Source organism: Rana temporaria, chromosome 3, assembly GCF_905171775.1.
Source record: "Rana temporaria chromosome 3, aRanTem1.1, whole genome shotgun sequence".
Lineage (NCBI taxonomy): Eukaryota > Metazoa > Chordata > Amphibia > Anura > Ranidae > Rana > Rana temporaria.
In genome coordinates, this window is record NC_053491.1 from 215,095,522 (window position 1) to 215,383,879 (window position 288,358).

At 41.6% G+C, this 288,358-nt stretch overlaps 1 protein-coding gene across 1 annotated transcript; it reads right to left on the reverse strand.

The window, feature by feature from the left end:
* Nucleotides 1-18,813: 18,813 nt before the first annotated feature.
* On the reverse strand, nucleotides 18,814-235,211 carry LOC120932094 (dynein heavy chain 3, axonemal-like). Its single transcript, XM_040344229.1, has 10 exons — nucleotides 235,067-235,211; nucleotides 228,006-228,147; nucleotides 156,043-156,241; nucleotides 121,278-121,386; nucleotides 91,432-91,551; nucleotides 62,570-62,740; nucleotides 37,572-37,709; nucleotides 32,222-32,365; nucleotides 28,118-28,282; nucleotides 18,814-19,361 (listed from the first exon to the last, which is right to left on the reverse strand). The coding sequence occupies exons 1-10, from the start codon at nucleotides 235,205-235,207 to the stop codon at nucleotides 18,990-18,992; spliced, it is 1,701 nt and encodes a 566-aa protein (XP_040200163.1). The 5' UTR covers nucleotides 235,208-235,211; the 3' UTR covers nucleotides 18,814-18,989.
* Between the last annotated feature and the right edge of the window lie 53,147 nt (nucleotides 235,212-288,358).

The following is a 288,358-nucleotide window of genomic DNA, read 5'->3' on the forward strand; positions in this document are numbered from 1 at the left end:
CCACACTCTAGCCCTTCAGGTCTGCTATGGATTTTAAGGGGAACCCCACACCAAAGTAAAAGTAAAAACAGCGAGGTGTCCCCCAAAATCCTACCAGACCCTTATCCGATCATGCAGCCTGATAGGCCAGGAAGGGGGGTGCGTGAGTGAGTTCCCCCTCCTGAACTAATTGAGGCCACATGCCCTCAACATGGGGGGTGCTCTGCCCCCCAAAGCAACTGGACTACATGTTGATGGGGACAAGGGTCTGCTAAAAAATTAGATGAGAGGCAGTTTAATCTTAAGAAAAAAATAAGAAAAAACAAAAGCGGCGCCCTCTAAGCGTAGTATGAAGTTTAATAAGGCGGACAAACGACAACAAATCATATGAGGGGTTACTCACAAAGATAGAGGGAATACAGGTATTTAAATACTGGTGTCATCTGAGGCTGATGTCTGGAAAGCGTAGACTCTGCTGGAAAGGTCTTTATTGCAGGCTTCAGGCAGCGTGATGGTAGATCCACACAATAATGGCCGTGGGGGGTGTCTCTGGGGGTCCCCGGATGATATCACAGCGCTGGTACTGGGGGAGACAGAGACGCCACATTCGGCGCGGTGGAACGCAGCCGTGGAGCGCAAACAGTCGTGCGTCACTTCCGGGTACAGTCTCATTTGTTTTTTAGTTTAATCTTAAACTGTGTAAGGGGTTCTTTACCCTTATGCCCCGTACACACGTACAGGTTTCCCCGCTGACTTTTTGCCACCTGGAAACCTGAGGGGAAAGCCGAGAACCGGCTTGGCGGCTTTTTCCCCCTACACACGGCCAGGAAAACTTCCATGAGAGCTTTGGCCGGGAAACCCGGCCATGTGTTTGGTCCACCGCAGTGTTTCCCATAGGAAAACTGCCGGGAAAAAGACCGCTGGGAATCGCGGCAGGAAAAAAGAGAACATGTCCCAAAAAATTGGGACAAAAAATTACAGCTTTAAAAACTTGCCATGGCTAAATACCTCCAACTGTCTACATTCCAAAAAGGGGTCATTTGGGGGGTATTTGTACTGTCCTGGCATTTTTGGGGCCTCAAGAAATGATATAGGACATCAATACATCAGAACTGATCAATTTTTAAATATATATCACACAAACCAATTTACATACATTTATTGTGATTTTTTTCACCAAAGACACATAGCACAATTCATTTTGACACAAATTCATAAAGAGATTTGATTTTATTGGACACATTTTATAACAGAAAGTAGAAATCCCCTTTTTTGTTTTCAATTTTTTTGTTGTTTTTTTGGTTATATAACAAAAAATAAAAAACACAGTGGTGATCAAATACCACCCAAAGAAAGTTTTTTTCTTTGTGTGTGAAAACATGATAAAAAGTTAATTTGCATACAGTGTTGCATGACTGCACACTTGCCAGTAAAAGTAGCATAGTGCTGAATAGAAAAAAAATGGCCTGGCCATGAAGGGTGTAACACTTTCGGGAGGTCAAGTGATTAAAATAATTTGGCAATCTTTTTAAATCCTTTGCCAGACCCATAGGTATTCAGAGCCTTCTTTCTGAGGGCCTTAGAGAGCTCTATTAATCTTGGGATGATAAAAAAAAAACAAAAAAAACAAGGGGTTTATTTACTAAAACTGAAGAGTGCAAAATCTGATGCAGTGGCAGTAGCCAATCTGCTTCTAACTTGTTAGCTTGTTAGCTTGTTTAATTAAGCTTTGACAAAAAAACTGGAAGCAATATGATGAATGCCAACATCCCTGTGTATACTTAAACAAAAAACATAACCGGATGGGACTTTTCAGGCATTTCAAATGTTTACTCATAACTTTTTGGAACAGTACTTTAAAAAAGAGACAATAAAAACACTCCATGAGACTGAAAATAAGACTGAGGCCCCGTACACACGGCCGAGGAACTCGACGTGCCAAACACATCGAGTTCCTCGGCCAGTTCAGTCCTGGAGTTCTCCCATAGAACAACGAGGAAATAGAGAACATGTTCTCTATTTCCTCGCCGAGGTCCTCGTCGGCTTCCTCGGCCAAAAGTGTACACACGGCCGGGTTTCTCGGCAGAATTCAGCCAGAAACTCGGTCGGAAGCTGAATTCTAAGTGATCAAATTATATCGGGTACAATTTTCCTTATCTCAACGCTTTTCGATATAGCTTTCCTCCTTAGGGTATATGGGAAGTTGTAGAAACTAGAAAATATGCAATAAATGCAGAAATAATATCATATACAACAATAATAATAATAATAATAATAATAATAATAATAATAATAATAATATAATAATAATAATAATAATAATAATAATAATAATAATAATAATAATAATAATAATAATACAAAATAATATACATAGAGGTTGCAAAGCAATGTCATTGAGAAAGTCAAAGACATGTCCCTCTATAGAACCTAAGGGTGCCATCTTTAATAAAGTAACTATGTTAAATGATGATCTGGGCACCAAAAGAATATGTCTATGTATGTACTAAGATGAAAAAATCGAACCATTTCCCACAATGGCAAATCCACTGTGGTTATGTGAATGACAAAAGGCCACAATGTGAAAAGATTGTAGAGACTAGAGCTAATAAGCGGGTGAAAAATGAAATGAAACATAATTTATATAAATATTGTAGGCAGGACAGGCACCAAGCACCTCAGAGAGCAGAGGGATGCAAAAGGGACCAGAAGTCTGGTGTCAATCCCAACAGCCCAATGGTGGCATATTCAAAACAAGGCCCCAGTCACATAGCATCCCTGGGTGCACTGGGTAATGGAAGCAAACCTTGGGGATGCCCTAAAGGAACAGATTATGACCTGCAAATACAGCAGAGTTCATATATAGAAATAAACAATGTACACCATGTTCACGTAATGATAGCAACATAATAGGATGTGCAATATAAATATTTAACAACAGCAGCAATAACCACTAAACACAAGGGCACCTTCCTCCCATTGACAGAGGCAGGTTTGGGGCAAAAATAAGGAGCAGGAAGAGGGCACAATGTTGTTATGTGAGAGGGGGCACACTGGCACTGACAACACTAAGTTTTCCAGCTCCCTTACTAACAGGAGTGACAGCAGTGTCACTCCTGTCAGGCACAGCAAGGGCCATGATAGCTTCTGAAGCAAGAATTGTGTTCTCTTCTCCTGCAAATAACAGCCTAGTGTACATAATTCAGCCCTACTGTGGGTGAAACATGCTAGGGGTGTGGTTTTGGGTAGACATAAGTAGTGTGTTGTCATGGCAATACGCCTTGTCTGGAATTGAGTGTCTTTGGGGTGTTTCTCATTATTTGGAGGGTGGATTTCAGTGGAGAAAGGATAGAATCCAGGACCGTGGCACCCAACTGATTGCTGGGCTATGGAAGAGGACAGGAGCTGGCCTGTGAGTGGTAAAAAGGGTTGGGTTCATCTACTCCTAGACTCCTCTCTGTGTCTCCTCTGTGGTCAACATCACTGCCTAGTTGCCATAATTAACTCCTTGGTAGCCAGTTTATTCCCCTTAGGCCGCGTACACACGGTCGATCCATCCGATGAGAATGGTCCGACGGACCGTTTTCATCGGTTCACCGCTGATGTAGACTGATGGTCTGATGTGCGTACACACCATCGTTCCAAAAACCGATCGGGTCAGAACGCGGTGACATAAAACACAACGACGTGCTGAAAAAAACAAAGTTCAATGCTTCCAAGCATGCGTCGACTTGATTCTGAGCATGCGCGGGTTTGGAACCGATGCTTTTGTGTACTAACCATCGGTTTGGACCTAACGGTCAGCGGTCCATCGGTTCGATTTTAAAGCAAGTTATATATACAAAGAAGAGAGGGTGACAGTCAGTTTTAGTTACATAGTTAGGTTGATAAAAGACACAAGTCCATCTAGTTACACTTTCAGTAAACAAACACTCCAGTTACTTTGTGTTTCTTCAATAATTCTATCACCTTTTGGATACACTCCACATTCGCCAGAATGTTTTGTTTTTAATGAATAGAAGATATAATGCACTATTTCATTATTCCTGCTTTACTGTATTATGTATCCCTTCACCAATGGCCTGGCACTTCTGCTTTTCCTCTGATTACTGTTCAGTCTCTCTTTACCTTTGTTTACTATTCCAAATTTCACTACAATTTGAATTCAATGAACTCTAGCAAAAATCTGTTTAATCTTTCTGAGATTTAAATCTGAAATAGGGAAAGAGAAAGAGCAGAGTATTGTGTGGCCTATGAAGTGTGTCATATCAGAGAAGCTGCAGTATTACAGCCAAAAAGGTCCCGATTTGATTATTGCTCTTAACCTCAATGAAACTACAGTAAAACTAGCCCTGACTCTGGCTTTGAAAAGTTGGAACAATTTAGTTTCCCTTATAATCACGTTTATCTGAATACTAGGGATGAGCCGAACACCCCCGGGTTCGGTTCGCAGCAGAACATGCGAACAGGAAAAAAAATTGTTTGAACACGCGAACACCGTTAAAATCTATGGGACACGAACATGAAAAATCAAAAGTGCTAGTTTTAAAGGTTAATATGGAAGTTATTGTCATAAAAAGTGTTTGGGGACCTGGGTCCTGCCCCAGGCCACATGTATCAATGCAAAAAAGTTTTAAAAACGGACGTTTTTCGGGAGCAGTGAATTTAATAATGCTTAAAGTGAAACAATAAAAGTGAAATATTCCTTTACATTTCATTCCTGGGGGGTGTCTATAGTATGCCTGTAAAGTAGCGCATGTTTCCCGTGTTTATAACAGTCTCTGCACAAAATGAAATTTCTAAAGGAAAACAAGTAATTTAAAACTTCTTGCGGCTATAATGAATTGTCAGGTCATGGCAATACAGATAAAAGTAATTGGAAAAAAATGGCATGGGTTCCCCCCTTTAGTCCCAAAGGACCTGGTATAAATATTAAGGGGAACACCAAATCAAAATAAAAAAAAATCCATATCAGGCCCTTTAGGTCTGGCATGGATATTAATGGGAACCTTGTGCCATTTGTTTTCTAAAAATGGCTTAGGGGTCCCCCTCAAAATCCATACCAGAACCGTCAGGGTATCCCTTACCAATTCACATAGGGGGCGGGATCTGGAGGTCCCCTTTGTTAAAGGGGGCTTCCAGATTCCGATAAGCCCGCCGCCTGCAGACTCCCACAACCACAGAGCAAGGGTTATGGGGATGAGGCCCTTGTCCCCATCAACATGGGGACATCCTCCCCATGTTGAGGGCATGTGGCCTGGTACGGTTCAGGAGGGGCGGCGTTCTCTTGTCCCCCCTCTTTGTCTGCGGCCTGCCAGGTTGCGTGCTCGGATAAGGGTCTGGTATAGATTTTTAGGGGGAACCTACGCCATTTTTTTTATTTTAGCGTGGAGTTCCCCTTAAAATCCACACCAGACCTGAGGGGCCTAATATGGAATTTGGGGGGACCCACACACATTTTTTTTAATTTTGGATCGGGGTTCCCCTTAATATTCATACCAGACTCAAAGGGCCTGGTAATGGACTAAGGGGGAACCCATGCTGGTTTTTTTCAATGAATTTTATCTGTATTGCCGAGACCCGACAATTCATTATAGCCGCGAGTAGTTTTAAATGACTTTTTTCCTTTAGAAATGTCATTCTGTGCAGGGACTGTTATAAACACGGAAACATGCGCTACTTTACAGGCATACAATAGACACCCACCAGGTACGAAATTTAAAGTAATATTTCACTTTTATTGCTTCACTTTAAGCATTATTAAAATCACTGCTCCCAAAAAAAACAACTGTTTTTAAAACTTTTTTTTGCATTGATACATGTCCCCTGGGGCAGGACCCAGGTCCCCAAACACTTTTTATGACAATAACTTGCAAATTAGCACTTATGATTTCTCCCATAGACTTTTAAAGGGTGTTCCGCGGCTTTCGAATTTGCCACAAACACCTCTAATTGTTCGCTATTCAGCCAACAGGTGAACAGCCAATGTTCGAGTCAAACTCATGTTCAACCCAAACATAAAGCTCATCCCTACTGAATACACCTGATTCCAGTGGGAAGAATCAGTCAAATGCATGTGAATAATTATGACATTTTAGCCTGCGAAAAGTATTTACAGCGGTCATTGCTGTTTTCATGTAGCCACAAGCCAAGCAGTAACCTTGTTTGTCCTGATTTGTACCACAAAAACAAACTTTCTGCGAAAATATATACAAAAAAAATGGCGCCTTGTGGGGATAAGAACATATAAACCAACAGCTGCCCCCTTTAACGTGAACAAATCAATAAATTGTGTAAAATTATAAAATAAAGAATGTATATATACATATACGCTATACATGTTCATGTGAAAAACTGGCACAAAGAAAAACACTGTAGCAAACTTAAATGTGCACATAAATAAAAAAATAAGCAAGCATAAAGTCCATAAGTGAATAAATCCCAACACCAAAATGGAATGCTCTGAGATAAAACTTCTAGATCTTCCACCACGAGTGCTCAGTATGAAGATGGCTTCTTACCAGAGCTGTTTGACCCCTTTTTACAGAACGGTCAAAAAACACTTTGGGAACTCTTCCTGAGTGGCCATTGGAGTGGATTTATGCCATTAGCGGAACCAATCTGGTGTTCACAAAGCATTTTTTGACCGTCCTGTAAAAAGTTTTTCACATGAATATGTATATAGCTCCTTATTCTTTATTTTAAAAACAAACAAATATAGGACATTCAATCTTAGATTATGTAACCTAAAGCCTTTGCACTATGTTATTGCATTTCAGAAAGCAAATATACCATATTTATGCTGCATTGGTGTAATAGTGTAATAGTATTTTTTTCATATAGACTCTATACACTCATATAAACTCTCATTTTGTATCAGAAAGAATGATTATGGGACTCATTTATGCTTTTTAGCCTGAGCTACCCTAAAAACTGAAAATGTATTATCAGTACTTACCATAATTTTCCTTTCCTGATGGACTCCATGACAGCCTACGTGTGGGTTAACCCCGCCTCCTCTCCAATGCTATAGGACCCCCTACCCTATAAGTTTGAGCTCACCGGCAGAGACTGTGTTCCGTAACTAGCCTACTCTTGACCGATGGGGGGGAACTCTGACTGCCATGGAGTCCATCAGGAAAGGAAAATTATGGTAAGTACTGATAATAAATTTTCCGTTTCCTGACAGACTCCATGGCAGCCTACGTGTGGGAAATAACTAGTCAAGCCACACGGGTGGGTATGATGAACAGAAATACATTTAATTTGACCTGTCAACCGACAAGATTTACAAACAAAAGATCAAAGAACATGGCGAAGCAGGCTCACTACAGAAAGTGACTTGAGGTATTAATGGAGGCCCATGAGGTCGTTTTACAGAAAACATCTGGAGCCATATGCTGGACTGCTGCCCATTAAACTGCTATACTACTAGTGGAATGTTCCCCTCGCCGACTCCGGAGAAGCCAGGCCCTCAGCTTTATAAGCTTGCTGGATGGACTGGATGATCCAGGCCACAATCTTTCCCCCTCGACGCTGCCAGCGCGCAGGATGGAGAAAATTAGACAGAGCGTATGAGATGGAGGAAATAGATTACAAGCATACCCCCAAGATTTCATCTATGTCCAGAGGATGAATTCTAGTGGACTCCTGGGTCCTAAATGGAGGTAGGACGATTTCCTGGCTCTTATGGAACCTTGAGGTAATCATAGATTTGAGCCAATCATAGGAATAAGGATTACCGGGTCCGGGAATAAGGGCTAAAAAAGGTTCTTCTTAACTTAGGGACTTGATCTCTGAGACTCTCTTAGCTGAGGAAAGTGAATTTAGCTAAAGTTCTCTGGCTAAAATTCGGGGAGGACCCCATGTTACCAAGTTCAGTGAGTTGTAAACAATGGGAAGTTTCTAAATAGGGACTCCTGGCCTCTTTTGAGGGTTGAGTTTTAACACCCCACGGAAGAACTTCTGGAAAAAAGGGTGAATGGCCTGCAAAGTTCTGGAGAAGGCTGACAAGGCTGAGACTTTGAACCTAAAAGGGCTGATAGAGATGTATCTAGGCCAAAAAAAGGGAAGTAGAAGATATCCTGAACTTTGGAATTGTACATGATCTGCCCACAGAGCATGAGAACTCGTATATATGGCCCATATTTCCCTATAGACTTAATTCGTGCTCATCTACCTAAGGTTCATGAGAGTGGAAATACCCTTGAAGTGCAACTGAGCCAGTAAGGAGCTACTACCACCACCACTTTGACTGCTTCCGCATGAGGTCTTTGTAAGAACGTGAGGATGATTGCGAGCGGTCAAAAGGCGTATGCCTTCTAGAAACCCAATCAATCTGTCAGGGCATCTATTCCAGAGGCCTAGCTGCACGGTCCAGAGTGTAATACCTCTTAAGCTTGAAGTTGCTGGGGGAAGACTAGAGAATAGGTCCACTTCGAGAATGACTTCCCAGGGACAGAATTAGTTTGAATGTCTGCACATGAAGGGACCACTTCACTTACACTGGGATGTAAGCCGCTGAAATACAGGTTAGGTTCTTCTGGACCCAAGACATAATGGACTCGACCTCCCTCCAAGTGCCCCCAGACTCTTCATATAGGAGATCACTGTGGTGTCGACCACTCTTAATGATACTGACTCTCCCCTCCGGAGACTGGAGAAGGACTGAAGGGCACACCAAGCTGCCTGAAGCTCCAGGACGTTCTAGCCTGGGTTGAGAAGACGGATACCTAACTTGTCTAGGGAAAGATCCGATTTGCAGAGGGCTCCCCAACCGGAACCGTTGGCATGAGTTGTGACCCATGAGATGGGGGCAATTGAGCAGGTTTTTCTCTGAAGCCACCAGAAGAGGCTGCCCCTCATCTTCGATAATATGTGAAATAGGTTGACCGTTGCCCCTTGGCTTCTGTTGCTGCAGAAAACCTAATTGGAAAAAGGGCGCAACGTCTGCAGGGACCACTTGACCATAGGGGTCATGGAGACCATTGAGCCAATAATCTTTAGCAATGTGAGGCCCTCAGCCATGAAGAGATTAGAGATAATGAAATTCTCTTCTGGAAAACCGGGATCTTCCCCACTGGGAGTGGGATGGTGCTTTCCACCATAGAAAAAATGAAGCAGGGCTCCAGAGTACATCAGGTGCTGGATTGGTTCTGGGTGGCTTTTTCCCTGATCTAGGAGCCATCCAAAGCTGGCCAAGGTGGAGACTACATTCTCCCTGTGAACCAGCAGCTACCCTTTGTCTTGCGACAGCAACAGGAGGTCGAAGTAGTGACACGACATACCCCTCTCGTTCTGATGAGGGCCACTATGGCCAGAGGAATTCTTGAGAAGACTTGGGTGAGGTTGTCAGCCAAACAGGAAGGAAGATGAACTGTAGATGTTCTTGTCCAACTTGGAACTGGAGGTATTTGAGAAACTCCTTCGCCACTGGAACATGGAGGTAAGTCTATTGAGAATAGCCAGTCATCTGGCTGTACAGATGGTCGACAGAGTCTTCCTTTGACTCTTTCATATTTTATATACTTGTTTAGGTAAGTTAGGACTGTTACTGGTCGCTATAAATCTTTTTCTCCTGTGCCACAAGAGGGGGGGATATACCCCCTGGGAACTTCCATCCCTTCGGACATGTACCGCTGCTCCCTGCGACTTCAGCGCAACTATGGGGGGAGTGTTCCCAGAGACTTCACTTCTTCTGTCTTGAAGGGGTATACTCTGAAGATTTTGTTTGATGAAGAAGTTTTCCTGTCCACCATACTCCGCTCCGATGATATCCTTTAATTCCGTAAGGAGCAAAAGGAGAGAGAGAGACATTCTTCCCATCACAGTAATAGGGCAGCACATTGGTGTAGTGATTAGCACTTTTGTCAAATAAAAAATATATATATTAATATTCTTTATTATATTTTTTGGAAAAATAGCATAATATGACCGAGTGCCATTTTCTCTATTTCTTCTTTTCTTTTTTTTCTTTTTAAAGATTTAAGGTCATCCTCTAGCGCAGACTAGGCTGGGGGAAAGCCGCCGCTCACTGTTTGTGGAGATTTCCGTGCTGACAGGAGACGGCGGACCTTCAAATCCCCCGTCTGGTGATGTCACCGCCCCCCCCAACTCGCGCCTGCGTCGTGGGAGACAGCCGAACGGCACCTGCGCAGTCGCCGGACCACCCACCACTCTGCGCACGCTCGAGCCAAGCCTTACTATCACGGAGGCCCCGGGCATGTGCAGAATGGTGGCAGCGCCCACGACCCGTAAGTACCGTGGCACCCTTTAACGCAGAAGCGTTCCAAGCGCTGTGAGGGGACACGGAGGTACCAGAGAGTATCAGGGAATACCAGGAGATACACATGACAACAAATAGAAACAGAGGCGACTGCCATTAAGGAAGTGGAAAAGTGCAGACCTTGCCAGCCGTTGATGCGTCCACCTTCAGGCATACCGAGGCAACCTCCCTTCCATCACTGGGGTATGTACTGCCATGAAAATTCACACATCCACTTGTTGCTTGCCCCCGAGCTGTACCGCATGGATGATATGCCAAATTCTGGAAACATTCCGAACGGATGCAAACAGGAACAAACGTGATGTAAGTCCATGAGGAGGACAAAAAAGGAACACAGTCTCTGCCGGTGAGCTCAAACTTATAGGGTAGGGGGTCCTATAGCATTGGAGAGGAGGCGGGGTTAACCCACACGTAGGCTGCCATGGAGTCTGTCAGGAAATATACCTTTGAAGATTTTCAGAGCTATATGTGGGGAATCTATCTTCAAAAGTTCACATTTTAACCGCTTGCCGACAAGAAACCGTCATTAAACTGAGGCAGGTCGGCTCTCCTGCGCAAACTGCGTAGGTGTACATTGGTCGTTGCACAGGAGATAGCGGGCACGCAGGCTTGCCTTGTGCCGTGGGTGTGGCAGACTTGATGCCCGCCAGCGACCCATGATCGCGGTATACAGAGGCAGAGCGAGGATCTGCTTATTTGCCAATCGCTACAAGGCGATTCGCTATCTCTGTCATATACCTGGTAACCCATCCCCCCTACAGTTAGAACACACCCAGAGAAAACACTTAACCCCTTGATTGCCCCCTTCCCTGCCAGTGTCATTTATACAGTGACCAGTACATTTTTAGAGCACTGATCAATGTAATAATGTCACTGGTCCCCAAAAAGTGTTATTTGGGGTCAGATTTGTCTGCCACAATGTCGCTAAAAATCGCAGATTGCTGCCATTATATATAACACATAAAAACAATAATAAAAAAGTCCTTAAATATATCCCATAGTTTACAGGAAAAATAAATCTCGCGCCAAATGAATAACACTAAATTATATACTTGATAAATCAAGTGACTAACTGAGTGAAGCTGCTCCCAAATAAAATCAGGTGACTGACTTGCATATATTGTGTAGTGAGGTGAGGGGCGCTATATCAAAATAGTGGATGCGTGTCACAATGTGCGTTTGAGTAGTACACAGTGTAACTGTGTGCCCAAATCTATGTGAAAAAACAAACAGATTATAGTCTAAACTCTATAAGTACAATAGTGCCAAATGCCGTGGAAAATAAATAAAAAAAAAAAAAAAAAATTTAAAAGAATGTCCAGCAAATAAATAGTTAAGTGCAAAATGGATCCAGTGTTGTATCAAGTCCAGGTGCAAAATGCAAATAATCCAATCCCAAATCGCAGGGAAAAGTGCAAATGCTACAGTGCTTGTGAATCTTCAAAATAGCCAAAGTGCGAGAAAGAAGTGATCCGCCTTCACCTATAGGTCACCAGAATAATAATGGATGGCTCCTTACCACACGGTGTTGACCAGATTACTTAAAATATGGTCAATCAGGCTTGTTTTAAATGAGGATCAGCAGGGTCTCATTGGATTCCAATGTCAGCGATTGCAGCAAATGGTGTACCAAGAAAGGAGAGATACCACCATAGTGTAAAACCATTTAATATACAAAAGTTAAAATTACAATGCCAAATGGCCTCTTACTGTTGCTGGTGCCCGTTCCCGGCACTGAGGCTGTAGGTGGTGGGGATAGTAAGACAAGATAAGAGATGGCCGCGTCCTGGTCCACTAGCGTGCGTTCCACCGCTAGTTGTCCATCAACCAGTGAGACCGGAAGTGCGTGGCTATGCGTGCGCGCTCGGATACCGCCTCATGCGGTATCCGAGCGCGCACGCATAGCCACGCACTTCCGGTTGATGTGAATGTATATGTAAAGCACTCCATACATTTACAGTGCTATATAAGAACTTGAAATAAATAAGTAAATGTATGTGTTCCTAACACACTTTTCTAGAAACTGGAAAAATTTAGTTGGCTTTACTTGAACCTATGTTCTATAAACTGGAAAAATGTAGTTAGCTTTACGTGATCCTATGGTCAATAAACTGGAAAAATGTTGTAGGCTTTACTTAAACTTATGGTCTATAAACTAAAAAAAATTGTTGTTGGCTTTACTTAAAAATATAGGGCCAAATCCACAAAAGGGATACGAAGGCGTAACTGCTGTTACTCCGTCGTATCCCTGTTCCTAACTATGGAACTGATCCACAGAATCAGTTTTCCATAGTTAGGGAGAAGATACGGCATGTGTAAGGGACTTACACTGCCGGATCTTAGGATGCAGTACCGCATCCGCCGCTGGGGGCATTTTGTGTCGAAATGCCGCCTCGGGTATGCAAATTAGCACTTACAGAGATCTACGAAGCTTTTCAGCTTCGTTTTTTCTCCGTAAGTTTTAGTTTGCATACGCAAAATTAGGGCTGCTTTTACAAGGTGTAAAGTTAGTACACCATGTAAAAGCAGACCTTTCTGTCCAGCGACGCGTTTTTTTTTAAATTTTGAATTTTTTTTTCCCGCCGTATCTTTTTTTTTTCCCGATGCAACTTTATTGATCCATCGCAATCCACAAAGCTCGACGTAACGTAATTACTATGCACGTCGGGAAAATGACGTCACAAGCATGCGCAGTATGGCCGGCGCAGGAGCGCGCCTAATTTAAATGGGAATCGCCCCCATTACAATAGGAACGCCTTGCGCCGGCGGAATTTAAGTTACACAGCCCAAAATTTCTAGGTAAGTGCTTTGTGGATCGGGCACTTAGGTAGAAATTTTAAGGCAGTGTAACTTAAATGGAACAAATTAAGTTAGGCACGATCTTCGTGGATTTGGCCCATAGTTACAGATAAGTTAAGGTATGTATTCCTAACTTAAAACACTATGGGGCTAGATTCAGGTAGGGGGACGTAAGTTTGTGCGGACGTAGCGTATGTTATTTACGCTACGCCGCCACAATTTAGAGAGGCAAGTGCAGTATTCACAAAGCACTTGCTCCGTAAGTTGCGGCGGCGTAGCGTAAGTCTGCCGGCGTAAGCGTGACGAATTCAAATTGTCAAGAGGTGGGCGTGTTTTATGTAAAGAAAACATGACCCCACGTAAATGACGTTTCTCACGAACGGCGCATGCGCTGGCCGTGAACGTATCCCAGTACGCATGCTCCTAATCACATCGCTAATAGTCAATGCTTTCGACGTGCACGTAATTTACGCAAAGCCCTATTCGTGAACGACTTACGCAAACAACGTAAAAATTTCAAAATTCGATGCGAGAATGACGTCCATACTTAACATTGGCTATGCCTCATATAGCAGGAGTAACGCAACACCGGAAAAAGCCTTACGCAAACGACGTAAAAAAATCCACTGGGCGCACGTACATTTCTGAATCTGCGTATCCAGCTCATTTGCATATTCTACTCTGAAATCGATGGCAGCGCCAGCTAGCGGCCAGCGTAAATATGCAACTAAGATACGACGGCGTAAGAGACTTACGCCAGTCGGATCTTAGCCTAATTTCGACATATCTTGCTTTCTGAAAACAGAAAGAAGATACGCCGGAGCAGCTTTGAATTTACGCGGCGTATCAATAGATACGCCGGCGGAAATTCTTGCTGAATCTAGCCCATGGTCTATAAACTGAAAACATTTATTGAGTAGACCAAGCACAATATTTTTTATAGTGCATGTTAATCAGGTCTTATGCAGAGAGGCCTCTTTGACTTCCCTGATGTGCATACTTCTTTTAGGTCAAGCACTCAGGAAGTATTGAAGCCACATAGGTAAGCAATACAGCTGGGTAACCTGTGATTTTAGAGTCAGCAATATCTTCCTGCATACCGAGAGTGTCATGTATACACAATTCACAAATCTAGATATTAATTCAGCTGTAATCTCATAATAAATGTAAGAAATATGTTCATTATATTATCCTGTATAGACAACCTGGCATGAATCATTAAAGTCAAATATTATTGAACAAAAAATTGATCAACCTATCAATTTTTTATTTGGATTTTTTTGTGTTATGTCTAAGGCCCCATACACACGAGAGGATTTATCCGCGAATACGGTCCAGCGGACCGTTTCCGCGGATAAATCCTCTCGAGGATTTCAGCGGATTTCCATGCGATGGAGTGTACTCACCATCGCATTGAAATCCGCGCCGAAATCCTCTGGCGATGACGTGTCGCGCCGTCGCCGCGATTATGACGCGGCGACGTGCGCGACGCTGTCATATAAGGAATTCCACGCATGCGTCGAATCATTACGATGCATGCGGGGGATCCCTTCGGACGGATGGATCCGGTGAGTCTATACAGACCAGCGGATCCATCCGTTGGGATGGATTCCAGCGGATAGATTTGTTTAGCATGTCAGCAAATATTTGATCTGCTGGAATCCATCCCAGGGGATAAATATCCGCGGAAACAGATCCGCTGGAGTGTACACACCATAGGATCTATCCGCTGAAACCCATTCGCTGGGATTTTTCAGCGGATGGATTCTATCGTGTGTATGGGGCCTAAGAATTATGGAGGCTGGTCCCCAAATGTTATGTTTTTTAAAAATATATTACAGTTGTTTCATTCAAAAGTATTCAAGCATCTATTACATAATGAAACACATTTCCTATTATGCATTTCCTTAAACTCTGTTAATAGCAGCCAAGTAATGGAAATAATTAGAACACACTGATTGTACTATCTATTATAGCTCTGGAAAATAATGCTTCTGGAATGTTTTGCGCACAATTAATTTAACACCAAATAGTTCTGCTTCCATCAAAATTAAAGCAAGATGAAAAAAGACATTTCATTGACATTTCATTTGTTGCAATTAGGGTATTTTAGGGAAATGCAGAAGCTTTTGTATTCCAAGCATTCATCTGTAGATCTTTGATGCACAATTAGAAGGTCCAGGGGCATGACATTGCAGCAACCATACTGCTACAAAAAAATAACTTTTAAACACTTTTTTTTCTCTCTATAGGATAAGGCTTCCAGATTTTCAAACTAAAATACAGGGACATCTGTCTGACCATGTCCATTTTTAAACCACACCTACAAATAATGCCCCTATTTGTAGCCACCCCCACAAAATCATGCCTGTAGAGGCAGGCATTAAAGGTGTAAAGACAAAATGCCTTAGAGACCATGAGTATGGGAATGATGAATTGTGTGTAGCCGCTGTGAATTTTGAATGTGGCCAAATTGTAGTAACAGTTCAGCCCAAACTTTGGCTGTTCTGTCCCTTGTTTGGTAGAAGCTATCCATTATATATATAAATAGCTGGATTCAGGTAGGGGTGCGTATCTTTAAGGCGGCGCAGCGTATCGTATTTACGCTACGCCGCCTTAAGTCAGAGAGGCAAGTACTGTATTCACAAAGTACTTGCCTCCTAACTTACGGCGGCGTATCGTAAATGGGGCCGGCGTAAGTGCGCCTAATTCAAATGAGGATGGGGGGGGCGTGTTTTATGTTAATTACTCATGACCTGACGTGATTGACGTTTTTTACGAACGGCGCATGCGTCGTCCGTGTACATATCCCAGTGTGCATTGCTCCAAAGTATGCCGCAAGGACGTATTGGTTTCAACGTAAACGTAAATTACGTCCAGCCCTATTCACGGACGACTTAGGCAAACAAAGTAAAATTTTCTAATTTCGATGTGGGAACGACGGCCATACTTAACATTGACTACGCCTCCTAGGGGGCAGCTTTTTCTTTACGTGGTGTATCTCTTATGGAAACAGCGTATCTTTACTGCGACGGGCGCACGTACGTTCGTGAATCGGCGTATCTAGTCATTTACATATTCTACGCCGAACTCAACGGAAGTGCTACCTAGCGGCCAGCCTAAAAATTACACTTTAAGATACGACGGCGTATGAGACTTACGCCGCTCGTATCTTAGCCTAATTTAAGCGTATCTGGTTTCCAGAATACGCTTAAATTAACGCCGGCGTAGATTCTGAGTTACGACGGCATATCTACTGATACACCAGCGTAACTCTCTATGAATCCGGCTAAAAGGCAGTATTTCTATAACCTTTATATATGACAGCTTCCTGCTGTCACTGGGTCCTATGGCATTTTGGGGTAGGTCTAGTAGTAGTAGTCTAGCCTTACAGTAGCAGCAGCAGAGTCTATATAAACTGTAATAGACATAACTTGTTGTTCTCTTGTTCCCCCTAATGATGCTGTTTGACAGAAAATGGCATTATGAGGCCCATCAGGTGGATTATGGGTGTTGTCTGGTTCAATCTTGGAGGAGGCAGTATGGTAGAAGAAAGTAATGTATAGAGGGCAGATGTCAGGTCTAAGATGTTAATGGAGACCAGAGATCAGGAGTAAACAATGCACAGAGCGGAGGACAGGAGTAAGTAATGCACAGAAAGAAGAGGTCAGACATAAGTAGCACTCCAAAAGCAGAGGTCAGGAATAAGTAATGCCCAAAGAGGAGAAGTTACATGTAAGTAATTCATGGGGAGCAGAAATCAGAAGCAAGTAACACAGAGAATGCAAGACTCAGGCCAGGAGCAAAAATACACAGGTTGGTGTATGCAGGCTATTCAAAATATATTATTTCTTGTCCTTTGGCTTTGTGGCTTACTGGTTCAACCTGGTTGCACCCACATCAAAGTCTGGCATCTGCTTATCAGCCGCTTCCTTCCTTTTCCCATGTAGGTAGACATATTGTGGGAATCCCTAGCATCATCCCATGAGCATCTAGCAGCATAGAGTAAAAAGTGAGCAGGTGCCAATTCAGCAGTCACTGTCAGACTACTCAAGTGTCAATCAAAACTAGAGCCACAAGTTTCCTGCACAAAATCCAAAATGTCCAGTGGCCCAATTTTCAATTGTTGAGTGCACAGTACAGTACATCTGATAAATTGTAATCTGCACACTGTAAATTTCCTGCTACGATGTTGGGATCCTTCACACGGGTTAAATGGGGACACATTTATAAACTACAAAGTGCAAAACAAAGCATTTTACACTTTGGAAAAAAAACACACACACCAACTGATGGGCACATTAGCAGCAATTGATAAGCACCCTGTCAACAATTAATGGGCACAGTGGTGGCAATTTATGGGCACAGTGGCAGAAATTTATGGGCACAGTGACTGCATTTGATGGGCACAGTGGCGGCATTTGATGGCACAGTGCATGCGTTTGATGGGCACAGTGGCTGTGTTTGATAAGCACAGTGACTGCATTTGATGGGCACAGTGGCGGCATTTGATGGCACAGTGCCTGCGTTTGATGGGCACAGTGGCTGCGTTTGATAAGCACAGTGGCTGCATTTGATGGCACAGTGATGACAATTGATGGCACAGTGGCTGCATTTGGCACAATGGCTGCGCTTGATGGGCACAGTGGTTGCATTTGATGGGCACAGTGGTTGCATTTGATGGGCACAGTGGTTGCGTTTGATGGGCACAGTGGCTGCGTTTGATGGGCACAGTGGCTGAAATTGATGTTTTTTTTTTCAGTTTGTTTTGCACCCCCCAAAAAAATGTGAGCACCAGCCACCACTGACTACTAGGAATAATACAACATATTATATCTGATGCACCATTATGTGGACTGCAAATTTGCCAAATTATGAAAACATTAAAGTGACCAATGAGCATGATCATACCATTTCAACATTAATTATGGTTTATGTATGTCTTATTGTCTTAGTGATTGATTCACATCACAGCTTCATTGATTTGAAATTGATACCCTTTTTTTGTATGATTTTGGGTTTTGCCTATCACTGCCCCACACATGCAGCCATGCATTGCATTTGTGGGGCAGTAATGAGAAAAACCATAAATCATACCAAAAAAAGGTATCAATGAAGTTGTGATGTGAATCAATCACTAAGACATACATAAACCATAAATTATGAAATGGCATATATTGACGTTTGGGAGGACGTTATGGGGACATTGTTCGCAGTCTCTATCCATTTAAAAAAATGGTGTAGGGGCCCCCCTCAAAATTAATACTAGACCCTTCAGGTCTGGTACAGATTTTAAGGGGAACCCCGCGCCGAAATAAAAAAAAATGGCGTGGGATTCCCCCTAGAAATCCATACTAGACCCTTATCCGAGTACGCAACCTGGTAGGCCGGAGGAAAAGAGGGGGGATGAGAAAGTGCCTCCCCCTCCTGAACTGTACCAGGCCACATGCCTTCAACATGGGGAGGATGTCCCCATGTTGATGGGTACAGGGGCCTCATCCCTACATCACTTGCCCGATGGATGTGGGGGTCTGCGGGCTTATCGGAATCTGGAAGCCCCCTTTAACAAAGGGGACCCCCAGATTCCCTCCCCCATGTGAATTGGTAACGGGGTACATTTTACCCCTACCTATTTCACAAAAAAAGTATCAACATTTTTTAAAACCACAGCACACAGCTTGAGACAAGTCATTTATTAAAAAGAAAAAACAAATCCAGCGATGTAATCCAATTTTCGATCTTTAGCGATGTAAAAGGTCCTTGTTTGGCATTGCATTCCAGGTATTTCACAATACCAGAGGGCTCCTCTATAACCCCCAAAATGTAAACTCAACTTTTTCAAGTCTTCGGGTGAAGAAAGGCTTTAGAACTGACACACCTACATTTTGCCTTTTTATTGAAGCAGCTCTTTTCTGTATAATGTGACTCAAGCCCTGGTTACCCACTGAAATAAATGACATTTTCCAAACAACTGGTGGATGTTGACTTTATAAAAAAAGCATCTGCTGCTAGACATAATTGCTAAAGTGGCGAGCATGTATATTTTTTTATAGCAGTGATATGATAAAGACCTACCATCAATCCACTCATGAGAAACTGGATCAAAGCTGCCGTACAACTGTCCTATTGTGATAGCTTTTGGATTAATAAATATATAGTCCACTCCATGTTCATCCATTAGGCCTTTTGTTTCCAAGTCTTTCAGAGCTCCTGCAAGGACCTTAAGCGCAGATGTTTTTCCCCCAAGTGGACTTCCAATCAGCATAAATCCATGTCGCACTAGCATCATTTCATATATCTGCAATAAGTCAATATAATGTTATTTTTTTAACACACTGTTCATACAACAAATTTTTACATATTAACAATATGAAGATAAAGGTCATTGCAACTGTTATGATTTTTTTTTAGTTGAGACACCGAAAAATAAAAAATCTGCATATGCAGAAACAGATACACAGGAACACCAGCCACGGTGCTTACAATATCCATTCTACTAAAATGTATTATTTTACTCTATGTTATATAAAAGATAAGAAAATGGGTGGTGTGAGATGTTATTAAAAACTAGCAAATAGAATAATGTCACATTTCATATGCCATCAGTTATCTGTAACAGTTGTGAAACAGAGGAGGTAAGAGAGAATGAGAACATTCTAGGAAAGTTTTGTCTGTGTACGACAAGGACATTGCAAGTAGGGATGAGCTCGATATTCAAGTTGAACGTAAGTTACCCCGTTCACCGAACAGCGAATATTATGGGGCGTTTGCGGCAAATTCGAGCACCACGGAATGCATCATAATGAACTGCGAGATGGCAGTGCATTCATGTCTGATGATTGGCCATAGCATACACCTGACCTGCATTCTTTGGCCAATCACAGCGCGCTCTGCTGCAAGAGCCATAATTGGCCAAAGGCAGGGTGCCTTTGGCCAATCATGGCTCAGGGGGACTAAGCCCAAGCCCCACACTATATAAGGCTGCTTACATAGTGACTGTGGATGGAGATAGATTGAGCTAGATTAGGCAGGCAGGTTAGTTAGTTACTGGCAGTGTATTTAATATATATACATACAGTCTAGTATATATATATATATATATATATATATATATATATATATATATATATATATATATATATATATATATATATATATATATATATACAGGTCTGGTATGGATTTTAAGGGAAACCCTGAGCCAAAATGTAAAAAAGAAAATGGTGTGGGGTTTAGCTCATCCCCAATTGCAAGCAAAATTATGATTCTTGTGCTTAAATTAATAATACAGTGAATTTCTTTGTCACAACCAATCACATTTTTCAATTTTTCTATTGCAAGATCTCATGTCCATGGATGTTTCAGGGATAAAATATGCTCAGCATAAAAAAAACACTGCATATGTCTGTGCACAGGGTAACACAAATGGGGAGTATAAGCCTGTAATCATTTAAACTCTGATGCTTGTGTGCATTTGAGTTTTCTCAGGTATGCATGTATAATGCATTTTCTTGAATGCAAAAGTTTCATGCCCTAGAAATGTGATGTACATGCATGCATGGGTAAACAGCAATGCAGTTTTTAAAAAGGAAAACAGTGTGTTTAACTCCTTCAGGACCAAAGTCAAAACAAACCTTAACACCCAAACCCAATTTTGCATCTTTGACATATGTTAGTAATACTGTACATATTTTTGCAGCTACTCTGTCTATACAGGTGGATTATAACTCATGTTTTTCAGGACAGATTTGGCTTTCATTTGATGATCAATGTTAATGGAAATCTCCTGATTTATTTTTATTAATAATTATTTTACGCAAAATTACTTCTCCTACCCCTGTTGATTTGACAATACCACCTATGTGCGCATTATTTGTTCTTTGTACCAGTAGTCGGCATCTCAGCGATGCGGCGAGCATGCGCTCGCCACCGTCGGACGCGCGCGCCGCTGGATGCGCGCGCAGACTGTGTTTTTACGGCCTGTTAGAGATTCAGAACCACCCCGCGGCCGTATAAAGTCGTACGGCCGTCGGGTAGTGGTTAAAATGATCGTGTGTGGGCTTCATATAATTTTTCAGGTTCTGAAAAACGTAAATTGTTTTTTCCGAACATGCTGCATTTTTTTATTGTTTTAAACTATGTAATTTTTCAGGTTGTAAAAAATTATCGTGTGTGGGCTAAAACGACGTTAAAAACCTGCGCATGCTTAGAAGCAAGTTATGAGACGGGAGCGCTCGTTTTGGTAAGACTACCATTCATAATGGAGTAAGCACATTCATCACGCTGTAACAGACAGAAAGGCGCAAACCATCTTTTAATAACACAGAATCAGCTAAAGCAGCCCAAAGGCGAATGGAACTTGCCTTTATAGTGCCGTCGTACGTGTTGTACGTCACCGCGCTTTGCTAGAGCATTTTTTTTCAACGATGGTGTGTGGGCAACATCGTTTTAATGATGAAGTTGGGAAAACAATGTTTTTTCTACATGTTGAAAAACGTTGTTTTTTTCATGCCGAAAAATTATCATGTGTACGCGGCATAAGAGTTTCAATTTGTATGCAATCAGGCAGGCCCTTGTACTACATGGTTTTGATAAATATAAAGACAAAAATCTGCAGAAAATCTACTAGTGTGTATGTGGTCTAAGTCACAGTGAGCTTCCATTTTGCTGGTTAACTACTTCACATAAGCTCTAAAGACGGCTACAACGCGGACTTAATTTGCCAGGAGGACGTCCATGGATGTCCTCCCGTTTTTGGAGCGGCCTGCGCGCCCCCTGCAGGACACGCGCAGCACGCTCTGTTATCGAGTCAATGAGACTCAATCAATGAGACTCTATCGATCCCGACCCCTTACCATGTGATCAGCTGTCAGCCAATGACAGCTTATCATGTGATGTAAACAGAGCCGGTAATGGGCTATTTTTTCTTCTCACGCTTATAGCGTGAGGAGAAAAAAAACACCGCTCACTGGTGGCATCGGTGCCACCTATGCCACCTGCCAGTACCACCTACCAGTGCCCACCAGTGCCACCCATCAGTACCCACAGTGCCACACATCAGTGCCCACATTGCCACCCATCAGTGTCCACAGTGTCACCTATCAGTGTCACCAATAAGTGTCACCTACCAGTGCCGCCCATAAGTGTCACCTACCAGTGCTCATAGGTGGCACCTACCAGTGCCCATAAGTGCCCCCTAACAGTGCCCATCAGTGCCACCTACTAGTGCCCATCAGTGCCATCAGTGGTACCCATCAGTAACAGCCATCAGTGCCACCCATCAGTGCCGCCTTATCTTTGCCCATCAGTAATGCCTTATCTGTCCCCATCAGTGCCACCTTATCTGTCCCCAAGAGTGCCGCCTTATCTGTGCCTGTCAGTGCAAAATTTTATAACAAACTATGAAACATGATTTTTTTTCAAAACTCTCCATATTTTCTTGTTTGTTTATCAAAAAATAAAAACCCCAACGGTGATTAAATACCACCAAAAGAAAGCTCTATTTGTGTTATAAAATTATAAAAATTTCATTTAGAAAGTGCGACAGCACTGAAAGCTGAAAATTGGTCTGGGCAGGAGGGGGGTTTAAGTGCCCAGTAAGGAAGTGGTTAAAGCTGGTTCAGCTGCTTTGTTCTGTTGATAAACATACGAGCTGGGGATTGCTCTTTATCGTACCCTTATCCTAGATAAGGGTCTGCTTTCAATGTTAATGACACTCACACAAGAAAAAAATTGCATGGAGGTTTCCCAATAGTTCCTATTAGGGCCTTCGGTTATGGTATGAATTTTTAGACCCATAAAAAAAGGCATGATGTGCCCCTCTAATTCTTTACTAGACCCATATCCAAGAATCCAACTAAGCTGACCATGAAAGTGCAGTAGTGAGCGTCCTAAATGCACAAACACCCAAAGCTCAATCTGAACTTAGGTATAAGAGATACTGCATTTGGGATTAAATATACAATTTCTGTGTTTGCTGATGACACTTATTTGTGTGGTGGAAAAACGTTCTTACGGGATGTCTCCAACTTAAAAGCAGACGGTGGATAATGCCCTGTACACATGATAGGAATTTCCTATGGGCTAAAATCTGACGGAATTTTCTGTCAGAATTCCGATCAAGCTGTCTTCCATCAGTCTTGCATACACACTGTCAGAATAAATTCCGACCGTCCAAAACTCGGTGACGTAAAATACTACGATGAGCCGAGAAAAATTAAGTTCGATGCTTCCGAGCATGCGTCGACTTGATTCTGAGCATGCATGTTTTTTTTCTCCGTCGGAGTTCCACACAGACGATCGGAATTTTTTTAGAAAAAAATATAATGTTCTATTTCCAAACTCCGACGGAAAAAAATCCTATGGGACCGACACACGATAGGAATTTCGGATGAAAAAATTCCATCAGACTTTTTTAATCCGAAATTCCTATCGTGTGTAAAGGGCATAAGTGGCCAGCACTATCCCCTGGCAGCACTAGGGTTGTTGGTTCAAATGCCAACCACAGAACTACTGGCGTGTTCTCACTGTGCATGCATGGGTTTCCTCTGGGTACTCTGGTTTCCTCCACATTCCAAAGACATGTTGGTAGGTTGAATAGCTCCTGTCTAAATTGGCCCTAGTATGTGTATGTATGTGTGTGAGAGTCAGGGACCTTCGATTGTAAGCTCCTTGAGCGCAGGGGTGGATGAGAATGTATAAAAATATATTTAAGCACTGTTTAAATTGATGGTGCTATATAAGTACCTGTGATAAATAAAAAGTACACTGTTTAATTGGGCAACTATGAGAGAGAGAGCGAGACACATGTAATTGTGCTCTTGTGAAAAGCATTAGTAAGATCTCATCTGAAATATGCAGTTCAGTTTTGGACACCCGTTCACAAAAAGGATATTGGAGAACTAAAGCATGCACAGAGAAGGGCAATCAAACTGATAAGAGGCATTGAGGAGCTCAGCTATAAAAAACATAAATAGCTGAACTGAATTTATTCTATCTTAGGCCCCATTCACACTTCAGTGTTTTGTTAGTTCAATCTCAAAGCTCGAAAGAATAAAATATTCTCTATGGAGATGGTTCACATCTCCACTAAAAGTCACCTGAAACCAAATGCCTGAAGATCACAAACAATTCTGGAGATTTTCTTGTCACTTAATTCGCACAGATTGCTGCATTTTTGAAGCTTATTTGTTCCATAAAAAAATGCATTGAGATGCTTAATTCATGTGTTTTTGAGCGTTTTATTATATTTTGTTGCACCTTTTTGAGCGTTTGAACATAAATAATAATATGTAATAATATGTATTATTATTATCATTATTATTATTATATAATAATATAATTATTAGTAGTAATAATAATAATAGTAAATAATGAAAATAAAATAAACAAATAAATACATAAATAAAAACCTGACCAAACTCTTAACCAGAAATTAACTCCTTACCCTAATATTAACTCTATTTCTAAACCCTAACTCTAATATTAAACCCTAACTCTAACCTAACAAAATAAAACATTTATAAATAATAAGTAAATAAATAAATATTAATAAATAAATTAACCCCTAACCATAACCCTTTAGAAAAAATGTAAAAGAATTAACAAATAAATAATAATAAATAATGAATAAATAAAAGCAGAGGAAAAAGCTGAAAACAGAAAAAAAATATTAATTAGATGATATTTTCTCTATTGTTTAATAAAAAAATGGCAAAGTCAAAAACGCTTTAAAAATGCTGTACACCAACCCTCAAAAACATGCATACAAGCGGTCGAAAAAATGCCAAAAAAAAAAACATTTAAAAACGCAACACTGTAGAGCTGCACGATTCTGACCAAAAGGAGAATCACAATTTTTTTGCTTAGAATAAAGATCACAATTCTCTCACGATTCGCACGGCGTAAAATCTTTTAAATTTATACAAAAAAAGTGGGCTAACTTTACTGGTTGTTTTCTTTTTTTTTTATTCATTAAAGTCACTTTTTCCCCCAAAAATTGCATTTGAAAGGCCGCTTGTGCAAATACAGTGCGACATAAAATATTGCAACAACTGCCATTTTATTCTCTAGGGTCTCTACTAAAAAAAATATATATAATGTTTGGGGGTTCTAAGTAATTTTCTAGCAAAAAAAAAAAATTTACTTGAAAAGAGCTGTCAGAAAAAGGTTTGCTGTTTAAGTGGTTAAACGTTCCTAATTTACATACAGAAATCGATTCCTTTGATGTAAAAGTCAAATTGATACAATGTTTAGACTTAACATTCCACTGATAAAGAATGTTTTCAAAACTTGGCAGACTGCCCAGACTTGGCAGACTGCCCAGACTTGGCAGATTGCCCAGACTTTGACTTTTGGCTGAGAGCAGAGAGGAAATTCTTTGTATACAAAAGATCGTGAAACCCTGTGTCAAGATCGCAACAGGAAAAAGATTGTGATAACAATTCTTGACGATTAATCGTGCAGCTCTACTCAGGTATGAATGCAGCCTTAAGAAGAGACAATTAAGGGGTAATATGTTTGCCATGTAGTAGTACATACAGTAAGTGGTCCATATAGTGAACTTAGTGTAGAGTTATTTACTTTAAGGTCCTTACAACGAATGCGGGGGCACACACAGAAAAAGAGATATATCTTCCAGATATGGAAAGGTTTCTTCACAGTAAAGGTGTGACAATGTAGAATAGACTCCCTAAAGAACTAGTTCTGGACAGCTCAGTAGATTGTTTAATGCACAAAATATAACTGAATATTAACACTCAGACATAATAACTTCAGAGTTTGTTGATCCAGAAAAAAACTTATTGCTTCAAGAGCTCAAGAAGACATTTATGTTTTCCCTTCTGGACAGAATTGTACCATGTTTTATAGGGATTTTTTTTTTTTTTTTTTGCTTCCTCTGGCTCAACTGTGGGTATAGGGTTCTGTATAGGAGGTTTTCAATTTTTGCATTCTATTTATTATTTTCTCTTGACTGAACTAGATGGAATTTTATCTTTTTTAGCCTGAAAAAATATGAAACTATGTAACCCGTGCTATTGATGTTCTTTTTATAAAATTGCTCACTTTTAAAAGTTTACTTCCCTCTGCATGCATTTTAAGGTTTGTAAACAGCACTATATCTGTTGCAATAATTGAGAAATTGGACCACCTATTGTCAGCTTCTGTGTGTGTGGTGTTAAAAAATATGTACATTTCAGGAGCTTATTTTTCATTATTCACTATGTAAAAGAGAAGAGCCTTTTATGTCTAAAGGCATCTGGAGAGCAACTATGGTTACAAAGCAGAGTAATAGCATTGCTCCACATGTGGGCTATATTTACAGATTTCTCTGGGGAGATTTGACAGAGAAATGCTGCTGCTACATCTGTTTACCACATATATAATATATGATTTTAATGGATTGTATGCATTATCACCTTATGATTATGTTTACCAATAATAATGATAGTTATATTATATTTATTTAACAGTTCCAAGTGTCTGCTTATTAACAGTTATAAATACAAAGGTATAATGAAGTTATCATTTTTTCCCTGTTCTGTTTTTGTAGTTATCCTTTAAATAAGAAGTAAAACCGGGATGCTTTAAGGCATAACCTTAGGCAGACCTTGTTGTCTGTTGTGGAGGGTAACTGCAATGCATTTCATTAAGGCAGCACATTTATTTTGAATGGGCTGTCAAGGCAAAGTAACAGACAAAAAAGTCCCTGCACCTATTTTTTAATGAAGTGCACTACATTGCATTGCTACATACAGTTGTGTATTGGGGTGCCTCACAAAAATAAATGGCACTAAAAAGAATTGCGCAAAATGATTTGTGCTACCAAGCGTTGCAGTAATGCAAAAATAAATTGTTAAAGATATCCAGTTAAGGCATACGTTTTTCCTTATAATAGGAAAAGTCATTCTGACTATAGGTTCTAACCCCCTTTTATTCAGCTAAGATGTATGGAGGAAGAGCATTGTCTATACAAAAGCTACAATTCATAGGCGACATAAGGCAATTTAAGAAACGCAAAAAAAGTGACACTGTTCCTGATGTAGTCCCATGAGACAAAATGTGTTGGGCAGAGCAAGGTTTACATGGTGATGCACATGCAGGCACAAAAACAGGAAAGGCTAGTGGTGTATGGTTCCTTCAGACTATTATGTTTCTATCTCTTTGTTCTGGGCTGAACACTCTTTATTGTAAGTGCTATCTGTTTTTTTTTTACATACAGTATTTTAATTAAACATTTTTAATGCTATGTTTCACACAGGGGAGGCTTGGTGTTTGAAATCACACTGGAGAAAGAAGCACGCTGTATTTATTTGGATCAGTACTTCATGTAGAAGTGGATAAAGTTTTAAACTGACTAACAAAGAGGGGCATATTATCTCTCTCCCTCTCTCTCTCTCTCTCTCTCTCTCGGGATACTGTGTATATATATATATATATATATATATATATATATATATATATATATATATATATATATATATATATATATATATATATATATATATATATATGTGCACTGTCACTTCATGGATATACCTTTGACCTTAATTAGCTGATGGTATTTATGCACCTGAGGAATGGCACTTTGTTAGCATATGGGTTTGAAATTTTTATATGTTAAATATTATATATATTTTTTTTATTAATGCATTTATGTGGATGACATATAGCCACTTAATGACCATTATATTGAGTATGTATTTATTTATTTATTTACCATTTAACCTGAGCACTGTGGATTACAGAAACAAATTCACCCGATTTGACAATTTATTCACTTATAATCACTGTTTACCTTTAATGCTGCCAAATTTAACGAATCACTGAAACAGAATATATGTTTTGTACTAGTTTACTATATCCCTTTCATGGGGAGCTTTTAGCATAACCAAAAGCCTTTCCACAAATATATCATGGACAGATCTGCTGCAGTAACATAATCTAATAAAGGTCTGCATATGTTGCATTTGGTAATTGAGGACCCTGTCACAATATGACATTTTGTGAAAAAAAAACAACGTATATATGAGAATGAGAGAAACATTTGCTGACTTGTATTATCTTCTTGATGAAGCAAGGGACTGGCTGTAGATTCATTTTCCTGGTGATTTCCCTGATGGACACTTCCAGACTGCCATGGTCAGGAGTTGGCACAATAACCCCAGGGAAAAGGTCAGAAATGATGCTATCAAAAAGCGGAATGTCATGGGACAAAAACTGCAAATTGAAAATAATAAGAAAAAAAAGAAAAAGATTAGAGACACTGAACATTCAATGTATAAAGTAAATACATATGCCCTCTATGTCATCATGCAAATGTATTTTTTAAATAACTTCCAAATATATATATATATATATATATATATTTATATATACATATGTAAAACAAATACGGTATATATATATATATATATATATATATATATATATATATATATATATATATATATATATACCGTATTTGTTTTATATATATCTATATAGATCTATATCTATATAGATCTATATATATATATATATATATATATATATATATATATATATATATATATATATATTCTGACAGGAAGTCAGGTAAATCTGTGGGTGTTGTCACTGATGGGACATACATTTCTGCCTTGTTTAGACGATACACAGATTATTATCGGGCGTCGGCTGCAAACATAGACAGACAGAGGAAGGCTGGAGGCCGTTAGAAAACTTCAGCTGTTCAGAATGAAGCAATCAAGGCCTTTATAAGTAGCCAGAGGGTTACCACTTGGTTGCTGCATCACTCCTAAGGCTGTGTGAGTAGGAGAGCAGTGCCTGATGAGGTGAGGAGACCATTGTCTTTTCTGTGTGCTAAAAATCAAAAGACTATTGTTTGTGCTGTATGAGCAGCACTGTCTATCCAGCGGTAGGCTGTGTTAGACTTCATAGATAGGTTCCTGTGTGGAAGGTAGACGCCCAGAGTGGCTAGAGTTTATTTTATGTTTTGATTTTGTTTATGCTGTTTGGATGCTTGCAATTGTTTTCCAGCAAGATGGAAAAATAAACCAGAAACTTTGTTTTCAACTGTCTTCGACTGCCAGTCTGTATAAGTTCAGTGTGTGGTGAACCCAACCAAGGGGTCACACACCCCGCTACCGAGCTAACCCCTCACAATATATATATATATATATATATATATATATATATATATATATAGATATATAGATATATATAATGTAAAGAAAAACATTTAAAACAAGGTTTGACTAGAGCTGTAGTGAGGGAGTTTATAAACTGACCTATTTTTTCTTTCATTGTAAACATTTTTTATTTGAAATCTAAACATGTATTATAGAATGTTTCTACACTATTGTACTATAGTATTTGCAGAGTATAATGAAAAGTCTTTTCTTATCTTTTTATATAGCAGGCATGAAAGGGGGCATCGGATCCCAAATGTTTTAGGTCTATTAGGTGAAGTGCAGTGACTACAGTTTAGCAGCTCTCATACAAAAAGAAGAATGTGGGACACACCTCAGGTGAAATCAATGGGGTTTTAGAAGAGAAGCGGCACCACATTAAGACTGAGAATTAATGATGCATTTATTACCTTATAAAACATAAAAGAGAAGTGTTGGAAGTTCTCAGAATCCTTCTACATCGGGTTTGATGACCTGGTTGATATGCAAGGGGGTACTAAAGGTAAATATTTAAGAGAGAGCAAAGATAGATAGCTTAAAACTGGCTCTTGCAGCTGGGAGAGATTGCTTTACAATATCTATTTCTGAAAGCTGTCAAGCCACTGGGAGGGCAAGTAGATACACAGGGCAATTAACTCCAATGTAACAGCACTGATTGGTCAGTGCTATCAAATAAAGTGAGGCACATGCTTCACCATACCCAAATATATTAGAAATTCCTGTTGACTCCCAGTGCTGAATAAAGCATTGAGGAAGCAAAGAAAGGGTGATTATATAGGAATTAGACAAAGCACAGGTTTTCTTTAACCTCTTACCGCCCACACGGTGGGTTTTTATGGCCACAATGCAGCTCTTAATTGCCGGGAGGCCGTCTATATATGGCCTCGGGCCTCCAGGCCACTGCAATGTCTGCCAGGAACCCGCGATCAGCGTTCACGGAGACAGGGACGTGGAGCTCTTTGTGTAAACACAGAGCTCCACGTCCTGTCAGGGAGAGGAGACTGATGGTGTTTCCCTTGTATATAGGGACAACCATCGGTCACCTCCCCCCGTCACCCCCCACAGTAAGAATCACTAATTAAGGAATACATTAACCCCTTCCTCGCCCCCTAGTGTCAACCCCCTTCCCTGCCAGTCACATTTATACAGTAATCAGTGCATATTTATATCATTGTTCGCTGTATAAATGTGAATGGTCCAAAAAATGTGTCAAAAGTGTCCGATGTGCAGTCTTGACAAAAATTGCAGATCGCCGCAATTACTAGTAAAAAAGTAAAAAATAATAATTAAAAAAAATGTCATAATTCTATCCCCTATTTTGTAGATGCTATGGCCCAGATTCTTAAAGACTTACGACGGCGTATCTCCAGATAGGCCGTCGTAAGTCCAAATGGCCGCCGGCGTATCTATGCGCCTGATTCATAGAATCAGTTACGCATAGATTTGGCCAAGATACGAGCGGCGTAAGTCTCCTACGCCGTCGTATCTTGGGTGCATATTTACGCTGGCCGCTAGGTGGCGCTTCCGTTGATTTACGCATTGAATATGCAAATGAGCTAGATACGCCGATTCACGAACGTACGTGCGCCCATCGCATTTAGTTGCGGCGTTTACGTAAGACATACGCCGGCGTAAAGATAAAGCAGGTCTCTAGGTGGCGCAGCCCATGCAAAGTATGGACGTCGGAAAAAAGTGTATCTTTTAACGTCGTTTGCGTAAGATGCGCGCGAATAGGGCTGTGGGTAAGTTACGTTCACGTCGTAGGCAGTGTTCGACATATCTTAGGCATTCTATCCGACGCATGCGCACTGGGATACGTCCACGGACGGCGCATGTGCCGTTCATTCAAAACGTCATTTACGTGGGGTCATGCTTTATTTACATAAAAAACGCCCACCTCTTCACAATTTGAATTAGGCGCGCTTACGCCGGCACATTTACGATACGCCGCCGTAACTTAGGACGCAAGTGCTTTGTGAATACAGAACTTGCCTCTCTAAGTTGCGGCGGCGTAGCGTAAATACGATACGCTACGCCCGCCCACACTTACACCGCCCTGCGTGAATCTAGGCCTATAACATTTGCGCAAACCAATCACTATACGCTTATTGCGATTTTGATTTTTACCAAAAATATGTAGAAGAATACGTATCGGACTAAACTGAGAAATTGTATTTATTTATATTTTGGATATTTCTTATAGCAAAAAGTAAAAAATTGTGTTTCTTTTCAAAATTGTCGCTCTATTTTTGTTTATAGCGCAAAAAATAAAAACCGCAGAGGTGATCAAATACCACCAAAAGAAAGCTCTATTTGTGGGAAAAAAAGGACGTCAATTTTGTTTGGGAGCCACGTTGCACGAACGCGCAATTGTCATTCAAAGAGTGACAGTGCTGAAGGCTGAAATTTCACCTGGGCAGGAAGGGGGTATATGTGCCCAGTAAGCAAGTGGTTAAAGAGACCCTTTTGCTTTGCCTATTCAGTGTAAAGTATGTCTCATGGGAAAGCCCCCTTCAACCCCTAAAAAGGTATATTCCTTGATACCCATGTGACAATACTTAATCCTGAGCAGCCAATTGTAATTTGGAAGGCATCAAGAGATTAGCTATGAAAAGACAAAATTACAGTGTCCCTTTAAGTCTAATGTAAATTGGTTATCCGTGTCCTAAAAAAATTCTGGACAAATCAACTGACAAATCAACTGATCTTAAACATTCCAGAAAGGAAGCAGAGGCATTGTCTGGTGAAATGAATGCAGATGAATCCACTACTCTTTTCTGCAGTGACATTTTAAAAGACATGTGGGGTCATAAACATTGCAATTAAGCTATAGCATGCAGTTTATCTTCTCTTCTGCCTTGTAATTGTCAATCGATATGAAATGACGCTGGAGAAAAGCAAAACTGCAGAAGCTCATGCTTGCTGTCATATATTTTCCCACTCAAAAGTACACATTATTAAAGCAGTAGCTGTAGCTAGACCCTACCTTGGGCAGATTAACGTCACGTATTGATCGAAGCATCAGCACATCCTCCTTTTCATCTGGGAATTTAACCTTCAGGTTTCCAGCAGCTGTTAACACGGATTTAACTGCCCTCATTCCATAGTCATAGTGATGCTGGGAAGAGAGCTGAAGACAAATCTGGCTAGTTATCATAGAATTAATGATATCAAACTCTCCTTAGTCCAAGTGGAAACCCCCCCCGTGGCTTTGAAGAGACATTTATATAGTCTCCCAGTATGCCCCAAAAAAGCTTGTACATTAATATGTCAGTAGTATACTGTATGATACAGTTTATCGATATTATAAAGGAAATCACTGTTATGAAATCTTTTAGCTATTCTCACATCCTTCATCTATTCTAAACTTTATCACATATCATAAGTTTGGTGAAAGTGGAAAATTCATACAGTGTAAAAGTATGCTAACATTGAATATAAACAAGCAATAAAACCTAGCTGCATTGCTATTTGATGAACCTGACACAGGTTTTAAAGGAGAAATATTTTGATAAACTTAGTTTAAATATTTTTTCCATCTATAAAGATTTTTTATAATAAATCAATAACTACTTATGTTTGATGATTACATAAAATAAATAAGAGAAATGCATCATTGCATCATTTTATTTATGATAAACTAGAAAGGAATTAAAGCTGAAAAAAGATCAGTGCTGAGTATTTGGGTGGTAAGCATTGCATCAATTACACAGTGACAAGAAGCAGAATGAAGGAAGCTATGAATAATGGAATCACAAGGCACAAAGCGGATGGGATGTCAAGTCTTTGTGCAGCAGGTCATGTATTCACCCTAAAGGGTAATGGTTTTCTATCAGACAATAGCCCTATATCCATCTTATCACATTCCTCTGAAAAGTGCCTGGGCACAAAGTGGTAAGATAAAATGTTAGGTTGAAACAATACTAATATGTATAAATGGGGGGTGAGCAAGATGAGAAAACCTCAGGCAGAAAGTAATCTTATCTGAGAATCTGGGACTTGTTTGAGTGAGCATGGGAGCGGGTGGGGGAGCTTCTTAATAACCAGTCATAAAAGTAACTAAATGAATAAAGACATTTGTGACATGCTTTAATTGTTTGGGGGATGAATACGTATTAAACTATCAAAACATTGCGAGGATAAAATTAGATTCATTAATCAAAGCAAAGCTGAGAGCTGGCTGTGAAGACATGATGTAAATACATTTTCAGTTCTTTTAAACTGTCTACCTGAACACTGTAATATTTAATATTTTGTAATATATAGAATATCTCACAAAAGTGAGTACACCCCTCACATTTTTGTAAATATTTTATTAAATCTTTTTATGTGACAACACTTTGGACATTTTCACTTAGGCCCCGTACAGACAAGCGGACAGTCCGATGAAATCGGTCCGCCGGACCGTTTTCATCAGACATGTCCTCTGGGAGATTTCGGTCTGATGGCTGTACATGCCATCAAACCGAAATCCGCACGGACAGAGAACGCGGTGACGTAGACGACACCGACGTTCTCTATCGCGCGAGTTCAATGCTTCCACGCATGCGTCGAATCAATTTGATGCATGCACGGGATTTCTGTCCGCTGGTTAGACGTACTAACCAGCGGACATGTCCGCCGGACAGCTTTCCAGCGGACATGTTTCTTAGCATGCTAAGAAACATTTGTCCGCTGGAAATCTGTCCGCTAGCCTGTACACACGATTGGATCTGTCCGCTGACACTGGTCGGCGGACCAGTTTCAGCGGACATGTCCGGTCGTGTGTACGAGGCCTTAGGGGTGTACTCACTTTTGTTGGCAGTGGTTTAGACATTAATGGCTGTGTGTTAAGTTATTAAGTTAAGTTATTTTGAGGGGACATCAAATGTACACTGTTATACAAGCTGTACACTCATTACTTTTGTCAGTTCTTCAGTGTTGTCACATGAAAAGATATAATAAAATATTTACAAAAATGTGTGGTGTGTACTCACCTTTGTGAGATACTGTATACATTATATATATATATATATATATATATATATATATATATATATATATATACACACACACATCTATAGATAGATAGATAGATAGATAGATAGATAGATAGATAGATAGATAGATAGATAGATAGATAGATAGATAGATAGATAGATTTACAATATTGTGATACATGGAACTAAAGACAAGATCACTGTTTTGAGAGAACATGGGATAAATAACAATGGGGGACAAGGTCAGATGTAGGAAGAGGTGTTGAAATGGAGCTAGGGAGTAAACAGAGGTTTTAAAAGGTAGAAAAAAAACCTACAAAATGAATTAAGCTATTAAAATAAAACAATATTTTCAGTATAAATAAATCAGCACAATGACAAGTAAATTCTGATTGGTTAACTCAGATTACCGTTATTTGAGCTTTACCTTTTTTAACCTGGGACTAATCCTATTTATTTATTTATAAAGGATCTGGAGGATGGAATAAACAGCTCAATCTCAGAATTTGCAGATGATACTAAGCTAAGCAGGGCAATAACTTCTCTGCAGGATGTGAAAACCTTGCAAGAAGGTCTGAACAAATTAATTGGGTGGGCAACTACATGACAAATGAGGTTTAATGTATAAAAATGTAAAATAATGCATCTGGGTGGCAAAAATATGAATGCAATCTACTTACTAGGGGGGCAATCTAGGATGGAAAAGGACCTGGGGGTCCTAGTGGATAATAGGCTCAGCAGTGGCATGCAATGCCAGGCTGCTGCAGGCAAAGCAAACAGAATATTGTCATGCATTAAAAAGGGGACTAACTCCAGAGATGAAACAATAATTCTACCACTCTACAAGACTCTGGCCTGGCCGGACCTGGAGTATGCTGTTCAGTTCTGGGCACAAGTCCTCAGGAAGGATGTGCTGGAACTAGAGAAAGTCCATAGAAAGGCAACAAAGTTAATAAAGGGACTGGAGGACCTTAGTTATGAGGAAAGGTTATGAGCACTAAACTTATTCTCTCTGGAGAAGAGAGAAGCTTGAGAGGGGATACGATTTGAATGTACAAATGTACAAATACCGTACTGGTAACCCCACAATAGGGGTAAAACTTCTTAGTGAAGCGGAATTTGAAAAGACACATGGCCATTTACTAAAATTAGAGGAGAAGCGGTTTAACTTTAAACTGCATAGAGGGATCTTTACTGTAAGATCGGTAAGAATGTGGAATTATCTTCCCTTGGCTGGTTTCAGAAGGGATCATCGATTATTTAAAAAAACTATTAGATAAGCACCTGAATGACCACAACATACAGGGATATACAATGTAATACTGACATAAGAGCAAACACACAGGTTGCACTTGATGGACGTATGTCTTTTTTCAACCTCACCTACTATGTAACAATTTACTAAGTAAGTGTGGCAGCAGAGTTACATCAGTCAAGATAAAGGCAAAGAAAAGTAGGCCTAGAGATAGTGTGCTTATTGTTTATTCATGCACGTTTGGTTGCTTAAAGTCTATGTCAAGCCAAAATCTTTTTTCTAGTATTGGATAGTGTGTTTAAGGATTAGAACTCCTGTCAAGTTTTTTACTGATATCCTGGGCTCTGTTAGAGAGTTTTATGCCGTGTACACATGATCGGAATTTCCGACAAGAAAAACTTGGATTTTCTTCCGACGAAATGTTGGCTCAAACTTGTGTTGCATACACACGGTCACACAAATGTTGTTGGAAATTCTGAACGTCAAGAACACGGTGATGTACAAAACACTATGACGAGCCGAGAAAAATTTGGTTCAACGATTCCGAGCATGCATAGGATTTTTGTGCGCCGGAATTGCATACAGACAATCGTAGTTTCCAACAAGAACTTTTCCCGTTTGAAAATTTGAGAACCAGCTCTCAAATTTTTGCTGTCGGAAATTCCAACAGAAAATGTCCAATGGGGCCTACACACAGAATGAATTTCCGACCAAAAGCTCACATCAAACTTTTCTTGCCAGAAATTCCGATCGTGTGTACGCAGCATAATCCTAATTTTCTAGATTGCTAAAAATAATTTCACCAGGGTCACAGAAAGAAAAAAAGTCTTAAAGGGTGTCTAGTCTTCCCCTACTCTACCAATGAAAGATTTGTTTCCGTTAGCTTGACCGAACGTTAGGGTAAATATCTATAATACTGCTAAAAAGTAAGAAAAACGGGTTGACTGCACAAAAAACTGTCACCTTCCAAATTTTATCAAATACGCACAAAATTCTTTGAAATCTCTCTCAGGTCTTTATTCTGGCATTAAATTGATATTTAACTCTTCTTTTAAACTTCAACTTATAGGTAAGCTTATAATAAGACTTACCTGAGTGTAACTTGGAAATCACCTAAATATGCACCATTTAATACATACTGTCTTCATCTCAGGTCAATAAGGTTAGTTTCACACTGCACACTGAGTGTTGTGATGGTGGCTTCCGAACACATGCACAGGATTGACATTATCATGTCCTGGCCATTCAAGCAGCCCAAGAACACAAACCCAGATATACGTGCCAACAGAAGTGATAGCTTTGAAACAAAACCATCTAGTGCTGAGCTAAGTCTGCCATAATATGCTAATATGCGGTTCAGAGTTAAATACCGCTTTAGGAAGGAGAGGCTCTTAGTTATACATCTATATTTATTTATTTTTTAAATATTTTTATTAAACATTTTAAAGGTACAAACATACAGTAGTATAAATACACATTGTAATCATAGACAGTCATGGCATACTGGTATAAAATTTTGTGTAGTATCAATAACAGCATGATGGTTAGTAGTCTCGCATGATTCAGGAAGCGAAAATCAATCTATAGTTTGGATGACTCTGAACTGGTCTGTAATATGTTTTACACTTGTAGGATGCTGAACCTTAGGTTTGGTTTTGGTCAGCCCCATCTATATATTTATTTTAGTTGTATATATGTTGGTATTGATATGCAAAGTTTTTAAATTTCATGAGCTTAGATCTATAACTATTATTATATCATCTTCAAATATAAGTTTTAACTTCACACTTATTCCTACAATGCAAGCTAAGAACAGCAGAATAATTCCAAAATAATTTAAAGCTCTGCAATTCATTATTTGAGAAAGGACTAAACTAACTGACTGCTTACGGTAATTTGATGCTAAGAGCTGTTCTAGTCAAACTATGTATTTCTCCATGGTTTTTAAGTTTGATATTCATGGCTGAAAAATTGTAGAAACCACAAATAAAAGCTCTACTGTCCATGGGTGGGCTAGATAAATGATTATGTTTTCCTACTGTCTTGTATTCTATTGTGTATATTTTTTTACATTTATTATTAAAAAAACAAGTGATTCTTACCTGCTCAGAACATAATCTGTATGTAGCTACAATTTTAGCAGCAAGGCTGCGTGCTGCGACAAAACCCATGGAATACAGAGAAATCTCAGCAATTAAAGTATAATCTGGCACCATCATAGCAACAGTCCGAAACAGAACCTATAATATTAGATATTGTGTTAACCATAATCTTTATATATTTAGGCACATAATTAAACTATACAATATTTTCTGGATGATCCATGATATTTGTGTGTGCATTTAACTACTTTAACATTAATTATTTTTGTATGACAACATTAAATATATACTAAATAAATACTTTAGTTTTAAATAAACTCTTTTATTTCGTAATTTTCAAAAATCCACAAAGACTTTCTAGTGTTCACATTTTAAAGGGATGATAGCTTGGTGGTTTTGTGTTTTTATGATTGTCAGTCCCAGAGTTACAATAACAGTCTTTGCATAGGTGCTAGGAAACATGGATGAAAAGGTTTAGATGTATACATTCGTTCCAGTGGATGGTTTCTGGAGATGTGTCAAAATGAAAATCTATAAAATAAAGAGGGGCTGTGTTGTTTCAGCTGTTTTAGGAAACAAATAAAATAGTACACAAATGCTTTAGGCCTATGAAGCTTATAGGTATAGAACAATTTGTGCTTTTTGATGATAAACATATTAACCTCATAACTGAAGTTAACACAACTAGGCATATTGTAAATGTGAAGTAATTTTACACAGCAATCTCAAGTATAATACACACTGATCTCACAGCTTGCAGTGATGAGCTTGTTATTCGGGGTGACATACCATCCACATGTTGTCCTTCCTTAACTAATGACAATAATCTCTCAACCACAGGCAGGGGGTGGACATCAATTTGACAGAAAATATTTTTTTAACTTCCAAATTCCAGGAAATATTACTCCAAGTAAGTCTGTTTGGTGTTCTATTTAAGAACCAACAGTGAAGGTAAGCACACATTTATCCAAGATCTTAAATGCATATATTTTTTTTTTAATTAGTTGTAACCCTGTGAGTTAGAATAAAGAAAGATTATCATAACCACGTGGAGATGAGCTTAGACCAATCTTTCTCAACTAGGATCTCTGGAGTGTTGCTAGGGGTTCCTTGTGCACTAAGCAGTGGTGGATTAATCTACAGCCTACACTGAAAACTAATGTAAGTGGGGATTTTTTAACTGACACTGAATATTAGGGGCCTCCTTTACATTGATAATTTCTCCCCTGAATTCCAATTTACGGTAGGCTGACATTATCCAAACAATGAGAAGTTGTGGAAAAATAACAGATAAAAAGTGTTTCAGAAAATAGGTAGAATTTGGAATATGTACTTGTATAGGTATTCATATCTGTAAGGTTGCAAAAACCCATACAGGGATTAGGCCATTTTAAAGCATAAGGAGAATATATCTTTCTCCATGCATATACTCTTTGGGGTAAATGAAATGATCCTATGCTGCACACTATTTAGATCCTGATAGGCAATGTAGTGGTTAACTTTATACCAAAGAAAAAGAAAAGAAAAGGGTCAGTATAGGTGCCTATAGTGAAAGAAGTAGTTTTTGAGTGTACTCTTCAAAAGTTAGGTATCTTGTAGTAAAGAAATAATGTAGACTTCAATAGATGTGCCGAACACCCCCGGTTCAGTTTGCGCCAGAACTCTTGCATATTGCAAAAATTCGGACCCGAACTGCAAACCCTATTAAAGTCTATGGGAACTGAAATGGAAAAAGTGCCAATTTTGAAGGCATATATGCAAGTTTTTGGCCATAAAAAGGATATGGTGGCCCGCGTAGTCGTACTGCCCTGGGGACATGTATCAATGCAACATTTTTTGTTTTTAAAGGAGCAGTGATTCTTAACTTGAAACAATAAAAATTAAAAAATCCTTTAAATATAGTGCCAATTAAGGGGGACCCTTTAGTCTGCCTGTACTGTTCATAGAACCTGCTGCAGCAAGAGTGACATTTATAAAGAAAAAAAATCACATTTACATTTATTTTCCCTGCAAGCTTTCTTTACTTAGCAAACAATGGCTTGGGGAGCCAGTCTGTATGATAAGGCCACATTTTAGTGCACTCGGAACAAGATTAGAGTTTTCTGGATAATATCTGGTGTCTCTTTGGCAGATGAAAATAACAGTGAGCAAGCCTTATGTGAAGAAGCCAAATTATAGTACACTAAGGCCAAGATTAACTTTTTTTTAGATAGAGCTTGGTGTCCCTTTTGCAGACTTTGGATAGAAGTAACAGGTGCAGAAAAATTGGGCTTTGGGTGTTGGTGTTGCCTTCACACCGTTACCCTAAAGAGGTAGTCTTCATGAAAGCAAAAATTGGCCTTGATGTAAAAAACTCAAATTTGAGTAACAGTTGCAAACAGTTGCGGAAATTTTGGCCTTTGGGTGTTGGTGGTGCCTTCACCCCTTAACTTTCTAGAGGTACTGTTGAAGAAAGCAAGACTTAGTCTTGCTGTAAAAAATTAAAATTTGATGCTGAAAACTAGGTCATTGAGAGTTAATTGTGCCCATGAAACCTATACCAAAAAATGACTTCAAGATAAAATCAACGATTCCAATAACACCTAATCAGTGAAATCGGCATTAGGGGTTTGATATTTATTGTTATTTATTACTATTTGTTTGGGAAGCACACATATACCACCAGTCGGTGGTGCCAAAGCGCTTTGTGACAAAAAAGCCCGGATGTTCTGGCGAGGGAAGCATAAATAAAAAAGGAGGGAGAAAAAAGGCTAGAAATCAGCAAGTAGATGAACGTAGAAAAAATTGGCCTAGGATTGAAATGCTTGGCAAAATAGCCAGGTCTTCAGTTTCTTCCTGAACGTATATAGGCTTGGGGAGATGCGAATGTTAAGCGGGATTTGGTTCCAGGGAGTAGCCCCCGCGGAGCCAATCCGTTTTCCTTCTATGGAAATTAGCCTGTCGGTATTGCCAGTGAGTAGGGCTGAGCGGAGACAGCGTCTAGGTATTTGGTGTGGGGTCAGATCTGATAGGAACTGTGGGCCCAGCTGGTGGTAGCCCCTGTAGATCAGGCAAAGGATTTTACAATCGACACGTTTTATAACAGGGAGCCAATGGAGTTCTTTGAGCACAGGACTGATGTGATCTTGCTTTTGGAGATTATAGATGAGCCTAGCTGCTTGATTCTGCACCAGCTGCAGTTTCTTAGTCCATTTGAAGGGAATGCCTAGTAGGACGCCGTTTGAAAAATCAAGGTGAGAAATAATTAGTGCCTGGACTAAGTCTTTCCTCTGGTCTTGGGACAGGAGGTGTTTTGCCTTGCGGATGAGTCGTAGAAAATGAGTGGCTCTCGAAACCGATTGTCTGACCTGGGGAATCATGCTTAGTTTTTCGTCAAGGATAACCCCCGGGACCGTCACCTTATCTTTCGGATTTGGTATCAGGCCCAACTCAGTGGGCCAATTTTGAAGAAAGTCGGTCTTGCCTTTTCCAACTATCATGACCTCTGTTTTGTTACCATTAAGGCACAATTTGTTGATGGCCATCCAGTGGTAAATATCGCGCAGACAATTTGCCAATCTTAAGGGCATGTCAGGGTAAGTTAGATCATCAGCTACCAACTGGACATCGTCCGCATACAGATGGAACCAGAGACCATGTTTGGCAATAATGTCGGGTAAAGGCCTAAGATAAACGTTGAAGAGAATGGGGGACAGGGCGGATCCCTGGGGGACCCCATTCTCTACTGTGGTAATCGGAGATAGAAAAGAGCCCATCTTTACTTGGTGGGTGCGAGCTGTTAAAAAATCACGGAACCAAGCAAGAGCATTACCTCCCAGCCCGAAAGTGGTGCTAATCCAGGACTGACTCATTTTGACAAACGTCAGCCATCGAAAAATGTCCCAGATGGGTCTGCTCATGAACAGTAACAAACGTCACTCCAGCTTATATGTTGATAAGCTGGCATGATGTAAACGCAGCGCATGCGCACACAGGTACTCGTTGACAGCCCCCTGCTGCATGTGCAGCCACAGCAGCTTTACCAAAGATGAGTTCCACCTGGTGGCATGTCACAAATCAGGCGGTTTACGGGCAGGTGGAATTCCAGCTGAATTTCAGCCAACCGAACACTGTGTATGACCACCTGAAAAGCTGTAGCACTGAGCCCGGTCTTGCATCCTCTGAGTTGCAAGCAGAGTTACCCAGTGTGCTGTGAACAAACTATATTGTCCCTGACCATGCTTGCTGGACCACATGCCAGGACTTAGCAGTAATGTGGACCTTGTGGCTGACTGCCTTGCCTAATGATACCACAAAATTGCCTTCCATGTGATGGTAGGGAGCTGGAAAATAAATATAAAAAGAAATAGAAACTGGGAACCTGCCTTTGTGGTACAGCACATTCTGCAAATTCTCGGAAGGGGCAGAATCCACAAGACGAAAAAGACGAGTTGTAAAGCCAGCAGATTTAATAAGCTTGAATTTAGATGCTGGGCATGTGGGTGGCAGTGACTTTTTTTTTCCGTTGCAGCAGATGTGGCAGAGAATTTTTTCTGCTACAGTCTACAGCTGGTGGTGTGTTACTGCCAGATGTGCTGCAATGACCTGTGACACCCTTCACTATACGATCATTCCTTTCAGTGGAGGCTGCTGAGAGGTCAGGAGGTATAGCAGGGGTAGAAATAAAAGATGAGGAGTGAGTAGGAGCAGAATTGCATCCCTTTTGTGTGGCTTTCAGGTGCTCTTGCCAGTGGGCTAAGTGGTGGGAGGTAAATGCCTTGTCAAGCATGTGGTATCCAAATGGCTGGTGTTTTTGCCATGCTTGATTTGCTTAACCACTTGCTTACTGGGCACATATACGCCCTTCCTGCCAAGGCGAAATTTCAGCTTTCAGCACTGACACGTTTTAAATGACAATTGCGCGGTCGTGCGACGTGGCTCCCAAACAAAATTGACATCCTTTTTTTCCCTCATGTTACAAATGTGTTTTCCGGTCCTTCCCCCCCTACTGCATTCCTAGATGGCTTTATTCCAAAACCCCCTTCTCGTTCCTTGCTCTGTATGGACTCAGTTGTAAGAGGAAAACCATCCCCCCCCCCGTGTGACGCTTGGAAGAAAACGTGCAGAGCTGAATGAACTTTTTACACTGGATGTGTGTGCAGCCTTCCCAGGAATGGACTTGTGGGAGGAAATCATACCTATATGAACTGACCTATGAGGGTGCCATGTGCTACAGACGGCACAGGGAGGGGGAGGGTAATAAGGGGCTGGGATGTATTTGTGATTCTGTGGTTTTAAAAAAGAGCCAGCAGGCTCCAGGCCTCCCTCTGTTGGGACTGAGCTGAAAGGTGAGCAGATGTAGTTTCCTTGTCTGATCTATATATCTCACCTTATTAATTTGAATCAAACGGCAGAATGGGTTAGCCCTGAGGTTATATCAGGGCCTCATCTACATCAGGAACACTCAGAGGTGTATTTAGGTTTTGTGCTGCCCTAGGCCTGGCTAAACTTACGCACCCCCTAATTTAAATATGACCCACCCCTTCCTTTCAAAGCCACACCCTTTCTTCTTTAAGACCCGCCCTGTCATATTCATGGGAAGAGGACAGAGGGATGCCATGGGTGAAGGACAGAGGGACGCCGTGGGAAGAGGACAGAGGGACGCCGTCGGAAAAGGACAGAGGGATGCCGTGGGAAGAGGACAGAGTGGCCAGAAGAAAGCCATTACTTTCAACAAAAAACAAAATGGCACATTTTGAGTTTACAAAAAGGCATGTGGGTGTCTCCCAAAATGTATGGAGGAAGGTGCTCTGGTCTGATGAAACTAAAATTGAACTTTTTGGCCATCAAAGAAAACGCTAGGTCTGGCGCAAACCCAACACATCACATCACCCAAAGAACACCATCGCCACAGTAAAACAGGGTGGTGGCAGCATCATGCTGTGGGGATGTTTTTCAGCAGTCGGGACTGGGAAACTGGTCAGAGTTGAGGGAAAGATGGATGGTGCTAAATACAGGAATATTCTTGAGCAAAACCTGTACCACTCTGTGTGTGATTTAAGGCTAGGTCGGAGGTTCACCTTCCAGCAGGACAATGACCCAAAACACACTGCTAAAGCAACACTTGAGTGGTTTAAGGAGAAACATGTTAATGTGTTGGAATGGCCTAGTCAAAGCCCAGACCTCAATCCAATAGAAAATCTGTGGTCAGATGCTGTTCACAAGTGTCCTGGCAGTGGCTCTGTCTTTCTCCCTCTCTGGAGGTGTGGGTACAACGTGGCTCTCGCTCTGGTGGTGCGGGTACAGTGTGGCTCCATCTTTGGTGGTGCGGATACAGCGGTTACAGCGTGGCTACCTCTCTGGTGGTGTGGGTACAGCGTGGCTCTCTGGTGGTGTGGGAACAGCGTGGCTCTCTGGTGGCGCGGAGTACAGCGTGGCATGGGGTAAATCGCGGCTCTCTGGTGATGCGGGGTACAGTGTGGCTCCCTCTCTGGTTTCCCAAGCACAGTATTCTCTTTTGCGCCTCTTATAACTCCCCCTCCCTCCAGCAGAGTGCTTGCATACTGGGGGCTGTAGCTTAGTGTCTATGGACACACTGGGGCCAGCGACTTCATTTCCCATGATGCCCCCCCCAGAGTTTTGTGATTGGCCCTCTGCTGTGGCCAATCATGGGGAGGTACACAGCGGGCAGAGAGCTGGGCGGTGGCGCGGCAAATCCAATTAGAGCCGCTCTCTCTCTTTCTCCCTTCGGCTTACAGAGAGGGGAGGGGGGCGGCGAGGGGGATACAGACATCCCACAGCTTTCCTCTCCCTGTCACAGTGCTGCTGCCGAGTTCTCTGGCAAATAGAGCAGCAGCGCTGTGACAGGGAGAGGAGAGCTGCGGGATGTCTGTATCTCCCCCGCTGCCCCCCCTCTCTGTAAGCCGAAAGGAGAAAGAGAGAGAGCGGCTCTAATTGGATTCGCCGTGCCGCCGCTCAGCTTTCTGCCCGCTGTTTACCTCCCCATTGGCCACAGCAGGATCACGGCATGTTGAGGGTGACGGGACGGCTCCTGTTTAAACTGCTTCTGGCCCCTTCCGCACCAGGCGCAAACCGTATCACATCTAATCAGTGCTCTGATAGTGGCCCTGTGTGCGGGAGTCAGGTGAAGGGCGCGGGTACCACTTTCGGGGGGGGAGGAGGGCGGCTGGCCGGCCTAGGCCAGAATACATCCCTGGGAACACTGGTGTTGGCTGCACTGGTCTGGTGTGGTGGCAATTAGGAACACTGTTTCTAGCTACACTGGTCTGGTGACACTGTGACTGGTGTGGTGGTAACCAGAGACACTGGGGCTTGCTCCAGTATAAGTTTTTGTCACGTGAATGGGGGCACTTGTGTGAGATCCAAGGTGGTTAAGGCAGGCAGTAAGGAGGCAATACAACACCTCCTCACTACCTGTAAAATGCTATGCAAAGAGCAATTTAAACACAGATCACTCTTCGGGGAGCGCTGCACATTTGATCTAGGCCATATGGTGACACTGGGACTGGTTTGACAATGATCACGGATATTGTACCTGACTGCACTAGTCTGGTGACATTGTACCGCTGTGACAGTGATCAAAGACAATGCCTGGCTTCTCTGACATACAGTGATATAAGAGCTTCTACCCATTGTACCACAGCAGTACAATGTCACCACTTTGATTGAGAAAAAAAACAAAAAAACAATGTCACCACCACTTACAGCAGTAAAATGTCATCATTTTGACACTGCACATGCTCTGGTGACAGTATATTAGAAAAAAACATATTAACATAATAAAAACAAAACTGTGTTTTTGCTTTCCCAATATTGGAGGATAAAAGTAAGTAGAGCTTCACCTCATTTAATAAGCTATAATATATATATAAAAAAAAAACCTTCCAAAGCAACCAGCCTTTACTAAGTCAGCCTCTATATATATATAGGGCCAGATTCAGGTACCTTTGCGTATCTTTGTGCTGGCGTAGCACATCTCATATGCGCTACGCCGACGTAACATTGAGAGGCAAGCTGCGTATTCACAAAGCACTTGCTCCCATATTTACACCAGCGTAACGTAAATAGGCCAGCGTAAGCCCACCTAATTCAAAGTAGGCAGGTAGTGGGCCTGTTGTATTCAAATGAATCGTGACCCCATGTAAATGCATGGCCGTACGAACGGCGCATGCGCGCGCATGCTCAGAATCACGTCGCAAATACTCCCTAAGATACGTCGGCTCAATGCTTTTGACGTGAACGTAACCTACGCCCAGCCCCATTCACGTACGACATACGTAAACTACGTAAAATCGGACGGCTGTTCCGTCGTCCATACCTTAGCATTGGCTCCGCCTCATATAGCAGGGGTAACTTTACGCCGGACGTACGCCTTACGTAAACGGCGTAGCTTAATGCGATGGCGCAAAACGTTTGTGAATCGGCGTATCTAGCTCATTTACATATTCGACACGTAAATCTACGGAAGCGCCCCTAGCGGCCAGCGTAAATATGCACCCAAGATACGACGACGTAGGAGACTTACGTCGGTCATATCTTGACAAAATTCAGGCGTATCTAGTTTCCTGTATACCGCGCATAGATGCGACGGCGCATCCTTGAACTTACGCCGCGTATCAACAGATACATCAGCGTAAGTTGTCTGTGAATCTGGCCCATAATCTTTAAAGCAATACATACCCCTATATAAAGTCAGAGAGCCTATAATGTATAACTGAAACGTCTGCCATAAATAAGAGTATATATTATATTTATATTTTAAACTTTTTTTCCCATGCAAAAAAACAGAACACACCACACAAGCAATAAGAAACATATACTTCTGTAGATTTCTAATATTGCATTGCAAAATTATTACTCACCAAAAGGTATTATGAAAAGTAAGCAGATTTTTAAGTATCCTGGATGTCTGTTCTAATTAAAATTTAAATTGAAAGCTGGGTTCTAATGAAGAGAAGCTTAGTTTTGGGTCCAATGGGAACAACCTGGAGATGACTTGAAAACTAGTCACAGAAGGACAGCCAACTCACAAGGGTATGCATATTAACAGATGTACAGTTGTTCCAATATTTGAACTGACTTAGAATGTTTCCTGGAAAACACTTTAAATTATCAAAGTCTTTATACATAAACAACTGTGTGTTGGAAAGGCATTGTTTTGTGTCAAAATCCAAAACTGTGACTGGACACTATTTTATTTAAAGACATCGATGCCTTTATTTAATATTGTGGCCATCCAGGGGTTGCATCTGTCACACCATGTTACAGTATACCTGGTTGAGATGAAGCAAACATTTTCCTTACAAAGCTGCTGTTATTCTGTTCTGCATGCCCACTCCAATGCAGTGAAGAAGACTCTACTCTTGATGCCTTTATTTATTATTATGGCCATCCAAGGGTTGCATCTGTCACACCATTTTATACCTGGTTGAGATGAAGCAACAATTTTTCTTACAAAGCTGCTGTTATTTTGTTCTGCATGCCTACTCCAATGCAGTGAAGAAGACTCTATTGTTTTCAGCTCCAGAAGGTTTTACCCTCTTCTTGACCAGGCAATGTTTTGCAATACATCACTGCATTGCTTTAACTGACAATTGACACTTTTTGGGGAACAGTGACACCAATACAGTGATCAGTGCTATAAAAATGCACTGATTACTGTATAAATGTCACTGGCAGGGAAAGGGTTAACATCATGGGCTATCAAGGGGTTAAATGTTCCCTAGGGAGGTGATTACTAACTGTGTGGGGCAGTGTCGCACTAAAGGATGAGAGAGATGATTGGCTCCCATTGTGTCCAATCACAGTGGGAGCGGCACATGCCCCCTAAACCCTGGCACAAAATCACATACAGGTACGTGATTTTGCACAGCCAGGCCACTCTGCTACAGTAAATGTAAGTGTGGCAGTCCAGAAGTTATTAAAGCAATAGTAAAGTCGACTTGTTTATTTATACCTACAGGTAAGCCTATATGTAAAGTAAATACCTCCTAAACGTGCACCATTTAGGACATATTTACTTTAGTAAAAGAGAAGAGTGCAATAAATAGGCCTAATATTGCACAACCGGCGCTAGGGGGCGCTAAAGTACCTTTTCCAGTGACTGGTTAAAAGTGAATGTAAGATACCGAGCACAAAAGACAAACACCAAAAAGTGAAAAATGGTGTCAGATAAAAAGCAGCTATTTAAATTAAACGGGAGAACCCATTTAAAAATATGTAAACAAGTATCTATAAAATCAGTGAACTGAAGTTCAAAAGATAAACAGCGCTATAGAGTTGGTATATAGCCAGCTCAAAGAACAAATAATATCCCAGTGAGCTCAGTTGGTGTGTAAGGTGTTCAGACCTAGAGTGCACGTGCACCTAACAGCTCAAAAGTAAGACACCCCTATATGTGGAAGAGAACTCCCCCTCAAAGGGTGCAAGCTTACCACAGCAAAGAAAAATTGCTCTGCAAAAAACACCTTCTGGTTCTCCAGGTATTGGTAGGGCAAAACACTTCTTAGCCAGGTGACATGTAAAACAAAAATAACACAAACCAATGATAGTGCGATATTGTCTATAAATAGATCAAACTGGCATAAGTGAGTAAGTAACCAATGGTGAATGCCCGTACAATGAAGTACTGTCAAATGAACATATAAACAGAAATGAGTTCACCGCTTTTCCAATCCTCCAGGGGCTGCGCGCTTGCTGTGTGATATCAGCTGTAGCAGGATCCGGATTGTGGTTGGTGGAGCGCGGTGGAACGCAAAGCAGTATCCGGGTGTAGCGTCGCTGTAGCCACGGCCTGACGCGTTTCGTCACTTCCGACTTCGACAGAGGGCGTGGCTACACAGCGCAGTCACTCTCCCTTTGTACTCCGTCAACGGCAGGCTATTGGATGAGTACTGCCCGCCCCCCGGTCCTGATTGGTGCTAATGCTGACCGGATGGACAGGCCGACTTCAGCCTTGTTGTGTGGAGTTTAATAAAGGGGAAGGTGGAACACCAGGAAATAAACAACTACTGCATTTTAATATGGTCATGGACCAGGGTCTATACACAAAACGCCTGGCCACAATGGGCAAAGTGATCATTTGTAAACGATCTCTGCAAGCGATAATAAATAAAAAAAGTTTTTTTATATATAAAATGACAGTCAGACAGATACTTAAAGGAAAAGGTATGTTTTATACTACGGCGGTATATCACCCAATCACGGACGTTGTGGGCGTATCTTAGCTACGTTTCCAGACAATGTAGCTCTATGTGGTAGATATACCAAATATTTTAATCATTAGATAAGAAAGTCCACATTAGAGTATAGTATTTGAAAACGAAGAATAGGTGGGACACATATTAAAATATGATGTCTGATAATGTATCGTTCACTCGTCACCAAAGATGCACAGCGATGCACCCCTTTGTAAAAGGGGCACATACACATGCGATGACTGAGATGAAACAAAGTCAGGAACTATCTTGAGGCATATGTAAGACTATGCACGGACGTCTGTGTGCAAAGTTGTGTGTTCTATGTAGAGCATATAAGTGGGTAAGTTTAGAATATAAAAATACTAGGGCTGTGCAAATTAACTTTTAATTAATCGATTAATCTTTAATTTTTTTGACTGATCAAAATCTTTTTGATCGATTAAAATTCTTTTGATTGGTACTCACCTCTCTGCTGGCTTCTGGGCCTTCAGGGAGTTCCGTTGGAGATCCAGTAACGTCACGGACACCGGCGGGGGCTTGCCGTGTCCATCTGAAGGGCTCCTTTGCTGTGCCTTCATATCTACATGACGGCGGGATCCTACTATCTGCCACACGCAAGGGCTGTTACACTTCCCTCTATCACTTCCCTCTATCAACCTGGGATTCTACAACCATCCACTGGGAGTTGTGATAGTTCCCTTCATGGGACATCTACATGCCGACCGACTGATGTTAACCTCTCCTCATCTGGATTCAGCAGTGGTATCGTTGTACACATTTTTATACCAGTATCATACTTAGCTACATGTTTTTATGACTGCTTTTGGTACCGTTTGGTATTACTCGCATCATTTTTACAGTTTATGTAGCTACAGTGATTTTATCTCCAGTGCAATATTTATTTGGTTACCTACTTGAAGACTATAAAAGTTTTAATGCTATTTCCATCGAGTGCTGCCTTTGTGTGTTTTTTGTATCCTGCTATCAATTTTTCCAGTGGTTGGTAGCTGCACTGGGAATCAGCCTGCAAGGAGATCAGCTAAAAGTAGTTGGATCTGTATGTGCGTTATAATTAATCGAAATTAGTCGATTAATCGATTAAAAAAAAAAAAGATTAATCGAACAGAAAAATTTTGATCAGTAACAGCCCTAAAAAATACCTATACATATATAAACATAGACAAAAAAATTATATCCATACATAGATGTATGTATATAAGGCACATATGCCGAGGATTTTAGACATAAGAGAAGAGTGTGTTAGGGAAAGAAACCCATCATATAACGCACAGGGATGTCATACCAAGGCAGTGCCTACTTATTATTGGAGCACTTATGAGGAGGAATGATAACAGCAAAATCAGTAAACAAGGGCTGATAGTAAGGCTGATAAACCAAGGGGACTCGTAAAAAGGACTCGTAAAAAGGACTAAAAAGAGGAGGACTAAAAACGGGCGGAGACTAATAAAAAAGGACCAATAAAATGGGAGCTATTATAAAAGAACCAATGAAACGGAAGATGCATAAAAGATGCTAAAAAAGCTAATAAAGCTGATAAAATGGCCACTAGTGCAAATAAATAGTGTTGCTCACGAATATTCGCATTGCGAATATTCGACTCGAATATAGCATATTCGAGAAATCGCGCTATATTTCGAATTTCGCGGTGAATATTCGCAATTCCGAATATTCGCATTTTTTCAATTTGATTTTTAAAACAGATCACATCCTATCGACGTCTAAAAGCATTGCTGGTATGATTAGAGACCCTGGGCCGAGTAGCTAAGCTGAGGCGATCCTTTTATGTTGCCAAATTGAAAAAAAAAAAATGGCGATTTTTCGCTATTGCGAATGCGAAAATGATTGCGAATTTTCGATAACTGTGGTAGGAGAACTCTGATTGTCTCTGATGCAAAAGGGGGGGCTTTGTGTATGTGTATGTTATGAATATTTGTATGTTTGATATTATTATTTTTTGTAAGAAGGAAAAAATTGCGCATACCTTAAAAAAGGGGAGAATACAGCAGCAACTCAAAAATGTTATACAACATAAATTAATACAAGACAGAAAATGGAGTCGCTCTACAAGAATAAAAAATATGTCTAGTGACAAGACATGTGGGCAAATTATAAAATAAGCAAGCGCAAATAACTTGTGAAATACACAGTGAAACAAATATATAAAGAAATATAGTCCCAATAATAGAAAAATAATCTTTCATAAAAATGTCTTTGATATGTGAAGTGAAAAAAAGTCCAAAGCATGCAGCATGAACGTGTTCAATCTTCAAGGTGTTTGATTGACAAATGGCTGTGACAGATGGATAGAGTAAAGAATCACCACCAATGCAAAACACTTTTTATTTTGTATTGTAAAATATCACGAATATTCTGAGCCAATCAGAGTGCTCCTTCCGCATTTGCCGAATATTCACAATTATTTTGTATTGTAAAATATCAAGAATATTCTGAGCCAATCAGAGTGCTCCTTCTGCATTTGCCGAATATTCGCAATTATTTTGTATTGTAAAATATCAAGAATATTCTGAGCCAATCAGAGTGCTCCTTCCGCATTTGCCGAATATTCACAATTATTTTGTATTGTAAAATATCACGAATATTCTGAGCCAATCAGAGTGCTCCTACAGCATTTGTCGAAATTGCGCAATAAATATCGCATTCGCATGTTGCGATATTTCGATAAAATATCACGAATATTCTGAGCCAATCAGAGTGCTCCTACAGCATTTGTCGAAATTGCGCAATAAATATCGCATTCGCATGTTGCGATATTTCGATAAAATATCACGAATATTCTGAGCCAATCAGAGTGCTCCTACCGCAGTTATCAAAAAATCGCAATTATTTTCGCATTCGCAATAGCGAAAAATCGCAATCATTTAATTTCGATAAAATATCACGAATATTCGAATTTAGCGAATATATCTCGAATATTTGAATATATATTCGAGATATATCGCGAAATCGAATATGGCGTATTCTGCTCAACACTACAAATAAAAGGGTGAGACTTGTACTGTATGTGATAAACAAGCGTGCCATAGCAGCTACGCCTTAAAATCAAAAACCACTAATAAAACAGTTAATATCAAGATCTACATTTAACCCTTTCGGCACCAGTGTGCCGGCCAGATATATCCATTCCGTTTCTCTTTTGGAAAGTTCTCTTATATGATTGCATCCTCTCCAGGTGGCTTCTACATGTTCAACACCCCAAAACTTAAGGCCGGCAGGATTGCTGTCGTGGTACAGTTTAAAATGCAAAGAGACATTGTGGTCCTTGTACCCCAGTTTGATGTTGGCCACATGCTCGGCGATTCTAATTCTGAGTGCGACCTATGTACATCAGTTTGCAGGGGCATTGTAGCATATATACAACGTGTGTGGTGTTACATGTAATGAAGGATTTCACCTTAAACTGTATTAAACCCACCTGCCAGACCAATAGTTAACGGCATAGGATCTGTGACATCCCGTCTAGGCCAATTTCTGGACCATTACCTCCAAAAAAGTGTTACATATGCCTCAAGATAGTTCCTGACTTTGTTTCATCTCAGTCATCGCATGTGTATGTGCCCCTTTTACAAAGGGGTGCATCGCTGTGCATCTTTGGTGACGAGTGAACGATACATTATCAGACATCATATTTTAATATGTGTCCCACCTATTCTTCATTTTCAAATACTATACTCTAATGTGGACTTTCTTATCTAATGATTAAAATATTTGCTATATCTATCACATAGAGCTACATTGTCTGGAAACGTAGCTAAGATATGCCCACAACGTCCGTGATTGGGTGATATACCGCCGTAGTATAAAACATACCTTTTCCTTTAAGTATCTGTCTGACTGTCATTTTATATATAAAAAAACTTTTTTTATTTATTATCGCTTGCAGAGATCGTTTACAAATGATCACTTTGCCCATTGTGGCCAGGCGTTTTGTGTATAGACCCCGGTCCATGACCATATTAAAATGCAGTAGTTGTTTATTTCCTGGTGTTCCACCTTCCCCTTTATTAAACTCCACACAACAAGGCTGAAGTCGGCCTGTCCATCCGGTCAGCATTAGCACCAATCAGGACCGGGGGGCGGGCAGTACTCATCCAATAGCCTGCCGTTGACGGAGTACAAAGGGAGAGTGACTGCGCTGTGTAGCCACGCCCTCTGTCGAAGTCGGAAGTGACGAAACGCGTCAGGCCGTGGCTACAGCGACGCTACACCCGGATACTGCTTTGCGTTCCACCACGCTCCACCAACCACAATCCGGATCCTGCTACAGCTGATATCACACAGCAAGCGCGCGGCCCCTGGAGGATTGGAAAAGCGGTGAACTCATTTCTGTTTATATGTTCATTTGACAGTACTTCATTGTACGGGCATTCACCATTGGTTACTTACTCACTTATACCAGGTTGATTTATTTATAGACAATATCGCACTATCATTGGTTTGTGTTATTTTTGTTTTACATGTCACCTGGCTAAGAAGTGTTTTGCCCTACCAATACCTGGAGAACCAGAAGGTGTTTTTTGCAGAGCAATTTTTCTTTGCTGTGGTAAGCTTGCACCCTTTGAGGGGGAGTTCTCTTCCACATATAGGGGAGCTGTTAGGTGCACGTGCACTCTAGGTCTGAACATATTTACTTTAATAGCAGCTGGTAACGTCACCGGGACTTGCGCACTGCCCCCCCCAATGGACGACATACCGTCTATTGAGAGAGCTGTGCCATGGCTGTGATTTAACCACTTAAGACCCGGACCTTTAGGCAGCTAAAGGACCTGGCCAGTTTTTGCGATTCGGCACTGCGTCGCTTTAACTGACAATTGCGCGGTCGTGCAACGTGGCTCCCAAACAAAATTGGCGTCCTTTTTTTCCCACAAATAGAGCTTTCTTTTGGTGGTATTTGATCACCTCTGCGATTTTTTTATTTTTTGTGACAATTTTGAAAAAATGCAATATTTTTTACTTCTTGCTATAATAAATATCCCCCAAAAATATATATAAAAACTTTTTTTTCCTCAGTTTAGGCTGATACGTATTCTTCTACCTATTTTTGGTAAAAAAAATCGCAATAAGCGTTTATCGATTGGTTTGCACAAAATGTATAGCGTTTACAAAATAGGGGATAGTTTTATTGCATTTTTATTATTATTTTTTTTTACTACTAATGGCGGCGATCAGCGATTTTTTTCATGACTGCGACATTATGGTGGTCACTTCGGACAATATTGAAACATTTTTGGGACCATTGTCATTTTCACAGCAAAAAATGCATTAAAAATGCATTGTTTACTGTGAAAATGACAATTGCAGTTTGGGAGTTAACCACAAGGGGGTGTTGAAGGGGTTAAGTGTGACCTCATATGTGTTTCTAACTGTAGGGGGGTGTGGCTGTAGGTGTGATGTCATTGATTGGGTTTCCCTATATCAGGGAACACACGATCAATGACGGCGCCACAGTGAAGAATGGAGAAGCTGTGTTTACACACAGCTCTCCCTGTTCTTCAGCTCTGGGGACCTATCACGGGACTCCAGCGGCGATCCGGTCCGCTGGTCCCGTGGTCACGGAGCTTCGGACCGGATCGCGTGCACGCGCTGGCGGCGCGCAACCCCACGGCTGGGCTTAAAGGGCCACGTACAGGTACGTAGATGTGCCCAGCCGTGCCATTCTGCTGACGTAAATCGCCGTGAAGGGGTCCTTAAGTGGTTAAACGACCAGAATCCATGAACCTGAAAGGTAGACCGTGTAAAGATAGAAGCCCTGTCAGCGTTGAAAGTGTGCCGCTAGAAGGCTTTGTTTTAACATTATGCTCTGGGGATTTCTTTTTGTTTTTTATTTGCAGTTAACTACTGCTGTAAGCTTCATTGTGATAAACTACATTTGAGAAACCTTGAAAACTAAGTAACTTTTATATAGAATGCTTTTTAAAGCTTAACCCTATGCTCAAATTGTGTAGCCCTTTTAAAAATGTAAATTTCATACCTAATCAATTTTATCTTATTATTGCATCCAGTGCTACAGGTATTGAGAATTAATTACACAAATAATGCATAAGGGCTCTAAAGCCCTAGTTTTCTGTGTGCAAGTCCAGTGGTGCTATTTCTCCTGCCCCAGGCCACTGGTCACTGTCGTCACTGTAGTTTTTCATGTATGTAATGGCTTTGTTTATTTCAGAGCCTCCATCAAGGAGAACAGTGAGCAGCACAGCAGTGTCATTACTAAATCTCACTCCAAATCTCCTGAGACTAGCAGTCAGAAGCAGCAGTACCTTAGATCTCAACTCATATATATATATATATATATATATATACATATATATATATATATATATATATATATATTGTAATGTTGGGGGTTGTTAGCTTAAGTGTAGCACCCACTAGCGAGAACAGTCCCACACAAATGTTTGCTTTTGAGGGCTTGTTGACTCACTTTTATTAAAGAAAATCAAACAAAGTTCCAGAGATGAAAGCAAAAGTGGTTTCCCTCGCAGAGGCTTTCACCATCAATATTAAATGATAGTATGTTCAGCCCCCTGGCTCACACATGCAAAAGTGCAAATGAAAATACTGAGCCACCTGGCTCTCTTCAGCAGCAGCACCACTGCTCAGGCTCCCACATGGAGCCCTCCAGACTCCTGTCAGCAACCTCAGACGCAGGTCTCTGGGTTTTTAAGGTGCAGCCTGCACTCCCCAGCTTCTCTAGCTACTCCAGTGCACACCTGCACACTCTGAGTTCTCCCTTGCAAGCCTGGACTCCTTGGGAAGGTGGAGCCCAGAACCATGGTCAGGTGTCTACAAATAGACCAGCGCACACCTGACCAGTCAGTGTGCTGTTAAATCTCAAAATCTGGACCCAGGACTCGGCATTTCATCCCACCCAGATCTCTACGAAATCCCTGGGCTCCAGGTCTCAAAGTGGACTTTATTAAATAATGAGGAAACTGAAACGCCAGGTTCCTCTGTACATTATAAGCTCTCTGGAGCCCCTCAACCCGTCCAGTTAAGAATTCTGGGTCACTACACTTTTGGGGTACCACACTACCACTATAATAATATATATATATATATATATATATATATATAATACTGTTGACAGAGAGTTGCCTAGGCATGCACACTTAAACCTCCTGTGTATGTGGGTCTATCTGACAGAAGACAGCCAACTACCGATCAGTGCTCTTAGCCAATGACAGAGATCGCTGATTGGAGTGTTCTGGCAGGGGGCCGTCCCCCTGAAAAAAACTGTTAGTGTGTACCCGGATTTACCAGGAAGTGCACTGCTCTTTTTCAGAAGGAATTCAAAAGAACAAGTAGATTTATCAGTGTACTGGGTAGGCACAATTAACATTTATTAAAGCGATAGTAAACCGATTAAAAATAGATAAATAAATAGGCACCGGGCAGTTTAGGTCATAATGTGCTAGTATGGATCACTTCGATACTCACCCGGTCTTCCGGGTTTGCGGGCTTCAGCGATATGAACACCCGATTCGGTGAAGACATTACTCCTGCGCATGAGGGAGTCACTGTTTATGGAGTGTCTCTCATGACAACGTCTGCATTTAAAGAAAATATCTCCTAGGCGGTATATGTTTAGGAGATATTTACGGAACCTATAGGTAAACCTTATTATAGGCTAATATATAGATAGAAAATCATACATGGGAGTTGACTCCCACTTTAATGTTTCCTATAACAGACCAAATGTTCACTTTTTGAGTTTAGTTCCACTTTAAGTAAACATGTGTTTGACATAGGCTTTTCTTTTTTTCCAGTCAACCCAATTTATGTGAAGATATCTTCAAACAAGCCTATAAGGAAAGAGAGAGCAGCTTACTTGTCTGCACCAGCGCCTCGGGCGCGCACATAGAAAATTCTGTGCGTGCCGGGTCTTTGAGACCCGGCGCTACACAGATCACGGTAACTGACCGGCAACGGCGGTCTTTTACCATGTGATCGCGCCGTCCAATGACGGCGCGATCACAGGTAAACAAACCGGCGTCATTTGATGACGCCGGTTCCTCCCTCCTCTCGCTGTACCGATCGGTACAGTGTGAGAGGAGAGCGCGGATGGCAGCAGCAGTGTGGGATGGATCTGTGACTATTGCAGTCACAGATCCATCCATCCCTGCTCAGCCATCCCTGCATTAACCCCTGCAATACTCTGCCTTCCCTGTGCAATACTCTGCATTAACCCCCTGCAATACTCTTCCTTCCCTGTGCAATACTCTGCATTAACCCCCTGAGATACTCTTCCTTCCCTGTGCAATACTCTGCATTAACCCCTGCAATACTCTGCCTTCCCTGCGCAATACTCTGCAATGCTCTGCCTTCCCTGCGCAATTACTCTGCAATACCCCCTGCGCAATACTCTGCAATACCCCCGCGCAATACTTTGCAAAACCCCCGCGCAATACTCTGCAAAACACCCGCGCAATACTCTGCAAAACACCCGCGCAATACTCTGCAAAACACCCGCGCAATACTCTGCAAAACCCCCGCGCAATACTCTGCAAAACCCCCGCGCAATACTCTGCAAAACCCCCGCGCAATACTCTGCAATACCCCCGCGCAATACTCTGCAATACCCCCGCGCAATACTCTGCAATACCCCCGCGCAATACTCTGCAATACCCCCGCTCAATACACTGCAATACCCCCGCACCAATACTCTGCAATACCCCCGCGCAATACTCTGCAATACCCCCGCGCAATACTCTGCAGTACCCCTTGCGCAATACTCTGCAGTACCCCCGCGCAATACTCTGCAATACCCCCGCGCAATACTCTGCAATACCCCCGCGCAATACTCTGCAATACCTCCGCGCAATACTCTGCAATACCCCCGCGCAATACTCTGCAGTACCCCCTGCCAGTACTCTGCAGTACCCCTTGCGCAATACTCTGCAGTACCCCCGCACAATACTCTGCAATACCCCCGTGCAATACTCTGCAATACCCCCGCACAATACTCTGCAATACCCCCCGCACAATACTCTGCAATACCCCACGCACAATACTCTGCAATACCCCCCGCACAATACTCTGCAATACCCCCCACACCATACTCTGCAATACCCCCCACACAATACTCTGCAATACCCCCCACACAATACTCTGCAATACCCCCCACACAATACTCTGCAATACCCCCCACACAATACTCTGCAATACCCCCGCACCAATACTCTGCAATACCTCCGCACCAATACTCTGCAATACCCCCGCACCATACTCTGCAATACCCCCGCACCAATACTCTGCAATACCCCAACACCAATACTCTGCAATACCCCAACACCAATACTTTGCAATACCCCGGCCAATACTTTGCAATACCCAGAAAATACTCTGGGGAAAAAAATGTGTTTTAACCACTTCCCGCCCACGTCATATGAGGTCCTTGACTTTGTGCAGGGATATCTAAATGATGCCTGCAGCTACAGGCATCATTCAGATATCATTTTTTTCAGCCGGCGATTCTCTACACCATAAGAATGATCATGGCGGCTGTTCCGCCTCTTGATCGTTCTTACGGGAGGCAAAAAGGGACGTCCCCACTCCCTTCGCCCTCCGGTGCTTCTTCTGACTCACCGCTGCGATCGAAGCCAGGATCGTTTTTTTTCTTGTTTTTTTTCAGGCTTCCCAGCCTAGAGGTGAGATGTGGGGTCTTATTGACCCCATATCTCACTGTAAAGAGGACCTGTCATGCTATATTCCTATTACAAGGGATGTTTCCATTCCTTGTAATTGGAATAAAAGTGATCAAAACATTTATTTTTGGGGAAAAACGTGTCAAACTAAAATAAATTAAGTAAAATGAACAATAAAAATAAAAAAAAAATATTTAAAGCGCCCCTGTTCCCGCGTGCTCGTATACAGAAGCGAATGTGTACGTAAGTCCCGCCCACATATGAAAACGGTGTTCAAACCACACATGTGGGGTATCGCTGCGAACGTTAGAGCGAGAGCAATCATTTTGGCCCCAGACCTCCTCTGTAACTAAAAACATGTAACCAGTAAAAACATTTAAAATGTCACCTATGGGGATTTTTAAGTAGCGAAGTTTGGCGCCATTCCACAAGCGTGTGCAATATTGAAGGGTGACATGTTGGGTATCTATTTACTCGGCGTAACTTCGTCTTTCATATTATGCAAAAACATTGGGCTAACTTTAATGTTTTTTTTTTAAAAAGCACAAAACTGTTTTATTTCCCAAAAAAATGCGTTCGAAAAATTGCTGTGCAAATACCATGCGCGATAAAAAGTTGCAACGACCGCCATTGTATTCTCTAGGGTCTTTGCTAAAAAAGCATATATAATGTTTTGGGGTTCTATGTAATTTTCTAGCAAATAAATGATGATTTTTACATGTAGGAGAGGAATGTCAGAATTGGTCTGGGTGTTCCAGAACGCCTGATGGTGCTCCCTGCATGTCGGGCCTCTGTATGTGGCCACGCTGTGTAAAAGTCTCACACATGTGGTATCGCCATACTCGGGAGGAATAGCAGAATGTGTTTTGGGGTGTAATTTGTGGTATGCATATGCTGTGTGTGAGAAATAACCTGCTAATATGAAACTTTTGTGGAAAAAAAAAAAAAAAAAACCTTGATTTTGCAAAGAATTGTGGGAAAAAATGACAACTTCAAAAAACTCACCATGCCTCTTTCTAAATACCTTGGAATGTCTTCTTTCCAAAAATGGGTCATTTAGGGGGTATTTGTACTTTTCTGGCATGTTAGGGTCTCAAGAAATGAGAGAGGCTGTCAGTACATCAGATGTGATCAAATTGATCAATTTTCAGTAATTGGTACCATAGCTTGTAGACCCTATAACTTTCACCCAGACTAAATAATATCCAATTTTTTTTTTTTTTACCAAAGATATGTAGCAGTATACATTTTAGGCCAAATTTATGAAGAAAAATTAATTTTTTGCAAAATCTTATAATAGAAATGAAGAAAAATTCATTTTTTTACAAAATTTTCGTTCTTTTTTCATTTATAGCGAAAAAAATAAAAACCGCAGAGGTGATCAAATACCACCAAAAGAAAGCTCTATTTGTGGGAAAAAAAGGACAAAAATTTCATTTGGTTACAGTGTTGTATGACTGAGTTATTGTCATTCAAAATGTGAGAGCACCGAAAGCTGAAAATTGGTCTGGTTATTAAGTGGGTTTAAGTGCCCAGTTGTCAAGTGGTTAATATAGGAGTATTACACCGTAATATGCCACCTGGTGCAATACTTATTACTGAAATTCAGGCTGGGTTTGTATGCCTTTCCTGTGTGATGCGTATAAATCATTGTAAATGTTTCCATTTTTCATTTTTCCATGTGTTGTGTTGCAGTTGCTACAATTTAAATAAGACTATAAGTCTTATTTGAGATGATATTTTTGCACATCTGAACTTTTTGCTAGAAATATTTATGCTTTTCTATCACAATTACTGTACATTTGTAAAAAAAGACAATTGACTGAATTGTTTGTACAGTTTTGTATATGTAATTCTCTGATATACTGTATAAGCATATTTAGCTTTTTGTGACTTTGGGAACACTTTATATGATATTTTTTAGTTTGTTTATTGAATTGGTATCTTTGCTAGTTACATTTGTTTAATTTTCAATGTACACATTTGTTTCATTTGTTGCATCTGTTTAATCTTTAGTGTACACAGCCCCCTTTTTATTTTATTAATCCACCCAGACTGGTATCTGTATTATGGATATATGCACATTCACTAGCCATAAAAGTAATTGGACATACATTGATCACCTAAATGTTGTGTTTCATGCTGTTAATTAGGTAAACAAATATCACAAACAAATTTACAGCATCCATAGCACCTAGTTTCTCCTTATTTAAAGATAAAACTACATCACCTTTAAGACCCTTGCCATACAATAGTTTAACATGTCAGTTTTGATACCCTGCACAGGGTTGGTGTTTTGATTGAGTGCTCTGTGATTATTTTTTAATTATCCCCTGAAACATAGACTAAATGCTGACAGGTATCAGAATAATATGGCCCTGTGTATCTAGCTTGACTTTCCACTAGGGTAACATCAGCCTGGTGTTAACACACAGCTATCAAAACACCCTGTTAAGTAAAATCCTGTGGATTATTTTGTTCCAGGTGTATAATTGCATTCAGGTCAGCCAGAGGAGGTTCTACTATGGGGTAGATTCAGAGAGAAGATATGACTGCGTATTTCCAGATACGCCATCGTATCTCTGAATGTGCGGGGTCGTATCTATGCGCCTGATTCATAGAATCAGTTACGCATAGATTTCCCTAAGATCCGACCGGCGTAATTGTCTTACACTGTCGTATCTTAGGCTGCATATTTACGCTGGCCACTAGGTGGCACTTCCGTATATTTACGCGAGGAATATGCAAATGAGCTAGATACGCCGATTCCGAAACGTACGTCCGACGGCGCATTTTTTTACATTGTTTACGTTAGGCTTTTTTCGGCGTATAGTTACCCCTGCTATATGAGACGTATCCTATGTTAAGTATGGCCGCCGTTCCCACGTCGAGTTTTGAAAATTTTACGTCGTTTGCGTAAGTCGTTCGCGAATAGGGCTGGACGTTCATAAAAAACGTCAAATACGCGGGGTCACAGTTAATATACATAAAACACGCCCACATAATCCACATTTGAATTAGGCGGGTTTACTGCCGACACAGATACGTTATGCCGCCATAACTAAGGGCGCAAGTTGTTTCTGAATACAGAACTTGCGCCCTAAATTACGGCGGCGTAACGTATCTGAGATACGTTACGCCGGGCGGATAGATAGACCATTCTATCTGAATCTAGCCCTATGTCTTTTGTCCTCATCAAGCTTATCTCTCAATAACCTAAGTTAGGCCTTCTTTCAAACCTACTCAGACCTTGAGCGCCGAGTTACAAAGATTCAGAACTTATCACTAACACTTCATCTTCAAAAGTACTATACACAAAGACCCTTCCAGAATGTTAATAATCATATGTATTAGTTTCTGACCCAACCCACTGGAACTAAACGTCTAATGCCGCGTACACACGACCATTTTTCATGTCATGGAAAAAACAATGTTTTTCTCGCCGTAATTCCTCCCAAGCCTGCCTTGCATACAGTGACGTACAACACATACAACGGCACTAGAAAGGGGAAGTTCCATTCGAATGGTGCTACCCTTTAGGCTGATTATGGTAATTTCCCGTCTCATAACTTGCTTCTGAGCATACGCGTTTTTTTCCCATCGTTAAAGCGTACACACAAACCTTTTTCACGACGAGAAAAACGACGAGAAAAAATAGAGCATGTTCTAAAAAAAATGCTCTGGAGCCTACACACGATCAATTAAAAACATGGCATTTTTCTGGCCATGAAAAATGGTCGTGTGTACGTGGCATCAGGGATTGGTCATCCAATATGCAGTATTAACCCACTGAAACACCTCAGACACAGAACTCTGAGATTGTACAGACCTCAAACCAAATACAATATTAATCAGGAATCTGGGAATCACATTCTTACACTTTTATTTAAAAAGAAAAATAAGGTAAAATTAACAGGATTTCCTGCAGCTTTGCCTGAAATTATCTCCTTTGACAGGATGTACATTCTCTACACACAACATGTCAATTCTTTATTTAAAAAAATATATATATATTTATGTACATAATATACAGTGGGGAAAATAATTATTTGATCCCCTGCAGATATATATGAAATTTGGTTTATTACGTTTCTACTGACAATACACTATGGATTACCTTTAAGTTATCTGGCAGTTCTGCTCTTCCTGCATACCCAGGATTCATAGTAATAAATACTGCGCATGATGAGTCCAAACATATTTCAGTACCTTCAAAGACAAAGGTTTTCACTTGCTCAGATATAGCACGCTGAATTGTCTGAATTTGCTGGGCAACTACAGAAAGCACCTAAAGGATGAATAAAGAGATTATTTAGATTACTGTCTTTTCATAGCTACTGCTGAAAATGTTAAAGCCCAATTCAAATCTAACACCTCTTCTTTATAGTTCTGTACCTCCTTACATTATATTTTGTTTTAGTGGTGCTTCTCACCATCCAACTCCAATATGCTAATCTGAGATTAATGAGCATTTCCTGAGAACGAGTAGGTCTGACAGGGTATGTTAGATTATGGAGTATACTGGGCACAATGGTTAAACAGTGCCTATTGGACTACACTGTCATATTTGGATACAAAACAGATGTAATAGGAAAGTTTGATAGCCATTAAAAATGAAGGTAGTTAGTACAATGTTTATATAAACATTGATATATGATATCAGTACATGAAAGATTATGTAGAAGAAACAGATGCTAGATAGTGTAAAACGATTTAAATTCACTGTGTTATACTATTGCATTGCAGGTCAGTGACCAAATCTGAAACCCATAGGGTCAGAGACCATATACTTTGACGTAGTTGACCAGATTAGCCACTTCAATACTGGGCACTTTTACCCCCTTCCTGCCCAGGCCGATTTTCAGCTTTCAGCATTATTGCACTTTGAATGACAACTATACCCAAACAACATTTTTCTAATTTTGTTTACATAAATAGAGCTTTCTTTTGGAGGTATTTAACCACTTCACCCCCGGAAGGATTTGCCCCCTTAATGACCAGGCCATTTTTTGTGATACGCCACTGAGTCACTTTAACTGACAATTGCTTGGTCGTGTGACTTTGTACCTTTGCGTTTTTTATTTTTTGTGCTATAAACAAACAAAGAGTAACAATTTTTGCGCAAAAGTGATAGCATCTACAAAATAGGTGAGAAAGATTTTTGGCATTTATATTATTATAATTCTTTTACTAGTAATTGCGGCGACCTGCGTTTTTTAGTGGGATTGCAACATTGCAGAAAACAGATCGGACACTTTTGTCACTTTTTTGGGACCATTGACACTTATACAGGGATCAGTGCTATAAATAGACACTGGTTTCTGTATAAATGTCACTGGCAGGGAAGGGGTTAACACTAGGGGGTGATCCAGGGGGTTAAATTTGTTTGTTCTAACTGTAGGGGGAATGGGCTTTCTGGTACATGGAAGAGATCACTGTCCCCATCACTGGGAACAGTAGGTCCCTGTCATGTCACCTGTCAGAAGGTGGAATCGCCTTGTTTACAAAGGCAGTACCCCGTTTTGCCTCTGTAATAGGCGATCGTGGGTCCATCGAGTCCGTTCCCACCCGCAGGTACACTAGAGGCGAGCGTGCCTGCCTGAGCCGTGGTACAGCTACGGAGAGACGACCTGCCGCCGTATAATGACGGCGACTGGTTGGCAAGCGGTTAATCATCACTGATTTTTTTTATTTTTGCTAAATAACTTAAAAAAGACAAAAAAATTGGACAAAAAAAAACATTTTTCTTTGTTTCAGTTATAATATTTTGCAAATAAATAATCTTTTTTCATGAATTTAGTCCAAAATGTATTTTGATACATTTCTTTGGTGAAAATATCCCAAATCAGTGTATTGTAGAAAAGTACAGTCCACAAACTATGGTATATATCTGAATATTGATCAATCCTAATGTACTGATGGTCTATCTCATTTATTGAGGCCCAAAATGTCAGGACAGTACAGATATCCCACAAATTACCAATTACCAACACAGAATGTCACTTACTGTCTACACAGCCGTCAGTAGGGGAAGAGGGTGAGTCAGACCCAGACCTCTGCAACACTTTTCCTGCTCTAGAAGAGGGATTTTTACAGTCCTGCTTGGTGGAGTAGTTTAAGATAATGTGGCAGAAAGCACTGAAAAGAACATCTGATCAAATTACAGGGTGTATTTCCCATTAAATCTGTGAACTTGGGCAGTGTATAGCTAGAACAGCAAGTGTATAACCTACAGATGGCTACACAGGGCCATGATTGTGGGTTGGAGACCATCAAAAAAGAAAACTACATTTTCCAATCACAGCGGAAGGACTTTGAAAACAGGTTCAAGAACTCTAATCTACACATTGGCAGTATCCTTGTGTCTATTCAGGACCTCCAATATACTATTATTGCTTTATTTCATGAATTTTCACACTTGATTCTCATTGAGAGACTTGAATTTGTTTGAGTTTGCCGGGCTCTCACCCACCGGAAAAATAAATGGTCCCCCGAGGGATATAATTGAGAAATGACACTATTTTTGCAGCATGTGAGAAAGATGCTTTTACATTTTAAGACTATATATATAAATATAAGTTGTTCACTGGTTTGTATCGCCTTACCATCTCCAAGTTTAGAGCCATGAAGCCCCAAATCCACATCTTGATGCAACATCACATTCCATATAAGTTGAGCATCCCTTTTGCTATCCATTTTTCCTACCAGGGGTCCTGTTATACCCACCACATCCCCAAAGAGCTCCATTCCACCCTACAAGAATTGCAACTGACTTCTACTTCGCCTCCAGAGGGTCAGCACAAAATATCTGCTCCCCAATGAAATTGGATACAGACTCTCTTGATCATGAACAATGAGGTACCCAAAAGCACAGAACACCAACTCTCTCAAACGTGGCTTGAACTGACCCTCTAATACATACGTTTACTACTCTATATCTATTTTGCAGACATTGGTTGTGAACTTACTGTAGGTTTGCCCTATGAAGCCCTATAGGCCCATTCATGGATTTACATCCTCACCGCTGTGTTCTGTATTTAGGTTTGTAATACATTTTTTCTTCTAACTTATGCCCATTCAGTGATATAGATTCCCCCCCCCCCCCCCAAAAAAAAAAAATTCTTCCAGTTAAGCAATACCATTATAGCTAATCTCACAAATGTCGCATGTGGGCAGAGGGGTGTGGGTATTTCTGCATATGGCCAAGCCTCAAGTTAATAGGTTTAACCTACTTATTTTTAGCTTATAATTTTATCTTACATTTCACTTTATGCACGTTTCTTCTCTTCCTCCTTTCTAGAGCATGTATTACATTGTCTCTAACTTTAAAAATAGCAAATGGTTAACTGCTTGGATATCTTGTTCTTTCACATTCACGTCCCTATCACTGGTCCCAGCACCTTTCTTTCCCACCTTCACAGCTAGGATCCACTGCTGTGAACTGGCTATTTTCCCACCTGGGCTATTTTAACATAACCTCTCTACATCAGCGTCAGGTGTCCATAGCAAACAGGGTATGTTTATGATTTTTTTTTTATTATTCTTTTGGTTTAAACTGTGTTCCCTCTGGGGACAGACACTTTACCCCCTACTAGCTTCTACCTCTGGTCTTCACAACTAGGGAAACTCACTACATAGAACTTTACTTGAGTTTGTTATTCACCTACCCATTTGTGCTCTTTGCAATGGAATACCCTACTTCTTTGTAGCTATACCTTTTGAAATGCTCCCATTCTACTTTTTTTTCCTTACCCTGTTCCCCTTCATCCTCACCACCCTAGACCTACCCTTCCTGGGGATGGCCTGCTTATGGTCTCTATTGTAATTGCTGACATTACTTCAGTTTAACCATATCAATATGGTGCCTTTGAATGTACTTACACTTAATTCCAAGAGTTAAACTCTCCCAATGAATAAATCAAGACCTTAAAATCCTGCACCTCAGTTAAAGCTGATAGAGTTGGTCTCCAAGAAATGCATTACACATCTAGTTTTACCCCTAAATTGTTCAGCCAAGGATACCCTAAGCGTTTCACTGTAATTCCACATTTACCCTTCTGCCAGACCTCAAAGACCCAGAGGGATGCCATATAATCTTAACAAGATATTTGCATGATTCAGAGGTTTCGTTAGTCTGGTCTCCAATAATGCACCTAACAAAAATGCAAACCCCTTTTCCTCCTACCTATTCCAGGTAGTAAAATCTCACAAAAATTATGTTGCTACTATGTGGGTATTCTAATCGGGTCTTATACCTTTCCTTAAACATGTCCCCTTTCTCGGTCCCAGATAATCCTTCCAAATTAAAAAAAAAAGTATATTGCCAATATACTATGTATTACTATGTTTTGCATTAAGATAAAACAAAAAAAAAAAAACATAGTAACATTGCCAATATATATATTTTTTTATTTAAATAAGTTACAGATATTGAGATTTAGATTTTGATTAGACTCATACAGATGACACCCCATGGTCCAACTACAGACCCATTTCAATCTCTAATCTAGATAAATAATATGTGGTCCTCCCTGCCTATACCTTGGTTGGGCAGGATCATGGCAGTGAAAATTATTATCCTGCTGATTTTTTTTTAGCTTTTCAGGCTGTTACCCATTGCTGGCTAGGCACATTATTTGAGGATTTTGCAGCACCAAGTGTTGCTATTCATCTGTAAAACTCAGACTTTCCAGAAGCACACTAGAAACTCCTAAGATTCGAGGCAGACTGGGTCTGCCTAATTTTACAAAATACTACTATACAGTGCCTCGAAAAAGTATTCATACCCCTTGAAATTTTCCACATTTAGTCATATTACAACCAATCGTAAATTTATTTTATTGGGATTTTATGTGATAGACCAGGGGTGATGTGGCCCACCACCTCCTGCTCTGGGATGGCAGGTTGGCAAGCCCAGATCGCTGGTCTTGACCCACCAGCCCCAAGCATCAGTGTAAAGAACTGATCCAGAACTAGAGAAAGCTTCTGTTACAGGCATAGTGATACCAAATGTATTCTGCCTGTGACAGAAGTGATACAGGAAGCATCAGCTCTGCTCTCTACTGCAGCCGCATGCTTCTTCTAGTGCTGGCTGGTGAGTCAGGAACCAGCCAGCAGTACCCGCCAGCAATACTCGCCAGCAGCACCAGCCCTGGAGGACAGCCAGCAGCAGCCCATAACCATACATGCCTGAACAGCAGCAGCTAGCGATACCTAGCGGAATCCTGAGGGAAGTGAAGACTGATGTCATTTGAGGTGCAGGTAAAACACAGTGCATCAATATGAAAGCAGCCTTAGGCCCCTTTGACACAATTGGACCCAATCAAACTCTCCATTCTCCTCTATAAAGCAGAAGATTTAAACGGACTTGTGTCAGTTTACAACCGCCTATCTCCAATCTGATCTACTTAAAAAATCAGAAGGGGATCCGTCACCTTCTGTCTGGGTGGATCAGATTGGAGGGCCCATAGAGTAGAGTGGGCTGTGTCTGTGTCCACATATGCAGAGTAGTCACAGACCTGTCCTCTGCCCACTATGGTCATTGTGGCCCGTAACCAGTTACAAAGTTGCTAAAGTGGCCCTCGCTCCTCAAAAGGTTGGGCACCCCTGTGATAGACCAACACAAAGTGGCATTTAATTGTGAAGTGGAAGGAAAATGATAAATGGTGTGCATTTGTATTCAGTCCCCTTTATTCTGATACCCCTAACTAAAATCTAGTGAAACAAATTGCCTTCAGAAGTCACCTAATTAGTAAATAAAGTCCACCTGTGTGTAATTTAATCTCAGTATAAATACAGCTGTACTATAAAGCTCTCAGAGGTTTATTAGAGAACCTTTGTGAACAAACAGCATCATGAAGGCCAAGGAGCACACCAGACAGGTAAGGGGTAACGTTTTGGAAAAGTTTAAAGCAGGGTAAGGTTATAAAAATATCCCAAGCTTTAAACATCACACGGAGCACTGTTCAAACCATCATCTGAAAATGGAAAGAGTATTGCACAACCTACCAAGACTCACCTAAACTGACAGGCCAGGCAAGGAGAACAATAATTAGAGAAGCAGCCAAGAGGCCCATGGTAACGCTGGAGGAGCTGCAGAGATCCACAGCTCAGGTGGGAGAATCTGTTCACAGGACAACTATTAGTCATGCACTCTACAAATCTTTTATGGAAGAGTGTCAAGAAGAAAGCCATGTTGAAAGAAAGCCATAAGTAGTCTTGTTTTCAGTTTGCGAGAAGCCAGGTGGGGGACACTGCAAACATGTGAAAGAAGGTGCTCTGGTCAAATAAGACCAAAATTTAAAATTTTGGCCTAAAAGCAAAACTATGTGTGGCATAAAACTAACACTGCACATTACCCTGAACACACCATCCCCACTGTGAAACATGGTGGCGGCAGCATATTTTGGGGGAATGCTTTTCTTCAGCAGGGACAGGAAAGCTGGTCAGAGGTAACGGGGAAAGATGGATGGAGCCAAATACAGGGCAATCTTAGAAGAAAACCTGGTAAAGTTTTCAAAAGACTTGAGACTGGGGTGGAGGTTCACCTTACAGCAGGACAACAACCATAAACATAATGTCAGAGCTACAATGTATTGCTTTATATCAAAGCATATTCATTTGTTACAATGGCCCAGTCAAAGTCCAGACCAAAATCCAATTGAGAATCTGTGGCAAGACTTGAAAATTACAGATGCTCTCCATCCAATCTGATAGAGCTTGAGCTATTTTGTAAAGAAGAATAGGCAACAATGTCACTCTCTAGATGTGCAAAGCTGATAGAGACATGCTCAAAAAGACTTTCAGCTGTAATTGCAGAAAAAGGTGATTCTACAAAGATAAGCTTAATTTGCACTATGGCCTACAAAATGTGTAGCTACTGACTTTTAATAATCAGACACTCACCTGTCCCACGTTCCAGCAAGGTGGGTGCAGGAAGCCTCACTCCTCTCCCCCTTCTCCTCTCCGCGGCGCCGGCATTCTAGCGGTAGGTGCCCATAAAAACAGAGTACCCACTCCTCCCCCCAAAAAAATTACATGCCAAATGTGGCATGTCAGGGGGTCACCTGCACTTAAAGTGGAAGTTTCATTTTTTGGTGGAACTCCGCTTTAAACACTGCTTTGTTTCTTATATCCGATCCATGATATTGTTATGTGACCATCACACTCCCTCCTATATGTAATTACTTGCTAAGCCTGATTCCAATTCTTTCAGAATTAGTTTTTCAATGAAATTCGACAAATTTGTTAATTAGGAAATAATAAAGTTTATGAAAACCTGTTTAATACATTTTTCCTGAAATTTGAAAATCCGAAATTTGAAAATTTGGATGGAAACTCTAAAATTGGAAAATCCGAAATTTGAAAATTTAGAAGATTCGTAAATTTGAAAATCTGAAAATGAGAAAATGAGAAAATCTGAAAATTATAAAATCCGAAAAATAAGAATGAAAATCCAAAATTCAAAAAAACAAAAATAAGAAAATAAGAAAGAAAATCCAAAAATTTGAAAAACAGAAAATCTGAAAAAAATAACTAATAATAACTATTACACCCCGGTTGAAGTCTTTGCAGATGAAACGCTCAGAGTTAATACGCCAGCCCAAGCCATTCTACATTGCGCTTTTTAATGTTCCATTGAACTTGTTTTTATTCGATTTCCAACATTCATTTGTTTGAATATTTTTTTTTTTTTTATATATTTTTACTTTAAATAAATTCTATCATTGGATTTACGCTATGTGGAGGCCCTTTTCTCTCTTATATACCTTGATTTAATATTAATACTCAGAGGCGACACAATTCGGAGAACTGGGTTTATGATCATTCAGTGCTCAGAACACCATCCATTTCTGGAATTACTGGCACTCTGGATTCATTACCTGCTTGCAGAGGAAGGGATTAAAGCATTTGTTGCGAAAATCTGATTCCATGTGTGTTGGATACATGCCTGACAGATCCACCGCCATATGGAGTGTTGGGTCCATCACTTTGGGTAAGAGTACCCTTTTCTCTCCCCCACTCCTGGAAGGTAAGGGCACTCCCAGGTGTTATTATTCAACTATCCACTCTGCACTATATCCATCCGAGAGACGGTTAGACATCTACAGCAGCAGTGTTTTCTTCCCTCATACGGCATTACTGATCTTCAATACTTTGGTTTATGGACTAATATGTTTCTAGCTTTTACTAACATTGGTATTGGCACTGTATCTATGGACTATTATGTTTTTAGTTATTTAGGCTTCATTTCCACTGGCGTTTTTTACAGCCTCTCTTGTTAGCCTTTTTTACAGCTTAAAAACGCCTGTCCATGTTTATTTTGTAAAAAAGAAAAATATATATTTTTTTTTGTTTTGTGAGCCCGGAGCTCAAAAACGATGCGGTAGCATTTTTGAGCATTTTCGCACGTTTTTGAGCGTTTTTGAGTGTTTTTTAATGTCTGGCGTTTTTACAGCTCTACTCTGGAGCTTCAGAACGCCCTGGTCCTGTGTTTTTTTTACAGCTCAAAAATGCCTATGCCATTTGCAGCTCAAAAACGCCTATGTGGGCATGATGCCATAGAATAACATGGACAGGCGTTTTTAAGCTGTAAAAAACGTTCAGAAAAGTGGCTGTAAGAACGTCAGTGGAAATGAAGCATAATACTGTAGTACTAGTATCAGCACTGTGGTTTGTCTCTATGGTTTACCCGTAGTTATACATGGGTTATGTGTTTTCACATTATCACAATATTGTCAGTATTATTTTTTATGTTTTGTATGAATTTATATTTAGTTTTTGACACTGTGGTTTAGTAGTCACATCTTATACCATTCACTGTCAATACTTTTGGAGATCCTTCTGCGACTTTATATCACATGAGACTCTTTACATACACTCACGGTGTATTATTCATGTTGAATTTCTCCACAAGGAGTTACACATCTATTTACTGTTTCATTATTTCACTTTCCTAAGGTTTGGTCGGAGTCACCCACCTAACACTTTTTCAGCGCTACACTTTTTACCTTTATATTTATTCACAATTAGTCTTATTGTTGTGTTGGCTGCTCACATTTTTGGGTCTGGCTCAATATTTTATTACAATTTCTCCTATTAATAACTATTAAATTATAGGTATTGGAAATTCCTTTAAAAAATTTGGCTGTTAGTGATCGTAATGCCTACAAATTTACCTGAAGTTACAAATTATCCGAAATAACGAATGTTGCATCTAAACAAATGGAATGTAACTAATTAATAATAATAAATAATAATAATAAAAACATAATAATTATAATTTATTATTAATAATTTGATATGTTTATATATATTTTGGATAAATTTATATACGTTACGTTCACTAACATCCAAATTTAAAATACCAATACCTATAATTTAATAGTTAGTTATTATTAGTTAGTTATTTTTTTGGATTTTCAAATTTTTGGACTTTCCTTCTTATTTGGATTATCTTTCTTATTCTCGAATTTTCTAATTTTCGGATTTTAAAATTTTAAAATTTTCAGAACAAAGCAGCTCTGGAAACAAATTACAATGGTCTGACCCGGTAGGATTTGGTTCATGCCAGAATTTCATTTTTTTTCCTAAATTACCCAACAGCTTGCAGCTGTGTGGTAGCAATGTCCCTTTGTAAAACAGTTCTCGACAGAAATATTTCATATTATTTCCAGGCTCTTCTCTGTAAAATTCACTCCTGACCCATATATAGCCCTCCTCCCATCCCCAGGACTTGACTTACATCCAATTCAAATTATTACTACAAATAACTACTGCAACTAAACAAACTGTGGTTAAAGCTTGAAAATGTCCTTTCTCAGTATAGTATAAACCCAGAATAGAATAACCTAGGCCATTATCCACTCTAAAATCAAAGCTATTTTCTTGGATAAAAGCTGTTAGTGATCGTAATGCCTACAAATTTATCCGAAGTTACAAATTATCCGAAATAACGAATGTTGCATTTAAACAAATGGAATGTAACAAATTAAGAATAATAAATAATAAAAATAAAAACATAATAATAATAAAAACTGTTTTATTATTATTATAATTTATTATTATTAATTTAATATGTTCCATTCGTTTTTAAATGCGGCATTCCTTAATTCTGATAATTCGTAATTTTGGATAAATTTATATACGTTACGTTCACTAACATCCAAATTTGAAATACCAATACCTATAATTTAATAGTTAGTTATTATTAGTCAGTTAGTTAGTTATTTTTTCGGATTTTCAAATTTTTGGACTTTCCTTCTTATTTTAGAATTTTTGGATTATCTTTCTTATTCTCTAATTTTCTAATTTTCGGATTTTCTAATTTTAAAATTTTCAGAACAAAGCAGCTCTGGAAACAAATTACAATTGTCTGACCCAGTAGGATTTGGTTCATGCCAGAATTTCAAATTTTTTCCTAAATTACCCAACAGCTTGCAGCTGTGTGGTAGCAATGTTCCTTTGTAAAACAGTTCTCGACAGAAATATTTCATATTATTTCCAGGCTATTCTCTGTAACATTCACTCCTGACCCATATATAGCCCTCCTCCCATCCCCCGGACGTGACTTACATCCAATTCAAATTATTACTACAAATAACTACTGCAACTAAACAAACTGTGGTTAAGGCTTGAAAATGTCCTTTCTCAGTTAGTATAAACCAAGAACAGAATCACCTAGGCCATTATCCACTCTAAAGTCAAAGCTATTTTCTTGGATAAAGTTAAAAAATATAAAAAAATTATGTCTGTCTCAGGTAACCCACTTCTTACCCATGAATTTTGATGAATCCCTGTTACTTCCTTAATGTCTCAGTCCTACCAACACTGACACCCAAATACATGGAGACCATCTGCACACCGCTCCCCAGAAATCCCTCTCTTTACCCCATTCCCCTTCAACTCTCGTTATTCTTTATCAATCCACTTGGTGACCACCACTCGTCAGACCCTTAACTAATCTGATTTCTACCTGTTCTTCCGTTCTTGCCTGAGCAGTTGTTCATATATTGCAGCAACACTTACAGTATATGATGCTGCTGTTATGTGGACCTCAGGTTCTGGTGTTGCAATGTCATTGCATGTTTATCATCGTGATGATTTTTCTCCTTCTGGGTCTAATACTACTTAATTCTATACTTCTGCGATATAACCTTTGCTTTAATCAATAAGCACCAAGTGTCTTTTTCATTGCTGTTCCAATTAACAAATCAATAAGAACATTTTGAATGAGAAAAATTCCTGTTTTTTATTGTACATTTTACTAAAAAGTATATATAGCAGTGTGCAGCACCTGATTAGGGTACTCACAAAAGAAATGAAAAACTGTCATGAAAAGTCTGCTTAGGTGCACCTAGCAGATGTGATGAAGCCACAGCAAGCCAAGCTCAACCACTTGGGTTAAACTGTCACCTTCAAATGAAGGGGCAAAAAAAGTCAGGAATCCCCACCCAGGCGTAACCCTCTAACCGCTCTGCAGTCTGTGTTAGCTAAGCACTTAAGGTCTATGTGGAGTGTAATGTGTATGGTCCATTCCAGACAATCAGACTTGGGGTTCCTCCACCCAAAGGTGTTCACCTAGATTCATCTGTGCTAGGGGACACCCAATGTGGATCTCTTGTTGTCCAGATTCAACATTCTCTCCACTGCACCTTTTTTTCCTAACCTGTTGTGCAGCATAAAGGAAGGAAGAGAATTCCTGTGATTCTGATCACGCTGGCTTGGCTAGGAAGAATGTGGTATGCAGATATTGTAAACCTATTGGCAAATGAGCCATGAGCTCTTCTAGATTGACCAGATTTGCGGTTAAAGGTTCTGATCCTCCATCCTGCTTTATGGTTGCTGGCTTTGATAGCATGACAGTAAGGCCGCATACTCGCGATCGGTTAAACCAATGAGAACGCTCTGATGGACCGTTTTCATCGGTCCAAACCGATCGTGTGTGGGCCCCATCGGTTATTTATCCATAGGTTAAAAAAAACAATCTTGTGGGGGGGCGTGGCCTGCTGCGGACCAGGATGGACGCCTGAAGCCGAGCTCTGCTCCACGGCCTGGACAAAGCAACGCACCGCGGCTGTCTCTCTCTTTCTATCTTACCGCCGAGGACGGGGGAGAATCGGGGGTACGACAGGGTATGCCCGGACGGAAGCAAAACCCACCCGCGCCGCGCCGCCTTACAGATTACTATCCGGTGGCCGCGGCGATGCAGGGAAACCAAGATGGCGCTGGCTCCAGCGTCGGAAGACTCGCAGATGCGAGCAACCTGCCTGCTTCTCGCAGCCCCTCACCTCATGTATCGGAGAGCCCTCCAAACAACAACGTGAGGGATCCCATGGACACTCTACCTCCTCCTGAACACTCTGCAGACATCCAGCAGGCAGATAGAGGTAAGAGGCTGGCTACTTCCCCTATCACCTCTCCTAACAAAGAGCCCCTGGCTAAGAAGCAGCTATGGTCTGCTGTAGTTGCAGGGACGAACAGCACCCAGCAGACTCCCTCTTTAGCTGCCATTCCTGCTACTAATAATGCAGTCACGGAAGTCATGCTTAAATCCATGCTACTGACACTACAACAGGATTTACATAGAGAACTGCAAATTTCTATGTCCCAAATGCATGATAGAATTGATTGTTTGGAAGAAAGAGCAGACGCTATAGAGGAAAATTTGCAAGATTATTCTAAAGCACATAATGAAGTACTAGACGTACAGGAACATCATACTGAAGAAATCCGTCGCATTAAATTGAAAATGGCAGATTTGGAAGATCGCGCCAGACGCAATAATATTAAATTCAGGGGTATTCCGGAGTCAGTAAAACCTAACGAACTTACTCCCTATTTGCAACAGCTTATCATGTCCTTGCTTCCTCGATTAACATACGTGAAGCGTTGATTGATCGGGCACATAGAATCGCGAAACCAGCGCATCTATCAGCTGACATCCCCAGAGATGTTCTGGCCCGGATCCACTACTTTCATATAAAAGACCAAACTCTCTTTGCTGCCAGATCTTCAAAACCTCTTCCAGCTCCATACAGCAACGTCAAGCTTTTCACTGACCTATCTCCGGCCACAATGGAAATGCGCAGAGCATTCACCCCGATTACCTCCATCCTCCAACAGAAACAAATAGTATACAGATGGGGCTTTCCGACCAAATTGTTGGTCACTCATCAGCAACAAATCATCCCTATTCTCACCCCAAAGGATGGGTACAAGAAGCTAACAAATTGGGGCCTGCTCCCTGTCTCCTCCCGTGATACGGGACAGAGGAGTCCCCCTCGTACCCCCGTCGATGCAAGAATTCAACCATCCAATCTTGCTGAAAAGACCTGAACTGAGATCAGCCCTAGTCTTCCTCATGTTTAAGTCCGGCCTGGGTGATGTTATTTTTCGTATTTTTTTTTTCTCTCTCTCCCACCCCCCAGGTTAAAGTGTGCTAAGTACACCGGTTTTGTTCTACTAGTTCTACTTGTTGTCTTTACAGATTGTTCTAGCTTATTGCAGCTTCACACACCACTTGTTTTTTTTTTTTTACTAAGTGTTATCCTAGTGCTTAAATAACTGTATTGTGTGCCTTATTTTAGCATTGTTCTCAAGTACTACCCAGACCCTTTGTTTAATTTGTTTCTCCCCTCTTGTACATTGTGGATAGGTGTGGTCTCTTTATCCTTGCGTGCACTGCCTGAACTATTTTATTTAATAGCCATGGCCCTTACGATCACATCTTTGAATGTTAAGGGCCTAAATTCACCCTTTAAACGTAACTTACTTTGGAAAGAAGCCTTATCGCAACATGCAGATGTCTTATGTGTACAAGAGACACATTTCTCTAAATCTAAACCCCCTGTATGTAGCCACAAAAAATACCCTCATTGTTTTTTTGCAAATGCCCCACAAAAAAAAAAGAGGGGTCATGATTGCTGTAGGTGCATCTACAAATTTTTTATTACACCACTGTGAGTCGGATGAAGATGGTAGATATCTGATCCTCTCCGCAACACTTAATAACCGCCCCCTTCTTATTGTGAACATATATGCTCCCAATACGGCCCAAAAGAAATTTTATACAGCCCTCTTCACTAAATTAGCCCCTTACAGGTCCTCACCTATATTATTGTGCGGGGATTTTAATGACATTGTTGATCCAGCCCTTGACACATCTAGTGCTTTAAGATGCCGACCTTCCTGCTTTGTCTGCCCTACTCCATAGAGAAGATTTGTATGACTCATGGCGGTGCATGCATGGTACGGAGAGGGACTACACCTTCTTCTCCCTTCCCCACCAGTCTTATTCTAGAATTGATCTATTCATCTCTGATAAGCATTTACTCCAATCCATCACGCAATCTCATATCGGGACAATATCTTGGTCCGACCATGCACCTATTACAATCAAACTTTCCCCCCTCTCCCAGACCCCTAGACACTCAATCTGGAGACTGAACACCTCCCTTCTCAATAACACTACATTTGAGTCTCAAATCAAATCCGAGATTGAGGAATTTTTCCGATATAATGTTGACTCTGTAACTGATCATGCCGTTATATGGAATGCCCATAAAGCTTGCCTGCGAGGCCTATTTATTAAGCTTGGAGCCCGCTCTAAGAAACTTTACTCTTCCACTACAGATTCCTTCCTGACTCAAATTCGTGCCCTAGAATTAGAGAACAAACAGTCTCCTTCCGAGACTGCTTGTTTGAAACTAAAAACTTTCCGATCACAACTCTGCGACCACCTTAGAAAAGATTTTGATTATTACATTAAACGCCTTAAATTAACAACATATGTTGTCGCTAATAAACCAGGTGCCTATATGGCTAGACAGTTCAAAAAACAACTCTCTAACAAACAAATAGATTTTCTCACCACTTCCCAAGGCAGGCGTATTAACAATCCATTAGATATCGCAAATGAGTTTGGAAGTTTCTATGCCAAGCTCTATAACCTTACAGATAATGGAAAACTTCCTCCCCCTACCCAACATGACATCTCCAATTTTTTGTCCTCTATTTCCCTACCCTCCATTTCCCAAGAACAACTTGCTCTCCTTGCAGAACCTTTTTCAGCAGACGAAATTCATAAAATTATTAAGCAAATGCCCCTCCACAAAGCTCCAGGTCCCGATGGATTCCCTAATGAATATTTCAAACACTTTGCCGACCTACTCCTCCCCATCTATGTAACACATATAACCAATTTGCATCTACTGGTCAGATCCCAAAGGAATCCCTAGATGCATTGGTGGTTACCATTCCAAAAACTGGGAAACCAGCAGACAACCCCGCTAATTATCGACCAATATCTCTTTTAAATACGGACACAAAAATATATGCCAAACTCCTTGCCCAGCGATTAGCTAACATCATCCCATCGATCATACATCCAGACCAAGTTGGCTTTGTGCCGGGCCGGCAGGCCTCGGATGGTACCAGGAGGTTTATCGACCTAATTCAATGGGTGGAGCATGATCGAACGCCTTCTCTCTTCCTATCTTTGGATGCAGAGAAGGCGTTCGATAGAGTTTATTGGCCCTACATGGAATCGGTTCTACGCAAGTTTGGCATATCGGGTACCTTTCTCTCAGCTATTTTAAGCTTGTACTCCCTTCCATCAGCCCGTGTATGGACTTCTGGTGTCATATCCAGCCCATTCAAAATTACCAATGGCACCAGGCAGGGGTGTCCATTGTCCCCCCTAATCTTTGCCATGATAATGGAACCATTAGCCCAAGCCATTAGATCTAACCCCTTGATAGCAGGTATCAAAATTGGAGATGTCAATCATAAAATCGGTTTATATGCCGATGATGTCATCATTGCCTTAACAGATCCCATGACTTCCCTCCCCGCCGTTCAACAACTTTTAGACTCATTCAGCGCAATATCCTTATATAAACTAAATCATAGTAAGTCCCTTATGCTGAACTTAGGCCTAGATCACTTACAGACCCAATTTATCTCAAACAATTTTTCCTTTGCATGGGCCCCTAACGCCTTTCTCCCCTATCTCGGAATCCAGCTCACATACCCGAGCAAAATTTTGCTTAGAACAAACTTTGAGAACCTTGCAGGCAAGCTTTTAAGATTGACAACTGATATGAGTTCTGTTCCTGCTTCATGGGCTGGAAGAATTGCTCAGACCAAAATGTATTTACTTCCACATGTTTTATATTTGTTTCGAACTATCTCCCTACCTATGTCACATTCTCAGCTGGGAAAACTTCAACGTATTATTAATAACTTCATTTGGCAACGGAAAAAACCCAGAGTCAAGAGAGCCGTGCTCTTAACCCCAACCAAACAAGGAGGTCTAGGTGCTCCAGACATCTTAGCCTACTATCGAGCAACTATCTTGGATCAATTAAAAACATGGTGGTCGGATCACCGCCTCCCAACCTGGAAGCAAATTGAAGCTACTGCACTTCGTGCAAACCTCCAACATCTTCTCGCTGCTACTTGGCTTACTTTCAAACCAACAAACAATTTTATGGACACCATTACCGCCTCTCTAAGAGCCTGGTCGGGATTTTTGCAGATGAACCCAACTCTATCATTGGCCTCCCTCTCATCCTTACCCACAGAAGCCCTTTCCTTCCTGACGCCAGATCTACCCATCAAAGAATGGGTAAATGCCGGCATTGAAAAGGTGGGCATGCTATTTTCATCTTTGGGCATGCAACCCTTCTCATATTTGCAACAGAAGTTCGGACTGTCTTTAAAAACATTCTTTGTTTATCTCCGAATAAGATCTCTTCTATCTAAGCTTTCCTGGTCATCGGACAACTCCTCCTCGCTGGAACTACTAAAATATTTTAATTCCAAGGACACCAAAGTAAAGGGCATCTCCCTTTTATACAAATTGATTACCTTGCCAAAAGCGGATATACTCTCATCATCCATTCAGTACTGGTCACCTCATATCTCTCAGCTACCTCCTACCGATCAATGGGTGAAAGCCCTCCTGACTCCCTTACGTCTCTCCCATTGCATCACTCACTGGGAATCTCTCCAGAAACTTTTCCACAAATGGTATTTTACTCCTGAAAGATTGGCAAAAATATACCCGTCCACTTCTCCTAAATGTTGGAGAGGATGTGGACATATTGGATCCCTGTCTCATATCTGGTGGGACTGTCCACAACTCGGAGACTTCTGGAATACAATAAAAAATCTAATCTCCTCACTTTGTGATGTACATATTCCAATGTCCCCCTTAGACCTTCTTTTGGGCCTCTCAATACCTTCTTGGCCTAGACACCTACAGTCGATTGTAACGCACATTTTGATCGCAACTAGGCTAGCGATAGCAAGGAATTGGAAATCAACCCAACCACCCCTTTTAGAGGATGTCATCCGTATACTTAATTCACATTTTCTGATGGAATTCTCATTTGCCAAAACAAATCTGTCTACAAACGACTTTAACGCATCCTGGGAAAAATGGATTGCTGACCGAAGAAGTACTCCTCTACGTTAAGTACATCCTTATAGTCTCTTCCTTTGATGCGTTATTAATGACCATTGTGGGGCCATTGTATCCTTACCCGTCTGACCTACCTTTCCCCTTTTCCACCTCTTGGGTAGTATACAGTTCTTCCTTTTTACACGTTGTTGATAACTTATACCTGAAACTATCTCTTGCACATGTCACTCTTGTTAGTTTAATATGTCTAATACGATTTATCCTTGCCTATATATGGACATGTGCAACCCTAGTCTTCATTGGTACAATTGCTGTCCTGCTGCGGTACTCCACAGGTACACAATATTACATATTTGCTCTTATGTATTTTCCGTTTATTTTTCTCTTTATTAATATACGTAACTGTTTATTGAGCCAGGGTATGCCCAATTGGCAATGTTTTGTATACATTTCCTTTTTATTTTTTTTCTAGCTAAATAAAAAATGTTAAAGTTAAAAAAAAAAACAAAAAAAAAAAAACAATCTTGTTTTAAATTTAACCAATGGATACCTAACCGATAGAAAAAAACGATCGTTTGTAGGCACGTCCATCGGTTAAAAATCCACACATGCTCAGAATCAAGTCGACGCATGCTTGGAAGCATTGAACTTCATTTTTTTCAGCACGTCGTTGTGTTTTACGTCACTGCGTTCTGACACGATCGTTTTTTTAACCGATGGTGTGTAGGCACGACTGACCATCAGTAAGCTTCATCGGTTAACCGATGAAAACGCTCCATCAGACCGTTTTCAACGGATGGACCGATCGTGGGTACAGGGCTTTTTTAAGTCCATGTCCTGAAGGTGTTTCTGTACCCTTGTAATTCCTACCCTCCTCAAGGAAAGAAAGTCAACCTCCAGGAAGGGGTACAATTATTTAAAAATGTTGTCATGTTTAACAGGAATGAATACATTTTACTGAATTCACTCTCAGCCAAGAAAAATACTAGCTAGCCTTATGCCGCGTACATATGATCAGAATTTCCGATGGAAAGAGTCCGATGGGAGCTTTTCATCAGATATTCCGACCATGTGTATGCCCCATCGGACTTTTTCCGTCTGAATTTCCGACGGACTTAGATAAAGAGCAGGCTCTCAATTTTTCCAATGGAAAACATTACTATCGGAAAATCCGTTCATCTGTGTGGAATTCCGATGTAAAAAAAACATGCATGCTCGGAAACAATTTGATGCATGCTCGGAAGCATTGAACTTAATTTTTCTTTCTTGGCTCGTCGTAGTGTTGTACGTCACTGCGTTCTTGACGGTTGGAATTTGGTGTGACCGTGTGTATGCAAGCCAAGCTTGAGCGGAATTCCGTCAGAAAAAACATTCGATTTTACTCCAATGGAAAATCTGTTTTTGTGTACGTGGCATTATGCACATGCACTTGTCAAATTTAATCCAGAAATAGAGCATCTGTTCTATGAAAATCAAAACTTGACATAGTACTAAAATGAAAAGTTGTTCAAAATCAATTAAGTTCATGAAGGCACTATTGTACTAGTGTACTAATGACACTGGTTAGGAAGGGGTAAAAGTGGTTGTTAACCTTCAAAAAAAAATCATGTTCCCTTAAAGCATGTTATACATCACAGAGCTTGTGCTGTGTCATTTGGCCCCCGGTAACACCTCAAATACCTGGCTGATCTTTCCAGTTTCTACCCTCCCCTCTCTGCGCTGACTCCAATATATCAGGGCTGCTGACCCCTGACACCAGAGTCATCCATACATGCCTCCATCATCTGCAGCCTGCTCTCCTGTGTCTGTGTCTCCCTCTGCCCTCTCCCCCTCCTCCCCTCCCCCTCTGCCTGTCAGCTCCCCAATTCTCCCCTCCTGCTCTAAAAAACAGTAGTTGTTTTCTATAGTTCTCTCTGATATAGAACATAAGACTCCTCAGTGCATCTCATTTATAAAAATATGCAGTATATTAGCTTACTTTAGAGCGCCTTTTAGGGATCACGTGACTGCCCACTGGTCTCCTTCCCCCCTCTCCACTTCTCGGCTGATGTCAGCAGGAGTTGCCAAGCACCTCACCCTGCAGCTATCGCATAGGGAGAGGAGACCAGTGGACAGTCAGCTGAGTGCTGAACAGCGCTCTGAAGTAAGCTATTATACCACTTATTTTTTTTACCTTAACAAACACTTTAACTTTCAAGGGGCAATCAAGGGGTTTAATTTTGTGCCTAACAGGTGTTTAATTTGTACTGCTTTTACTAATAGATCTGGCTGATTTTTCTTTTCCAGCTTTTCAGATCACTTTTCTGTGTGTTTGTAAATCAAACCTGATTAGCAGGTTTTAGCAAAAATCATTGGATTCAATAATTTTAAACAAATGAATGTCCAATCAAAGCACGGGTCAGTAGGGGTCAGCAGGGGGCACACGCATGCATGCCTGTAAACCAATATGTTTGGTAATAGTATTGTGACCAGGTGGCAAGTGGTTAAACTTATCGACTCTAAATGTTGTTGTTGATGTTTCTCTTCTTCCTGGAGACCTATCCCATCATTACCTGTCCAAATTACATGTATTGTAACAGTAATGAGCAGAAACCGCTTCAATGGGGGCATAAAAAACCTCACTGAAATTCTAAACTCTTTCCCAATCTAAAACTGAAAAAAAGCATTTTGTCTGGAGTTGGGCTTTAAGAGCTTGTATTTTCGAAATGTTTTCACGCTGGTTCATTTCTAATGACAAAAATAACACAGTGAAACTTTAAAGGATTTCAAACATAAAGAGAAGGTCACCACTCCAGTATGCAGCACTGAAACTGGCACTTTATTCAACAACTCATAAAAGCCACAAAGCAACTGCTACGCATTTCAGACTAACAATAGGCTTAACAAAGGATTTGTTAGTCTGAAACACGTAACAGTGACTGTTGCTTTTAAGAGTTGCTATATAAAGTTCCAGTTTTACAATGCTAAATGCTGGAGTGCCAATCTTTTTGTGTTTGATGTAATGAACAGTGGATGGAAGTCTGAGTACCCCCATTTTGGACTGGAGCAGGAGGCTGAGCAGGGGAGCTGTGTTTGCTTTCTTCTAATTTTTACATTTTATTAAGGAAACGTTCAAAGGCGTGAGGACAGGGTGTGCCAGGTGTGCCTAGATAACCTCTGTTTGCACCCATGAAATGTCACCAAAGCCCCCTGATGGGCATCCTAAAAAAAAGTTAAATAATAATAAAAATAATATCTACTGACACCAATCTATGCCCAACTGACACTGTCAGTATATATACACATGCACACACATGCATGCGTGTTTGAGCTTTGGGGTGCACACCCTAATGCAATAGGCTATCCACACCTATGGAAACATTACAGGCATGGTATATTTTTTTAGTTACATTAGTCCATCTTAGAGAAATGTAACTATGAATATACCATACTTAACGAATGCCCCAGGCAGCTGGAAATCACTAAGGCAGCAATGTCTCCATTTGCTTCTTGGTCCCATGCTGAGCAGACGGCGAGATATTTTGTATACATATTAGGTTGGCTGCTCAGCACAGGCAGCATCCAGTAAATGCTTTGCATTTCTGACTCAAAGCAAAGCATTTTCTAATTGGATGAAGTGGAGAGCATGGAAGCACCACCATGCTTCTCCACCTTGTCCAATCAGGGAACACTTTGCATTCATTATCTAAATGGCACAAATGCTAAGTGCCTTACCTCCTGTGTTCACAATGCATGTCCACTTTGGTGATTTCCAGCTTCCAAGGGCATCGACCGGATATGGTATATACATTGATCCATGCTAGACCAAAGTAATGTAATGTAAAAAATATCCCATACTTGTAATTCATCTTTAAATTCATTAAACTCCTTCATGACCAGGGTAAAAAAAAAAAAAAAACCTTAACGCCCAACTTTGCATCTAGTAAAACTGCACATATCATCGCAACTACAGTACTTAGTGTATCCAGGTGGATTATACCCTATTTTTATCAGGACAGATTGGGCTTTCATTTGGTGGGAAATTGTAATGGATTTTTTTTTAAAGAAAAACTTGCGCAAAATAGAAAAAAATATATATTTTTATGTACTAATGCTTGTACACACGATCGGAATTTCCAATGGAAAAGGTCAGATGGACTTTTTCCATTGGATATTCCAATCGTGTGTAGCCCCATCAGAGTTTTTTCATTGGGTTTAGATATAGAACATGTTCTATTTTTCCCTGATGGAATTCCGATGAGATTTGGCCGGGCAAAAGCCAGATCGTGTGTACGCAGCATTACATGTACCATCACCAAAAAAAAAAACCCTGCAAAAATATTCTGCTAGGCCTAACAATTGCAGCAATACCACATACAGTATGTGTGTGTAATTTGTTCTTTGTACTAATAATAATGCCAATAAACACTACACATGATAATTTTTCGGCATAAAAAAAAAAACAAAGTTTTTCAACATGTAGAAAAAACAAAGTTTTTCCAACTTCATCATTAAAACGACGTTGCCCACACACCATCGTTTTTAAAAAATGCTCTAGCAAAGCTCGGTGACGTACAACATGTACGACGGCACTATAAAGGGGAACTTCCATTCGCCTTTGGGCTGCTTTAGCTGATTCCGTGTTAGTAAAAGACAATTCGCGCTTTCCTGTCTGTTACAGCGTGATGAATGTGCTTACTCCATTATGAATGGTAGTTTTACCAAAACGAGCGCTCCCGTCTCAAAACTTGCTTCTGAGCATGTGCAGGTTTTTAACGTCGTTTTAGCCTACACACGATCATTTTTTTACAACCTGAAAAACGACATAGTTTAAAACGGCGTTAAAAAATGCAGCATGTTCAAAAAAAATAATTGTCGTTCTTCAGAACCCGAAAAATAATGTGAAGCCCACACATGATCATTTTCAATGACATTTTTTAAAAACAACAATTTTTTCATGCCGAAAAATGATTGTGTGTACGCGGCATAATACTCACACTGACACTAAAAATGTTCTTACCTAAAACACACTGACACTAACCCTGACAGTAAGGGCCCTTTCACACTGGGGCATTTTTCAAGCGCTTTAGCGTTAAAAAAAGCGCCTGTAAAACGCCTGAAAGAAGCTGCATCTGCAATCCCAATGTGAAAGCTCGAGTGCTTTCACACTAAAGCGCCTGAAAAACACCCCAGTGTGAAAATGGTCTTAGCGTTAAAAAAAAGCGCCTGAAAGAAGCTGCATCTGCAATCCCAATGTGAAGGCCTGAGTGCTTTCACACTGAGGCGCTGAGCTGGCAGGGCGTCAAAAAAAGTCCTGCATGCAGCTTCTTTGCAGCGCTTTAGGAGCGGTTAATACACCGCTCCTAAAGCCCCCTTCCCATTGAGGAAGCTTTTTTTAACGCCAAAGCGCCTGAAAAGCGCCTCAGTGTGAAAGGGGTCTTAGCAGCGCTTTACCAGCGTTTTTCGGGCGCTGGCAGTGTGAAAGGCCTCTGAAAGCACTTGGGCTTTCACATTGGGATTGCAGATGAGGCTTCTTTCAGGCGCTTTACAGGCTTTTTTTAAACGCCAAAGCGCCTAAAAAACGCCCGAAAAACGCCCCAGTGTGAAAGGGGTCTAACAGATACTTGCACTGCCACTAACTGCCACTTACTAACTACCAATATTAACTGACAATTACACTGTCAATAACTGACACACTGCCACTAAGACACCTTTCACACTGAGGCCATTTTCAGGCATTTTAGATCTAGAAATAGCATCTATAAAGTGCCTGAAGACTGCATCCTATTCATTTCAGTTTGACTTTTCACACTGGGGCGGTGCGTTTGTGGGACGTTAGAACAAGTCCTGAAAGCAGCATCTTTGGGGTGGTTTGGGAGCACTGTACACGTTATGCCCATCAAATTTAAAAAAATTAGCAGCATGGCCCCAATGTGAAAGGGGTCTAACTGATATTTATACTGACACTAGCTGACACACTGCTACTAACACTGCCACCTACACTCACTAAGCTAGGTAAAGCATTGAACTAGACTTCAGTGTCTCAGTGCACAATTCCACTCCAAAATAATGTGCAAAATGTAATAAAAATGAATGTTCAAAAAAGCCACAGAAGAGGAAGAATAGTGATGAGCAATTAATGGATAAGGAGTCTCAGTGCACAATTCCACTCCAAAATAATGTGCAAAATGTAATAAAAATGAATGTTCAAAAAAGCCACAGAAGAGGAAGAATAGTGATGAGCAATTAATGGATAAGGAGGGCCATCAGTGACGTCACCTCCGCTTGCGGCCGAGAGCGGGGGTATTCGTGTTGTTACACGCTCGGATTGTCTTATGTTTTATGTAAGTTTTTACCTATTACTTTTAATAAATTGCTGATGGTATCACGCTATGGAGTCCCTTCTGTTTTAATCCATATACTGGGTGAGTGATGCTGTGGAACTAGAAAGGCCAGCCTGGAAGCCAGCTAGGAATCGTTTTAACAGTGGGGAGATCATACTAGGCTGTTATTTAAGCCTCTTGAGGTGAGAGGCTTGGGAGACAGGGGCACTTTGGAGCACTATTTTGTGGTGGATTGTGAATTGGAGCACCTTACTCAATCAGCACTGATTGTTTGACTTTTTTCACTTCTTTTTGGACTATTTTTTTGGATTTGCACTTAGTGACTTTTGATTGCACCAATATTTTTAATATTATCACGTTATCAGATTCATTATTGAGCACTATTTATGGCACTTTATGATCATCATATTTATACATTATTGCACATTGCACAATAGCAATTCTGTAACTACTGGAAAGACTGGGTTGATTGTTATGGTAAGAATCAACTTAAAGTCAATATCATTTACAAAAACACTCCAATTATTTATACAGCATGTCTGGGATTTCAGAAAGCAGGGGTGGTGAGTTAAACTCAGTGAAGAGAGCTGATTGGAGGGAAGGGACACACCCCTATTCATGCAGCACACAGGAACAGATCTCAGGTTGTCAATCATAGGCTGTGTGTGTGTGTGTGTGTTGTCATCTCTTTTCTTTTGGTGCCAGAAAAACTTGTCAAAAGTGGAACAGAGGAGCAAGGCAACAGAGAGAAATGACACGTATTGCTCTGGATTGAGACAAATACACACTATAGAGGGATATGCTTTGTTCATATTTCATGTCAGAGGTTTACAACCACTTTAAAGCTGTTAGTACACATAACTATTTACAACTGATTGATCATAGAAATTAACATTTTAAACAAACACAGTTTACAAAATGAATGTTCAACATAACTAAGAAAAGATGGGGTTAAAGATCAGATTTCCACTAAAACCAATTGTTTTAATACCATATTACTTAAATCAGCCATAGTAATAGCAATAGAGCTTCACAAGAAAATATTATTTTATCCAAATTACTGTTGAATGATCCTACCATTAAATGTGTGTCCAGCATTATATTGTATGGAATTTAAGGTTTCTTATAATACTTTGGCTTTAAGGCCACAAAGCTACTCTGAGTAGCACAAATATGATGTCATATATGACCTTGGTGCAGAGTTATTCACTTTTAGGTAATTATAATGGACAAGGGGGCACTCTTTACCTCTGGAGGAAAAGGTTTGACCTCCACATAAGGAAAAGCTTCTTCACGGTGTAAGAGCTGAGAAAATGTGACTCCCTCAAGAATTAGTTCTGGACAACTTAGTAGATTGTTTTTAAAAAGAGCTGAATGCATTCTTAAATGAACAATATACTGTATAACAGGTTATTAATATTTACAGGTAAAATAACACCAGGGATTGTTGATCCAGGAAATTTTTTGGATCAGAAAGAAATTTATTTCCCCCCCCACTGGAGCCAATTAGGAGCATGCTTTTAAGCCCCATACACACTATCAGTTTTCCTGCAGGTTTTTCTCTTCAGGTTTACCAAAACCATCTAATATAATGTCAAAACGTAATGCCCTGTACACACGATCAGATATCTGATGGAATCGAATCCGATGGATTTTTTGGTCGGATATTCGATGAAGCTGACTTTCATCAGTCTTGCCTACACACCATCAGTCAAAAATCCGACCGTGTCCAACGCAGTGATGTAAAACACTAGGACGTGCAGAGAAAAATTAAGTTCAATGCTTCTGATCATGCGTTGACTTGATTCTGAGCATGCGTGGATTTTTCTCCGATGGAGTTCCACACAGACAATCGTTTTTTTCTATCAGTTTTTTATCCATAGGAAAATTTTAAAACATGTTCTATTTTTTTCCACCGATGGGGCCCACACCAGATCGGTTTGTCTGATGAAAACAGTCCATCGGTCGGTTTTCATCAGACAAACTGATCGTGTGTACAGGGCTTTAGAGTTTCAATTTGTATGCACTCAGGCAGGCCCTTGCACTGCATGGTTTTGGTAAACATGAAGAGAAAAACCTGCAGGAAAACTGATAATGTGTATGAGGCTTTAGGGATTCTTCCCCTCCACTGAAACATCTGTGGGTTTAAGGTACTGTTTATAGAGGTTTTCTTTTTATTTATTGTGTTATCTTTCATCTATTGTTTGAACTAGATTTTCAACCTAGTGTACATATTTGCCAGCACACCATGGATTAATAATCACCGTCCAAACGTTTCTTTTGAGAGAGATCACATCACAGAGATAAGTGTAACGTTTCAGAGCCACACAGGGCCCCTTTGTCAGTCATTTTGTAAGCTATAATTAAAATGATGGTTCATTTAAATCTAAAAAACTGTAAAGCACACATTAATGGTAGGTACCTATAGGTGCTTCCATGTGCATCAGAGCTCCCAGGGAGATCCCATAATACAGTGAGCCCTATTATCCAAATATCCTTTCCCTTACTATTGATCTACAGTATGTAGCGTTTTTTTCTTTTAACAAATACTGGGACATGAAATGCAGGATAAGGCAGGCCCAAGAAGGACAACAGGAACTGGTTGGATTATCCTAATGTATAAGGGCGCATGGAGCACTCTGGAAAGTTAAAGGACATTGGGCCAGATCCACAGCCAGCGGGCTTAACTTAAATGTTCCTATTTAAGTTACACTGCCGCAAAATTTCTACCTAAGTGCCCGATCCACAAAGCACTTACCTAGAAATTTTCAGCTGTGTATCTTAAATCCGTCCGGCGCAAGGCGTGCCCAATCTAATGGGGCGAGTCCGATTTAAATTAGGCGCGCTCCCACGCCGGACGTACTGCGCATGCTCCCGACGCTATTTTCCCAACGTGCTTTGCGCGGATTTACATTGCGCCGAGTTTCGAGAATCACGACGGGTGTAAAAGAAAAAAAAAGAGTTGCGGCGGGAAAAAAAAAATGTAAAAAAAAATTGACAGCGACGCGGGAAAGAAGGGTCTACTTTTACATGGTGTACTAAGTTTACACTTTGTAAAAGCAGCCCTAATTTTGCGACGGCAAACTAACACTTACGGAAAAAAAACGAAGGGAAAAAGCTTTGTGGATCTCCGTAAGTGCTAATTTGCATACCCGACGCGGAATTTCGACGAGAAATGCCCCCAGCGGCGGCGGAGGTACTGCATCCTAAGATCCGACAGTGTAAAACTATTACACCTGCCGGATCTTAGGAATATCTATGCGTAACTGATTCTATGAATCAGCCGCATAGATAGAAACAGGGATACGATGGTGTATCAGTAGATACGCCTGCGTATCCCTTTTGTGGATCTGGCCCATTGTTCGCTGCCACTAGAATGATTTGGAGGTGACCACAGGTTTACATTGAAAAACTGATGTCTATTGTTTTTCCTAAAATAAGAGAATACTAATAAATTAGACATAATTTAATAAAGGAAATAGCAATGGGTTACGCTTAGAATCCTATGGCAACAATTCAATGCGACTTGGGGTCACAAACCTGAGAAGTAAGTAGCCAAAGTCCTACCCCACTACTGGTCAAAATTTGCGGTGCCTTGCACCTATGGTTCCGGAGATAAAGGGTTCCTTGCACAGCCTGTCAGAAGCTACTGTACATACAGTGCCGCCAGTTTAAATACAAGCTGGCAAATACTGTTTTCAGCCGATTGAAAAGATGAGTACACAGTGTCTGTCCTCACTTCTTGTCAGAGGCACTGAGCTCAATGGACAGCTTGGAGCCTTGGACCAATGGTAAAGCAACATTGGTCCAATCTTTCCAATAACAATGCAGCAGAATCTTTTTTAATCAAGCTAAATAATATATTATTATGTTATATTTTATAACATAATCATTTATTATTTATGTATTTACTATGAAATTACTGGTTTGAAGTTATACATTCAAACTTTAGTAATTTGTCCGTTAAGCCACCTGCTTGAGTTCAGTTTTTGAAAATATAGTAAATTACCTTTAAAGCCCCTTTCACACTGGGGCGGGAGGTGCGGTGGCAGTAAAGCACCACTATTTTTAGCACTAATTTCGCGGCACTATTCGACCTATAGCGAGGCGGTTTTACCCCCCAGCGGCAGAGAAAAAGTTAAAACGGCCCGCAATGCACCTCTGCAGAGGCGCATTGCTGGTGGTATAGCCACGCTGTCCCATTGATTTCAATGGGCGGAAGGGGTGAAGGAGCGGTAAACACACTGGGCTTTCACACTGGAGAAATAGCCACAGCTGTTTAGGGTCGGTTTGCAGGCACTATTTTTAGTGCAATAGCGCCTGCAAACCACTCCATGTGAAAGGGGTCTAAAACAATATATAATAATTATTTGTATAGAACTCACTTATGGTAATTAACCACTTGCCACCCAGGCCAATTCTGACACTTCTCTCCTAGATGTAAAAATCATAATTTTTTTGCTAGAAAATTACTCAGAAAAAAATATTGTTTCCAGCATCAACAAAAAGGGTGACTGAAAAACATTTTACAGGGACAGTGTTTGTAAATATTTTTGTTAAATGAGTATAACTAGTATAACTGGAATCGCCTACATAATGAGAATCAAATACGTAACTTGTGAATACGTAACCTGTGAAACTAGCCAATGCCTCAACAGCTACTGACCTCACTGCACATCCCTATACCTGCCCCTTCTATTGCAAGATCGTTTTGAGTTAAAATGGTGTGCTGAGCAGTGTAGTTGCTGGATGCTCTGCTACTGCCTTCTGTGTCTGGAGAGCTAGTCTTATCCTACCGACTTCAGTCAAAATTATTCTTTAACCAATGTATGCAAGATGAGAAAGGGAGAAAACTCATTAAGGTTTATAACTTTCATACTCAATAAATAGTTAAGATATCTTTCAACAAAATGACTATATTAGAACAATTTAATTGTGAAGATCATTTAAAAGTGCCTTAATATTTCATGGCCATGAAAATGGTATTATATTGAAATAACAGGAATGTTAAAAAAGGCTGTACTCTGTTTATGAATAAATGGTTTAAAGATTCATATTTTTCGTAAAATTATCTTATTCTGATATTAAAAACCGTGTTCTGTTTAGGTGTACATACACATGAAAGTACTAAATTTGAAAGTCAATATTTTATCTCTGCATTTATATTTGCACTTGCAGAATTGGTACTTGCAGTGCATATTAAGTTTTCTGAGAAAGTGTTAGAATTACCTCCAGCTCAATACGATTAAATTCATCAAAGCATGCCCAAGCTCCAGACTGTGCCAGACCTTTGAAGAATTTCCCCATGGCTTTATAGTCTAGTCCATCAGAGCAGTTAAAAACAACACACTGGAAAAAAAAAAAAGACATAAAAAAAAGAAGAATAAAGAAGGTTATATTATCATAACAAAAAGTACAGTGAGTATGTTTGCAAAGAAAATAAATTAAATGCAGCTAAATCTGTTCTGATAATGAAAGTTATTTCATTTAAAGCTATGTCCTATAAGTTGTGTATTTCACAATACTGGTAATTAAAGGGAACCTTTCAGAGCAGCTCTGCAGGTTGCCATAGCCTGTTCCAAGAAGCATTGCTACAACTGAGGTAAAGCACATTTATGCAGCATCATGCACAGTTGAGTGCCTACCCTAGATTTAGCACTCCTATGATTTGGAAAAAAGAAGCCTCCAGCTCTGGAAGGGAGGCTTTACTGTGACAAATCATAGTTTTCCTGAAAGTTTTCCTTTAGGCTGCATTCACATCTGAGCAAAGTGTTTTCCGCGATTTTTAAACACGTTTTGCTGCGATTTTGGACAGGTCTAAAAGGGCACCAATGTTAAAAGCAGAAAAACGCCCAAATCTGCCTAAAAAAAGTCCCAGAACTTGTTTGAGCTTCAGGCATTTTGGAATTTCTGGCTTCAGGCGGTTTGGAGTAAAGATGTGAACAATCTCCATAGAGAATAATAGATTTTTTCCACTCCAGCGTTTTGTAGCTTCAGGCTTCAAGCTACAAAACGCTCAGGTGTGAATGGGGTCCTATAGTAGAGTTCCGGTTTTGTTGAGAAAAATAAATACGCTTTGGGTCAACTATTCATTGTTAGGATATTCTGTAGACATCGGCATTATTATGTTGTGCTAGTGCACTTTCTGATACTAAGTGTGAAGGTCTATCAAAATAAGTTCACAATAGGAGCCTCTCATTATAATCGAAATCCAACAGTTTAACATTGCAGAAAAAGATACCAAATTGTATTTGTAAATAGCGCACTGTATAAAAGATTTTTTTCTGTATGTGCATTTACAGTAAAACCTTGGATTGCGAGAAACTCAAATGATTCATTCCACAACCATAAGTCCTTCAGTTTATAGTCCATATAAAAAGATTATAGCAATGTGACCAGATTGTGTAAAAATAAAATGTCTATCCACAAACAGAAGCCTCTACAAGGGGATTAGAAGCAAAATCCAGCAGGAGCTACAGAGTATAAAAGAGAAGAGAGGCGTCTCTAAGTGTAGCAATATGGCCACATTTAATGAAGGTACAGCATTTAGAAACTCACATGGTTGATGAATAAAAGGGGCACATCTAAGTATGCAGGGTCTGGGGGTTAAGCTGTCTGTAATCGTGATTGGGATGACTATCCTGCAGTAGAGCATTCTGAATGCGAGGCTTGAAGCACTTATGGAGCGCAGTGTGGAAGGGACGACGTCAATGGCAGTGCAGAGGATGGTCTATGTGCCTGCATACTTAGATGCACCTGTTTTAATTGTCAACCATGGGAGTTGCTAAATGTTGTATCTTCATTAAATGTAACCGTCTTGCTTCACTTAGGCCGGGTACACACGGACAAACATGTATGGTGAAAGCGGTCCGTCGGACCGTTTCCACCATACATGTCTGCCAGAGGGCTTCTGTACGATGGTTGTACACACCATCGTACAGAAGTCCGCGCGTAAACAATACGCGGGGCGTGTCCGCGGTGTCGCCGCGTCGATGACGCGGTGTCGCCGCGACAATGACGCGGCGACGTGGGCGGCCCGCCTTTAAAATGCTTCCACGCATGCGTCGAAGTCATTCGACGCATGCGAGGGACGGCGGGCGCCTGGACATGTACGGTAGGTCTGTACTGACGACCGTACATGTCCGAGCGGGCTGAATTCCAGCGGACTGTTTTAAAACAAGTCCAGGAATATTTGTCTGCTGGGAAAAGGCCCGGCGGGCAAATGTTTGCTGGAATTCGGCCCGCTCGCGCCCACACACGACCAAACATGTCTGCTGAAACTGGCCTGCGGGCCAGTTTCAGCAGACATGTTTGCTCGTGAGTATGGGGCCTTAGAGGCACCTTCTCTTTTATACTCAATTGTGACGTGACATTACTTGTATATCAAGACATCGCTTGTATATCAAGTCAAATTTTATTAAAAAATGTTGCTTGTCTTGCAAAACGCTCCCAAACCAAGGTTTTAATGTACTACTATAATGATCCATGTGAACGGATTGCATTGTTGCTTTTATGGATGCCCAACATGTCAAATGATCTTGCAACAAATAAGTACAACAGAGCAGCAACTAATTCAATACAGAATCTAGGGCATAATCAAACAGTGCATAAGTATACTGTGAAACCAGTATAATCTGCTTGAAATCTGCAATGTATACAATATGTAGTGGTGTATAGCAACCGCAAATGAAATCCCGCATTTAGCCAAAATGTGAGAGACCTGTTACCATAGACTCAATAACAGCTACATTTTAGTCCAAGGCCAACTCATAGCCAGATCCAGTTAATGGGAAGAAAATAGAAGTTGCATGAAGGAATACAAATGGAAAAGACTGATGAAGATTGTGTTTATAGAATTTACGATTCATAATTCCTGGTACCATCACCAAGTAATTGTATGCAGATGTCACAAAGAGTAAACTATCCCCAACTGATATATAGATTTCCATTTATACTCCACAAGAGCTCTGATGTTGATAGTTTATCTTATGACAAATTACATAAATTCCTCGCAATTTGGCCACATTAATGTACATAGATATGATTACAGTTTTGTTAAGTGGTGTATAGATATCCATGAAAATTCAAAAAAATATTGCTTGACCCTTTAATTGAAATATTGCATTCATATAGTACAACAAAGGGTTCTGTATTGTGAGCTCAGTCCTTTTTAATAACTGTGAACAACCAAGAAAAATAAATAATTTTGTGTTCAGCATTTAGCATGTAGTTGCACTGATGGACCGCATCTGTGGAATTACTAATGGCAGCAGACTAAATAATACAGTCAGATATCTTATTGATAATAAACTTGTCTGGCTACAAGGTTCGTATTTGCATAGCAAAGTCAACAATGCAATAGTCAGTGAGCATGATAAGTTTAAATACATATTTGCATACTTTCTTTAGCAGGAACTTATGCAGCACAGACTTCTCAAAGAAACTATTTTTTTTAGTTTTGGATGCAATGGAGTAGAGTTAAAGTAGAGCTTAAGGCAAAACTTTTTTTTTTTTTTTTGGATAGAGTAAGGAATGTTTTTTTTTTTTGCCATCTGTGTTCCATAGAGGAGATTTCTCCTCAGTTCTTGTCTCAAAGCCAAAACAGGAAGTGATATGAAATCTTTCCAAAGGGAAGGAATCCCAGGATGTCACCAGAGTCACCAGAACTAATGTTCTCATTAGAAGATTTCCCCAAAATGTGAGATTTCCTTTTACTTTCAATTTTAATGATGGCGGTAAACAGGACAAATAGCGAGTTGCCCTAACAGGATCACAGACAGCAATAAAAACTGGCAGGTGTTCAAATCCCTTTCCACTCTATCCAAAAGTAGAAAAAAAAAGTTTAGTTACACTTTTATCATTTCTGTGGCTCTTAAATTATTATTTTGATTAGTGCAATGTGAGACACAAAATGTTGGATTATCAGCCAGGAAAACACTACACAGATACTATGACAAACAAGCTTGTAATGATAATCAGGTTAATCAGGTTAATAGTCTCCCTGAATTAATGGATGCTGTGCTGAAAGACAAATGCAAGCTTCTCTAAGAATGTCTGCCTGTTCTGTATCTCTGGCAGGGATGTACTCATTTATTAGGCCCCATTGGGGATATTTTCTGGTCTCCTATTCCTAGGAGTCCAGAACCCAAAATCAGGGAGTGGTCATATTTTGGATAGGAAAGCATTGACAGCAGTAAAAACATTGTTTGGACTTTTAATTCTTCCCTATAGTGATAGTGAATAGAAATCTCCACCAAAGAAAAAATACTGATAGGTTTTGTTTGTATTTATAGGCTGACACTACATAAAATTTATTTTTCTTTCTATTTTTAAAATGTATTATTATTCTATTTATTACTGGAACTGTAATTTGTAAATTCAAGTATCAACCATATTGTTCTGTGTCACAATCAGAAGACAAGACAATCTGGGACTGTAAACTCAAGATCTAGTGGGCCAATAGAACAACTAAACAAGTGTACCTGGGTTCCAATCCAGATGTGGGATCAGTGTAATCGTGTGCAAACGGAGGTGTCCCAGAGTCACAGTTCTAAGGAGCCACCTGGTCCTTACTAGAGCCACTAGAGGTGTGGATGTTGCACTTTTGAGGTAGCCCCCGGGTTGTGGCCCTCTAGCACACCCGTGCAGGCACAGTGCAAACCACATAGCATGCTGGAAGGACATGGGGTATGCACAGTAGACTAGGAACCATGGAAGCCTGCTGCAGCTAGCTAGGAAGAGACACCAGGGGAGAGGACACAGGGAGCAAGTGTAAAGCGCAGGAGAGAGGGGAATGCTAAGCAACATTGCAAAAAAAGAGAGACTTGGCAAGCTGGAAAGGGCTGCAGGTAAACAACAAGAAGCAATGCTGAGAAAGACACTCACTGCAACAGAAAACAAAGGGATCCATGGACAGAACCAAAGAGAATATAACTGCACAGCCAGAGGGAAAACACTGATAACAAAGACAGGATCAAGCAATGAACAGAATATGGGAATACTCAGATGATGGTGAAAATCACAAAAAAAGAGGTGTCTGGCTTCCACGTAAAGAAGACATGTTGCTTGAACACAGGTTCAGAGGCTTAATAATAGCTAGATTCAGTGTGGATAGGGAGGAACCAGAGCAACGTGGATAGGCAAAAAAAAGGGCACCAGATCAATGTGTATGAAAGAGTGACATTCTGCAGATGCCATTGCAGCCTTAAGGCTAGGTTCACGCATGTGGAGGTTGGGGAACGCAAGCTAAATTCATGCATTCCCAGACCTGCAGCTAAAACGTGCTTCTCTTCAATAGAAATATAAGCGAGTGGGAATGATGGCACCACTATGCTTTAGAAAACATGACTTTTTCTTCTGTCTTTTCGACAGATGCAGTAGCCCATTCAAATGAATAAGCTGCTGCATATGCTCAACTACACGTACAGGGTATGTGTAGATTTAAAGGGGAGTTCCACCAAAAAGTAGAACTTCTGCTTTTTTTCTTCTTCTCCCCCTCCGGTGCCACGTTTGACACCTTTCAGGGGGGAGGAGGGAACTGGGACCTGTTTCTGATACTCTCCTTGAACCCAGAGAGTACTGAAAGTCAGTCCTCTCCAGCCAAACTTAACCCAGGACACCTCACCCTACAACTGTCTCTACAACTGTCCCCCTTAAGGGGACCAGAACTCAAATATTGTAGAAATGTACCTGCCATCCAGGACACATTCTTGGTGTCCTGTACATTGGGTTTAGGTGCAGTCTAGGTTTGGAATAAGTGCAGTATGGGTGCAGTATATATTGGGTACACCTGGTGTCTCAGTCCCTGCTGGCAGGCCCTCTCACTAGTCCTCGGGATGCAGGGGTGACATTTCTCTGTTGAAGGGGGGCCCCCTTGGTCTCTTCCCAAAGGCTTCTATTGGTATGCAGAGGGTGAGTGAATGCTCCAGTCTCCCCGAAACAGCGGTGCCAGTGCTGAAATGTGGGAGTTGCTGCACTGTCCCTGGGTGTTCTCACTCCTAGTCTCAAGCTTGGATCTGCACTGATATAGTCTCCCACTGGTGAATATTAAGACAGAGGTGCTGTCTCTCAAACATCCCACACACCTCCTACAGCCAGGTGCCCATTGGTATCTGTAGTGTAAGGAGTTAATTGGCCCCATTATATTGCTGCTACCTTAAAATACAACTCTCAGAATTCTCAGTGCTTTGCATAGAAGTCTACGGGCTTGCTTGGCTTTAGTACTCCCCTTGCTGGCTGGAGGAGAGTGGTACAGCATAATATCTGCATTTTAGTTGAGGGAGAGAAGAATAAAAGGCAATGTCTCCTTCTCTGTATTGCTGTAGCCCAGCACCTGACTACATAGAGTCCTATAGAGACTGTGCTCAAGGTCCAGTAAATTGAAACCACTTTATTCTCATGTTCGTCTTGCTCTATCATAAAGTTAATTGTAAACATGTAAAGACATGCACAGCTAAACAGAGATGAAAGAAGAAACCTTATTGTGTTTTGCATAAAGTACCTAATCAAAATGTTTTCATATTTGTTAATCCTTACAATGTAGTACTTTATACAACAAACCTTAAGGTTTCTTCTTTGATGTCAGTTCATTTGCACATGTCTATACATCTTCACCATAAATTTTAATGTACAAGTCTGGTAAAAATCTAATAGCTTAAAGTGGATGTAAACCTCATTTTTTTATGTCACAATGTAGAGAATAAGATTTCCTATCATCTGTGCCTAGTCTTGCCACACAGAGTTAATCCAGCTCTGAGCAATCTTTTTTTATTGTTCAGTAAAATAAAACAGACTTCCAGATAAAGACCAAAGTCATTGCGTGAGTGACTGGTTATTTACATATCTCGTGCACTAGCTTGCAGACATGCACAGATTCTGTAAAGTGCACAATTCACATTCTCCTCCTCTCCTCTCCTCTCCTCTCCTCTCCCGTCCAGCTCTCTCAGGATTGGCTGTCTTTCCTGCGTTTTGATTAAATGTTTTCAAAATATGGGGTGATCCACAGTTCAGTGTAAACAGCCATCAGAATATACATAGACACGAAGCTGTGCATGTCTGCAAGCTAGTGCACGAGATATGTAAATAACCTGTCACTCAAGCAAGGACTTTGGTCTTTATCTGGAAGTCTGTTTTTTTTCACTGAACAATAAAAAGAGGATTGCTCAGCGCTGGATTAACTTTGTGTGACAAGACAGGGCACAGATGATAGGAAATTGTATTCTCTACATTGTGACATCAAAAAAAATTGGGGTTTACATCTACTTTAAAACTATTCTCATCCCCATTCTAAGCCCCTATGCTACTTATCCTGTAAATGAATGATGTGTATACTTACCTATCCTAAGGGTCCAGTCACATGATTTCCCCAGAAGATTCAGGGGAGAGGAGAGAGCAGCGACAATGTCTGCAGTGCCTGGGCAGTGACATCACCCATAGACTATCCATGGGACATCCATTGTCCACTGTCCCTTCTGTGAACTGAAGATCTTCAGATCTTCTCGCAAGGTTTCCACATCCTGTGGAAAAGTTATTGCCCTGCTTCGCTTAGTATCATCCGCAAATACAGAGATTGAACTGTTTATCCTATCCTCCAGGTTGTTTATGAATAAATTAAACAAGATTGGTCCCAGGACAGAATCCTGGGGGACCCCACTTTCCACCCCTGCCCATCCTGAGTAGATTACTACCCTCTGAGCTTGCCCCTGTAGCAATTTCAATCAATTTTTTGGGTTTACATCTACTTTAAAACTATCAGCTTGCCCAGGGTTTTTTTTGCCTTCCTCTGGACCAAAAAAAAAACATAATTCCCCTTGAGCAAGGATTCTGTGAATCCTCTCTCACCCAACACCCGCACTCCCGCCCACGGTGACTGGCAACAATGGTTAAGTTGCGATACTCTGCAGAAACCATTTGGGGACTGAGACAATTCGCTACTATATTACCTGCCGTCACCACAATAGCCTTAAAATCAGATCAACTTTTGAGATTCGATCATCGATCGATCATCAAAAATTTCAATCATTCAACACAGCTCAAGCACATATCATGTGCTTTGCTTAACACTAGATCGGCAGTTAAACACCGATCAGAAATCCATGATTTCTTACTACAAAACGATCTAGACTGCCTCTTTATTACAGAAAGTTGGCTGTCGGACGATTGCAACCCCATTCTCGGAGAACTGGTACCAGCAAACTACCGCATCTTAACGGAAAATAGAATAGGGCAAAGAGGAGGAGGCCTGGCGGTGATTCATAAGTCTCATATTGCAATCACCAAACCGGTCCTTCAAAATCCTCTACCTTTTATGGAAACCCTTACGCTTCAACTTCAAGCTCACTCTCAGGAGACCGTTCACATTCTCCTCTGCTATAGGCCCCCTGGGCCCAAATCGCAGTTGCTTCCAGCATTAACTGAGTTCTTATCCACTTACGCCCTTAACAGCAATCATCTTTTGCTGCTCGGGGATTTCAATCTGTGGGCCAACTCCTCACAGGATCCCATCGCGGAGGCCTGCATCGACCACCTGGAAGGGATAGGACTTCAGCAACTCATATGCCGACCCACGCATGCTTCAGGTCACACACTCGACCTAATTTTCAGACAAAATCTGAAAATAAACATTGTGGGCAATGAACCTTTGCCATGGACAGACCACCATGCAATAAGCTTCATAATTCCCAGAATTCCACTAGCTATGAAGGTTCCCAAGCCGGTTACAATACACTGGGCTAGATCTCAGAAAAGGCTCCACTCGGAACTTTTCAGATCCACCCTGGTAAACCGAATTGAGGGTATTCCGCCTCAGCTAGCAGCCTCAGATACACTGGATGCCATAAATACAGCTCTGCTACAGTCAGCAGACTTAGCAGCACCAAAGCGCAAAGTCCGCGGCCGGGCAAAAAAGTCCAGCTGGTTCAATAACCAGCTGTCACTACTGAAGCAAGAGCGCAGAAGGGCGGAAGCCGCCTGGAAAAGAAGTCCTTCAGATGACCGCCTCAACTTCTACAAAGCAGTAACAACACGATATCACAAGGAAATTTTTAAAGCCAAAAAACTTTACTTTTCCATGGTGATTAACAGCGCAATGAATCGCCCACGCGAACTCTTCAGGATGGTCACCCAGACCATGAATCCGGGATGTCTTGAAGTCCCCACTTCAGACTCCCAAGAGTTCTGCAATGAACTATCGGATTTCTTCATCAACAAAATTGAAAAAATTCGGGTAAGTATTCAGCAAAACAATACTCCACTCAGTCCCTTCTTCAATCAAAACTCCGACGGAAAGCCTCTACAATCAACTAAGTTCACTTTGGAACCCATCTCCATCGATACCACCAAAAAATTCATTGGTGCGCTGCGGAACAGCACTGCACCCAACGACATCATTCCCACCAAGCTACTGAAGGAATGTGCCGACATCCTGGCGCCTCCAATCACCCAGCTTATAAATCAGTCATTCAAGGAAGGCATAGTGCCTTCCCTGTTGAAAGAGGGCACAATCCTGCCGATCTTGAAAAAACCTAATTTGGATCCTATGGACCCAACTCACCGCCGTCCCATTACAGGTCTAAATGCTCTGTCCAAGATAATGGAGAAAGTGGTGGTAAATCAGCTGCAACAGCATCTGGATACCCACAACCTACTTGATCCATTTCAGTCCGGGTTCTGTCCACGGGACAGAAACGGCCTTACTGAAAATATGGGACGATGCACTCGAGGCCGCAGACGAAGGAGAATCGTGTCTCCTGGTTCTGCTGGACCTAAGCGCAGCCTTTGACACAGTAGACCATAAATTGCTACTGAGACGACTCACAGAAGTCGCCGGAGTCACAGAAGACGCTTTACCATGGTTCTCCTCTTTTCTCGGAAACCGATCACAAACAGTGAAACTGGGATCTTTCACGTCAGAAAAACGCACGGTGCCTTGCGGGGTCCCCCAAGGGTCCCCCCTATCACCGGTGCTGTTTAATATCTATCTTCGTCCTCTCTTTGATATTATCAGTAGCCAAGAACTACTTTATCACTCTTATGCAGACGACACGCAATTGTATTTTCGCATCTGCCACAAAAAGGATCATCATCTCAGATTAGAGAAATGTCTCTCTTCAATAGAAAACTGGATGACTAAGAGTTATCTCAAACTCAATAGCGCTAAAACGGAACTGTTCATCTTCGATGCCAGTCGAAAGAGACTACCAGCAACAAACTGGACACCATCGCCCATTCTGGGACAAATCATCGCCCCTAGCTCCAAAGTCAAAAGTCTGGGAGTCACGTTTGACACCTTCATGACTATGGACGCACAAATAGGGTCAGTAGTCAGCGGGGCCCACCATTTGATGCGCCTACTACGCAGACTCATTCCATTTATCCCCAAAGAAGACGTAGCAGTCGTGGTGGGAACAATCGTGAATTCCAGACTGGACTATGCAAATGCCCTTTACCTCGGGCTCCCCAAGTACCAAATCGCTCGTCTTCAAGTCGTACAGAATACGGCCGCAAGACTTGTGACTGGGAAAAAATCTTGGGAATCAATCTCACCTTCACTGAGATCCCTTCACTGGTTGCCAGTGAAAGACAGAATTGCATTCAAAGCACTCTGCCTGACACATAAGTGCATCCATGGGAAGGCTCCTAGATATCTATGCGACAAGATCAAACCGCACAATTGCAACCGCATTCTGCGTTCCACCGACCAAAAATTGGTCATGGTTCCTAAAACCAAATACAAATCTAAAGGAGAAAGAAGGTTTGCTTTCCAGGGCCCCAGGCTTTGGAATGCTTTACCAACCAGCATTCGGTTGGAGCAAAACCACCTGTCGTTCAGAAGGCAGATCAAGACTCTGCTTTTCTGATGGCATGAGACACAAACAACCAGCGCCCAGAGGCGATTCAGTTCGCATGTGCCGCGCTATATAAATTTTTCATTCATTCATTCATTCATCCTCATCCCCATTCTAAGCCCTATGCTACTTATCCTGTAAATGAAAGATGTGTATACTTACCTATCCTTAGGGTACAGTCACATGATTTCCCCAGAAGATGGCTTCAGGGGAGAGGAGAGAGCAGCGACAATGTCTGCAGTGCCTGGGCAGTGACATCACCCATAGACTAACCATATGACATCCATTGTCCACTGTCCCTTCTGTGAACTGAAGATCTTCAGATCTTCTCGCAAGGTTTCCACATCCTGTGGAGAAGTTATTGCCCTGCTTCGCTTAGTATCATCCACAAATACAGAGATTGAACTGTTTATCCTATCCTCCAGGTTGTTTATGAATAAATTAAACAAGATTGGTCCCAGGACAGAATCCTGGGGGACCCCACTTTCCACCCCTGCCCATCCTGAGTAGATTACTACCCTCTGAACTTGCCCCTGTAGCAATTTCAATCCATTTTTTGGGTTTACATCTACTTAAAAACTATTCTCATCCCCATTCTAAGCCCTATGCTACTTATCCTGTAAATGAAAGATGTGTATACTTACCTATCCTAAGGGTACAGTCACATAATTTCCCCAGAAGATGGCTTCAGGGGAGAGCAGAGAGCAGTGACAATGTCTGCAGTGCCTGGGCAGTGACATCACCCATAGACTAACCATGGGACATCCATTGTCCACTGTCCCTTCTGTGAACTGAAGCTGAGGATTTAGACCCAATCATGTGACCGGACTAGAACACCCAAAGATTAGGTAAGTACAGTATACACATCTTTTCTTTTACAGGGTAGTTAGCAATGATCTTAGAATGGGAGTGGGAGTAAGTTTAAGCTTTGTTAGATTTCAAGCAAGACAATCAAGGGAATTAAGTGGTTTAATTTTACTGGAAATTTGTTAAACGTACCAGCACCAGTCATCGTCTGAAAGTTTTGCTCCTTGAAGTGTGAGGTATGTACAGCTGGCTCCCTTGCAGCAGAAAATATTCTGCTTCTTATACAGACTATGTGGCATGTTGTTCTGAGTCACAGAAACATTGCTATAGAGAAGCCATGTTTGTGCAGCTTTAATTGATTTGTGCAGCTTTTATTCTGCAGTGTATGCATTTTTTTGGTCACCCTTAATGTATTTCGCATTATTGCTTCTAACCTTACAACTGTTAAAATTACAAGTAACAGTTTCTCTCTATCTGATTATTCTGCAATTACATACTCTGCTAAACCTCCCTACACATGCAATTATATTAAAAATAGGAAAGAAAATGGATTGTGCATGACAGTCAATTTCAACCCATAGAAATGCTAATAAGAGCATATTATGTAGCAGCTAGTCACTAATCAGCTCACATGTGGGCAACTTTAGAGTATAAAATAGAGAAATATGAAAACAGCTTATGTCACCACAAAAAAAGATGATATGATAGATGAATTCAACAAACCTTTAACTTGCAACAAAGTCATATTGTCTACTTATGTGTAACTTATTTTAACTTACTTATTTGTATAAAAAAGAAAGTGACAAGATGCGCCAATCTGAGTGCAGTAAGCCCAAATTTAATTGATGAAACAAATAATATACATATAAAATGCCTACTCACAGACGAAGGTAGATGGTAGGCAAAAGATCAGGATGGGGGGTGCAGATGATCAACGATGAGATGCGTGCCTGGAGTCATACGGTGATCTCGACTTGCGGGCATCCAAAATACAAGCTGCAGCAAGCTGATGTTGATCGGTGTCCGGGGACAGGAACACCGAAGAGCCACAGAGGATGCGGCGTGCGCTTCACCGTGGAGCGCAGCGTCCCGTCGTCGCACCGGAAGTGACGTGGAGGTCCGGGCCAGCCAATGGGATTACGCGTTTCACAGCGTCAGCTGTTTCTTCAGATCCAGCATCCTCTGTGGCTCTTCGGTGTTCCTGTCCCCGGACACCGATCAACATCAGCTTGTTGCAGCTTGTATTTTGGATGCCCGCAAGTCGAGACCACCGTATGACTCCAGGCACGCATCTCATCGTTGATCATCTGCACCCCCCATCCTGATCTTTTGCCTACCATCTACCTTCGTCTGTGAGTAGGCATTTTATATGTATATTATTTGTTTCATCAATTAAATTTGGGCTTACTGCACTCAGATTGGCGCATCTTGTCCCTTTCTTTTTTAACCTCTCAGAGCATTGCTTCTGCTTCAGGTGCTGCCGCTAAGTGTCCTCCACAGCCATTTATACCACAGTTTTTAATCCAGGACTCTCATGGACATTATTAGTATTATTGGACTTCCTTATTAGACTTTCATATACCTCAGTTTATTTTGTTTGCTCTATTGGATCGTGCGCCACATGTCCTCTCTTTTGCATATTTACTTATTTGTATGCATTGTATATAAATATCCATTCATGGTCTATATGCTTGTTGACCTATTTCACTATGAACAAATTACTTTTTATGTGAACCCTTCTATACATCTGAATCCTCATGCTGACATACATAAGAGAAATCAAATATAATCTGTGTGGAACATTGATAGGGAACTGAAAGAGAAAGAGATCCCGCCATGAATGAAATAGCAGGTGGTCTTTTTTAAAATGTCAGGGGAACCCACACAAATGATATGTTCATAAATTACAACTGTAAGCTACACACTTAAATTTTAGCAGAGACTGCGGAGAGATTTATATAACAAATAGATGTGTTATAAATGATCAAAACAACATGCAATACATTGTTTTCACATTATTTCAGGGGTGAAAAACAGAAAGATAAAAAAAATGCAAATTATACATTCTAGATCCAGAAAAAAAAGTTGAAATTAAACAAAAGAGAAAAAAAAACATACATCCAATAAAACCTAATTTTAGAGAATATCACCTTAGAATTATGTACGCTGGGCCAGATTCACAAAAGAGATACGACGGCGTATCTCCTGATACGCCGTCGTATCTCTGTTTTAGGGTCTTCCTAACTATGCGACTGATTCATAGAATCAGTTACGCATAGTTAGCCCTAAGATCCGACAGGTGTAATTGAATTACACTGTCGGATCTTAGGATGCAATACCTCGGCCGCTGCTGGGGGGAGTTTGCGTCGTAAACCAGCGTCGGGTATGCAAATTAGTAGTTACGGCGATCCACAACGGTTTTTCGTGTTCGCTACGTCACTGCTAGTCTAGTTTCCCGTCGCAAAGTTAGTCGTCGTTTTAGCTGCCCTAACTTTACACAGCCCACGTATGTGCTGTATAAAGTATGGCCGTCGTTCCCGCGTCGAAATTTACAATTTTTTTGTTCTTGCGTAAGACGTCCGGGAATATGAAAGTACGCTATGCACGTCGCCATTCGATAAAATGACGTCACTTCGCGCAAAGCACGGCGGGAATTTCAAAACAGAGCATGTGCAGTAGGTCCGGCGCGGGAGCACGCCTAATTTAAATGGCACACGCCCCTTTGAATTACGCGGGCTTATGCCGGAGGCCGCCGTCGTAAGTTTTCATGCAAGTGCTTTGTGAATCAGGCACTTGTGATGAAAACTTGCGGCGGTGTAACGTATCTACGATACGTTATGCCGCCGCGATTCTATGTGAATCTGGGCCGCTGTTCTTTAATATTGATGACTTGTGTTATGATCTTGAACAACAACTGTGGTGTAGCATGAGTGCCTTATCAATCATTTAAGTGTCTTACCTGAACAAGATAAAGCATATGAAATCTGTGTGGCTGCTGCTAGGGATATACATTTTCAGTTTAGATTTTTTTTTTCAAACATATGGCCCAATGCCTTTGCTCCTGTGCTAAAGAGTTAATGTAAGGCATAGATTCAGTTCAAGGACAGTAGCTGTATGAGCTGTAGGACAAATTACTTGGGTCAAAAACACAGGAAGGTCCACTAGTCTAAAGAGAGACTGTGGCTTTCTTTGTCACTTAATTTGAAATCAAGCCAGCAGCTAAATGCACAGTTGAAATGCAGGGCTGCTAAATGCACAGTTGAAACTAATGGCTGTTTTACTTGTGCATGTATAACTGAAATATTTTATTTTTTGCTTTTTATAGAATAGGGAAGGGTATTTTTTGCTATTTGTGTACTATTGAAAATACATTTCTCTCTAAAAATGAGATAGGCTATTGTGGTCATAAATACTCTTTGTGAGGGATGATTTAAAGGCTATATTCACCATTTATTTTTTTCAAAATTCCAACTTCCCTATGTACCAATATACCATTAATATACCTCTGTTGCAGAACAATAAAAACGTTCTTTGATTTTTAGAATTAGGCCTTAACTTAGCCCCTGCTGTCACATGACGTCAGATGGGGTGAAGTCTCATGGTGATGTCGCAAGATGGCCATGCCCCATGGCTATATAAGAACTGACAGACATCACAGATGACACAACAGTGGGAGCCAGAAATGGAGGAGGACCGGGTCTGCAGCGGAGAAGACAGCAGAGGAGGAAGAAGACCGGAGGAAGAAACCGGATAAAGAAGACACATTGGAGCTACAAGGGAGGACATTCTTCACTTTTGATAAAGGACTTGTCAAAAACTGTCAATTCTTTTAAATGCACTACACTGCTTTTTCAGGGGTCAATGGGTTGGGGTAGAAATTACCCCATACTCATTCACATGGGGGGTGTGGGATCTGGGGGCCCCTTGTTAAAGGGGGCTTCCAGATTCCAATAAGCCCCCATTCCCACCGACCCCCACAACCACTGTCTTATTAAATTCCCTTAAGCAAAAAAGTTTTATCCCTATTGTGAAGTCACCAGTACGGTAGTTGTACATTGAAAACATATCCCCTCTCAAGAGTCTCTTCTCCAGAGAGAACAAGCTCAGTGCTCGTAACCTTTCCTTATATCTAAGGTCCTCCAGACCCTTTTATTAGTTTTGTTGCCCTTCTGTAAACTCTCTCCAGTTCTAGCACATCCATCCTGAGGACTGGTGCCCAGAACTGGACAGCATACTCCAGGTGCAGCCAGACCGGAGTCTTGTAGAGTGGGAGAATTATCATTTTATCTCTGGAGTTAATCCCCTTTTTATTGCATGTCAATATTCTGTTTGCTTTGCTTGCAGCTGCTTGGCACTGCATGCCATTGCTGAGTCTATCATCTACTAGGACCCCCAGGTCCTTTTCCATCCTAGATTCCCCCAGAGGTTCTCCCCCCAGGGAGTAGGTTGCATTCATATTTTTTCCACCTAAATGCATTATTTTATATTTTTCCACATTTAACCTCATTTGCCGTGTAGTTGCCCACTCCATTAATTTGTTCAGATCTTCTCGCAAGGTTTCCACATCCTGTGGAGAAGTTATTGCCCTGCTTCGCTTAGTATCATCCGCAAATACAGAGATTGAACTGTTTATCCTATCCTCCAGGTTGTTTATGAATAAATTAAACAAGATTGGTCCCAGGACAGAATCCTGGGGGACCCCACTTTCCACCTCTGCCCATCCTGAGTAGATTACTACCCTCTGAACTTGCCCCTGTAGCAATGTTTTCAATCCATGTACTCACCCTATGGTCCATGCCAACAGACCTTACTTTGTACAGTAAACATTTATGGCAAACCGTATCAGACTTAGTGAGTACACAGAGGGTGGGATATAGGTCAGAACTTGTTCCCCCTCTTCTCCTCTGAAACCCCTAAGAAACCCTTAGCTTCTTCCTCACTTAGAGCTCTTCAGCTCCTATTCCTCTCTCAGGGCTCCTCCAGATTTATTTACATGCACCCCACATAGCCCATCTCCCTGCTCGCCTCCCTTCCTTCATACTAACATAGATGCCAAAGTAGTCCTCCTCAGACTGATACCACTGACGCAGGGGCATTTTTTCCCTTTGACGCTAATGCAGTACTTGTTTTCCTCTTAGCAACACCACCAATGCAAGGGTATTTTTTTCTATGCAGGGACATTTTCACTTTCAGTGTCACCACCCATGCAGGGTAACACCACCAATGTGTATAATTTTTCATTCTCAATAACCACATAGAAACAGACACTTTTTTTTTAATTCAGACACCACATTTTTTCTTTTCAGTGACCCTACATTTTTTACTTTTCAACCATTAGCCTCATATTTGTGCTTTGATTTTAAACCCTTCAGTACACTACGGTGTACCACAACTATTGGTACTATACTGCATACCACAAACATTACATACATTTTGACACAGTGTGCTTTCCTAATGCTGTTATCAGCCACACCCAGAAATTAGGATTTCAGTTTTGAGTATTCACCCTGGGCACTGGATTGCCTTGCCCCAGCGCTGATTACAGAATATATGAAAATCAGCTTGCTTGAACTTCTTGTACATTAATTTACCTGGATTGGTTTTTGCTTAATTAGCCTGCTAGAATGCACAACACACCTGTTTGGCTTCATCCCTTTCGGCTGTGATCAATCTGTTGGAACTGAGCATATCTGTCTGTTGACACTTGTGATACATCTGCTTATTCCCTCAATCCATCTAAGGGTATGTACAACATACCGTAGTACTATGCAAATGGCATACTTTATGCGTATGCATGATAAATCTGTTTGACTATATTTTTTCTGCTGCAATTAAGCTTTTTTTTTAATATATAAGCTTGCTGAGACTTGTGATACATCTGCTGATTCATAATCTAGGTGCTGCAATAATCTGTTAGATCTTCTTTACACTTCATGTGAGTTCCTTGCACATAAATTCATCTGTTTGCACATTGAGGAGTCTTTTAACCATTAAACCTTTGCAATAAAAAATGTGTCCCTGTACAATCTGGGGCCTTTATTTCAAGTATACAGTATATTATCTTTGGTTAATATCATTGCAGATTGTGTACCTCTACAGTATAAGTTTCAATAGTGGCTAATCAAATTTTACCATTTCTTTGTCTACCATTTCACAAAAAAAAGTGTCAAAAATGTAAAAAAACACAATAGCCGGTTTTTGACAATTCTTTTATTAATGTCTTCTTTCCGTGCTTCTTCTCAAATCTTCTTCTTTTCTGCATTCAGGTTTCTTCCTCCATCTTGTTCTTCCTCTGCTTCTTTCTTCGGTCTTCTCGTCCGCATCTTGCACTGGCTTCTACTTCCCCAATTGGTTCTTCCGAACGACCCGCTTCCAATTGAAGTTCCCGCTGTGTGACGCTTCTGTTCTTATGACAGTTCTTTTATCACTGAGGACGTGGCATCACCCGGTGACCCCGCCCCCCTCTGACACACATGTACTTCACGGGGACCTCCCTATGGCTTTCCCGTGGCGTCAGAGGGGGGGGGGGTCAGTTATAAAAGAACTGTCATAAGAACAGAAACATCACACAGTGGGAACTTCAATTGGAAGCGGGTCGTTTAGAGAACCAAGTGGGGAAGAAGAAGCCGGTGCAAGATGCGGACGAGAAGACCGAAGGAAGAAGCAGAGGAAGAACAAGATGAAGAAAGAAACCCGAATGCAGAAAAGAAGAAGCCGGTGCAAGATGCAGACGAGAAGACCAAAGGAGGAAGCAGAGGAAGAACAAGATGGAGGAAGAAACCAGAATGCAGAAAGAAGAAGAAGATTGGAGAAGAAGCGCGGAAAGAAGACATTAATAAAGTAATTGTCAAAAACCGGCTATTGTCTTTTTTTAAATTTTTGACACTTTTTTTGTGAAAGGTAGAGGTACAATGTACCCCATTACCATTTCACACAAGGGGGGCCGGGATCTGGGGGTCCCCTTTGTTAAAGGGGTCTTCCAGATTCCGATAAGCCCCCCACCCACAGACCCTCACAACCACCGGGCAAGGGTTGTGGGGATGACATGGGGACAGGGTGCTTTGGGGGGACTCAAAAGCATCCTCCCTATGTTGAGGGCATGTGGCCTGGTACGGTTCAGGAGGGGGACTCTCTTGTTCCCACACTTTTCCTGCGGCCGGCCAGGATGCGTGCTCGTATAAGGGGTCTGGTGTGGATTTTGGGGGGAACTCCACAACATTTTTTTTATTTGGGGTGGAGTTCCTCTTAAAATCCATACCAGACCTGAAGGGCCTGGTATGGATATTTGGGGGGAACCCCACATCATTTTTTTTTATTTGATGGCGGGGTTCCCCTTAATAATCATACCAGACCTGAAGGGCCTGGTAATTGAATTTGGGGGGACCCTCACGGTTTTAATTTCTTATTTAACCGATGCTTTTGCATACTAACGATCGGTTTTGACCTATTGGTTAGGCGTCCATTGGTTACATTTTAAAGCAAGTTCCTATTTTTTTAACCAAAGGTTAAATAACCTATGGGGCCCACACACAATCGATTTTGACTGATGAAAACGGTCCTTCAGACCATTGTCCTCTGGCTATCCTATCGTGTGTACGAGGCCTAAAGGGTGTTCCGCGGCTTCCGTTTACATATTTATTATTGCATTGCACCCGTTGGTGCGCCAGTTCACACGCTAAATTAATGATTTATCTGGTGCACCAATTGAGCCATGAACCGGCGCAAGTAGTAAATCAGCCCCTCTACTTCAATAAATATGAGGATTAAAGAAATTAAATATAAATTGTTGCCCCCAGAGCCTCCCTTTTTCTTACTTGAACCCGCCCGTTCGAGCGACATGCACAAGCCCAGCAGCTCCAGCTACTGTCTCTGTCCTCACTGGATAGATTGATAGCAGCGGGAGCCATTGGCTTCCACTGCTGTCAATCAAATCCAGTGACACGAGAGGGGGTGGGGGCAAATCCTGCTGCCTGTGGCACTTGGAAGCGCTCCCACACGGGTGTCCCCATGAAAAATGTCTCTCTGTGGGGGCATCCGATGAAGAGGAGGAGCCAGGAGCACCAACGAGGCACTCCAGAAGAGGAGGATCAAGGCTGCTATGTGCAAAACCCTTGCAAAGAGCAGGTAAGTAGAATATGTTTGTTATTTTTATTTAAAAATATTTAAACCTTTACAACCCCTTAAGGTGACCATACACATTACAATCTCCTTTAGATCTACCATGAGCTATTTAGTGCAAGGGCCTGCCTGATTTGATATAAAATTGATAAATTGTTCAGGTGGTTCCTCCTGTTCAATAGTTCTAGTAAATCTAAAGGAAAGCAGATTGCATAGTGTATGGCCATCTTTATTCAAGTACATAGGAGGCAGTGGATTGAGACATCTGTCAAACCCGTTCACATCTTCACATAGTTGGAACTCACGTTCCTGCACATGTTTTTTTGGGGGGGGGGCATTTGGGTCCACTTGTCACATATGACCAACAATCACCCCAAAGAAGATCCAGAACTCCTTTTAAAGAGGAGCATGATGCGTTTTTTAATGGTGCATTTGTTTCTGAAACATGCGTTTAGGAACACCCAGATGTGAATGGAGCCTCATTGTTCTTGTGTAAACAAACCAATTTCACTTTCAGGCCCATTTACACCAAGTGTAGTTGCTCATTGTTTCTGTACCACATACACAGGGCAGCCCGTTGATTTTATTGGGATGTCCTACACATGGCAAAGTAGCTCATGAGACATTATGGCATGGTGCAAGTTTCATGTTTTTTACTGTGTGTTTCCTGCATTTGTCACCTATTTTTTCATGTGTCTGCTTTACCAATAACAATGAATGGCACTGAAGGTGCAACTAGTTAATTTTAGGTGTGTGACGGTGGTCATACACTAAACAACCTGATTGTACAATCTCTGAACAATCTTTTTTAGATTTACCAAAATGTTGGAATAGGTTTACGCGCCTATCCATCCATTCCCTCGTTATCCAACCATGCAGGCCCCTGCACTACATAAGGAGTGTTCAACCCATGGGCTGCATGAGGCCCCAGAGAGTTTAGCATGTGGACATAGCAGCTGTGGCAGCCTACATTGACAAACCAGGCAAATGCAGGCCTGAAGGGATGGCGGGGATGCTGTGTGTAATTGTCACCACCGTTTACGATATTCCCATTCCATCAACCCAAGACAGCTTCCGACACTCCACAATCCAGCAGACACGATCCATAAGAATTTCCTCAGAGTGACGAGAGATACACTCTGTGTTCTGAGTCAAATGAATGAATCTTTAATGGTATCTTAGCTTTCTTATATACAGTACAAGCATGTTACAGTTAAGTACAGGGACAAAGAAACTCTCCACCCACACATCACACAATGGGGCTTCAATCACATTATTTTAGATAATGACATTCAGAGGAGTTATTTATCCCCCAGACGTTCTGTCTCCGACAATAAGTGATTCACCTACATAATACACATTCTTTTACTAAACACAATTGACATGCTAATTCCCTACCCGTGAAACACAACACCTCTATCATCAATAGACTTTTCACACAAAACAGTATTAGCATTGAAGGAGACATTCTCTTATTGACCGGTTGGGGGTCAGAATGAAATCACCTGTAATATGTCCAGATCTCCTGCAATACATGAATTATCAGTAATGTCCCATCTCATGTAATTTATAATTAATATTTCTCAGTCACCCTATGCCCAAAAGGGGCACATGGTGACCCTAGACCCAAGAGTCATTAGTGACGCTGGCACAGGAGTACCCCCCATCCTTCAAAAGTCTCTGGGTGTCACGGGTCATTCTTTTACATCTCTCCCCTTTCTGTGGGAGACTGACACAGAAGGGAACCCCAAACAGGTTGACTCCGAAGTTAGTCAGTAGTTACAGTCCTCCAATGCTGGTATCCATACCGTACCCCAAATAAATTGCTCCAAACAGAGCATTACTCACCCAGCCAACCTCTGCCTCTCTCAGAGAACAGGCCTGCCGCTGGGGAGAGGCCTGTACTGGCCCTTCTCCCTGGAGTCCTTTCAGCCGCTGGAGAGAAGACAGGGTGACTGGGCTCAGTCCATCATGCTGTTGGGGATCTGGGCCAACTGCCCCCCATCCCTGTGGTATACCAGTGGAGACTGAAGTCCCATCCACTGGTGGTAGGTGAACATCCCCCGGTGCTTGCAAAGCAAAGCTGACATCCTCCTGTCTAAGTGCCGCACCATTTTCTGGGGTTGTGTCAGTGAAGACTGAAGTCCCATCCACTACCCCAGGAACTCCCTCCTCCGTTAGTTGAGAGCAGAGGCCTGTGGCACTCTGCTCTGTTGCCAGCTGTTCTGCTGGTTTGCTGTGAGTGGAGACCACAGTCCCATCCACTACCACAGGAACTCCCTCTTCCGTTAGTTGAGAGCAGAGGCTTGTGGCACTCTGCTCTGTTGCCAGATCTTCTGCTGGGTTGCTGTGAGTGGAGACCACAGTCCCATCCACTACCACAGGAACTCTCTCTCCTGCTAGTTGTGAGCAGAGGCTTGTGGCACTCTGCTCTGTTGCCAGCTCGTCTGCTGGGTTGCTGTGAGTGGAGACCACAGTCCCATCCACTACCACAGGAACTCCCTCTCCTGCTAGTTGAGAGCAGAGGCTCGTGGCACTCTGCTCTGTTGCCAGCTCTTCTGCTGGGTAGGCATAAACCGTAACATCCTCTGAACGGTCCATTAAGTCCATACATTCTGTAATCTGTGGCTGGGGAGATGAGCCAACTGCCCTAGCCCCCTGCAACTCCACCTCATCCGCTTCAGCTTTGGGAATGGCAATCTTCATATTTTCCACTGCCGATTCATCAGCCAGGATTTCAGAACTGTCATCTGAAATGTCCTCATAGTCACAGGCAACGGGAGCCCCACCCTGCTGCTGAGCAGAGTCTAGCAGCTGTCTGTAGGCAATCTCCAGCTCCCATTCCTGAATGGCCAGAAACTCCAAATCTTCCTGTAACCAGTGGCCTTCCTAGACATTCAATTTTTCCCCTCTGTGCTCCATCATGTCTTCCAAGCGCCACTCTCGGTCATCCCCGAAGTCAGGATCACTGGACATCCTCCAATACAATAGTCCCAGGCCATCATAGTCATAGCCTTTCGTGGGGCTGTCATCCGCTGACCACAGGCACTCTTGGGCTACACACCACCGGAGGGCTCTGTAGCTCTCGTCCAACCGCATCTCTGCCCGGATCAGCCTGCTTAACTCTGCTGTCCATTCCTGCTTCGGTTGTTCCCCCAATAACGGCATTTGTGCATCATACTGCGGCCAGTACCTTACATGGATGGAGGGGAGGACCTTCCCCTGGTGTTGCTGCTCAAGAGCTAGCGCTTTCTTCCAGAGTTGGCAACGAATCACATCCGACCATCCCAGCAGGGCCTCCTCTGATACTGGTCCTCTGTGCTGTATCCGCATCTCTTGTAACCTCTTTCTGAATTCCTCTTCCATGGAGACTGGTATCTGCACCTCTCCTCTCTCTTCACTTGGTGCTGCTGTGACTTCTGCTGCTGCAGCACCTCTTTGATGTAGCCAAGTGGCATCCACAGGTATAACCAGGTCTTTGATCTCCGGTGGAGGATTAGGACCATACTGTGCCAGTCCTCGTTTAACAGCCTGATCAAAACGTTCTTCCTCGGGTGTACTGTCTGTTACGCTGGGCCTTTCAGCTCTATCCATTTCGACAAGTTGTGCGATAATGTCCCTTTTCTTACAGTTGCTGGCCGGTTTGCCCCGGCTCTCCAGTAAGTCCATGAGGGAAGAGAGCTTCAGACGTTCATACTGTGTCTTTATTGTCCTGTTTCCTTGTAGCTGTTCCTCTGGCGATGGAACCATCCCACTGCTGTGCCACCACTGTAACGGTCACCACCGTTTACAATATTCCCATTCCATCAACCCAAGACAACTTGACACTCCACAATCCAGCAGACACGATCCATAAGAATTCCCTCAGAGAGATGAGACATATGCTCTGTGTTCTGAGTCAAATGAATGAATCTTTAATGGTATCTTAGCTTTCTTATATACAATACAAGCATGTTACAGTTAAGCACAGAGACAGAGAAACTCTCCTCCCACACATCACACACTGGGGTTACAATCACATTCTTTTAGATAATGACATTCAGAGGAGTTAATTATCCCACAGATGTTCTGTCTCCGACAATAAGTGATTCACCTGCATAATACACATTCCTTTACTAAACATAATTGACATGCTAATTCTCTACCCCTGAAAGGAGACATCTGACCTTTAGACTGCTAACTCACAACACCTCTAACATCAATAGACTTTTCACACAAAACAGTATTAGCATTGAAGGAGACATGGGCTAGTACAGAGGTATTGAATAAGGAGACCAAACAACAATTTGATACAACATTTTTATTTAACTTTGGTAAAATTGGCCACGGTGTCATCCATAAAATGTGGGGGCGGGGTTACAAAAATTTTCTCAATAAATAAATTAAATTACAAAAGGCCAAATTGGCTAAACTTAAAACTTTAAAATCAAATTAATTTCTGTCCATCCAGCAAAAGCTGGACGACTACTCCCCCCATACAGACGACCCCATGACTTATTTTGACAAACTGACAGGTAAGGGTGGGCGGGCGGGCGATGCTGCTTGTCAGGAGATGTGACTGAGCAAATCGCCTCAGCCTCTCCCTTATATAGGCTCGTCCAGTGCAGGTTTTACCTCACGCGAACGGACCTATCAGAGAAGGGGGCTGCCGCAGCTGACCAATCAGAGGCTGTTACTACCCCAGAGCGCGGCAGCCCACTTCTCCCTCTGCTCTATCCCATGCAGGCTCAGCATACTGCCGTAGCCTCACATGGGCTAGTACAGAGGTATTGAATAAGGAGACCAAACAACAATTTGATACAACATTTTTATTTAACTTTGGTAAAATTGGCCACGGTGTCATCCATAAAATGTGGGGGCGGGGTTACAAAAATTTTCTCAATAAATAAATTAAATTACAAAAGGCCAAATTGGCTAAACTTAAAACTTTAAAATCAAATTAATTTCTGTCCATCCAGCAAAAGCTGGACGACTACTCCCCACCGGCCGGGGCCAACCGCGAAGCTGTTGGCCGAGGCCCCCCCACCACCGTGGCTGATTCGATCATGGACTGGATACCCATATTAAAAATGTCCAGGCCAATGCCTGACAGATGAATTTGGTCAACCCGAAACAACCCAGGCAAAAAACCCTCTAACTCGGAATGACGAAAGGAAGAGCCACCAATTGAAGGCATAAAACTATGAATCGTCCTATTTAGCCGTCTGCGGATTCTATCCACGTAGAAAAGGGTGCCGTGCGGCGACCATAACAGCCTGGGAACCATCTCAGAATATACTAACACTGAACCTGGGAACATTTGAGTTATGGAATAGAGATCCCTTTTCATTTCACATAACAAGTCCCATGTGTTGAATTTACCCAAGTCATTAGCCCCCACGTGGATAACTATCACTTGGGGTTGAGGCCAGACAGAAGACAAATAAGCTAGGTGGTCTTTTAAATTGCGCCACCGCATACCTCTAACACCTGACCATAAAATTAAAAATAAATCAGGATCAAGCCCCAGGTTAGCAGAGTATGATCTGGATCCGGAGTGCTTGTAAGCCCAGAACACGTAGGAGTGACCTATGACCCAAGCGATATTCCTGGATAAATCTGAAAGAGAATCATAAAGTTAGAAGACTGGGACGAACATATAACTTATATCTATTGCTGCCCCACCTGCCCACTTTTTTAACCTTACTCTCTGAAAAACCTATAGAATCAGCTGTGGTGGCAGCGCCAATTCGGAAAGAATGGGAAGAAAATTGGTACCCAGATAAATTCAAGCGCTTCAAACAGGAGGCCAAAACAGCTGAGAACTGGTACCTAGTTAGAGAGGACAAGTCTTCATGAATAAAAAAGGAATCGTTACTCAATGGTCTGACCAAAAGATAATTACGAACATGAAACACGGGACAGATAGCCTCATTAGGAGAACTGGATAAAGAAAACCACTGGCCAACCTGAGAGGACTTTGATCTGGACAAAAACAGACGGACAGAACCGACGTCAAACTGAACATGAGAAAAACGGAGAAATGAAAAAGCGTTTCTATTTGCTGCAGTAAACTCACCTAACCGAAGGGCTCCAAAGAATGCTATAGAGAAAGCAGCCTTAAAAAGCAAAGATTCGAAATTGGATGAGCAGACATCTTGAAGGATCTGAAGAAGATCGATCAAAATGGGGATAGATATGGGACGCCTATTATCTAAAGAGGGCCTAGACTTTTTGAGGCCCTTCAAAACCTGAGTGACCTGAAAGAAAGAGGTAAGAGCAGGAAGGCCTGCAAACTTAAGGAAAAAAGAAACTCCAGCCAATATTTTACCTATGGAAGCCGGGGACAGATTAGACTGAATGAGAAAGGACAAAAAAGACAAAGCCACGTAAGAAGATACATCTAGTGGATCCAAACCCAATGGTTGACAGAAAGAGCACCATTTGTGCCATGAAAGCCTATAATCCCTCCAGGTGTTTTCCGCTACTGAAGCCTTGAGATTCCGGAATATTATTCCCAAATTAAGCCCCAGAGGAAGTCTGGGCAAGGGGTGCCATGTTGATCCGCTGATGGCGCCAACTCTCGGAATCTCTTGAACTGTGAACGAGATAAAGAATCTGCTATGTTATTTTCTTTACCTGCAATATGCTCAGCTCTCAACCATATATTACAGTTCATACAATGAAGTACAAGGAAACGCAATAACCTCAGAACGGGATCAGACTTAGAGGACAGAGTATTGATGGCAAAAAAGACACCTTTATTATCCGTATGAACTAAGATTCTACGATTCCTAAAGATGTCTTCCCACACAACCACCGACACAATCACTGGAAAGAGCTCCAACAGAACTAGATTTTGAAGTATCTCCTTCTGGAGCCAATCAGGGTGCCAGGACTGGGCGCACCAGCGCCCATCCAAGAAAGCCCCGAACCCAGCAGAGCCAGCTGCATCGGTGAAGAATTCCAACTGAGAACTATTAATAAAGTCCATTTGCCAGGCCGAGGAACCATTAAACTCATTTAAAAAAGCATCCCAAATTCTTAGATCATCCTTGATGCTTTTTGAAATTCGGAAATGAGCGTAAGGGTTCACCATACCTTTTATGGCTAACGAGAACCTGCGCGAAAATACCCTCGCCATAGGGATGACTCTGGCTGCAAAAGCAAAAAGACCCAGCAAAGATTGTGCCTCCTTTAAGCACACCTTCTTACTGACAAGAAAGGTTGCAATCATAGACTTCATTTTATGTATCTTCTGTTGTGGCAATCTGAATTCCATTCGTTCGGAGTCAACCGTGATCCCCAAAAATTCAATAACTGTCGTGGGAAAAACTGTTTTCTCCTGGGCCAGAGGCACGCCAAAGTCATGACAAACGTCAAAGAAAACCCGTAAAGCTTCCATACACACTGATGACCCCCGGGGACCTAAAAACAAGAAGTCATCTAGATAATGTAGGATAAGGCCTTGAGGGATAACGACTGACACGACCCAATGTAAGAAGGAGGAAAAAGCCTCGAAATAAAAGCATGACATAGAAAACCCCATTGGCATGCATTTATCAAAATAATATTTATTCAAAAATTGAAAACCCAAAGAATTGAAGCCTTGTGGATGCACGGGAAGAAGGCGGAAAGCCGACTTAATATCAGCCTTTGCTAGCACAGCCCCTTGCCCTGCTTGCCTCAAAAGACACAAAGCCTCATCAAATGAGGCGTAGCAGACTGGAGCCTCCACAGAGGCAACTTCGTCATTGAGTGACGAATGCGGTGGGTAAGATAGGTGGTGGATCAGTCTGAACGCACCCAGCTCTTTCTTGGGTACGATGCCCAAAGGGGACAACCGGAAATTAGAGAATGGCGGGTCATTAAAGGGGCCAGCCACCCTACCCTCAGACAATTCTTTGCAAATTTTCTCAAGCACTAAGTTAGAGTGCATGGATACCGATAGTAAATTTTTAACTGGTGTACACCCTGAACCAGTAAAGGATGGCACTAAGAAACCATTGGCAAAACCTTCAGTTAGCAGAGCCGCCATCCTGTGGTCTGGATAGCGCTCGAGCCATGGGCGCATTCTTGCCAGGCTCACCGGAGTCGGGGCCTTTCCCATGTGTGTCCTTGGGTCCTGAATGAGAGGAACTAGCGGCAGCTTTACGAAAACATCTGCTCGCCGCGTGAGTACCGCCACAATAAGAACACTCATGTTTGTATCTACAATTCAATAAGAATTTACATTGACCCTCATTGAATGCAAAGCATACACCCTTCCTGACTGGACTCTGACCATTTGAAGCGGGGCGAGGGGTGAACTGGGGCCTAGGTGGCAGCATAAGGTTTAACCATAAACCAACGTCCTTAGCCCCCCAATGCAGCGATGGGTGCACAGCTAGTTTTTGACGGAAATTCTCATCATATGAGAACCATGCGGAGCCGCCAAAGTGGCGAAAGGCCTCCGCAATAATATCCAGGTGTTGGAATAAACCTGAGCACTTCCCCGGGAAGCGTTCTCCCATAACTGCTGAATAGATACAGAACGCTTGCAGCCAGTTTTGAAATGTCTTAGGAACCGCTCTCCTCCTATCTTCCTCTGTTCTTTCGCTGGACTGCCTGTCAGATTTAGCCAAAAACTCCTTAGAAGCAGGGAGAAGTGATAATATATCGAGATATTCACCCCTCCAAATTTTTTCTTTGACTGACTTAGACAGATGAAAACCCAGCGGGGATAAACTGCAAGGGAGGGGTTCCTTAAAGGAAGACTCGCTGACCATAGCAGCCGAGGATCTGAGGGGTAAAGTATTATTAACAGCAGGACACCTCACACTCGATCTGACAGTAACATCCTTATTTAGCAGAGAGGGATGACCAGCCTCATGCCACACCACACCAACCTCCTCCATATCAATAGCATTATCGCTATTTCCAGCACCAGTCTCCTGTGCACTCTGACTTACTGTGCATGCCTGAGTACTCAGACTCTCACCTGGTTGCACATACATATTTACATTTTGTGAGGTAAAATCCGCATCATGTATACCTTTGAACTGCTGCACAATGACAGACAAAGATTCAATTAGACTAGAAAATGCAGATAACTGGTTAACATTACTGAAAACAACTTCAGGTAAAACATGCTCACCCAAGTCCCCAGGAGGGGGGGAAGAGGCAGCGCTGCTCCCTTGCTGGCAAGAAGCACCTCTTGTTGCAGCTCCCTCAGCTTGAGGAGCTAAATTATTGGTCTTACATTTCTTTTTTCTTCCAGGCTGTTTCCTGGGGGCGCCCACGCTCATCTCTGGTACTGCAGCTGGGCTGACAGATAAAACAGAGCCACTCTCCTCAGACAGGCAACGCTTCAGCCACTCTTCACCTCCCCTGCTCTCCGCCTTCTCTAGGAGTCTACATAAGAGCTCCTCACGGCTGTCCTGCACAGCGCGCTTCATCCTGAGAGAGAGGGAGAGGCGGGCGATGCTGCTTGTCAGGAGATGTGACTGAGCAAATCGCCTCAGCCTCTCCCTTATATAGGCTCGTCCAGTGCAGGTTTTACCTCACGCGAACGGACCTATCAGAGAAGGGGGCTGCCGCAGCTGACCAATCAGAGGCTGTTACTACCCCAGAGCGCGGCAGCCCACTTCTCCCTCTGCTCTATCCCATGCAGGCTCAGCATACTGCCGTAGCCTCACATTCTCTTATTGACCGGTTGGGGGTCAGAATGAAATCACCTGTAATATGTCCAGATCTCCTGCAATACATGAATTATCAGTAAAATCCCATCTCATGTAATTTATAATTAATATTTCTCAGTCACCCTATGCCCAAAAGAGGCACAGGGTGACCCTAGACTCAAGAGTCATTAGTGATGCTGGCACAGGAGTACCCCCTATCCTTCAAAAGTCTCTGGGTGTCACGGGTCATTCCGTTACACTGTGCAAATATAGTTGATGGGTGTTTGTGATAATGAGGTCAGCTGGTGAACTCCTTCCTGTGTCTTACTGGTTTCTCAGTCTCAAATCTACATACCAGGAAGCGATGAAGCTTTCTTAAAAAATAAGGGGCTAAGGTAAGGTCTTGTATTAAAAATTAAAGAAACCTTTTATTTTTCTGCAACAGAGGTACATAGGTACATAGCCTTTACTGATTTATTAATAAATACAGAGCTGTATTAATTTGTACATTTCGTATCTAGATGGACTTCAAGTTTAAAGGTTTAAAATCACGTTTTTGAGGTTTGCAGTGTCTGAACATTTTGTATTTTCTGTGCTTTTTTAGCTTGTGTAGTATGAATGATGTATGTTAATATTGACTATTATATCTATATATAGCATTTATTACCTGTTTTGCAACTGCTCTTGCCAAATCTTTGCAGGTCTCTGTTTTTCCTGTTCCCGCTGGCCCCTCTGGAGCCCCTCCTAGGTTTAGCTGCAAAGCTCCCATTAGAGTTCTGGAAGAAAAAAAATGCACAGCTTGTTTCTTTAATAAAGCTAAACAAAATCTTGTTTACCAGAAACTACAATGTCAGCAAAGTTTGAAGTACATGTAGAAAATGAAAATAAATATTAAAACATTATATTTTAATATGTTTCAGAGGAAAGTGTTCATATGTTATAATCCCTAATGAGCTTTTTAAACTACATTAAAGCTAGAAACTCCAGAGTAAAGTAAACAGCAAGGGATGGAATATAGAGGTCATTACCAAAGCACAACAATACATAGTGAATATTAGTAAGAATAAACAAGGCTATTTACAGAATACTTCTGTCCCTTTAGAATAGAGCTCATATACTTTTATTTTAGTTAAAGCATTTGCAAGAAGTAAATGCAGAAATGTTAAAACTTTATTAAACTGTTTTATTTTATTGTTCCACTGTTCTGAAAGCTGATGATATAGTAGGTTGATTTCCATCTCATTGAAACTGTTGCTCAATGGTTAATGTGGGCTTTTTATTTGAAGTATGAAAAGTGTAAGTATTCCAGCTTGAGACTAAGCAAGCAAGAAGAAATCATCTGCCAGAAAAAATTGAAAACTTAATTCAGATTTGTGGCTTACATTTTAATACTGGATGAATTTCAATAACTGGTTAAGATAATTAGAAATGTGTTTGAGAAAAGCTTTAGGTTCAGACTGAACATAAATTTGACACAAATTTAAGAATTTTTTTGCTTGGAAAAAACAGAAAACGACTCACTATTGCAACTGATTACGGTACTTATATTGCACTTCCTGGCCTTTGCATTGTGGTCAGGTGCCTTAGAATCTTTAATAAAGCAGATGAAAATGTTATTTAACAGAAACTGCTGTGTTAGCGAAACCCTTAAGTACATAACATAAATTGAAATAAATATGAAAACATTATATTTTAGAGCAAAGTGCCCATATGGTATATTCCCTAATGAGCTTTTTTAACTACAATAATGTTAGAGACTTCAAAGTAATGAAAACTGCAGGGGCTGGAATCCAGAGGTCATTACCAACCGCAATGCATAGTGAATATTAGTAAGAATACACACAAGGTTGTTTGTAGAATATATTTTTTTTCCTCTAGCATAAAGCTTATTTTCTTTAAATTTAGTTAAGGCAATTGCAAAAGACCAGTTTTGGGGATTTATTATGTGCCAGTTCACTCCCTGAAAGTTAAGGTTCTTAGCAGCCTTTGTCAGTGTTTTGGAGATGTAGAAAAGGAGAACTAACGAATCATTTGCAGGAAGAGCAAGTTGTTGCTATACTGTATAGTGCTGAACAGTGCTATACATGGTACATATACAGTCAGTGGGGGTTATTTACTAAAGCAAATCCACTTTGCACTACAAGTGCAAACTACAAGTGCAAAGTGCACTTGAAATTGCACTGAAAGTGCACTTGGAAGTACAGTCGCTGTAGATCCGAGGGGGACATGCAAGGAGAATAAAAAACATTATTTTAGCAGCATATGATTGGATGATAAAATCATTTCAGATCTACCCCTCAGATTTACAGCGACTGCACTTCTAAGTGCACTTTGCACTTGAAGTTTTCACGTGTAGTGCAAAGTGGAGTTGCCTTTCGTAAATAATTCCCAGTGTGTGTTTGAGACTTGGAGTATACAGGGAGTGCTGACTAAGTTGTTTTTTCAGGCACGGATAGTTGCTTCTATACTATAAAATGCCACACAGTACTGTATTGTGTGCTGCAGTAAATTACAGTGGGGTGGTATACATAATGTATTCTCCTCTGTGTTCTATGTTGTATTGTGCTACATTACTTTAAATTTCAGTTTGGCGTGATACATATTCTTGTGTAAGCAACCCTGTGTTCATAGTATATAGAGCCAACAGTTTAGCTATTGGACCTCTCTTTTCAGTTTATTTTTTTTGTGTTTTAATGTTTACAGTGAAAGAATAAAATCTCTAAAATAACAGAAATCCAAACATAACTGGTCCGAGATTTGTTTTACTTTGTTTTTTGTCAATATGGTTTACGTTTTTTTTTTGCAAATATTATCTTGTGCTATACGGCCAAAGTTAAAGCAACATCAAAGCCTTGTTTTTTTAAAAATAACAAACATGTTATACTTACCTGCTCTGTGCAATGATTTTGCACAGAGCAGCCCGGATCTTCCTCTACTTGTGTCCCTCACCGGCGTTCCTGGCTCCCCTCTCCTGCCGAGTTCCCCCACAATAAGCAGCTTGCTCTGGGGGCACCCAAGCAGGCGCGCTCCCGAGCTGAGGCTCTGTTTGTCCCTGCCCCCTCCATTTTCTGATTGGCTCACTGGCTGTGATTGACAGCAGCGGGAGCAAATAGCTAACACTGCTGCCAAAAGCCAATCAGGAGTGCGAGTCCCCAGGGAGACAAGGCTCTCAAGGACATTGTTGGATTGAGAGGGAGCTCAGGTAAGTATTTGGGGGGGCTGCTGCACACCCAGGGCCAAATTCTCAAAAAAGCTGCCTAACTTAACTTTCAGCAGTTAAGTTACACAGGCGTTAAATTTCTACCTAAGTGCCCGATCTTCAAAGCACTTACCTAGAAATTACACGCCGTGTAACTTAAGTGCCTCCGTCGCAAGGCGGTCCTCCTCTCCGGGGGGCGTTTACAATTTAAATGAGGCGCGCTCCCGCGCCGGCCGTACTGCGCATGCGTGTGACGTAATTTTCCCGACGTGCAGCACGCGAACGTAATTTACGCCGGGCTTTGTGGATTGCGACGGGACAATAAAGTTGCGACGGGTGAAAAAAAACTACGCGCCGGGAAAAAAAATAAAAAAATGACAGCGTCGCTCGGCATGCATTCCTGAGAGGGAGAACTCCATGCCAATTTTCAAATTAAAAACCGGCATGGGTTCCCCCCCAGGGGCATACCAGGCCCTTAGGTCTGGTATGGGTTGTAAGGAGACCCCCCTACGCCGAAAAATCGACGTAGGGGGTCCCCCTACAATCCATACCAGACCTGTATCCAAAGCACGCTACCCGGCCGGCCAGGAATGGGAGTGGGGACGAGCGAGCGCCCCCCCCTCCTGAGCCGTGCCAGGCCGCATGCCCTCAACATGGGGGGGTTGGGTGCTCTGGGGCAGGGGGGCGCACTGCAGGCCCCCCCACCCCAGAGCACCCTGTCCCCATGTTGATGAGGACAGGACCTATTCCTGACAACCCCTCCCCGTTGGTTGTCGGGGTCTGCGGGCGGGGGCTTATCGGAATCTGGGAGTCCCCTCAAATATGGGGGCCCCCAGATACCGGCCCCCCACCCTAAGTGAATGGAGGCCCCCCCCTGTCTTCTTTTGCTCTAATACCAGGGGGGGCTTCTTCTTCCTCTCTCCGGGGGGGGTCTTCTCCGCTCTCTGGGGGTCTTCTCCGCTCTCCGGGGGTCTTCTCCGCTCTCCGGGGGTCTTCTTCTATCTTCGCCGCTCTCCGCTGTTGACTCGGCGCACCCCGGTTCTTCTGCAGCTGTCCGGTGCCTTCTTCTTCAGCGCTGGCTGCCTGCTATCTTCGTGTGTTAGCTCAATTACTAGCAGGCAGCCAGCGCGGTCTTCTGTGACGTCATGTTCTTCACTTCTCTTCCCTTCTTCCGATGTTGACACGACGCCTCTTGTCACTGCAATGATGGAAGCGCGCCTTGCATCCCATTTATATAGGCATCACCGTCCCATCATGCTCCGGTTGGTACCCACGTGGTGGGTGCCTACCCACGTGGGTACCTACCGGAGCATGATGGGACGGTGATGCCTATATAAATGGGATGCAAGGCGCGCTTCCATCATTGCAGTGAGAAGAGGCGTTGAGTCAACATCGGAAGAAGGGAAGAGAAGAGAAGAACATGATGTCACAGAAGACCGCGCTGGCTGCCTGCTAGTAATTGAGCTAACACACGAAGATAGCAGGCAGCCAGCGCTGAAGAAGAAGGCACCGGACAGCTGCAGAAGAACCGGGGTGCGCCGAGTCAACAGCAGAGACCGGCGAATATAGAAGAAGACCCCCGGAGAGCGGAGAAGACCCCCGGAGAGCGGAGAAGACCCCCCCCGGAGAGTGGAAGAAGAAGCCCCCCCTGGTATTAGAGCTAAAGAAGACAGGGGGGCCTCCGGAGCAGACTAATAAATGATTTTAAAAACCCTTGTGTTGTGTGTTTAATAACTATCACTTTGCCTCCAGGTGAATGGGTAGGGGTACGATGTACCCCATATCCATTCACTTAGGGTGGGGGGCCGGTATCTGGGGGCCCCCTTATTTGAGGGGACTCCCAGATTCCGATAAGCCCCTGCCCGCAGACCCCGACAACCAACGGGGAGGGGTTGTCGGGAATAGGTCCTGTCCTCATCAACATGGGGACAGGGTGCTCTGGGGTGGGGGGGCCCGCAGTGCGCCCCTCTGCCCCAGAGCACCCGACCCCCCCATGTTGAGGGCATGCGGCCTGGCACGGCTCAGGAGGGGGGGGGCGCTCGCTCGTCCCCACTCCCATTCCTGGCCGGCCGGGTAGCGTGCTTTGGATACGGGTCTGGTATGGATTGTAGGGGGACCCCCTACGTCGATTTTTCGGCGTAGGGGGGGTCTCCTTACAACCCATACCAGACCTAAGGGCCTGGTATGCTCCTGGGGGGGAACCCATGCCGGTTTTGATTTTACAAATTGCCGTGGAGTTCTCCCTCAGGAATGCATACCAAATGCCGTCGCTTGAATGGGCTTTTACATGGTGTTACTAACTTTCCACATTGTAAAACCAGCCCTAGTTTTGCGCAAGCAAATCGGAACTTACGCAGAAATCACAATGCTTAAAAGCGTTGTGGATCTGCTTAAGTCCTCATTTGCATACGCAAAGCTGCATTTCAATGAGAAATGCCCCCAGCGGCAGATGCGGTACTGCATCCTAAGATCTGACAGTGTAAGTGTCTTACACATGTCAGATCTTCTGCCTAACTTTGGAAAAAGCCTTTTGAGGATCGTTTCCAAAGTTAGGCACAGAGATACGCAGGCTGAACAGCAGTTCCGCCTGCGTATCTCTTTTGAGAATTTGGCCCAAAGTCTTTTGCCTTTATGCATAGAAAAAACATATCAAATATATTAATAGATAAAAGGTCAGGTCTGAGTATGTAGGCTCATTACAAAATAATCTGGAGTGTGTGACCAGGGACAAAAAGAAGGAAAATGTATTAATTATATACAAGGTAAAAGTATGGGGGAAAAAGGAACAACACTGAAAGTTGGTATATAAGTAAGATTCTGCAAAAAAGTAAACCTAAGTATAGAGAACCAAAGTTTAAAGAGGCTCCAAACTAGAAACACTCTGCGGCATTTAAAAAAATGTTTTATTAATACAAAAATTACAACTATCAAATCGCAAGTAAACAAATCACAAGTAAACACATATATAGTACCTTCACCAATTCATAGTAAAACATTTGTGACAGCATTGCCAAGAAAGATAAAACAACCCAGGCTCACATATACACATACAATCACACAGAGAACTAGCAAAAAAGACCAATAGTTCAAGTGTAACATAAGCATCAGTTGACACCCCACATCTCCGCAGATATACAAGTAAATTGTAGGTCCCAGGATGGGACAATGGGGGGAGGGGAGAGGGGGTTCGTAAAGGCCAGGGTCTGAGGATGGCAGCCTGAAGACAGTGCTTCAATAATAGCAGCTATGTAGAAGCAGAGACCTAATGCAACGATAGATACAGCAGCATATGATGTGGATACACAAGAGGAGCATAAAAATGAAGGAAGCCACAGGCACCTGAAGCTTAAACTGTCACAGGTGAGTAATACAAAAACAACCAGCATGTATATGGTACAATAGCGGGACCTCACTGTCCCATGCAGGGGTCTCACCCATGGTGCAGCTGGATTCCGCAGTCTATCCAAGACCATAGGATGTAGCCTCTGTTGCACTCCTGTCCACAAATGTCCAAAGGGTTTGCAGATGTCAGTGTTCTCTATACTTAAGTTAACTTTTTTGTGCAAGTTTACCTTCTTCAGCTCTGTGTATACAAAGGAGCATGGGGGGAGCTCATGTCCATAATGGAGATGATATTGACACAGATCCAAATGATCCACTATGGCTCAAAATTGATATGATCCAAAAATATTTAGACAGGTGAATAAATACACCCATGGATCCTAAAAAAAGATTTAGCTCTGTCATTTCAAAGCAATTTTTAGAGACTCTTAAATGACTGAAATAGTACCACTGGAATGGCATAAAACCATTGTGGTGTCTATATTTAAAAAGGGATCAAAGTCTTTACCAAGTACCTATATACTTGTTAGTTTAACCAGTTGAAGACCAGACATTTTCTGGCACTTTTTTTTTTACATGTGAAAATATATATTATTTTTTTGCTCTAAAATTAGTTAGAACCCCCATACATTATATATTGTTTAAGCAGAGGCCCTAGAGAATAAATTGGTGGGTTTTGCAATGTTTTATGTCACATGGTATTTGCGCTGCATTTTTTTCCCAATGCAGTTTTTGGTGGGAAAAAAACGCTAGCACGGGGGTGAGAGCACTTTAAAAAAATTGGATTTTTATAACAACTTACCTGTAAAATCCTTTTCTTGGAGTACACCACGGGACACAGAGCCTTAAATCATTACATAATGGGTTGTATGGTCACAAGAGGTGATTGGACACTGGCACAACCAATCAAAGACAGTTCCCTTCCATATAACCCCTCCCATCAGGGAAGTACTTTAGTTTTGTAGCAAGCAATAAGGTTCCCCTAAGAAGGGGGTCCTCTGTGTCCTGTGGTGTGCTTCAAGAAAAGGATTTTACAGGTAAGCTGTTATAAAAATCCTGTTTTCTTTATCGTACACCATGGGACACAGAGCCTTAAATCATTACATAATGGGACGTCTCAGAGCAATGCTCAATATGAAGGGGGGGAGACCCAGATCCAAGCTGGCCATAAATGGACAAGAAGCCCTAGACTGCTGTCTGCAGTACACTACGCCCAAAGGCAGAATCCTCATGTCCTCTTACATATAATTGATAGAATTTGGTGAATGTATGGACTGAAGACCAAGTTGCAGCTTTGCAGATCTGAGCCATCGAAGCCTGGTGATGCACTGCCCATGAAGCGCTCATAGCTCTGGTCGAGTGCCCCCTAACAGAAGAAGGAGGAATCCTGTTTCTTAAACCATAAGCTTGAATAATTATTTGTCAAATCCACCACGAAATGGTGGATTTTGATGCCGCTTGTCTTTTCTTGGGACCATCTGGCAAAATAAACAAAACAAAAACAAAACAAAACAGTTTTACGTATCTGAGCGGTTGCCTGCAGATACGCTTTTACTGCTCTCTCTACATCTAGAGAGTGTAATAACTTTTCCTCCGCTGTCCGCGGATCAGGAAGAAAGGAAGGCAAAATAATATCTTGATTCAAATGAAATGACTACACCACCGTTGGTAAAAAGGTTGGATGGGATCGTAGAACAATCTTGTCCTTATGACAAATTAAATAAGGCTTTTTACAAGAAAGCGCTGCTAATTCAGATACTCTTCTAGCCGAAGAGATAGCAATCAAAAATGTAAATTTTCTGCTTAAAAGGATCAGCGGAATATGGCGAATAGGTTTGAAAAGGTTGCTTCTGCAACACTGACAATATAAAATTCAGATCCCATGGGCACAAGGGAGACGACTGGCAGATTGATCCGCAGTACCCCTAAATGTAAGCCCATACTAGGGAATAAGATGCCAGCGGTCTTTGAAAGAAGACCGATAGAGCTGATATTTGACCCTTAATGGTACTAAGGGCTAATTTCATATCCACTCCTAGCTGGCAAAAGGCGATAATTATACTTATGACATATCTTTGAGGATTCCATTTGTTAGTTTCACACCATGAAACATATGCTTTCCAGACTCTACTGTATAATAGATAAGCCTGGAAGCTGGCTTTCTGGCATTAATATGTGTAGAAAGCACTGGACCCGAAATCCCTAATTTCCTCAGAATGTGGGTCTCAGTATCCAAGCCATCAAATTTATCTCTTGTAAGGAAGGATGGAACACTGGACCTTGTGACAGCAGGTCGTGACGAAGCGGAAGCTTCCAAGGTTTTCCTACCGCCATCTTTATGATGTTGGTGTACCAGGATCTTCTGGGCCAATTTAGGGCCACTAAGATTACAGGAATCCTTTCCTTCTTGATCCTGCAAAGTAGCCTTTGTAAGAGTGCGATCGGCGAAAATGCATAGATCAGTGAAAACTGCTTCCATGGAATTATTAGAGCATTCGATCCATAGGCTAGGGGATCTTTCATCCTGGACACAAAGTTGTCCAACTTGTTGTTGAACCTGGAGGCCAGCAGGTCTACATCCGTGGTCCCCCATCTGTGGCATATGGCCTGAAAGATACTGGGGTCTCCTGGTAATAGTTGCTGACCACTCAGATAGTCCGCTTGCCAGTTTTCTACTCCAGGAATGAAGATTGCAGAGATACAAGGAACATGTTCTTCTGCCCATGCCAAAATCCGGTTCACCTCTTTCTGGGCGCCCTGACTGCGGGTGCCTCCCTGGTGATTAATGTAAGCTACTACAGTAGCATTGTTGGATTGAATTCGTACTGGGTGGCTCTGTAACCTGTGTGTCCAGGTTCTGAGGGCTAAGTATACTGCCCGCAACTCCAGTATATTGATGGGCAGGTTCCTTTCGGTTTTGGCCCAGGTTCCCTGGGCTGAAGCGTCTTCTAACACTGCTCCCCAGCCCTTTAGGCTGGCATCCGTAGACACCACCTTCCAGGTGAATGGAAGAAAGGATTTTCCTTTCCGCAAGTTCTTGGTTTCTAGCCACCAACTGAAGCTTTGGCGCACCTGTGGAGACAGACGCATGGGTAGATCCAGAGCTTGGATGTTCCTGTTCCAGGCAGCTAAGATACTGCCTTGAAGTAGTCTTGAGTGAAACTGGGCGTAAGGGACAGCCTCAAAGGAGGCCACCAACTCCCCTATATGCCTCATGCAAAGGCGAATAGATGGCTTTTTTATATATGGGGAGATGAAATCACACAAAATGTTGTATTGGGATAAATCACAGGAAAATGCATTTTATTAATTTTCTTACTATTTATTTATAATAAAAAACAGGGACATAAAAAATAAATGTATCCAAATTTGCTACCGAATCAAACCGTTTCTGCTACAAAAAAAGGCATACCATACATGGAAAAGGTAGAGTGCAACACTCATAAGATATAATGTGTTGAACTGAGACATCAGGAAAGCAAAATAAATAAATAATTTGCTATGGGACCCAAGGAAATTAAGGGTAAAAAAGGCCTTGTGACGCATAGGGCTTGCTTTGGTTTCTTAAAGGTAGCCCCCGGGATACATGGTTTTATATAAAAAAAAATATACATATATAAAAAGAAATAAAAAATATCTAATGACTAAATAACATTTTAAAAACATACATAGAACCTCTGCATCTCACTTTACACCATACTATTCTGTGTCTTTATTTGTGTGCTTTGTGCAGTACAATACAGAGAACCTGTCACATCAACCCTATAGCAGTGTAACAGCCCTCATCAAGGCCCAGCAGTGTTACTGTTGCCCCCCTCACATTGCACCTGTAACCCAACAGTTACCAAATCAGTACCCATCAGTGCCAATAAAGTGCACCTGTTACCCATCAGTGCCCATAAAGTTCATCAGAGACTGTCATCAGTGACCGTCAATGTTGCATCTGTTACCCATCAGTGACCGTCATCAGTCACCCATCAGTGACCATTGCCTGTCACCTATCATTACCCATAAAGTGCACCGGTCGTCATCAGAGACTGTCATTAGTGACCATCAGTGACCATCACCTGTCATCCATCAGTGACCATCATCATTCACCCATCAGTGACTATCACCTAGAAATATAATTTTGCTGTGGGACTGTAAAACACATCAGACAGATGCACCACTTTACAGCCAGACTAAAGGGACCCCCAGGCATGATATTTAAAGGAATATTTCATTTTTATTGTTTCACTTTAACCACTTAAGTCCGGACCAATATGCTGCTAAATGCCCAAAGGCGTTTTTACAATTCGGCACTGCGTCACTTTAACAGACAATTGCGCGCTCGTGCGACGTGGCTCCCAAACAAAATTGACGTCCTTTTTTCCCCACAAATAGAGCTTTCTTTTGGTGGTATTTGATCACCTCTGTGGTTTTTATTTTTTGCGCTATAAACAAAAATAGAGTGACAATTTTGAAAAAAATGCAATATTTTTTACTTTTTGCTGTAATAAATATCCCCCCAAAACATATATAAACATTTTTTTCCTCAGTTTAGGCCGATACGTATTCTTCTACCTATTTTTGGTAAAAAAAATCGCAATAAGCGTTTATCGATTGGTTTGCGCAAAATTTATAGCGTTTACAAAATAGGGGATATTTTTATTGCATTTTTATTAATTATTTTTTTTTTACTACTAATGGCGGCAAACAGCCATTTTTTTCATGACTGCGACATTATGGTGGACACTTCAGACAATTTTGACACATTTTTGGGACCATTGTCATTTTCACAGCAAAAAATGCATTTAAATTGCATTCTTTATTGTGAAAATGACAGTTGCAGTTTGGGAGTTAACCACAGATTAGGCTTCACCTGTTAGGCTTCACCTAGTATGTGTTTACAACAGTAGGGGGGTGTGGCTGTAGGTCTGACGTCATCGATTGTGTCTCCCCTATAAAGGAGATGACACGATCGATGCGCCGCCACAGTGAAGCACGGAGCGGCTATAAACGAATAGCCGCGCCGTCGTCCCGGATCGCTCCCCGAGGGAATCCGCCCGCCGCATGCAGCGGGGGGGTCCCGATCGGACCCCCACCCGCTAGAAGGCAAGGACGTATATATACGTCCTTCTGCCTGTCCGTGCCATTGTGCGGACGTAAATAGTTGTGCGGTGGGCGTTAAGGGGTTAAGCATTCTTAAAATCACTGCTCCTGAAAAACTTTTTGTTGCATTGATACATGTCCCCTGGGGCAGTACCCAGGTCCCCATACACTTTTTAGGGCAATATCTTGCATATAAGCCTTTAAAATTAGAACTTTTTTCATGTTCGTGTCCCATATACTTTAATAGGGTTCGCATGTCCACACAAATTGTTTGCATGTTCTGGTATGAACTGAACCGGGGGGTGTTCGGCTCATCCCTAATAGACAATATTCCTGCCTGCTGTCTAGATAATTGCTATTGTTGTCACTAAGCATGTCCCAGCTTGCTGTCTGGACCAATGCTCTCCTCTGTGGACAACTGCACTACTAAACAACAGGTACTATTTTCTTTTACCCTTTCCTCAATAGAATTTATTTTGCAGTGTAATTCTTGTTATGCTATGTGTTAGAAATATGAAGGACCTTCAAAAATGATAGTCTGTCAGGAAATTATATGTGTAATTTATGCTCCTAGAATGTCTGAAGGCGCTACTTGAATGTTGAGCCTCTGTATGTGGCCAAGCTGTGTAAAAGTCTCACACATGTGGTATCACCATACTTAGGAGGACTAGCAGAATGTATTTTGGGTGCAATTTTTGCTATGTACATGCTATGTGTTTGAAAAATAGTGTATACATGGACAACTTTGTTTAAAAAAAAAAAAAGTATTTTCTCTTTCTTTCCACATTTTCCCAAAATTTGGGGGGAAGAACAACATGTTCAAAATACTCATTATGCCTCATAGTTTATATGTTGGGGTATTTTATTTCCAAAATGGGGTCATTTTGTGAGTGTTTCCATTGTCCTGGTGCTCTAAGGCCTTCATAAATGTGATAGGTCATTGTAATATTAGATGTGTAATTTATGTCTCTAGAACATCCAATGGTGCTCCCTGCATGTTTCTCTATGGGAGCCGTCTTAACTGGTCCGACACATGTCGGAGCAACTTTGCAAATGCTCCCTGTACTACTTTGGTCCGACTTTGATCCTACTTCACTCCATTGAATATCATTGAAGTAGGATCAAAGTCGGATTGCAGTCTTGCACGCTCCGACTTTGGCATGTGACTTGTACTCTGCTGATCTTGAGGGGGAGCTCCACACCAAATTTTAACAAAAAAAAAACGACATGGGTTACCCTCCAAGAGCATACCAGGCCCATGGGTCTGGTGCGGATTTAAAGGGGAACCCCCTACGCCGAAAAAACAATGTGGGGTCCCCCCAAAATCCATACCAGACCCGTATCTGAGCAGCAGCCCGGCCGGTCAGGAAAGGGGGTGGGGACGAGAAAGCGCCCCCCTTCCTTAACCGTGCCAGGCCGCATGCCCTCAACATGGTGAGGCCATGCCGGGACTGTGACGTCATAAGAGGCCTATATAAATTGGTGCGAGCCATGCACCCGGCATTACAGCGGGAGGGAGCGTTGAGTCAGCACCGGAAGAAAAGAAGAGGGAAGAAGAAGGCGACGAGGAAGAAGACGACGACGGAGGAAGACCAGGCTGCCCGCTGCCGCTAGTAAAAGAGCTACAAAGAAGATAGCAGCCGCGGCGCAGCCCGGCAGAAGGCACCGGTAAGCGGGAGAAGAACCGGAGAGCAGAAGAAGAGAGCGGAGAAGACAGAAGAAGACCCCCGAAGTCAGAAGAAGCCCCCGGGAGAGCGGAGAAGTCGGAAGAAGACCCCCGGAGCTGACTAATAAAATATTTTAAAAACCTGTGTAGTGTGTTTATTTTTTTTGGACACTTTTCCTCCTGGTGAATGGGTAGGGGTACGATGTACCTCATACTCATTCGCCTATGGTGGGGGGCTGGTATCTGGGGGCCCCCTTGTTAAAGGGGGCTCCCAGATTCCGACAAGCCCCCCGCCCGCAGACCCTGACAACCAACGGCCAGGGTTGTTGGGAAGAGGCCCTGTCCTTATCAACATGGGGGCAGGGTGCTTTTGGGTGGGGGGGCACCGCAGCGTGCCCCCTGCCCCAGAGCACCTACCTCCCCATGTTGAGGGCATGCGGCCTGGCTCGCTCGTCCCCACCCCCTTTCCTGACCGGCTGGGCTGCTGCTCGGATACGGGTCTGGTATGGATTCTGGGGGAACCCCCATGCCGTTTTTTCAGCGTAGGGGGTTCCCCTTTAAATCCGCACCAGACCCATGGGCCTGGTATGCTCTTGGAGGGGAACCCATGTCGTTTTTTTTGTTAAAATTTGGCGTGCAGTTCCCCCTCAAGATTCATATCAAACACAGTGCCTAATATTGGCAGGGATCCAAGTCGGATCCCCGCTCATTGAAAGTCGGACTTCAAGTCCAAGGCAAAGTCGGATCAAAGTAGTATCCTGTTCATGAAAGTCAGATGGATGTAGGACCAATGTAGGATAAATGTAGGACCAATGTAGGATCAGTGTAGGACCAATGTCGCAAAGCAAAGTAGGATGAAAGTAGTGTAGTATAGTGTGAACCCAGCCTCAAGGCTCTATAACTCTCACAAAGACCAAATAATATACACTAATTTGGGTTATTTTTACCAAAGGTATGTAGTAGTATACATTTTGGCCAAAACGTAAATTATTAATTTGCAACATTTTATGACAGAAACAAAGAACATTTTTTTTTATTTATAGCACAAAAAAATAAAAAATACCATAGTGATTAATTACCATTAAAATAAAGCTCTATTTGTGTGAAAAAAAGACACACATTTCAAATGGGTACAGTGTTGCATGACAGTAATTGTCCAAAGTCTGAGAGCACTGAAAGCTGAAAATTGGCCTGGGCAGGAAGGAGGTGAAAGTGCCCAGTAGGCAAGTGGTTAAGGAGATATTATTTTCTACTCTGCCAGTTGGGAGACGGGTTTGTCAGGTTATGATTATCATGAGGGTGAAGTGCAGGATTCCTGTGGATCTCTGAGGGTATACTGGGAGCTCTCTTTTATCACAAAAAAATAAAGGAGAGTACACATTTTATTTATTTGGCAGTTCTGTAAGTGGGTTGTAATAGATTGTAAAGCTTACCACTTGACCAATTTACTAGGAAATCATTAAAATTATTTGTAAATTGGAGATATACATTTTTATAAAAATATGGCTAAATCACCTTTTTTACATTTAAAATAAAAATATAAAAACATTATCACACCTATTCCTAGCAAATATTGTCTATATGTTCTGCTTATTCTGTGATCACTATCTGGGATGTCAGAAGAAAGCATCTAAATTAAATTGGTTAAATAGAGTTAAAAACTCCTTCAGAAAATAATTGTATGTGTAAAAGTTGCCACAACCCCAAACTTCTTCCAATTGTATCTTCAGCATTGTAATTGTCTTCTATGTTTATATTCTATCCCTGAAATTAACCTTTTTATATAACACACTTTAACATTTTTGGATGCATCGTGCTCAGAGTTTGACAAAATAGAAAGATCATGCTCCTGTTCATTTGCATAAAAGCTGGGAGACCAAGGCAAAGAAGAGGTGTTGGAGAAGTTGCTTATCAGTATCGCAATTTCAACAAAATTGGTTTACGGCTTGGAAAAAAAAGTGCCAACTCTGGGGCAGATCCACAGAGATCTGCACCCGCGCAGCGTATCAGAGATACGCTACGCCGCCGTAACTTTCCCAGCTTAGGTTCGAATCCTGAAAGATTGCGCCGAAATTTACGGTGGCGTAGTCTATATCTGACGGCGCAATGGTGCGTAATTCAAATCGGCGATTAGGGGGCGTGTTTCATTTAAATGAAGCGTGTCCCCGCGCCGAATAAACTGCGCATGCTCCATTTTTAAATTTCCCGCCGTGCATTTCGCGAAATGACGTTGCAAGGACGTCATTTTTTAAACTTAGACGTGACTTACGTCCATCCCGATTCACGGACGACTTACGCAAAAAAAAAGAAAAAATTCAAATTTCGACGCGGGAACGACGGCCATACTTAACATGGCAAATCTAACTGTACGCCGCAAAAAAGCAGCTTTAACTATACGCCGGAAAAAGCCGACTAGAGACGACGTAAGAGAATGCGACAGCCGCGCGTACGTTCGTGGATCGTCAGAAATAGCTAATTTGCATACCCGACGCGGAAAACGATGCAAACTCCACCCAGCGGATGCCGAAGTATTGCATCTAAGATCCGAAGGCGTACGAAGCCGTACGCCTGGCGGATCAAACCCAGATGCCGTCGTATCTTGGTTTGAGGATTCAAACTAAAGATACGACGTGGGTAATTTGAAAGTACACCGACGTATCAGTAGATACGCCGGCGTACTCTGTCTGTGTATCTGCCCCTCTGTCTTTAAAAAAATAATTCCTTGATGTGCCCCTTAGCAGTGCAGTCTAAGGGCCAGATTCAGATAGGTCAGCGGATCTTTAGATCCGCGTAACCTATCTGATTTACGTTACGCCGCCGCAAGTTTTTGAGGCAAGTGCTTTATTCAGAAAGCACTTGCCTTTAAAGTTGCGACGGCGTATCGTAAATCCCCCGGCATAATTCAAATTCCGCGGCTAGGGAGCGTGTACAATTTAAATCAGGCGCGTCCCTGCGCCGATCGAACAGCGCATGCGCCGTCCGCAAATTTTCCCAGTGTGCATTGCTCCAAATGACGTCGCAAGGACATCATTGGTTTTGACGTTAATGTAAATTACGTCCGGCCGTATTCGCGAATTACTTACGCAAACAACATAAAAAATTCTCAGCACGGGAACGACGGCCATACTTAACATAGGATACGCCGCACTTACCCCTCCTATAGCAGGTAACTTTCCGCCAGAAAAAGCCGAACGCAAACGACGTAAAAAAAAGCGATGGGCGGTCGTTCGTTTCTGAATCTGCGTAAATTCTCATTTGCATATTCAACGCGTAAAAGATACGGAAGCGCCACTTAGCGGCCGGCCTGTAATTGCAGCCTAAGATCCGACGGTGTAAGTCACTTACACCTGTCGGATCTTAGGCATATCTATGCGTAACCTGATTCTATGAATCAGGCGCATAGATACGACGGCCGGACTCAGAGATACGACGGCATATCAGGAGATAAGCCGTTGTATTTTCTTTCTGAATCTGGCCCTAAGTGACTAAGGGTAGAATTGCATACCAACAGAGCTTGTACAATTTTTTTTTTTATTTGCATCAGATAATCTTTAAAAAGAAAAAGAAAATTGTTAGTTGATTCCTATTTACATTTTTAGGGGAGCATTTAATTCATTTGGCTTGCAGCTTATACTGTGAAGACATGAAAACATTTTTATTCTCGTTTACGCAAAGGTCAGCATGTGCTGCATTAAAAAAAAATGTGGTAAATAAATGGCTGTTAGACCATAAACGACAGGTGGTATTTGAATCACTCTTGTTTTGTAATTTTGAAGCTACTTTAAATGTATTAGCTCTGCCAGAGACAACAAATCACAAACAAACTTGCTGTCTGCATGAACATAGCTACATTAATTGTTGTCTAGAAATGGCAGCATGACATTATTCTAGTAAGATACCAGTAGAACACCAAAAGACATTCAAAGAAATGTTATCTGGCAGGAGGGCATTTTTCTCAAGTTCCTATGGTGAATCATTATGATCACTTTGTAAAAACGAAATGCACTACTTGGAAGGTATTTATATAAAACAAACTTTCTTTTTTGAGGTTGCTATGATACTGAGACATCAAACATTATGTCAGGACACACACAAAATACCTCAACAAAAGACAGAAAAAGCATACTGTTTGCATTCTGTAGGTGTATATAATAAGTTACACAGATTGACTGAATTAAATTGAAGAATGTTTTGTAAAAGTTTATTACAGACAAAAGAGTCCTGCAAATAGTTAAATTACTATTTTCAAAACTCTAAATTGTGTTATTTCACAGATGGTACATTGCGATTCCTCTAATAAGTAAAATACAATTCTCAGGAATATAATGAAAAAAAGATTTTACAAGACAAACTGAAAAGCTTATTTTTTTTTATATTTTTGAGAGTATAGACACAAAAAACACAAAATAGACACAAGATTTCAAGGTTGTTGAGATATATACTCAGCAGGGCCACATAGAAGCAAATAAAACTACAGGTATATTTTTGGAAGTTTAGGTGTAATCAGAGAGAACCAATGCAAACACTATGGGCCAGATTCACGTAAGAGGGCGCATATTTTGGCGGGTGTAGCACATCCCATTTGCGCTACGCTGATGTAACATAGTGAGGCAAGGCCAGTATTCACAAAGCACTTGCTCTGTAAGTTACATCGGTGTGGCAAAAATGGGCCGGCGTAAGCCCGCCTAATTCAAAGTAGGCTGGTAGTGGGCGTGCTACATTTAAATTAACCGTGACCCCATGTAAATGAAGGGTCGTTGGTATGGCGCATGCGCGCGCATGCTCAGAATCACGTTGCAAATACTCCCTAAGATACGTCGGCTCAATGCTTTCGACGTGAACGTAACCTACGCCCAGCCCCATTCACATACGGCTTACGCAAACGACATAAAATACGACGGCTGTTCGGTCGTCCATACCTTGCATGGGCTGAGCCACCTATAGAGGTGTTTTATCTTTACGCCGGCGTACACCTTACGTAAACGGCGTAGCTTACTGCGACTGGCGTACATACATTCGTGAATCGGCGTATCTTGCTCATTTACATATTTGACGCGTAAATCAACGTAAGCGCCCCTAGCGGCCAGAGTAAATATGCACCCAAGATACGACGGCGTAGGAGACTTACGTCGGTCGTACCTTGGCAACATTCAGGCGTATCTCATTTTAAGAATGAGCGCAAAGATACGACGGCGCACATTTGGACTTTTACGACGGCATATCTACTGATATGTGGGCGTAAGTATTTATGAATCCGGCCCTATAAGAACATATGAATTCAATAGAGCTAAATAAACCCAGGAATCTGGTGTGCAAAGGCAAGCTGCCTAACCACTTAACCCCTAGCAACCCTTTAAATTTATTAAAGGGTTCGGTGACTAGATAAATTCATAAAATCACATGCAAATGATAGACTTTAAAGCTGGGTTCACACCTATACGATTGGATGTGCTCTCTATGGAGCCGGTTCACATATCTCCAGGGAAGCTGTGGAGCACACTGCACTGAAATGCTGTGGCTCAGTTTCAGGGCCAAATTCAGGCACATAATTGGCCCTGATGGCGTTCCTGTGTGATCAGCAGCTGGTTTCAGTGTGAACCAAGCCTCAAGCTAAACATTGATATTTATTTAGGAGCCATTCATCCCCCTGAAGAGACCCCAAGGTCAAAACGCGTCGGGATCTACATACAGTTCAATTATATAATGTAATGCTGTATAAATCACATGGCTGCCTTGCTGTATTATGGAATATGCACTGTATCTCTACTACCAGAATTTATATTTTAGTGACAACATGTATCCTAATATATTTCAATAAATGATTTTTACAGATCTCTTTTACTTGGATTCATATAAATTGCTGCATTAAAACCCTTTAGTACATTTTGGGGTGGGCAGCCTGAACTCTCTGATGTATGTTTTGTCTATTCTACAAGATTGATCATCTTAGGGGCATAAGTAGAAAGCAGTGAATGTGACAATGAACAAACATTCACTGCATGTAATATAAAACACATGCACCAGGAAGGTACATCTGCAATGAATGTTTGGCAAATGTCACATTCCCTGAATTTTAATATATGCTTAAATTAGGAATGAGCTGCTAGTTTGTGCTGAACACACGTTCAAGCCAAATTTAGTTTTTTTGAAGGTAAAGAAAATGGCCAAACTAAATGGATACACTGAAAAAAAGTATCTGTAGCGGTAAGTGAAACAATGTAACACCCTGTCTAGGACATCTGGATGCTGGGGAGTAAGTGGCTGCTGGTTACCTAACAATGAGTGTTGTATGTCCACCCATCCCCATTCCACTCTCAGTTGGAGATTCCCTGCTGACAGATGAATGTAAACAAAGGGTGGGAATCGTGTATAAAAAAGTTGTTGTGTCCCCTCAAAATACAACTTAGGCCATTTAGGCCTGGTATAAATTTTAAGGGGGAACCCCATGCAAAAATAAAGAAAAAACATGCCCCCCAAAATTCATACCAGAACGCAGCTTAGATGAAAAAGGGTACCACCCCCTGTTCATTCACAAACAAAAGTGAATAATAACACACTTTTAGACAAGTCTTTTATTAAAAAATAACCAAGAAAAATCAATCATGTCATCCCAAATGTCTGCCACATGCCGCAATTGCAAATTTACAGTGACATAATTTCAGGTTGGGGATGATGTACGTATATCCTGTACATGGGTGTTGGTCCAATAGGGGGGCAGGTCTCCAATAAGACCTGGACACAAGATTAAAGGCTTTGTTCCACCCAAGACATTTTGAAGCCTCCAAGCTCCAGACCCCAATACAGGATCAATAAATACACTGGAGCTGCTTAAACTGTAACTTTAAAGTGGGATTGGTTTGGATCAGCTTCAAAAAAAGGTATTTATAATTATTTCTTCTTTACAGGGCTAGATAGGTTAGTGTTAGATCATGGATCTCTGTAGATGCAGGTATTTTAGTGTTGGGGTGGACTTACACTTTAATTATTCTGTGTCATTCCTATATTTCCTAAACTCACACTGTGCCTAGCACTGTCACCACATGTGCACAATATTTCACCACTTTCACTGACCCTATATTGAACAGAAAAGATGCAAACCAACTTTTAATGAATAAAAGACATTACAGTGTATTTATTTTATGGAAAAACTGTATTGTAGTGGCTGAATGCACAATATTTAAACCCAAGATTGTATTTTGAGCAGAACCAATGCCAACCTTTTTTTTTTTACTAATAAAACATTAAAATAATTTGTCTCAAATTAGAAAAAAGAGAAAGTCCCCCAGAAATATTGTAGCGAATATCTGGACTATATTTACTCACTTTGACTAGGTCCTACTTTGAACAGGAAAGACAAGCATTTAAGCAAAGAAACAACATTATATGTTTATTTTTTTAAATAGTATTATTTGATACCACTGGACCCCCTGCTCAAGCTACTGCAGCAACAAAACAAACACAGCAGTATTTTTCCATGCAGCAGAAAACTCTGTGCATGCACTGTGACTTGAGAAAATTATTGAACATTGCGTCCTAGGTGCTGGCACCCAAGCTTTATGTGGGGCAGAGGTGTGCTGTTTTATTACATTTTTGTAGAGGATGATGGATGAAGGGCATTTGTTCTTGAGGTACAGCTTCACTACTCCTGTAAGTGGAGTTACATGAAGTTAACACCTGGCAACTTGATAGCGATTTACTGCTTTTCATTCTTTAACTGCAAAAACAGTTTTTAGCCATCTGCTGGTTACTTGATACTCTAGACCCTGTCTTTTATCATCCTTGTAAAACAACATGGTGTTCATATCGCTTCTATCTTCCATATGTCAGAATTCGTTTTTTCTCACAAGGAGCCATACAAATAATCGGCTCACCCATCTTTTAGAAAGAAATATAGAACAATAGAAAGAGATGGCAGAAAAAAGACCAAGTGGTCCACTGACCACTGCAACATTTTTTTTAACTTATAATGTCTAAATAGAGAGCAATGTTTGTCCCAAGTGTGTTTGGATCCACTTCCTGTTACATAGTTAGTGTGGCTGAAAAAAAGACATAAGTCCATCTAGTTCAATCAATAAAAGAGGAAAACAATTATACAAGCTTATATATACAGTACAGTTGATCTACAGGAAGGCAGAAAACCCCAGCAAAGTGTGATCCAATTTGCTCCAGCAGGGAAAAAAATATTCTTGATCCCCCGAGAGGCAATTGGATACTCCCTAGATCAAATGTATCTATATGTTAGTATCCAATTATATTATTTACATTTAGGAAATAATCCAGGGCTTCTTAATCTACTAAACTGGATAGATCCCGGGAGAGTCTATTCCACATTTTCACAGCTCTGTGAAGTAAGCTTTCCATATTTGGAGATTAACTCTCTATTTCCCAGATGTAAAGCATGCCCCCTTGTCCTCTGTGATAAACTTAAACTGAATAACTCAACACCAAGTTCACTATATGGACCACTTATGTATTTATACTTATACCTATTTTTATCCCCCATAATCTCCTCTTCTCAGAAAAATAAATTCAGTTCCTCTAATCTTTCCTCATAGCTGAGCTCTTCTATGAATCTTAACAGTTCAGTTGCCTTTCTCTGCACTTTCTCCCATTCCCCAATATCCTTTTTGTGAATTGGTGCCCAAAATGCACTGCATATTCTAGATGAGGTCTTACTAATGATTTGTACAGGATTACAATTATGGCTCTCTTCTGCAGTCTATACCTCTCTTAATACAAGAAAGAATTTTGCTCACCTTGGCATTTCATGCCATTTTTAGGCTTATGGTCTTTCAGAACACCCAAATCATTCTCCACCATTGATTTCCCCAGTTGTACTCCTCCTAGTATGTATGATACATGCATATTATTGGGCCCCAAGTGCATAACTTTACATTTATCAACATTAACCCTCATTTGCCACATAGTTGCCCAATTAAACAGTGTTAGTGCACTGTAAGCTTGGTTTGTAAGTTGGAGATATCCTGCAAGGATGTTATTCCACAGCATAGCTTGTTATCATCTAAAAAGACTGAAATGGTACTTTTAATCCCAGACCCTATATCATTTATAAATATATTAGCAATCAAGGGTCCTAACACTTAACCTTAGGGTACACCACTAACAACCCTAGACCATACAGAGTATGAATCATTAACCACTACTCTTTGAATACAATCTTTTAGCTAGTTTTCTATCCATTTACAAACTGACTTTTGTTGACTGACTCATTACGTCTACTGGAAGTCTATTCCAAGCATCAACTACTCTCTTAATAAAATAATATTTTCTAAGATTAGTTTTGAATAGAGTTGGGCAAATGGTTCGGACCAAACACTTGAATTTGCAGGGTGTTCGGCGGGTGTTTGCCCCACCGTACACCCTGCAATGCACTGCATGCTGCACAGTGCATTCTAAGCCCTGATTGGGCAAAGCATTGCCCAATCAGAGTGCAGAAAATAGATGGTTGTTAAGGAGCGAGCCGAGAAGCAGCCTGTGATGTCCTTAACAACCGATGAGACATCAGCTGTCAATGAGCTTCCCCGCTGACAGCTGAATAAAAAAACATTGGCTGCAATAAAAAAGTGAAAAGAAAAATGCCAACATTTTTTAAAAAATCCATACCAGACCCTTATCCTAGAATGCAGCCTGGCATACAAGGAAAGGGAGGGGGGAACGAGCATCCAGTGCATGCTGGGTAGGTAATGTCACAAGGGGGGAGTGCCATCAGGTGCCATGGCCAGGTGGCCCAGCCCTTACCTATATAAGAACTGTTAAATTGTGAGCCAGACATTGAGTGGTTTGCCTTAGGTGACTTTTTTTTTATTTTTCAGGTTCAGCAGTGTGGCGGGCGTTGTGATTGATGATGGATTTACATCGGGGACATTGTTTTTTTGTTTTGTTTTTTTAATAAAGGAATAGTCAAAAACTGTCTGTTTTTTTATTTTACTTACTTTTTGACACTTTTTTGGTGAATGGGTAGGGGTACTCTGTATACTCATTCACATGGATGGAGTGGGTTTTGGGGGCTCACTTGTTTAAGGAGGCTTCCAGTTGCCCAGATTATGATAAGCCCAGGGTTGTGGGGATGCTTATCGGAATCTGGGCTTATCAGAATCTGTAAGCCTTCGTCCCAAAGCACCCACTCCCCCATGTTGAGGACATGTGGCCTGGTATGGTTCAGGGGGGTATTCACTTGTCCCCCTCCCCTTTCCTGACCTGCCAGGCTGCGTGTTTGGATAAGGGTCTGGTATGGAATTTGGGGGTAACCCCATGGCATTTTTTAAGCATTTTTCTATTGCTGGAAATGGTATTGTATTGCTGGAAATTTAAATGTAATAATTCATTTTTTTCTTTAGAAATTACATTTTTGCTGCAACATGTTACATGCTACATAGTTACATAGTAGGTGAGGTTGAAAAAAGACACAAGTCCATCAAGTCCAACCTATGAGTGTGACTATATGTCAGTATTACCTTGTATACCCCTGTATGTTGTGGTCGTTCAGGTGCTTATCTAATAGTTTCTTGAAACTATTGAGACCACCGCCTGCGTGAGAGAGTTCCAAATCCTTGCCACTCTTACAGTAAAGAACTATCTACGAAAGTTTAAGGTTAAACCTCTTTTCTTCTAATTTTAATGAGTGACCACTTGTCTTAGGTCACCAGTATGGTATTTGTAAATTGAAATCATATACCCTCTCAAGCGTCTCTTCTCCAGAGAGAATAAGTTCAGTGCTCTCAACCTTTCCTCATAACTAATATCCTCCAGACCCTTTATTAGCTTTGTTGCCCCTCTTTTTACTCGCTCCATTTCCAGTACATCCTTCCTGAGAACTGATGCCCAGAACTGGACAGCATACTCTAGATGCGGGTGAACTAGGGTCTTGTAGAGTGGGAGAATTATAGTTTTATCTCTGGAGTTAATCCCCTTTTTAATGCATGCCAATATTTGGTTTGCTTTGTTAGCAGCAGCTTGGCATTGTATGCCATTGCTGAGCCTATCATTTTCTAGGACCCCCAGGTACTTTTCCATCCTAGATTCCCCCAGAGGTTCCCACCCCAGTGTATAGATTGCATTCATATTTTTGCCACCCAAATGCATTATTTTAAATGTTTCTACATTGAACTATGTAGTTGCATACCCCATTAATTTGTTCAGATCTTTTCTGGTTTCCACATTCTGCAGAGAAGTTATTGCCCTGCTTAGCTTAGTGTCAGGCAAATACAGAACTGTTTACCCCATCCTCCAGGTCGTTTATGAACAAATAAAACAGTATTGGTCCCAGCACAGAACCCTGGGGGACCCCACCACCCACCCCTGATCATTCTGATTACTCCCCATTTATCACCACCCTCTGAACTCACACTTGTAGCCAGTGTTCAATCCATGTACTCACCCTATGGTCCATGCCAAATCTTGTATATAGTTCCTTATCATCCCCTCCAGGAGCTTACACAATTTATGTTAGGCTAACTGGTTTGTAATACCCAGGGATGTATTTTGGGCCCTTTTTAAATATTGGTGCTACATTGGCTTTTCTCCAATCAGCTGGTACAATTTCAGTCAGTAGACTGCCAGTAAAAATTAGGAACAATGGTCTGGCATTTACTTGACTGAGTTCACTAAGTATCCTGGGGTACAAGCCATCTGGTCCCAGCTACAGATGTACCACTTTACAGGCAGACTATGGGGAACCCCAGGCACTATATATGAAGGATTTTTTATTGTTGCACTTTAACCTCCCTGGCGGTATGATTCTGTCTGGAATTACGTACCAAAAGCGGTACATTTATTTTGCAAGGAAATTGGCGTTTTATACTGTAGGCCTGTAATTTTTAGAAATAACTCACTTAAATCTGACCAAGCAAGAGTCTTGTAGGCATCCCGGGTATGATTTTTTTTTTAAAACAAAATTATAAATTATAATATAATAAATAATTATAAATACTTATAACAAATAATAATATAATTATAATAAAAATTATTCAATAATGTAATCAACTCAAAATCACTGAAATTTGCAGTTGCAGAATTGTCGCTGTCATTATTTTATTTTTTTTATGACGAATTTCCCCGCAATTCGCTATCGCACATTTCTGCAAGTGATTATAATTTATTATCGCTGTTTTCTAGCTGATCTAAAACCATTTTTGACATAAAGGGACACTTTTGGACAATCTACAGTTTTTAGGCAGAAATTACATTTTTTATTATATAAAAGTACATGTAGGACACTGGGCAGACCACTAGGGACAAGGGGGGGGTGTATTTTTTACATACAGTACTGTAATCTATAAGATTACAGTATACTGTATGTAATGTGTTTGTTTACTTTTTTGAATTTGGCGCCGTTCTCCGTCCCCGTGCGTCGTAACGTCGCAGGGAACGGAGATCGGCGTCACACGGGGACTGTGAATCGAGCGAGGAGGTCCCGCTCGCTCACACAGCGGGTGGCATCGCTGGATCCAGGGACAAGGTGAGTAAACCAAGCCTGTGGATCCAGCGAAAGGTAAGCCCGTCCAGCCCGAGCGTGACTCGGGTTTGCCGATCCTAACATGTAAAACCAACCCCGAGTCACGCTCGGGTTTACCGTCAGGGGGGTTAAACATCAGTTAAGCATCTGCTCCTGTAAAAGATTTTCAGAACTGGACATGGTATTCTAAATTAATTCTATTTATATATATTTATATAGGAGAATCAGGACTAGGAATGAGTTTTATGTTCGAATCGAACATGAGTTCGACTCGAACATTGGCTGTTCGCCTGTTTGCCGAACAGCGAACAATTTGGGTTGTTCGCTGTAAATTCGAAAAGCCGTGGAACACCCTTTAAAAGTCTATGGGAGAAATCTAGGGCCAAAGTCTCAAAAAGTCTGCGTAACTTAAATTTCAGCAGTTAAGTTACACTGACTTAAAATTTCTACCTAAGTGCCCGATCGTCAAAGCACTTAGGTAGAAATTTCAGGCCGTGTAACTTAAGTGCCGCCGTCGTAAGGCGGTCCTCCTCTCCTGGGGGCGTTTAAAATTTAAATGAGGCGCGCTCCCGCGCCGGCCGTACTGCGCATGCGTGTGACGTAATTTTCCCGACGTGCAGCGCGCGAACGTAATTAACGCCGGGCGGCTTTGAGAATTTCGACGGGACACTAAAGTTGCGACGGGTAAAAAAAAAAGACGCGCCGGGAAAACAAATAATTAAAAAAAAAAATGACAGCGTCGCCCAGCATGCATTCCTGAGAGGGAGAACTCCATGCCAATTTTCAAAGAAAAAAACGGCATGGGTTCCCCCCCCAGGAGCATACCAGGCCCTTAGGTCTGGTATGGGTCGTAAGGAGACCCCCCCACGCCGAAAAATTTACGTAGGGGGTCCCCCTACAATCCATACCAGACCCGTATCCAAAGCACGCTACCCGGCCAGTCAGGAATGGGAGTGGGGACGAGCGAGCGTCCCCCCCCCTCCTGAGCCGTGCCAGGCCGCATGCCCTCAACATGGGGGGGTTGGGTGCTCTGGGGCAGGGGGGCGCACTGCAGGCCCCCCCACCCCAGAGCACCCTGTCCCCATGTTGATGAGGACAGGACCTCTTCCCGACAACCCTTGCCATTGGTTGTCGGGGTCTGCGGGCGGGGGCTTATCGGAATCTGGGAGTCCCCTTTAATAAGGGGGCCCCCAGATACCGGCCCCCCACCCTAAGTGAATGGATATGGGGTACATCGTACCCCTATCCATTCACCTGGAGGCAAAAAGTAAAAGTTAGTAAACACACAACACAAGGCTTTTTAAAATAATTTATTATTCTGCTCCGGATGCCCCCCCTGTCTTCGTTATTAGCTCAATTACCAGGGGGGCTTCTTCTTCCACTCTCCGGGGGTCTTCTCCGCTCTCCGGGGGGGGTTTCTTCTTCCGCTCTCCGGGGGGGGCTTCTCCGGACTCCGGGGGGCTTCTTCCATCTTCTCCCCTCTTCCGCTGTTGACTCGGCGAACCCCGGTTCTTCTGCAGCTCTCCGGTGCCTTCTTCTTCAGCGCTGGCTGCCTGCTATGTTTGTGTGTTAGCTCAATTAGTAACAGGCAGCCGGCGCGGTCTTCTGTGACGTCAGGGTCTTCTGTTCTGGTCTTCTCTTCCCTTCTTCCGATGTTGCCTCGTCGCCTGTTGTCGCTGTAATGATGGAAGCGCGCCTTGCATCCCATTTATATAGGCATCACCGTCCCATCATGCTCCAGTAGGTACCCACGTGGTGGGTGCCTACCCACTTGCACCCACCACGTGGGTACCTGCCGGAGCATGTGCGCCCCCCTGCCCCAGAGCACCCAACCCCCCCATGTTGAGGGCATGCGGCCTGGCACGGCTCAGGAGGGGGGGGGGAGCTCGCTCGTCCCCACTACCATTCCTGACCGGCCGGGTAGCGTGCTTTGGATACGGGTCTGGTATGGATTGTAGGGGGACCCCCTACGTCAATTTTTCGGCGTGGGGGGGTCTCCTTACAACCCATACCAGACCTAAGGGCCTGGTATGCTCCTGGGGGGGAACCCATGCCGGTTTTGAATTTAAAAATTGCCGTGGAGTTCTCCCTCAGGAATGCATACCAAATGCCGTCGCTGGAACGGGCCTTTACAATGTGTGACTAACTTTCCACATTATAAAACCAGCCCTAGTTTTGCGCAGGCAAATTCGGAACTTACGCAGAAATCACAGTGCTGAAATGCTTTGAAAATCTGCTTAAGTCCTCATTTGCATACGCAAAGCTGCATTTCAATGAGAAATGCCCCCAGTGGCGGATGCGGTACTGCATCCTAAAATCTGACCGTGTAAGTGTCTTACACATGTCAGATTTTCTGCCTAACTTTGGAAAAAGCCTTTTGAGAATCGTTTCCAAAGTTAGGCACAGGGATACGCAGGCTGAACAGCAGTTAAGTCTGCGTATCTCTTTTGAGAATCAGGCCCCTAAAGTGCTAATTTTAAAGGTTAATATGCAATTTATTGTCATAAAAAGTGTTTGGGGACCCGGGTCCTGCCCCAGGGGACATGTATCAATGCAAAAAAAAGTTTTAAAAATTGCATTTTTTTCAGGAGCAGTGATTTTAATAATGCTTAAAGCGAAACAATAAAAGTGAAAAATGCCTTTAAATTTCGTACCTGGGGGGTGTCTATAGTATGCCTGTAAAGTAGCACATGTTTCCCGTGTTTATAACAGTCTCTGCACAAAATTAAATTTCTAAAGGAAAGAAAAGTAATTTAAAACTCACGGCTATAATAAATTGTCGGGTCCCGGCAATACAGATCAAAGTAATTGAAAGTCATTGAATAAAAATGTTCCCATTACTTTTGTCTCCTTTCTTAATCATTTTAGCTATTCCCCCTATTTCTGTGTTTTCACAGTATTGATATTGTCTTTGGCCTGATTGGGGTTTATTTACTAAAGCCAGAGATGGCAAGATTGGTCACATTTTGACATAGAAACCAATCCGCTTCTAACCTCAGCTTGTTCAATTAAGCTTTGGCAATACAACCTGGAAGCTGTTTTCTTTCTTTCCAGAATTGTGACTAATATTGCCCTCTCTAGCTTTAATAAATTAACCTTATTTTGTCAATTTTCATACACTTTCCTATCAGCTACATTTTTTGTTTCCTTGAATTTCCTATATGCTGATTTTTTTTCTCCCTTAAAGTGGAGTTCCACCCGAAAAATTGTCTTTTTATGAACAGTTTGCCTTTAATGTAAAAAAAAAAAACTTAATTTTTTTTTATTTTTTTTACTCACTTCTATCTGGCTGTTACTAGGCAGATTTCGTAATCTGTAGTCTTACATTTATTCTTACTAACTTGCCTGCCATATGATCTAGTTGCCTCTAGAATGGTAGACTTTAACCACTTGCCAACCGCCGCACGACTATTTACGTCGACAACATGGCACAGGCAGGCAGATTGGCGTACAGGTACGTCCCTTTAAATTTTCCGCCCGGCGGGCGCGCGTGTACCTGCCAGGTGCCTAGCAAATCACGCGATTGCGGTCAGCAAGGGCAGAACAGGGGAATGCCTTTGTAAACAAGGCATTCCCCTATTCTGGCTTAGTGACACTGTCACTGATGACCGTTCCCCATGATTGGGAGCGGTCATCAGTGACGTGTCACATGTAGCCATGCCCCCTAACAGTAAGAATCACTTCCTAGGGAACACTTAACCCCTGCAGCACCACCTAGTGGTTAACCCCTTCACTGCCCGTGTCATTTTTACAGTTATTAGTACATTTTTATAGCACGGATCACTGTAAAAATGACAATGGTCCCAAAATGGTGTCAAAAGTGTCCGATGTGTCCACCATAATGTCGCAGTCTCAATACAAATCGCTGATCACCGCCATAACTAGTAACACAAAATATTTATAAAAATGCCATAAAACAGTCCCCTAATTTGTAGAAGCTATAACTTTTGCGCAAACCAATCAATAAACGATTATTGCAATTCTTTTTATCAAAAATATGTAGAAGAATACATATTGGCCTAAACTGTGGGAAAAAAATATATAATTTTGGGGGATATTTATTATGGCAAAAAGTAAAAAATATTGCATTTTTTTCAAAATTGAAAATGGCAGAGGTGATCAAATACCACCAAAACAAAGCTCTATTTGTGGGGGAAAAAAGGACGTCAATTTTGTTTGGGAGCCACGTCGCACGACTGCGCAATTGTCAGTTAAAGCGACACAATGCCGAATTACAAAAAGTGGCCTAGTCCTTGACCACCAAAATGGTCCGGGGCTGAAGCAGTTAACAGTGCCCATTGATTACTTAGTCCTGATATTTTACTCCAGCTTATTCATTACTTTTTTTTTTTTAGAAATGCATCCATTTTAGCAAAGTTTGTGCTCAAATCCAGAACCTTGGTTTTTGTAAATAATTTTTCAGTTCTTGTTTTAATATCAAGCAAAAGACATTGGTGATCACTAGAACTCACATTTTCTCCCACCTCAACAGCAGATAATCAATCCCCATTTGACAGTACAAGTCTAGAATATGATCTCCTCAGGTTTTACTTTTTTAATTGTTTTAGAGAAACCCCATTTAATGCCTCCATTAGAGAATTATAGTTAATGTCAGGCATGTTGAAGTCATCCGTAATTAATAGATATGTGCATTCCCGTTCGTACGAATGTTATTTTCGTACGAAAATGTTCATTTTTGTACCCGCAGAATAATGTGTACATACGAAAAAATGAAAGCACCAAAATACGAAAACGACGGGATTAAGAATGAGCCGCATAACGAACAACCGCAAATATGAATGAACGATCTGACGAAAATACGACAAACGAAAACGGCAAAAGAACGAAAATTACATCTATAACAAAAGATTTGCATTCTGTATCCTGTTTGAATCCCCTCTCTGATCGTATCCTCAGCTGTATGTTCACATGACATCCACAACAAAAGATTTGCACTCTGTATCTTGTTTGAATCCCTTCTCTGTTCGCACCCTCAGTTGTATGCTCATATGACATCCACAACAAAAGACCCACACTCTGCATTTTGTTTGAATCCTTTCCCTGTCCGCATCCCCAGTCACATGCTCACACGACATCCACAACAAAAGATTTGCATTCTGTATCCTGTTTGAATCCCCTATCTGCTCGTATCCTCAATCGTATGTTCACACGACATCCACAACAAAAGATTTGCACTCTGTATCTTGTTTGAATCCCTTCTCTGTTCGCACCCTCAGTCGTATGCTCACACGACATCCACAACAAAAGACCCGCACCCTGTATTTTGAATTCCTTTTTTCTGTTCGTATTTTGGATTCAACAGAATGCAAATCTTTTGCCACAGATGTCACATGAACACACGACCGAAAACACCAAAAGAAAAAGGACCCAAAACACAGAATGCAAATCCCTTGCCACAGATGTAATTTTCGTTTTTTTGAATGGGCAGTGAGAGTAGTTAGTAAAGCAGCTTCTCTTTTGTGCTGAGTAGTACAGTAAAGCCAAATAAACTTTTCTGTGGATTTTCATCTGAAGGGAGATCAGTTGGCCAGACTTTTGAACCCAAAAATGGTTTTCTGATGGAGTTTAAAAACGAACACATTTTCTGAGAACGAACGGAAAACGATCGTTTTTATGTTTGTTGTTAAAAAAGTCTGACCAAGTGTATGGGGCTTAACAATAGTTAATATGGATGAGCCGCGTGTTGAAAGTGCCGCAAATCCCGCAATATATTTACGAAAGTACAAAATGATGAAAATCCTTTTTCTGTTCGTATTTTCAGTCGCATGTTCATATGACATCTATAACAAATTGTTATAGATGTCATATGAACATACGACCGAAAACACGAACAGAAAAAGGAATCCAAAACACAGAATGCAAATCATTGACGAAAATTCACGAAAATTATTGTCTAACAAGTAACGAACATGAATTAAACAGAATAACGAACCATCCCGCATGTACGAAAATAAAACAGTAACGAAAATACGAAACGATTGGAATACGAAAAAATCTCGCCGTACGAAAAACGAACGGGAACGAACAGGAAAACGGGTGTCTTACGAAAAACGAACGGAAACGAACCTACGGAACGTTACGAAACAGAACAAAACAAAACGAAAAAAAATTCTGTGCACATGTCTATTAACCACTTAACCTCCAGGAGATTTTCTCCCCTTAATGACCAGGCCGTTTTTGCGCTACAGCACTGCGTTACTTAAACTGACAATTGCCCGGTCATGCAATGATGTACCCAAACATAACGTATGTCCACCTTTTCCCACAAATAGAGCTTTTTTTTGGTGGTATTTGATCACCACTACGGTTTTTACTTTTTGCGCAATAAACAAAGAAAGCAGACAATTTTTTTTAAAAAAATATATTTTTTACAATCTGCTATAAAACATCCAATAAAATAAAAACAAGAAAAAAATCAAATTTCTTCACCAATTTAGGCCAATATGTATTCTGCTACATATTTTTGGCAGAAAAATCCCAATAAGTGTAATATTAATTGTTTTGCGCAAAAGTCATAGCGTCTACAAACTATGGGATATATATATATATATATATATATATATATATATATATATATATATATATTTTTTTTTTTTTTTGGGGGGGAACAGTGACACAAATACAGTTATCAGTGCTAAAATTATGCACTGTCACTGTATTAATGACACTGGCTGAAAAGAAGTTAAACATCAAGGGCGATCAACTGGTTAACTGTCTGCCTAGCCAGTGTTTGTGCACTGGTGTGGGAGGTGCTTTTACTAGAGGAAGGCATAGATCCATGTTCCTGCTTTACAAACAGAAGTGTCGGATCAGGTACCTAGTACATGATCCAGTGCAGCAGTGCCACCTTTCTGCAGTATATCTACATTATACTGGCGGCAGGTGGTTAAAACCTCTTCTTTCATTGCCATTTGAGTTATCTTATCAGTCAATAGGTTATTATAATCTTCAGTCTGTCATGGGTGTTTGTATACTACACAGATTCTAAGGGAAGATCCCTCTCTGATTGAAAGGCAGACTCAGAGGGTTTAAGGGTAATTAAAGGGTCACTAAAGGAAAAACATTTTTTAGCTAAATAGCTTCCTTTACCTTACTGCAGTACTGGTTTCATGTCCTCATTGTTTGTTTTTGCTTTGAAGTAGCTGTAATTTTGCTGTGATCTCCACACTTCGTGGTTGCCTGTTTCCTTATAACCATCGTACTGGTCTAAGCTGTCATTACTGTGTGTCTAAAACTCCTCAGAACCAGATTCATTTTAAAAACAAAACACTGCCCTGGATTTGTTGTTTTTGTTCTGTGAGTCTTCCCGATTCACCTCTCACCCGGAACTTCATGTATGTACCTTTAAAACCGAACGTGAAACTAGAGGCACATTATATGATAGATTAAATTCAATTTTTAATCATTTTTAAAAGGAATCAGTTAACTTTTATGTCTCTATACCCTGTAAACAGTCATTTCAGCAAAAATAATTTTTTCCTTTAGTGACCCTTTAATTTGTTTTTAAATTAACATATTTTTGACATATATGGCAGCTACACCTCCCCTCTTTCCTACTCTGTCTTTCTTGTATAGTGTTTACCTTGACATAGTTATTTGCCAGTCATTTGAATCCTTAACCCCCCTGGCGGTATTCCAGAGCCAGGCTCGGGGTGGAAAACCTGTACCATTAGCGGTATTCCCGGGCCAGACTCGGGATCGCCTCGCAGTATCTAGGCAGGCAGAGTTACTTACCTTGTCCCTGGATCCTGCGATGCCTTCCCGCTGTGTGATCGAGTTTCCGCTTTGCTCGATTCACACAGTGCCTGTGTGCTGTCGAGCTCCATTCCCTGCGACGTTACGACGCACTGGGGGCGGAGATCAGCGCCAAATTCAAAAAAGTAAATACACAGTACATATAACCCTCCCTTATGCTATCCAAAATGAAAACATTTTGCCTATAGTCATACTTTAAGGATTGCAGAGGTCACTGCTAAAACTGGCCTTGCACCCCCTATGACAATAAGAAGAACTGAAATCAGACATATAGTAGAGAACATCAGAATGTCAATGTTGTTGCTAGCCACAGATCCCCTTTGCAGGCTGTGGAAGAAGGTGAATTTTAGCTGTCTTAGGTTCCTTTCACACTGGGCACAGGAGGTGCGCTGGTAGTATAGCGGTGCGATTTTTAGTGCCGCTATACCGTCGTATTTACCGCGATATTAGGCCACTAGCAGTGCAGTTTTGCAGAGGCGCATCCCCGGCGGTATTACCGCGGTTTCCCATTGATTTCAATGGGAAGGAGTGGTGTAGGAGCGGTAAACACACCTCTCCTTCACCGCTCCAAATATGCGGCTAGCAGGATTTTTGGAGCAGTCCTGCTAGCGCACCGCTTCAGTGTGAAAGCCTTCGGGCTTTCACACTGAAGACTGCAGGGCATGATATTTTCAGGCTGAATAGCAGCGCTATTTTTAGCGCTTAACCGCCTGAAAAGCATGTCGGTGTGAAAGGGGCCTTAGTGTAAATGCATTGCCCTCAGAGCTTCCAGTCATTATGGCCAGCATTGAAATGAATATGTTTGTCAAATACAGTGTTTCTCAGGCTGTAACAAATATTTAATATTGCTACTACTTTACCAACTACTTGACAGCCATTATCAGCATTTACTTGCTGGCATGGTGGAAAGGTGTGAGAATACTTGAAATTTACAAAAACATTTTTGCTGCACTGTCATCCCCTGTTCCATAACAACGTCTGCCCATAGAACTAGTCTCTAGTAATGTATCAACTATGCTGACAGCTCTCCTACTACTTGCCATTGATTTAGACATATTTTATGTTAAGATCAAAAACAGTAGAAAGGTGACCCATTAACATTTTGCTACAGGGTCCCATGATCTGTAGACACACTCTTGCATGTGTAGAGTTGCTCTTAACATTTTACCATATAAACAGAAATATATTTTATGAGAAGCAGCTTTTTGGCCCTTTTCACACTGGGGCGTTTTTCAGGCGCTTTAGCGTTTAAAAAAAAAAAAAGCCAGTAAAGCCCCTGAAAGAAGCTGCATTTGCAATCACAATGTGAAAGCCTGAGTGCTTTCACACTAAAGCACCTGAAAAATGCCCCAGTGTGAAAGGGGCTTAGCGTTAAAAAAAGCACCTGTAAAGCGCCTGAAAGAAGCTGCATCTTCAAATCCCAATGTGAAAGCCTGAGTGCTTTCACACTGAGGCGATACTGGCAGGGCGTCAAAAAAAGCCCTGCAAGCATTTTTAATGCCAAAAGCCTGAAAAATGCCCCAGTGTGAAAGGGGTCTTAGCGGCCCTTTTCTAGCATTTTTCTGGGGCTGGCAGTGTGAAATGGCTCTGAAAGCATTCAGGCTTTTACATTGGGATTGCAGATGAGGCTTTTTTCAGGCACTTTACTGGCTTTTTTTTAACGCCTAAGCGCCTGAAAAATGCCCAAAAAACGCCCGAAAAATTCCCCAGTGTGAAAGGGGCCTTTAGGATTTTTTTTTTATTTAACCAAAGGTGTTTCAGAGGTTGCTATTCCTAGCCGTAGGGTTTCCTTTTTATTTACGTATTTTTACAAGTCATTTTACACGCATGAAATGTATAAAGAAATTGCTAAATAAAAGCATTTTGTGAAAATATGATTTTACCTGAAACAACGATCAGTCAGAGGTGTAAGGACAAGTCTTCCAGCATTGCCTAAATATTCATATCCATAAGTTACTGTTGTGGTAACCATTCTAACTACAACATTGTTTTCCTCCCAGTAATATCTCATTTGTGAAATCCAGCCAAAATCTGAACAGTTTGTAATTCCACGATTATTTAAATTGAAAACAACATCTCGAGCTAAAAAAAAAAGAAAAAAAAAGAAAAAATCATAGTACTACATAAAATGCAACCCATACGGAAGAAATAGATTATAAAATACTAAGTAGCTACAGTATTTCTGGCACAAATAAAACAGAATTATGTCCAAAAGAATATTGAGTTCCTAATGTACTTATTAATATAGTAAATCAGTGATCTTGCAATGTTCCATATTGCTATAAATAGTGCAGTAAAGCATTATTTTCTATTTGCTTTTTTTGTGAGATTTAGAATAGGAAATTATGCATTGAGGAATATGAAGCAAAAAAATATATAAAAACATGAAAAATACCTAAATATGTAAATCATTTATTAACAGTCAAAACTCCGCAAAGCAAACACAGAATTGAACATGGCTAATAAACAGGATTTGGTAAGTAAAGAGCATATTTAAACATATTTTTATTATGGTAAGGTCTAAATAAAAAAAAGTAAAGATTATGTCTCTTAAGCGAGTAAAGTATTGCATATTAACCACTTCGAGTGCGCGCTATGGACGAAAGACATTTACAGCGTGGCACTCAATTGCCGGGAGGGCTTCCCTGGATGTCCTCCTGTTTACTTGTTCCCCGCGCTGCCACGGGCATGCATCAGGGAAAAAGTGTGTTGGCCATGTTCCTTGGACACAGTCAATCACAGATTGTGCTAAATGGCCAATCACAGCAGCCATTTAGCACTCGATCGGCATGTCCAATGCGGGATGATCTCAAATGTAAACATCATCTCTGATTGCCGGCTCTCCCTCCTCACACAGAGACCGCGTGTGAGGAGGGAGAGCGACCTGTGCTGCAGCGTGAGTGATAAAACACTACATAAAACACAGTACCTATCAGTGCCACCTGTCCCCAGTGCCACCTGTCAGTGCCATCAGGGGTCAGAACAGTGGTGTAGTGTTTAGCACTTTCACTTAGCAGCAAAAGGGTCGTTGGTTCGAATCCCGACCACCACACCATCTGCCTGGAGTTTGCATGTTCTCCCTGTGTCTGCGTGGGTTTCCTTGGGGTACTCCGGTTTCCTCCCACATTCCAAAGAAATGCTGGTAGGTTAACTGGATCCTGTCCAAATTCGCCCAGTGTATATGTGTGTACGACTGTGTGTCCCAAGCGTTTTGAGATCCTACGGGGTAAATGACCACACCAGCCAGGAAGACACTGGCTGCAAAAAGCGCCTAGAGGCGATTCAGTTTGCATGTTTAGCGCTATACAAGTCATTCATTCATTCATCTGTCCCCAGTGCCACCTATCAGTGCCACCTATCAGTGCCATCTGTTATCATTGTCACGTGTCATCAATGCCACGTATCAGTGCCATATGTCATCAGTGTCATCAGTGCCACGTATTGGTGCCATCTGTTATCAGTGCCATGTATTAGTACCATCTGTGAGATAGGCCGCCAATACATCAGATGTGATCAATTTGTTATGATAGCTTGTAGACTCTCTAACTTTCACACAGACCAAATAATATCCACTAATTTGGATTATTTTTTCCAAAGATATGTAGCAGCATAAATTGTGGCCGAAATTTTGAAGAAAAAAATAATTTGCCAAATTTTATCACAGAAACTAAGGGCCAAATTCTCAAAAGAGATACGCAGACTTAACTGCTGTTCAGCCTGCGTATCCCTGTGCCTAACTTTGGAAACGATTCTCAAAAGGCTTTTTCCAAAGTTAGGCAGAAAATCTGACATGTGTAAGACACTTACACGGTCAGATTTTAGGATGCAGTACCGCATCCGCCACTGGGGGCATTTCTCATTGAAATCCAGCTTTGCGTATGCAAATGAGGACTTAAGCAGATTTTCAAAGCATTTCAGCACTTTGATTTCTGCCTAAGTTCCGAATTTGCCGGCGCAAAATTAGGGCTGGTTTTACAATGTGGAAAGTTAGCCAAACCTTGTAAAGGCCCATTCCAGCGACGGCATTTGGTATGCATTCCTGAGGGAGAACTCCACGGCAATTTTTAAATTCAAAACCGGCATGGGTTCCCCCCCAGGAGCATACCAGGCCCTTAGGTCTGGTATGGGTTGTAAGGAGACCCCCCCACGCCGAAAAATTGACGTAGGGGGTCCCCCTACAATCCATACCAGACCCGTATCCAAAGCACGCTACCCGGCCGGCCAGGAATGGGAGTGGGGACGAGCGAGTGCCCCCCCCCCTCCTGAGCCGTGCCAGGCCGCATGCCCTCAACATGGGGGGGTTGGGTGCTCTGGGGCAGGGGGGCGCACTGCGGGCCCCCCCACCCCAGAGCACCCTGTCCCCATGTCGATGAGGACAGGACCTCTTCCCGACAACCCTTGCCATTGGTTGTCGGGGTCTGCGGGCGGAGGCTTATCGGAATCTGGGAGTCCCCTCAAATAAGGGGGCCCCCAGATACCGGCCCCCCACCCTAAGTGAATGGATATGGGGTACATCGTACCCCTATCCATTCACCTGGAGGCAAAAAGTAAAATGTAGTAAACACACAACACAAGGCTTTTTAAAATATTTTATTATTCTGCTCCGGATGCCCCCCCTGTCTTCGTTATTAGCTCAATTACCAGGGGGGTCTTCTTCTTCCGCTCTCCGGGGGTCTTCCGCTCTCCGGGGGTCTTCCGCTCTCCGGGGGTCTTCTCCGCTCTCCGGGGGGGGCTTCTCCGGACTCCGGGGGGCTTCTTCCATCTTCTCCCCTCTTCCGCTGTTGACTCGGCGAACCCCGGTTCTTCTGCAGCTCTCCGGTGCCTTCTTCTTCAGCGCTGGCTGCCTGCTATGTTTGTGTGTTAGCTCGATTTCAAACAGGCAGCCGGCGCGGTCTTCTGTGACGCCAGGGTCTTCTGGTCTTCTGTTCTTCCGATGTTGCCTCGTCGCCTGTTGTCGCTGTAATGATGGAAGCGCGCCTTGCATCACATTTATATAGGCATCACCGTCCCATCATGCTCCGGCAGGTACCCACGTGGTGGGTGCACGTGGGTAGGCACCCACCACGTGGGTACCTACCGGAGCATGATGGGACGGTGATGCCTATATAAATGTGATGCAAGGCGCGCTTCCATCATTACAGCGACAACAGGCGACGAGGCAACATCGGAAGAACAGAAGACCAGAAGACCCTGGCGTCACAGAAGACCGCGCCGGCTGCCTGTTTGAAATCGAGGTAACACACAAACATAGCAGGCAGCCAGCGCTGAAGAAGAAGGCACCGGAGAGCTGCAGAAGAACCGGGGTTCGCCGAGTCAACAGCGGAAGAGGGGAGAAGATGGAAGAAGCCCCCCGGAGTCCGGAGAAGCCCCCCCCGGAGAGCGGAGAAGACCCCCGGAGAGCGGAAGACCCCCGGAGAGCGGAAGACCCCCGGAGAGCGGAAGAAGAAGACCCCCCTGGTAATTGAGCTAATAACGAAGACAGGGGGGGCATCCGGAGCAGAATAATAAAATATTTTAAAAAGCCTTGTGTTGTGTGTTTACTACATTTTACTTTTTGCCTCCAGGTGAATGGATAGGGGTACGATGTACCCCATATCCATTCACTTAGGGTGGGGGGCCGGTATCTGGGGGCCCCCTTATTAAAGGGGACTCCCAGATTCCGATAAGCCTCCGCCCGCAGACCCCGACAACCAATGGCAAGGGTTGTCGGGAAGAGGTCCTGTCCTCATCGACATGGGGACAGGGTGCTCTGGGGTGGGGGGGCCCGCAGTGCGCCCCCCTGCCCCAGAGCACCCAACCCCCCCATGTTGAGGGCATGCGGCCTGGCACGGCTCAGGAGGGGGGGGGACGCTCGCTCGTCCCCACTCCCATTCCTGGCCGGCCGGGTAGCGTGCTTTGGATACGGGTCTGGTATGGATTGTAGGGGGACCCCCTACGTCGATTTTTCGGCGTGGGGGGGTCTCCTTACAACCCATACCAGACCTAAGGGCCTGGTATGCTCCTGGGGGGGGAACCCATGCCGTTTTTTTCTTTGAAAATTGGCATGGAGTTCTCCCTCTCAGGAATGCATACTGAGCGACGCTGACATTTTTGTTTATAATTATTTGTTTTCCCGGCGCGTCTTTTTTTTTCACCCGTCGCAACTTTAGTGTCCCGTCGAAATTCTCAAAGCCGACCGGCGTTAATTACGTTCGCGCGCTGCACGTCGGGAAAATGACGTCACACGCATGCGCAGTACGGCCGGCGCGGGAGCGCGCCTCATTTAAATTTTAAACGCCCCCAGGAGAGGAGGACCGCCTTACGACGGCGGCACTTAAGTTACACAGCGTGTAATTTCTACCTAAGTGCTTTGACGATCAGGCACTTAGGTAGAAATTTTAAGTCAGTGTAACTTAACTGCTGAAATTTAAGTTACGCAGAGTTTTTGAGAATTTGGCCCCGTATTACAGTACATGACAAAATTGGTCTGGGCAGAAGAGGGGTTTAGGTGCCCAGTAGGCAAGTGGTTAAGAGGTAGTATAATTGTTTGAACTAGCAGATATGTTTTTTTTTCTCTATATACATATGATTGAAAAAAATCTTTTTATTTGCAGGTTCCATAGCACAAACTGAAATATATACACATATATACTCTGACTCATTGCAGTGAGAAATTTCCCATAATAATGCTCTGTTGCAAGTTTTAATCAAACAAATGGCAGCCAATGCTGTGCTGTCTTTAGCTAACCCATAGTTCTCTGTGAGGCCCCATACACACGATAGAATTTATCCGCAGATACGGTTCAGCGGACCGTATCCGCGGATAAATCCTCTCTAAGATTTCAGAGGATTTCAATGCGATGGCGTGTACACACCATCGCATTGAAATCCGCGCTGAAATCCTCTGCCGATGACGTGTCGCGCCGTCGCCGCTATTATGACGCGGCGACGGGCGCGACGCTGTCATATAAGGAATTCCACGCATGCGTCTATTCATTACGGCGCGTGCGGGGAATCCCTTTGGACGGATGGATCCGGTAAGTCTGTACAGACGAGCGGATCCATCCGTTGGAATGGATTCCAGCAGATAGATATTCTGTGCATGTCGACAAATATTTATCTGCTGGAAATCCATTCCAGGGGAGATTTATCTGCGGATAAATATCCGTTGGCGTGTACACACCATAGGATCTATCCGCAGAAACCCATTTGATGGGATTTATCTGCGGATAGATTCTATGGTGTGTATGGGGCCTAAGTCTTATGTAAGCTATACCATGTTTTACATTTCTCTGGAAGTAGTTGCCTCATCTACTTTCTGTCCCCTCCTCATTACAAATAGTATTGGTAGGCAAATGGTGCTGGCACATCAGAATTGCACCACAGATGCAGTGCTGCACAAAGTCAGTATAAGACACTAAAGCTGCTTAAAGAAGCAATTTTTAGCACCCTATACTGGCGTTGTGCAGCATGTTGGAGGAAAGAAAACCTTATGCTTTTTTATCTATGTACAAAAGCACAGGTTTTTATTGTGTTAGGAAACTTTTGCTATTGTTTGCAACCTGACCAACATTATAAAAATGATGGGGAAGATATAATTGCAGAAGATAGCACTAATGGAATAATCGGTTTATGGAATAAGGTATGATAAAAAAAGAAAGAAGTTTCGGCTATAGGTAAATATTGCAAATACAAATTGAAATGTTCTAATCTGTAGAAAGAAAAATACTATTTATATATTTTATTAATCCTAACATTAACCCCCCTGGCGGTATTCCCGAGTCTGACTCGGGGTGAGATTTTTTGGCGACGATCGGTAACCCCGAGTCAGACTCGGGCTCACCTCGCTGAATCCACAGGCATTGTTTACTTACCTTGTCCCTGGATTCAGCGATGCCACCGCGCTGTGTGAGCGAGCGGGTGCTCGCTCGATTCACACAGTGTCCTCCTGTGCCGCCGATCTCCGTTCCCTGCGACGTTACAACGCACAGGAGCGAAGAACGGCGCCAAATTAAAAAAGGTAAACAAACACAATACATACAGTATACTGTAATCTTATATTACAGTACTGTATGTAAAAAATACACACCCCCCTTGTCCCTAGTGGTTTATATAATAAAAACTGTTCTTTCTGCCTGCAAACTGTAGATTGTCCATAGCAACCAAAAGTGTCCCTTTATGTCAAAAATGGTTTTAGAGCAGCTAGAAAACAGCGATAATAAATTATAATCACTTGCAGAATTGTACGATAGCGATTTGTAGGGAAATTCGTCATAAAAAAATAAAAGTAATGACAGCGACAATTCTGCAACTGAGCAAATTTCAGTGATTTTGAGTTGATTACATTATTAAATAATTTTTATTATAATTATATTATTATTTGTTATAATTATTTTTAATAATTATTTATTATATTATAATTTATAATTTTGTTTTTAAAAAAATGTCATACCCGGGATGCCTACTAGACTCTTGTTTGGTCAGATTTAAGTGAGTTATTCCTAAGAATTACAGGCCTACAGTATAAAACACCAAATTTCCTTGCAAATAATGGTACCGCTTTCAGCACCTTTTTTCTGAAATAATCATACCGCCAGGGAGGTTAAATGAAGGAAGATGAGCCCTGTATTTATTGTTACAGTGAAGCTGAATTATTCTTATTGCTTCTTATTGCTTAAGCACATTAGTGATGACACATTTCCAATGAGATTCCCAATTCTGCCACGATCCTAGTGAGACAGGTCCATGAGTCTTAACCTGGCCATAGATGGATATAATTGCAAATGAAAATTCTTGGGAAAAGTCTTAGGCCTCGTACACACAAAAAACAGCAAGAAACTTGCTGGGAGATATTTTTTTGCCGAGGAAACCGGTCGTGTGTACATTTTCGTAGAGGAAACTGTTGAGAAACTCGACGAGCCAAAACAAGAGCATGTTCTCTATTTCCTTGACGGGAATGGAGAAAATTGGCTTGTCGAGTTCCTCGACAGCCTAACAAGGAACTCGACGAGGAAAACGATGTGTTTCGCCCGTCGAGTTCCTCGGTCGTGTGTACGAGGCTATAGGATTTTTTTTTTTAGAAATTTCTCATAACATTCTTAGAACATTTACATGTCATTAGAAAGATTTTGTTTGCTTTTAAAATTTGATTTTGCAATTAATGGACTTTATCAAATGAAAACCACATACACAGGCCCATTTTCTCCCCTGGGACACTTCTTTCTTTCCCTCCCAGTTTCCTCCCTTGAGGGACTCTTCCCCTCCTTTTTTTCCACAGCCCTTTCTTCCTTTCTTTGTTCTTCTTATAATCTCCATCTATGTTTTCCACTACCAACCATGTGTCTTTTTCAGTCCCTTTGAGTACCATACCCTTCACATATTTTGTGCCTAACCTCTTTATCCTGGTAGGCTTCTACACACAGCTGCCTGTCCTTATGGTCTTATCCAGCTTTATTATTCTCATGGGAGTCATCTCCCCCATTCTACCGACTGATTTCACTATCTTTGTATGGTTGTGTAAAACTTACCTATTGTTATTTCAGATAAATACCCTGTGTCAGAAACTCCTTTTGATTAACTTTTAGAAACAACACTGTTTTCCCCACGGATACCTGGTCATTCTTTACTGTTCTTATGATTATTTTCTTAGGCCCCCTTTCACATGGGGCGGATCAGTAATGATCCACCTCCGTATGCTCCGTATGCCCAGCGGGGATCGCTCCGTTGATCCCCGCTGAGCCGGTGGATGACAGGGCGGTCCCCGCACACTGTGCAGGGACTGCCCTGTCTTTTCTCCGCTCTCCCCTATTGGGGGATCGGATGATCACACTTGTAAAAGTATCTACTAAGTAACTACAGACTGGCTAAGTTGAACTATTATAGTTGGGAATATACTTTAGAGTGTAATAAAAGACCAAGTAAAGGAGTTTTTGCTGGAAAACGATAGGTAAAACAATAGACAGCATGGAATAAATGAAAGACCAAAGTTGTCAAACAAATCTGTGTGCCTTTTAATGAGGAAGTAAGCAAAAACTTAGACAAAGGTGTGGGAGTGGATACAGTATACTTGGAATTTTCCAAAGCATTTGACACAGTTCCCCACACATGGCTAATGTGTATGGTAATTAGTGTTGCTCACGAATATTCGCATTGCGAATATTCGACTCGAATATAGCATATTCGAGAAATCGCGCTATATTTCGAATTTCGCGGTGAATATTCGCAATTCCGAATATTCGCATTTTTTCAATTTGATTTTTAAAACAGATCACATCCTATCGACGTCTAAAAGCATTGCTGGTATGATTAGAGACCCTGGGCCGAGTAGCTAATCTGAGGCGATCCTTTTATGTTGCCAAATTGAAAAAAAAAAATTGCGATTTTTTGCTATTGCGAATGCGAAAATGATTGCGAATTTTCGATAACTGTGGTAGGAGAACTCTGATTGTCTCTGATGCAAAAGGGGGGGGCTTTGTGTATGTGTATGTTATGAATATTTGTATGTTTGATATTATTATTTTTTGTAAGAAGGAAAAAATTGCGCATACCTTAAAAAAGGGGAGAATACAGCAGCAACTCAAAAATGTTATACAACATAAATTAATACAAGACAGAAAATGGAGTCGTTATACAAGAATAAAAAATATGTCTAGTGACAAGACATGTGGGCAAATTATAAAATAAGCAAGCGCAAATAACTTGTGAAATACACAGTGAAACAAATATATAAAGAAATATAGTCCCAATAATAGAAAAATAATCTTTTATAAAAATGTCTTTGATATGTGAAGTGAAAAAAAGTCCAAAGCATGCAGCATGAACGTGTTCAATCTTCAAGGTGTTTGATTGACAAATGGCTGTGACAGGTGGATAGAGTAAAGAATCACCACCAATGCAAAACACTTTTTATTTTGTATTGTAAAATATCACGAATATTCTGAGCCAATCAGAGTGCTCCTTCCGCATTTGCCGAATATTCGCAATTATTTTGTATTGTAAAATATCAAGAATATTCTGAGCCAATCAGAGTGCTCCTTCTGCATTTGCCGAATATTCGCAATTATTTTGTATTGTAAAATATCAAGAATATTCTGAGCCAATCAGAGTGCTCCTTCCGCATTTGCCGAATATTCGCAATTATTTTGTATTGTAAAATATCACGAATATTCTGAGCCAATCAGAGTCCTCCTACAGCATTTGTCGAAATTGCGCAATAAATATCGCATTCGCATGTTGCGATATTTCGATAAAATATCACGAATATTCTGAGCCAATCAGAGTGCTCCTACAGCATTTCTCGAAATTGCGCAATAAATATCGCATTCGCATGTTGCGATATTTCGATAAAATATCACGAATATTCTGAGCCAATCAGAGTGCTCCTACCGCAGTTATCAAAAAATCGCAATTATTTTCGCATTCGCAATAGCGAAAAATCGCAATAATTTAATTTCGATAAAATATCACGAATATTCGAATTTAGCGAATATATCTCGAATATTCGAATATATATTCGAGATATATCGCGAAATCGAATATGGCATATTCTGCTCAACACTAATGGTAATGTCTACACGCTTAAAACATTCAGTTTGTAAATAGATAAAAAACTTGCTAAAATACTGTATTTAGAGAGTAGTGAGTGAGGATTTATACTCTGAATGGTCTACAGGTGATTAGTTCGAAAGTCAGTGTTTAGACCCCCACTTTTTTAGATTAAAAGTATTATTTCAGTGTTTTCAGATGACACCAAGATGTGTAGTGGAATAATGTCCTTGCAGGATATCTCCAACTTACAAGACAACCTCAATGCATAATTTTTTTGGGCAACTATGTGTCAAACGAGGCTTGTTGTGCATAAATGTGAAATTATACACCTGTGGCTAAAACCCTGCATGCATCATACATTCTAGGTGGAAAATAACTGGAGGAGTCAGGATCTTGGTGTTCTGGTAGATAATAATAGCATACAATTTCCAAGCTGCAGTGTCTTTGTCTGGATTAATTGTGGGTATGGGATTGTATATATGGAGGTTCTGTTGATTGAGCAAGATGGATTTGTGTTGTTTTTTTTCAACCAGACTAACTATGTAACTATGTGACTGTACTGAGCCAATCACCTGGCATCAGTGCTGTCACAAAGAGATAGTAGCAATGGAGGAATGAAGGCGAGTCTGTACTGATGAGTAAAGGAAGGTGACTTCATAAATGTGATACTCTTGCTTTGCCTCACACAATAAATTCACATGATACTTCTAATATACAATGAAAACCTGTATCTTTGCACCTAAACCCAGTGTCTAATTTCCCTAACCTCCTTCTTTACAGCATCAAAGTTTGAAAAGCCAATGAATCTTAGCATTACTTTTTCCCATTATCAGCAACATGTATATTTTTATGCTTTTCTCCATCCTCCATTCTCAATTTTATTCCTATTATTACTCTGGCTGTTTGATTTGAGGGAAGTACTAAAAACATGACCCTTGCAGAGTATTGTTAGACTGGATCTAAGAAACAGTACTAGGCTACACTAGGTTTACTGAAGCAAATATTGTAAATTATTTGTATTTAAGTTAATATTCCATACATACGAGGATGGGGGTCTGAGGAATAACATGTGAGACTGGGTATAGACTGACTAGGAGAGATGTTACAGCTGTTTTTATTTCTGGATGGCAGAAAGGCAAAACCATCTATGAGCCAGGCTCTAATATAACGATAGTATTTACTTTGTTAATTTTTGTATAATTGGGTTTTCACCTGAAAGTTATGTTACAAAGCTATTAAATCAAAGAACTTTATCCCTATCTGATTTTGCCTGGATATCTGTTTATTGTGCTAGTATTCTGTGATATTTAATAGGAATCTGGTTGATTAATGAGGTGTTTAATTTTTATAGTCACTATTAAAATGAAAAGCAGTCTGCTTTATCTCAGAAAAATCTATTTCAAAGGAGCTTGATGCTCATTATGAGTAATCACTTGCAACTCTTGAAAGAAACATAAACCCAATACAGCTCAAAAGTTAAAAAAAGGAGAGAACTCAGAAACTGAAAACCTCCCATTAAAATTTTTAGTCATATAAATGCAAGTCCAATGGATGCAGCTATGATTTGTCATTGAATTTATCCCATTTTCAATGCATGCAATACCCGATAACGTGCAATACCTACATTATTTTTTTATAACTAAAAACAAAATAAACTGCAATCTAAATTCCCAGATGTATGTAATAACTATGGGCCAGATTCACGTAGCCCGGGCGCAGCGTAACGTAACCGATTTAGGTTACACCGCCGCAAATTTTCTGTCTAAGTGCCCGATCCACAAAGCACTTACCTGGAAATTTGCGGTGGTGTATCGTAAAGGCGGGCCAATTCAAATGGGGTGGGTACCATTTAAATTATGCGCGCTCCCGCGCCGGACGTACTGCGCATGCTCCCGACGCAAATTTCACGACGTGCTTTGTGCAAAATTACGACGCGCCGACATTTTGTGAATCTCGTGAATCGTGAATCGGGAAAAAGAAAACATTTTAAAAAAATTCAAAAGCGACGGGGGAAAGATGGGTATACTTTTACATGGTGGAGTAATTTTCCACTTTGTAAAAGGTGCCCTATCTTTGCGACGGCAAACTAACACTCGCTGCAACGTAACAACGGGAAAAAACTTTGTGGATCGCCGTAACTCCTAATTTGCATACCCAACGCTGGTTTACGACGCAACCTTTCCCCAGCGGCGGCCGCGGTACTGCATCCTAAGATCCGACAGTGTAAAAATATTAGGAGAAACGCCGTTGTATCCCTTTTGTGAATCTGGCCCTATGTAACAATCATATTAAACACAATAGGGTTCCTCTTGCTTGCACTGGTATTAGGCAATCCTGCTTTATGTATATTTTTTGGTTCTCATCCAAACCTATATCTAGATTAAAGGGAAATAATAGTGAATTTTTAAAGGGAACATATTATGAGTTATTTTGTAATGTTTGCTTTACGTGGAGACCCTTTATTTTCTAGCACTTTTCCATAGGGTTTAATTTTTATATAAGGAAATGGTGCTACTCTCTGCAGACATCTCCTGTAAGCCCAGGGAAGTTTGATGATGCACATCCTTGATGCCCTGAATGCAAACAAAGTGGGCTGAATGATGATAAATCACAGGTGGGTGAGTTTGCATGTGATAGTACCAAGAAGGAAGTAAGTATTGTGGTAAGAGTGGACATTTTGTTTTACTAGTACAGGACTGGTTATATTTAATATTTTTCCATAAACTGGGGTTGAGCTTTTATTTGTTTATTTATTTTTTGTTGTAACTTGCTCATTTTAATAAGCTTTCCTTTTTTTTAATTTGGACATTTTTAGCTTAGGCAGACAGTAGATACAGTATACTTTAGCTACTACAATGATTCTGTATATTTTACAATTTAAAAACTGTTGAGATACAATAGCAGTTACATGAGGAGGGCATAGATTTCAAAGAATTAGTAAACACACAGACTTGGATTGTGAGAGTGACACAGTAAACTATACCCATTGTGTACAAATGAAAATCAGAAAGTAGAACTTACATTAAACTTGCTGACCGCCCACAGTATATATGCGTCATTACTTTAATGTTAAATATCTTTGTTATGACAGCAGCTAGCTGCCAAACCACTGGTATCATTTTTTACTGTGGGCGATTTGGCATCTGAAAAAAGTGGTCCCACAGGCGCATTTGCCACGGGATCACTTTTAGGGGCGACGGGAGAGATGTCCTCCCTCCGGCCACATACCGGTAATTTTCAAGCTTTCAAGCTAAATTGTCAAGAGGAGATGGTCTAAACTAGAAGGATGAGTGTATTCAATCCTGAGAAAAATTGGTCATGGGAACTTGCGATATTAGCTGTCAACTTTTAATCGATTATGATATAATTTGATGATGTTTTACTGCCTCAAAGCTGAGGGCAAAGAATTTCCAAGCCCTAGCAAAAGTCAGTTTGATAGCAGTGAAAAGGTGTGCTGCCAGTTGGCATTCCAGGCAGCAAAAGGAACCATGGTTATCATACCTAGTAAATATTGGATTCTGTATGGTTGGTGTATTTGAAAATCTTGAAATAATCTTGAAATATAAAACAAATGTTATTTTACCATGTACTGAGATTTAAAGAATCTTATCAACCAAGTTCTTTTTAAACCAACAAATTTGCACATATCCTAAAGAAATACAAGTTTAATAGCAGTATTACAGAAATGTTACGTTATTAATGATACATATGGTCAATGTGGTAACATAAACTACATCCTATACATCACAACAGGAGCAGCATCATTTATTACATCTATTTAACAGAAAGCAGACTACAGAGCTGTTGACAATAAAATCTGGAGACCACGTTACAGCCAGTTCAATGTGCTGCTAAACACGTACTTTCCACATCTGTCTTCTGAAAAATAAACAAGTGTCCATGCAGTGATGCTAGCTGGGCAGGAGTGCAATAATAATGCCATAAGTCAAGGATAAAGTGCCAGATTTTTATTGTACTTTAAAAAAAAACAAATAAATAAATAAATAGGTAACTTGACTGAATTGCTGCTATCAAGAAAAAGTTAAAAAGGTGTGCTAAAAAGAAAGTTATAACTGTCTAGGGGCTAGCTTAACTTTTGTGCTAACAAATTAAATGGATTTTCAATCCACAATCTTCTTTCTTATTCATTGAAAAAGAGAGCAATTTCGCTGGCTCTGCTCTTGCTATTCGATATAAACACCATTGCAGAAGCTCATATATTCTTCTCTTAACCTTTTGTGAACCTTCATTGTACACATGCCTGTTGTATGTCTTTCCATGAATGCTGAAAGGGCGCTGATCTCAAACTGCTAGAAAATGGTTGAACAGCTAAAGCCTCAGATGAGAATTCTTGAACTCCAAATTCTAACACTAAAAGAAATATATTTCCTGAAAATATTTTTCGGAAAAAATGGTCTTACGTAGCATGTATTTTAAAGCATTATTGACTTTAAAAAAGCACAAATGCCATTATTTAATGAGGTTTTGCAATGAGATTATTAAATGTTAAGTGCAGTATCCCATAGCAGCCACTCAGATATTAGCTGCTTGAATACATTTGTGTAAAATGTATTCATATTGGTTACCTTTTTTCTTTATGAAATAAACAAAAATTGGTCAAACAAAATAAAGTCATGTGCTCTGATGCATTACAGAAACATCTAAAATAAATCTAAATGACTGAAGTTGGTTATGTTCCCAGTACCTAAGTTACAATATTTTTTGCATCTTTAAACACTTAACCCCCGGACCATATTGCTGCCCAAAGACCAGAGCACTTTTTGCGATTCGGGACTGTGCCGCTTTAACTGACCATTGCGCGGCCGTGCGACGTGGCTCCCAAACAAAATTGGCGTCCTTTTTTTACCACAAATAGAGCTTTCTTTTGGTGGTATTTGATCACCTCTGCGGTTTTTAGTTTTTGCGCTAAAAACAAGAATAGAGTGACAATTTTTAAAAAAATGAATATTTTTTACTTTTTGCTATAATAAATATCCCCCAAAAATATATAAAAAAACATATTTTTTCCTCAGTCTAGGCCGATACATATTCTTCTACATATTTTTCGTAAAAAAAATCGCAATAAGCGTTTATTGATTGGTTTGCACAAAAGTTATAGCGTTTACAAAATAGGGGGTATTTTTATGGCATTTTTATTAATATATTTTTTTTACTAGTAATGGCGGCGATCAGCGATTTTTTTTTGGTACTGCGACATTATGGCGGACACTTCGGACACTTTTGACACATTTTTGGGACCATTGGCATTTTTATAGCGATCAGTGCTATAAAAATGCATTGGATTACTATAAAAATGCCACTGGCAGTGAAGGGGTTAACACTAGGGGTTCAGTATGTCCCTGGGTGTGTTCTTACTGTGGGGGGGTGGCCTCACTAGGGGAAACACTGATCTTCTGTTCATACATTGTATGAACAGAAGATCAGCATTTCCCCCCCTGACAGGACCGAGAGCTGTGTGTTTACACACACAGCTCCCGGTCCCCGCTCTGTAACGAGCAATCGCGGGTGCCCGGCGGCGATCGAGCCCACCAGGCACACGCATGGGAGTCGCACGTGCCCCTAGTGGCCACTCAAAGAGCCGCCGTATAGCTACGGGCTCTCGCCCAGGAGAGCCGACCTGCCGCCGTATAATGACAGTGCGCGGTCGGCAAGTAGTTAATACATGTTAGAATTAATTTTGCTTGTCTATCTTTAACAGTAAATTATGCAATAGGTTTAATCTTATGCCGTGTACACACGATCGGTCAATCCGATGAGAACGGTCTGATGGACTGTTTTTCATCAGACCAAACCGATCGCGTGTAGGCCCCATTGGTTATTTATCCATCGGTTAAAAAATTTGAAACTTGTTTTAAAATTAACCGATGGATACCTAACCGATAGAAAAAAATTGATCGTTTGTAGTCACGTCCATCGGTTAAAAATCCACGCATGCTCAGAATCAAGTCAACGCATGTTTGGAAGCATTGAACTTGATTTTTTTCAGCATGTCGTTGTGTTTTACGTCACCACGCTCTGACACGATCAGTTTTTTAACTGATGGTGTGTAGGCACGACTGATCATCAGTCAGCTTCATCGGTTAACTGATGGAAAAATCCATCAGACCGTTCTCATCAGATTGACCGATCGTGTGCACAGGGCATTAGAGTTAAATGCCTAGAAAATTCAATGGGATAATCTTACTAGTCTAAAGGTTGTAAAAAAACATTAATTATACACAATCTTTTATTTTTTGTTCTCTCTTTTATTAAGTATTCATAGAAAATATGGGGAAAATAAATTTAAATTTCAGTGCCCGCACACAATATAATACTTGATTTTCTGGTCAAATATAAAATATGGTGTTACATTGAGTAAGTAGATACCAAACATGTCAATACTCAAAACTGTGTGCTTCTGTGAAATGGAGACAAATGATGGCACCTAAAAATTTTCATAGGTGACACTTTACAAGCCTTTACAGGTTACCAGTTTAGAGTTAAAGGGGCAGATCCACAAAGGAAGTACGCCGGCGTATCTACTGATATGCCGGCGTACTTTCAAATTTCCTGCGTCGTATCTTTGTTTTGAATCCTCAAAACAAGATACAACGGCAACTGGGTTAGATCCGACAGGCGTACGTTTTTGTACGCCTTCGGATCGTAGATGCAATTCTTCGACATCTGCTGGGTGGAGTTCCGCGTCGAGTATGCAAATTAGCTATTTCCGACGATCCACAAACGTACGAGTGGCCGTTGCATACTTTTACGTCGTTTCCGTTAGGCTTTTTTCGGCGTATAGTTAAAACTGCTATTTGGTTGCCTACGCAATGTTAAGTATGGCCATCGTTCCCGCGTCGAATTTGAAAAGGGATGGCGCATGCGCAGTTCGTTCGGCGCGGGGACGCGCTTCATTTAAATGAAACACGCCCCCTACTCGCCGATTTGAATTACACGCCGTTACGCCGCGAGAGATACACTACGCCGCCGTAACTTACGGCGCAAATTCTTTCTGGATTCAAAGCTTTGAAAAGTAAGTTACAGCGGCGTAGCGTATCTCACATACGCTGCGCCCATGCAATTGTACGTGAATCTGCCCCAAAGTGTTTTTTTATGCTGTAAGCATTTCTAAAAAAAGACAGATATTACCTACACATTGTATGGAGGTGCCAAATTGAAGGTCCAACAACTCATCTCAGTAAAAAAGAAAGAAAGAAACCATATTCCTAAATAATTTTCTAGTAAAGACTTATCAAAAAAGCACAGTTCTAAAATCAAAGGAGCAATGAAATTAGAAAAATATCACTGCAAAAAATTGTGCAGCTTAAAAAAAAACCATATGTATTCTATATAAAATTTTAAGACATTTGGTCCCGGTGTTTTATTCACATTTTTTTTATATTCTATTCTATTCTAAGACTGGTCAGGCCAATCCAGTTTATTATTGGACAAGACAGCAAAAGAGTCGTCAGGAAAATCTGGGTTGACAATGCATGAGACACAAGAACAAGGGTCAGGTTCAAGTGAAAGGCATAGATAGGCAGCAAGCAAAAGATCAGTCAGGCCAATTTGGGTAGCCACAAAACAGGCAATCAGTAGTATAGTATAGCTTTTTTGCAGAAAGCAGTGTAGCAGCTGGCAAGAAGAAATATAACCAGCCACTTACCTTTGGTCAGAGGACACACCAATATTGCTTCAGGAAGATATGAAAGTCTTGGCAGGAATTTTTATCATTGTTTCTATTACCTAGGTTTTAATTTCATTCTTTTTTTGGGGGGTCCTTTTATATGATCACAATTTATAAATTCATAAACTCGTAAATTTGAAAATTCGTAAATTTGTACATTTTTTAATTCGAAAACAAGAGAGAAAATTTGAAAGAATAGCTAAATAACTAATAATAACTAAACAGTAAGTGTATTGCGCTTTTTTGGCATTTTATGCCTTTTCTCTGATTGCAGCAAACCAAACAATAAGGTAATAATTTAGTAAAACAAAAAATTCTTGCGCCGGTAATACCCCTTTTTTTTTCAACTAATAATAACTAATTATTAAATTATAGGTATTGGAATTTCCTTTCAAATTTGGCTGTTAGTGAACATAACGAGTACGAATTTATCCGAAGTTACAAATTATCCGAAATAATGAATAATTATGAATAATTAATAATAATAATAATAATATTATTTTATTATTATTATTATTGTTTCATTATTATTAATTTGGTACGTTCCAGAATTTCAGAATTTCAGAATTTTAGAATATTCAAATTGATGAATATTCGGAAAAAATTGTTAAACGGTTTTTCGTTAATTCGGATATTTCTGAATTAACAATTTTGTTGAAATTTGTTAAACTATTATGGAAGGAAACAAATTGCACATGTCTATTGGATATGTTACTCTTGTAGCATCTTAGAATTCAAGGACAGAGTAATAAGTTGATCAGGTGCATTAGGAACAGTGAATTCTAGTTAACAGTTGAGGAGAGAAGCTGGGTAGAAGACATAATTGGCACAGAATAGGGGCTGAAGGGAGAAGAATGTGAAGCATTGTTGTACACAAACTTGGCCAAAGAAGAAGGGAGACCCAGTCATCCTTTTCCCTATGTTGGTTGGTGTGTTCAGTATGGCTGTTTGCCAATAGCATCCAGACATCAGAAAGCTTTTAACCTTTTACACTGTTACTGAGGATCTAAGTTTAAATACTTGTTTCCAAAAGCTCGTTCCCATAGGGTGTGCAGGTGTCCTACTGTCCTACTGAGTAGGTGTCCTACTTGGTCGCAATTTCTCCAACATGTGGGTGATGATAAGTTTGAGAATTTGGCCAGCCGGTATGGTGTGTAGTACCATCTATGTGTAATTTTAATTGTAATTTCCCAATGCCTAGTGCAATGTGATGCTTGATGAATTGCTCGAAAGGCTCTTTGCCATTGTAAGGGAGAAATTGTGGAATGAAGGTCTTTTTCCCATTTGGTCATTGTTGTGTTTTTTTAAAAGATATGTTTGTTTTAGAGGATATTGTAAAAAATTGAAATTCCTCTATTTATCATTTTTTTTTTGTGAAGTATAGAATTTCCCTGCTGTAGGGTGCATGGTAAATTTAGGGATGGGAGTTTTAGTCAGAAAGTGAACAATGCGAGTGCATGTGAAGTGATGCTCTCTTGGGAGATCTGTTATTATTGCTTCCACCATTTTGGGTCTATGACCTTGCATAAAATCTGTAATAGACTGTATGCCATGTTGTGGTAGGATGCTCAGGGATATTGTGGGATCTAGACCTTCTAGGATGTGTAGAGAATGGTCAGTTAGTTGCTTGTCTGTTTGTGTATCCAATTGTTGGAGCAGGGGTTTGAGGGATTGAGATATTCCATATCCCATGGTTTCCATAAGTCACATTCTAGAAGGGTTCTTAGATTGGAGATAGAGGCTAGTGCTGTTTCTATTTCTGTCCAAAGTGGAATGTCATTGTCTCTGAGCCAAAACTTAAGTTGATCCAAATGCACTGCCCAAAAGTAGTGGTGGATGTCTGCCACTCCTGCTCCACTAACTGATCTGTGCTTGATTAAGTTAGAATGTTGACATTTTGCTTTCTTGTCATCCCATAGAAATTTTCGAAAGAGAGCAAGTAGAGAATTTGGGGGAGTATGGCCATCTTGAAGGCTGCCAGTCTCCCTACCCAGGATAGTTCATGCTGTGAGATGTGTCAAAGCTGTTCTTTTACCTTGATTATGAGTGGGTTTAGGTTGGCCGCAACTAGGGAGGATATAATGTGTGTCAAGGTAATGTGCAGGTATGGGTTTCATTGTGAACTCTACTTGAAGGAGAGTTTTCGTTTGTAGGTCCCATTTGGTCACTATGCTCAGGCCAAGATCTAGAATCAGGGATTTTGTACAGTCGACCTTGTAGTATATTATCGTGCTGAATTGTGACAATATTTGGTGGTCATGTGGGAGTGAGTTTTTTGGTCTGTCATAATTAGGATCACATCATCAGCAAAAAGATTTATCATGTGTTGGGTAGAACTGAATTTGAAGCCTGAGATTGAAGGATGTGTCCGAATTGTTTCTGCTAGGGGTTCAATCATTAGATTGAAGATGGTCGGTGAAAGTGGACAACCTTGCCAAGTTCCATTAGAAATGTTGAATGGTTTGCAGAGAAGGTCAGAGGTGTAGACATGCACTGATGGTTATGAGTATATTACCTTGAAATCCAAATTTACATAATAATGATGACATATATTGTCAATGTACTCTGTCGAACACCTTCTCTGCATCAATGGAGAGCAGCAGAGAAGGTGTTTGAGTTTGTTCTGCATAGTGCACAATATTAAGGACTCTTCTTTTTGCATCAGAAGTTTGTCTGCACCTCATGAATCCCATCTGGTTGTTTTAGACTAAAGACCGCATAATATCTGTAAAGCGTTAGGCTAATATTTTTGCATAAACTTTGATATCTGTGTTTAAAACTTATATTGGCCGGTATTGTAGGATCTTTACCTGGTTTAGGTAATGTGACAACATAAGCGGTTAGCATCTCCTTGGGGAGGTAGGATTATAGGGCTGCTTTTGTGTAGACTTGTAGTAAGTGAGGAGATAAAATGTTGTAGAAAATTTTAAAATATTCATTGGAGAAACCATACGGGCCTGGGGATTTCCTATTAGGGAGTAATGTTATAGTATGTTCGATTTCTTTGGTTGTAAATGGGGCATTAACACCTTTACATGAGAAAGTGGTCCCACCTATTGGGTAAGCCTATTATGGTCCAAACCTGGGATAAGATTTGGTCTTCTACCTTTAAATCCTCTAAATGTGTGATCCATCGGGAAACGTCTATTAAAATTCTCATGTTTTGGTATAAAACTCCTGATGTAATTCACACATACGTTCCCTCAGTTCTGCCGCATTGTTGGCGTTGTGGAAATGATATTGGCTCTTTGTTTCATATTTTTTGGAGATGTTCCCTGGTTCAACCCTTTTGGCAGGAGGTGAGGGTGCTGGTACAGGAGGTGGTAGAAGTTTCTCTTCCATTTGATCCATTGAACTTTCTTTTGGGCCTCCCATTCCCAGGTCTAACCAAAAAAGCTAACCGCTTGGCCACCTATATTTTATTGGCCGCCAAGAGGCTCATACCGTTGTGTTGGTTGTCTAGTGCCCCGCCTCCATTGCCCGGATTTCTCCACCTGGTGGCTGAAATTCGGAGGATGGAATATTTGACGGCCTCTGTTAACGACTCCATACCACAATTTGAAAAAGTCTGGGAACCTTGGGATCTCTCGAGATACGGGACCCCTGTGTCATTGCCCTCACCTTAGTATATGCTTTCCCCTTGTGGTTTTTTTTTTCTCAGTTTGTACCTCTAATGTATTCCTGAGAGTTGTTTTATATAATCCTGTAGATTCATGCAGATCACTTCTGTGTTCTGCGTTCCTGGACACTATGTATATGTCATTTACTTTCATGTTCTTTTTTTTCTCTTTGTACAATTTCTGTATCATCATTGTGTTGAACGTTTCAATACTTTGTACTTTGATACTGTGATGTCTTACTTGTTTTATTATAACCCAATAAAAATAAAATTTTGCAAAAAAAAATATGGGGCATTAAGCTTAAGTAGGTGTGCTTCTTAAGCCTCGTACACACGATCAGTCCATCCGATGAGAACGGTCTGACGGACCGTTGTCATAGGTTAACCTATGAAGCTGACTGATGGTCCGTCGTGCCTACACACCATCAGCTAAAAAAATGATCGTGTCAGAACGCGGTGACGTAAAACACGGCGTGCTGAAAAAAACGAAGTTCAATGCTTCCAAGCATGCGTCGACTTTTTTCCCATCGGTTAGTATTCCATAGGTTAATTATAAAGCAAGTTGGCTTTTTTTTAACCTCAGGTTAAATAACCTATGGGGCCTACACACGATCGGTTTGGACTGATGAAAACAGGCCATCAGACCGTTGTCCTCTGGTTAACCTATCTTGTGTACAAGGCCTTAGAGGGTAGGCAAGTTTAATTTCAGTGAGAAATCTTTGATGTTCTCTTCCAAAGGTTGGGGAGTGCTTGGGTCATCTCTCAGATTGTATAAAGCCCCGTAATAATCAGCAAATTGGTTTGCTATTGCCTGGGGGTTGGTGATTTTGTGGTGTAGAGTGGGGTGAATTAGATGTGTTATTCTAGATTTGGCTTGGGCTACTTTTATTCTATTGGCCAGGTGTTTACCTGCTCTATTTTTGTTTGCATAGGAGTTTGCCTTTAGACAGCAGAGAATTTTGTCATAGTGCTGATTTAGCAGGTTTCTTAATTCCTCCTGTAATTTGCTAAGAGTTATAGACGTGTTCTGTTTGGTGTCACGTTTGTTTCCTGGGATTCTAATCTATGTATTTCAGACAGAAGGGAATTGAGCTTGAGGTTATAAAATGTTCTTGCCCTAGCACCTAGCTGAATCAAAATACATGTCATGTATGCTTTATGAGCATTCCATAAGGTGTAGGGGTTGTTAACAGAAGATGCATTAGTTTGAAAGAAGTCTTTAAGATGTTGAGTGTTAATTGTAGAGCTGGTAGGCTCTTGTAGTAAGCAAATGTTACAGTGCCAGATGGGAACAGAGGGGGTGGGGGCATGCTTCTCTGCTATAGTTATGGAAATTGCAGTGTGATCAGACCAGGTTATATCATGTATCCTGGATGAGGATATCTTTTGTTAAAGCCATTTATCAGACACAAACGTGTCAACACTGGAATATGTACGATGTCTGGGAGAGAAGTAAGTGTAATAATTTTTGCTTGCATGTTGGCATCTCCAGACATCATACAGTTCCTCTGAGTGAAGCAGTTGACGTAATGAGGTGTTACTACCTGTCACCTGAGAGCTGTTGTCTAGGTCAGTGTTTCTCAACTCCAGTCCTCGGGGCGCACCAACAGGTCATGTTTTCAGGCTTTCCATTATTGTGCACAGGTGATTTTATCAGTTTCACTGCCTTAGTAATTACCACAGCAGTTTGATCTGAGGGAAATCCTGAAAACATGACCTGTTGGTGTGCCCCGAGGACTGGAGTTGAGAAACACTGGTCTAGGTGATGGTCTGTAGTTAAGTTAAAGTCCCCACGTATCAAAAGTTGTCCGTACTTCACAGAGGCAATGCATTTAAACGAGTGTTCGTAGAAATCTAAGTTGGTGGGAGTTTGGTGCATATAATTGCACTAATGTATATGTTTGTGCGTTGATTTTACAGGTAATAATGATGATGAACCTGCCTTGTGGGTCCAAGATGGATTCCTTTAGATGGAAAGAAAGAGTTTTGAATGGCTATAACACCTTTTTACTTTTCTTGGACACATGCTAGATACAGTACATGTAGGGATAGTCTTTATGTGAGCATCTGGATGTTGAAAATGTGTTTCCTAGATGCTAAGTATGTCGGCTTTATGCATGTTGCATGCTTCCTTCTACATAGAGAAACATTTAACGGAGTGCTTTAAGCCCCTAGCATTAAGTGACAGACAAGTGAAGGCCATGTTGCAATATCATGGATGTTTTTGATGATGTAGTGTTTCTACTCACTTGTACGGCGAGTTTATGGTGTTTGCTAGTGTGCTCATCAGTGCCAGTTTTAAGCATTATTTTAACGGCATACCTACGTTACATCAGAGGGCGGCAGGGTCACCCGCACGTCACTGGGACTAGCCTGGGTTTTTCCTTGCATCAGAGGGGGATGGGGTCACGTGACGGATGGCCCCGCCCTCACCTACATAAGAGATGTCACTGGCTGAAGCCGTGTCATTCCCAAACTGTCTCCGGTGGAGACAGGTGATGCGCTGCGCTGGATGGACATCTCATTGCTGGATCCTGGACCTGGATGAAGAGGAGATCTTCTCATCGCTGGACCCTGGCGGAGAGGAGATCACCTGTTGCAGGATACCAACAGCGTTGGACACCGAGAGTCGATTACCCACGCTGGAATCTTTTTTTTTTTTAAAGGACTTTCCCAACAGTATCTGTGTTTTTTTTTTTTTTTTACAATTGTTACACTTTCTTTGTGAAATTGTAGGGGTACAATGTACCCTATTACCAATTCACATGGGGGAAGGGAGCAGGATCTGGGGGTCCCCTTTGTTAATTCCAGATTTCCGATAAGCCCTCCGCCCACAGACCACCACAACCACCGGGCAAGGGTTGTGGGGATGAGGCCACATGAAGCACATGGGGACATGGTGCTTTGAGGGGTCACAGACCCCCAAAGCATCCTCCCAATGTTGAGGGCATGTGGCCTGATACGGTTCAGGAGGGGGGGCACTCTCCCGTCCCCCTATTTTCCTGCGGCCTGCCAGGTTGCGTGCTTGGATAAAGGGTCTGGTGTGGATTTTTGGGGGGAACTCCACGCCATTTTTTTTTTATTTGTGGTTGAGTTCCCCTTAAAATCCACACCAGACCTGAAGGGCCCGGTAATTGAATTTGGGGGGACCCCCATGCATTTTTTTTATGAATGACTTTTCTCTGTATTGCCGGGAGCCGACAATTCATTATAGCCGCGCATGATTTTAAATTACTTTTTTTCCTTCAGAAATGACACGTTGTGCAGGGACAGTTCTAAGAACAGGAAACATGCACTGCTTTACAGGCATACTATACACCCCCCCTAGGTATGACATTTTAAGGAATATTTCACTTTTATTGTTTCACTGTAAGCATTATTAAAATCACTGCTCCCGAAAAAAATTCTGTTTTTAAAACTTTTTTTTGCATTGATACATGTCCCCTGGGGCGGGACCCAGGTCCCCAAACACTTTTTATGACAATAACTTGTATATTAGGATTTAAAATTAGCACTTTAAATTTCTCCTATAGACTTTTACAGGGTGTTCCGCGGCTTTTGGAATTTGCCACGAACACCCCAAATTGTTCGCTGTTCGGCGAACAGGCAAAGTTCGACTCAAACTCGAAGCTCATTCCTAGTAGACACTATGGGCCAGATTCACAGAACAAATACGCCGGAGTATCTACTGATACATCCCGGCGTATTTTCAAATTTGCCGCGTTGTATCTTAGTTTGTGATTCACAAACAAGATACAACGGCTTTTGGCTAAGATCCGACAGGCTTACGGCTTCGTACGCCTTCGGATCTTAGGCTGCAATACTTCGGCCGCCGCTGGGTGGAGTTCGCGTCGTTTTCCAGCGTCGGGTATGCAAATTAGCATTTACGGCGATCCACAAACCTACTCGCGTGCGTAACGTCGTTTTTTTCCGTTGCAAAGTTAAGCAATGTTTTTTATTGCTTAACTTTACACCAGCCATGTTAAAGTATGGCCGTCGTTCCCGCTTTGAATTTTAATTTTTTTTTTGTTCGGCGTAAGTACGGCGTAAGTACGTTACGCACGTTGCCATTCACAAACACGTCAGGGCGCCGTAATTTCACGCAAAGCACGTCGGTAAAATCGCCAACGGAGCATGCGCAGAACGTTCGGCACGGGAGCGCGCCTAATTTAAATGGTACACGCCCCATTTGAATTAGACGGGCTTGCGCCGGACATCTTTACGATACACCGCCACAAGTTTACAGGTAAGTGCTTTGTGAATCAGGCACTTACGCTGAAAACTTGCGGTGGTGTAACGTAAACATGATACGTTACGCCGCCGGAGTTCTACGACAATCTGGCCCTATAACTTTTGCGAAAAGCAATCAATATACGCTTATTGTGTTTTTTTTTTTTTTTTTTACCAACAATATGTAGAAGAATACAGGTGGTTCTCAAAAAATTAGCATATTGTGATAAAGTTCATTATTTTCTGTAATGTACTGATAAACATTAGACTTTCATATATTTTAGATTCATTACACACAACTGAAGTAGTTGAAGCCTTTTTATTGTTTTAATATTGATGATTTTGGCATACAGCTCATAAAAACCCAAAATTCCTATCTAAAAAAATTAGCATATTTCATCCGACCAATAAAAGAAAAGTGTTTTTAATAAAAAAAAAAGTCAACCTTCAAATAATTATGTTCAGTTATGCACTCAATACTTGGTCGGGAATCCTTTTGCAGAAATGACTGCTTCAATGCGGCGTGGCATGGAGGCAATCAGCCTGTGGCACTGCTGAGGTGTTATGGAGGCCCAGGATGCTTCGGTAGCGGCCTTAAGCTCATCCAGAGTGTTGGGTCTTGCGTCTCTCAACTTTCTCTTCCCAATATCCCACAGATTCTCTATGGGGTTCAGGTCAGGAGAGTTGGCAGGCCAATTGAGCACAGTAATACCACGGTCAGTAAACCATTTACCAGTGGTTTCGGCACTGTGAGCAGGTGCCAGGTCATGCTGAAAAATGAAATCTTCATCTCCATAAAGCTTTTCAGCAGATGGAAGCATGAAGTGCTCCAAAATCTCCTGATAGCTAGCTGCATTCACCCTTCCCTTGATAAAACACAGTGGACCAACACCAGCAGCTGACATGGCACCCCAGACCATCACTGACTGTGGGTACTTGACACTGGACTTCAGGCATTTTGGCATTTCCCTCTCCCCAGTCTTCCTCCAGACTCTGGCACCTTGATTACCGAATGACATGCAAAATTTGCTTTCATCCGAAAAAAGTACTTTGGACCACTGAGCAACAGTCCAGTGTTGCTTCTCTGTAGCCCAGGTCAGGCGCTTCTGCCGCTGTTTCTGGTTCAAAAGTGGCTTGACCTGGGGAATGCGGCACCTGTAGCCCATTTCCTGCACACGCCTGTACACGGTGGCTCTGGATGTTTCTACTCCAGACTCAGTCCACTGCTTCCGCAGGTCCCCCAAGGTCTGGAATCGGTCCTTCTCCACAATCTTCCTCAGGGTTCTCGTTGTGCAGCGTTTTCTGCCACACTTTTTCTTTCCCACAGACTTCCCACTGAGGTGCCTTGATACAGCACTCTGGGAAAAGCCTATTCGTTCAGAAATGTATTTCTGTGTCTTACCCTCTTGCTTGAGGGTGTCAATGATGGCCTTCTGGACAGCAGTCAGGTCGGCAGTCTTACCCATGATTGCGGTTTGGAGTAATGAACCAGGCTGGGAGTTTTTAAAAGCCTCAGGAATCTTTTGCAGGTGTTTAGAGTTAATTAGTTGATTCAGATGATTAGGTTAAGAGCTCGTTTAGAGAACCTTTTCATGATATGCTAATTTTTTGAGATAGGAATTTTGGGTTTTCATGAGCTGTATGCCAAAATCATCAATATTAAAACAATAAAAGGCTTGAACTACTTCAGTTGTGTGTAATGAATCTAAAATATATGAAAGTCTAATGTTTATCAGTACATTACAGAAAATAATGAACTTTATCACAATATGCTAATTTTTTGAGAACCACCTGTATATTGGCCTAAACTGATCAAGAAATTTGTTTTTAAAAAAATGTTTGGGGATATTTATTATAGCAAAAATTTTAAAAATATTGTTATTTTTTTCAAAATCGTTGCTCTTTTTTTGTTTATAGCAAAAAGAAAATACCTCAGAGGTGATCAAATACCACCAAAAGAAAGCTCTATTTGTGGGGAAAAAAGGACACAAATTTTGTTTGGGTACAGCCTTGCATGACCGCATAATTGTCAGTTAAATTATTTTTACCAGGTGAATGCCCTCACAATCCCCCCAGCAAGGAGAAAGCAGGGTCAAGAAGGCTATGATGTGGAAATCAAAAAACCGGGAGTGACTAGAGGATTGTAGGGACCAGACAGAGGTTGACATTGGGTAACAAAGTAGCAAGGTGGTCCGGCAATGGTGAAGACATCAGAAAAGTGGTCAGTTTCAAGTAGAGGTCATTCGCATGTGGCAGGAAAAAGAGTTGTCAGGTCAAAAAACAAATCAGGCAATCAACAGTGTAGAATAGCTATTTTGCAAAAAACAGGGTAGCAGTCAAGATAATACAGCACCAGCCACTTTCAAGTCTGATACTTAAATACAATGTGGGTCAAAGGACATGCCCAGAGTCATTTCACTCAGCTCTAGAAGTCCTAGCAGGTGATATTTGAGCATCATTAGAAGTACTGGCAGAATTTATGTGAGTGCCATTAGAAAAACTGGCCAGGCTTATGTAAGTACCATTGAAATTATTGACAGGGATTCTTGAAGTCCTGCAGAAATTCTGTGAACATCATTGCACGCACTGGTAGGGATTGTGGAAGTATTAGTGAACCTGAAGGCACTAAAACAATGTACCAATTTTTTGGATACCACATGCGTGAGGAGACACACGATTCTTCACCACGATTTTAAGTGGGAGTAGCACATCACTTATACTATATGGCATCAAAATGCCTATACTCATTCTTCCCTTTCCACTTCTTCTTCCAACAATTATCTTCATCTGCATGTACTGCATCATCTGTAGCCATAAGTGTTTGAGATCGGTCTGACAAAGGGTTTGAAAGGTTTACTTTATGACACATCAATTGAGGGAAGAGGGGAAGCATGGGGCCATACAAATTAGGGCTGAGCATAGACCTGAAGCTGTACTAAACCCCACCCACCATCTTTAGCAGCATCATTAATTAGGCAGGTGTGTCTTCCCTAGTTTCTGAAGCGTAAGATAAAATTGTCACCCAATCACCCCCATCCAATGTCTGCATTAAAGATCAGAAAGCTTTCTGGCTTTACAGCTGCTACTGTTCCAGCTGTTGGAAGTTTCTCCGTCTGCAGTGTTGTGGCTTGTACTGCACCACAGTGTCCAGCTGCAATTGTTTACACATGAAAGGCCATCCATGCCTTTCACCAGCATGTAGAAGGTATTTTTTCCATGTCACTGGAACATGTGGACAGTGGCAGGGTCCCCATGATCACAGATATATGGTCCAGCCAGCATTATCAGAGGAATGTTACATCATCAGACACACAATCGCTCTGCTGGATCACACACTGCATAGTGTAATAGAACAAGGCACAACCACAAGAGGAATAGGAGGACTTCCTGATGCCTCAGGGTCTGCAGGATTCTTTCACAACTCCATGCTTGTAAAGCAACAGCAAGCAGAGGAGAAGTACTAGAAAATGGAAGTGGGTAAGGTGCTGGTGGTTATGAAGAAGATATGGGGCAGGCTCACAGGAGTTGTACATGGGTGGGGTGAGATAATTGTGGACACCTTTGTCTTCAATAACACCAAGGGCTCAGGGTTCTCTGGCATAGGTAATTTGTGCTGAATAGGCTCATTCGAGTGGCAGTGTTTGTGAAATGACCCCAGGATTCAGAACTTGAAAGTCTGACCATTATTAGTTGGCCACCCTTTTGGATCCCCAATACAAGAGGAAATGGAAGATCTCATGTTGCCATCAGAGCAGGAACAAACAATGCACCACTTAGAAGATGTGCTGCTGAGGAACCTTTTGGCTGCCTTTTTTAGAGTGGCAGGATCCCTTTTCATGGCCAATATGCCCGTGGATCCTCAGGTCACTGAAAGGAGAAGCACTGGTGTTAGTGGCAGTGGCAGTGGCAGTGGCTGCCTCACAAAGCTTTAAAGGACAGGTTCACCTTTAAAAAAAATGCACACATTTTTGCAGAAAACAAAAAGGTTCATTTATTATTTTTTCTTTCAGGAGCCTGGAAAGCATTGCACCCATGAACAGTGGATCAGGAGTGCAATGTCGGGCTTCTGTATTCAAGCCTTGCAGCTTTCTGACCATACCTTTGTACAAGCTAAGCTTCAGGGCTTCTGAATAAACTACGAGATCACTTATCAGTACTGTTGCAGATCATTCAGAACTACAAGTTATTAGCTGCGGTAGCTAATGGTAGTTGTAGTTCATTCATAGGAAAATGAATGAATGACGTGGTCATGTGGGCATAGCCTCTCATGGCCATGCTGCTTTTAAATTGTGACAGCAGGTAGGGGGAGTAGATCACCCACGCACTGTCACACCAATTGGAGAATGGGCAAGTTGCTGGAAACTACTATGGGGGCCATGTACCAATACAAAAAAAAGTTTTTAAAATACCGTACTAGACTCTTATCCAAACATGTGGACTGGATGTCTAGAAAAGGGGGTCAGTGAGCATGCATCCCTTCTCTTTTCAACCATACCATATTTAAAACAAGGGAGTCCCTCCCCCTACACAAATAAGTAGGGAGTACATAGTACCCCTTTTTACTTGTTCACAAATAAATCAAAATTCACATGAAAACAGACACAGATAAAACATATTTTACTTGTACCCAGCAAATGTCCTCTCATTTGTATTCCTTGATATTTGATATTGTTGTTTAACAACCTTAAGGCCCGTACCCACGGTCAGACTTTTTGGCAACAAACTTCAAAATTTGAAAGTTTTCAAATTTGTCCAATCGTGTGTACGCTCCATCGGACCAACTTTTTCGGGTTTCAAAAAGTTTGGTCTGCAAACGGACAAACTTTACGTCAACAAAAGTCTGATGATGCCTAGTCCGACCGTGTGTACAGCAAGCAATCAGACTTTTGTACAAAGTACAGACGCGCATGCTCAGAAGCAAAGACCAGCTGGAAGCGTTCTGTCTGATAGAACTAGCGTTCGTATTTGAAAGAGCACATTCGTGATGCTGCAAGTTCTGAAATCAAGAAAAGCAGCACACATTCTCTTCTTCTTTATAATGTGATAATACTAAAAGCTGCTTTGCTGGTGGTGCTACTGACGGAGTAAAAACAAATGTCTTTACTTTGGATTAGTGTATTTTGGTTATATGAATCAAACATACTTTTATATATTTTTTTGTGGGTCAAGTTAGCACAACCCCATTGCGCAACATGTCTGCTTGATGAACGGATGTTCAGAAACGAACAAAATTGCTTGAAACTGAAAATCGCGAATGCACACAGACGAAACCTCTACTAACTCTCAATTAGCAGAAGGAGCCCAAAAGGTGACGCCGGAGAATTGAACTTCCTCTTTTAAACTCTCGTCAGTATGTTGAAACGTCACTACGTTCGTGTTTGTTGCCGAAAAAGTCTGAGCGTGTGTATGCTATGGGTGTGACCGGACAACTCCCTTCGGACAAAAATCCAAGGGAAAGTTTGTTGGATGTCCGACCGTGTTTGAGGCTTTAGAATTACAATACTACTGTGATATGTAACCCCACGGTTACACCTGTGATTGAGATGCACTCTGTAAGCCCTTATTTAAAAATGTAATACATACTATTGAAATAAAAAAAAAATTTTTACTAAAAAATTTTTTTTTTCCCGAGATGTAAATCCAACATCAATCAAGCCATGCAGATCCCACTTCAATCATAATGATTGATGCTCTCATGATCTACCAACATGATGACGTGTGCCACAGCAATCTTCTTCCGCCACTACTCCCATCGCAAATGACAGCTCCCCAGCTGGATGCTAAATGTTAGCATACTTGGTAATGTCATTGACTAAATATACAAATTGAATGGTGCTGCGCTGTTAATAATACAGTGTTAAAGAATAATGATGTAGTCAAGAACAATAGGCAATAATATCATAAAAATAAATCAAGAAAAAACAAAAAAACATAGTTTCTATGAGCGTAGGTAAAATGCTAGGTGCCTAAATTGACAATAGAGTCATCATAGAGTCCAAATTGTATAATGATATAACAAATGTCGTGAATCAATAGATAAATAATATAATTGGAGTGGGAGTGAATAAAGTGCTGGATTCCCTCTAACATAGAGTGACCAGACATACCAAGTCTGTCCCCGGTTTTGTCCCCGGATTGGATTTAAACAGGGGCTGGGGCAATATCAAAGACAAGTCAGTGCAGAATACTAAAAAAAATCTGAATTAACTTTCCATTATCCTTTCCCCCGTTCTGATGATCATGTGCTAGTCGGAGCGGAGGGAATATTTCTTCAGTTTCTGGTGCATGCCCATTCAGCTCCGCTGGCATGTTCTTCTTTCTTGGCTCAAGTCCCGGCCAGCCGCATGCCTGTTTATCTCCTTGCCTTCCCTGGTGGAGTGATCTTCCTCCGCTTCCCACCCAGTAGTAGACGAGGCCCAGAAAATGAGACTTGACAGGCTGTGAGGCAGAGAGTCACTGATTGCCAACATTACTAGTAAAACAAAATAATGTCCCCGGATTTCATTTTAAAAATCTGGTCACCTTAGGCCTTGTACACACGGTCGTTCCAAACCGATGAGAATGGTCCGACGGACCGTTTTCATCGGTTCACCGCTGAAGTGGCCTGATGTGTGTACACACCATCGTTCCAAAAACCGATCGGGTCAGAACGCGGTGACGTCAAACACACGACGTTCTGAATAAAACGAAGTTCAATGCTTCCAATCATGTGTTGACTTGATTCTGATCATGCGCAGGTTTTGAACCGATGCTTTTCTGTACTAACCATCGGTTTGGACCGATCGGGCAGCGGTCCATCGGTTCGGTTTTGAAGCATGTTTTAAAATTTTGGACCGAAGGAAAACAGACCAATGGGCTATACACACGGTCGGTTTGGACCGATGAAACTGAACCTCGGTCCATTCTCATCGGTTTTGTCCGACCGTGTGTTCAAGGCCTAACTCTAACACTCTGTACAGACTATACAGTAAATGAGAAGATAAGGTGACTTTTTCTCTTCTGTGCAATAACACCACAGTGTAGAGTGGACCCTCATCTTACAGCTGTAAGGAAACAGCATATGCAGATAACAATGGAGGTCCTGGATAATATAGTAGATCATGCTGTAAGCTTCTTATGTATAGCGGAGAGTGAAAATCATCTAGGGGGCCTCTTTCTCTCGATGAATGGTATATTTATTACGGTATGTATAAAAAACTGAACTTCCTTTCTGCCAGTGAGCAGCATGGGTGTCCCTCCCAGACTTGTCCGTACGGTAAATGAAGGAAAAAAGTTGTTCCCAATATTGTAGTATATAAAAACTAGATGACGATTATTAAAAACAGCTATAGTATGCACAAAAAAGCAATAGCAAGAGGCAATTACCACAAGTAGCGAGCTTGCACACTGACGCCACTTCTGGTGCCTGTCTGTCCCTATTGACTAAATATAGTCATGATGTGGGGATCCCAAAAAAATCTATACGCGACCATTATCTAATACAGGATAAGGGTTGGTATGAATTTCAAGGGGGACCCAATGCCTTTTTTGTGTAAGTTTCCCCTCAAAATCAATACTAGACCTAGATAGAGGCCTGCCATAGATTTTTAATAGGGATTACAAACAAAAAAAGGGGTACCCCTGAAAGTCCATACCAAACCCTTATTCAGGCATGCAGCTTGGCTGGGCAGGAAAGGGGACTGGCAGTAACCAACATGCACAAACAAATAATTATAAATAAAATAAATTACTTAAACAGTGATTATGGCTCACACTTGTGGACAAAAACATAAACCAATTAAACAATCAGAATTCCAATCTGTGATCTTAGGCCCCTTTCACACAGGGTGGCCTGGTCAGCTGGGAGTCTTCCAGGTGATCCCCACTGAGCAAGCAGTTGGCTGATCTGTGTCCATACTGCTTATGCAAAGTAGACACAGATACAGCCCGCTCTCCTCTATGGGCAATCAGATGTACAGTAAATGGACAGCTTGTCCATTTACACCCAACTTCCATCTGATCCGATCCACTAGACCAGGGGTCAGCAACCTTTGAGAGATGAAGATCAAAATGGAACTTTTTGGCCTAAAAGTAAAATGTTATGTGTGGCAGAGAACTAACACTGCACATCATACTGAACACATCATCCCCACCGTGAAACATAGTGGTGGCAGCATCATGTTGTGGGTATGCTTTCTTCAGCAGGGACAGGGAAGCTAGTCAGAGTTGATGGGAAGATGGATGGAGCCAAATACAGGGCAATCTTAGAAGAAAACCTGTTAGAGTTTGAAAAAGACTTGAGACTGGGGCAGAGGTTCACCTTCCAGCAGCATAACGACCCTAAAAATACAGCAAGAGCTACAATGGAATGGTTTAGATCAAAGCATATTCATGTGTTAGAATGGCCCAGTCAAAGTCCAGACCTAAATCCAATTGAGAATCTGTAGCAAGACTTGAACATTGCTGCTCACAGATGCTCTCCAAAAATGTTGCCTTAAGACTGTGGTAAGGTTTTATTGGACTGCTTTTACCAAGCTGCTGAATACCAAGATATCCTGTCCTCTCAGCTATGACATACCCATTCACAAGCATCAGTGGTAAGGTGCTTTAGGTAGTTACAATGTTCTATTGTATGGAGTCTAGACTACACACATGCTCCTACCACTTGCCACTTACCTTCCTTGCTCTTGCATTTTGCCTTCCCATACCTCCAACTGCCTGCATCCGTGGTTCAAAATCTCTTGATTATTGTGTCTCTTTTTCTCTACCTTTTACATGCTTTTTCTATCTTCTGCATCATGCTCGAAGTGTATCAATCATTCAGCCTGGACTAGACAAGTCTTGGGCTGCATAGTGAGTAGACACATTTTATTTTGTATATTCATTTTATAATACATTCCAAATTTTCAGAACCATTTTAATTTGGATTAATCGAAAAATAATCAACCAATTTGAATTCTTTGCAAATTATAGCAGGTTAAGGAGCAGGCTGGGAAGCCAGCCAATGTGGACAGCTTTCCGGCCTGCTTCTCAACAACCAGCTATTCGGGCTTCCCATGTTGACAGATGAAATGTAAACAAAAAAATGCCGGCAATGAAAATTCAGAAAAAAAATTGCATCCCCCCCCCCCAACCATAACAGGCCATTTGGCTCTGGTATGGATTTTAAGAGGAGCGACATTAAAAAACCATACCAGACCCTTATCATTGCCAAGGGGGAACTCCATGGTAAAGCACCTCATGTTGATCAAAACAAGGGCCTCTTACCCACAACAACCTGATGGTTGTGGGAGTCTTATCAGAATCTAGAAGTCCCCTAAAAAAATTAAAAAAATTAAATAAAATTTCTCATTGTAAATTCATCACAGTACCCACCTGTAACAGCACTGGTGAACGGAGTGAACCACAACTGCGGTTAGCAAGGATTTCAATGCGCTTCTTTATGTAACAACTCAGTATTGGCCCCAGGTGGCACTCCTGGCAAACAGAAGTTTGGGGGATCTCTACATCATCTCTCTGTCACATAAAGAAAGGCGTTGAGCTACTAAGGATGGACGCATTACAACATGGGACCAGAGCATAGCGTTTAATAATATAGTTCAAGGTCAATTTCCAATACACCTATATATGCAAGTGAATGCCTTTATAGGCTGAAAACAGGTGCAGTGCACCGGCACTAAATTCAAATGACCGCCGTCAATTGCGGCACACTTCCGCATTCCAAGCTGGAACGCACCACGGTGCCGGGCGATGATGTCATCACGGCGCCGAAAGCGCATGTCATTATAGGAGTGGAGCGCCTGTTACAGTATCTCCCTCTTAAGAGATACCCTGGGGATCTCAAGTGGAGGTCCATCAAGGCAAGGGGTTTTCAGCAGTAATTTTTTTTATATATATATATATACTGTCTTAAAAAAAATTGTGAACCCCAAACAAAAATGTCTTTTAGAAACACCAATATGCACAAGTCCAGAAGTCTCCTAAGGCCTCGTACACACATCGGCAAAAACCAGCAAGAAACTTGCTGGGAGATATTTTTTTGCAGAGGAAACCGGTCGTGTGTACATTTTCGTTGAGGAAACTGTCGAGAAACTCTACGAGCCAAAAACAGAGCATGTTCTCTATTTCCTTGACGGGAATGGAGAAAATTGGCTTGTCGACAGCCTTCCTCGACAGCCTAACAAGGAACTCGACGAGGAAAACGATGTGTTTCGCCAGTCGAGTTTCTCAGTCGTGTGTACGAGGCCTAAGAGTTCACTCCAAAGGCTTTGAACGACTGCTGGAGCGTTGCACGGCCCCAATGTCCATTCCTTCCTCAAAAGGGGACAGGATTTGTTCTTGAGGTGTTGGGACACATGCTGTGGAAAGATGAAGATTCAGATCATTTCTCTCTTAACCTACAATCTATTGTGAAAGCATGTTGTATGGTATCATTGAGAGATTGGGGGAGATTTGCTCTAGCCAACTCATCCTTGAGTGGCTCGGAAAGGCCGAGACAAAAATGATTACGAAGTGTAATATCATTCCACTCAGTCTCAATGGCCCACCTCTGAAATTGCGCTATGAAGTCCTCAACAGGTCCTGTACCTTGTTTGAGATTCCTAATAGCACTTTCCGCAGTGAGTTGCTTGAATTTGAGATGGTATCCTCTTTTTCCAGGTAAGTATTTGCCAAAGCACATGGTTCACCACGTAAATAGGATATGAGGGTATGCACCGTAATCTGGTCATTGGGGAAGGTGCGAGGGCATAGTTCAAGCATTAATTTACACGCATTAATGAAATCCCTGTAGGTCTTTTCGATCACCAGTAAAAGGTGCAGGTGGATTGACCTTAGGTTCAGGGGGAAAAGGAGGCACATTGGGATTTTGCACAACTAAATCCTGCAGTGTTTGGTTCTCCAACTGCAGAGTTTGTACAGTTTGAGCAAGTGCATCTACCTTTTGACTAAGGGCGACCACATGGTTCGCAAGCTCCCCTGGGTTTATTTTTTAAGGTTATATTATTCTGTAACAGCACTGGTGAACAGAGAGAACCACAACTGCGGTTAGCAAGGATTTTAATGCTCTTCTTTATGTGACAACTCAGTATTGGGCCCCAGGCGTCACTCCTCACAAACAGGAGTTTGGGGGATCTCTACATCATCTCTGTCACATAAAGAAAGGCGTTGAGCTACTAAGAATGGACGTATTACAACATGCGACCAGAGCTTAGCGTTTAAAATTATAGTATGCACTAAAAGATACCAATGCACAACTGTATGCAAGTGATTATCAGTATTACATAGTGTCGTGCATTAGGCCACTAAGGGAGAAGGTATGCAATTCGTCAATCCTTAGCATAGAAAGTTTAGGCAAACATGTTTCGCAACTTAGGGCATAAGCCCATAAACAGGTAGCACTTATGTCAAGCTCGTAGTAAATAGGCGTTGTTGAGACAACTAATAATTACCATGAGAAGCAATTGTAACTCAGGTACTTTGAGAGTACACGTAGTAAATAGGAGTTGTAGCGACAACTAATAGTTGCATCTGGAAGGCAACATAGCTCAGGTACTTTGAGAGTACACGTAGTAAATAGGAGTTGTAGAGACAACTAATAATTGTCACTCTTATGCAATTATTAGTTGTCGTTACAACTCCTATTTACTGTTTACAATCCGCTGCCGCTCCACATAGTTATTCAAAAAAGATAGTTTATAAAACTATGTCCACACCGTTGTCATTTTGCTTGTGGGCATTGTGAAGCCCACAAGCACTTCCTGGAAGTCTTGGATGGGGAGTGATAATTGGGTAGCGCACTACATCCTGGGAAATGATGACACACATTTCCCAGGAGCATTAGAGGGAGATGATGTCAGAATTCTAGGTGATTCCAAAGGCTGATTTCGTGGGACTGCATAGCAACAGGCATTTCCAGATGAGTAAAAATATATATATATATTTTTCTTTTTTTAGGTCTAATGAGCACAATAATGAAAAAAAAAATTGGGATGGAAACTCCACTTTAAGTGGTAGGGAATCTCAGGGAGATCAATGTTTCCTAGGGACACTTCGGATGCAAGCACCTGTGGCTTCCTTAGCAACCAGAGGCAGAGGGAAGCAGCTATACATAGAAGCTGTAGAAATACAACTTCTATATATGATTTAGCTCTCAGAAGAACAGCCAATGTTTGGTCCAAACCCAAGTTCTTGGTTACCCTCAAATTGTGAAATATTAATGATTTGATAAGTTATATTATAAATAATTCATCTGGCCAGTGTCATATTAGGTTTAAATATTTTATATACATTTTTTTCAGCATGTGTCTTTAAATCATATGTACCCAACACATAGCTTAATTTAATCACCATGCAGATTTTTTTTTATAAAAAATTATATAGTAAAATACCACCTTTTATAAAAATACCACTGTATGAGATTAAGTATTAATGTGTTATTTAAAGACTTTTTTTGCAAATGGGTCAGTTCTCAGGAGTCAGATCAAGATAACTGATCATGTAATTAAATGAGAGCCCACCACAGTTTTTAATCACTATCAAATTTCAGTCTCAGCCTCAAGAGGGCTAATATATAAATGCTGACTTAATTTTTACTATCTACTTTTTTTAACCTATTGCAGGCATTGCAGGGTCTTGCCGCAGAGATAAGTTAAATCAACATCATTTTATTGTCCACTAACACATTTAAAAGTCCACACAAAGCTAAAAAAAGAACAGAAGCACTCTTGAGTCTTACAGACGAGTATAAGTTAAAGCAACAGCAAGTTATTAAAACATTAAAGATATAAAGTGCAGAGCTCCTGAATACACAATCTCTACATCCAAATGAAATAATCAGTGCAAAGACATTCGGGAAGTTTATGGGACCAAAGAGTTCAAAGTTCAAGACAAACAACAATAAATGCAAGATAATTCAAGGAATTACCCAGTGAACTGACCAGCATTTCAGATGGCTCAGTAAGCAGAATCCTTGCTAGACACAGCAGAGGTCCAGGCCCTGACATATTTAGTATCTATTTACTCAACTTCTAAATTTGGCAAAATAAATGAGAATTATATTGGGTTTGTGTGAACTAAAATCTATTTGAGTGCATTTTATTGGTGATATGATAGGTTTGTGCAATTTAAAAAAATAGGAAATACAAAGTTTTATCTCACAAGTTCACTTCCTTCATAAAATATATAATTTTGGGGGGTTTTGAGTAATTGTAAGACATGCAATGTTTATTTTAACATGGAATACATTTTAAAAGCTTATTTTAATGCAACTATTTGCATGTTTTTCTGTGTTTTTTCTAGTGTAACGTTAATGAGGTTAAGAAAGTAGTGGCACCATCTATCCTCAAAGCAGAGACTGCCTGGGTGGTCATATTACATTATTCATACACTTAACTGCCATATCTAGTTCGTTCAGCTATGAAACAACACCACAGGTTGGACACCAGCAAAGGTTTAAATAGGGTTTCTTTGTTTGCCTCTGTTGGATCTAAAGAAAGATGGATGTTTACAGTGTTCTTGTCATTTTCCCTCATGCAATATTTACATAATTTGCAAACCCCTATATATTAATCACAAAATCTAATCAACAAAGACTTATTATTAAAATGAGATCACATTAGTGTGACATTTATGTAACTTAGCAGAATGGTAAAGCTCAACGTGAACATATGTTTGTTTTGTTTTACAAGAGCTTTATTCCCCTTCTGATGCTACAGTTAGAGGCAAGCAGGAATAAAACATTTGCATAAACTGTTAGCATAGTATTAGGGTAATAACATTTGGGGTTGATGAGCACATAAATTAAAATACATTTTTTGTTTGTTTTGTTTATTGATAAAAGGCAGTATTGCTTCTAAAACCGATAAAAGATTAAAATAAAAAATAGAGCCGGCCGGCAACAATACTAATGCCTGTCCAATTGGGAAATGAAAAGTGCGGTGACATCAGCATGTCGCTCCTGTCGACGTGTTTTGTCATAAGTCTGACATTGTCCAGGGGCCTATTTTGACTGAGCCTTTGCTTAGCCTCTTGAACCTTCGCTGGGGACTGGTGGTTCTCATGAAAAGGCCATTGAGGAGGCACAATCAGCTTTAATTGTGTGTCTTGCCCTGCACCCCTCCCAGCTGCCTGGATATTTACCCAGTGGGCTGTGAATGATATATATTTATCATCCCTGCCCATGCTTGCAGGACCAGGTTCTTTGGTCAGGTGAACCTTCCTGTTGATTGTGCGGTTCAGTGATGTGTTAACATTACCTTTCACATGATGGTGGAGGGCTAAGATGACCTTACAGGCAAACAGATTACAGTTGTGAACCTGCAAATGTACAGTACAGGCCAAAGATACACATAAAGGTCTGAAACAACCAGCTGGAAAGGTAGGAGCTGTAAATCCATTATTTTTGCCAAGCTGATTTTGAGCCGTTTAGCACAGGGTTGGCTGGAGGCAGGGGCGGACTGACAACTCATGGGGCCCCCGGGCAATAGAAGATTATGGGGCCCCCTGGGTTTACAGATGGCCATCACGCCAGGAGTAAGTAACAAACAAAACAACATATACAACAGTCAGGATGAGTTCCACACTCACATCAGAGTCCTCCCTTACAACAAAGTCCCAACATTCTCCCTATACATCACAGTCCACAGAGTGCCACCCTATGGCAGAGCCCCCCAGTGTGCCACCCTATGGCAGAGGCCCCCAGTGTGCCACTCTATGGCAGAGGCCCCCAGTGTGCCACCCTACTGAAGAGGCCCCCTATGGCAGAGCACCCCCAGTGTGCCACCCTATGGCAGAGCACCCCCAGTGTGCCACTTTCCATCAGTGTCCCCTTACACACACATTTGCACCTTAGTGCTTGGTGTGGCAGGCAGCTGTCAGGAAAAGGCTTTTAATGAGAAAAAATCCACTTGTTGCCGCCTCTGAACTGCACAAGTGAGTCATAGAGCCAGCGGAATAGTGAACTGCTGTGGTTGGCCTCAGATTGGGCAACGGGACATGTGAATACAGGCCATGCTTGATGTGTGCCATGATGTCACTGCACAGGTGTTCACCCTGCCCTGCTGCCTGATCTGAGGTCGAGCTCTGCAGTGCACCAATCAGATGGCTCCAAATAGCAACAAGTGCATTTTTCACGGGCATGGGATTGTTAGATCACCTTCTGTTCAGCAGCAGTGGGCACACATGAAACATACAGTATACACACACATGCACAATATACATATACATACACATAGACACACACATTATACATACACATGCATACAGTATATACACACTATAATTACGTACACTATACATACAGTATATACACACCCACACCATACACACACTATATATACACACACACACTATACATTATACACACACAATACATTATATACACACAAACTATACATTATATACACACACTATACATTATATACACACACACTATACATTATATACACACACACACACACACTATACATTATATACACACAAACTATACATTATATACACACACACTATACATTATATACACACACACTATACATTATACACACACACACACACACTATACCTTATATACACACACACTATACATTATATACACACACACTATACATTATATACACACACACACTATACATTATATACACACACACATACTATACATTATATACACACACACACACTATACATTATACACACACACACACTATACATTATATACACCCACACACTATACATTATATACACACACACACACTATACATTATATACACACACACACACACACTATACATTATATACACACACACACTATACATTATATACACACACACACTATACATTATATACACACACACTATACATTATATACACACACTATACATTATACACACACACACACACACTATACATTATATACACACACACACTATACATTATACACACACACACACACACTATACATTATATACACACACACTATATATTATATACACACACACACACTATACATTATATACACACACACACACTATACATTATATATACACACACACACACACACTATACATTATATACACACACACTATACATTATATATACACACACACACTATACATTATATACACACACACTATACATTATATACACACACACTGTACATTATATACACACACACTATACAATATACACACACACACTATACATACACAGTGTATATATATATATATATATATATATATTTATGGTCGTTACCCTCTGACCGAGAGAGATGTGGATCACATAAACACGCGACAAGACTTACAACATAAATAGACCTGAAGTGTGCCTTGGTGGTCTGGTCAGTATGCCAAGAAAAGGGGGCATACCCAAGGTAAGTAATGGGTAGTTAATTGAAGAAGGACATGCTGAGAAGTGCCCTGAAAAAGGGAAGGGCGGGAGGGTGTCGAATGCGATTGAATGTGCAGACTCACGGACATGAGGTGAGCTGGGAAGAGTCGGCCCAGTGACGTGTAGTACCGCACACTGAACCGACAAAGAGCATGTGTGAGTGGGCTGCTTAAATACCCTCCGGGCTCCTCCCATAAACTCAGGCCACCATACTGGCCTTCTTATTTATGGTCGTTACCCTCTGACCGAGAGAGATGTGGATCACATAAACACGCGACAAGACTTACAACATAAATAGACCTGAAGTGTGCCTTGGTGGTCTGGTCAGTATGCCAAGAAAAGGGGGCAAAAGACTCAGATAGGGAAATAGTTTATATTGATTTCTTGTATTTATTGAGCCAGCTTGGTAAAGGCTTGTGCCATTCCTTCATGAGGATTTGGGATGTATGTGGCAAAACAAGGAGACTTCTATCAGCCTGGTATCTTGATTACGTAGTCTGGTACTCCCTGTTGGGAGGCAACTGAGACTGCTCCAATTCGGAAAGAATGTCCAGAGAACTGACTGGGGTTTGAAGCCCAAGTTACTTAGGAGGATTCTGACATGCTTGACACACTGGCTGACACTCAGGGAGCTGGTTTAGAAAGGGTAGCAACGAGCTACCATCAGAGTGGCTGGGTAGATGGAGCAGTAGTGGGTCGAACACTGTCACTGGGCGTCAGGCGTTGTCAGTCTGAAACAGGTTGATGTCAACCCCAGGGGCTGGTTTGTTGCGTTTGCAGACTGTGAGAGTGTAGTGGTTCGAAAACGAGTCGGGTGGCGTCGGAGCAGTGTGTGACTGCCGGAGCCGCTGACTAAATTCACTAGGTTGTAGGGAACCGTAGAAGGCCTGGTAGATGGCTGTTGGGTGACTAGACTGGGCAAAGCGCTAAACAGGGAACGAGTAAGGATTTTAGACATGTGCCTAAAGAGGGGACTCTTGAAAGGTAGGCGCTTGCCACTGACTACAGGTTGGTGCTTCTGTATGCCCTGTAGGAGGGACTTGACTGCATGGGCTCGAGAATACTGACGGTTTACTGGGGTCCTGCAGGGACAGGAAATGCTGGATGCCATCTAGATATGGCGTGATAGTATTGAGAAATGGTCAGCTGCATGTGGCAATACGATATGAAGGCTAGGATGTGTCCAACTGCTGCTTCGGGGCAAGGGGCCAAAAATTTGCGATTAGTGTTCCAAGCAGTGCGATAGGCCTTCAGTGTGTTGCGTGCCAAGGAGTGGTTAATAAGTTGGATTGCGTTGGCGAGATGTGACTTCAGTCCATCGTCAGCAATGTCCATGGTGGGACAGGGATAGTTGTTGGGTCGGCTCCAGGCTCTTGCTGGAAAAAACATACATTCCAAGGTTGGAATAGGAAAGCGCATCAGCTGCTGCATTTGCCTGGAAAAGGTCTACATAAGATATTAACTGGTGACGGAGTGACAGCTGCGCGAGCCTGCGCAGGAAGTGATGGGGAGTGACTTAGATCTATCTTAATTGATGATGTCGGCTGTGGTGAAGAACAGTGTCTGTCCTGTTCAAGTGTGGTCCCAGACCTGGGCAGCTGCCACGATGGGGTGCAGCACGAGGCGTGATGAAGACTGGGTGAAGCAAAAATTTAAGAGAATTTCTGGGGGCCAAGGTTTGTAGAACCAGTGGCGGCCTAAAAAATGGCTGCAAAAGCCTTTGGTGGCTCGGCTGACACTGCCGGGATGAAGATTGAAATGATGTTCTATCAGGTGGGGAAGTTGTCCCACATAGCTAAGTCTGCTACTGATGCTTGGTCTAGTTTGAGAACTTGGACTGGATCTTGCATTGGTGTGAGAAAATCAAGACAATACACAGGTGCTCAACAAGACGATATACATGCACTCGCAGGCCAACGTGCACTCGCAGGCCAACGTGCACTCGCTGGTGCTGGATGAAAACCTGAACTAACCGCAGGGAAAAAACTGAGAAAAGATGAGTGGCCCGCGTGCCACTGAAGATGAATGGCCAACTGGGTGCCACTGTGTGTTTGATTGTTTGTCACTGAGGTGTGTTTGCAAGTTTAGTTTGTATTCGGGTTTGCACGTAGGTGCGTGCCGCTACGTGTTTTATACTACTGCAGACAATATTGTGCGGTTGCAAGGGTGTCAGGTTGCTGGGACGATATTCTGTGATGGCAGGGGCCTTGAGTATGAAGGTTTGATGGTATTGGTGGTTGCAAGGGTCTCAGTCGTTTGCTGAGACGATATTGCATGGTTGCAAAGGTGTCGATGATTATGAGGTTTGTTTTGAGATGGCATGGTGTGGTTGCACAGGTCTCAACAAGTGAGGGGTTGCTGAGACGATGTTGCGTTTTGCAATGGTCTCAAATGAGTGTCGGCCGCTGAGACAACTTTGTATGGCTGCAAGGGTCTAAATGAGTGTCAGGTTGCTGAGACGATATTGCATTTGCAATGGTCTCAAATGAGTGTCAGGTTGCTAAGATGACTTTGTATGGCTGCAAAGGTCTGAACGGGTGTCAGGTTGCTGAGATGAGATTGTGTGGTTGCAAAGGTCTAGAAGGGTGTGAGGTAGCTGAGATGATATTACATTTAGCAAGGGTCTCAAATGAGTGTCAAGTTGCTGAGACAATATTCCCCTTTATTTAAATTTTTTATGAAAACGACTGTGAATGAAACGCTGGTAAACATGAGTTACCGCATCTGGCAGTGTTTACAAGCTGTTACAGGCATTGGCGTTTCGAATGCGTTTCGAATGCCTCTGAACATCCGTCTGAACCCATTTTTTTTTTTTTTTTTTTGTTTACCAACAGCAGTGTACATGAGGCCAAAGATGATTTGTCTGGCTGCAAGGGTCTCAATGAATGCCAGGTTGCTGGGGCGAGACTGTATGGTCACAAAGGTCTTTGACGAGTGGGAGGTTGCTCAAGACAGTATTGCGTGGTTGCAAGAGTCTTGATGAGTGTGGGGCTGCTGAGACGGTATTGTGTTTGCAAGGGTCTGAACTATGGTGTGAGGCTGCTGAGACGGTATTCCGTGGTTGCAAGGGCCTTGATGAGTGTGGGGCTGCTGAGACGGTATTGCGTTTGCAAGGGTCTGAACTATGGTGTAAGGCTGCTGAGACGGTATTGTGTGGTTGCAAGGGTCTTGATGAGTGTGGGGCTGCTGAGACGGTATTGCGTTTGCGAGGGTCTCAACAATGGTGTGAGGCTGCTGAGACGGTATTGCGTGGTTGCAAGAGTCTTGATGAGTGTAGGGCTGCTGAGACGGTATTGCGTTTGCATGGGTCTCAACAATGGTGTGAGGCTACTGAGATGGTATTGTGTGGTTGCAAGAGTCTTGATGAGTGTAGGGCTGCTGAGACGGTATTGCGTTTGCAAGGATCTCAACAATGGTGTGAGGCTGCTGAGACGATTTTGCATGGTTGCAATGGTCTCAAGAGGTGTCAGGTTGCTGGGCCGAGATTGTGTGGTGACAATTTTTTTTTTTTTTTTTTTTTGCATATTTTTTTTTTTTTTTTTTTTTGCGTTTGTAAGGGTCATGTGTTGCAAGGGTCTTAACAAGGGTATCAGGCTGCTGAGACAATTTTGTGTGCTTGCAAGAGTCTCCATGAGTGTGGGGCTGCTGACACGGTATTGCGTTTGCAAGGGTCTCAACAAGGGTGTCAGGCTGCGGAGACAAATTTTGCGTGCATGCAAGAGTCTCCATGAGTGTGGGGCTGCTGAGACGGTATTGCGTTTGCAAGGGTGTCAGGCTGCTGAGACAATTTTCTGTGCTTGCCAGAGTCTCCATGAGTGGGGGGCTGCTGAGACGGTATTGCGTTTGCAAGGGTCTCAACAAGGGTGTCAGGCTGCGGAGACAAATTTTGCGTGCATGCAAGAGTCTCCATGAGTGTGGGGCTGCTGAGACGGTATTGCGTTTGCAAGGGTGTCAGGCTGCTGAGACAATTTTCTGTGCTTGCCAGAGTCTCCATGAGTGGGGGGCTGCTGAGACGGTATTGCGTTTGCAAGGGTCTCAACAAGGGTGTCAGGCTGCGAAGACGAATTTTGCGCCGTTGCAACGGTCTTAACAGGTGTCAGGTTGCGGGGCTGAGATTGTGTGGTGGCAATTATTTTTTTTTTTCTTCCTTTTTTTTTTTTTTTTTTTTTTTTGCGTTTTTTTTTTTTTTTGCGTTTTTTTTTTTTTATTTTATTTTTTTGCGTTTTTTTTTTTTTTTGTTTTGTAAGGGTCATGTGTTGCAAGGGTCTTAACAAGGGTGTCAGACTGCTGAGACGATTTAGTGTGGTTGCAAGACTCGATGAGTGTGGGGCTGCTAAGACGGTATTGCGTTTGCAAGGGTCTTAACAAGGGTGTCAGGCTGTGGAGACGAATTTTGCATCGTTGCAACGGTCTCAACAGGTGTCAGGTTGCTGGGCTGAGATTACGTGGTGGCAATAGTTTTTTTTTTTTTTTTTTTTTTTTGCGTTTTATATATTTTTTAACTTTTTGCGGTTTTTTTTTTGCATTTTGTAAGGGTCATGTGTTGCAAGGGTCTCAGACTGCCGAGATGATTTGCATGGTTGCAAGGTCTCAATCAATAAGAATTGGGTTACTGAGAAAGGATAGAAACACCTGGTTTGTTTGTACCTTAAGCAAGCAGTATAAGGTAGAAGGACAACGCCTGTTTGAATCGTAGGTTCCATAGGGGCCACTAATGAACGATATGGGAGAGAATGAATGGTAGCAAATTGATAAGGCATAAAGCATGTGTAAATCTTACTTGCGACAGTGGGCCATGCGAGTGAGTTTGCGGCGGACTGTGGCTGGAGTGAAACATGTCGGGAACGTGTAGCGTGATGCCGTGCATGGGGCAAAACAACGAGGTTTGGTGTAGAAAATAGAACACGAGAAGTGCGTATCAATGCTTTGTAAGCTCCACTGCGGGAACCAAACATATGGTACAGGTGACACCATGAGTGGCCACAAATTTGACATGACAAACAAGCTAACGAATCCTACCTGGGACAGTAAAGTGCGACTGGGTTTGCTTTGGACTGGAGTGGATGTGCAACACATCCCAAGAGTGTGGCCATGCATGACGCACAGGCAATAACTTTAGTAAATAAATGAGAGAGAAGAACCGTGTACAAGCAATTCGTAAGTTCCACTGTGGGAACTAAAACACACGGCATGGGGGAAACAATGAATGACAACGGTAGAAAGTATGCAATTGTATCTGATACAAAAAGGTTGTAAAATGCATGAAATTAATCTGATACGAATTGATAGTAAGGAGTATTGAACGAATATGATACGAATTGGTTGTAGAGTGTATGCTACCCCTTGCTTTGAAACCGAACACCTACCAACCACCCATCCCCCCAGGCTAATCAAGTGCAGAGAAGGCACCATGTGAGTCCAATTACCACCTCAATCTGCCAAAGAAGCCATACAAACACATGTCAATCTCCAAATGGATTTACAAATCAATCGTATGTTTGGCAGAAGGAAGTTGCAAATGTATTATGCCTGAGCCGAATGATGTTGGAACATGAGCAAAAGTAACTCAGGCAGATTTTTTCCCAAAAGGGATGCAGGATAGGAAGCATAACGAATTGTAAGATTGCACAAGATTCGAAAAGGTTTGAATCCTACCTGCGACAGTAAGCGGGAACCGCCGGCGAAGACCATGAAGGGAGAAGCCGCAAAGCGCTTGCGATGTCGAATGCGATTGAATGTGCAGACTCACGGACATGAGGTGAGCTGGGAAGAGTCGGCCCAGTGACGTGTAGTACCGCACACTGAACCGACAAAGAGCATGTGTGAGTGGGCTGCTTAAATACCCTCCGGGCTCCTCCCATAAACTCAGGCCACCATACTGGCCTTCTTATATATATATATATATATATATATATATATATATATATACATACATACATACATACACACAGTATACACACACATCAGCATTTTTCATCCAAAAATCAGCCTGATTGAACACACTGCTGCCCCCATCTCCTGACATGCTGGGACTTATAGTGCCCCAGCAGCTGACAGACACATGAGTTGGTAATACAGGAGAGGAGGGTACTGTGCCTGTATAGTGGTGGGCAGCTAATGAGTATGGAGATGTAGTTGTTAGAGGTTGGGGGAGACATTCAGGACATGTCCTTCCTCCAGCAACAGTGCACTTATCACACACACAAATCGATCTAATAGACAGGAGGAGGTAACACATCCTCTCCCTCTCTTCTCACCACCAGGGGAATTCACCAACAAGAAACCATCTGTAACGCCGTCAGCGTTATTCATAATACAGGGAGCGCAGCCTTGTCGCTTCCGACAGCTGCGCTCCATTCAGAAAGACGTCCGCGTCACTTCCGGTGCGCAGACGTCTGCGCTCCATGCTGGAACGCGGAAGTGCGTTCCAGCATGCGGCGCCCAGCTCAGCTCACAGCCCGGGCTATTTAAACTCCCAGGACTGGCGGCAGGGTGTTCGGATATTCCTGTTGGACCCTGCCGCCACCTGGAACCCCTGAGCCAAGCTACAGAGTCCCTGTAGCACTTCCCTCTCTCAGGACATTGCCTCATAGACCCTGGTCTCAGGAAAGACCCTGGAGACCCTCATACTGAGCACCCCTGCTCCGCCATTCACCTGAACCTCTATCTTTGGGATTTCCTTCAAACTGTTTGCTGGACTTGGTTTATCTAGTTGGTAAAGACACACCACTACTGCATAAGAGATACCACCATCACCTGTGCGGACAATCCAGTTCCAGACTACCTCTTAAGCCGCAAGTATATTCAAACCAAAATGCCATGTTACTAGTGAATGCTGCTTTCTCTCAGGACTGTATGTTTTCACTCTGCCAACTGCATGCTAACTACTATATACTTACTGCATAAGAAATACCACCATCACCTGTGCGGACAATCCAGTTCCAGACTACCTCTTAAACCGCAAGTATATTCAAACCAAGATGCCATATTACTAGTGAATGCTGCTTTCTCTCAAGACTGTATGTTTTCACTCTGTCAACTGCATGCTAGCTACTATATACTTGCAGGAACTATACCAGAGTTACTTCATAAGTGTGGTGATATACTACAGTACCTTCAATATTATTTACATTTATTGTTAAACTCAGTTTGACTAGACTTTATCCTTATAGTCTCTGGACTGTATCCAATTAACCTAATTGATTTAGCTTAAGAGGAATTAAGCTAATACCCATATGCTTTGCTCCCATTAGAGGATATGATGATGTAAACCCCAACCTCTTATTGTTCAGTGAGAGTGACCTGGTGGTTGAAACCTGATAAGCCTCTACAACTGGGATCCAAAATCTAAGTAGAGTCTTCACATTGATAGGGTCATAACATAATATCCGAACCACAAAAAATACCTCTAAAATGGATCCAGGTGAACTCGCAAATCATTTTGTCGCACTCTCCCAGAGGGTTGATAATCTTACCGCTAACATGAATCAGTTACGTATGGAGAATGATGCTCTTAGAGATCAAAACTTTGCACAAGCCAGAGAAAGACCTGAACCCAAGGTCTGCCCTCCAGAACCTTTCTCTGGAGATAGGAAATACTATAGACAATTTATTAGTTCATGCCGTTTGATGTTTGAACTGCGACCGCGTACTTATTATTCTGATAGGATAAAAATCCTCACATTAATTACATATCTTAAAGGCGAGCCCAGAGTATGGGCCGACACCTACGTAGAAGAACACGGAGATCTCCTAGGAGCTTTTGACACATTTCTTGATGAAATGTCTTTGTTATATGAAGATCCCAACAAACAGTTAACTGCTGAGAATTCAATCAGGAATCTTAAACAGGGGAAGAGGCCTGTGGAGGATTTTATTTCTGAGTTCAAATGTTGGAGTAGGGAGACCCAATGGTCTGATATTTCTCTCAGAAACCAGTTCCGTTTGGGTCTATCTGAGGCCATGAAGGATGAGCTTGCCCGTGTTGACCTGCCCACTACTCTGGAAGATCTTATGCACCTCTCAGTGACTATTGATCTTCGCCTTCGTGAAAGAAAAGCCGAACGTGCCACTACTTATTCAGTCACTCCCTTCAGAAGGTCCAGATCTCCTCCCAAAGATTCTCCAATGGAACTTGGAGCTGTTAAAGGACCTTTAACTTCAGCAGAGAAACAGCGCCGTAGAGCCAACAATCTCTGCCTCTATTGTTCTGCTCCAGACCATATCGTTTCCACCTGCCCTCTTCTCAAGAAGAACTCGGAAGGTAATTTCTCTCACATTAGTAAATTAGATTCATCTGGAACTACATCTAATCGTTATGTTTTTATTCCTCTCACCCTACAGTGGGATCAAGAAAAGATTTCCATTGAAGCAATGGTCGACAGCGGAGCCTGTGGCAATTTCATTGATTCTAGTGTAGTAAAATCTAATAAAATTCCCTGTGTGTTCAAGCAAATTCCAGTGTCTCTCACTTTTATTGATGGTTCTTGCTCTTCTTCTGGTCCAGTTACATCTCAGACAGCTCCCTTAACAGTTACCTGTGCCACTGGTCATACAGAGACCCTCAATTTTGATATTATTTCATCTCCAGTATTTCCTATAGTTTTAGGTCTTCCATGGCTGCATCTTCATCAGCCTACTATTCTTTGGTCCACGAGATCTCTTTCTTTACAGTCTACTTACTGTAAAGAATTCTGTTATCCCTCATGTATCATCTCCTTTTCAGAAGTTCACCCTGTTAATCTTCCAGATTATTTACAAGATTTCGCTGATGTATTCAGTAAGACCAACGCAGATAAACTTCCTCCGCATAGGATTTACGATTGTCCTATAGACCTTATTCCTGACAGTCCTATCCCTACCGCTCGGATTTACCCCCTCTCACAACCAGAGCTTATACACTTAAAGGATTACTTGGATGAGAACCTTAAAAAAGGATTTATTAGGCCCTCCATTTCATCAGCCAGTGCAGCTTTGTTTTTTCTAAAAAATAAGGATGGATCACTTCGACCGATAATAGATTATCGTTCTCTCAATAATATCACTATAAAAAATAGATACCCATTACCACTCATTCCAGAACTCATTGAACGTCTACAGACAGCCAAGATCTATACAAAGCTGGACCTCAGAGGTGCCTATAATCTGATAAGGATACGCTCGGGTGATGAATGGAAGACTGCTTTCAAAACCCGATACGGACTTTTTGAGTATTGTGTAATGCCTTTCGGTTTATGTAATGCTCCAGCAACTTTTCAGTGGTTCATTAACGATATTTTTCATGATCTACTCGACATTTGTGTTGTTATTTATTTGGATGACATTTTAATTTATTCTGATACTCTGGAAGAACATCACAAGCATGTGCGTTGGGTTCTGGCTAGGCTCAGAACTCACTCCTTATATGCAAAACTCGAGAAGTGTGTTTTCAGCCAGACCTCCATCTCCTTTCTCGGTTATCAAATCACTCCCAATGGAGTTCAGATGGACCATGATAAGTGGAATGCATTCTGACCTGGCCGCCTCCCCAGTCTAGGAAGGCCCTCCAGAGATTCCTTGGATTCTCAAATTACTATAGAAAATTTATCAAGAATTTCTCATCAATTGTGAGACCACTTACTAGTTTAACTAGTTCAAAGATACCTTTTGTTTGGTCCAAAGAAGCACAGAGATCCTTCGATACACTTAAGATCAGTTACACCTCAGCTCCCATTCTTCAACTGCCTAACCCACTGTACCATTTTACTTTGGAAGTTGATGCCTCACATTTTGCCTTGGGTGCTGTACTTTCCCAACGACCAACATTATCACAACCTTTACATCCTGTTGCTTTTTATTCTAGAACTTTATCACCAGCTGAAAATAATTATCCGATTGGCGAGAAGGAACTGTTAGCAATAAAGGATGCTCTAGCCAACTGGAGACATCTATTGGAGGGTTCCACACACCCTATCACCATTCTCACAGACCATCGTAATTTGCAACATTTAAAAGCTTGTAAAACTCTTTCCGCCCGTCAAGTCAGATGGAGTTTATTTTTTGACCGATTTGATTTCGTCATCTCATACCTCCCGGGTTCTCAGAATACTAAAGCAGATTCTTTATCCCGCATGAATGAAGATCAATCCATGGAAATTCCACCACTGTCCATTATTCCCTCCAACCGATTTGTTGGAACAACTTTGACATTTGATAAGATGCTCATTCAAACCCTTTCCAAAGACAGATCTCAACTGCCTAAAGGTCTACAACAAGAAGCTAATGGACTATTAACGTTTAACAACAAGATCTATGTCCCACCAAAATTACAACTCATACTATTAAAACAACTCCATGATGGTCCACTTGCAGGTCATCCTGGAATCAGTAAAACCCTTCACTTAGTCAAGAGAAATTACTGGTGGCCTCATCTGACAAAGACTGTTCAGGACTATGTTAATTCATGTCACACCTGTGCCACCAACAAACATTCAAGGAAGCCTCCTTATGGCTTATTAACTTCCATCCCAATACCTAATAGACCTTGGGATGTAATTTCTATGGATTTCATAGTAGATCTCCCTAGGTCAAATGGAGCAAACACCATCATGGTCACTGTTGATGTACTAACAAAAATGGCCCATTTTGTACCTTTGAAGAAATTACCAACTTCTCAAGAAACAGCAAAGGCTTTTATATCCAATATTCTTAGATTACATGGTCTTCCATCTCAGATTATTTCAGATCGTGGGTCACAATTTATTTCTAAATTTTGGAGAGCCCTCCAAACTTCAAACTTTACAAATAGATCATCGCATGTCTACTGCTTATCACCCTCAAACGAATGGGCAAACGGAACGTGTCAACCAGACACTTGAACAATATCTGCGCTGTTACTGTACTCATCTTCAAGATGACTGGTCCCATTTGCTTCCACATGCAGAATTTGCATATAACAACACTTCCAGTTCATCTTCTCAGTTTTCACCCTTTTGCGCAAATTACGGGTTTCATCCGAATAGTTTGCCATCCACTTTCCTTCCAAATAATGTTCCTGCTGTTGAGAACTTCTTTTCAATCATAAGAAATACTTTGAATACTCTCCGTTCTAACCTTGAAGCTGCTCAGCTTAGACAGAAGAAATACTATGATTCTCATAGAACAATACCACCTTCATACAAGATTGGAGATTTGGTATGGTTATCCACTCAGAATCTGCGACTTAAGATTCCTTCAAAGAAGCTTGGTCGTCAATACACGGGACCCTTCCCAATTTCTCATATCATCAACAAAAATGCTGTCAGATTACTTCTACCTTCAGATTGGAAGATTCATCCATCTTTCCATGTTTCACTAATTAAGCCTTACAAACCTAATCCCTTTCCAGATAGAGTTCCACAACCTCCTTCTCCAGTTCAAGTCTTTGGTGAGACTGAATACCAGGTAGAGAAGATTCTTGATTCTAGGAAAAGAGGTTCCTCTATCCAATATTTGATTCGTTGGAAAGGTTATTCTCCCACAGATGATTCCTGGGAATGTTCTTCAGATATTCATGCTCCTCTACTCATTAATCAATTTCATCATAGATATCCTGATAAGCCATCTCTTACTAGGCGCCCCGGAGGTGCCCCCTTGAGGAGGGGAGTATGTAACGCCGTCAGCGTTATTCATAATACAGGGAGCGCAGCCTTGTCACTTCCGACAGCTGCGCTCCATTCAGAAAGACGTCCGCGTCACTTCCGGTGCGCGGACGTCTGCACTCCACGCTGGAACGCGGAAGTGTGTTCCAGCATGCGGCGCCCAGCTCAGCTCACAGCCCGGGCTATTTAAACTCCCAGGACTGGCGGCAGGGTGTTCGGATATTCCTGTTGGACCCTGCCGCCACCTGGAACCCCTGAGCCGAGCTACAGAGTCCCTGTAGCACTTCCCTCTCTCAGGACATTGCCTCATAGACCCTGGTCTCAGGAAAGACCCTGGAGACCCTCATACTGAGCACCCCTGCTCCTCCATTCACCTGAACCTCTATCTTTGGGATTTCCTTCAAACTGTTTGCTGGACTCGGTTTATCTAGTTGGTAAAGACACACCACTACTGCATAAGAGATACCACCATCACCTGTGCGGACAATCCAGTTCCAGACTACCTCTTAAGCCGCAAGTATATTCAAACCAAAATGCCATGTTACTAGTGAATGCTGCTTTCTCTCAGGACTGTATGTTTTCACTCTGCCAACTGCATGCTAACTACTATATACTTACTGCATAAGAAATACCACCATCACCTGTGCGGACAATCCAGTTCCAGACTACCTCTTAAACCGCAAGTATATTCAAACCAAGATGCCATATTACTAGTGAATGCTGCTTTCTCTCAAGACTGTATGTTTTCACTCTGTCAACTGCATGCTAGCTACTATATACTTGCAGGAACTATACCAGAGTTACTTCATAAGTGTGGTGATATACTACAGTACCTTCAATATTATTTACATTTATTGTTAAACTCAGTTTGACTAGACTTTATCCTTATAGTCTCTGGACTGTATCCAATTAACCTAATTGATTTAGCTTAAGAGGAATTAAGCTAATACCCATATGCTTTGCTCCCATTAGAGGATATGATGATGTAAACCCCAACCTCTTATTGTTCAGTGAGAGTGACCTGGTGGTTGAAACCTGATAAGCCTCTACAGCTGGGATCCAAAATCTAAGTAGAGTCTTCACATTGACAGGGTCATAACACCATCTTGTAAAGCTCAGCCAGAGCCAGCTTACCTTATCAGGCAGCAGTCCGTCCCACACTGCAAGCTGTGTCCCCGCCTCCCTCTTCTCTCCTCCAGCAGTCGGCATCTCCTGCTTCTGTGTCAAAAAAGCCGCGCTGGAGAAGGGGGCGTGTACAGCGTGTTCCTATTGGCTGAGGGGGCAGTGCAGAGGCGGGGCAGCTATAAACTCTAGATTTTTACATCAAAATAATGTCGGTCTTAGACATTTCAAGAACAGATGTAAAAATACACCGATTCTGAATACTGTTCCTAGTTTTACTGAGGCTGGCCACCCTGATGGGGCCCCCTAGTGGCATGGGGCCCTCGGTCACTGCCCGAATGACCGAATGGTCAGTCCGCCGCTGGCTGGAGGTGTACTTATTCCATTCCAACAGATTCAGAGAAACTTGCCTCATCAGTGCTACAACTGAATATGGCAGAGTGGAGTTGGCAGAATCAGGGCAAGGTTGCAGTCTGCACTCCAACTCTTCCTCATGTCATTACTTTGACCCATTCACCATGCTGACCCTCTTTTCCACAAGAAAAGCCATAAGGTAAACCTTTGACACATTTTAAAGGACTTTCAACCTTATCACTGGAGGTTGTTTTATATAGAAGGAGTAACGTTGGAAAGAGAGGAGCTGGAAGGAGGGGACCTTGGCCTTTTCCTGACAATTGTTAGCATTCAGGTTCTGTCTGCTCCCCACTAGCTGTGTGTTTAAAATGTGTGGCATTTAGTTATATGTTGAAGTTATTTTCATGCTTTATGATTTTGGCCTACTAGATTGACACTACTGTATCTGTCATTATTTGATGAGTATACACCATAACTTTTTATTCTTTTTTTGGGGGGGTGGGGTTGATGTTATCTCCAAAACTTTGAATAAAAATATAAAAAAAATAAAATAAAATGTGTGTTTCTTCATACAGGTTGTATGCAAATAACCAATGACATTGCCACACTTAATACGCTTTAGTTATAGACCACAGATGACTACAGTGTGGTCAACAGTACCCTGCACACATGGAGCTCTACCATGCAGTATAATCGCTGCTCCCTCTATTACTGCAAGCTAATGTTACATCTCTCCCTCACTTTCCTACTCTTCTACATCTAGCACCCAAGTACAGTCCGAAATCTCATTATCATTCCCCTCCTCATCACTGGAGCCAACTTTGCAGTAGTTTTCAGCTGCAGGAACATCTTTGCCAATTGTTTCTCCCTGCCTTTCTCTATACTCCCAATGCTCTCCTCTGCAGCCTCAGATGCATTGTTGTTCATCCTTTTGCAGTAGTTGATGCTGTGCTCAAATAACTCAGCTGAATAGCTTAAATAACTTAGCTGACTCCTCTGTGCCAGTTGGCAGGGCAGAGTTTTGTCTGACAGCAGAAAAAAGGCAAGTGGTCCATCAAGTTTGTCACATTTTTCATAATTTCTTTTACATTTTTTTTTGTCTGAGTATAGATTTATGTTTGTTCCAAGCATGTTTGAATCCATTTACTATTGATTGACTTACTAGAATAGGACACTTTCACAATTGCTAATGATTTCAAGCTACTTTGCAGCTCAGAGGTGGAAGATGGCTTGGTTAGCCACTACTCCACCTCCTCCACATGATCTGAGTGTATAGCACACCCATTGTGAGAAAAGAAACTGACTCTAGATGCTGAACCATTCCTTTTGGGTATATCAGATATTATGTTGTTAATGTGCTGATATTGTTATTGTAGGAAATATTTCCTACTTTTATTAGTGGCCATGGAAACAAGTGTGTGTCAATACCAACTATACTCCTTGCACTCAGTGTACATAAATCAGAAATCAATGTGATACAATAAAAAATTCCAATAAGTGAAAAGGAATTACATATAATAGAATAGGAGGGAAGCTGCACATAATAAAATGTCAGGATATCAACACAAATGGAATTGTAATAAACATATAGATATAACATTATACAGTATTACAAGTGCCTAAAATAAGCGATGCAGCGAATAGTCCACATAAATATTCAAATCAATGTTATAACTAGATCACCTTGTTTTTTTGTTTTTTTTTATAGGGTTCCTGCTTTCAGAAAATGTGTACTTTGTGTGTGTGTGTGTGGGGGGGGGGGGGGGTGCGGGTTACAGTAATTTCTAGCAAAAAAATGCAGATTTTTACATGTGTGCTAACAATGAGCAAATTGCCCTGGTTAAACACTATCTACTAACATAGAGGTGTTAATCACATATATTTGCAAACATATGTGGAAACAACACTGCTTCATCAAAGCCCCTCTCAAGTGTGGCCTCTAACTCTAGAATAAAGTTGGCCCCACAAACAATGAATGGATCACACATATTAAGCATATTGAGCCCAAGTCAAAGAAACAACTCCAGGCCCTGGAAAATAAAACAGTGGAAGTTTCATTTTTCATGTTTTATGTCACACACTATGGGCCAGATTCACAAAGAGATACGACGGTGTATCTACAGATACACCATCGTATCTCTGATTTTTACTGGTCCTATCTATGCACCTGATTCATAGAACCAGTTACGCATAGATAGGGCCGAGATCCGACAGTGTCACACTGTGTTACACTGTCGGATCTTTTTTTGGATTTAAAAATGGCGCCGGGGGCGTTCCCGCTGATTTACACTGAATAATATGTAAATCAGCGAGATACGCAAAATTCACGAACGTACGCGGACCCGACGGTGTGTTCTTACGTCGTTTCCGTAGCGCGGTACCCGTCGTATACTTACCCCTGCTAAAAGCAGGGGTAAGTATTGTTAAGTATGGCCGTCGTTCCCGCGTCGAATTTGAAATTTCCTACGTCGTTTGCGTACGCCGATTCACGAACACGCGCGTCGCAAGTCCCGCTCACGTCGCAACCACTGACGTCCTATTGACGTCAGTGGGAGCAATGCACGCCGGGAAATTCCCCGGACGGCGCATGCGTATTTAAATCGGCGCGGGAGCGCGCCTGATTTAAATAGTACACTCCCCCAGCCGCGGAATTAGAATTCCGCCGGGGGAGTTAGGATCCGCCGTCGCAAGTTTGGAGGTAAGTGTGTTGTGAATTTGACACTTTCCTCACAAACTTGCGAGGGCGGATCTTAAAACACATAGGTTACACGGATCTAAAGATCCGCTAACCTTTGTGAATCTGGCCCTATTTGTGCAATGATTTACCAAGCACACATGTTCAGTAAAAAACAAACAAAAAAAACACAACATTTTCAGGCACACACATGCAATTTATTACACAATTTTGGTAAAAGATGACGTTTTACAGAGTAAATGTCAAGCCTGTGCAATGCTGAAAAACTCAAGTACCCTAAATTTGTGTGAAGCTTTTAGAGATAACCATGATAAATGCCCCTAGAATTATTGCTCTTCCTCGAGCCCATGTGAAGAACCATAACGTGTAGCCCAATCATCGTTTTCAATGTTATGTTAGTATGTGTGTGTCTAGCAGGGCAGGCTCAAATATTTTTAGGGGGTTGGAAGTAACTTTATTTTTTATACTATTTCTCTAAAACTTTATTTATATCACATAGGGGACCAAAATTGTGACAGCCAAAAAGTGACAGTGACAGCTGAACCCAGAAGTGATGTAATGCACATTGCTCATTATTATTATTATTACTAGATAAGGGAGATCAGAAAATGGATGTTCACTTGCCTCCCTGCATGTTACATAAAGGAATCAGCCATGGGGTTTCTGGGCCATCAGGTGGGAGAGCAGAGCACAGAAAACATGGCGGGGGCATGCGGGGGTTGGGCAAATGTATCAGGAGTGTGTGGGTGCAATCAGGCAGCTGTATAGAATTTAATTTCTTCCACCTGATAGCTGGCAATTTAAATGCCAAGAAATATATTTATTTTCATTATGCTGGTACCAGTCGTATATGGTGCACTAAAACGTATTTTTATATTTCCAGTGATATACACATTTAGCTTTAAAATACAGCTGTTTTAACATTTGGACAATTAAATTCACTCTGGTACCAAGTCTCGCTTTGATGGTACCAATCAAGTTTAGTCAAGTAAAAAAAAAAACACATTTAAATGATCATAAACATTTCAAAGAAATGCCATGAAAAATGCCAGCAGTGTAAAAGAGGCACTGATATAACTGACAAGCACAAATGAATCTATCTGGAAAATGATAACAGAAATTCATTCTTCTGAAGGTGACAGGTAGTGTAGATGAAAATAAAATTTTGTAAAGACAAGAAGAAACAACTTCACAAAATAGGGAGGCAAAATTCAAATGGCAAAATGCTATAATTCAACATGTCATGTACTGAAAAGACTTGATATCCAACATAATGTTTACATTATTTAGTGATGAGAGAAATTGTAAAAATAGACACTTTCCAAATTTCCAAATGTGAAAATTTGTGCAGTTTGAATCAAATCTAAATTCAGACAATTCTCAATCTAGTCCTATACTATCATGGCTTGTTTGAGCATGTGGCTGAGTATATATTGTAGTTGCTATTTTTGCATGACGAGAAATACATGCATAATAATGTGGAAACAAAGCTCGCTATCAGTTATTCTGACTATCTAGACTCCATCTGCTCTGTGAATGCCTTTATTTATCATTCTGTCTTGCCAAGATTTCCAACCTAGCATTCCTGTTTGATTTATCTAGTGTGATTCCTGCCAGCCCTGACGACTGCCACTTTCCTGAGTAGGGATGAAGTGTGGGCCGAAGTAGAAATAAGTCCATACTTTGTGTAGCATTTGACAAATTGGAGACTATGGCCCGTATTCACAAAGCACTTGCACCTACGTATCTCGAGATACGCCTCGTAAGTGAAAATATGCGCCGTCATATCTATGCGCCGGACTCAGAAACTAAGATACGCCTGAAAATAGGCTTCATCCGACCGACGTAACTTGCCTACGCCTGCGTAGAGTGGGTGCATATTTACGCTGGACGTATTTGGCGCTCTTATTGATTTTCTATTCACATATGTAAATGAGGGAGATACGCTGATTCACGAACGTCCGTCCGTCCGACGCAGTGCGCGTAAAGTCATATGTCCGGCGTAAAGTTATGCCCCATAAAGGAGGTGTAACTCAGCAGCATCCATGCAAAGGTCTGCACCAGGGAACTCAAGCCGTCGTATTTTACGTAGTTTACGTTGGACGTGAATATGGCTGGGCGTAGGTTACGTTCACGCCGTAGGCAGTGATCCGTCGTATCTTAGGGAGTAGATCCGATGTGATTCTGAGCATGCGCACTGGGATGCGTCCACGGGAAGGCGCATGCACCGTTCATTATACGTATCTGTCTGAGACTCAGCCCATCATTTGCATGGGGTCACGCCTCATTTACATGGCTCACGCCCACTTCCACCTATGCTGGCTTACTCCTAGGAAACCCAGCGCAGATTTGGCAGCACTGGCTTTGTGAATCCAGTGCTTGCCTCTCTGCGCTGTGTCGGCATAGCGTAAAGAAGATATGCTACGGCGGCATAAATATGCGCCGCTGTTTGTGAATCCGGGCCTATAAATATTTCTTATTTTTATCAATCCATGCAGCTGCATCAGATGAGCTAAAACGGGGTCTTTTCCCTTGCAATAATCCTTAGCCATGCAGTTTAAACCGTAGCATATGACACTTTCCTGGAATTTAGCCCCTTTTATTTGCTCCTCTGCAGTAAATTGTGGTCATAGTGATATCTTTATATAATTGATCGTATTATACTCAAGGCAGTGTATTCTCATAAGAACAGTACCTCTTTCCTTATAGTTAATAAAGTGGTCAGGCTTGATTTGGCATTCCCCAAGGTGGAGGGGGTGGTTCAGCACACATGACATGAGCCCTCTTCACTGCAAACACAGAGAGAAGCCATACTCTGATACAGTATATTATCCCTCTCAACCCTTTTCAGAACTTCAACAAATCTAATGTTGTTCAAATGCAGTCTATTTACAGTGGTATTCATTTTATAATATTTATCATTTGCCTTTTGCCTAAAATGATGCATATCTTGATTTAAAGAGTATATCAGTGTAGACAACCTTATGAGCCTAGTGTACTGAAAAATGTCAGACAGGGCTGCCATTGCATTAAAGCCCTCTCTCTAGTTTCTCCTCATACACTTTAACTCCCCTATCCACTTTAATTTTCTGGAAGAGAAGCAGTTTAACCTTAAGCTGCATAGGGAGTTTTTCACTGTCAGGGCGATACAGATATGGAACTCCCTTCTACAATCGGTGGTGTCGGCAGGAAGTACAGATAGTTTTAAAAGACTCTTGGGTGGGAATCCTAGCGGAAACAATATATGGGGATATGGGAAATGAAAAACACACACACCTACACAGGTTGAACTGGATGGACTGTTGTTTTTTTTCAACCTTACCAACTATGTAACTCTGGATGGAGGAGCACAGGAGCACCTTTGGAGCACTCTAACTGATACAGGGAGAACTTGTTCTGCTGAAGAAAACAGACTTACTGGCTGGATCACCAGGTGAAAATAAAGTAAAGGAAGTGTAAAAAAAAACTAATGCAGTCATGGAATCTAAGAAATGATAAGCTGCAATATAATAAATATGTTCTTTGGGCTTAAAGTGAAAGTAAAACATCCTATACTTTACAGCCAAGGAAGCTGTCATCTTAGCCTCTGCTTGATCTGCAGTTGACATGGTGCTGCACATGTGATCAGTTATGACACCAGCCATTTAATGGCTTGACATTTCAAGGGCACGGGAAACACGAGATGTGCCAGAGGGCACGGGGTCACTCATAAACATCATTGGGTAACCCTGGGCTTTCTCCTTGCATCAGAGAGGGGGCGGGGGTCACCTACGCATGTGATGGGTGGCCCCGCCCTCAGCTACAAAACAGCTGTCACACCAAGCGAGCGTCATTCGGCCAGGTGCCTCCTATGAGGCAGTATCATTCTTAGCATCTGTTTTTTTTTCTCTGTATCGCTCGAGAGTGGATTACATTGTTGGAACCCTTTTTTTTCTTTTTAATAAAGAACTGTCCCAAACTGTTTCCTGTGGTTTTTAACATTTTTACACTTTATTTTGTGAAATGGTAGAGGTACAATGTACCCCATTACCAATTCACATAGGGGGGCAGCATCTGGGGGTCCCCTTTGTTAAAGGGGCTTCTAGATTCCCAATAAGCCCCCACACCTGCAGACCCCCACAACCACTGGGCAAGGGTTGTGGGCATAAGGCTCTTGTCCCCATCAACATGGGGACATCCTCCCCATGTTGAGAGCATGTGGCCTGGTATGGGTCAGGGGGGCGCTCTCTCATCCCCCCTTCTTTTCCTGCGGCCTGCCAGGTTGCATGCTCGGATAAGGGTCTGGAATGGATTTTTGGGGGGAAACCCACGCCATTTTTTAAAAATGTTGGTGCATTGTTCCCCTTAAAATCCATGCCAGACCTGAAGGGTTAAAGGAATATTTCACTTTTATTGTTTCACTTTAAGCATTATTAAAATCACTGCTCCCGAAAAAACTTTAGTTTTTAAAACTGTTTTTGCATTGATACATGTCCCCTGGGGCAGGACCCAGGTCGCCAAACATTTTTTAGGACAATAACTTAGATTATGAGCCTTTTAAATTAGCACTTTTGATTTCTCCCATAGACTTTTAAAGGGTGTTCCGCTGCTTTTAGAATTTGCCGCTAACACCCCAAATTGTTCGCTGTTCGGCGAACAGGCAATGTTCGAGTCGAACTCATGTTCGACTTAAACAGATAGCCCATCCCTAGTCAGAATCAAAGAAAGAATGCAGGTCAATTACTGTACCAGTAACCACATAAGTTCCCAGACTTTTCAATCCCCTTGAGTTCCAGAGCAATATTTTTTATTTATTTTTTCAATTTAATGATTTCTCAGTATATTATTTAGGGTTTTAATCTACCCTAATGTATTACACTTTTTTGGAATAGATAGTGATTTAACTTGGTAGTTACCTCCAAATGCATATTTTAGAAAAAACATTTAAGATTGGATTTTGTTTTGACAGTGTATTGTTCCAACAATAAAGCAGTAGCAGCAAGTAGTGTTCATGGCAATTTGGCATACAGTGAAAGAAAAAAGTAGGATAATTTGCAAATGCCTGGTCAACAATAGCAACATATAGCTAATAATAATAGGATTTTTTTTAATACAGCTTACCTGTAAAATCCTTTTTCTTGGGGATACATCACGGGACACAGAGTCTTAAATACTTAATGGGTTATGTAGTCACCACAGGTGGTTGGACACCGGTTAACCCAATTAAAATTGAGTTCCTCCCCTATATAACCCCTCCCAAATGGAGAGTGCCTCAGTTTTGTGTGTTCCACGTTTAACTCTGAAGAGGGGTGGGCGTTCTGTGTCCCGTGATGTATTCCCAAGTAAAGGATTTTACAGGTAAGCTGTATTAAACAAATCCTATTTTCTTGATCATACATCACAGGACACAGAGCCTTAATTACTTAATGAGATGTCCCATAGCAATGCTAAAATTGAGGGGAGGGAGACACAGATCAGAAATAAGACCGCCATCTGGCCAGAGGATCTATACTGCTGCCTGCAGTACACTACGCCCAAAGGCGGCATCCTCATACCATTTCACATTTACCTGGTAAAACTTAGTAAATGTATGGACCAAAGACCAAGTAGCAGCCTTACAGATCTTAGCCATGGAGGTCTGGTGATGCACTGCCCATGAAGCACTAACTGCTTTAGCTGAGTGCGCCTTCACCTGAAAAGTAGGAATCTTTTTTTCTAAACATAGGCCTGGATAATGATTTGTCAAATCCAATCTGCAATAGTAGATTTTGATGCTGCCTGGCCCTTCCCTGGGGCCTGGCAGAATAACAGACAATCAGTCTTACGTATATGAGTCGTAGCTTGCAGATAAACTTTCTCCGGTCTTACAACATTTATAGAGCGTAGACCTTCTTCCTCCGCAGACTGTGGATCTGGAAAAAAGACGGTAAGACTATATCTTGATTCAGATGAAATCCTGAAACCACCTTAGGTAAAAGGTCAGGTGAGGACACAGCACCACCCTGTCTTAATAAATAATCATATACGGTTCTTTACAGAAAGATACCCTCTTTGCCGAGGATATGGCTACAAGAAACAGTTTCTTTGTCAAAAAGACTTAAGAAGCATGGTGTAATGGTTCAAAAGGTAGCTTCTGTAAAACAGATAATACCAAATTCAAATCCCATGGGCACACAGGAGACTTAGCCGGCGGATTCAAGTGCAGTGCTCCCTGAACAAGGCCCAGACTAGGGAATGTGAGGCAAGCGGTTTTTGAAAGAATATCAACAAGGCCAAGATCTGGCCTTTGATAGTGCTCAAGGCCAACTTCATATTTAAGCCCAACTGAGGGAAAGAATCCTATTAATGGCATACTTCCTAGGATGCCCCTTCTGGGTTCACACCAGGAAACATATACCTTCCAGATTCTGAAGTAGATGAGCCTGGAGGCCGGATTCCTAGCATTAACCAGAGTGGATAGGACTGGACCTGAGAGCCCACGTTTCCTCAGAATGTGGGTCTCAACAGCCAAACTGTAAATTTAGACTTTGTAAGGCAGGATGGAATATTGGACCCTGCGATAGCAGGTCCGAACGTAGTGGGAGAACCCAAGGTCTACCTACTGACATCCTTGCGATTTCTACGTACCAGGGTCTCCTGGGCCAAGCCAGGGTGATCAAAATCACTGGCTTTCCGTCCCTCTTGACTTTCTGAAGGAATCGTGGGAAAAGCGGAACTGGAGGGGACTGGAGGCAACGCATAATCAGAGAATAGCGATCCCATGAGATTGTCAGGGCATCTGACCCTTGTCCAGCTTGCGTTGAGCCAGGAAGCCAACGGGTCCGCATTTGGGGTACCCCATTTCTGACATATGATTTGAAATATGTCAGAAATATATAAAAACATTCTCCTGGACTCTGCTGCTGGCGGGTTAAAAAATCCGCCTGCCAATTTTTTACCCCTGGAATAAAGACTGCAGACAGGCGAGGATATGCCTTTCTGCACAGACCAAGATGTAATTCACCTCTTTTTGGTCATCCAGACTTCTGGTGCCTCTTTGGTGATTGATATAGGCCACTGCTGTAGCATTGTCGGACTGAATCCGAACAGGCCAACCCTGCAGTCTGTAAGACCAAACTCTGAGGGCCAGATGAATTGCCCGAATCTTCAGAATGTTGATGGGATGGAGCTTTTCGACTCTGGACCACTTCCCCTGGACAGATGCTTCTTCTAGCACTGCCCCCAGCCAAGAAGGCTGGCATCTGTGGTCACAACTTTCCAGGTAACCGGAGTGAAGGATTTTCCTTCTGACAGATTTTGGGGGAGCAACCACCAATTGAGGCTCTGGTGAACCTTTGGAGATAAGATCATAGGAAGGTCCATGGCCTGAACATCTTTGTTCCAAGCTGACAGAATTCTGCCCTGTAACGGCCCTGAGTGAAACTGGGTGTAAGGAACAGCCTCGAATGAGGCTAACATCTTCCTCAATAACCTCATGCATAGACGGATGGAAGGCCTTCTCTTTGCCTTTATCACTCGGACCAAGTCTCCTATGGCTTTTGCCTTTGGCTTGGGAAGTAATACCTTGCTTCAGGACATGTCTATAATCATGCCCATGCCTTCTTTGAGGCTGCAAGGAGGATTTCCCCATATTGAGGACCCAGCCTGGGTACTCTAAATATTCCACTGTGCTGTGTACATAGTGGCCAAAACGTACAGTGGACTAATCTATGATCAACAGATTTTCCAGATAGGCTGTTACTGCTATGCCTCATGCCCTTAGTCTTGCCAGGGACTGGGCCAGTATTTTTGTGAACACTCAAGGTGCTGTAGCCAGTCCGAAAGGAAGGGCCACAAACTGAAAGTGGTGCTGAACCATCGAAAACCTTAGAAACCTTTGGTGAGTGGGAAATATTGGCACATGCAGATATGCATTTCTGATGTCTATTGATGCCAGAAATTCTCCTCCCTGAAGGGTGGAAACAACTGAATGGAAAGACTCCATGCGGAAGGAGCGAATGTTCAGAAACTGATTCAGGCCTTTCAGATCCAGGATAGGTCTGACATCCGTTTGGTTTTGGAACCGTGAAAGGTTTGAGTAAAACCCTGATCCTCTGGGACTAACTCTACAATTACCCCTTGGGACAACAGGTGTTCCAAGGCCAACTGTAAAGGCCTTTTTTTTCTGGATCTCTGGCAACTCTTTATCTCAGAAAATGGGGTGGCGGAAGTTCTCTGAATTCTAGCTTGTAGCCTGAGGACACTGTGGAGATGACCCAATTGTCCTGAACTTTGTTCCGCCAATCGTTTGAAAATTGCAGCAGCCTTCCCGCCACTCAGCTGAGCGGGGGCATTCCTTCATAGGGAAGTTTTGGGGGTCTGCTTAGACTTTGAACCCCAAGTCCTTTGAAGGAGGTTTACTCTTTTTAACCGGCAACAGAGTATACTTGCCTCCGGTAAACTTATGGATGTATATATCCCAGGTCATCCCCAAACAGGCGACCTTCCCCAAAAGGGACCGCTGCCAAGTATCTTTTGCAAGAAATCTCGGCCTCCCAATGTTTTAACCAAAGGGACCTGCACATGTGTACCTGCAGGAGATTCAAGTGGGATGCTTGCTGAACAGAGTCCATAATCGCATCAACCGCAAAACACAAGGCCTTAAGATGGTCCTCATAAACCTCAATCTCCTGTGTAGGGAGGAGGTTAATGATTTGCTTCCTTTGTTCTTTGAGGAACTGACATACACCAGTGACTGCAACTTCAGGTTGTACTACAGCCCCAGTCATGGAAGATGAGGCTTTCAATAGGGATGCCAGCTTTTTATCAGTTGGATCCTTAAAGCCCTAATCATTGTCTATAGGACAGGTCAGGCTTTTGTTTGCACAAGAAATAGCTGCATCTATAGCAGGTACCCCCCATTTGTTAGTGAAACCTTCCTCCATAGGATAAAGGAGGGAAAAAAACTGCTTAGGAGAATAAACAGTTTATCTGGGTGAATCCAGTCATCATACATCAGTTTATCCAGCAAGGGATGAACTGGAAAGGCGCATGCAGCCTGCGTGGATTTCCGAGATCCCAAAGAGGAAACAGAGGACATAGAAGCTACCACAGGAGGCAATTTGTGGTGGCAAGTACAATCTCTGCATAATATTGCACCTGCGTCCTTAGTGACTGAGAGGTAGCAGGAATCCTCTCATCCTCTGAGTCCTCAGACTGCACATGATCCTCATCTCCAGAGAGGGATTTTTCACCCTCAGAAGGCTCATCTGATGAGAGAGCCAGAGCAGATGAAGGGGATCTACCCTGTTTTCTCCTATTATTCAAGGATGTTGTGACAATATTAGCAATCCTTCTTTCTAAGCCATTCAAAGCAACTTTAAAAGTGTCCTCAGTGATGTATACAGGAGCTACCATAGGAAAAGCTGCAAAAAAACCAGACTGGGGCTTATCCTGTGAGGCTGCTATCAGGCTGACAGAGGGGGATGGTAAACTGCAGGCAAGCTCAGATTTCTTAGCCATAAGCGGAGATTTCCTGATGCATCTTTACCAGCCCTTCCCCCTCTTCTCGGGGACATAGTCCTTACTGTAAAGCAAAGGTACTATCCAAAAAAAATGCAATCACTGTTGTGTTATAGTCTTACAATATATGAGCTCACTGCACAACCTGATGCCAAGTAGGAGTCTTGGTTTGCCTGGTTCAATCCACAGGGATGCTTACAGCCCACAGCTCTGTGTCCATGGCGCTTACAGAAGGCTTCTGGCGTGCTGGGCTTTAATCAGCCTCTTGGCGCCTGCACACAGATGTGCCGTGTCCGCACATGGGCACGTGCAACCACGGCCCCCCTCTCCATCTGCCCATTTAGACAGCATAAAAATGCGCTCCCAGGGAGACGAAGAGGAGGGGGAGAGATTACTGGGGCATCATTGGGAGACCCCTGTATGCGTTTTGTGGCAGAGCCTGCAGTGGAAGGAGGTGAGTGGTGTTTTTTATTGGCCGACTTCACTGAGCTTGTTCCTGGATGGCTTATGTAAGAATACACCAGGTATGCACTTATTACCTCCAGTGGTGAAAACCAGGAAAATACATCCTACTCACAGAAGATAATAACAAAATAAATGATCCTCTTCTTACCTTATCCACGCCGCAGGAAAAGCTACTAAACGTAGTTCCAGCTTTCACCCATCACATCGGGCAAGTTGTGCCAACCTTCAGGTTTTTTTCCGAGAAAACCTCACACCTGGACCTGTAGAAGACTCTTCCAGAAACGTTTCGTGCCACAGATGTATTAGTACACCAAAGTCTGGATCCCAGAGCCCAGACCTCCGCAGAGAGACATTACAGGCAAAACTTGTTTCTTCTTACACAAGGCCCAGGTACCAACCATCTTAGGCCTTTAATATCAGCCTGAGGAATGGATCCGGTTATGGCTCCTAGGTCTCCGCAGCCAGACCATCAAAAGAGCATTTTTCTTCTTAGCATATGTTGAACGTGACCAACCACCTTAAACACTGGCGAAAAAAATTGAGGTACTCTCCATTTGGGAGGGGTTATATAGGGGAGGAACTCAATTTTAATTGGGTTAACCAGTGTCCAATCACCTGTGGTGACTACATAACCCATTAAGTAATTAGGGCTCTGTGTCCCATGATGTATGATCAATAAAGATGTTTTTTTGTAATGTACCATTGCACAACTAGTCCTGCTTAAAATTAACCTGAGAGTTTACCTATGGTCTAATGCAGTCTCAGGATCATAGAGCAGCCAACTCCAGGTGTATAATTGCATAATTGGTTTATGTGCAGAGTGCTTAAATTTCCCTAAAGGTGCTCTATAATGCAATGTCCAGCACATATTTTATGGTCAATCTCTACTTGCCCTTCTCTTCAAGCCATCCCTTTGGATAGAGCACATTATTCACAAATCATCCTCCTCATGGGCCAATATGAATGTAGGCTGTGGTAGTGGGGGGATAGAGAAAGGTAGACCGTGTATGAAGCATGGAATCTGTTGCAAGTATTTGAATGATGAACATATTTTTAGGATACCTAGGCACTATTAAAGCAGTTGTAAAGGCTCACGCTTTTTTTTTTACCTTAGGTATAAAACGTTCTGTATGCTGCACCCCCCCACACACTCACCCTTAATAATTACCTGAGCCCCATCTCAATCCAGCAATGTGCACGAGAGCAGCAGCTCTCCTGGATATCTTCCTCCTCATTGGCTGAGACAACATCAGGAGCCAATGGCTTCCGCTACTGTCAATCATAGCCACTGAGCAATAAGGAGAGAGCGGGGCTAAGCCATGCTCCATGTGTGAATGGACACAAAGAGCAGGGGCTTGGTAGCGAGCCTGCTCGGGTGCCCCCATAGCAAGCCGCTTGCTTTTTAAAACTCAAAAAATAAAAAAGAAGTTAGGTGGTTCCAGTGCTTAAATGTTATGTATATTTGAAAAAGGAGTTAAATTAAATTCTAGCATTGCCTCAAATCTAATAATGTATACAGTAATAGACTTCTGTATAGATTTATGATGAAGATTTGTTGATACACCATATAAAACAGGAAATGGCAAAGCTGTTATAAATAGAAAAGCAAATGTTTGGTCATTTCTGATATCTGATAAGGAACATTTACAATGTATCATTATTTGACATACTGAAATAAGCAGTTGATTTGTATAACATCCATGAAAATGTAATCTTAACAAATACAAAATCAGAAGCCATTAAAACACTTTAAATACCCCACAGAATCCATGACACCACATTAATTAAACTATGCTCAACACTGAGCACAGTAACTCATATTTATCTCCACAGATTTAGAAGTGACAGATGATCATCATTAAGGAGATGACAACATGATGTATCTGACATTAACTGTGAAATTTGAGCTAATTTCTTTCTCAGGTAATGACACCTAGAAACAGTGTATTACTTTTTTTAAATTTATAAATTACGGTTTACTTTTAAAAAAGGTTTGAAAAAAATCCCCATAAATATATGTGCCAATGTTTTATAACTTTACTATGACAGCTTCCCACAAACATATTTGTCAGTGAAACACAATTTGTTAATCACTTTCACTCTTTGTAAAAAGATTGACTGAAGAACATTGTCAGTCCCAGATCCTATGATTGATCTTAGCTCAAATCATTAAAGTGATTGTATTAGTGCAAAAGGACAACACAATTGAGTAACCCTAGATGTAGGGGGTTACTCTTAAAATCCTTCCCTAAAAATGTAACTGTTGGTGCACATAGAAAAAGTATTATGGACAGTACCCAACTGAGCTAAAGTTGTCAACACTTTTGATAAAGGCTACTAATATAAACATAGTTTCTTTCATTCTAGCTATGAATAGCTGCATGCTAATGACATAGAAGCAACCACCACAAATGTATGCTTTACAAAATGTTATAAATTGTAAAGAAATCATTTTTTAATCACAATTTATTAATAACTAAATAAGGAACTTGCTTATTAGATTAACAAAATATCAGATTAACAATGAGAACAAAATGATACAAAGCACTTAAAATTGGTATTGCCTTTTTTACTGTATTGCATCAAAATCTAAAGTCGGCCATAGACAGTTTGAATCTCAGCAGGTTCAGCAGGAACTTGGGTACAACCAGCCTGTCATACATATGATTATTGCTAGCAGCAGGGGCGGCTTCCTCCAGATCTGTGCTGGGAAAATATAATGGCTCTGCTGGAAGGAAGCCCTCTTTAACACTGACTGTGTTGATGGGGAATTAAGAAATTTTCTTTCCTGCAAATTTGCAGGAAATTTGCTCCGTCAATGGCTTATGTAACATTTGCACTGTCTTTTTTATTAGAATATTCCTATATTGCACTGAAATCTAGTGTATTGTTTTTTTTAAAAAAAACTTTCAATCTGATCTATGAGTACATTGGACACATATGTAAATTACTACAGTTTTCAAGATTTAGGCTGGGTTCACACTTAAGATCACAGCGGCTCACAGCAGGAGACGGTATGTCTCCATTCACCGTTTCAGGTCCGATTTCAGCCCAAATGTTGGGCTGAATTCAGACCTGAAACAGACCAAAAGACGCACAGGGCTCCTGTGCAATTCGCACTGGAGCTGCTTCAGAGATGTTTGAACTGGCTCCATAGGGAGCCGGTCACAATCTCCATCTATGGGAATTGGAATGCGGGGAAACACACATCCAATTCGCACTGTATAATACAGATATTTGCACCCACTTCCAGCAATAGACTCCCCCCCCCCCACTGATGTCTTATGGGAAACATACTGGTCCCAGGAGACAGTGGGGACCAGTAAGGACGGGCCGCACCGTTTGCGCATGCGCAGTAGGAAACTGGCCACTTCACTTCCTGATTTCCTCACCGAGGATGGCAGTGGGGGCAGCCGAAAGACAAGCGATCGCTCAGCTTTGGCTGCCAACATCGCGAGCGCACTGTGTCCATTTATTAAAAGTCAGCAACTGCAGAATTTGCGGTGGACCTCTGCTTTAAACTCTTCTGGGAAGGCTGTCCATAAGGTTTAGGGAATCAATGGGGAATCAATGGGAATGTTTGACCATTCTTCCAGAAGTACATTTGTAAGGTCAGGCACTGATGTGGACGAGAGGGCATGGCTCGCAGTCTCCACTCGAATGCATCCCAAAGGTGTTTGTGCAGGCCAGTCAATTGTGTCCACCCCAAACTCACTCATCCATGTCTTTATGGACCTTGCTTTGTGCAATGGTGCACAGTCATGTTGGACAGAAAGAGGACATCCCTCAACTGTTCTCACAAAGGTGAGAGCATGAAATTGTACAAAATGTCTTGGCACGTTGACGCCCTAAGAGTCCCCTTTACTGGAACTAAGGGGCCAAGCCCAAACCCAACCCCGAAAAAAAAAAATGAAAAACAACCCCACAAAGCAAGGTCCATAAAGAAATGGAGGAGCGAGTTTGGGGTGGAGGAACTTGACTGGCCTGCACAGAGTTATAACCTCAACCCGGAACACCTTTGGGATGAATAAAAGCAGAGGTTGCGAGCCAGGCCTTCTCGAACACATCAATGCCTGACCTCACAAATGCGCTTCTTGAAGAATGGTCAAACATTCCCATAGACACACTCCTTAACCTTGTGGACAGCCTTCCTAGAAGAGTTGGAACTGTTATAGATGCAAAGGAACTCAATATTGAACCCTATGGGCGAGGACTGGGATGCCATTAAAGTTCCTGTGCGGGTAAAAGTAGGTGTCCCAATACTTTTGGTAATATAGTGTATATTCACTATTTAAAAAATAATGATTTACATAATTGTTTAAGCAAACTTACTGTACTTATGTAATTAAATATACTGTATAGCAAAAAAAGTGGAAGTTTCAACTTCTGTTTATACTTATGACCTTTTGCTGAAGGTGAACAATGGGATAAATGTTCTTACAATGTTGGACTAATGAGGCAATTACAGATTACCTTGAAATCTGTACTCCTGGAAGGCTTTACTCTTTAACACTAGCACTGTATCTAAGCATTTGGACTTTAGTCCACAGAGCTATAAAAACAAGGGAGCTCTGGAAGTCTAGGATTTCTCCATGTTATTAGGGGAGTCACAAGCTGATAAGGGGTTTCCATTGCTCAAGGAAATCTGTTTTAATTCAACAATGCTACATTTGTCATTATATTGAACATACCATGGACATCGATGGTAATCAGAGCACCCAGTGTTATTCGTTCCATTTTTGTTAACCTTCCTCTGACTAGACCGACAATTTCATCAATTTGCTGACTGCATTGTTTCACAAAGTTTTGCAGTCCCCTTTTCTGATCAAAAGCCTGCAATAATATGGAAAGAAAAGCACACAAATATAATGTAAGGATTTGCTGCAAATAATAGCATCTATTACATTTGTATCCATTCTTCTTTTTCTCTCTAAAGCTTATGAAATGTGCTTCTTAAATCATTGCTGTTTCTATTATAAATCAATGGGATGTTTCAAGATATTATTTCATACTTGTGACAAGAAACTTGGAGAGTTTTAATTATCTGAGAGTTAAAAGAGATTTAAAAAGTGTTCATTGTCTGCAATTTGAGATACTTTATGCAGGTTTGTATTCCTCATCCCTCACTGCATTCCTTATTTTGTTGGTGGGCATTAAAAAAAGGTTGGATACAAAGTTGTACCAGTAATAGACATATTTCATTCTTCTTCCAGTCTTCTAGTTTGGTGCACCTTATGTATAATAGGGAAACTTTCAAAATACCAGCCTTCTACTAACAGACACAAACCTTTTCTACTTTTCCTCCTCAATTGTGGGGCTTATATATAAAAGCTACAGAGTACAAAATCTGGTGCAGCTCTGCATAGAAACAAATCTTATTCCAGTTTTCTTTATTTTTTTTTTCAAAGCTTAGTTGAACAAGCTGGAGTTAGAGGTTAATTGGCTACCATGCACAGCTAGATTTTGCACTCTCTAGTTTTAGTAAATCAACCCCTGTGTCTCCACGTTTTTTTGAGATATATTTTGACGCTCAGTGAAATTTGTATTTTGATTTGTACACTATTTATATCCTCCCCTACCTCTTCAAACTCATCAACCAAAGGTGAAAGGCATTCAGGCTGATATTAATATAGCAGGGGACCCTCTCATGACACTTTTACTATGAGATAGTATCTTGCTTGTATAGTGTGCAAAACTTATATAAATAGAGGTGCATTTTTTTAAATATTTGTTTTAAAACATATACATTTGGCTTTTAGACTGCATTCACACCTAAGCGTAGCACCTTTTATTCATTTTTTTTGTCTGATTTTGTCATGTTTTTGTGCGCTACAGATTTTTTAACATTTGGCTTTTTTTATTAGCCAATGCATCATTTGTTGCTAGGTTTTTCAGCTTTTTTTTAGCTTTTCAATCAGCTTTTATTTATTTTTTATTATTATTATTATTATTATTATTATTATTATTATTATTATTATTATTATTATTATTCATTTTTTTTTATTTTTTTTAAGGGGTTTGAGTTAAGGTTAGGGTTAGGATTAGGATTTCATGCATTTCCTTTAATTGTTATGGTAAAAACAATACACAGATCAAGTGGGAAATTCAACAGGGAGGTTTTTCAGAGGTCGATTGGTAGATTGACTTTTGTACAACCTCCCTTCACATACAGTACATGGACAGAAATGAAAACATGGATACATGTATGGCTGGCTTAAGACTTGAAGTGTGTTACCGTTAAAATTACAAGGAAATAAAAAAAAAACTTTAAAAGGAAAACAAATGTAGTCATCGGGGCAGATCCACGTACCTCCGCGCATCTTTCCGCTGGGCGCAACGTATCTAAGATACACTACGCCGCCGTAAGAAAGCACTAAGATACATATCATATTTTAGGCACCCTCTGCAACAAAATTACATTTTTGGTGAGATACTACCAAACAGTTAATATCCTTCTAAGGCATACATACACTGTATTTACCAATGAGCGTACATATATATGGCATCATGGAAATTGGTCTTCTTCTTTGGGGCTGCATATACCGTATGCACCACTGGGTTTGTGTTGAGAGCACGCTGCACAGCACATGCCCAGTACAGAGATTGAGCTCTCACTGAGAGCACTGGGTCTCATAATATCAATCAGGAACTGAGAGGCCCGATTACCAATCACCTGATATTTGTGTGTAACCTAGCTTTTGATTAACTATTACAGTGAACAGTCAGTATACAGTCTGTACTGTGTTTTTTGAGTTTCTCCTCTTGAATAGAGAAAAAAACTTGTAGAAAAAAACTGTATCTTTTTCTCCTTGCTAGAGGTAAAGAGATATATGTTTTAGAGGGTTAGAGTTAGGGTTATAGTTAAGGTAACGGTCATGTTCAGAGATAAAGGTCAGGGTTAAAGGTCAGTGTGTAGGATTAAAAAAAAATGCACACTACTGTTTTTAGGCTCTACTACAGGTACAAACAACAAATAATATACACATGTGTGGTATTGCTGTGATTGTCAGGAGAAGGGGAATTTTTTTTTTTCGAAAAATCAGGGGATATCCTTTGCTATTTACCCCTAAACTGTGTTCAAGCATTAGGATTTGAATTACCCGTTGTCGTGAAGGGGTTAAAATACACTCCCTTTAAGATTCACTCTTCAGACAAAAAAACTGTGTTAGCGCAGAAACAGGTAGGACTCTGCAACGAAGTCTGTTAAAATTCTTGCAATGTACATTGAACACCCAGAAGGGATTGCTTTTTCTCAACAAAAAACAAGCTACTCATATTACATAGCTCTGGTAAATTTAAAGGATATTGTAAAATCTGTTATATAGTGTATGGTCATCTTTAGAACTGTCACAGAAATAACACATTTTCCTTTTTTGTCTGGTGGCAATTGACCAATTTAGATTTTTTTTGCTAACAATAGTCATAGGACAAATAGAGAGGGGGGACCTCCCCCAGCAAAGACACAGATAACAACAAAAAGTTGACAGGGGTTACAATTCTTCCCTACTTCCCACTATCCAAAACAAAAACAAAAATATTTACAGATACTAATTTGGGTATCAGGGAAATAAATCTTTAAATATGATTTACAAAAATGTTGATTAAAAAATATTAAATACATTATTTTAAGAGATGCAAAGAGGGTTGGTTGCTTGGTTGGTTGCTTTGGTATCTTAGAAGACCTTGATGTTTAACTACCTATCTCTTTGCTTACTGTTTTCTTTATGTTACTCAAGAAAGCATTCCCAGCTATAACCTGCAATACATAATACAGATCTCCTTTCTTTTCTTTGTTTTGTTTTCAGTATATTCTTCCCTGCTGGTTATGGGAAGTGATGATGCAACCTAATTTGTAATCTTTGTTATGTACTTGGAATCTCTCCTTTGTTCCTTCTTGTTTATGCACTACAACATTTATGCTATATATATATATATATATATATTTTTTTTTAAGAACATTTTTGAGGAACATTTTTCTATGAGAGACTGATTTTTTGGTGAGTGTTATTTCCTTTTTTTAGTTTATGACTGTTGTATGTGTTTTTGAATATTGACATTAAATCTTTATTTACAAACAAATATGAAACATTCTAAAGAGAGAGTCCAAAACGAGTTGCTTTTTTGACTGTCTCAATCTAATTTAAAATCTATTTGCAGAGCAGAGAGAGTGTTCCTCTTGATTCATCTGTGTGTATATTTTGAGCTCCAGCTTTTAATGGTCTGTTCACAACACAGCATGCAGCACAGCAGCGGTAAGAAGGGAAAAACAGCCTTGTGCTACATCTTCTAGCTGCAAATCACATGCATCGTTTTGTATTTACTTAACTACCTGATGAAAATATTTATAAGAAGTTTTTCTTATGTGATTCCTAAATTTAAAAAAATGGGTTTCTTAAAATTGCAAGTCATTTTTGAGGATTTATTTTATGTTTGGTGAGATAAGCAATAGGTCACCTTTATGCAGTTAGTTAATGCAACAGTCAATTGTGGGGCTTTTTAGAATTATTGTATCAGAGATGGAAACCTGTGGGGCAATAGCAAGAATTATTAAAAATGTTTTGGTTTCCCACATCATCGTATGAAACAATACATTACTTTTGGTAGGAGAACATCCATTAAAGGTTATTTTACTTTTGGATGTTTTATTCTTTTCTGACCCATTTCATCAAATCATAGATGAATGTTAACTAGTTATAATCTCTAAACATAATCTGATAAAATATCCTATTTCTGCAGTCTCTTGTTTAACCACTTCAATACCGGCTTTTATAACCACTTCCATACTGGGCCTATTCTGGCACTTCTCTCCTACATGTACAAATCATCATTCTTTTGCTGGAAAATTATGCAGAACCCCTAAACATTATATATGTTTTTTTTAGCAGACACCCATGGGAATAAAACAACGGTCATTGCAATGTTTTAGCTTGCACGGTATTTGCGAAATCATTTTTCAAATACTTTTTTGGAAAAAAAATGGTTTCATGAATTAAAAAATAACAAAACAGTAAAGTTAGCCCAATTTTTTTGTAAAATATGAAAGATTATTTTACACCGAGTAAATAGATACCTAACATGTCACGCTTTAAAATTGGGCACACTCATGGAATGGCGCCAAACTTCGGTACTTAAAAATCTCCATAGGCGACGCTCTAAATTTTTTTACAGGTTACCAGTTTAGATTTATAGAGGAGGTCTAGTGCGAGAATTGTTGCTGGCACTTTAACGCATGCGGCGATACCTCACATATGTGGTTTGAACGGCGTTTACATATGTGTCCGGGACTTACGTGTGAGTCCGCTTATGCGCGCGAGCTACCGGGGACAGGGGCGTTTTAATTTTTTTTTTATTATTATTATTTTTATTTTACTTATTTCTTGATTTTTTTACACTTTTTTTTTATTATGTTTTATCACTTTTATTCCTATTACATTAATGTAAACATCCCTTGTAATAGGAAATGTGTGTGACAGGTCCTCTTTATGGAGAGATGCAGGGTCATTAAGACCCCGCATCTCTCCTCCAGGCTGGAAAGCATGAGATTGTGATTTTTTTTTTACTGATCTAATGCTTATTATTGCTTACTAGCCGCAATCGCGACTTTGTTTACTTCCGGGTACCCGGGCATGACGTCATCACATCGCACCCGGGCCTCCGACGGTCATAGATCTCTATGCTTCCTAGCCTGCGGCGGACGATTCTTTCTCCGGGCCCCTGATGGCACGGGAGAGCCCAGGGAAGCATCGGATGGTGGCGGTACTAAAGAATGATATCTGAATGATGCCTCTAGCTGCAGGCATCATTCAGGTATCACTGCACAAATCCCAGGACATCATATGACGTCCACTCAGAATGGGAGATCCCATCTGTGGACGTCAAATGACTATGGGCCAGTAGTGAATTGGTTAAACATTACTTTATTGTTGTATATTTTTAAATAAAAAGAAGCAACATAAAAAAAATATATAAAGTAAATAAATTAAGCAACACTGGCAAAGCTATAACACCTACTGTGTGCCCTGGGCTAGGATTTAAAACACTTTATATTTGCAGTTTCTTGACCTTGACACTCTGTAACAGTTCAGTTACTCCTTGGAAAAAACCTGTTGAATAACCTTTCAAGAGGTTAACAGCTATACATTTTTGATGTGCCTGGGTTATGAGAAATCTTTTTAACATAATTTTGAGTTGCAAATTAATTGACAACCAATGCTATGAATGTTCATGGCTCAGTGCACATACACAAAATAATATAATGTTAAGACAGTCTGATTAGGTCAAAGTAAATCTAGTTGCTACTGCTGAGATTACAAAAGGTTCTTTTGCAGTTTAGTGTGATTTACATTCTTAGAAATGCTATTTTAAAAATGTTCATGATTTTCCAATAAAATTTAGGATGAAATAGTAAGTTGTGGAATTGTACAGAAGGCTGTAGCTGTGGTCAGAAATATACCTCTCAATACCTGGGTCTAAGCAGTAACATTATTATGTAATTAGAGTGATTATGCACATTGAGCCATTGGAATTCTCCAAGTACAGCTTGGAAAACCCATATAAACCTTACAGTATAACTTTTGGCCCCATTCGCATTGTATTGATGTAAGTGGCTTGAGCTGGTGTAGTTAAATTTCTGATTGTGAGTGTAGCTTATTTTAATGTCATGGTAATAGCTTATGTGAACACAAACAGATACAAGGCGGGGAGCAGGGGAAGGGGGTTGAGGGATAATAAACCAGAAAACCTACTCTTCTGCCCACTTTATTAGTAACCCACTATTTCTGTTGTTTCTACCATCAGTGTTCAAAGCAGCAGCATCAGTGTAGCCTGAGTAACACTCGTAGCCTCACTTGCACGCTCAAGGTAACACCATAGCAATGTCACCATATTACAGAAGTGCCTGAGCAAGCTTCAAAAAGTTGAACGGCCTTCATGGTATATTCTCCAAGTTTATTTATTTATTTTAATGAAAGCTGCAGTTTCAAAACGATTAAAAATGACTTTTGAAATTATGTATGCATGTTCGTGCTTATATGAGATCTTAATGATTTGATTTACAAATTAAATATACAACTATGAAACAATCTCCCAAATATGGACTAATTCTTGGAAATGTGTTTAGAAGTAGTGTATGCTGTGACTGGTTGGTGAGTAAGATTTGTATATGGGTTTCACGTTTTGATAACTTGCCGTGTCTAAAAATGCTACAAAAAAGGAAAGTGAGGGGGGGGATTTAAGAACCCCCAAAAAGAGCTATGGGTGGACCAATCTGCTTAAAAATTGTACATTTTTATTAATATAGAAAAAAAAAATTGCACATAATGCAGGCACTGAATACCTACATTAATGGGTGAAAAATGTTGGATGAAATCCTACCACAGTGACACTCCTTTTGTCACGATCACTACGTCACGATGGCGCATGCGCTATGCACGGCTTCTGAAGTCAACAACTGACAAGCTGGTGTGAGCTGATAGAAAGAGGGTTTTTTATACAGCTGATCAAAGACACCCAATCCATACTATCGAAACATTTCTGTTGTTGATATAAATAGTGAGTGCATAGATTTGTATGGTAACTGTCAAATGTTATATTGCTGTTCTATCTGTTACCTTGTTTTTAAAAGTATTGCCATAATTAAGTATATAGGCCTCTTTACTATTTAGCTTAATAAATAAGAGATCATGCAATGTGCAAAAGATAAAAAAAAAGGAGACGAAAATGATGTAGGTATACTTAAAAAAAATAAGCTAACCTTCAAGACCCCTGTTGTCCAATGGACCATGCTTGATGCTAAAACAACTTGTCCAGGCCACTGAAGAACCCATTTTTTTCTTGGAGATTCTGCATATGCTTTAATAGACTGGTTCATAACTTCATGCAGGGATAGTTTCATAATCTTTTCCACCTGGAAAATCAAATATGTAAAATATGTATAATACGAAAATCTGCTTGAAATGTAAAAACTGAATTGTTTGGTTATCTGTGTGAGTGAAATACAGTTAAAAGCCGAGTGACATTCAAATCATACCAAGCTTCTTAGTTTGATATGTATATATATTTTTTTAAATACTGAAATTCTACTTCACACACCAGAATGGGTGAATGTAGTGCAATATGCAATTTGTTTACTCCAATATACACCAACGTACACATAACCTGGAAGATGTTTTGATATATATATATATATATATATATATATATATATATATATATATATATATATATATATATATATATATATTAGGGATGTGCAAATTAACTTTTAATTAATCGATTAATCTTTAATTTTTTTGATCGATCAAAATCTTTTGATCGATTAAAATTCTTTTGATTGGTACTCACCTCTCCACCAACTTCTGGGCCTTCAGGGAGTTCCGTCAGAGATCCAGTAACGTCACGGACACCGGCGGGGCTTGCCGTGTCCATCTGAAGGGCTCCTTTGCTGTGCCTTCATATCTGTATGCGGGTGGGACCTTACTATCTGCCACATGCAAGGGCTGTTACACTTCCCTCTATCACTTCCCTCTATCAACCTGGGATTCTACAACCATTCACTGGGAGTTGTGATAGTTTCCTTCATGGGACATCTACATGCCGACGGACTGATGTTAACCTCTCCTCATCTGGATTCAGCAGTGGTATCGTTGTACACATTTTTATACCAGTATCATACTTGGCTACATGTTTTTATGACTGCTTTTGGTACCGTTTGGTATTACTCGCACCATTTTTACAGTTTATGTAGCTACATCGATTTTATCTCCAGTGAAATATTTATTTGGTTACCTACTTGAAGACTATAAAAGTTTTAATGCTATTCCCATCGAGCGCTGCCTTTGTGTGTTTTTTGTATCCTGTTATCCATTTTTCCAGTTGTTGGTAGCTGCACCTGGGAATCAGCCTGCAAGGAGATCAGCTAAAAGTAGTTGGATCTGTATGTGCGTTATAATTAATCGAAATTAGTCGATTAATCGATAAAAAAAAACTGATTGATCGAACAGAAAAATTTTGATCAGTAGCAGCCCTAATATATATATATATATATATATATATATATATATATATATACATAGGTGCATCTCAAAAAATGTGAATATCATCAAAAAGTTCATTTATTTCAGTAATTCAATTCAAAAAGTGAAACTCATATATTATATACATTCATTACACACAGAGTGATACATTTCAAGCATTTCTTTATTTTAATTTTGATGATCATGGCTTAGAGCTAGTGAAAACACAAAATTCAGAATCTAAAAAAATTTGAATATTATGAAAAAGTTCAATATTGTAGACTCAGGCCGCGTAACCACACGACCGGTCCATCCGATGAGAATGGTCCGACGGACCGTTTTCATCGGTTCACCGCTGAAGTGGCCTGATGGTCTGATGGGCGTATACACCATCAGTTCAAAAACCGATCGGGTCAGAACGCGGTGACGTAAAAAACACGACGTGCTGAAAAAAACGAAGTTCAATGCTTCCAAGCATGCGTCGACTTGATTCTGAGCATGCGCGGGTTTGAACCGATGCTTTTGTGTACTAACCATCGGTTTGGACCGATGGTCAGCCGTCCATCGGTTAGATTTTAAAGCAAGTTCTCTAATTTTTGTCCGAAAGACAACAGACCGATGGGCCGTACACACGGTCGGTTTGGACCGATGAAACTGGACTTCAGGCCGTTTTAATCGGTTAGGACCGACTGTGTGTACGCAGCCTCAGTGTCACACTCTAATCAGCTAATTTACTCAAAACACCTGTAAATGTTTCCTGAGCCTTTAAATGGTCTGATAGTTGTCCAGAAAACAGTCATTGACACCCTCTACAAGGAAGGAAAGTCACAAAAGGTCATTGCTAAAGCTGGCTGTTCACAGAGTGCTGTATCCAAGGATATTAATGGAGCATTGAGTAGAAGAAAAAAGTGTGGTAGAAAAAGGTAAACAAGCAACAGGGCTAACCACAGCCTTAAGAGGATTGTGAAGCAAAAGCCATTCAATTTTGGGAGATTTTCAAGGAATGGGCTGGTGTCAGTGCTTCAAGAACCATCACACACAGACATATGCAGGACATGGGCTACATCTGTTGCATTCCTTGTGTCAAGCCACTCCCGAACCAGGGACAACGTCAGAAGGAGGAAAGCTAAGGATTCCCATATGCCATGTAGCCGACTCAGAGAGTAGGTCCTATAGTAGAATGTGACTTAAGGGAAGTTGGTAAGGCTGTATAACACCACAGCGTCCTATGCAAGGCAATAGGGCTGAACTGCTGCTAAATGTTTGTCCAAAGTTTGAATACCCCATGTCAACACCAGTAAATCACTCTGTCAAGATGAATAGCTTGGTAAATGTGTTTGGAACAGCTACCCCCCATGGATTTTAGGTTATGTCATAAGGCGTCTACAGAGCATGGGCTGTTTGTGTGCCCATATAAACTTAGTAAAGAGGGCACTGATTTGAATAAAGAAGGCTGAGGAGATGGAAATGGGTAAAGTTTGAAAAAGATACAAAAACTTTGATAACATACTTATTTTGATGATGTTACAGCAGCCAAAACAGGAGTGCAGACCTTAATGCCACTTATCCTTTGCTGAGCAAGAGAGGGAAATTCAGCGCAAAGGTATCAGCTAAGTTTGGGGTAATATGGGTCCCCAAGTACTTCAACACAGAAGACGCCCATTTAAAGTTAAAGAAGAGCTGTAGTCTGCTCACATAGTTTGTAAAAAAAAACATATTTACCATTTTGAAGCTTCCTTTAACCACTTAAGGACTGCCTAACACCGATATAAGTCTGCAGAATGGCACGGCTAAGCACAATCACGTACCTGTACGTCCTCTTTAAGTGCCCAGCCTTGGGTCACGGGCGCGCGCCCGTGACCCGGTCTGAAGCTCCGTGACCACAGCCGCGGGACCCGCGGACCCGATCGCTGCCAGAGTCTCGCGATCGGTCACAGGAGCTGAAGAACGGGGAGAGGTGTGTGTAAACACACCTTCCCTTTTCTTCACAGTGGCAGTGTCACTGATATAGGGAAAGACGATCAGTGACATCACAAGTCCAGCCCCTCCCCCCTACAGTTAGAAACACACATGAGGTCACACTTAACCCCTACAGTGCCCCCTAGTGGTTAACTCCTAAACTGCAATTGTCATTTTCACAATAATCAATGCATTTTTATAGCACTTTTGCTGTGAAAATTACAATGGTCCCAAAAATGTGTCAAAATTGTCCGATGTGTCCGCCATAATGTCACAGTCACGAAAGAAAATCGCCGATCGCCGCCATTAGTAGTAAAAAAAAAATATTAATAAAAATGCCATAAAACTATCCCCTATTTTGTAAACGCTATAAATTTTGCGCAAACCAATCGTTAAGCACTTATTGCGATTTTTTTTTTACCAAAAATAGGTAGAAGAATACGTATCGGCCTAAAAAAAGTTTTTTATATATTTTTTGGGGATATTTATTATAGCAAAAAGTAAAAAATATAGATTTTTTTTCAAAAATGTCGCTCTATTTTTGTTTAAAATAAAAAACTTAGAGGTGATCAAATACCACCAAAGCTCTATTTGTGGGAAAAAAAGGATGCCAATTTTATTTGGGAGCCACGTCGCACGACCGCGCAATTGTCAGTTAATGCGACGCAGTGCCGAATCGCAAAAAGGGGCCTGGTCCTTTACCTGCATATTGGTCCGGGTCTTAAGTGGTTAAAACAACTTTGCATATTATTTTTTATATACTGTAATTCTGTACTTGCCAAATATGCTTCAGAAATCTGCATCCACTAAGTCTGGCTGTATCCATTTTAACTGAGGGCATCTGAAGCTGCTGCCTGTTCACTTCCTGGATTTACACAGACACACAGAGGCACACCTCCAGCTCTTATTGGCCCTCTTATGGCTCACCCCCCTCCCTTCCTGGCAAACTCTCATGAGAGTGAGAGAGAGAGAGAGCTTTGCATGATGTCACAAGCCTAGGCTAATGACCAGACAAGAAACGGCTGTATAAGGTCTTTTCTGTTTTTTTCTGGTTTTACTATCCAAAGTTAAAATAACAATGGCAGAATTTTTAATAGATAGAAAGATGAAAAATTACTGAAGATCTGTAAAGTACGCAATTGCAATTTTCAATGTTGCATGATAACGGTTCATCAAGTGCATATTTTCAGGCCTGCGTAGAGATGGCGCACATTTAGGCAGGGAGCATGGTGCCGCTTCCATTGATTAGTCATTCAAACATGCAAATGAGGGAAATACAGCGATTCACGAACCTGCGCCCGACGCAGGCTACAAGAGGTGCGCATAAGTTGTGCATAAGTTGTACGTCCGGCGTAAAGTTAAGCCCCATAAATGAGGTGTAACCCAGCACCAGACATGCAAAGGTCTACACCAGGGAACACAAGCCGGCCAAGCCGGCGTATTTTACGTTGGACGTGTGTCTGGCTGGGCGTAGGTTACGTTCATGGCGTAGGCAGTGATCCGGCGTATCTTAGGCAGGTGTTCCGACGTGGTTGTGAGCATGCACAGTGGGATGCTTCCACGTCATGGTGCATGCGCAGTTCGTTAAACGTATTTGTCTGGGGCTTGGACCATCATTTGCATGGGGTCACGCCTCATTTGCATGGGTTTGCATGGGTCAAGCCCACTTCCACCTACGCCGGCCTGCGCCTTCAAAACATACGCCACGCCGACGCTGCGTTGGGAGCACTGGCTTCCTAAATTTCATGCTTGCCTCTCTGCGCTGCGTCGGCGTAGCGTACATTGGTTTGCGCTACGGCAACGTAATGTGCGCCCGCTCTCTGTGAATCTGGGCTAACATGTGTAAAAGTGGGCAAAAAAGCTAATTGTATACAGTATAACTATATATACAGTATCTCACAAAAATGAGTACACCCTCACATTTATATATATACATATATATATATATATATATATATATATATATATATTCAAACTTCCAATCAAAAATAACTAGCTTAACTACTTTTTGGCATTATTATTATTAAAAAATATATAAGACTAACACATGCAAAAACTTCAAGTGCTTAAAATATTCAGGGCAATATTTAAAAAATTCAGAGTGGCAGTATATCGCTAATAACAGCTTTAGCAGCATCGACCAAACGACTTAAAGTCTAGTTTATTTTGTGCCAGAGGCAAAAAACAACAACATTTATTCCATGGAATCTGTCTAAGCAAGGATGTTTGCCAAATGCATTTGCCAGTGCAGCAAAATTAATGTTAGATAAAAATAATATATAGTCATTTACTTTTAAACTAATATGATAGCTTATGTAACATTAAATATACACTCCAATCAAAACTGATAAATACGCCTTGGCATGCTTATAAGAAACACAGTCTACCTGATCAGAACTTCAGTTTTCCATCCCTGCATCACTGTAGTACATCAGTTCATCTACTCTATTTTGATAGTAATCTGATCATTTGAGAATCCCTCCCTTCTTTGAGGCGTAGCTACTGTATTCCCAAACAGACTTACCATGCCTACTGATATCTCTCAAATACAGAATACTTTTTGTGAAGAAAATGTCAGTTTCAACATGTTTCTCACAGCCACCAATTGGATTCAGACCTGATTTGGAAGTTTAAAATGTAAATGATAATAGCAAGCAGAGACAGAGGATCAGGGTCGGCCTTTGGGGTGTGCGAGCCGTGCGACCGCACAGAGCGCCCTGAGCAAATGGGGGCGCCGTGTGGCCATCACAGCTCGCAGCAAGCTCAGCCACTAGCACAGCGCCGGCCGTGAGTGGGACAGATCAGCAGGGGGATTGGAGCACACTGAGAGCTCCAGAGAGAGAGATGAGCTGGGCGTATCACAGCCAGCTCTGACATCTCTCCCCTTCCCTTGCTGCCCGCACAGCCAGTTAGAGGAGAGGAGCTGCTTTTACTCCTCCCCTCCTCTCTTCCTCTCCTTGTGTCTGCCCCGCCCACTCTCCCCGGCATACAGGGGATGTGGGCGGGAATTTTTAAGCACAGCAAACAGAAGGGAAAGATGGAGGAGTGTGATATCCATCCAGTCAGTCAGTCCTGCCTCTGAGTGAGTACACTGTACACTGATGTAGGGGTGGCCTTCATTCCCTTCTCTCTCTCTCTCTCTCTCTCTCTCTCTCTCTTCACCCTTCTTTCTTTCTCTCTCCCTATTATCTATCTCTATCTATCTATCTATCTATCTATCTATCTATCTATCTATCTATCTATCTATCTATCTTTCTATCTATCTATCTTTCTCTCTCCCTATTATATATATTTCTTTATCTATCTATCTATCTATCTATCTATCTATCTATCTATCTATCTATCTATCTATCTATCTATCTATCTATCTATCTATCTATCTATCTTTCTCTCTCCCTATTATCTATATTTCTTTATCTATCTATCTTTGTTTCTATCTATCTATCTATCTATCTATCTATCTATCTATCTATCTTTCTTTCTTTCTCTTTCTCCTTTCTTTCTTTCTTTCTTTCTTTCTTTCTTTCTTTCTTTCTTTCTTTCTTTCTTTCTCCTTTCTCTCTTTTTTTTTATTCTCTTTCTTTCTTTTTAGTTGGGGATTGGTCAGGGCTCCCTGAAACACCCCCGACTGCTCCCCCCTACTTCTCCCCCTCATCTTCTAAAATCCTATAGAAGCAAGAGGGAGGTAACCGTGGAGTGATGCTGACTTTGAGTCACCAGCCTACTCTAAACCACTCCCTGCCCACCCAGATCAAAACAAACAGGCCTAGATTCCAGCTAGGCCTGCTTAAATCTACCTCCACCTCCAAATCAGCTGCAATGTTCCACTCCTAAAACTTTGGTAAGAAAACTCCTTCCTGGTAGGATATTAACTTTGCCTGGATACAAAAATATCTCATACACTCTCGGCTCTACCAATCATCCTACTGTTAGTGCTCTCCAGCACAAAAGTATCAAGAATGGAGAAACTTCATGGTGTAGTATGTAAAAATTTTAATTTTTTGAAAGATAACTGGTTGCACTTACAAGAATTCAGTCGTAAGAAGGCAAAGAAACAGACACAGCTGCGGACCCACCGCATTTCCCCATACGAGGCATCAACTAGGAACAGAGGCTCCCTGTGTGTTGGAAAGAGCACTGTTTTAAGCACAGATGTGTATGAGCACCTTTTCAGACACATTTTTTTTTTATAAGATTTTAATAAGTGTGGATTTTTCTCTTTGCTAAACTTTTTAGCACTGTCATATTATAATAGGTTGCGCACTTATTTTTTATATAATCAGGAGAGAGAGTCCCAGATGGCCGAGGAACTTGTGCACATCGCTGGATAGAGATGGGGCTCAGGTAATTATTAGGGGGGCTGAGGGGGTCAGCTACACACAGAAGGGTTTTTTATTTGAATGCATAGAATGCATTAGGATAAAAAAAAAAACGTTCTGCCTTTACAACCACTTTTATCTTAAGAAACAGTAATATTTGTAAAGTTTCCTTTATTACAACTTGCCAGTGGATCTGTTTTTAGGACCCGTACTCAACCAACAATTGCAGAATCAAACCATTACCATATACAATACAGTACAGTTTTGCTTGTGCAATATATTCAATAGACATTCTGATATATGGGAATTTATTTAAACCATGTGTTGTGTTTCTCCACATATTATGCAGCTTCTTGGTTGTTGTTACTGTGACTCTTTCTACTTCAAAGGCCTGGCCATTTTTTGTTTGCTTATCATATCTCACATGGATTGGAAACAGCAACTTAATTTAGATCCTCCAATCAGGCTGCACCCCATATACATTTGTCAGGTATAGTTATCAGTTGGTGTACCTTGTATTAGCCCCTGCACAGAAAGTAGAGGCGATACATGATATATTGCTACCAAGCTTTGCAGTCTCTCTTTATCCTGGGACACAAAATAATTCAATATGACCAGATATGGCACCTGACGGGTAGATCGAGATTTAGCAAGCATGCAGAGTAGTGCAGGAACCATGTGTAATATGTTCTCTCTCCTGTCACTGCACTCACGCTGCTCCCCGGGGGGGCCCTCCTCTCTTCTCGTCCATCCCCATTTGCTTGTGACATCATCTGGGATGGATGAGAAGAGAGGAGGGGCCACCAGGGGAGCCACGTGAGTAAGAACATATTACGCACATTTCCTGCGCTACTCTACATGCTGGCTGATAAACGATATGCACCATAATGTACCCTGTGCCCTGTTGTTCCCTGTGCCCTGATGTGCTATGTGCCCTGTGTCCTGATGTGCCCCGTGTCCTGATGTGACGTGTTGTTCCCTGTACGTGTTGTGCCCTGATGTGTCCTGTGCCCTGATGTGCTGTGCCCTGTACCCTGATGTGCTTAGCTCTGTACCGTGCCCTGATGTGCACTGTACCCTGATGTATTGTGCCCTGGGCTGGTCTGGATGAAGTCCAGGGCCACATTTTTGTCCCAGTCCAGCCCTGCCTGTGAACGTGCACTCACTGTTTTGGTTTCCATAGTAATCGTCCTGCAATGTTCAGTGATGTCAGCCGCGATTGCGCACTAGGTAACTTGTTTAACGGTACACTATACCGTTTATGTCTCCTCTGCATGCTGAGTCATTAGCATTTATTATCTTCCTCTCAGAACAGCACAGAGGGAAGTCTCGCAATGCTGTAATCTGAGCATCTCATTCCTGCTTCTCCCCCTTGTATAATACCGCCTTGCAAGTGATTTGCCTTCAGCTATGGTTTCGCTCTGTTGCCGTAGTAACAACAATCAAGATCGAGGCTTGGTTTTGATGCTACGGCGCATGCGCAAGATTTGTAAAGGCAAACATAGTAAGGGCAGAAATAACGTCCTGAATTAATTCAAGACACAGCAGTAGAAATGGCGTGGCCAATACCCGGAAGAGAAGATAATTTAAATAAGATATCAAAAGTATTTCCTAACCTTGTTTTTGGCTGATTTATGAGTATTTTCATTTGCAATACTTAGCAGTATATATAAATTAAAAAAATCGTCTGGTGTTTACTTACTCTTTAACATAGTTAGAAATAAAAATCAATTGTTTGCTGTGAGAGATCTATTTTGAGCTAAGACAATATTCCAGAGCCATATGGGGTGTACATCATTTGATTGTTTTTGCACTACAATTATCCTTTTTATACTATTGGGTTATATACTATTGGGTTAATTTGCTAAAGGTAAATAAGATTTAAACTTTGCAAGGAAAGTTGCACGTTGCAGAAGAATTTGTCCCAGGCAAAAAAAAATTGTTTTCTTTTGGTTAACTTTTATTATTGATGTTTATTCCACATTCAAGGGTTGTGCACATGACACTTATTGCAGAAAATCTCTACTTTACAGCAGAACTGACATTATATAATTTCACAAAGACCTTGACTCAATATTCTTATAAAATTGTTTGTAAAGAATAAAGAAAATGTGGTTGTTTTTTAAAGATAATATAGGCTGTTTACTAAGAAAAGTGAATGTTCATTTTGGAAAGCGTATATTTACTTTGCAAAGTGAAGACTCACTTAACGTTGTTAATAAGTTAATAAGGTGAAGCTGTGTGCTCTTTGAACACATGCAAGCGAAAGTCCTGTATGTTTTTTGGATATTCAAAGTGAATACATGTTCGGCTTATTCACTAAGCTAGATGAACATTTAGGCCCCTTTCACACCAAGGCATTTTCAGGCGTTTTAGCGCTAAAAATAGCGCCTAAATAACGCCTGAAAAAATCCTGCCCTGCAGTCTTCAGTGTGAAAGACCGAAGGCTTTCACACTGAAGCGGTGCTCTAGCAGGACTGCTTCCAAAGTCCTGATAGCCGCATCTTTGGAGCGGTGAAGGAGCGGTGTGTTTACCGCTCCTTTACCGCTGCTGCCCATTGAAATCAATGGGACAGCGCGGCTATGCCATCCGCAAACCGCTGCTTTAGCAGCGGTTTTAACCCTTTCTCGGCCACTAGCGGGGGTTAAAAACGAATATCCCGGCAAAAACAATGGTATAGTGGCGCTAAAAATATCACCGCTATACCGCCAGCACACTTCCCGCGCCCAGTGTGAAAGGGGCCTAACTTTGCTAAATGAAGATTCTCTTTTTCTTTAGAAAATCCACCACATTGCATGGCATACCCTGAAATCGTTTAGTAAATCTTCCCTAATGTATAGAATACCCATAAAAAATATAATTGTAACAATAGGCTACCATATGGTCTTGGGCAGCCAAGAGTTCTGTGTGTACGCTCTACAAAGAGAACACGTATAAGGTACTTTTCCACTGGTACTTGACCCAGTCACGTCTGCATGCTATTTTTCCATTGGCCTCGGATCGCTGCTGGAGATGTCTCCAGGACCGGGGCACGCTACTCCATGTTTATTAGAGCTGTCCACTCCTCCAGCCCTATTGGCACTCGGTCCAGGGACTGCTTCACCGGCTATTCGAGGTAGATATCGCTCTCTCCCCTAAGTTATTTTTACTGGTCCTCCCCCCTCCTAAACTATCCACACTAGCTAAAAAGTTGGCCACACAAATCTTAACAGCAGCCAGATGTCTAATAGCCCTTTACTGGAAGCAAAAAAAAACCCATCTTTATCTGATCTTTATTCCAGAATTAAGTATGTGGAGGTCATGGAGTCTATGAAAGTTAGGTTGGCGGACCTGGTGGACCGACATTCAGCAACGTAGGAACCGTGGCATCAACAAATAGACCCCCTATGACCTTACGAGACCCCCCTGTTCTGTACGACATGATCGCTTGGAGCCCGGGAGGGACGCGCCCTTCTGCTTGGGACTTTCTTATACCCTTCCCTTGCTCTTATCCTCCCCCCCCCTTTCCTCTCTTTCTTTCTTTTTCTTATTACTTTTCTTTTGCTCTTCTCTCCCCCTTTTTTTCCTTCTCTTTGGAATAGCGGGACACGCAAATGTACATCGCAGACCTTACTAATGGTCTGTTTTGTGAGAGAAGCCTGCGCTGTAATTACTTTAGCGCTACCTCGGTCTGATATGAAGTGCTTTCCCTTGTTGATTCCTGTCTGTGGTTTGTGTGTTGATTTTGTAATATGTAGATCTCCGTTCCCATTCCAGAGCTGATGGTGACAACTAATTCCCTTTTTATTTATGTATTGTTTTGTTCTTTTGTTTATGTTTTAAACCATCGTACGATGTATGTTGACATCCAATAATAATTGTCAATTATAAAAAAAATAAAAAATATATATATATATATATATATATATATATAATTGTATTTTTTTTATCCTGCATGAAATAAGCAAACACCATAAATGGTAATCCTGGGATAATTTGTATAGCAATATCTGGAATGAATATTTCACAGTCTTATAAATTGTAATTATACATACAAGGTAAAATGTAAATATGTGGTTTGTATGTAATTTCAAATACAGTACATCTTCTTTACATATCTAGAACATCTTAATAGATTCATAGAAATAATAGCAATAATAATTTCCTGTTTAGCAAAAGTATGTGCTGAAAATAAAATCACTCTTTTTATATACTGTGCTTCTTGAATGAACCCCTGTTAAGCAGTACCTTTCAGTATAGTAGATTTGCCTCATACTAAGAATACAGCCTCTACTGCCTGGTCTGTGTTTTAACACACTGGTTAAATTGGTACTTTACAGTAATTTTGCTTTAGGTAAACTACTCAGTGGTTAGGCTGAATGTTTTTATGCTTTTAGGGTAGATTATTGGATCAATTGAACTTCAGAATATGATGCTTTCATGGTTTGTGTACAATAAATCATAGACTGAGCCAAGCATCCTTAATAAATGAATATAAAAAAAATGGAAAGTGTTTTGATTTAATTTATGGTTTAAAATAGAAGTAAACCCTCCTATCGTTTTCAGCCAAGGAAGCTGCCATCTTGGCCTCTGTTTAATCTACAACTGCCATGATGCTGCACATGTGATTAGTTATGAAACCAGCCATTGGATGGTTTGACAGTTTGCTTGAGAGCACAAGCAAATGTGACAGCTAGCATTTCCGGCATGCCGGGAATGTTTACTGTTTTTTTTAAACTATCAAATCGATGGGTTTACTTACGCTTTAACTGTTGTGGATGTTACATGAAAACTGTATGAAAACTACATACTTCAATTTTTTTAATTGTTGTTAACAGCCATTCTGGCTTCACAGAACACCCTCTCAAAAATATGTTTAGAGGCAACAAGTGGACTAATTTGCATTGGCAGCCTGTTTTAGACCTTGACTTTTAGGTATGATTTCCCCAAATCCTTTAAATCCTGATCAGTGATTTGTGAAGCATATTTTTATTAAAGTATTTTTGGTAAAGAGCAGTTATAACTGAAATATGTTGCTTTATTTGGTACACTTTTCTTCCATTGCCACTATCTTTTCTACCACCAGTCTGGTAATCAGTGGTGCCAAAAGACTAAGATTTTGACTGATCACAGACTCTGTTGCATCTTCACTTCACCACAGTTCCATCCTCTGCAGTAAGATTAGCCTCTGCCATTCCTGCAGTTTCTGCAGCGTCCACAGTCTAAGCCTCCACAGCACCACCTCTGCACCCACAATCTATGTGGCATCTACAGTCTGAACAGCCATTATGTCACCTTTAAGCCCAAAGCCTCCAGTTTCATCCTGCTTTCAGCTGTTCAATGCAATGCACCTCTCTCACAATTATTTTTCCTAGTTACCCGACACTCCACTTCTGTGAGTATATGTTAGGGTACCTGAGGGTAGCCTGTGACTAAGCACATACTTCATGTGAAGGGTTTCCTGGCAGAACACCAACTACCTCTTAGACAGGAAACCAGACTCGCCAAGTATCAGATTCTGCATTTCAGATTGTGACAATGTTTTTATATACGAATAATACACAGTCTTAGCCCAGGAACCCTACTGTGTTGAGGGCTAACTAGTCACACACTTTCACCATATTAAAGCCCAAAGTTCTGATTTTAATATACCTTAAAACACAACTTTTACCCAGCCACCCAATGGCAACAGAGGGCCAGATTCTCAAAGAATTGCCCTGGCGCAGCGTATCAGAGATACGCTACGCTGCCGTATCTTACCTGGCGCATTTTCGAATCCAGGAAGATTTTGCGCGATAAGTTACGGCGGCGTAGTGTATTTCTCGGCGCATATTTCAAATTGGGCGGGTAGGGGGCGTGATTCATTTAAATGAAGAGCGTCCCGGCGCCGATTGAAATGCGCATGCTCCATTTCGAAATTTCCCACCGTGCTTTGCGTGAAATGACGTCGCACCGACATCATTTTTTGAACTAAGACGTGAGTTACGTCCTTTCCTATTCACGGGCGACTTACGCAAAAAAAAAAAAATTCAAAATTCGACGCAGGAACGACGGCCATACTTTAACATGGCAAGTCTATCTATACGCCACGAAATAGCAGCTTTAACTTTACGCTGGGAAAAGCCGACTAGCGACGACGTAAGAGAATGCGACGGCCGCGCGTACCTTCGTGAATCGACGGAAAAAGCTAATTAGCATGCCCGACGTGGAAAACAACGCAAACTCCACCCAGCGGGCGCCAAAGTATTGCACCTACGATCCGAAGGCGTACGAAGCCGTACGCCTGTCGGATCGAAGCCAGAAGCCGTCGTATCTTGGTTTGAGGATTCAATCTAAAGATACGACGCGGCAAATTTGAAAGTACGCCGGTGTATCAGTAGATACGCCGGCGTACTTCTTCTGTGAATCTGGCCCAGAGTATCTAGGTTGCATATTTTCATGCAATCCCGTAATAGCAAGTTTGCTTTTCACATGACTAATAGTAAATCATGTTGTGGTCAAACAAGGAAAACAAGGACAGTCTACAGCCTGCTTTTTTACTTTACAGTATTGTGCTATAAAAAGGGACATTCATATTGTGAAGAAGGAATGGAGGTGAGGTCACGAGAGTGCATAATTTAGACAGTGGGCATTCATATTGCTCTATCACAGGAGGTGAAATGGAGGTGGGGTCATGAGAGAGCATATTTTGGACAGCACATGTTGTGCATTCTGATAAACCTCTTTCATCGATACAAAGTAAGAGGGGGAATAGATAAGGGGAAAATAGGAAAAGGGGAGGGGAGGGAGGGACTAGAAAGGAAGAAAAGGTTGCAAGAAATAAGGGAGAAAAGGAGAATTGGATAGATATTGAGAGGAACAGGGAGGGGGGGAAAAAGGGGGAAGAGAGAAAATAAAAAGGATAGGAAAAAACGTAAGGGAAGCACTCACATGGGCCACATCTGTAAAGTATTAAAGAAAGGAAACAATATCTAACGAGTGGACATTGATGGTTCAGACTTTAAGGCCAAGGAAGTAAGTTAAAAAAGTGGCGACTTCTGAGGAATATACAATGGCTAATAATAATAATATATATATTTTTTTGTACTATTTCTGTATTTGTTTTTGTAATTTTTTGTACTTATATGCTATCAAATTAAACTTTTTTAACTTACTTCCTTGGCCTTAAAGTCTGAACCATCAATGTGCACTCGTTAGATATTGTTTCCTTTCTTTTAAACCTCTTTCATCAACATTGATGTACACAGGTATTAGTTGACTGACTGTAGCCTGTTACTTTGCACAGCTGCTTTCAGAGGTTCCCAGTTGTTCCCTTCACTAGCCCTTCACTAGCCCTATACATGAAAAGCCTCAGAAGTCTTGTAATAAATACATTCTGTTTTCATATATTTGTTCCTATCATCTGGTATACCCAAAAAAATCTAGACTGTATAAATGTGTTTGGAAATTCTGCGATTATCTCGCAGCTTCTGCATAAAATACAACCTTTTTAGTTCCCTTTAAAAAAAATTAAACATGCTAGAACTAGAACAACTAGACCAAATGCAAAGAGTAGGAACTTTACAAAATGTCATACTGAGATAAAATACAGATCGATCTTACAATATAAGTGCCATCATATTATTTCTCTGAACACACACTTATTGTTCAATCTGACTCCCACACAATTCGGTTTCATTGTCCTTTCTTTAAACAACTAATACAATATCTGAAGTTGGCAGATGCTTAATGTTGAATGTGTGTGGGTTTTTCCTCATGTGAGATGCAATAAAGTAACTATTTTTGACATACTACTGAAAGCAAAACATTTTAACATTTCTTTAAGACTTTTTAAGCTTTTTTTTTATATTTGTCAATTAATCTTTGGGAGCAGACATGAGTTACTGTATAATTAACTTTCTAAAGAGCATGTGTTTTACATTAGAAGCAGTTGCAAGAGTTCACAGTATTAATTAACAATGGGTCAGCATGGTGATAAAAAGCCAGCCTGAAGTATAGTCTTTTGATTTCTTGTTAACTTTTACTACACACTGGTCTTCAAAAAAAACTTAGAGAAAATGATTGTTTTCTAGCAACTTTATTAGCAGAAAAATGTTGGCATTGCACAACAAGCAGCATCTTGAACTAATTAAGTTAAAATAATACACAAACCACCTGTTTTATAGGCAGGAAATGAGCCAAGTGCATAATAGAGGAAAGCCGGTCCTATGCTACCTGCAAAACACATGTAGATTTCTCTTCTCTGAAACACTTTTTACATTGACTCTATCATATCATTTTAAGGCATCTATAAATCTTTCAGCCCTGGGGTCTCATTATTCAAACCATCCAAGCTGTACTTTAAATGAGGTTAGTGTAGCATCAGGGCAAGACATTAACACAGTGCTCAATTTATCATCCACTTCTAATTACATTTCCTAAGTCAATAGCCAGTTCACTTATCATCGAAGGCTTTTAAATGGCACTGTCTGCAGCATTTCTTTTTCCGTGGCAGACAATATAGACTATATACTTTTGGCATTTCTTCATCAACAAGTAAATGCCCCTATGCACTTCCTGATTATGTATTAAGAGGGAAAAGTTTTGAAAAACAATATTATAACTATAAAACTATAACATCCAAAATAAGCACACTTATTAGGGAATTATAATTGAGTCAGTAATGTGTGTGTGGTCATCTATTTTACTTGTCACTTAAAGGAACATTAAAATAAAATGAACCGGAAATAATACAAAAAAGGTCATGAGACAAATGAAATTATTTATTTGGTTTAAATTTCACTCTGGATTAGCCAGATTAATTCACATCAAAAGAAGGGATCTTTTTTTTAAGAGTTGTTTACTCTTGCCTATGGCCCAGATTCTCAAAAGAGATACGATGGCGCATCTCCAGATACACTGTCGTATCTCTGCCTAGCGCCGTCGTATCTATGCGACTGATTCTTAGAATCAGTTACGCATAGATATCCATTCGATCCGACAAGCGTAAGTCTCTTACACCGTCGGATTGTAACTGCAAACTGCACTTCCGTCGATTTCCGCGTCGAGTATGCAAATTAGCTAGATACGCAAATTCCCGAACGTACGCGCGGCCGACGCAGTAAAGTTACGATGTTTACGTTAGGCTTTTCCCGGCGTAAAGTTGCCCCTGGGTCTATGAGGCACAGTCAATGTTAAGTATGGCCGTCGTTCCCGCGTCGAAAATTTATAAAATTACGTTGTTTGTGTAAGTCGTCCGTGAATGGTGCTGGACGTAATTTCCGTCCACGTCAAAACCAATGACGTCCTTGCGACGTCATTTAGAGCAATGCACGCCGGGAAATTTTAGGGATGGCGCATGCGCAGTTCATTTGGCGCGGGGACGCGCTTCATTTAAATAAAACATGCCCCTTACCCGCCGAAATTTGAATTCCACCAGGTGATTTACGCTACGCTGCCGCAACTTTACAGGCAAGTGCTTTATGAATAAAGCACTTGCCTGATAAACTTGCGGCGGCGTAACGTAAATCAGATACATTATGCTCGCCCATTTTTACGCCGATCTACGAGAATCTGGCCCTATGTGTTTTAATATTAAATTAGAAGGCAATAGGTAAGAGAAAAGATCTTTATGTGTATAACAAAGCGATAACCTTCTAACAGCATGCCTCCTTAAAGTGTCTGCCAGATAATGATTTAATATCCTCAACATTAGATTCCATCTTTCCCAGGGATTCTTCCCCCATAATGGACGTTGAACAACTCCCTACTTAGTCATCCTGCAATATGCCTGGATCTTCAAGTTGCATTGTCTGACTACTTTTGCGCAAAATCCTCTTTGGTCAGCTCTCTAGATCTTCTCTGGAAATGCCATAAAGCTACCCTTAGTGGCAAGCTTATCCAGCTGGCCTCTTGTCAAAAAATACTATACTAATATACTAATGCTTCTAGAAGTGTACCAGGCTGTCACAACTGTCTATACACAATTTAAATATTCCTTCAGCCCTGAAATTGCAACCTAGTTAGAAAATATGTGTTGTAAAAAGCAAATCAGTTGGAGTAGGTTTCAGACCATCTTAGGGGAAACAAGTCTTATATCTTTTATATCTTGATAGGCATCATGCTCCATCAATCACTTCTGATTTACAAATCGCTGTCTTAAAATTGTTATGGGCCATTTACCTAGTGATCTAATGAAAATTATCCAAATCTTTCAAACACATCTAGTCCATGAAAAGTTTGTAGGGAAATGGAAAGGGGGATTTTAATGATGCCACGAGTATAAACAAAAAATATATATTTTTTTATTAAAAATTATTTAATTAATATCAAAATATTAAAAAGAGTGAGAGAGAGAGAGAGAGAGAGAGATAGACTTGTAAAGCGCAATACATGCAAACTGAATCGCCTCTGGGCGCTGTATCCATTTCATGGGTAAGGAACCCCTTGACCTCAGAAGAGATGGGTTTTAATCTTTCTCCTGAAGGCCAAGTGGTCCGACTCCAGTCGGATGGTGGTTGGTAGTGCATTCCACAGGCGAGGTCCCTGGACTGCAAATCTTCGATCTCCTTTGGACTTGTATCTGGCCTTGGGTATCTGGAGGAGGTTTTGATTGGTGGATCGCAGAATGCGATTGGGGTTATGGGCTTTTATTTTTTCGCATAGATATTGGGGGGCGTTGCCTTGAATACACTTATGTATTAGGCAGAGTGCCTTGAAAGTGATTCTGTCTTTTATTGGCAACCAATGAAGGGATCTCAGTGAAGGTGAGATTGATTCCCATGTTTTTTCCCAGTCATTAGTCGAGTGGCCGTATTTTGAACGACTTGCAGATGAGTGATTTGGTATTTGGGGAGTCCTAGATAGAGGGCATTTGCGTAGTCGAGTCTGGAATTGATGATTGTTCCCACCACGACTGCAATGTCCTTTTTCGGGATAAAGGGCGTGAGTCTACGTAGTAGGCGCAGCAGATGGTGGGATCCGCTGACTACTGACCCTATTTGTGCATCCATTGTCATGTAGGTATCGAAAATGACTCTGAGACTTTTGACTTTGGTGCTAGGGGTGATAGTATTACCCAGAATGGGTGGGGGAGTCCATGTTGACGCAGGGTGATTTTTCCGGTTAGCGTGAAACAGGAGAAGTTCTGTTTTCGAACCATTGAGTTTAGGATAACTGTTTGTCATCCAGTTATCTATTAGAGTGAGGCATTTCTCTAGTCCAAGAGAATGATCCTTTTTGTTGCAGATGCGGAAATACAGTTGTGTGTCGTCTGCATAGGAGTGGTAAAGTAACTTCTGGTTACTGATGATTTCAAAGAGAGGGCGAAGATAGATATTAAACAATACAGGCGATAAGGGAGATCCCTGAGGGACTCCGCATGACACCGTATGTTTTTCAGAAGTGAAAGACCCCAGTTTCACTATTTGTAATCGGTTTTCCAAGAAGGAGGAGAACCAGGGTAAAACACATTCAGCGACTCCGGCTACTTCAGCTAGCCTAGCCAGTAGTAGTCCGTGGTCTACAGTGTCAAAAGCCGCGCTTAGGTCCAGCAGTATCAGGAGACAAGATTCTCCTTCGTCTGCGGCCTCTAGAGCGTCATCCCATATTTTGAGCAGTGCCGTTTCTGTTCCGTGACCCGGACGGAAGCCTGATTGAAACGTATCGAGTAATTTATGGGTGTCTAAATGCAGTTGCAGCTGTTGTACAACTACTTTCTCCATTACCTTGGAGAAGACATTTAGAGCTGTTATGGGCCTCCGGTTGTTTGGGTCTTTGGGGTCGAGGGTAGTTTTTTTTAGAATTGGTTTTATTGTACCTTGTTTTAGCAAGGTGGGCACCATGCCCTCCTTGAATGATTGGTTAATGAGCTGCGTGATAGCTGGTGCCAGTATATCGGCACTTTCTTTGAGCAGTTTAGTGGGGATGATATCATTGGGTGCTGTGCTATTACGCAGAGTCCCGATGATGTTTTTAGTGGCATTGATGGAAATGGGTTTTAGAGTGAATTTTGGTGATTGCGGTGGATTTATGTGGGTATTGGGTTTGTGATTTGGGGGGGGGGGGGGGAGTTGGTGACGGTTCCATTTTGCTGAATACTTTCACAGATTTTTTAAATTTTATTAATGAAATAATCCGATAATTCATTGCAAAATTCTTGTGAATCAGAATTGGGGGCCTCTAAACAAGCTGGATTCATAGTCTGAGTGACCAGCTTGAAGAGTTCTCAGGGGCGGTTAAGGGCATTTGCGATGATGTTGGAGAAAAGATTTTTTTTGGTCGTGAAGATTTCTTTGTGATATTTCTTTGTTATTATCTTGTAAATGGTGTGGTTTTTATCTGAAGAGCACCTTTTCCATGCAGCTTCTGCTCTTCTACGCTCTTGCTTTAGCAACGTCAGCTGGTCATTAAACCAGCTGGAGTTGTTTTTCCGGGTGCAAGTTTTGCGTTTTGGTGCTACTAAGTCAGCTGACTGTAGTAGCGCCTTGTTGATGGCGTCAAGTGTTTCTGTGGCTGTTTGTTTTTGTTGGGTTGTTTTTATTTTGTTCCCTAGTGTTGTTTTGAAGAGTTCCGAGTGGAGCTTCTTCTGAGATCTAGTCCAGTGAGTTGTCACCGGTTTTGTCGTTTTTTTTTTGGGCTGGCATTTTTGGTGATTGTGAATTTGATGGCATGGTGATCAGTCCATGGTTGCGGCTCATTTCCCAGGACGTCAATTTCCAAATCTTGTTTGAAAATGAGATCGAGCGTATGGCCTGAGGCATGAGTGGGGCCTTGTATTAGTTGCTGCAGACCTAATCCTTCCAGATGGTCGATGCAGGCGTGGGCTACGGAGTCCAGCGAGGAGTTGGCCCAGAGTTTGAAATCCCCAAGCACCAAAAGGTGTTTGATGTTTAGGGTATATGTGGAGATGAATTCCGTCAATGACGTGAGAAGGTGCGTTTTTGGGCCTGGTGGTTAGGGTTAACTCTCAAGAATGCAAAAATACATTAAAAACCTTTTATCAAGACATAATGCTGTAAGGCATATAATGGCTAAAAAAGATACAAAAAATAAATATAAGATACATAACATATAGGACAATCAAATACAAAAAATATATATATGTATATATTTATATATATATGAGCAGGGGAGAGAGGGGGTTAGGGGAAGATGGGACCTGGAAAGAGAGAGAGGGTGGGGTAAGAAAGAGGAAAGAAGGGGGAGGGGAGAGGGGGAAAATAAAAGGGGGAGAGGGGAAGAGGGAGGGGCAAAGGAATGGAAAACTTGGTTACCTTAAATCATTAACTGTAAAGATGCCCAAATGAAAAATTGTAGCTACAATTTTTCGTTTGGGAATCTTTACAGGTAATGATTTAAGATAACCCTTTTTTTCCATTCCTTTTCCACCTCCCTCCTCCTCTCTTTCCCCCTGCTCACCCTTTTCTTTTCCCCCTCTCCCCTCCTCCCTCTTTTTCACTTTCTTTCCCCACCCTCCCTCCTCCCTTTCCCAGTCCTGTCTTCCTCTCACCCCCCCTCCCCTGCTCCCATATACAGTAGGTGAACTCGATATTGTGTCAATCTCGCTCCCTTTCTCTGCGAGATTGACCACCTACGAGCCCCATCGCGGGAGCCAGCGCCGAGCTGGCTTGCCGCGATGGAGACAGAGCCGTCATAGAAGCGACGGGAGATCCGACTTGGATTCCCACCAATTCTACACGTGTGCGGCGTTTGTTATGAATCCTGAGGGGGAAGTCCCCGACGGATTTTAAATAAAAATCCGGCATGGGTTCCCCCCTCAGGAGCATACCGGGCCCTTAGGTCTGTAATGGGTTGTAAGGAGAGCCCCCCTACGCCGAAAAAAACGGCGTAGGGGGTCCCCCTACAATCCATACCAGACCCGTATCCAAAGCACGCTACCCGGCCAGCCAGGAAGGGAGTGGGGACGAGCGAGCGCCCCCCCCCCTCCTGAGCCGTACCAGGCTGCATGCCCTCAACATGGGGGGGTTGGGTGCTCTGGGGCAGGGGGGCGCACTGCGGCCCCCCCACCTCAGAGCACCCTGTCCCCATGTTGATGAGGACAGGGCCCCTTCCCGACAACCCTGGCCGTTGGTTGTCAGGGTATGCGGGCAGGAGGCTTATCGGAATCTGGGAGCCCCCTTTAATAAGGGGGCCCCCAGATACCGGCCCCCCACCCTAAGTGAATGAGTATGGGGTACATCGTACCCCTACCCATTCACCTGCAAGAAAAGTGGTAAAAACACAAATAAACCACACAGGGTATTAAAATATTTTATTAGTCTGCTCCGGAGGCCTCCCCTGTCTTCTTTAGCTCTTTTACCAGGGTAGGCTTCTTCTTCCGATTTCCGGGGGTCTTCTCCTGCTCTTCACCGCTCTTCTGTGACGTCTTCTCCGCTCCGGGGGGTGTTCTCAGCTCTTCTGTGACGTCTTCTCCGCTCCGGGGGTCTTCTCAGCTCTGGGGGGGTCTTCTTCTATATTCGCCGCTCTCCGCTCTTGACTCGGCGCACCCCGGTTCTTCCTCCCGCTGTCCGGTTCCTTCTCCTTCAGGGCTGGCCGCCGCTATACTGGCGGCGGTCAGTCCGCTCTTCTGTAACGTCATCTTCTTCTGTTCTCGTCTTCCGTCTTCTCCAGATGTTGACACGCCGGCCGGCTCTTCTCGCTGCAATGACGTGTGCCCGGCTTGCGTCGGATTTATATAGGCCTCACAGTCCCATCATGCTCTGTACCTACCCATGTGATACCTACCACGTGGGTAGGTATCACATGGGTAGGTACAGAGCATGATGGGACTGTGAGGCCTATATAAATCCGACGCAAGCCGGGCACACGTCATTGCAGCGAGAAGAGCCGGCCGGCGTGTCAACATCTGGAGAAGACGGAAGACGAGAACAGAAGAAGATGACGTTACAGAAGAGCGGACTGACCGCCGCCAGTATAGCGGCGGCCAGCCCTGAAGGAGAAGGAACCGGACAGCGGGAGGAAGAACCGGGGTGCGCCGAGTCAAGAGCGGAGAGCGGCGAATATAGAAGAAGACCCCCCCAGAGCTGAGAAGACCCCCGGAGCGGAGAAGACATCACAGAAGAGCTGAGAAGACCCCCCGGAGCGGAGAAGACGTCACAGAAGAGCGGTGAAGACCCCGGAGAGCAGGAGAAGACCCCCGGAAATCGGAAGAAGAAGCCTACCCTGGTAAAAGAGCTAAAGAAGACAGGGGAGGCCTCCGGAGCAGACTAATAAAATATTTTAATACCCTGTGTGGTTTATTTGTGTTTTTACCACTTTTCTTGCAGGTGAATGGGTAGGGGTACGATGTACCCCATACTCATTCACTTAGGGTGGGGGGCCGGTATCTGGGGGCCCCCTTATTAAAGGGGGCTCCCAGATTCCGATAAGCCTCCCGCCCGCATACCCCGACAACCAACGGCCAGGGTTGTCGGGAAGGGGCCCTGTCCTCATCAACATGGGGACAGGGTGCTCTGAGGTGGGGGGGCCGCAGTGCGCCCCCCTGCCCCAGAGCACCCAACCCCCCCATGTTGAGGGCATGCAGCCTGGTACGGCTCAGGAGGGGGGGGGGGCGCTCGCTCGTCCCCACTCCCTTCCTGGCTGGCCGGGTAGCGTGCTTTGGATACGGGTCTGGTATGGATTGTAGGGGGACCCCCTACGCCGTTTTTTTCGGCGTAGGGGGGCTCTCCTTACAACCCATAACAGACCTAAGGGCCCAGTATGCTCCTGAGGGGGGAACCCATGCCGGATTTTTATTTAAAATCCGGCGGGGACTTCCCCCTCAGGATTCATAACAAACGCCGCACATGTGTAGAATTGGCGGGAATCCAAGTCGGATCTCCCGTCGCTTCTATGACGCGCTTGCTGGGATGTGCTGTCACTATTCCAGTGAGTGTGAGATGTCGGCGAGATCTCGGCACCATGTCGCCGAGAATCAGCGTGATGCTGTCGTGCTAAAAACACAATATCACAAACACCTACTGTATATATATATATATATATATATATATACATATATATATATATATATATATATATATATATATATACAGGGCTCAAAATTTCAAGTGCTGAGATACTAGCCAGGCCTCAAAGGTTACTCGCCACAGTTGCCCCGCCCAATCCTACCCTGACCCAACCCTAATTCCTCCCATAAACATGCCCTCATAAATTATCTCATGAAATTACACTTAAATGTTTTATGCAGAATCAGGTTATAAAAATAAATATTAACAACAACTTTAGCCGTGTCCACCAATGCAGCCTGCCCGTATCCACCAATGCTGCCTGTGCCCGCCAGTGCAGCCTGTGTCCCCCAGTGCAGCCTGTGTCCCCCCCAGTGTAGCATGTATCCCCCCAGTGCAGCCTGTGCCACCCCATTGCAGCCTTTGCCCCCCCCAGTGCAGCCTACCTGTGCAGGGGAAGAGAGAGGAGAGCCACTGGGGAGTGCTGGGGAACATAACAGCTTTAATTTCAATAGCTGTGTGTTCCCCGCTACACGCCGCCATATACAGCCCCTCCTCTTTGTCCAGGCACTGCGATAGATAGATCACCCATCCAATCCTGGGATGGGTGATCTGTCTATCAAAGTTCCCCGGACAAGAAAGAGGGGCTGTATATGACAGTGCGTGGCGGGAAACACACAGCTATTGAAATGAAAGCTGTTATGTTCCCCAGTGCTCTAATAAACCAGGCAGCAGCAGTGGCTCTCCTCTCTCTTCCACTACGATCACTGGGAGAATGGCTCCCATACCATCCAGGCTGCCGGTAGTGCTTGCCCCCTCGCTCCCAGGCAGCCCACACTCGCCAGCCCTCAAGCAGGTAAGTGGAATTTTTGAAGGTTAATATATATATATATACATACTGTACATATATATATATATATATATATATATATATATATATATATATATACATATATATATATTCACAATCATTGCGTTATTTTTGCATCTATATAGGAGGGATAAACTCTTATTTTATCATATATGTTAATTTAGGAATCATTTTGATACTTTTTCGGTGCTCACCCTGTGATTCCCATTACTGGATTTTGATTGCTCCCTATCTTCAGTTTATTTGAACAACTGGTGTTTAATAAATCTATTTATCATACATATGATGGGTACGTTTTATTGCCATCACACACATTTTCCTCTGTGAGATCCATATAGCCATAGACCATTGAATTGGGTTTTTATTATGCCCCCTGTGGGTTATTCTTTGCTGTTGCATTTTTGTATATTTATGTTCACTTTATGATATTCACCTGTATATTATTATTCTGTATTTAATTGTTGTATCTTATACTTATTTTTTGTATCTTTTGCAGCCTTACAGCTCCTGAAGATGCACTACAGCGAAACATGTAGAGCCCAACAGCCATTTATACAGGTACTATAGCTTTATATGCACATTATTTTTTCATAATATGTCTTGATAAAAGGTTTTGATTGTATTTATGCATTGTTGACTCTTTTTATTATTTTGATATCAATAAAATATTTTTTTTAAAAACAAAAAAACGTTTTTATTGAACAATTTACATTTGGAACATAGTTCTGCAAGTTACAATGCAATACTGGAGAAATGCATAAAACAAAGAAATGTGGCTTATACATATATAGGCACAGCAGATCAAAAAACTTGTTCAGCGTGAACACTGGACTCAGTAACTATCAGTGAGTGGAAAACCCTATGTCCACTCTTTTCATAGAATTGCACACTAGAAGGATTTATAGCTTTACGGACCTTCAGTGCATGTGTCTGCGGACTCAAGCCATCTGTCCCAGATTTTGTTGTACTTATCTGGACAACCTCTGTTAATGTATATAAACTTTTTGTAGGGAAGTATGTTATTTACATCTAGTTTCCAATCATTGAAGCTGGGAGGAGTGGGTCTCATCCACTGTCTGGCTATAATTTTTCTAGCAGAAAACAATGTTTCATGCAAGAATTTTTTAGTGAATTTGTCTATTAGTGTTGAGCAGAATATGCCATATTCGATTTCGCGATATATCTCGAATATATATTCGAATATTCGAGATATATTCGCTAAATTCGAATATTCGTGATATTTTATCGAAATTAAATGATTGTGATTTTTCGCTATTGCGAATGCGAAAATAATTGCGATTTTTTGATAACTGCGGTAGGAGCACTCTGATTGGCTCAGAATATTCATGATATTTTATCGAAATATCGCAACATGCGAATGCGATATTTATTGCGCAATTTCGAGAAATGCTGTAGGAGCACTCTGATTGGCTCAGAATATTCGTGATATTTTACAATACAAAATAATTGCGAATATTCGGCAAATGCGGAAGGAGCACTCTGATTGGCTCAGAATATTCTTGATATTTTACAATACAAAATAATTGCGAATATTCGGCAAATGCAGAAGGAGCACTCTGATTGGCTCAGAATATTCTTGATATTTTACAATACAAAATAATTGCGAATATTCGGCAAATGCGGAAGGAGCACTCTGATTGGCTCAGAATATTCGTGATATTTTACAATACAAAATAAAAAGTGTTTTGCATTGGTGGTGATTCTTTACTCTATCCATCTGTCACAGCCATTTGTCAATCAAACACCTTGAAGATTGAACACGTTCATGCTGCATGCTTTGGACTTTTTTTCACTTCACATATCAAAGACATTTTTATGAAAGATTATTTTTCTATTATTGGGACTATATTTCTTTATATATTTGTTTCACTGTGTATTTCACAAGTTATTTGCGCTTGCTTATTTTATAATTTGCCCACATGTCTTGTCACTAGACATATTTTTTATTCTTGTAGAGCGACTCCATTTTCTGTCTTGTATTAATTTATGTTGTATAACATTTTTGAGTTGCTGCTGTATTCTCCCCTTTTTTAAGGTATGCGCAATTTTTTCCTTCTTACAAAAAATAATAATATCAAACATACAAATATTCATAACATACACATACACAAAGCCCCCCCCCTTTTGCATCAGAGACAATCAGAGTTCTCCTACCACAGTTATCGAAAATTCGCAATCATTTTCGCATTCGCAATAGCGAAAAATCGCAATTTTTTTTTTTTCAATTTGGCAACATAAAAGGATCGCCTCAGCTTAGCTACTTGGCCCAGGGTCTCTAATCATACCAGCAATGCTTTTAGACGTCGATAGGATGTGATCTGTTTTAAAAATCAAATTGAAAAAATGCGAATATTCGGAATTGCGAATATTCACCGCGAAATTCGAAATATAGCGCGATTTCTCGAATATGCTATATTCGAGTCGAATATTCGCAATGCGAATATTCGTGAGCAACACTATTGTCTATCTCAGAGTCAGGGAATATCCCCAGTAAGCATTGTTTGGGGTCCAGGGTCAATGGGGATGTCATCATGGGGGAAGTCCACAATCTGCTTCCACAGACCCTGAAGGACCGGGCATGCCCAAAGTAGATGGAAGAATGTGCCCGTCGCTTGGTTACACATTGTGCATGAGGTAGAAGACTGTTGTCTAAAGCGGGCGATTTTTAGGGGGGTGAGATATGCTCGATGCACCACATATAACTGGGTCAGCCTGTCCGAGAGCTTGGGGGATACAGTCTTGCACGAGTCAAGTGCTTCACTCCACTCCTCATCCTCCATCGGGCCCACCTCTCTTTCCCATCTCGGTTTAAGGCTGTAAGCTAGCGTAGTAGATGATGGGGTGAGAAGCATGATATAAAAATCAGAGATCAGCTTTCGCAGGTCCACGCCCTTAACTACTGCCATGATAACATTGGGTGTGGATTGTGGCAAAGGCCGGGGGAAACTGAGCTTGGGCTGCGTGACGCACTTGGAAGAATCTAAAAAGCATAGAATTGGGCAGCAGGAACTAATTTTGGAGATCCTCAAAGTTTTTAAGTGTGCCATCGGAAAGTATGTGGTGCAAATAATATATTCCATGTTCGCACCATATCTCTGTGTCAGGGATCAAGAGAAACTCTGAGAGTAATCTATTGTGCCAAAAAGGGGTATAATCATTGTGTTTAAGGGTCGTTAATGTTTTAGTGGTGATGTCCCATACGCGCCTATATTGATACAATAGGGACCCACGGACTCTATTTGAGTTATTCCCACTAAGTCCCACTGCAATTGCGGTGAGTGGGTCAGTGGTCAGTTGCACCCACCGTGGACAGAGGAGGGTGAGGAATCTGAGTCTGTCAGTTTTATCTATGTGGTACAGTTGAGACAGTTGGGATGCAAGGTAATTAAGATTTAAGTCAGGGAGGGCTGTTCCACCTAGGTCAATAGGGTTCTTAAGGACTCTCCAGGCCAGCTTGTGTCTGTTGGTGCCCCAAATAAATGTCTTGAGTATGGCCTCCATTGACTCGAAAAATTTCAAGGGTAAGAATACAGGTGTGTGCCAGAGTATGTACAATATTTTAGGAAATAATATCATTTTAATGATATTAATGCGGCCCCACACACCGAGCGGTAGTCTCGCCCATACCTGGGTTCTAAACTTGATTAGATCAAAAAGGGGTTCTATGTTCAGGTTATATAGTCAGCCAGTGTTCTGTTCACCAATACTCCAAGATATTTGATAGTGTTCACTGGCTGGATTGGTAACTGTGACTGTAGCTTGGTAGAGGGGAAACTATCCATAGGCAATATTTGAGATTTCTCCCAATTAATTTTAAGGCCAGAGAACTGACCAAGGTGTTCAATCATATGTAGCGCCTTCTGAAGAGATGTGGCAGAGTCTGCCAGGTATAATAGTGTGTCGTCTGCGTATAAGCTAATTTTTTCAGTCAGGGAACCAAGGCAGAGACCCTGGATCTCTGGGTCCTTTCTAATGGAGATTGCAAGGGGCTCCGCTGCCAAGGCGTAGAGGAGCGGAGACAGTGGACAGCCCTGTCTAGTGCCCCTGGATAAGTCAAATGTCTGTGAGGCCCTCCCATTGGCCACAACTTTACCCCTGGGTGCCAGATATAATAATTCAACCCACTTGATGAATTTAGGTCCAAAACCAAAGCTATGTAGGCATCCCCAAAGGTACCGCCACTCCACCGAGTCAAAGGCCTTGGCAGTGTCCAAAGCCACCACCACCCGGGACACAACATTAGTATGTGTCGCTTGTAAGTTAATATACAATTTTCTGAGGTTGAAGGAGGTGTTACGTCCCGGCATAAATCCAGCTTGGTCAGCATGGATCAGGGTTAGAATCACTTGGTTAAGGCGTAGGGCAAGTACTTTAGCCAAAATCTTTATGTCTACCTGGAGGAGAGATATGGGTCTGTAAGATTCCTGGAGGCCTAGGTCCTTGCCCGGCTTAGGTATGAGGATAATAACCGCCTCGCCCATCAATGGGGGTAAGGTGAAATTGTCAAATAAATGGTTGAAAAGGGACAATAACTTGTGGGCAAGTATCTCGCTGTATTGGGCATAAAATTCTATGGGTAACCCATCTGAACCCGGGGCCTTGGATTTGGCAAAGCTCGCTATCGCTGTGGTTATTTCATCGAGTGTAAGAGGTGCATCTAGCATAGCCATTTGGGCATCATCTAGCTGTGGGAAGGTGATTTCTGCCAGCAGATCCTCCAATTGAGCTTCAGTGGTCGGAACCTGAGAGGTATAGAGTTGAGAAAAGTAGTCCCTAAATTTGGACGTGACAGCCTGGGGTTCTGTAATCTTTTCCCCATTAGGACCAGTTAGAGAAATTACAGTAGGGGGTCTATCCTCACTATGTACTAGATAAGCCAACAGTTTCCCTGCTCTCTCTCCTTGTTCATACAATTTTTGTCTGGCAAAGAAAAGTTTTTTCCTGGCCATCGCGTGTTGTAGCTGATTGACCACCCTGGTCTGTAAACCTGAGTTGAGCAGCTCCAGCAGGAGAGGGGTTCGACATGTATCCCTGTTCAGAGGAGGACAGATCCCGCATTGCCCCGTCCAGTACGGCTGATGAATTGACCTTCAGCCTGTTGATACAGGAGGTCAGAGTCAGGCGTGCATGTAGTTTAAAGGCTTCCCATACTATATCTGGGGACGCAGATCCGTCATTCTCTACAAAGTAGCTTCTCCAACTGTTACCAAGCTCGTCATCCTCAGACAGCAGGGTGAGCCAAAATGGATTCAGGCACCATGTATTGGGCGGTTTGTCTAATGGGACGGAGAGGCTTATGTAGTATGAGCTATGGTCTGAAAGTAATCTGGGGGCAAATTCAGCTCCCAGTAATCTTGGGGCAAGGGTATTAGAAATAAATATAAAATCTATACGTGACATGGTGTTATGGGTGGTTTAGAAACAGAAGTAAGCCCGGATGAGTGGAAATTTAAAACGCTAGGTATCAGTGAGATTAAAGGAAGAGATGAGTCGGGAGAATCTAGTGTGGGTTGGAGCTGTAGTAGGTAATGGTGAGGGGGACAGTGTGTCAAAAGCAGGGTTCAGCGTAGCGTTAAAATCCCCCAGCCACACCGCCTGAATCGAAGGATGGCGAGTCATATATAGCAAGCCCCCTGTCACTGTAGTAGAACTAAATGGCGGAGGTACATAGCATGCCATCAGTAGGAAAGGTTCACTATACAATTTAACTGAAAGAAAGACATATCGCCCCTGTGGGTCAGACTGGACATCGCGCAGCTCAAAATGTACCGTCTTGGCAATCAAGACTGAGACTCAGTGGGCATGGGAGGAGTGGGATGAATGATAGGCCCACCCGATCCATGGCCGGCGGAGTGCCATCTGGAGCCGACCCTCAACATGTGTCTCCACCAACACCACAATGTCGGCTCCTTGTTTTTTGAGGAATGAGAAAACTGCAGATCTCTTTACCTTGTCCCCAAGCCCACGCACATTCCAAGTGAGTAGTTTTATCGATGCCATAATTTAAACATTAAAACATATCGTGGAACAGTAGCATTACATGAATACAAGGTTTGCCATCTATGCAGTATCAATGTTAGCATGCATTTCGTTGTATTGCATTCCATCAAGTAAAAACTAACCTCCCCCTCCCCCTCCCCACCCTGCATCTTCCCCAACTGATGCAGGAATGTGCCCAAAACCAAAACAAAGTAACAACCGGTAGCAGGGAAGACCAAAATGTCCTGCTGTTATGTAAAAGATCTGCAGCGATTGGCCCACATGGGAGGTGTGGTAGATGCGATGCCCGCAAATAAAGAGCAACAGGCTCTTCTTGTACTGTGAACCAGAAGTACAGTGCGGGGTCGATGATATCCGAAGTGCTGCAGTCACATAATAAAGAGACGCGTGTTCCGGTTGCTGGGGGGCAAAAATTTGCTGTGTAGGACTGATTGTCCTCCGCAATTACAGTCTCCAGGGTAGTTACATGGATCAACCAGTCAATGGGGGCCCTGAGTATGGGAGACCCCCTCTGCAGGCTACAATTGAGAGAGGATTATAGCAGGGGAAGGCAAAATGGGTTCCCAGGGGTAAGGAGCATTAGGGCATGTGCCGCGGGCAGTAAAGGGGGGACAACAGAAGGGTAGCATAGCAGGATTCAGTGCATTTGCAGACTCCCGTAGCAGCATATAATGTGCGGGTGATGATGACAGACGATCAATAGTGCTGATGAACATGCTCGGTCAGGTCACTCCGCCGCCCCTCTGGAGCTTGAGTGAAAGGTCCACCTTGACCTCTTCTATTTGTGCTGTTAGGGATGTCCGGCAGTATGTGATCGCCTCAAGCACTTTAGCCTTGTCACCTCCCGGAGCGACCCGCTCACCGCACGTGGCGCCGCCATCTTTCCCGGGAACTTTCCTCCTCCTGGCGGCGATACTGGTCCAATTTCACCAGGGTGGCCTTTGTAATTTTTGGCGGAGTCATGGCAGGTGTCTGCTGTGATCCCCCCCCCAAAGCAAGGAGATCAGGCTAATCCAGATGGTAGGGAGCTGTAGGGCTGGTGGGCCGGGAGGAATCACTAGATGGCAGGCCAGGTGAAGCAAGATGGCTGCCAACTTCCAGCACTAGGCCGAAGCCGGGGCCTTTCCTGAATACGGAGGCTGTGCAGCAGAGGGTGATGGATCTGCCTCTGCAGGTGTGCGGGGTCCTCAGGGGGTCTCGATGGGGTCTTGCAGGGTGTTACCTGAGAGCAGGAGGACCAGGAAGCAGCACAGGTGGCAGGCCGGGTGGAGCAAGATGGCCGCCAAATTCCAGAGCTAGGCCGAAGCCGTGCCCTTTCCTAAATGTGGCACCCGCGATCGGGATCGCGGCCCCGTGGAGGCCGCCGTACGAGTGGAGAACAGCAGATTTGCGGCCACGGATGTTCAGGGTCCCCAGGGGGTCCCGCTGGACCGGTGCAGGATACTGCTGAAGATCAGGATGACTGTACAGGATTATTGGACGGAGCTCAAAGCATGTCAGGCCATGCCCCCAGTTTGTCTCTATAAAATCATTTAAATCAAAAATATATATTTTTTGTTTATAACTGTGGCGCCATTAAAATCCCCCTTTCCATTTCCCTACATATTCTCCAATGTGGGATGTGGGTGCCTTGAGCCTTTGGGTTAGTGTAGTCTATTCCATCTTTAATTTTCCCAGCAGCCTTTTAATAAAGAGCAATCGGAAACTTTATTTTCCAAAATAGTTATTTCTTGGATCCCATCAAACTTCTGTTCCCTGCTTGAAAAAGAGATATTTCTTTTGGAGGTTTAAAGGGGTTGTAAAGGTAAAAAAAAAAAATCCCCTAAATAGCTTCCTTTACCTTAGTGCAGTCCTCCTTCACTTACCTCATCCTTTGATTTTGCTTTTAAATGTCCTTATTTCTTCTGAGAAATCCTCACTTCCTGTTCTTCTGTCTGTAACTCCACACAGTAATGCAAGGCTTTCTCCCTGGTGTGGGGTGTCGTGCTCCACATGAGTTTGACTCAAACATTGGCTGTTCGCCCATTCGCCAAACCGCAAACAATTTGGGGTGTTTGCGGCAAACTTGAAAAGCCGCGAAACACCCTATAAAAGTCTATGGGAGAAATCTGAAGTGTTAATTTTAAAGGTTAATATGCAAGTTATTGTCATAAAAAGTGTTTGGGGACCTGGGTCCTGCCCCAGGGGACATGTATCAATGCAAAAAAAGTTTTAAAAACTGCTGTTTTTTCATTGCGTCAGAGGGGCAGGTTCACCCGTCTACGTCACGGGTGGCCCAGCCCTTGGTTATAAAAGAACTGTCAAACAGCTTGCGCGTCATTACGGCCAGGTGCCTCCGATGCAGGCAGGATCATGCGCCATTCCTTGCTGGAGTGGAAAGCATCGCTGGAGAATGGATCACCGCAGTACATCGAGAATGGATTACAACGCTGGACATCGGGGCTGGATTACATCGTTGGAATCTTTTTGTTTTAAATAAAGGACTTGTCCCAAGCTGTGTCCTGTCATTTTTAACATTTCCACACTTTTTTTGTGAAATGGTAGGGGTGGGGGGGGGAGGTCCGGGATCTGGGGGTCCCCTTTGTTAAAGGGGGCTTCCAGGTTCCAATAAGCCCCCCGGCCGCAGACCCCCACAACCACCAGGCAAGGGTTGTGGGGATGAGGCCCTTGTCCCCATCAACATTAGGACATCCTCCCCATGTTGAGGGCATGTGGCCTGGTACGGTTCAGGAGGGGGGGTGCTCTCTCGTCCCCCCTCTTTTCCTGCAGCCTGCCAGGTTGCGTGCTTGGATAAGGATCTGGTGTGGATTTTTGGGGGGAACCCCACGCCATTTTATTTTTATTTGGCGTAGGTTTCCCCTTACTATCCATGCCAGACCTGAAGGGCCTGGTAAACGAATTTAGGGGGAACCCCACTCTTTTTTTTTTCAATGACTTTTAATGACTTTGATCTGTATTTCTGGGACCCGACAATTCATTATAACCGCAAGTAGTTTTAAATTACTTTTTTTACTTTAGAAATTGTATTTTGTGCAGAGACTTTTATAAACATGGGAAACATGCGCTACCCCCATGTACGAAATTTAAAGGAATATTTCACTTTTATTGTGTGAATAAAACAATATTAAAACACTCAACATTTCAAGAGTCCAAAATAATATTGCAGCAGCGCTTCAATCAAACGACAGTTTGACCAACTTCCATGTAACGTTCATACAAGGGCCAATAATGGTGCAGAGGAAAACAGCAGTGATTGATAATGGAATCAATATTAATTAGTGCAGCTTCCACCAAAAACTCTTCACCACGTGGGGGGAATTATTTCCCCCCCTTTGGGGATGCACTCACCACAATTGTAAATCAGATGCGAATCACCATAATCTTCCGCCGTTTAAACTGCACACTCCACCAAAATTAATTGCTTAATGCAGGGGTCCAGCAATGATATGTGAAAAGATAAAATATCCACATAGGGTATTACTGCTTAAAACGTTTAATAATCCATTGGGCCCCTTACAAGTAAAACGTACCAAAAAGCAAATAATCACAAGCAAAATACGATGAAATGTAAGTGTGGTCACTTGGTCACCGTGATTAGGAGGTAGAGTCGCCTGTGTTACCAGCCGTTACTTCCTGGTTCTTCCCCGGCGCACACATCACTTACGGTTGGTTCACAGGAATCACACCCTCAAGGGTGCCGATGGGCCCGATTGGTGGAAGCTGCACTATTTAATATTGATTCCATTATCAATCACTGCTGTTTTCCTCTGCACCATTATTGACAATTGTATGAACATTACATGGAAGTTGGTCAAACTGTAGTTTGATTGAAGCGCTGCTGCAATATTATTTTGGACTCAAATTTTGAGTGTTTTAATATTGTTTTATTCATATTTTGATGTTTTTTATTTTAAGTAGCTGCTGTTTATTTCAAGCCATCACTGCAATTGTATTCTTGCTTTTAGACCTAAACTGCTATTTCCTGGGCGCTGAGCGCTGCTATTTTAGGTAGGGCGATTGAGCATCTTAGTATACATTTCACTTTTATTGTTTCACTTTAAGCATTACAGGCATACCCCACTTTTAAGTACACAATGGGGTTTATTTACTAAAGCTGGAAAGTGCAAACTCAGGCTCACTTCTGCGTAAAAGCCAATGAGCTTCCAGGTTTTATTTCCAAAGCTTAATTGAACAAGCTGGGGTTAGAGGCTCATTGGTTTCTTTGTAGAAATGAGCCTGATTTTGTGCTTTCCAGCTTTAGTAAATAAACCCCATTATGTACTTAAAAGTGGGTATGCCTGTATTAAAATCACTGCTCCCGAAAAACCATCAGTTTTTAAAACTTTTCTTTGCATTGATACATGTCCCCTGGGGCAAGACCCAGGTCCCCAACCACTTTTTATGACAATAACTTGCATATTATCCTTTAAAATTAGCACTTTTGATTTTTCATGTCCGTGTCCCATAGACTTTAATGATTTTTTGCCCATTCGCATGTTCTGTTGCAAACCGAACCGGGGGGTGTTCGGCTCATCCCTACTCAGGACATTTTAATGTCTAGACAAGGGAGGCTTTTAAATTTAAATAACACGAATACAATGTGCTAAATTTACATCTTATGGGAAGATTGTTGTTAAAATGAACGATCTTGAGTTTTTTTTAAAAGTTATCAAGTTACAAGTAATTTAAAAATGGTGTGCTTAGCAAGTAGTGTAGAGCCTTCAATTTGTAGTATATTCATGAGCTTAGCCCTGCTGTTACCAGCGCTGCCAAGTTACATAAACCTCTCAGAAAAGATTAAGAGAGCCCATATTTTCTTAGGCTCTTCTCGACATGCATTCTTATAAAAAAGCAACAAAATTCTGCCATATGACAGAGTGTTTGTATCCGATGGTCCTACAGAAGATGACATGTACCGAAAAAGAAAGGGCTACTGAAACATTTGGCAATGTCACCCTGACATAGGTGAATAAGCCTTGCAATTAACAACAAAAGAAAACAGTGCTTATATTTAAATATTCCCCAAATGCTCCATTATTATTTAAGACCATAAACAAAACAGAACACTTTTTGCACCTGCTAGTTCCCTGTTAGAATAAAGAGAATGTATATTTCAGTAAAACATTTTATAAAGAAAATGGGATAATAATACTGATATGTTATTGATTCAACCAAGACATAGTGGTGTGGACACATATTTACAATATATTTACAATATCGTAATTTACAATCTGAAAAAGCTTGGAGATTCAAGGAATTGACACCTCACAAAAACAAAACAGGGCCCTTTTTTCACCTGCTAGTTCTTTGTTAGATCCACACGCAGAGAATGAATATTTGAATAAAACATTTGATAAAGAAAGTGGTATAATATTACAGATGTGCTACTAATTCACCCAAGACATATAGGTGTGGATAATACAGTATGTTCAATTTTTGAGAATCTGAATAGGTTTGGAGATTCAAGGAATTGACACCTCGCTTCCAATAATTTGCTGACAGGACACTATTGGCTTTTGGCTATAGATAAGAGTAATTAACTATAACCTCACAAGTCATCAAAAGAATCCTCCAAACCCAGTGACTGCAAATCATTAGGGAGACAGAGATTTCATTCCATATTGAAGCACCTCACTATTCGCTAACATTACTAATTTTCCAGAGATCAGAGAGAAAATGTTTAATCTCTCATAAGGTCCAAAATATTAATCATAGGGAGATGAGGGTTATTTCTTCTGATAGTACAAACTATATGCTGCATGAAGACACACTGGGGGTTATTTACAAAAGACAAATCCACTTTGCACTACAAATGCAAGCTACAAGTGTAAAGTGCACTTGAAATTGCACTGAAAGTGCACTTGGAAGTGCATTCGCTGTAAATCTGAGGGGAAGAGCTGAAATGAGGGGAAGCTCTGCTGATTTTATTATCCAATCATGTGCAAGCTAAATTGCTGTTTTTTTATTGTCCCTGCATGTCCCCCTCGGATCTATAGCGACTGCACTTGCAATTGTACTTTCAGTGCAATTGCAAGTGCACTTTGCACTTGTAGGGCCAGATTCTCGTAGCTCTGCGGCGGCGTCACGTATCCGATTTACGTTACGCCACCGCAACTTAGACGGGCAAGTGCTGTATTCTCAAAGCACTTGCTCCGTAAGTTGCGGCAGCGTAGCGTAAATCGGCCGGCGTAAGCCCGCCTAATTCAAATTTGGATCAGGGGGGCGTGGTTTATGTAAATGTACTGTGACCCGACGTGATTGACGTTTTTCAGAAACGGCACATGCGCCGTCCGTGGAAATCTCCCAGTGTGCATTGCTCCTAATACGCCGCAAGGACGTATTGGTTTTGATGTGGACGTAAATTACGTCCAGCCCCATTCACAGACGAGTTACGCAAACAACGCAAATTTTTCAAATTTCGACGCGGGAACGACGGCCATACTTAACATTGTTACGCCGCACTTATGCCACCATATAGCAGGGGCAACTATATGCCGGGAAAAGCCTAATGTAAATGGCTAAACTTTACTGCGTCGGCCGGGCGTACATTCGGGAATTCGCGTATCTAGCTAATTTGCATACTCAACGCGGAATTCGATGGAAGCCCCACATATCAGCCAGCATAAAAATGCAGTTACGATCCGACGGTGTAAGAGACTAACGCCTGTCGAAACTAACAGCTATCTATGCGTAACTGATTCTAAGAATCAGGCGCATAGATACGATGGCGCAGCGCAGAGATACGATGGCGTATCTGGAGATACGCCGTCGTATCTCCACTGAGAATCTGGCCTGTAGTTTGCACTTGTAGTGCAAAGTGGATTTGCCTTTTGTAAATTATCCCCGCAATGTTACATCCTGGCATGTGTGGACTTGCTGTGATTGGGATGAAGCACTGGTATCAGAAATCCTAACTCCAACCCAACCATCAGAACTGGCTGGTCCATATAACTACAGCCATTTTAAGAGGAAAGAACTGTCTTCACACCAAACAAGGTACCACCCACAGAGTTGTTAGGCCAAGAAGGAAAAAGCCACCTTACCCTTTAACCTCTTTAAAAATAAGTAGTATGAAAATAAATAGAGTGATTCATCTTGAGCTTGTTCACCCAGAGTCTGTTTGCATTGATTGATATCCCCTCTGTCAGTGTTTAGCTACCTATGCCCTTTTTGTTTCCAAAATCTTGCAATTGGCTATGAAGGTAAGGACAATTTAAAAAGATTCAGCCCCCATAGATTTCAATAGGGTTAGGGTGCTATGTTTGGGGTTCGCAGATATTTTCAAATGTTTGAGGTCTGTCCAGTGAACCAAACTTTGCTTGGTTTTCTCATTGTTAATGAAAAGACTTGAAGTTCACAAGAAGACTAGAAGGCTAGAAGACTACATAATATTTGCACTCAATATAATTTTTTTTAGATAAAATATATATATATATATATATATATATTTTTTAATCCTTACCAAAATAACAAAGGAAAACATTCCATTATACAAAATTTGCTTAATCAGTTATAGACAATGACTACATGGCAATTTGTATCTCTTGCTATTGAGTTATTAACCACTTCAATACCAGGCACGTATACACCTTCCTGTCCAAGCCAATTTTTAGCTTTCAGCGATGTCGCAATTTGAATGCCAATTGCACGGTCATGCTACACTGTACCCAAACATTTTTTTTATCATTTTGTTCCCACAAATAGAGCTTTCTTTTGGTGGTATTTGATCACCTCTGCGTGATCAAACATTTTTTTGCCCATCAGTGCTGATAAGGCAGCACTGATGGGCACCAATGAGGTGGCACTGATGAGGTGGCACTGATGGGCACTGATAGGTGGCACTGATATGCGGCACCAATGGGAACTCATAGGCGCCACTGATGGGTACTTATGGGTGGCACTGATGAGCACTGATAGGTGGCATGGATGGGCACTGATGGTCACTGATAGGTGGGCACTGATGGGCATGGATGGGCACTGATGGGTGGCACTGATTACACTGGTGGGTGGCATTGCTGAGCATCACTGATTTGATTTGTTCTATAATGGTGCCAGTCAGTGCCCATTTGTGGGCACTGATTGGCATATGTTGGGCATGTGTACCTGGCCATCCACATAAGCAAAGAAAGAAAGGCGCACCAGCCTAGTGTGTTATCGTTGACGGGTTTAATCAAATTAAATAATAGTAGAAAACTACTTACAAGAAGACTGACATGGAAAGCTTTATCAGCAACTTTAAAAATGGATACCCCTCGAACCACACTCCAAAATAGGGGGGATGTAGAGGTGTGTCACTGCCAGCTTGTTAGGGGCTTACCTGGTGGTCCTGGCGGCTTCCCTGGTGGTCCAGTGTGGGCATCCGAGGGGGGACTGCACTGATAAACAATCAGCGCAAACCCTCCTGTCAGGAGATACGCTGAGCAGCTCCCCTTATATCTTATCTGTCAGACGCGAGTGAGGAAAAGCCGATCAACTCCTCTTCCTGTTTACATCGTGATCAGCCGTGATTGGACACGGATTATCACATGGTAAAGAGCCTCCATCAGACTGATACACTGCACCACTGATCGCTGTGATGCACACCCCCATGGGTGTGCAGTGGCTGTTATCCTGCTGGACGTCATATGACGTCCAATCAGGATAACTGAACCACTACCCGGTCGTCATTTTGCTATAGGCTGGGCGGTAAGTAGTTAAAGGTCTTTCCACACTGTAACACTGTGAACTGGAACATACATGTTTTTGTATGCTGAGGTGCTTGGCAGAACACTGCCTTAGACAACCCTTATATTAGCAGCCCAATCAAAGAAAAGGAATGGATGCATTTTTTTTCTTTTTGCAGCTCAATGCACTGTAATGCACACTGGGTGTTGTAGTGTGCTACAGTGAGATGCATTTTAGTATCACTTTGGGGTATCATTCAAAAGATTGATATTGCAGTGCACCAGTGCACATTAGGTATGTTGCCATGTGTTATCTGTACATGTGTGAATGGGTCCTTAAATTGAAAATCAATTAGTAGCACATTGATTTAATGTACCCATTTCCATTCCCAAACATGTAAACATAGTGAACCTTCACAATCTGCTCCATAAGTTTCAGGCACACTACTTCGGTCTCCAAAGTTGGCACCTAAAGTTATTTAAACAGCATAGTTATAGTTAACCACTTAAGCCCCGGACCAATATGCAGCTAAATGCCCAGAGGTGTTTTTACAATTTGGCACTGCGCTGCTTTAACTGGTAATTGCACGGTCATGCAATGGTGTACCGAAATGAAATTTGCGTCCTTTTCTTCCCACAAATAGATCTTTCTTTTGGTGGTATTTTATCACCTCTGCGGTTTTTATTTTTTGTGCTATAAACAAAAATAGAGCGACAATTTTGAAAAAAATTCAATATTTTTTACTTTTTTCTATAATAAATATCCCCCAAAAATATATAAAAAAACATTTTTTTCCTCAGTTTAGGCCGATACGTATTCTTCTACATATTTTTGGTAAAGAAAAATCGCAATAAGCGTTTATCGATTGGTTTGCTCAAAATTTATAGCGTTTACAAAATAGGTGATAGTTTTATTGCATTTTTATAAAAAAAAATGTACTACTAATGGCGGCGATCAGCGATTTTTTTCATGACTGCGACATTATGGCGGACACCTCGGACAATTTTGACACATTTTTGGGACCATTGTCATTTTCACAGCAAAAAATGCATTTAAATTGCATTGTTTATTGTGAAAATTACAGTTGCAGTTTGGGAGTTAACCACAGGGGGCGCTGAATGAGTTATGTTTCACCTAGTGTGTGTTTACAACTGTAGGGGGGGGGCTGTAGGTCTGACGTTATCGATTGTGTCTCCCTATAAAAGGGATCACACAATCGATGCAGCCGTCACAGTGAAGCACGGGGAAGCCGTGTTTACATACGGCTCTCCCCGTTCTTCAGCTCCGGGGAGCGATCGCGAGGGGGTGACTGGAAACGAATAGCCGCCCCCTCATCCCGGATCTCTCCCACGGAAGAACCGTCCGCCGCATGTAACGGGGGGGTCCCGATCTGACCCCCGACCCGCGGAAAGGCAGGGAAGTACATGTATGCCTATCTGCCTGTACGTGCCATTCTGTGGACGTATATGTACATGCGGCGGTTGTTAAGTGGTTAAAAAATGTACCTGTTCTTAAAAGTCAATAGCTAAGCCAAAATCCCCTTCTTTAACAATTCCCCTGGCTTTTGACATACTGTACAGAGGGAGAAATGACACATGGCTGTCATGGGAGGATAAGAGATGTGTTTAACCCCTTGAACTATGGAAGATGTTACCCCCTTCATGACCAGACTCTACTTTAACTGGCAATTGTGCTGTCATGCAACACTGCACGCTGTTGCAATTTACGTATTGTTTCACATACCGTATATAGAGCTTTCTTACGGTGTTTTTTGATCACCCCAGTTTATTTTACATTTTTTTTTCAATATAATGAAAAAGGAATAAAAACAATATTTTAGATTTCCTGCTATAAAACATATCCAATACATGTTTTAGAAAAATCGAATTTCTTCATGCATTTAGGCCAAAATGTATTCTGCTACATATTTTTGGTAAAAAAAAAAATCCCAATAAGTGTATATTATTTTGTTTGCGTGAAAATTATAACACCTGGTATAGATACTGGAAATGTTATTTATTTGTTTTTATACCAGTAATGGTGGCGATCAGTGACTTATAGTGGGACTGTGATAGTAAGGTTGGCAACCTAACACTAGCTGATGCTGGCTGGGGGGTACACTAACTAACTGACTGACACTAACATCAACAGTGACACTAATACAGTGATCAGTGCTAGTATGAAACACTGTCACCGTATTAATGACACTGGCTGAAAATAGGTTAACATCTAGGGGCGATCAAGGGGGTAAATATGGGCCAGATTCACAGAACAAATACGCCGGAGTATCTACTGATACTCCGGCGTATTTTCAAATTTGCCGCGTCGTATCTTAATTTGTGATTCACAAACAAGATACGACGGCTTTTGGCTAAGATCCGACAGGCTTACGGCTTCGTACGCCTTCGGATAAGCTGCAATACTTCGGCCGCCGGTGGGTGGAGTTTGCATCGTTTTCCAGCGTCGGGTATGCAAATTAGGTTTTACGGCGATCCACGAAGGTACTCACGTGCGTTACGTCGTCGCAAGTCGTTTTTTCCCGTCGCAAAGTTAGTCATGCTTTTTCATGCCTTAACTTTACACCAGCCATGTTAAAGTATGGCCGTCGTTCCCGCGTCAAATTTAAAAAAAAAAATTTCGGCGTAAGTACGTTACGCACGTCGCCATTCACAAACACGTCGGGGCGCCGTAATTTCGTGCAAAGCACGTCGGGAAATTTCCTAACGGAGCATGCGCAGAACGTTCGGCGCGGGTGCGCGCCTAATTTAAATGGTACACGCCCCATTTGAATTAGGCGGGCTTGCGCCGGACGTCTTTACGTTACACCGCCGCAAGTTTACAGGTAAGTGCTTTGTGAATCAGGCACTTACGCTGAAAACTTGCGGCGGTGTAACGTAAATATGATACGTTAGGCCGCCGCAGTTATTGTTGAATCTGGCCCTATGTACTGTACCTAACTATGTGTACTGTGTGTTATATGGTGCTTTTACCAAGTGATCTTGATGTCTTTTTACCTGCTTTGGAGGGAATGATGGAGCAGGTAAGCAGGTGCCAGCGACCAATGATTGGTCAGCACCTGCTGATTGACTTGTGCTGTGACTAATCACAGCACAGCCAGGGCAGTGGGCAAGCGTACACGCCCCCCCCCCCACCCGGAAAAGCTGGATCACACATCAGACTCATGTAAGTGAGGAAGTCGGCAAGCGGTTAATGTGCTTGTGATTAGAAGCTTGGTTTCAACTTTGCTGTGCAAGAAAGAAAGAGGGTGACATCCACTAGGGGAAAGAAAAACTGGGCAGACTTGAGCAGAATTTGTGTTTGCAGATTGCGCCCTGGTGAGTTGTTTATAAACTGAATATTACATATTTGGCAGAGGTTCCTTTAAACACTTGCAAAGGAAAATTTATCTTTCCGTAGGGTTAAAACTGTCTGTAGCCAGACAATAAAATCACCTGTGTTGCTTTCACCTTACATGCATTAAGTCTTTTTCGTAGGTTGCACTAATGTCCAATCTAAATGAGAAAATAGCTACATAGTTTGTCTTGCAACTGCATATGTCATAAGACTTATTTGTTAAAAATTTAGAAAAAAACAATGTATTTGTTACTAGGCTCACTTTTTTTTTTGCATTTGCGTCTCATAAATTTAAAGTAGAGAAGATGCCAAAGGCAGAAGCTTATTATCCAAGATGCAAGGTTTTAGAACATGGCCCTAGAGAGTCTGCATTTTTGTTATATGTTCCCTGATTGCTCTCTCTAGCATGTTTTAAATGAGCATTTAGAGTCTCGAATATTTATGTCAGGTAATACTATTCCCACCACAGTGTAGATACTTTTTAAAGATGAGAAGCCTTATTTATTTGTAAAATGTACCCACACACAAACAGCACTTTCATAAATAGCTTTTAAATATGAATCTATTCACCCCAGCCGCTTAAACACAGGCTTTGAACTCAAAAACTAGATTATTTGAAGTGACTTGTCTCAAAGGGAGGGACCTGCAATATATGATTCAGAATCAAAGAGAAACACTAGATGGTTCATGAATTATTCAAAAATAATCTGGCATTTGGTTCACAGCATAAGAAAGAATGTGTCTGCTGTGCTAGGAAAAAAAAAACTCCCACAACAATTTACTGCCATTCAAGTAAGGATGCTGTTTTAATCAATGTTTGCAATTTGTTTGCTTCTGATTAGCTGTCAATAAGCTTAATGAGAATTGACAAATTGACTGGGCATGTGTATACTGTTACTTAATGTATAAGAGTCCTCTGGCCCCCTAATTTGCTATTTTTTCTATGTAAAACATCAAGGCATTATATTCCTACATATTTATATTTTTTCAGGCATCACAGAATCTGTGTTTACAAGTCAGGTCTTCCTTGTTTACAAAAATGATAACACTAAAATGCAAGATACCGATATATAATCTGGCTAATTCAGTTTAATAAATACACAAATAGTGATATATGTAAAGAAAACGATATATAATATATTATTATCACATATCAGCATCAAAATGGAACACTTGCTTCTTGTTAGTAACACCCACTGTTTACTCCCTAGACATCCAAACCTAGCAGTTGATTTATCAAATAGGCTGTTCACTTAGCAAGGGAAGGTGCATAGTCAAAATACAATTTTCCCAGAGCGTAGTGAATGTTGTGAAATTGTACTTGTCACAAGTAAGGGAAATACAAACAACAGAATTTTTGCTTCACATGATTGGACAAGGGAGGTCAAGCAGAGCTTCATCTCATTCACTAGAAAAAAAAAGTATGTATCAAAGGCGCTTCCGGATATCGGGACCTAGCAAATAAAGTCTGTTTTGGAAGTAATAGACATGTTCTTACACTTCAGGCCGCACTCAGAGAGACAATCGATCTCTAATGATAAACAGAAAAACAAACAAAGGCGGCTCTAAGTGCAGAAATAAAAACGTTTTAATGTCCCCAAAAGAATTAAAAGATCGAGGATAAAAAGGAGAATGTAGTAAGTGTATCCAGGTGATGTTCGAAGCAGGAAGGTCCCAGTATGTAATACTTCCATGGCTGAAGAAGGAACCAATTAGCAGTTCCGAAACACGTCCCTTTCTGATGACACACTTCCTGTTTGTGTTCCATGCTGGTTTTCATCCCACTGATGTCATTTCCGGGCTCCATACTCCACACTGACCCAGACAGCGTTATTGTGTTTCCAGAGTCTGCAGCGTCCACCGGCTGTTGTTTTCTGGATCCTACTGGAAGTATTACATACTGGAACCTTCCTGCTATCGGAACATCACCTGGATACACTTACTACATGGTCCTTTTCATCCCCTATCTTGTAAGTATCTCCTCAGTATGCCTGTTCCTAACCATTGACACCAAAAAACTCCTAATTCACTCCCTGGTTATCTCTCTCCTCAACTAATGCAACTCCCCCCTCATTGGCTTACCCTTAAATAGGTTATCCCTTATTCAAACTTTCATTAATGCTGCTGTCAGACTGACAAAACAATCAGCGTCTGCTACCCCTCTCTGCCAATACCTCCATTGGCTGCTACTCATCCAACAAATTTAATTCAAAATACTAACAATAACTTACAAAGCCATCCACAACTTGGCTCCCAGCTACATCACTAACATAGTCTCAAAATACCAACCCTGGGCCAGATTCACAGAAGAAGTACACCGGAGTATCTGCTGTACTTTCAAATTTGCCAAGTCGTATCTTTAGTTTGAATTCTCAAACCAAGATACGACGGCTTCTGCCTTCGATCCGACAGGCGTATGGCTTCGTACACCTTCGGATCGTAGGTGTAATACTTCGGCGCCCGCTGGGTGGAGTTCCTGTCGTTTTCCGCGTCAGGTATGCTAATTAACTGTTTACGGCGATCCACAAAGGTACGCGCGGTCGTCGCATTCTCTTACGTCGTTGCTAGTCGGCTTTTTCTGGCGTATAGTTACAGCTGCTATTTCTTGGCTTATATTTAGACTTGCCATGTTAAAGTATGGCCGTCGTTCCCGCGTCAAATTTAATTTTTTTTTTTTTGCGTAAGTCGTCCGTGAATAGGAAAGGACGTAACGCACGTCGCCGTTCAAAAAATGACAACGGTGCGACATCATTTCGCGCAAAGCACGGCGGGAAATTTCAAAACGGAGCATGCGCAGTACGTTTGGCGCGGGAACGCGCCTAATTTAAATGATACACGCCTCATTTGAATTAGGCGGGCTTGCACCGGACGGATTTACGCTACGCCACCGCAAGTTTACAGGCAAGTGCTTTGTGAATCAAGCACTTGCCCGTAAAACTTGCAGCGGTGTAACGTAAATGCAATACGTTACCCCGCCGGAATTCTACCTGAATCTGGCCCCAAGTCCTTATCTTCTTTCCTCCCAAGACCTTCTATGTTCCCTTGTCACCTCCTCCCATTTTCACCTCCAGGACTTTGCCTGAGCCTCAACCATCCTTTGGAATTCCTTACCCCAATCTGTCCAACTACTGTATCTCTTCTCATCAGAGAAGCCTATCCTGCCTCCACATAACAACTTTACTTTTTTTTTCAATCAGCTTATCCCCCACATTTATTACCATGTGTGTCACTTGACCCTCCCTTTTAGACTGTAAGCTCTAACAAGCAGAGCCCTCTGATTCCACGTGTATTAAATTGTATTGTAACTGTACTGTCTGCCCTCATGTTGTAAAGCGCTGTGCAAACTGTTGGCCGCACTATATAAATCCTGTATAATAATAATAATAACCTGATCAAATGCCTTCATCTTGCATTTGAGATGCTTCTAATTTCTTCCTCACCTGTTTCCAGCTACTTTGGGCTCCTTTTGTATTCCTATGGACACATATGTTTAGAAAATGAGTTCTACCTCAACCAAATGCCTGTATACAGAGCTCTTTGCTGTATCAGTCTGTGACATGACTTTTTTTACACTCAGAATTAAAGAGGCACTTGGTTATTTAAAAAAATGTAATTTGCCTATGTAGGTCTTTATTGCCTGGATCCCTATCAGCACACAATCATCAACAGGAGTAATAGACTCACTTCCCTTCCACTCACGTGGCAGTACGTGTTATTATTGATAGGCCCAGCACTGTTATTTGGGGCAGGGAATATTCTGGTCTTAACTACTGTATATACGTTGTGACTAGGAGAATTCAGATCATACATAAGACTTCCCATTCTCACTTACACTGGCTTTGCAGAACCGTGGGAGAATGAATAAAAGATTAATATATACTGGTGTGAACTGGGAATTAAAGAAAACTTGTTGCATTGCCTTGCAAGTACAGGTTTTGTTTCCAGGGTAACTGCACTTCCATACAATTATCCCTTAAATGGCTATCTTCCCCTCCCACCATAATCTTATACTTACATGTCCACAATATTTTCTCAGCAGGTTCTAAAGTCTTCTGCACATACATGGAAAAAATCATATTCATTCCCAAGGGGAGAATCTTCTATGTGATGCAGTCATAGGTGGTCTTTGCATGGGAATGCAAGGGATTTGTCCATGCAGGCACACAAGAGTCTTGCACTGGCCAGGAGAGTTTGCAACAGCTGCTGTGCAGTTCCGGTGGGCTGCACAATGTATATCTATTAGGGTAATAAGGGTACACAAGGAAGTCATTTTAACTACATGCCGACCAGCCACCACAGTTCTACGGCGGCAGGTCGGCTCTCCTGCGTGAATGTATGAACAGCGATCAGTCATTTCCCCTAGTGAGTCCACCCCCCTACAGTTAGAACACACCTAGGGAACATACTTAACCCCTTCCCCGCCCCATAGTGTTAACCCCTTCCCTACCAGTGGCATTTTTATAGTAATCAATGCATTTTTTTTAGCACTGATCGCTTTAAAAATGCCAATGGTCCCAAAAATGTGTCCGAAGTGTCCGCCATAATGTCGCAGTACCGAAAAAAAAACGCTGATCGCCGCCATTACTAGTAAAAAAAATTATTAATAAAAATGCCATAAAACTACCCCCTATTTTGTAAACGCTATAACTTTTGCGCAAACCAATCAATAAATGCTTATTGCAATTTTTTTTTACAAAAAATATGTAGAAGAATACCTATCGGCCTAAACTGAGGAAAACATTTTTTTTATATATATTTTTGGGGGATATTTATTATGGTAAAAAGTAAAAAAATATTATTTTTTTTCAAAATTGTCGCTCTATTTTTGTTTATAGAGCAAAAACTAAAACCGGCACCAAAAGAAAGCACTATTTGTGGGTAAAAAAAGGACGCCAAATTTGTTTGGGAGCCACGTCGCATGACCGCGCAATTGTCAGTTAAAGCGACGCAGTGCCGAATCGCAAAAAATGCTCTGGTCTTTGACCAGCAATATGGTCCAGGGCTTAAGTGGTTAAGGATTCATTAAGACAAAAATTGTAAAGGCTGGAGGTTCTGACCTCTCATTCTTCCCACATTAGCTAACAAGCTAAAATTGCATGTTACAGCCTTTGTGTGATTTGTTTCTGTATTATTACCAACATGATGTGTTCTCTCTCCATATATATTTTTTGTGTTTTACTATAATTGTATATTGATTGACAGAAAGCTTGACTAGGATTTGGCTACAAATGCATCAATATCTATTTATTTTTGAGTGAGTGAGTGAGTAATAGTGTTGCTCACGAATATTCGTATTGCGAATATTCGGCTCGAATATGGCATATTCGAGTATTCGCGATATATTTCGAATTTCGCGGTGAATATTCGCTATTCCGAATATTCAAATTTTTTCAATTTTATTTTTAGAACAGATCACATCCTATCGACGTCTAAAAGCATTGCTGGTATGATTAGAGACCCTGGGCCGAGTAGCTAAGCTGAGGCGATCCTTTTATGTTGCCGAATATAAAAAAAAAAAATTTGCGAAATTTCGCTAATGCGAATGCGAAAATGATTGCGAATTTTCGATAACTGTGGTAGGATAACTCTGATTGTCTCTGATGCAAAAGGGGGGGGGCTTTGTGTATGTTTCTGTTATGAATATTTGTATGTTTGATATTATTTTGTTTTGTAAGAAGGAAAAAATTGCGCATACCTTAAAAAAAGGGGAGAATACAGCAGCAACTCAAAAATGTTATACAACATAAATTAATACAAGACAGAAAATGGAGTCGCTCTACAAGAATAAAAAATATGTCTAGTGACAAGACATGTGGGCAAATTATAAAATAAGCAAGCGCAAATAACATACACAAATATATAAAGAAATATAGTCCCAATAATAGAAAAATAATCTTTCATAAAAATGTCTTTGATATGTGAAGTGAAAAAAAGTCCAAAGCATGCAGCATGAACGTGTTCAATCTTCAAGGTGTTTGATTGACAAACGGCTGTAACAGATGGATAGAGTAAAGAATCACCACCAATGCAAAACACTTTTTATTTTCTATTGTAAAATATCACGAATATTCTGAGCCAATCAGAGTGCTCCTTCCGCATTTGCCGAATATTCGCAATTATTTTGTATTGTAAAATATCACGAATATTCTGAGCCAATCAGAGTGCTCCTTCCGCATTTGTCGAAATTTCGCAATTATTTTGTATTGTAAAATATCACGAATATTCTGAGCCAATCAGAATGCTCCTTCCGAAATTTCGCCATCAATATCGCATTCGCATTTTGCGAAATTTCAATACAATATCACGAATATTCTGAGCCAATCAGAGTGCAAAATATCACGAATATTCTGAGCCAATCAGAGTGCTCCTTCCGCTGTTGTCGAAATTTCGCAATTATTTTCGCATTCGCAATAGCGAAATTTCGCAAAAATTTCATTTCGATAAAATATCACGAATATTCGAATTTAGCGAATATTTCTCGAATATTCGGCTATATATTCGTGATATGACGCGAAATCGAATATGGCGTATTCTGCTCAACACTAGTGAGTAACTTATATAGCGCTACAAATGCAAACTAAATCGCCTCAAGGCACTGTAACCAATGTGATCATGCAACCACGCTTCAGAAAAGATGGGTCTTACGTTTTTTCCTGAAGGCCCGATAATTTTCCTCCAACCGAATATCTGTGGGTAGAGCATTCCATAACTGAGGTCATACTCCTTTCATTTTGTAGCGAGATTTGGGGACATGGATGAGGCTCTGATTTGTTGATCGGAGGACCCGACTTGGGGTGTAGTGTTTTATTTTCTCACATAGGTATTGCGGTGCGTTTGTGGGTGAGAGAGAGGTTCTTGAATGTCACCCGGTCCTTTAGGGCTAGCCAGTGGAGGGTCCTTTTTCAAGTATTAGCCATGGCTAAGGACTGTTGTCGAACAAATATATTCTTAGTTTAATATTCTTGCTTTTATGTAATAAAAAAGTTGTGTTCATCTTAGCTGTTTAAGTCTGTGAGTGCTGTATTAAATGCATTATTTGTGTGCGTATGAAGCAAAAAAAAAATTCTCAGGCTGTTTCCTGTTTACCAAGTACTGCACTCTAACTTTTATTGTATAAAAAGCTGCTGTAACCATAATTTGAATCACAATAAAGAAGAAAATGTTGGCCTTACTTCTCTTCTAACATAGAATAAAAAAAAATTAAAGATAGAAAGTACCCACTGAACCATAACTGGGACAGTAGAAGATGGGAATTTTAGAGTGCCATAAACCAACAAAAGAGAAATTGTATCAATAAAACTCCAAATTATTAAGACATTAAAATAAGCACATCATAAAATATCAGCTACCATCCAGATATAGGGATACATATACAAGACTGGTGGATCAACATTGTTTAATTTAGAAAGAGCTTCTTCAGGATCCATTGTTGTCTTCATTATAAAATATGGTAGTCGTGATCACTAAGGGCGGATAAAAGGTTGTAGGAAGAAGATGATGAGAAAACTCCAAGACTTAGGCCCCATACACACGATAGAATTTATCCGCGGATACGGTCCAGCGGACCGTTTCCGCGGATAAATCCTCTCGAGGATTTCAGCAGATTTTAATGCGATGGAGTGTACTCACCATCGCATTGAAATCCGCGCCGAAATCCTCTGGCGATGACGTGTCGCGCCGTCGCCGCGATTATGACGCGGCGACGTGCGCGACGCTGTCATATAAGGAATTCCACGCATGCATTGAATCATTACGACGCATGCGGGGGATCCCTTCGGACGGATGGATTCGGTGAGTCTGTACAGACCAGCGGATCCATCCGTTGGGATGGACTCCAGCAGATGGATATGTTGTGCATGTCAGCAAATATTCAATCTGCTGGAATCCATCCCAGGGGAGATATATCCGCGGAAAAAGATCCGCTGGCGTGTACACACCATAGGATCTATCCGCTGAAACCCATTTGCTGGGATTTATCTGCGGATGGATTCTATGGTGTGTACGGGGCCTTACCCGCAAGATAGATGTAGGTAGATTTTATTTCCTACATCTAATATGTGGGGAGGTCTTCAAGTGTTCTCACCATTTTCTTCTTACTACCTTTCCCCACAACCCCCACCCCTTAGTGGGTGATTCAGATATTTTCTGGAGGTTGTGGCAGTGCAATTTTTCATTGTGTTTTCCTCTATGTGTGTTTTCCCCTCTCTTCCCATCAATCTGATTTTTTCATAGGATGTTATGCTGTGAATTATCACATATATGTATCCCTCTATATGAGATGAATGTTATGTATATCTCCTCTTTGTAAGTAAAACATGTTGATCCATCTAAACAGAAAAAAATATTGCGCATACCAAGGTGAATACAAGTGTAACAGCTGCGTCTCAAATGTCATACAACATCAAATAAACATGGAAAAAAAGAGGGAGTCACGCTAAATGATTAAAAAAACTGAAAGTGAATACAAATGTGTTGCGAACACAGTGACTTAATAAATGCAGATCTATAGGGCATGAACTGAGATCCTCATACCAGTTCAAACATAAAAATAGTCCACAAAGTGAGTAATGAAAAAAAGGAATGAACCAAAAAAATAAACTGAAAAAATTAACACAGTCTCATATATAGTGATGGAAAGGTAAGTCCCAAAGGTGCTAGATGAGTCCACAATCGTTGTGATCAATGACAGACAGGAGACCTCCACCAACGGGTAACACTGACTCTTACCACAAATCAATTGACAAACAGCAAAAAACGATATCCACTCTCCACTGAGGAACAGGTTCAATCATCCATCCACTAGAAACACCATGACATTCAGTAATCCTCTCTCACACGTGTAACGCGGTGACGTCAAAGCGTCGCCTCCCGACGTTTCGTCTCAACAGGGACTTGTTCACGGGATCGTGAACAAGTCCCTGTTGAGATGAAACGTCGGGAGGCGGCGCTTTGACGTCACCGCGTTACACGTGTGAGGACCCGGAAACCCTGGGCACACGCTTCCAACACAGACCGGCCGGCTGTGTTTTTTACATGCTCAAATTTTACTGGATTGATGTAAGTGCATTACTTCCTTTTATACAATAAACCACCATACAGTATTACGCTATGAGTTCCCTTTAATCTTTTCACATACTCTGGACTATCATATCGGGCTGCCATTAGAGAGGATTTGCTTTAAGAGCATATTAAATAAGGGCATTAGCCAATGCATCCCATTGGGTAATACATTTAAAAGAGCGAGCAAATGTCCTGGATGGCTTAACTCCAGCATAAAAATGCGATGTGATAAAATCCTACGAACAATGAACACAAAAGAAAAATTGGTGTGCTTTAAGAGCATATTAATATAGGGTATTAGACAGTGCATCCCTATAGGAGATACATTTAAAAGAGCTAATAAAAGTATTTTGTGGCTTAACTCCAGTGTAAAAAATGCATATAAAAGCAAAGGAGAAGGCCTTTAAAAAATGCAAGGTTGAGGGATCATCATCAGCATTCAGACTTTATAAAGAATGCAACAAGAAATATAAGGGTGCAATTAGGGTGACTAAGATAGAACATGAAAGACACATAGGGGAGGAGAGCAAAAAGAAAACAAGAAATTCTTTAAGTATATAAACAGTAAAAAAGGCAGGACAGACCATATTGGCCCCATAAAGAATGAGGAAGGTTATCTGGTTACAAAGGATGGGGAGATGGCAAAGGTATTGAATTTATTCATCTCCTCAGTCTTCACAAGGTAATCGGGGGGTTTCACCAAAACTGCAGTGTCTATCCTAATGACACACCACAGGAAGCAGAATTAAAATTAGACTTGGGAAACTTAACATTAATAAATCACTGGGACCAGATGGCTTGCACCTGTGGGTACTTAGGGAATGTAATTGCCAGACCATTGTTCCTAATTTTTACTGGCAGTCTACTGACTGGAATGAAAAGTCAATGTAGCACCAATATTTAAAAAGGGCCCAAAATACATCCCTGGGAATTACAGACTAGTTAGCCTAACATCAATTGTATGTAAGCTCTTGGAGGGGATGATAAGGGACTATATACAAGATTTTAGTAATGAGAACGGTATCATTAGCAGTAATCAGCATGGATTCATGAAGAATCGTTCTTGCCAAACCAATCTATTAACCTTCTATGAGGAGGTGAGTTGCCATCTAGATAAAGGAAGGCCATTAGACGTGGTGTATCTGGATTTTGCAAAAGCATTTGACACAGTTCCCCATAAACATTTACTGTACAAAATAAGGTCCTTTGGAATGGACCATAGGGTGAGTACATGGATTGAAAACTGGCTACAAGGGCGAGTTCGGAGGGTGGTGATAAATGGGGAGTACTCGGAATGGTCAGGGTTGGGTAGTGGGGTCCCCCAGGGTTTTGTGCTGGGACCAATCCTGTTTAATTTGTTCATAAACGACCTGGAGTATGGGGTAAGCAGTACAATCTCAGTATTTGTGGACAATACAAAGCTAAGCAGGGCAATAATTTCTCCACAGAATGTGGAAACCTTGTAAAAAGATCTGAACAAATTAATGGGGTGGGCAACTACATGACGGGTTCAATGTAGAACATTTTTTAAATAATGCATTTGGGTGGAAAAAATGTGAATGCAATCTATACACTAGGGGGAGAACCTCTGGTGGAATCTAGGATGGAAAAGGACCTTGGGGTCCTAGTAGATGATAGGCTCGTATATTGGCATGTCATAAAAAGGGGATTGACTCCAGAGATAAAACGATAGATAATTCTTCCGTTCTACAAGATTCTGATCCGGTCACACCTAGAGTATGCTGTCCAGTTCTGGGCACCAATCCTCAGGAATGATGTCCTGGAAATGGAGAGAGTACAAAGAAGGGCAACAAAGCTAATAAAGGGTCTGGAGGATATTAGTTATGAGGAAAGGTTGC

What these genes read in the sequence shown, in the direction of transcription:
- LOC120932094 (XM_040344229.1), bottom strand. Translation starts at nt 235,207, where the DNA reads ATGAAACTATCCCTGCATGAAGTTATGAACCAGTCTATTAAAGCATAT. An exon ending in AACTGCCAGATAACTTAAAG is followed by an intron (nt 37,710 to 62,569) that starts GTAATCCATAGT and finishes CTAATATTATAG; the next exon opens with GTTCTGTTTCGGACTGTTGC. An exon ending in TCATCAAGAAGATAATACAA is followed by an intron (nt 19,362 to 28,117) that starts GTCAGCAAATGT and finishes GACTTATTGCAG; the next exon opens with ATATATGAAATGATGCTAGT.